The sequence below is a fragment of the Xenopus laevis genome, chromosome 5L (assembly GCF_017654675.1).
Source record: "Xenopus laevis strain J_2021 chromosome 5L, Xenopus_laevis_v10.1, whole genome shotgun sequence".
Lineage (NCBI taxonomy): Eukaryota > Metazoa > Chordata > Amphibia > Anura > Pipidae > Xenopus > Xenopus laevis.
In genome coordinates, this window is record NC_054379.1 from 69,255,716 (window position 1) to 69,544,073 (window position 288,358).

The 288,358-nt window shown below is 39.4% G+C and overlaps 3 protein-coding genes across 6 annotated transcripts; 2 read left to right on the forward strand and 1 right to left on the reverse strand.

Annotated features, from left to right (window-relative positions):
- The first annotated feature begins 3,068 nt into the window (after positions 1 to 3,068).
- Positions 3,069 to 38,093, forward strand: LOC108716766 (golgin subfamily A member 6-like protein 7). Of its 3 annotated transcripts, none has more exons than XM_018263190.2 (10): positions 3,069 to 3,399; positions 4,422 to 4,558; positions 6,746 to 6,824; positions 6,978 to 7,092; positions 9,405 to 9,589; positions 15,949 to 16,103; positions 16,670 to 16,832; positions 17,723 to 17,881; positions 18,806 to 18,973; positions 28,089 to 28,149. In XM_018263190.2, the coding sequence occupies exons 2-10, from the start codon at positions 4,470 to 4,472 to the stop codon at positions 28,119 to 28,121; spliced, it is 1,146 nt and encodes a 381-aa protein (XP_018118679.1). In that variant the 5' UTR covers positions 3,069 to 3,399; positions 4,422 to 4,469; the 3' UTR covers positions 28,122 to 28,149. The 3 variants fall into 3 exon arrangements, with proteins under 3 accessions (XP_018118679.1, XP_018118677.1, XP_018118678.1); XM_018263188.2 differs by lacking the exon at positions 28,089 to 28,149 and adding an exon at positions 35,055 to 38,093 and having other exon boundaries at positions 3,070 to 3,399; XM_018263189.2 differs by lacking the exon at positions 28,089 to 28,149 and adding an exon at positions 35,055 to 38,093 and having other exon boundaries at positions 3,070 to 3,395.
- Positions 38,094 to 40,470: 2,377 nt separating this feature from the next.
- Positions 40,471 to 108,948, forward strand: tpd52l1.L (tumor protein D52 like 1 L homeolog). Of its 2 annotated transcripts, XM_041562243.1 has the most exons (8): positions 40,471 to 40,647; positions 68,514 to 68,629; positions 70,003 to 70,151; positions 88,215 to 88,316; positions 90,092 to 90,106; positions 99,800 to 99,838; positions 101,502 to 101,562; positions 105,204 to 105,647. In XM_041562243.1, exons 1-8 carry the CDS (start codon positions 40,626 to 40,628, stop codon positions 105,330 to 105,332), a joined length of 633 nt encoding a protein of 210 aa, XP_041418177.1. In that variant the 5' UTR covers positions 40,471 to 40,625; the 3' UTR covers positions 105,333 to 105,647.
- A 5,862-nt stretch (positions 108,949 to 114,810) lies between these two features.
- hddc2.L (HD domain containing 2 L homeolog) lies at positions 114,811 to 132,049 on the reverse strand. The gene is given in 6 exon segments (NM_001093795.2): positions 114,811 to 115,015; positions 117,132 to 117,270; positions 125,974 to 126,042; positions 126,644 to 126,746; positions 129,475 to 129,596; positions 131,954 to 132,049. Coding segments are annotated over 6 exon segments (606 nt in total). The 5' UTR covers positions 132,029 to 132,049; the 3' UTR covers positions 114,811 to 114,917.
- Between the last annotated feature and the right edge of the window lie 156,309 nt (positions 132,050 to 288,358).

A 288,358-nucleotide genomic window follows, 5' to 3' on the forward strand; every position in this document is an offset into this window, starting at 1 on the left:
TTTGTTTTAGTCGGGTATCTGTATGGAGCATGGGTTGCAGATCTCTGGCTATTTTTCTAATAATGTTCAGTTGTGGGTTGTAGGTAACTGCAATAGGTACCCTGTTGTTTTCTGTCTTTTCTTTGTAATTCAAGAGTGTGTCTCTGGGTGGATTCGATCATCAATAACCTGCGGATGGTATATGAATACAATTCGGCAATTCCGAATACACGAAAAGTCTATACCATTCTGGACCACTATTCGTGTGCTTCTTCCAATGTGGTATACATGATTACATGTACTAGGTGCTCTACAGGAGACATATACATTGATCTCTATCTATCTGTAACTTCCTAATTTATTGCCCATGAATACCTTTCACTGATCTAACAGAATATATGCTGTGCCTTTCTAGCTTTCATTTATATTTTGCCTGACGAAGGGGCCTTGGTGCTCCGAAAGCTTGCAATGTATTTTTTTTATTGTTAGCCAATATAGGTATCACTTCTACAATACTTTTTGTATTTGTTTGTTTTTTTATTTGTTATTTTTGATATTGGGTTGAATTCATCCAACCCTTGACTTTGATGCATGTTGGAACCCTCCACTAAATTTGACAGTAGGTAGCAGAGTGGTTTTTCTTGGAATGCGGTGTTCTTCTTCCGCCATGCAAAGAGCTTTTTGTTATGACAAATAACTAATTTTTTGTCTCATCAGTCCAAAGCACTTTGTTCCAAAGTGATCTGTGGCTTGTCTAAATTAGAGATTTTGCATACAACATGACTGGGGTAATTGGGTTGCCAAGACAGAAAAAGCTGTAAATATGCTGAATGATAACTTTTTATTCAACCTCATTCAAGAACCTACTAGGTATAACTCTCTTTTGGATCTTGTAATAACTAATAATACTGAACTCATCTCTAACATTTGTGTGGGTGAGCATTTAGGGAATATTGATCATAACATGGTCTCCTTTGAGATACTGTTGCAGAGGCAATTCTATAAGGGAGTAACTAAAACACTACATTTCAGACGTGATGGCATCTCTGCAACAAATTAAAGGGGACCCGCCACCCAAAAAAATTATTCCAAATCCTATTTTATCATGTTGGTCAAAATTAACTTTAATTACACTGTATACATTATTTGAATCTTGTTTCCATCAGTCTGGGTATTATTTTATTGCAAGCAAGCAGGAGCCATTTTGTGGATGCTGTTATTAAGGCAAGCCTTGCATCATCTCAGAATCTTGTTTGTGCACCAGAATGGGGGACCCGATGTCCATACCCATGCCCTGGCTACACAATTAAACAGTGAAGAGAGCCGGGGGAATGTGTGGAGAGCAGTGACATCTAGAAAGTGAAATTAATTGTCTGCCCCTCCTCTACACCGAAGGCATAAGGCAGGGGACACTCTGGCCTAGGGGTGGGCCAAGTATAAATCCGGGCCTGAGTCTAATAGAAAATCATATAAACATTAAATAAACCAAATAGGATGGTCTGTCTCCAATAAGGATTAATAATAACTTAGTTTGGATCAAGTACAAGGTACTGTTTTATTATTACAAAGAAAAAGGAAATCATTTTAAAAAATGTGTATTTTACATACCTGTACATGATATTTGCCAAAAAATAAGGTTACACAAGTATTTTCTGAAATACAACAGCTGCAATGTAGAAACCTCTTTTTTTGGCAAGACAATAATTATGAGGCGAGTGTATGATTCTGATAGCTCAACATATAGTTTTATTACAGCTACTGAAATTCATTGAATTCTGCTGGATGATTTACATTTCTATGGTGGATAAACTGATCTGACTACAGTCAAGAATTTAAACTATTTAGAAATGTTAATGTGGCTTATGGTGCAGAATGCTTAACATGTCTGTATGCTATTGCCTTCCAATCTCAATGATTCACAAGCTAGGGGGCATTACAGTGGATGCCCTCATGCTGCCTACCACTAGCGTCCCCTGAATGCAGTGTTGTATTTTCCACCTTGCACTTGCCTCCTACATCTTATTTAATCACTTGGCTTCAGACTGCTGTCTCTAGAGCAGAGGGAATCCAGAACACTGGATACAGTGCAACAGATTAGCTGCTAACATGACAGCCCAGCAAGCAGATTACCTATAATGCCTGAATGTATTCTACTCGTTTTGCCCTGGTGATAACAGAGCTGGTACTAAAATCTGCAAATGCTGGAGCAGCACAGCTGGTTACAACACTACTTACTTGGTAATTGTGCTTGAGATTTTAATTATGCCACCCACCCCAACCTTTCACCCTGCTTAATATATCTGTATTACTACAGAATACTTTTTTAAAATAGAATCACCACTCTCTCCAGTGCACTCCATGGAAAATGTTAACAAAATTATGGGCACATATTTTTCCATGGTACAGGTAAAAGATCCTTTATCCGGAAACCTGTTATTCAGAAAGTACGGGCACACCATCTAACATAGACCCCATTTCAATCAAATAATTAAAATTAAAACAAACTCCTTTTTCTCTGTAATAATAAAACAGTAGCTTGTAATTGATCCCAACTGAGATGTGATTAATCCTTATTGGTAGCAAAACCAGCCTATTGGCTTTTTAAAGTTGATTTTTAGTAGACTTAAGGTATGGAGATCCAAATTACGGAAAAATTAATTTTCTGGAAATCCCAATCATTCTGGATAACTGGGCCCTAGGGCCTACGATCGGATCAGCCCGATATCGCCCCCCTCTAGGTGGGCACATCAGGGAGAGATCTGCTCGTTTGGCAATCTCTCAGTGTATGGCCACCTTTACACAAGGAAAAGCAGCAGGTAGTACAAGCTACAACAGGCGATTTTAAACTGCAGATATACGAATGTGTGAAAAAGCGTAATGGATTTGTAAAACCGCTTACTTTTAAAAGGATACAACTAGGTTAACAAAAGTAAACACCATTTAAATCATAGTGATCCATTAATAACATTATAGAAAGATGGGGCGCTACACTTCCTATAAATGGCCACTGAATGGCAGTATCTACTCACAGAGCAAATTCCACCCGCCCCACGTGAAAAATGTTCGCACCAACTTCCTCCTCTCTCAAGGATGTAGTCTTTTTTTCGACTACGCTATATTTATAGTGCAAAAAGCCATGTAACGTAAGGCATTCCCCTCGTGACTGGCGTTCTAAATACAAGAAATAGGTGTAGAACATAAAGTTATAGATGCGACCAGTACATGATCATAAGGGTGTTGTTTGGCCGAAACCAAAATGGCTGCTATTTGCGTAATTTTAATTCTAAGCGCATGCGTTTCTTACAGACACGGGAAGTTGACGTTGCCTGTAGTAACTACACTGCGTCCTACAAGCTTTCCTTCCCTGCATCAGGATTCGCTTGGACAAGAACAGGCAGTCAGCGGGGCTCCTTGCTGTGGGTAATTGCCATTGGATATTATCGCTGTGAACTTACTGGAAATACAATATGATAACTGTGTATGCATTCTATAGTAAGAGATGCAGAGTTTGTTGCAGGTCTAGTTACCTATAGCAACCTATCCTATCACCTGTATATAAGCTCATAAGATCTCATTGATTGATATACAATACTGCACTTGAACAAACTTTCAAGGGCACAGATTTTATTTAATGTTTAAATGATTTTGTAGTTAATTTAAAGGAGAACTCAACCCCTCACAAACGAAAACCCCTACCCAGTACCCTACATAGTCCCCTCCCTGTTTCTCCCCCCCCCCGCATAGGTGATACACCTATAAATGCCCCTAATCTTTTACTCACCTACCGGTGCAGACTAAGTGCAGCGGATCTCATGGGTGCCATCTTCCGGCTCTTCGGATTTCTTCAGGAAGTGAGCCCCGTATTGGCGAATGCGCAGTTGGAGCAGTCTTCCGGTTCGTAGAAACAGTGCATGCTCCAAAAGTGACGTAAATTGCCGAAGGGAAGAGGACCAGAAGAATACCGAAGAGCCGGAAAATGGCACCCATGAGCTCTGCTGCGCTTACTCTGCCCTTATTGCAGAGTAAAGGATTAAGAGCACTTATAGGTGTTATCATCTATGCGGGGAGGGGGGACTATGTAGGGTACTGGGTAGAGGTTTTTATTAGTGGGGGGTTGAGTTCTCCTTTAAAGTATGGAGATCCAAATTACAGAAAGATTTCTTATCCAGAAAACTCAGGATACCTAGCATTCTTTATAATAGGTCCCATACCGTATATTTTTTAACTAATTATGCAACTCTTGTTTTGAGTATTTTGGTTCCTTTTTTAAAGTTGTACGTATATTATAAAATCATTTGCATAGTACCTTTTTTTTATTTTAACCAGAGGCGCACTGATCCTGGCAAAAAAAATGTAGTGATTATTGCAAGCAAATTATTACTTCCCAACGATTCTTTGTGCTTTAAGTATGGTCTTCTAATTCTTTCATTCTTAAATCACAGGAACTGAAAAACTTTATGTGGTAACACTTGCTGGTTGTAGAAGAGAACATGGAATCTAATTTATCCACAGTTGAAACGGAATATATAAAAAATCTTCAACAACAAATTTATTTCCTTGAAATGGAGGCCAGTTTCCTATATCCTTTTTTTCTAAGATATTCCAATACAATGTATGGTATAATGCATGCATATTTTTTCTACTACAGGTATATTTTATCAAACTTGAACATTTGAACTATGACTGTCTTCATGAATATTTAAAGGGGAGAAAACCTTGAGGAGTAGAATTTGATAAGAAAGTGTAAACTTACCAAAGATTTATAGTTTGTTAGTTTTGAATTTGCCAGAATGAGTACTTCAAAAAAGTAAGGTTTTCTGGGGTCAGTTTATTTTTTTTTCTTATAATAATTGAAAATCAGCTTGCAATTAAATAAAATATTTTGATTGAAACCCTCATACCTGATGCTCATCACACAGGAATCCAACATGTAACCAATTGAGGATGAATCCAGGGAACTTGGGGATTCTTTAAAATGAAAGAAATAATTTTATTGCTACAGTTTCGGAGACAGTACACAGACCATTTCCATCTAATCCTAACCCCCAGGGGGACAAACACTTAACCCCTTCCTTCACAGATCACCATATTGATGAAAAAAACATGAGAGAGAAAATGAAACATTGACTCCCTTTATGGTTGGGGCAGACAGGGAGATTTAGTCGCCTGGCGACTAATCACCTCTTCTGCGTGGCGACAATCTCCACCGAACTGCCTTCCGTCTGCCTTCCGCCTGCTTGAATTAAGAATCGTCTGTGCTAATGCACTCGCGGCGCTTCAATTTCCGAAGTTGCTCGAAGTTGCCTCACAAGGAAACTTCGGGCGACTTCGGAAATCGAAGCGCCGCAAATGCATTAGCGCAGGCGATTCTTCATTCGAGCAGACGGAAGGCCGTTCGGGGAGATTGTCACCACGCAGAAGCCAGACAAGTAAATCTCTCCGAATCTGCTTGTCTGCCCCAACCCTTAGCTTTAATGTCCTTAATCCAAAATCATCACCTTTTAATGTACCTGCTTGAAACTGCCCAGCAGAACTTTATAAGCTAGACTGATGTTTTAAACAAACAATTTTTTTTTTTTTTTTATAACACATTATTGTCCAGCAAAGGCATAGAATTATTCAGACATTAAATAAGGTCCTGTAGCTTCTCCATGGTGCCCTATCACACCGTATAAACATCACAGAGGAATAGCCAACAAAAAGATTGACTTAAAATGGTGTAACAAGTCCCATTAGGGTGCCATTAATTTGTTTAAAAAATAATTTATTTTTTTCAAAGTGGAAAACATTAGGTATTCATTCATCATATCTGTAATACAGTCATTGACACAACTGGTTGCTTTTTCTACAGAGGTTGGTATGTGATTTCCCCAGTTATGTGCACAATACAAGTAATTCATAACTGTAAAAAACAAAAAAAGAATTATTTATATGGACAAAATTCTATACTATAGATATTTCCTCCTTATCGCACATTCTTACCACTAATGGGATTGGAGGCAATTAGCTACTTTTTTACTTAATTTCATGGAGGTAACCATCCATTAAAGTTTTGATGGGTTTGCATAAGTTTGTGTTTAAAAGTAATGTTTTTCACTGTGAAAATTATTTTTCAATCTTGATCTTTTTTTGCAAACTGAAGGCATGTCTAATAATTATGCTATTATGTCTAGCATTTTAATTATATTTTGATTCAACCAAATGCCAATCGTCTACAAAGGATTTTTCCAAATACAAAACCAAATCCAAACCATAATTTGCATTTTCAGATTGAGAAAAATACAAAACACCTGTGAACAGAAATGTAAAGTCACATGACTTTAAAGAATTAGGAAATTATTTATCACTTGGACGCCAGGCATCCGCCCTCCCGTAATTATAATCTCAATCCTCGGCCTCCAGGCTGGTGCTCTGCTTTACTGAGCAAACATAATCAAGGTATACTATTCTGCTAAAAGCCACCATTTTTTCAGTTGTCCAGAGATCATTTGTGGCTGCACTGGACAGTGTTTAAATTTTACAATGCACACTATCCAGAACAAGTTGCAAGGTATCACAAGGGACAAGATAGAGACATAGCACTTCGTAGAATATGCCCCAGGACAGTGCTTGTGGCCTGAGGGGTGGCACCTCTCACTGGTTAAACCTTTTTTTGTTCACAAGGTTTTGGATTTTGTTCAGTTGAACACAGCATAAGTGCTTATTTTGACCATGCCTTATTATGACATTACCTCATTTTAGCTATTCTTTAACTTCTTTTCCTCACTCGTGATCAAACTAAAAAAGCCACAGATCTTCAACCCAGGCTTACGTCTGAGAAACAGCACATGTTCAATAAGCTGCAGGTAATTATGTAACCCCAGTTTTAGTAAATTTCACTGACTAAGTAAGTAGTACACACCACCACAGTTTCAGATTTGGTTGTCAATTGCAATTTAAAACAAACTGACATTACTTTGTTACAATTGTTGCAGAATAGTGTGTTTTTTTCTTCCTAGGAGGTACACTCTCAATGTCATAGTCTTAAACTGGAGGTGAAGAGGAAAGATGCAAATTTACTCATGTTACAAAGAGACTATGACCATGTGAAAGCGCAAATCAGAAATTCAGAAGGTTAGTTATCTTTAGTTATACGTGTTCTTTAATTACACTTTACAAGTACATTACAGGACATTATAGACAAATAGCAGGGGACCTTTTTACCCATAAAGAGGATCACCGTACCAGAGGCCACCCCTTCAGACTAGAAGAAAAGAAGTTTCATTTGAAGCAACGTATGTGGTTCTTTACAGTGAGGTCAGTGAGGTTGTGGAATGCGCTGCCAGGTGATGTTGTGATGGCTGATTCTGTTAATGGTTTTAAGAGTGGCAATCTGCCGGGACCCACCTCCCCGCATGCACGTACACACCTTTTCCCTGCGCGACTGGGGTCCGGGATGTTAGGAGTAAGTACAGGGAATGGGTCTGGGCTGGCAGGGGCCCCACGAGCGTGCATACCTTTTGCTGGTGCGACCAGGGTCCGGGAGGTAAGGGGGAAGTGCACGGACTGGGTCTGGGCCAGCAGGGCCCACCCTTATAACAGGGATACATTGGACAATGAAACATTTTTTTTATATGTTTACTTAAGCTATTTGTGCAAGTGTTCTCACTATTTAATTATCAGCCTGCATGGGGGTGTCCACATACACCACTATAACTACACAAAATATCAGAATGGGACTTATCCCCATAGGCCCAAATTATACAGAATTATCACATGATAATTCACTCTGGTCATGTGACGACAAGTATAAAACGACGTCACGTCCGGCTCTCGGCCTCTTGACAAAGCCACGTTTGGTGGCGAAACAGCTGTCGGGGTTTCGCGTTGCTAGCTGAGTAAGACGGGATCCCTCTCCCGACCAGGGACTTGGAAGGCGCCGTAGGGTTCTCCAGCAAAGCATACCTACAAGGGAGCGTTGAGTTACGCACGGTGCAGACGTGATCACAACGGTCTGTATAAACCTATTTGGGCAATAAGAGGCTGGGATTGGCAGGACTTATTGGGCTAATACGCAAGGTGATTGTCACAATTTGCATCACCTTGGGCCGTGGCCGCATTGCGACCGCTGGTAACGGCGGGCGGCCATTACTATCGAGACCATACAGCACTACACGGCTAATTCGGCCACAAGTAGAGCCATCCAGAAACCTCTCCCCAATTTACTCCGCTCCCAATATATGGAGCATTGACCCTTACCACACCCGATGCATGGGAACTGTTTAATAGCAACGAGCAAGTTGCAATATATCGTGGTGAAACATTGTAATTGATTTGGACGGTGTGGATTACAAATGGCTTATCTCCTTTCCCTGTGACCAATTGGAGTTGAAGTACCTACATTTACATATTGAAGTGGAATTTTGGCTGTTTAGCCACATCATATAAGTGAATATCCATCATAGCTATATATAGGAGCTCCTCAGAAATTGGTTTTAGGGTACAGGGATCCCTACACCCAGCGCAGCGCTATTTCTATGTTTTAAGTGGTTTTAATAAGTATGTGGCATGGTAGTTAATAAAAATTGCATTTTATCCTTAATTACAACATGGTCATGTGATAATTCTGTATAATTTGGGCCTATGGGGATAAGTCCCATTCTGATATTTTGTGTAGTTATTTTTTTTATATTTTATTCATTCTTAAAAAAATATGAAACTGAAAAAGTGTTCGTTAGGAATAAAAACAAACAGACAGTCTAGGTTAAATTTTTAAAAAGACGGATTCAGTCAGTACCTGATACTTTAAGCACAGTTGACTCTTCCTGCCCCATAGTGATTTTGCCTGCAGCCTGCTCTACAGAAAACCACACCTCTGATATTACTGATGTGGTGCGTGTACTGGCAGGGAGCATTATGTGCAGGCTCTGCACAGGCAGTCCAGCACTTAGCATACAAAATATGATACGCCCCAGCACCCCTCCACAGCCTCAGCTTAATGAGCGATCCGGGTGGCAGATACAAGAGACTGAGACTCTTTAAGCAGCTGCAGTATCTCCTATTCATCCGGCTTCCATGCACATGCTGAGCGTGCTGGGACACACGCACAGCATGGCAGAGGCAGCAGCAGTGTCCCAAGAGAGAGGAGTGGGAGGGGCGGTGCCACAGTGGGCAGTAGGATTTAGGAGCAGTCCTAGAGCCTGCCGGATCGATCAGGAGCAGCAGCCCACTTACACAAAATATAGAGCGGCCCCTCGGGCATTTGCCCGAACAGGTCAATTGCCAGTCCGGGCCTGGGGGGTGTGTGTATGGATACTGGGTTTTCATTTGGAGGGGTTGAAATTGATGGATTTTGTCTTTTTTTCAACCTGATTTAACTATGTAACTATCCATTGCTAATAGAACTTTTGGCAGCTTGAATAATATTGACTTCACCTTTCTTGTAGATATCCATTCTAAGGAAAAACAGCAGCTGGTTGAAGAAATTGTTCAGCAAAAGAAATTGAAAGATCTTTTGGACCTGCAGATATCGCAGAAGGAGAGGGATATACTGCATAATCACCAGGAACTAGAACGGGAGATGCTCAGTTTAACTGATATGGAACAGAGAGCACGTTCTTTGCAGGCACAGGTAGGCTAGAGAAGTATTTCTCAATTATTTGTACAAAAGTCTCACAGGCTGATAGTACCCACATTGGGTACACACACTGTTTTGTTACTGAATTACAATGATCGTTGCAGGTGCCTGCGAACATTATTGTTTCATATTAGAGATACATTGAATCCAGTATTTGGTTCAGAATTTTTTGTAGGATTTATATTAAGTGCCTAGCCAGTCCAAATCTGAATTCTAGAAGAGGATATCATTATTTCCAATAAGGCACTTTCTGAAGAAATTATTTGCCAATTAATCGAATTGACGACCAAAAGGATTCATTATATGCAGCTGGGACATGTACATTAGTACTGGTGATTTTTACTCCTTTACTGATGTGTGCAAATGTGCTGAGGGCTAAGTGCATACTTTCATTGTCAATATCTTATTAATTAGATTTTTTTTATAAAACATCCTATTGGCAAACATTTTTATTTTGCAGATTTTGTAATTTCTCCTACCGCACACCTGTAGTTCACCAATCCTGCAACTGGTGGTGTGTCTCTTCCGCAGTGGCTAAATAAAAGGGGATATTCCCCGACTGCATTAATCAGAGTGTGTGCGGATCCAACTTTCTAAACACATACGTTCCCACCACTGGCACTTCTGCCAAGGGTAATCAAGACGATAAGACAAGAAAGGGTAGAAACATTCTAGTGGCAACCTACTGGCCACGCCACACTTGGTTTGCAGAGCTCATAGGTTATCAGTGGACGCACCATTCCACCTTCCAGACAGAAGGGATCTGTTATCTCAGGGACCGATCCTCCACCCGAGTTCACCACGGCTGGCTTTAACAGCATGGCATTTGAAACCCTAATCCTAGCCAGATCAGGAGTTCCAAAAAAAGGCTATACCTACCTTACTAAGGGCCAGAAAGCCGTCTCGGCACGCATCTACCACAGAGTATGGAGGACATCCATATCCTGGTGTGAATCTAATGCCAAAGACCTCAGTCTTGGAATGAAGGTAGCCTATTGTTATTCCTTAAGAAGGGTTTAGACAAAGGGCTGGCGCTCAGCTCATTGAAGGTTCAGGTATCAGCCTTATCCATCCTTTTTTAGCATCAGCTTGCAATGCTGCCCAACATCAAGTCCTTCCTCCAGGGAGCATTGAGGATGATACCTCCATATCATCATCCAATCCCTCCCTCATATCTCAATATGGTACTTTCCGTATTGCAGAAGCAACCGTTCGAGCCATTGGATTCAATTCAATACCAAACAGATGGACGGCACTTCATTCAGGGAAATAGCAAATTTATTGCAGGCTCCTACAAGGATCCAATGCCCTACGCATTTCGGGATACAATCCCTTAATCATAGGGAAACGCGTAGGGCGTTGGATCTTTGTAGGAGCCTGCAATATAGCAAATAAATTTGTTAAAATGAAGTGCCGTCCATCTGTTTGGTATTGAATCTACGTGGAGCGGTGGGGACGCTGCGGACTGAGCACCAAACAGGATAGTAAGGAACAGCCAATGGGAGGGTGAGCTTTGAGCGGTTCATTCGGTTTGAAATTGGGTGATTGATTACCTCTGCTGACTCTTGAGGTCCTTTTTCTATTAGCCATCACTTCGGCTTCGGCTAGACGTGTTTCAGAACTAGCAGCTCTATTATGTCGTCCACCATTTTTGATTTTTCACAGAGACAAGGCAGTGTTGAGACCTATCCGGTGGTGTCAGAATTCCATCTTAACCAGGACCTGAACCAAAGACAAAGTTACACAACCTAGATGTGGTTTGTTCTCTCAGAACATACACCAGGGCTACCAAGAGCATAAGGAAGGTGGACAACCTCTTTGTCTTACCAGAAAGACCACGGAAAAGACTTAAGGCATATAAGGCCACCATTGCCAAGATGGATAAGGTCAGCGATCTTGAAGGCCTATGAGGTACGAGGTAAGGCCACACCCTTCCGGGTTCAGCTCATTCTACTCATTCGCTCAGCACTTCTTGGGCGGTTCGCCATCAGGCTTCAGAAGTCTGTAGGACTGCAGTGTGGTCATCCACACACACCTTTTCCAAATTCTACAAGGTGCATACATTCGCCTCAGCCGACGCGAGCTTCGGGAGGAAAGTGTTGCAGGCTGTTATTCCCTGAACACTAGGGGTAAAAAGTCCCATCCTCATGGGTAGCTTTGGGACGTCCCCATGGTGCCCGTGTCCCCCAATCTAGGCAAGAGAAAAATAGATTTTTGTACTTACCATTAAATCCTTTTCTCTTGTCCTACATTGGGGGACACAGGCCTTCCCTCCCTGTATTAGTTCAAGTTAACGTTGATCAGTTAATATCATATATAATTGTTGTGTTCAAATACCAACAAGTTCAAACAGCAGGTGGTTCATACCGTGCTTAGCTTGCATTGGGGAGGTGCTCCTTCTCTTCACATGGGCAATTGGTAGGGCTCCTCATCTCTTCTTCGGTCAGAAAACTGAGATTTGAGGAGGTTGGCGGGGATGAAGCCCAGAGCAGGAGAAGGAGGAGCCACTTTAACCTTTTAGTGTCCTTTCTCCAAGCAACAGGACTTCATCCCCATGGTGCCTGTGTCCCCCAATGTAGGACAAGAAAAAAGGATTTAACTGTAAGTACAAAAATCTATTTATTTTGCTACATGTAACAACTGCCTCTCTTACTGTTTCATTTCTGTTTACAGTTTTGCAATACAAGGATAATGCTACTGTTCATCATGCTCTACTTTTATTACAAGTGCCCCCTGATATGTGTGGGCTGCGGGAAGCAGGAGTACCCAGCAGCACCTACTGTTCCGATCTTGGGACAAGTTACTCACAAATATCGCCTGGTGGCTACTTAATTTGACTAATATGGCAGATGCTGGTATCGGACCCATGTCTTGGTATGTGAACTTCAAGTCAGACTCACACAGCAATATCCACTTTATCCTTGTCCCTCTGCGCTAAACATTGATCGGGTTGGTGCACAACTACCGGCATAGGCTGTTGCAACTATGCGCATGGACTCACAACATGGCTGTTGGGTTGCCAGGCAACATAAGCAGCGTCTGTCTCACGGAGACTCCAGGTTACTTCCGGGTTTCCGGTTCACAGCTGCGTGGCAGAGGACGGGTCATACCTTGCAGCACTCGAGTTTTGGTGGGCTTTGTATAAAGACAGCCTACACCAGAGTTCTTGTAGTTTCCTTAGGGTTAGGGGGCACAGTAATTTCTCTTAAGTGATTCACTTTCACTGCACTTTTGTTTTCCTTTACACCAGTTGCTAGGTGTCCTAGCAACAAGTTTTGGTGCCTTTTTTCTGTATTTAAGTGTTGTTCTGTGCACTGGCATTTCTTTTTCCCTGACGAAGATTCCTGTGTGGAATTGAAACGTTTTCTTTATTTGACTTTTTGGCTATGTGGAATTATCCTTGGAGTTCCGTTATCGGTGGGGATGTTCAGATTTTGTAAGACTGGCACCCTGGTTTTCTATACAATAATGGTTGTGCATTCCTACTTGATGTTGATAATTTTTCACTGATAGTTCTGCTTTTGTAATTAATTGTCACTTGAAGTTCCTAAACCTGACTGTTTTGCCAACCTGACTGTCCATTCTCAGCCTGTCAATTAGAGTATCTAATGCTAATGGACTACTGCTGCACAAATATGGCAGCCCCTTCATACAGGAACATGAGGGTAAGAAAAGTAATGTAAAATCATCAGGCAAATACTTTATGGCAAAATTATAAATATCATTCAAAGACAATTTTACGATAGATAATTATTTTTTGACGTCAGTCAGTATTAAGAGCTAGAAATCCACTTTGGCCTCATCAGCAGGTATATCATGTAATATAGGTTTCGTTTACATAATGCATAAAAAGATGAAGATATGTGCCAGTGCTGTAAATATCAGTAAGCAACCAGGCATTTACTTTACAATTTACCATTATTCCAAACTGGGATCAGACTGGCCCACTGGGGAAGAGAAAGAAAAATGGATTGACCCTGATCCAGATTTCCATTGGATAGTAATCAGAGGTGGGGCGAGTACTGCAGTGGTGGTGAGTCCTTGACTGGTGTTCTGGTGTGCCCTGGGTACACCAGTTCAACACTGTTCTAAATAATAGGCTGACAAGTATTGTGATTTATTGCTATATTTTATTGTACTGTTGAAATGTGCATCTATTACAGCAAATACATCATTTTGGCACTTATTTATCAACCCAAATATGAAGCTGTTTGCAATCAAGTAATTTTCACATCTTATTTCTATATCACTGGGAAGAGGCCTATCCCCAAATGTATTAATGTCCAATTAAACCTTCTTAAAAATAATGCTGCTATACTATCTAACTGCACCACTTCTACCACTTCACTTTATCAGTCCAGAACTAAAGGTGTCCATCATTTTCATATATTTCTATAAAACACTGTCCAAAACCTCCTGTTTCAACCTTCTCCTTTTATTTTTTAGAATTCTTTCTTCAGAAATGCTTTCTGTATGCTTGCCTTGCCATTTTTTTCTTTATATTATCCTTCTAAAATTTAAAACTCATTTCCGCTCTACTAAAAAATATTTAATCATTAAACAGCCCAGTAGTATTGCTTGCCGGAAATATGGCCAGTTAGCTTAATCACTATCAGGTACAAGATAACGTTTTATTATTACGAAGAAAAGGGATATTTATAAAATTAGGAAATTAAATTGGAAAAATGTCATGCCCATATTTCAGAGCTTTATGGATACTGTGTTTTTGGATAATCAATCACATACCTGTATTTACATGTGTTTACATGGTATATACATATGCCAAGTAGAATGTAATATATGTATAGGTGTAAAAATGGTAATTGTTTTAAATGACTATACTTTTGAAAACAGTGACAATAAAAATAGAAATAGTGAAAAAAAATTTCAGATCAATTTCTAATCTTTCTGATTAACATCTTTCTCTTTATATAATATATAGAGGTGGCAAAAGATGTGCAAGTTTTATTTCTTTTTATAATATATATACATATATATATATTCAAATATAAGCTAATAATCAATGTTGGGCCATATACATGTATTATCATGTATTCTTGCTCGTTTTCCATATGATTCTCCACTAGGGATATATGATTCTAGCCCATAATGAGTAAGCCTCTCTTGGATTTTGAATAAATACTTACTCAAATCGAACCCGGCCTCGAAGTTCCCCCTGGGCCTGACTTGAATCATTCAGATTCACTCAGGATATTAACCAGACAGCCTTATGTGAAGTATACATGAATACATAGTAATATAATACAGAGTATTAAACAATAGCTCATACATCCTGAAAGCTCGTGAGGACATGATGGAACATCTAGCATTACAGCATGTCACAATTTAACCATTTTTTTTTCTATGGGGCTGATCCAGTGGCATCCAATCATCATTCTTGTTTTAGCATAACTGTGTCACTATTTTCATCTTCGGGACAGACCCACTGTCTCAGTACAATAGCCAAATAAGGTGCATCTACTGTGTCAGCACAGTGTCCAGAATGGTATCGGTACTGTGGGAGCATTTGTGAAACTATATGTACCTTTCTTGGTCTTGCACTAGGAATACTTGTGACATGAGGCAACAGATGTATTCCTTGTTCTGTGCAAACATTCTACAATTCTAATAAAAGACTGGCCTTTAACCTTGAGCTTCTTATATAACATATCAGTTCTGTACTAGTGTACTGCTTTATAATCTTTGTCCTTGATAACAATAATATGATACCTAATATATGACTTAAATTTAAAACCCTGATATCTACAAAATATATTGAAACCAGGAGAGCAGATCATGTACATTTGTAATTACAGTTTCCTTTTGCAGACATTTGAAAGCTTCTTCAATATGTAGAAGGCATACTATGTGAAGTGGAATTTGGTCTTCAAATATATATATATATATATATATATATATATATATATATATATATATATATATATATATATATATATATATATATATATATATATATATATATATATATACACAAGATCCAAAGGTGCACTCCGTTAACTCAGTGAAGTCCTGGGTGCCAGCCAAAGTAGGTAAATATTTGCGAAAAAGAGCGACACTCACAAGTTGTGTTTTATTCCACTCAGCGTTTCGATCCCCCACAGGGATCTTCGTCAGGAGATTACAAAAATCTCCTGACGAAGATTCCTGTGGGGGATCGAAACGTTGAGTGGAATAAAACACAATTTACCTGCATTGAAAAACAACCTGTGAGTGTCGCTCTTTTTCGCATATATATATATATATATATATATATATATATATATATATATATATATATATATATATATATATTTTGTACCTCATGGTTCCCTTTACCTTTTTTTAATACATAGATACACCAGAGATCAGAACAACACAAGTCAGTGGAGAAAGAGCTGTCAGAAAAGAGAACACAGCTTCTAAAAGTGAATTCAGCCATGCATGAAAAGGAAGAAATGTTGCTTAAACACACTGCAGAAACACAGCATCAAATCGCACTTGATCTAAGGTATAAACAACTCAGCACAATGAAGTTAAAATGTATACTAAAATTCAATTGCATTAAATGCCAAAAAGCTATAGTACAAATCAATGGAATAAAATATGGAAAATTTTCAACAGGGCTCATTTATAAACAGTGGTCACAATTGCACCAGGGCAGTAACCGATAGCAATTTTTCAAACAACTGCAGGTGGAGCACTGATAACAATCATCTAATTGATTGCCATGGGTTACTGCCCAGGTCCAAATTTGCCCACTGTTTATAAATAAGCCCCAGTGAATCAAGAGATTCACTAAAGGTTTTTCAAAAAAGTTATTCTTGAATTGAAGTACAAAAAAAAGCGACTGAGCTTAAAACTTTAAATGCACCAATAAAGTTATAAGGAAAACTTCTCAGAACTGTGGAACTGTGGGAAAAAGGCATTCAGCTGCATTTTCAGTTCAAATTATTTTAGGAATCGTCTTTTTCTTTTATAGATCGTGTGCATATATACAGTATACTATTATAGGAAAGGGGTGTAAAGTATATATATATAGTATTCAAACACATCTTCACAACTTCACTTTTTCAGGAATGAAATAAGTTTTCTTCATCAGCAAGTGCGTGAGAAAGAGCTGCTGTCTGAGCAAGATATCTTACTGAGAAGCAAAATGATGAGTGATTGTTCTACACTGGCTGCTGAAAACAATGCACTGCAGTCCAAGCTGCATGAACTAAATAAACAACTGGAAACTGTAAACCATCTTATTTAGTCACACAATAATAGTGTTTTTTATTTAAATAAACAAACTGAAACCCTCCATAGAGGCTTATTGTTTGTGCATGCCATGATTTTGCACATACACGTTCTGATGATGATTTTGCAGATCAGAATCGTCCACGGAGGGTTATTGTGCATTTCTGCAACCATTTTGCACATGCACAACAGAAAGTTAAGGGGGCAAGATAGCAGGATAAGCTTAATACTTCACTTTCTGCAGTATCATCTGAAAAATATACATTTGTATTGTATTTGCTAACATGTACATACCTGGGACATATTTTTCTGATGGCAAAATGGCTGTATAGGCAACTGATGTAGATACAAGTAAAGCTAATGTTAGATGCTGTCTGAACCTGCAAAATCCATTGTTTATTTTCATGGGACCTGTTATCCAGAATGCTCAGGACCTGGTGTTTTCCTAATAACAGATCCTTTCATAACTTGGATCTTCATGCCTTACGTCTACTAGAAAATCGATTAAACATAGTTATAAAGTACCACAATATTGTTTTATTATTACAGAGAAAAGGGAAATCATTTTTAAAAAAAAAATTATTTGGATAAAATGGAGTCAATGGGAGAAAGGCATTCTGTAAATCAGAGCTTTTTGGATTACGGGTTTCAAAATAACAGATCCCATAACTATATAAGGAAGTAAGGCTGGTCTACATTATTTTCAAAGCTAATTTAACATTACATGTTCCCTTTAAGGAAGTGAAACATTTAATTATGAGGTAATTCTGTATTATGAAGTCTGTTGAAAACCAACATCTAAAACACCTCTGCATGCCACTGTGATCTAATGTACATTTAGCATATTTTCAATCACAGGATACTAACATCACTTCTACATTTTTACAGCACAGGACACTTAAAGAAGATAATTATTCCCGTGATTCTTCCAGCATTGCTCAGCTTCTTAGTGTAAAGGATAAAGAAGAACAGCTAAACAGAGAGGTCAAACAGCAGAAAGAACTTTTGAAGTTAGAGAAAGACAATTTCAAGAATATTATGGATCAGGTAATTATTTAGAGCAACAGGACTTACACACAGAGTTTGTTTGCAATTGATTTTAGGTTTAGAATTTTCTAGTGCACACACAGTCACGTATTTAAAGTATTAATCTGCAACGTGTGCAACAGTAATCAAGGATTTTTAGAAATGTGCAGACTGCACATTTTTTGAGCAGGGAATATCAGGATTCCTTAAAGGAGAATGAAAGTTGTCTTGCACTTGGGGGTGCCAAATGTTAGGCACCCCCAAGTTACTTTCCTTCTCCTTTAAATGTGATATATTTAGTAACTATTATGTAAACTGCAGTAATGGAATTAACTTTGCATTTTGGGGTTTAATTTATCATTCTGTCATTTCAAGTGGGTGAAATTACTTTTATGACTCTTTAACAGGAATTTTAAGCTCTCATTTTTTTTTATAGTCAGTGCCCCTTCAATCTGAGAACAGACTAGACTTTTTATATTCCTATAAGTAGTTTGTGATATTTTTATTTTTGTTATTACTTGTGTATTATTCTGACCTTCTCATATTAGGGTAGTGACACATAGTTTTGTCGCCCGTGCTCTGTCGCAGCTACAAAATTACAGGAAATACCCTGCCATAGGCAAAACTAAAAATTAATTTTTCGTATGCATTTTTGAGCTATTACGTGATTTGAGTGTTTTAGCAGAGGCACTTCTCAGTATTGTCTATGGCAGGGTATTTTCTGGTGTGTGTAGCTGCGACAAAACACAAGCAACAAAGCATTGTGTATCATTTCCCTTAGCCTTTCAGTTTGTCATCTAAATCAGTTCCTTTTTGCTAGGGTCAGTAACAAAAAAACAAACAAATGAAATTTCGTTAAGAACATCTCTAAATTGTCATATTGCCATCCCATATGTGCTGTGTAATACATGTAGGTTGCTATAACCTCTATCATTTTGAATTTAGTTGTCCATGCTCCAAAGTGGAAATACACTTCACAGCTATACTGTTGCTTCCGTCAGTAGCGGGATTGATGAGCTGAAAGTCATGTTGGCCAAAGAAGAGCGAATTAATCTGGAACTGAGAAAAGACAAGGCTTTACTGGTTGATCATATTTCTAATTTACAAACTCAGGTACTCATTTGCCATGTTGTGAAGAAATTTGCCATTTATTTAACAAAGCTTTTTACACCGATTTTTCAGTGATTTTGTTTTCTACAACATAATAAATATGTCCCTAAGTGTTCTTGGTACTGCTGCTAGGCACCGTTGCACACTACTACATAGAGAAGAATGGCATTTAACTCAGGCAAACACATTATGATGAATTGAAAAAGGTATTAGCAGTGATAAATTCATTAAAGAAAACTATTCCCGAGAGGGATATTTTGCTAAATCAGCTGATCCAACTGCTAGGAATCCTCCTGGATTCCCTAGTTTAGTCTATAATAAATCTCCCACGTAGTCTCAACTACTGCTTACTCATTATACAGTATCCATAGATATTATCCACATATATATATATATATATATATATATATATATATATATATATATATATATATAAAAGGATATTATGAGTTACCGAGGAGTTTCATGACCATATAAAAACACGAGGCCAAAGGCCGAGTGTTTTTATACAGGTCATGGAACTCCTAGGAATTTTTCTGGTCTACATGGTGGAGGGCTGATAATCGATGCCAATGTTAGCCACTCCCTGTTTTAGACGACATCCACTTTAAACCACACCCATGTTACCACAAAACCATGTCCACATTAATAGCACACCAAAAAGCAAATGGTTGGTGCTCACTACAGGGATATCACTCATATGTGAAAAAAGTTAAGTCATGTTAAGACATACCCTTAAATCCATATACCTCCTCCTCCCCTGTGGATAACACAGTACCTCCCAGCACATGTTTAAACATCTTAGGGGCCCCTAACAATACTTTTGTTAATGCTAACAAACCCCCAGAACAAATACCAGGCTTATGTTTCACAGGCAGAGCAGGGCACACACAGGGAGCATAGGGAAGGCAGAGTATGGCAGACACTGGCAGAGTATAGCACACAAGGACAATAGGGCAGGTAGAGTTTGGCACACCCAAAGAGAATAGGGCAGGCAGATTATGTCACACCCAGTAAGCATGGGGCAGGCAGAGTATGGCACACACAGGGAGCATAGGGTAGAACAGAGTGGTCCTGATGGGTTTCCCTGTCTCCTGCTTTAAGATGTACTACATACAGTGACACATTTCTGGTGCCCCATTAGCATTTTGAATAAAGTGTGAACAATGCAGGGGGGGATTACATGTGTAAACAATACAGGGGATTACAGTCTGAATTTGAGGTTTAAACAATGCAGGGGCCAGTTATTCTCTGTAGTGATACCTAGTAAGCAGACACAGCAGTCAGACTTTCATGTGGAGAGCCCTAGATATAATTAATCCATATTTTAATCCTTATTGGAAGTAAAGCCAGCCTATTGAGTGGATTTGCATTTCCTAGTAGATTTAAGGTATTAAGATCCAAATTATAAAAAGATCAATTATTCGGAAAAACCCAGGTGCTGAGCATTCTGGATAACAGGTCCCATACTTGTGTGTGTGTGTGTGTGTATGTATGTGTATACACTGCACCCTCACCTAATGGTTTTAAAAATTAGTGGTGAGCACAACTTTCCCTTGTTTGGGCCCCTTGTGGACTACCAGTAAGCAAACATATAAATTGGGGGTCACCCCTGTACTCACTGTTCTCCTGGGGGATTGCTCAGCCTCCTGGCTTTTCTCAGACAGACTCTGTGTCACTAGAGTCTCGGCTGTCTCTGCACCTTGCAGTGGCAAATGGCACCCCCAGCCCCTCTGGGAGTTCCTCACACAAGCAGTATCCTTCCTGCTCTGTGTCCTGCTCTGAGAGAGCTTCCTAACAGCCTCACTAGAACTAAATACCTTTCCACAGGACAGCCTTCCTGTGGAAGGTGAGCTCTAAGCCACGAGCTGGACTTCTGGATCGGAGTACCTGGCTTGCCTGATCTTTTCAGAATACTCCAGCTTCCAGGACCTGGCCACCAAAGCCTTTAAACAGAGAACCTATTCTCTCTTTATGAACACCCTTCCTGGTGCCTACCTCTCCCACTAAGGAGAATTTTAAGGGAAAACACACATTTTCCCACATTGTTGTGGTCACTCTACCACAATATATATATATATATATATATATATATATATATATATATATATATATATATATATATATATATATATATATATATATGTGTATGTAATATCAGGCAGTTGCCGCACTCAGTCAATGACGAAGGTGCACGATCACGTTTGTAGTAATGATGAATAGAAGATCAGCACACTCTGTGATGTTTAGGTGAAAACAAGTGTTGGTTTATTCACACATTTTATCCGACGTTTCGGTCCCACATCCTTGAGAAAGGTCCCCATGTGGGACCGAAACGTCGGATAAAATGTGTGAATAAACCAACAAACGTGATCGTGCACCTCTGACTTCGTCATTGACTGAGTGTGGGCACTGTCTGATACTACATATATATATGTATATATATATATATATATATATATATATATATATATATATATATATATATATATAAATGTCCCATGGGTGACGGCACTCCAAAAGTAATCAAGATATACAGGTCATCTAGTCATAAATCAGGTTTATTAGTGGACCAACGTTTCGATTCCGTATCAGAATCTTCGTCAGGGTGAGAACAGTGCCCAAACACAAACAGCCAGTTTAAATACACAAAATGGCGCCAAAACACTTGTTGCTAGGGTGCCTAGCAACCACCGTGAGGTAGGAAAAGAGAGTGTATAGTGTAAGAGAAAGATGAAGTTACGCAATGCCCAATCACACCCCCTTACCGTATAGAAGGATCTGCCTCATGTTGCGCTTAATCTTAGGAGTAAACCGTGGTGGCTAGTGGGGTAGTGCGGAACTGCCACGTCCTCCAGGCTGTCAGCGGTGAGTTCGCAACCCGGAAGTTGCGAGCAGGATCAGTGACAGCAAGCGCTGTATGCTGTTGCCAAGTAACCAAATGCGGATCGCACATAGAGAGGCGCCCCCTTCAGTGTCCGTCAAGGCCGTGGTAAACTTACAGGTTGCGCCTAGACTATGCGTGGATGCCAGGTCAGAAACGAGCCCAGTACACCAAAGGTGCGCTGGTGCGTAACCCCGGTAACCACAAAGCCGGAAGCCAAACAATATAGGGTAGTCAGCGCGCTGTGTCACATCAGCCTGTCACCTCACTTAAAGAGCCATTGGTGGAAGTCCCCCCTGCGTCATCACACCGGGTATGTCCAACTTGCAACGGCCTCAGTGTTGAGGTACTCTGGGTTACGCCTGCCACCCAGTGAGGCTATCTCTGGGTACACCTGCTACCCATTTTAGGCATAATCTACATACACCTGCCTTCCAGATAAGGGGGCATATATAGTCAGGCAATATGCGTAAGAAAAAAAGGTTAAAAACAAGGTTTGTGTTAAAAACAGAAAGAATAGCCAGGAGGATGGAAGTAAGTAACTGAGATGTCTCCCAAAGGGAAAACAGCTGTCAGTATAATTACGCAACGAAACATATACATGAACCATATGTAATGATCTATACAGAAATAAAACATATGCATTGATCTTCTACTGAAATAAACAGTGGACAGGGGTCTAAGATCAGGGCTAGCTGGGCACTAGTGGTGGATTTCATTATAGGAAGCATCCTAAGGGAAGTGTCTCATTAAGGCCACGGGGAGCCACAGTGTCAAGTTTGTGAATCCATCTTGATTCGAGTCTCAGAAGGGCTTGATTTCGATTGCCACCACGATCTAGAGGGGGTTGGAAGTCAATCGCCATACATCTGAAAGAGGGTAGCGGATGGCCTTTTAGTAAGAAGTGTTTCGCCACTGGTTGTAATGCCTTGCCCTCCCTCAGTGCCTTACTGATGGATGATCGGTGATTCGCGATTCGTTCCTTTAGGGAAGTACTAGTTTTCCCTACATAGTATAGGCCACATGGACATGTTATGATATAGACCACGAACGTTGACGTACAGCTAAGCCTGTGTTTGATATTGTATCTTCTACCTGTATGAGGATGAGGGAAGTCCGCGCCTGTCAGAAGGCTCCTGCATGTGACACAATCTGGGCATTTGTAACAGCCTGGTTTCTTTTGTGAGGTGAGCCAGTTTGTATCCATATTTGCTGTTCTTACAAAGTCTGTTTGTACTAGTAGGTCTCTCAGGCTCCTATCTCTCCTGTAGCCAAACATAGGTTTGGGCGCTCGATGGAGGGAGAGGGATTCATCCATGTTAAGCATTGGCCAGTGTTTCCTCACACTTGCGGCCAAATCCAATGAGGCTTTAGAGAAAGTTGTGGTGAAAATCAGCGGAATGGTCTGATCACTTTTTCTTTTTTCTTTGAAAAGTAGGTCAGATTGTGTATGCTCAAGTGCCCTCTCAAGTTGTTGAACAAGCATGTCAGCACGGTATCCCCTCTCAAGGAATCTCTCAAACATCTCTTTAAGTTGTGTAATTGCCGTGTTCCGTGAGCTGTTGTTTCTAATTACATGAAGGAACTGTGAGAAGGGAATGCCCTTGATGGTGGCTGGCGGGTGATTACTGGACGCGTGCAGGATAGAATTACGGTCGGTGCTTTTTCTAAATAGTCTTGTGCCAATTTCTGAGTTTTCCAAGAATATATTCAAGTCAAGGAAGTTTATGTTGGATCTATTGAAGTCCATGGTTAGTTTGATGGGGGTATCCAAGGCATTCAGATGTTGATGGAAGGCTAGTAGGGCTTCCTCTGATTCCGTCCAGATCAAAAACAAATCATCGATATAGCGGAAGTAGGTGAGTATCGATTTTCCTAGTAGAGGGGTGATGTGGATGGATTCAAATTCAAGCATAAATAGGTTGGCGTAAGATGGTGCTAATGCACTTCCCATCGCCGTTCCAGAGACTTGTAGATAGTAAAGTTTTTCGAACCTGAAGAAATTCCTTGTCAGTGCTAGTTCAAGTAGTTGGAGCAAAAATTCAATAGGAGGGGTAGCTGGTGGTGAGGTCAGGAGCGCCTTCCTGCATGCCCAAATGCCCTGTTCGTGTGGGATCACTGTGTAAAGGCTCCTGACATCCATAGTTACTAATATGTGGTTTTGTTGGATGTTCGTTAAATCTTTGAGTCTCCTAATGACATGACTGGAGTCCTGTGTGTAGGAGGGCATGCATTGTACCAATGGCTGAAGGAAATAATCAATATAGGTAGCGACGGGTTGGTATAAGGAGCCTATAGCCGAAATGATGGGCCTGCCTGGAGGGGAGGAGAGTGATTTGTGGACCTTGGGTAAGGTATAGATGATCGGAGTCTTCGGGTAATCTGTAGTAAGGAACTGGTATGTATTCTGATCCAGCCATCCTGTATTGTTCGCTAGAGCCAGGACCGTATCCAATTCCTTTTTGAATTTCACCGTCGGGTCCCCCTGGAGAAGTCTGTAGGTATTTGCATCCGTCAATTGCTCCAATAGTTCTTTCCTATAATACACATAGTCTAATAAGACTATTGCTCCCCCCTTGTCTGCGGGTCGTATGACCAGGTCTTTGTCATTTTTAAGTGTTTTGATTGCTTCTCGTTCCATTGAGGTGAGATTATTGAAAGAGCGAGAGTCGGATTTAAAGTTTCTGACGTCTCTGTTCAATATATTGCCAAAGGTAGTGATCGGAGCAGGTGTATTGGTGGGTTCAAAAGAGCTTTTATTCTTGAATGTAGGTATCATGTGTAGAGAGGAGTCTTTGAAATGTTCCTTTAGCTTTAGTTATTTCCTTCAGCCATTGGTACAATGCATGCCCTCCTACACACAGGACTCCAGTCATGTCATTAGGAGACTCAAAGATTTAACGAACATCCAACAAAACCACATATTAGTAACTATGGATGTCAGGAGCCTTTACACAGTGATCCCACACGAACAGGGCATTTGGGCATGCAGGAAGGCGCTCCTGACCTCACCACCAGCTACCCCTCCTATTGAATTTTTGCTCCAACTACTTGAACTAGCACTGACAAGGAATTTCTTCAGGTTCGAAAAACTTTACTATCTACAAGTCTCTGGAACGGCGATGGGAAGTGCATTAGCACCATCTTACGCCAACCTATTTATGCTTGAATTTGAATCCATCCACATCACCCCTCTACTAGGAAAATCGATACTCACCTACTTCCGCTATATCGATGATTTGTTTTTGATCTGGACGGAATCAGAAGAAGCCCTACTAGCCTTCCATCAACATCTGAATGCCTTGGATACCCCCATCAAACTAACCATGGACTTCAATAGATCCAACATAAACTTCCTTGACTTGAATATATTCTTGGAAAACTCAGAAATTGGCACAAGACTATTTAGAAAAAGCACCGACCGTAATTCTATCCTGCACGCGTCCAGTAATCACCCGCCAGCCACCATCAAGGGCATTCCCTTCTCACAGTTCCTTCGTGTAATTAGAAACAACAGCTCACGGAACACGGCAATTACACAACTTAAAGAGATGTTTGAGAGATTCCTTGAGAGGGGATACCGTGCTGACATGCTTGTTCAACAACTTGAGAGGGCACTTGAGCATACACAATCTGACCTACTTTTCAAAGAAAAAAGAAAAAGTGATCAGACCATTCCGCTGATTTTCACCACAACTTTCTCTAAAGCCTCATTGGATTTGGCCGCAAGTGTGAGGAAACACTGGCCAATGCTTAACATGGATGAATCCCTCTCCCTCCATCGAGCGCCCAAACCTATGTTTGGCTACAGGAGAGATAGGAGCCTGAGAGACCTACTAGTACAAACAGACTTTGTAAGAACAGCAAATATGGATACAAACTGGCTCACCTCACAAAAGAAACCAGGCTGTTACAAATGCCCAGATTGTGTCACATGCAGGAGCCTTCTGACAGGCGCGGACTTCCCTCATCCTCATACAGGTAGAAGATACAATATCAAACACAGGCTTAGCTGTACGTCAACGTTCGTGGTCTATATCATAACATGTCCATGTGGCCTATACTATGTAGGGAAAACTAGTACTTCCCTAAAGGAACGAATCGCGAATCACCGATCATCCATCAGTAAGGCACTGAGGGAGGGCAAGGCATTACAACCAGTGGCGAAACACTTCTTACTAAAAGGCCATCCGCTACCCTCTTTCAGATGTATGGCGATTGACTTCCAACCCCCTCTAGATCGTGGTGGCAATCGAAATCAAGCCCTTCTGAGACTCGAATCAAGATGGATTCACAAACTTGACACTGTGGCTCCCCGTGGCCTTAATGAGACACTTCCCTTAGGATGCTTCCTATAATGAAATCCACCACTAGTGCCCAGCTAGCCCTGATCTTAGACCCCTGTCCACTGTTTATTTCAGTAGAAGATCAATGCATATGTTTTATTTCTGTATAGATCATTACATATGGTTCATGTATATGTTTCGTTGCGTAATTATACTGACAGCTGTTTTCCCTTTGGGAGACATCTCAGTTACTTACTTCCATCCTCCTGGCTATTCTTTCTGTTTTTAACACAAACCTTGTTTTTAACCTTTTTTTCTTACGCATATTGCCTGACTATATATGCCCCCTTATCTGGAAGGCAGGTGTATGTAGATTATGCCTAAAATGGGTAGCAGGTGTACCCAGAGATAGCCTCACTGGGTGGCAGGCGTAACCCAGAGTACCTCAACACTGAGGCCGTTGCAAGTTGGACATACCCGGTGTGATGACGCAGGGGGGACTTCCACCAATGGCTCTTTAAGTGAGGTGACAGGCTGATGTGACACAGCGCGCTGACTACCCTATATTGTTTGGCTTCCGGCTTTGTGGTTACCGGGGTTACGCACCAGCGCACCTTTGGTGTACTGGGCTCGTTTCTGACCTGGCATCCACGCATAGTCTAGGCGCAACCTGTAAGTTTACCACGGCCTTGACGGACACTGAAGGGGGCTTGCCTGCGACACTGTGCAGGAACGCGCCCGCCGGGTCCGTCGCCCTGCCAGCCCTGAGCGCCTCTCTATGTGCGATCCGCATTTGGTTACTTGGCAACAGCATACAGCGCTTGCTGTCACTGATCCTGCTCGCAACTTCCGGGTTGCGAACTCACCGCTGACAGCCTGGAGGACGTGGCAGTTCCGCACTACCCCACTAGCCACCACGGTTTACTCCTAAGATTAAGCGCAACATGAGGCAGATCCTTCTATACGGTAAGGGGGTGTGATTGGGCATTGCGTAACTTCATCTTTCTCTTACACTATACACTCTCTTTTCCTACCTCACGGTGGTTGCTAGGCACCCTAGCAACAAGTGTTTTGGCGCCATTTTGTGTATTTAAACTGGCTGTTTGTGTTTGGGCACTGTTCTCACCCTGACGAAGATTCTGATACGGAATCGAAACGTTGGTCCACTAATAAACCTGATTTATGACTAGATGACCTGTATATCTTGATTACTTTTGGAGTGCCGTCACCCATGGGACATTTGTATATTTCTACAGACTGGCACCCAGCTTTTGTATTCCACTTATGGTGTGCGCTCCACGTTCGCTTGGACTATATATATATATATATATATATATATATATATATATATATATATATATATATACAGTAGCTCTGGATAGTATACTTGTTCATTAAGTCATCCAAGCCCCTCATAACCATTTACATTGCTACAAGTAAAATTTCTGCTCATGCCTCTTGTTCTTGGTTCTTTTTATGTGAATAATGATCCTCTGCTATCTTCGATTAATATATATATATATATATATATATATATATATATATATATATATATTGTGTGTGTACATAATATATATGTCCTTAGAGTGCGGACCTTCTATACTGAATAATTGTATATATATATATATATATATATATATATATATATATATATATATATATATATATATATATATATATATATTACAATATCACTGTATTATGTCTAGCAGACATAGGTCAAATGTCTCAATTTTCTTCAGCAGAAACAATGCACAATATAGAGATAAACCATTGAATGAATCGTTATGAAACAGAACACTTTATTAAACATGTTTCTGGTTTTCGAGATACATAACGTGTATAGTTCTTGAATACTCCCAAATATATGGGTAAATATTGTGTTTGACTCGCTAGCAACCTAATTTACTATTTTGAAACATTCAAGCAACGGTATTTGTCGTTTCAGGGCTCAGACTGCCAAGCACGTACCCCGTACTAGAGTCATGCAGCGGGTCGGGTACCCGCAAAAACCTGCGGTACCTTGCGGGTTGAGGGGAGAAGTTCTGGGTGCGGGTAAAGACGCAGGTCGGCGGTTCTGCGGGTTTGCGAGTCGGGCCGCGGGTCTTCTCAATAGCGATATTTACTCCTTTTTTCTGGTAACGGCTACTTCCGATGATATCACTTCCGGTTTACAATGACAGCACTTCCTGTTTTACTCCTTTTTTTCTGATCACAACTACTTCCGATGATGTCACTTCCAGTTTACAATGACAGCACTTCCTGATTCTTGATGGTCAGTGGGTCGCGGGTCCGGGTTGTGGATAAGTACTTGTGGGTAGGGTACCAGGTTTCGGGTACAGGTCCCAAAAAATGGACTTGCGCAGGACTCTACACCATACGTTTGCAGCAGCTGAGCCCTTCTCTCTGCATCGGTAAATCTATGCATATTGGGCATCAAACTATTCAGTAGACCTCTGACATCCATATTTAGGGTGATTAGGCTTTGTACGTAAAACAGTGTGCGATAAATGCAGCAAACTGCAACATTTTTAGGCAATTTTCAGAAATGTAAAAACCTCTATGTTTAGAAAAGCTTTGCAGTTTGGTAGTTTGGTGCAGAAAGATGTCTTTATCTTTATTGGATTCATCAGAATGTATACTTTCCAAAAATATATGGTCTTGAGGCACATAATATGAAGTCAAGGGTCTATGTTCACAGAAGGCGAATCATCAGCCGAGAAAACTCATATGCACTATTTTCATTTGGGGTCCGCACATGCCAGCTGCCTTGGTATATCTATGCATATTGGGCATCAAACTGTTCAGTAGACCATTGGCATCAATATTTATGGTGTTTTACAATTGTATGTAAGAAATTAGGTGAAATAAATGCGGCCAATTGAAATATTTTAGGCAATTTTCAGAAATGTAAAAACCGTTGCTTTTATCCCCAAATTTAGGAAAGGTTTGTGGGTTGGTGCTTTGGAGTAGAAAGTCATGCATACCCAATTTGGATTCGGGGGAATGTTTACTTTCTGGAAAAAATGGTTTTCTGGGGTGAACTTACTTTTTTCTACCTTCCTTCCGCCCCCAAAAAAACTATGTAAATGTGTTGATTTTGCAGTACCTGAAATGACAGACCATATGGGGGTCTTCATTTTGGGGCCCCTATATGCCACGTGCTTGGGTACACCTATATGCCATGATGCCAAGGGTCTACTATACATATTGGGCATCAAATTGTTCAGAGGACCCTAGGCTTTCATATTTGGGATCATTTATCTTCATACCAAATAGTATGTGGGGAAATATGATGCGGCAGAGTGGAAGTTTTGAGGTGATTTTTAAAAATGTAACAAATTGCCAAATTTAGGAAAGGTTTGCAGCTTGGTGCTTTGGAGTAGAAAGACATGCATACCCAATTTGGATTCAAGGGAATGTGTACTTTCCAAAAATATATGGTTTTCTGGGGTGAACGTACTTTTTTCTACCTTTGCCCCCGCCCCCAAACTATTTAAATGTGTTGATTTTGCAGTACCTGAAATGAAAGACCATATGGGGGTCTTCATTTTGGGGCCCCTATATGCCACGTGCTTAGGTACACCTATACATTTTGGGCATCATACTGTTCAGAGGACCCCAGGCTTTCATATTTGGGGTGATTTATCTTGATACCTAATAGTATGTGGTATATACAATGCTGCAGGGTGGAAGTTTTGAGGTGATTTTTGAAAATGTCCCTAAAATTGCCAAACTTAGGAAAGTTTTGCAGCTTGGTGCTTTGGAGTAGAAAGACATGCATAGCCAATTTGGATTTAGGGGAATGTGTACTTTCCAAAAATATATGGTTTTCTGGAGTGAACGTACTTTTTTCTATCTTTGCCTCCCCCCCCTGCAAAAGTGTTGATTTTGCAGTATCTGGAATTACAGAACGGATGGCTCAAATGGGGTGTCTACATTTTGAGGGCCCTATATACCACATGCTTAGTTAAACCTATACATATTGGGCATCAAACTGTTCATTGGCTTTCAAATTTGGGCTGTTTTACATTGATACCTAATGATGTGTGGGAGATATGATGCTGTAGAGTGGAAGCTTTGAGGTCATTTTTCAAAAAATTCACCAATTTTTATAAAACTTTAGGAAACAATTTGAACTTTGTAGTTTGGAGTACATAGATATATTTTCCCATTTTTGATTCTCCAGAATCTGTTCTTTCTAATAATGGCTAGTTTTCTAGAGTAAACCTAATATTAGTGGAATGTTTGGCCTTGAAATGAGAAGTATGCCGTTTGGAGAGCGGTGCTTTTGGAAGTTTGGTAGTGTATTGCTTGTAGATTTTGATCTATACAAGTGAGAAATCTCCATAAAACTATATATATATTAGGTATTGCCGTGTTTAGGAGACATAGGTCTTTCCAAATTGGCTGTGTTCACGTACATAAAATAAACAATGTTTCTGATATATGTGATTGTTCTTTGTGAAACGTGATTTTTTTTCCATTTTATTAGACACTTAGAAGCCTATATATTTTTACAGAAGTAGAATTACACCAAAAGTCTTGCATATTTTGAAAGTTCAGGTTGTCCTGAAAAAAAAACAATATATTGTTTTCCTGGGTAAACTAAAAGACCACCCCAGGAAAGGCCCTTAAAATGAATGAGTACAAAATGTCTAAAAACTGCTTGGCAGTAGTTGTTCGATGTTCTAGGACAAAACGGCTAAGGTCTAAGAGGGAAATGGGGCCATATTTCTGTATGGTAAAAATGTATGCTGTACTTCCTGGTTTGTCTTATGAAAAGTGCTCTTCAAAGTAAACATTGTTCTGTACCCTTTTGTTTTAAGATATACGGCTGTCTAAGGTCAAACCTACTAATTATTACAATGTATATGCTTAGCTAAAATGCATTGTATGAGTCCTTTAGCAGGCCACACTAGGGAGTGTCCCCCAGAGACTATCGATCATGTAAATTGCAGGCAGTGTTTCTTGGTAACACTCTCTTGTAACTGGAAAAACATTAAACTAACGTGTATGTGGTAAGTAGACTGTGCCAGAGCAGCTTATAATGGTAGACAAAAAAAATGGAGGAACTGCCATTTCTTGGTGGTGCAGCTGTTCACTATAAATATAAAACACAGTGTATGCTACTGTGCCAGAGCAGCTTATAATGGTAGACAAAAAAAATGGAGGAACTGCCATTTCTTGGTGGTGCAGCTGTTCACTATAAATATAAAACACAGTGTATGCGTCAGCTATTAATTAATACCAAATGACTGATATCTAACTGAGATAACATCAAATCACATTTTAAGCATGTCTTGCCAAGCATCCTGCTGAGTTAGCTTCATATCTATGTGCACTGTATTCACTAGATGGCAGTATAGTATTTATGATGCAGGGAGTACTATTTTCTTAGCCATCAGTTTGCATTTAATTTATCTTTTATCACAGTGATCCCCAACCAGTAGCTCGTGAGCAACATGTTGCTCTCCAACCCCTTGGATGTTGCTCTCAGTGGCCTCAAAGCAGGGGCTTATTTTTGAATTCCAGGCTTGGAAGCAAGTTTTGGTTGTATAAAAACCAGATGTACTGCCAAACAGATCGTCAATGTATGTTGACAATCCACATAGGAGCTACTAAATGGCCAGTCACAGCCCATATTTGGCACCCCAGGAACATTTTTCATGTTGGTGTTGCTCCCCAACTCCTTTTTACTTCTGAATGTTGCTCACGGGTTCAAAAGGTTGGGGATCCCTGTTTTATCATATACTTATACTTTTTTTTTTACATGCTAGAAATAAAAATATATATTTTTCTTGACAAACATAGTTCAACTGATTCACTGCATATCTGTCAATAATGTTTGCTCCAATTTAGAAAATATTTAATGTAACGGTATGGGATCCGTTATCCAGAAACCCGTTATCTAGAAAGCTCAGAATTACGGGAAGGCTGTCTCCCATAGACTCCATTATAATCAAATAATTCAAATGTTTAAAAACTATTTCCCTTTTCTCTGTACTAATAAAACAGTACCTTGTACTTGAACACAACTTAGATATTATTAATCCATATTGGAAGCAAAACCAGCCTATTGGGTTTATTTAATATTTACATGATTGTCTAGTACACTTAAGGTATGAAGATACAAATTACAGAAAGATCCATTATCCGGAACACCCCAGGGCCTAAGCATCGTGGATAACAGGTCCCATACCTGTATCACCACTCTGTATTCTATCCTTCAACCATTTCTCTATCCAAGTACAAATATTATGTCCCTGGCCAATATTCTTTAATTTAATCACTAACCTTCTGTGTGGTACTCTATACATATCTATGGGTCCACTTGACATTACATATACAGTTTATATGAAAAAGTTTGGGTACCCATCTCAGCCTGCATAATAAATTATTCCACTTTCAACAAAAAGATAACAGTGGTATGTCTTTCATTTCCCAGGGGGTGTTTTCTGAACAAATATTTTTAGTGAAGCAGTATGAGATTCAGTTGTATGAGATTAAATCAAATGTGAAAAAATGTGGGTACCCTTGTAATTTTGCTAATTTGAATGCATGTAACTGCTCAATACTGATTACTGGCAACACCAAATTGGTTGGATTAGCTCATTAAAGGAGAAGGAAACCCCCTGGGTGCAAAAATCCATCCCCCCTCCCCCGTGTTGCTCCCTCCTCCACCCTGGCCTACCTGTCCCCCCGGGCAAATGCCCCTAACTTGTTACTCGCCCCTCTGCGCAGGTCCAGTCCACGGAGTTTACAGGCACCATCTTCTCCCAAGCGGTCTTCTTCCTGCTTTGACCGGCGTTTTTGGTGCATGTGTAGTAGGAGCATTTTACCGGTACGGATCTACTGCGCATGCGCCAAAAGTCACGTGAAATCGGAAAACGTTGTGACTTTTGGCGCATGCGCAGTAGATCCATACCGGTAAAATGCTCCTTCTGCGCATGCGCCAAAAACGCCGGTCAAAGTAGGAAGAAGACCGCTTGGGAGAAGATGGTGCCTGTGAACTCCGTGGACTGGACCTGCGCAGAGGGGTGAGTAACAAGTTGACTCTCCTCTGAAGAGTGACAGCATGGGATCCTCAAACAACTCTCAAAAGATGTAAAAACAAAGATTGTTCAGTATCATGGATAAGGGGAAGGCCCGGGTCTGGCAGGACAAGAAAAATACAGGAGCGGCATATGCGGAGGATTGTGAGAATGATTACAGACAACCCAAAGATCACCACCAAAGACCTGCAAGAACATCTTGCTGCAGATGGTGTATCTGTACATCGTTCCACAATTCAGCGCAATTTGCACAAAGAACATCTGTATGGCAGGATGATGAGAAAGAAGCCCTTTCTGCATTCACCCCACAAACAGAGTCGCTTGTTGTATGCAAAAGCTCATTTAGACAAGCCACAATCATTTTGGAACAAAGTGCTTTGGAATGATGAGACAAAAATGTAGTTATTTGGTCATAACAAAAAGTGCTTTGCATGGTGGAAGAAGAACAGTGCATTCCAAGAAAAACACCTGCTACCTACTGTCAAATTTGGTGGAGGTTCCATCATGCTGTGGGGCTGTGTGGCTAATTCAGGTACTGCGGCCCTTACGCAGGGGTTGGATACTCCAACAAGACAATAAACCTAAACACACTTCAAAATCTACAAAGGCATTTATGCAGAGGGAGAAGTAAAATATTCTGGAATGGCTGTCACAGTCTCCTTACTTGAATATCATCGAAAATCTATGAGATGATTTGAATCAGGCTGTCCATGACCAGCAGCCATCACATTTAACTGAACTGGAGAGATTTTGGGGCATGTTTACTAACATTGGATATAAATATCTGGAGAGATTTCTGGAGATGTTGCCCATAACGACCAATCAGATCTTTGCTTTTGTTTTCTAAGTTATAGGTGGCTGTTTATATCTAATTGCTGACTGGTTGCCATGGGCAACATCTCCAAAAATCTCTCCATATATACATCGCCAATGTTAGTAAACATGCCCCTTTGTATGGACAAATGGCCAAAAATACTGCCATCCAGAATCCAGAGGCTATAGGAGGTGTCTGGAGGCTGTTACATTTGCTAAATGGAGGCTCAACTAAGTATTGATGTAATATCTCTGTTGGGGTGGCCAGATTTATGCACCTGTCTAATTTTGTTATGATGCATATTGCATAATTTCTGTTAATCCAATAAACTTTATGTCACTGCCGAAATACTAGTGTTTCCATAAGGCATGTTATATATTAAAAGGAAGTTGCTACTTTGAAAGCTCAGCCAATGATAAACAAATCTCCAAAGAATTAAGAAGGGTTCCCAAACTTTTTCATTTGGCTGAACATAGATATATCTATACCATTATATATTTCCTAAAATGTGAGGGCATTCCATATAGCTATGGCTTCTTGAATAAAATGGCATTGAACTGCACTATTTTGGCAGTTATTTGGAACAAATTATGTTGCACTGTGAACACTGAACATCACATCATTCTTTTAAAAAGGGTTTGGGAATGATATGTTAAACTGGAGTGACATGGCTGGACATGATTCGTCTAAGCCAAATGTCTAAGCCAAATGTCAAAATAAAGCTTACTCCATCTGTGTGTACGCTATACTCGTGTATAAAATGCCTAAACTCAACTGCAATTGTAGAAACTAATGCATACAAGTTGTATCATCCTTAGTTGAGAACATATGCTCAGCAGAAAACTGGGCAATAACAATACAATCTTAACTTTTTTTCCTAGCAAAAATAGGTTTAAATTCCTTGGAATAAAAATGGAGTGTAGGGCCATTCTGCATAATTCAAAAAGATGTGAATATTTTGTAGTCACATACAGTATGTTCTACGATGACTTTAAACTATGAACACAATCCTCAAATAAAGGCTATAAGTATTGTTTTGTGTTAGATTGCAGATAAGGATGCTGAGCTACTTTGCATTTTTTCAAGAATAGAGGAGATTGAAAATGGCATGAAAACGCTAAAGTCTGAGCAAGAACTACACAGATCAATGCAATCAACAAAATGGAAGGAGATCTCCGATATGGCTGGTTCAATGAAAACCCTGTCCAGGTCCCTAGCTGAGTCATAAATTTGTATTGGAAAATATAATCACCATTGTAATTGTGATGATCCTAACCCATCACTTTTAATTCCAATGAATGATGATTATGATGATGAATATGCTGAAGTGAATCCAAATCCCAAACAGTATGTTCAGATTTGCGCAAAATCCAGAACATTGCATTTGAAAAAAATCATTATTGCCTTTGATTGTACCAGTTTAGATTTCATTCACCTGAATACATTGATGGTATGCTAGGATTCACCATGCGCTGGATTTTGTGTATACAGTATGTGTATTAAATAACATATTTCTATACATTCTTTCATTTAAAATGGAATTCAGTCATATCCAGTTTGACAAAGGCAAACAACTCATACCAAACCTCTTCAAACTTCATGTCCTTAGCCTTAAAGGAATTGTTCAGTAAAAAAATAAAAAATATAGTCAGGCAAAAATGTAATGTATAAAGGCTGGAGTGACTGGATGTCTAACAGAACAGAACTCTACTTCCTGCTTAACAGCTCTCTTGGCATCTATTTCTATTCCTTTAAAAGATTGCAACCTACATACAGTATGCAAATCTTCCAAACTAATGTCAGTATCTAGACTTGTAGCACACTTGAGAGAGTGATAATTTACCCTAGCTTACTACTACTATGATCTTCATCCTATAAGACGACTTTAGTTCCAGGAGGTGCATCCAAATCCTACAAAGGCATGTCTCAAAAATATTTCTGCAAAGGTTCTTGTTCATCCAGGTCATGGTATATCTATAGTAATATGTTAAGTGAACTGGACTTGCTATATTTTCGTTTTCCTTGAAGACATTTCGCTAGTCATCCAGCTGGCTTTCTCAATTTAGAATGACCTTTACAAAAATATTTGGTTATATACCCTGGAATCTTACTCCAATCAGAATAATCTTCTTAGTAAAACCAGCATGGGGTCAGAGACCTCATGGAGGCAAAGTGTTGATTGTATTAGCATGACTCAGTTCTGTACCTACATCTAAAGGAAAAAGGACACAAGTTTGAAGACTGCCAAGTTCACATTCTGGACAGGGAGGGGGATTGGTTCAAAAGGGGATCAAAGAAGCCACATATGTGAAAAAGTGGGGGTGATTAGTTTTTAAAAGTTGATTAGGTCATCCTGTTCCATTGCTGCTAATATAGGACTCCAAAAAAAGATTTATCAAAAGTGAATATAGCTTCCCATTTCCATTATTTTATGTTTTACAAGGCATAAACACAGTATAGTTATATATTAGAGTCAATGAAAATGAATACTGCGCTAGAAGTTTCAAAGCACATTTGAAATTAGGTTTTTGTCTAAAAGCTTACAATATATTGGGAAGAGGAGTCCAACTGAAAACAAATGGGTTCAGATAAAAGCAAAATGAGTATTTATATTTAATATTGTACAGAAATCCATAAACATTTAATACTGTATGTTAAAGAATGGCAAATTATGTTCTGTGCAAAGTAAAGTGTAACCAAGCATTTCAGTTTATTTTTTGTGTAGGCAGGTAAGGAGAAAAATGAAAATGAAAGGGCAGGTTACCATGGTAACTATAATGCATATGTTTGCCTACAAAATGCTCTAATTGTTCTATTTCTTCTGTACTTTGCTCTGTTATACCATACATTGCTTGGAAATTTCGTAATTCATTACTGTATACTGAAAAGGTTTCACATAGTTGTTAATAATTAGATCTCTGGTACATTTTATTAAATAAGAGAAAATGGGAAGCCCTGTGTTACTATTAGCAGGGGCAGTGCTGTGTGCAAAAACTTACACCATATAGAAAATGCTTGAACCTTGTAAATCTACATTACAGCTGTCATTAACCAAGAGTTAAGTCCAGAGGTCAATTATGCACTGTGCCCTCGTGCTTTTTGATGCAATTAAATGAAGAGCATGAAAGTGAAGATCCATTCCCTGTAGAATAATGGACACATTTAGGCACCTTTATCAAGGGTAGCATTTTGAATTTATGTGAGACTCCCACAAATCATTAATAAAATCGAATTTGTTAAACTCGACCCGAAAACACAAATCGAATTTAATTAAATCAATTATAAAAACTCGATTCTAATTTAAAAGACTCGAATGTCAGGAAGGCTACAAACATCACGAAATTGATCCCTGGACCTCTCCAATTGACGTATACAGTAATTTAGCAGGTTTTAGGTGACAAATAGTTGAATTCACATTCTTAAAGGACCAGAGTATGATAAATCTCCAAATTAAAATTAAAACTCAAATAGAGTTTTGATTATTCACATTTGAGTGTTTTGACGAAAAAAAAATTTGAATTTGAATATTCACTTCGACCCTTAATAAATCTGCCCCTTAGTGTTGGGCACAGAATTTTGATGCATACAAAACTAAAAATTTAGGAAACACACTCTGCATATACATTATTGCCCCTCTGAGGCAAATTGGAGAGGCTTCAGATGGGTTTTTTTTTTACTTCCTATATTCAATATAATAGCAGTTAGGCAGGTTAAAAAAGTTAAAATGTTGAACTTGATGGACTTGCGTCTTTTTTCAACCTAACTTACTATGTATAAGCACTTAGTAAATGTGAGACATGACCTCAATTTGAATGTAATATTCTCCCCATCAAAGGACAGCAGAAGTCCTAAAAACTGCTAAATTATCATTTAAGTTATACAGTATGTACCAGCTCCCATGTACATCAGCGCTAATCAAGCTCATTAATCCTTTAAATACCACATACTGCTCGTACATTATAAAGACAGTGCTCCCATGGCATTTAGTACAGCAGACCTATGTTGTCTGATCAAGGAGACTAATGAAAGAAATGCAACATTTAGTTTAATTTGTGTCCATTAGTCCATTAAATCTATAAGGTAGTATGACGTAATTTTTATTGTGTCGTTTTTATCACTAAATTACACTGTGTACATTGCAATTAATTCATTCAACCGTTTAAATTTTTATTCTTGAACCAATAAGTGTATTTAGTTGTAATAGTGGCGTGTAAGGCAGCCATCTCAGGTCATTGTTCCTGATCCTGTGCTTTCAGATAAGCTATTCTTCATCCTACTCAATGTAACTGATTGAGCCGTGGTTGGGCTTAAGCGTTTTACTATTGAGTGTTATTCTTTACCACTAGGTGGAACATATGCCTCCAGGTGTAGGGCCCCAAACCACCAGGGACAAAAAGGCAATGACGTGAAGAACAGAAAACCAAATGCCTTGACAAAGGGCACTGTGTAGGCCTAAAAACATTTCCACTACTTTGTGAGCAAATAAAAGTACCTACCACCTGTTTCACTACATCAGAAGAAGAGGCGCATTGGAGCTATCTTGATACCTTCCAATTGTTCTGTTGATAGGCTACTAGGGGGGGAAAGAGGGACTAGTGATATCGCACAAACTTGCAGTACATGGCTAAACTAAGAACATGTCTAGCCCCACATTAAATCTAAAAAAAATAATCTGGTTGCTATTATGGATTGCAATGCATAATTCTACTTGAGGATTGGTATGGGGCTTTGTGTTGTCTACATAAAGGGAGCACACACTAATGTATTTGATCTGTCAAAAAATCTGGCTCCAACTCCTGCATGAAAAAAGAAGAATCACAACAGAAGAATATCTGCTTTAGGATAAGTGTGATTATACAGGAAAATACCTCTGTCTGAAAGATCTTATTTATTTTATTGTAATGTAATAACAATTGCAAAGTTTGTTCCAGATCTAGTAATTTATGTCTTATTGTGCATTCTATCCATTTCCTTTTTAACCTGGCACTTAAAGGGGTAGGTCACCTAAGTTAACATTTAGTATGTTATGGAATAGCTAAAGCTAAGCAACTTTTCAATTGGCCTTATTTCTTTTTTATAGTTTTTTAATCATTTGCCTTCTTCTTCTGACTCTTTACAGTTATCAAATAGGGGTCTAAAAACAAACAATATGTAAAGGCTTCACATTTATTATTATTGCTAATTTTTATTACTCATCTTTCTATTCAGGCTTCTCCTATTCATATTCTAGTCTCTTATTCAAATCAGTGCATGGTTGTTAGGGTAATGTGATCCAAAAAATCAGATTGCTGAAATTGCTGGAGAGCTGCAGAATAAAAAGCTAAATAATTCAAAAACCACAAATAATAAAAAATGAAAACCAATTGCAGATTGTCTCATTCCAATATCTACATCATACTAAAAGTTAATTTATAGATTAACATATCCCCCAACATTTTGGAAATAAAAAGAGGGATAAAAAAAGTTGCAGCGTGGCAAATGTTTGACCATGCCAATTTTTGTGGCCACACCCTCTAATTACCATGTTCATTTTAAAACATTTCGCAGGTTATAAAAGTTTGAACATATTTCTGTGTTTTTTTCAGTTATTACAGTTTTGCTAATGAAGGTGAATTGTCCATAAAGCTGCGAGTCTAACATTTCCCAAGGTACCTGTTATCTTAGATTGTTACAATTACTTATTTGCTTATCTGGATTGCTTATCTAGATACATTTGAATTGTTACAAATGTATCTTATCTTCTGTTGTGGCTGTTCTGGGCACTCTGCCAAAAGCCAATTAAGTTAGAAACTTTGTTTCTTTTTCTGACTGTTCAGTGCAGAGAACACAGGACTTTCCAGTACAAATGAGGGACTGCGGGTTGAGCTGTCAAAAGAGGGACTGTCCCTCTAAAAACGGGACAGTTAGGAGGTTGAAGCTTACTCTGTGGAGACTCTTACCCTTGCAACCAGAAAGTGATCTTGTCTTTGAATGTGTCATTTATTTAATCTTTCCAGCTACTGTAATCCATGTTTCTACTGAAATTAATTACTATTGTAAAATGACTAAAATCAATACAAACTTAAAATGGTGAACTTCCCCTTGAAGTCTACTTACTCACATATTGGTGACTGTCTTCAATACAGTGAGCAGTCACAAAGTGATGTGCCATTGTTTTTCTTTTCTTCCATTTATAATAGTGGTATATTTGCTTGTGATTTTTAAACCAAAAGCTCAGTTGGACAAAATTCTCCTATAATGTTTGTTGCTTATAACAAATAAAAACAGTATGCTGCATGATTTCCTATGGAACCCCTTAGAGATTGTTTTAAATATATTTTATGAATGATTGATAGTAATGAGAAATGTAAATTATGAAGCTGTTAAGCAGGGAAGGAGTTAATGTTCTTCAAGTTGGAACACAGAACACATTAGCTGAGGAGGTTTGCTGCTGTGTTGTGCTGTGATGTCAGAGGAGAGAGGCGGAGCTGACACAAGCAGGAGTGGGAGGGAGCTGACTGCTCTACTCAGATTGAGAGGTCTGGCTTTAATACTGAGATACAGTTGTACTGACCAGCCCTGGATGTTTTTACACTGAAATTTGTCTCAAAATCCTAAAGACACACACACACACAGCATGGAGAACAAGGGACAGCCAGGTCAGTCAATATATGTGTGTGTATGTTTCACATCTCTGATTATGTCACACTTAGCATGCCACAAAATGTCTCGTCACCATTTCTGCAAGTGTGAAATCATGGAAATGTTCTGGCTGTGAAATAGTTCATTTGGTGTGCTGCTTTTCACACTCCTGTATGTGAGAATTACCATAAGATGATTTCTGAGCTGAAAGCATACTACATACTGAAAGGGGATATTAAAACACTTACAGACTGCTTCTCACCCTCCATAGAAGTGTTATTTCAAAGATATGCTATGCTGTCTGAGAAATCATGTTTAGCAGGTATTGTATTACATGGTATAGCATTGCAGTGCAGCAGTGAGCTCCAACCTGTGGCTCTCCAACAGTTTCCGAACTACAACTCATATCGTCCAAACATGTCAGTGGGATGCTGGAAGTTGAAGTACAGCAACACCTGGCAAGCAGAATGCCTTTTGTTGTTTATTTAATAAAAATGTTTTATTTGCTTGTTGTTAGGCAGTTGGATATAAAAAGTTACAGGAATGTAAGATAATTCTTTCAAGCCTGGCTTGTAAACTTGCTTAATGAGGAAAATAATCTTTAGTCACGGATATATGTAATAAGAATTTATTAAGAATTATATATATATAGATATATATATATATATATATATAAATATATATTTATATATATTTATATATATATATATATATATATATATATATATATATATATATATATATATATATATATAATTTTTTTTAATACCTACTAGCCAGAACTGGTTAGTTAATTAATAACCTCATAGACTAAGGCATACTTTCTGCAGATAGTAAGCGGCAAAAGAGCAGAATAATTACAAGTATGGGACCTATTATCCAAAATGCTCAGGACCTGGGGATTTCCGGATAAGGGATCTTTCTGTAATTTGGAATCTTCACACCTTAAGTCTTATAAAATCATTTAAACATTACACACATCCAATAGGCTGATTTGTTTCAATTAAGGATGAATTATATCTTAGTTTGCCTCAAGTAGTACTACGCAATATGTTGGCGCTATATAAATACATGTTACAAGGTATTATTTTATTATTACAGAGAAAAGGAAATAAAATAGTATACAGTATCTGGATAAAATGGAGTCCACAGGAGAAGCACTTTACGTAGTCGGAGCTTTCTGGATAACAAGTTACCAGATAACGGATCCCATACCTGTAGTGTATTACTTATTTATTTTACATTAAACCTTAAAGGAAAACTATACCCCCAAAATGAATACTTGAGCAACAGATAGTTTATATCAAATTAAGTGGCATATTAAAGAATCTTGTCATACCGATATATATATATATATATATATATATATATATATATATATATATATATAAGTAAATATTGCACTTTTATATCTCTTACCTTGAACCACCATTTTGTAATGGTCTGTGTGCTGCCTCAGAGATCAGCTGACCAGAAATACTACAACTCTAACTGTAACAGGAAGAAGTGTTGAAGCAATAGACAGAAATCTGTCTGTTAATTGGCTCATGTGACCTAAGAAGTATAGTTTGTTTGGTATGTTTGTGTGCACAGTGAATCATACAATGCCAGGGGGCTGTCCTTATTTTTTAAAATGCCAATTTTCTATTTATGATTACCCAATGGCACATACTACTAAAAAGTATATTATTATGAAAAAGTTTTTTTTACCTGAAGCAGGGTTTTACATATGAGCTGTTATAAGCAATATCTTTTTATAGAGACCTACATTGTTTGAGGGGTATGTTTTTCCTTTAATTAGGTGTTAATAAGCAGAGTACAAAATACAGCTACATTAGACTACAATTTTTTTCCATACTTGGATTTTTGCTTAGGATAGGCTTATCAGACCATCTGAAGACTGAAGGAGAGTTATGCAATAATGCAGTTGGCAGAGTAGTCATGATCACAAATTTATTTGTTTTTACCTACAGTGATGCTTAACTGAAGTGATTCTAGAGATGTCAAGATTGTAACTCAGGTGTGCAAATCACCTCTGTAACATCTTGCGACATTCAGCATGTACAGGTACCATAATGCCTTATAATGTAACAGAAAGGCAAGAGCAAAGCACACAACAATTACTGTATATTGACATTCATGTTTCAGTGTTTGGAAGCACTTCAAACTTAATTGTGATACTTACCAGAACTGGTATTAGTAGCCAACTTTTGTGGGCTCTTTATAAGTCTTGTATAAGAGATCCTGTAACCATACGAAGAAAAACAACATACTGTAAGCCAATTTGTAATTAGACTTCAGTATAACAGATTGTAGCCTGTATGTGTGAAAGGGGGCGACAGACATAATGGCACATATAGTTTCTGTTAAAAGGTTCCTGACAGACCTAAAGATTTTAGTATTTGTGCAAACTGCCTAGAAATAATCCAGTAATCAGAAACATAATGGCCACACATTTTAAACATGGTTCCCAAGCTCTAAAGAAAAATCTTTATGCAAGACATACATTGCCTGAATAATCTCTGTGAAACACAACTGTCACAATGATTTCCTTTTTGTTTCTTGGATGTGTAATACATGTGTCTCTAGCTCCTGGTTTTGTAGGTCACAGTATTGCTATTCTGTGTAACATGAACATTTACTGTAGTATTTCCATTATATGCTGAAATGGACTTCAGAAATTATCTCATAAACAGAGGCATATTCCTCTGTTTGCTACGCTGTAGTTTAAAAGTCTATAAAGGACTAGCCTATAAAGGACTAGCCCACATAAAAATGTGCCAGGACGTGTTAAAAGTCCTAACCTATCTTTTTCTTTCCAGTCAATATACAGTAAAGGTGTCGTGTTATGTGTAGCAGTAGATAGTGCACTGTTAAATTGGATATTTGTTGTAAGGGTGTGATAACTAATCCAAAAAAAACAAATGAGTGGTATTTGCCGAAATGAAACCACATACAACAAGAGGCCTTGCCAAGGGTCAAGTACATGTCATGTTGGTGGCATATACAAATATGCAGGGATATAATTTTATAGTACCCTGTGAGTAACCAGTAACACTACTCGCAAGTTAAAATGATGATTTTTCAGCTTTGAGTTCACTGTCTAGTGAGCCACATTTAAATTGTGCTGACAGCACCCTGAGCTTGTGTGCATGCCTTACATTTGAAAGGTTATGACAGTTTTTGCAAATATAATACAGTGTATAATAAATTAATATTTTTGATATGGGCAAATATACAAATACATTTAGTCCAATTGGTTTGCTTCTTACCCTTTTTGTTTGGGTCTTGATTTAACTCTCCATTTAAGGTTATTTTAACCTTTATAGAGAAGAATATCTGGCAGTACACTAATAAGCAGGGGCGCTTCGCCAATGAACCGGAAATTCAGCTCTTCTAGCGCAGAGAGCAGTTGGGCTCTCTGCGCTAGTGCACTGGCCCTCTCTGCTGCCCTGGTGGACCCCCCGGACCCCCTCAGGCGCAAAAAGGTAAGCAAACGGGGGAGGGGGGTGGCAGCAACTGCTGCTGCCTCGGGCAGTGGAGGGGCCAGGATCGCCCCTGCTAATAAGCATACTAGCAAAAAAAGAAGGCTTCTGGGAAGTTACAGATTCCTGTGTTATCAAGCAAGTGTATTAGATGATACTTCCACACGTGTCTGACTTTGTTATCCAGAAAGGCTATCTCCCATAGACTCAATTTTAGACAATTCTAATTTTCAAAAAAATATTTCCTTTTTTGCGTAATAATCAGTAACCTGAACTTGATCCCATCTAAGATATAATTAATCCTTATTGGAGGCAAAATAATCATATTGGATTAAGTTAATGTTTAAATTACTTTTTTTTTACATTTTAGCAGACTTAAGGTATGGAGATTCAAACCCTTATCCAGACCACCCCAGGTCCTGAGCAATCGGAATAACAGGTCCCATTCCTGTACATCTAAGGCAACACAATCTTTCACATGACCTCTGCTTTGTCTTTCATACATTACCTTAAAATAATCACTGATCTACCACAACCAAGGTAGATAAGTGAAAATGTTAGACTGTATTCTAACCCAGTTTGGTCCAAATGAAGTCATTTTTAGGTCCCCTGTACTTTCATGGAGCCTTTGTAAAGGTTTATAGCCAGCCAGCAAAAGGGCACAATAGATGTCTTTGTGTGACATTTTGATTTTAAAGGGATTCTGTCATGATTTTTAGGGTATAGTTTTTATTACTACATTGTACATTGTGCATTGCAAATAGTTCATTCTACCATTTAAAAATGTATTCTTGAACCTATAAATGTACTTTTTTGGTTGTAATATTGATGTGTAGGCAGCCATCTCAGGACATTGTTCTGATCCTTTGCTTTCAAAAAGAGCCAGTACTTCACAATGGAATTGATTTCAGATTAGCTACTGTTTCTCCTACTCACTGTAACTGGAGTAGTCATTGCAGGTGTCAAGAAGTTATTATCTTATTAAACTTGTGATTTTTCCGGCTGATAGATTGGGGAAAGGGAGGGCCGGATTCAGTGAGCAGGTTGCCCAAGGCTGCGCTGTGCTGTCTCGTCGCCTGGCCACACGGTCCTAGCGCCCGCCCGTAAGTGCGAGCACACATGCGTGACTGCACCGGAGCACTGGGGAGCTGTGCTCCCTGGTAAGCGGCTGGGCAGCATGCCGCCCCTATTATTCTGCCACCCTAGGCCCGGGCCTTTGTGGCCTCTCCACAAATCCGGCCCTGGGGGAAGGGGGTGAGATGACTCCAACTTGCAGTGCAGCTGCAAGAGTGACTGAAGTTGACCAGAGCACAAGTCATATAACCAAGGGCACCTGGCAAATTAATGTCTAGCCCCATGTCAGATTTCAACATTATAATTTCTTATATTATTAAATATAAGAAAATCTCATTTTGCTATTGAAAAACTGATTTCAAAGCATGATTCTGGTGGAGTAGCACTGTTAACTGATGCATTTTGTAATACAAAATGTTTTCCCATGAATGAAAACTTTTAGGGGCCGATTCACTAAGGGTCGAATATCGAGGGTTAATTAACCCTCGATATTCGACTAAGGAACTAAAATCCTTCGACTTCGAATATCGAAGTCGAAGGATTTAGCGCAGATAGTACGATTGAACGATCGAAGGATTATTCCTTCGATCGAACGATTAAATCCTTCGAATCGAACGATTCGAAGGATTTAAATCCAACGATCGAAGGAATATCCTTCAATCAAAAAAAGTTAGCCAAGCCTATGGGGACCTTCCCCATAGGCTAACATTGACTTCGGGAGCTTTTAGATGCCGAACTAGGGGGTCGAAGTTTTTTTTAAAGAGACAGTACTTTGACTATCGAATGGTCGAATAGTCGAACGATCGAAGGAATATCCTTCGATCAAAAAAAGTTAGCCAAGCCTATGGGGACCTTCCCCATAGGCTAACATTGATTTCGGTAGCTTTTAGCTGGCGAACTAGGGGGTCGAATTTTTTTTTAAAGAGACAGTACTTTGACTATCGAATGGTCGAATAGTCGAACGATTTTTAGTTCGAATCCTTCGATTCGTAGTCGAAGGTCGAAGTAGCCCGTTCGATGGTCGAAGTAGCCCAAAAAAAACTTCGAAATTCTAAGTTTTTTTACTTCGAATCCTTCACTCGAAGTTAGTGAATCGGCCCCTTAGTGTAATCTGACCCATAGGTTGTAAATAAAATAATTAACCAAGTTGGAATGCATGGGCATTAGCACCCAACCTGCTTTAAAGCCCCTCTTCTTGCGGATCCCCATTGTGTTTGCCGGTTTTATAGAATTTTGGTACCTGTTATCCAAAACGTTCTAGGTTTGTGTTTTTTTGGATAAGGGATCTTTCCATCATTTGGATCTTCATACCTATAAGGCCTATAAAAGCTGGCAGCAGACTGAGTCGGCAGCTTATTGACCCGTGTGTGGGGCATCAACGGGCTTCCAAGATCATCTCAATCGAGCAGTTTTAAAAATCCAGTCGCATCGCGGCCACATCTATGCGTGTATGCTGTCCCGCGATCCAACCGTCCATATCGGTTACATTATGATCCGATGGTTGGGCCCTATAGCCCGCAATCGGATCCGCCTTATATCGCCCATTTCAATTTGGGCATATCGGGAAGAGATCCACTCGATCCAACAAGCGGATCTTAACGTCTATGGCCACCTTGTCTACTAAAAAATAATTTAAACAATTAAACCGAATAGGATTGTTCTATCTCCAATAAGGATTAATTATATCTCAGCTGGGAACAAGTACAATGTATTGTATACTTATTACAGGGAAAAGGAAATCTTTTTTTTTTTTGGTAGACATCCTTCCCGTAATTTTAAGCTTTCTGGATAATGGGTTTCTGAATAACTAGTGATGGGTGAATAAATAAATAAATTCCCTAGTTTTTCGAAGTTTTGAAAATTTTCCGGTAATTTGCAGACGCATCAGAACACCACAGTTTCGCCCATCACTAAGGATAACACATCCCATACCTGTAGTGAGTAAAGACTAGAGTATCTTCCCAATACATATATTTCCTGTATGTGTTTTTAGTTAGTACACTGGTTCAGGGCTCCCCAATCATTTAGGTTGTGAAAACAGAAGAAGGGTAAATATAAAGCAGCTTGCCTTTTAGAAAACAAACTACTTGTGGGAAAAGGGATAAGCAAGGGAACTGCAAGCAGAGGGACCAGCTGTTTGGTTGCAGACATTATTTGATCTGCAAGTTTATATTGCATTGTGAATGATATTGTGCTGGTGGACTAAGTCTGTGCCTATAGGCACCACAAATTTTAAAATTTAGTTTTCAGCAAAAAAAAGGCAATATTTTTTTTTTTTAATAAAATATTGTTTATGCAGCATTTATTTTGCACAATGGGTGGATATGACTAACTGCCAAATGGATTTACTGTGTCCAGTCAGAATTGGCAGATACTGACTTGAAAGCATATGCCTTTGTGTGATCATATAGTATGCAAAGTATATTTATAAATGCATTTACACCTTTACAGGGATTTTCTTAGTGCTGCCAAGATGGAGATTGACAAGGCAGAACTGGAAAAGTCAACAAAACATGATCTAACTGGAAAAAATACATGGTGTCTAACTCAGATCACAATGAATCAGTATTCATTGTGTCCTGTAAACACACAGGAATCAGGAACTTTTGGACCCCACCCTTTAGGTGGAGTATTTTTAAATTTGGGCTTTTTGCAGCTTTGGTGCATAATAAATCTCCAAAACATTTTTTTGCTGTAAGTACCACCCTGAAAATTTTTTCGGGAAAAATCACAACTCGACCTTTAATAAATTACGCCCCTATATGTAATATTATATGTAACTTTTAAAACATGCTGGTCTCCTCTTCAGATCAAGATTTTAGGCCCAGGACAACAGTCCCACCTCCCCCCAAACACTGGCGACCCTGCAAACACTAAAAAGCCTAACAATACAATTTTATTTGTGGGATTGATTTTACTATTACTATTTACTATTAATGGTTATTTTTAAAGGAGAACTAACCCCCGACAAAAGTCCCCATCCATCAAATGAGCCCCTTCTCTGCTCCCTCCCCACAGAGTCTATATCAGTAATCAGTGCCTCTCACAGTAAAGCAGAAATGTGCTGCGGAGCTAGCAGCCTCCATCTTCTGAATTTTCCTGTTTTGTGCTGTGGAGCTAGCAGGCTCCATCTTCTGAATCTTCTTGTTCTTTTCCAATTAGTTTGGCAACACGGAGCTTGCTGGCACATGCACAGTTGAAGGTAATCCCGGGATATCTTTATCTGCACATTCGCAGCAAGCTCCTTGTCATCGAACTACTGTAACTTATAAGAAAACAGGTCTCTTGAGAGAACTGAGACTTGCATCAGAAAGGGCACCTTCTTTACCAAAACTGTAATAACACAAAACATGGCCCTAAAACCCCCAGAAATGTGTTCAAACATTCCTTAACCTGCCAAATATTGTAAAAAGGACATGGTATTTAGGGGGATAAATCTGATTTCTTCTAATTATAATGGATGGTGTTGTGTCATGTGGAAAGATAAAGGGGTATATAGGCCTACCAGGATATTGGTGAATGTGGTAAATATAACTTTTGGCCCCAGTCTTGGTGGGCTTTTTGCAGAAGCTCCCCATTGTGTTGCACAAAAATAGGAGAGCTAATCACAGCTGTGCACTGCCTGTTTTTTTATGTATTGATGTTACTTTTTAGTGTCATGGTTTTATTATGTTATTTATTCCAATTATGTCCTACCTCTCAGGCACTAATCTGTGTTGTATCTTTGTGGCTTTTTAAGAGGTAGAATGAGAGGTAGTTGCCCCACAGAATAACTGATGTAACTTTGATTTTAGAAACACTGCTTCACATCTGTGACTGTGATGCTGTAGTTCCTGCTGCAGATCCCATGATCGCATAAAAGGACCTTGGCCAAATCTCCTATTGTAATATTATACTGAGGAGGTTATTTATCAAAGGCAGCAAAGTTGCCTGCTTGCTTACTGTAATGCCCATCTCACACCTGAATATTAATAGCTGCTGCTTTAAGTCTGTGCAATGCAATCATTTCTATCCAACTGCTATTCTCCTAGGCCCAAAGCAGTCTGAGTCTGCTGGGAGAGAATCACTTTGAAAGTATTGCATTGCTAACAGCAATATAACAGAATTACAAATGTAGTTTGAAAGTAGAATATTTATTGTTTGAAGAGAATAAGTTATCTAAATATAATCAACAGTTTTTTCCTGAGCTTTCCCCTCAGCTGCCGTAGCATTCCTCTCCCTAACATCTGCCCCAAGGGGTTGGATAGTTATCAGTTAGACCAGGGGTCAGCAACGTTTACTATCAAAAGAGCCATTTTGCTCCCGTCGTCCACTAAAGAAAAATAGTCTGGAGCCACAAAACATAACACAGCTTATAAACTTTTAAAAGTATTAACCTTTTTTTTTAATTTTAACTGTTAAAACAGCAGAATACAGAAGTGCAGTGTACTGTATGTCTAGGCCTACTTTGAAATAAATTAAACACTGAATAGCCCTATTACATGTTAGGGGCATATTTATCAAGGGCGCATTTCGAATTGAAAAAACTTCGAAATTCTAATTCAAAAGACCAACAAGTTTTTTTTTGGTCGAATAGGTCCATTTTCGATTGAATAGGTTCGTATTCGGCAAAATTTAAATCTTACGAATCGAAGGAATAGCGCATTCGAACGAATTCAATTCAAAGTTTTTCCCCCCCAAAAAAGTCCACCAATTGACTCCAAATAGGTTCTAGGAGGTCACCCATAGGCTAAAACAGCAATTCAGCAGGTTTTAGATGGCGAATGATCAAAGTCAAATTTTTAAAGAGGCAGTACATAATATATTTCAATATTCGCATTTTCAAATTTTTTTCAAATTGAAATCGAATTTGAACTATTCCCTAGTCGAAGTACACAAAAAATAGCTCAAATTTTTTTTTCATTCGAAAATTCACATCGACCTTTGATAAATCTGCCCCTTGGGTTCTCATCTGTTTAATGTGACTTCTGTTTCTGAAGCTCCATGCTGATCTTCCCTCTCCTTTCTTGAGTGTGTGACCGCAGTAAGGACCATGATGAATTATCTTGCTACGGCCCGGTCTTGCCTGTCACTCCTGGGACTTCTATACAGCCGTTGCACCTGATGGCGGCTTCCTGAGCGTGCAACTGCGGTAAGCTGACCGTGGTCTCACTCTCAAGAAGCCGCCAGCAGATGCAACGGCTGTATAGATGGCATGACAGGCAAAGCCAAAAGACCGAGCCGCAGCAAGCAGGATGAAGAGCCGCATGAGGCTCCGGAGCCGCAGGTTGCCTACCCCTGAGTTAGACATACAGAACCAGCACCTTTCCTCAAAATCATATGTAAAGGCCAAGTCAACCCCAAATATTAAATATACCTAATTAAAAGAAAACATAATTCTAAGCAACTTTCCAGTTTTTTATTAAAATTGTCAGTGTTTTTCAAGTTATTTGCAAAAACAACAATTGCTACTGAAAGCAGTATTTGCATTTCTCCTGGTTGTTACTTAAAGTTGTTATTTAAATAAAGTTGCAAAAAGTCTTCCCCAGCAAAGTTTGTTAATCAGCTGCCTTGTCTTACATTGTTTCAACAGTCTGAGCCACGAGGGCAGAGAATAGAAAGGGACAGACAAACACTGCTTTCAATAGCAATACATATACAAATAACTTAAAACCACAGAGAATTTGCAATGAATGTATATTTTAAAGTTGCTTAGAATTATGTTTTCTTTTATTATGCAAAATATATATTTTTTGGGCTGACATTCACTTTAAATAACTACTGCTGTTATGGCCAGTGAAAAAAGGTAATGTAGAAAGAACCTCACGGCACACAGGTCTGCATGAAGTTTTCAGTGATTTATTGAAGCGGAGTGCACTGCAACGTTTCGGGGTCGCCCTTTTTGTCAAGCATGCCTGCATGCCTGCTTGACAAAGGGGGCGACCCTGAAACGTTGCAGTGCACTCCGCTTCAATAAATCACTGAAAACTTCATGCAGACCTGTGTGTCGTGAGGTTCTTTCTACATTACTGCTTTGGGGGGTTGCCGAGCCTCCACCCACGTGCACCAGGCACATCTTCACTTATCTACAAGGTGGGTGTGCTAATCCACACTACATTGCAGTGAAAAAAGGTAACACTAGTACAAAATCTACATCTTTGGAGCACAGGCTGCTAAATACCTATAATCCCTTCATATGAAGTGCATTGAGAGAAATGCTCTAATTTGTATAAATAATTTAAATATTTTATTTATTAAAATGTGAAAAACTTAAGTGGAACATCTTTTCTGAATACTGTATCAAATCTGTTAAAATAGATGGAAGAGTTTCACTAATAACTGTGTATGGATACCTCTCCCATCCTGGGGGCTGTCTTTGGCCAGTCCTTCTCTTCTCCAGTCATATGCCACTGACAAAATTTGCCTTTTTTCCTGCTCGATTTTGTCAAGCTATGCCTCTTTTATTCACAAGTAACAGCTAAACCACTAACCTAAGTGTTCTGTTAATAATTGATGAAGAAATTAAAGCAAAGCCTTGTGTTAAATAAAATATCCGGCTACCAAAGTATGTCAAATTCTAGATTCCTTCACATATTTTATACTTTTAACTAATGAGCATCTCTAGCCTGAGGAAACAGGTTTGGATTTCTTGTTAGTGTTCTGTAGCATATCACTGTGATTGACTAGACCGGCAGTGGGTTGCTAAGGGATACAGACACATGACTCAGTAATACGTAGTACTCATAGCAACCATTAATCTCAAAATTTCTTTTTCTCAGCCTGTTATTATTGTGTACCAGATCTGAAGGCTAGCACTTTAAATACCATGAATCTATAATTCTTGTACATCACATTATATGAAGGGCAGCGTGTGCCCTTGTGTCATTGCCATAAAGTGATAAGCTATCAACAGCACACAGATTGGAACAGAGTTGCTTCTATTAAAGTGCATTCAAGATTAGACTGAAAAAACTGGTCAGTAATCTGTCAGTATTTAAAAAGCAATCCTGTCCCCTAACAGTGCAAATTAATATCATCTGGTTTAGTCCTAATTGATGGCCTAGAAAAAGGTTTCTCATTACCAAGATATCACACAAGAAACATCTCACGATGGGTAAAAGAAAGGAGCTCTCTCAAGACCTTTGCAACCTTGTTGTAGCGCAACATACTGATGCCATTGGTTACATACATATTTCTAAGCTTCTGAATGTTCCAGTGAGCACCGTTGGGTCCATAATTTGGAAGTGGAAACAGAATTTCACAATGAACTGGCCACAACCTGGTGCTCCGTGCAAGATTTCTGACAGAGGAATCAAAAGAATTATCAGAAGAGTTGTCCAAGTGTCACTCATTGAGAGCTTCAGAAAGACCTTGAATTAGCAGGTATAGTTGTTTCAAAGAAAACAATAAGTAATGCACTCAACCGACATGACCTCTATACACGCGCACCGTGCAAGACTCCACTGCTGAAGAAAAAGCATGTTGAAGTTCTAATCTGCACAACATTTGGACAAACCAAATGAAATTCCGGGAGAATATAGTCTGGTCAGATGAGACCAAAATGTAACTCTTTAGATGTCATTGCACACACACCATGTTTGGAGAAGAAATGGCACTGTATATCACTCCAAAACACCATACCAACAGTGAAGTTTTGAGGTGGGGACATCATGGTGTAGGGCTATTTTTCAGCATCTGGTAAAGGTAGGCTTCATATAATTGATGAAAGGATAAATGAAGAAATGTACCGAGACATTCTTTATAAGCATCTGCTGCAATCTACCAGGATGCTGAAGATGCAATGAGGGTGGACATTTCAGCAAGACAATGATCCCAAATACACAGCCAAGGAAATTCTAAATTGGTTTCAGAGACAGAAAATAAAGCTGCTAGAATGACCCAGTCAATCACCTGACTTGAATCCAATTGAAAATCTATGGAACGAACTGAAGATCAGAGTTCATAGAAGAGGCCCCTGGAACCTTCAAGATTTAAAGACAGTTTATGTGGAAGAATGGGCCACAAGCACACCTGAGCAATAAATGGTTTCTCCATACAGAAGGCGTCTTAAAGCTGTCATTGCCAACAAATGATCTTCTGCTTGGTATTAAATACATTTCAGTAAACGTGTTCAATACTTAATCCCTGTGTCATTCCACTTAATTATACATAAGTTAACGTATCTGCCCCAAAATGTTTACTATCTATTAAGCATAAGAAACCACGAAAAACTCTATTGTAAAAGCATGGCAGTGAAAATCTGTTGATGTCACATAGAAGTCAATGAAAGCTGTTCTTAGCGAATTGATATCGAATATTTAGTTTCTGAGTTTTTAGAGGTTTTTTGCTTGTGAACGCACAAAATTATTTGGAGTAAGCAAGGATTTAAAGATTTAATTGTACGTATTTATTCACTCGTGCTTTTTATATTTAAATCTTTTAATAAATAAGTATGGATTTTTAAATTCAAGTTTAATCGTGGTTAAAAAACAAACTCTAAAACTACACAGCAGTGACATAAAGTTTACTGGACTAACAGAACATATGCAATATGCATCATAACAAAATTAGACAGGCGCATACATTTGGACACCCCAACAGAGATATTACATCAATACTTAGTTGAGCCTCCTTTTGCAGATGTAACAGCCTCTAGACACCTCCTATAGCCTTTGATAAGTGTCTGGATTAGTGTCTGGATTCTGGATGGAGGTATTTTTGATCGTTCCTCCATACAAAATCTCTCCAGTTCAGTTATATTTAATGGCTGCCGAGCATGGACAGCCTGCTTCAAATCAACCCATAGATTTTCAATGATATTCAAGCCGGGGGACTGTGACAGCCATTCCAGAATATTGTACTTCTCCCTCTGCATAAATGCTTTTGTAGATTTCAAAGTGTGTTTAGGGTCATTGTCTTGTTGGAATATCCAACCCCTGCGTAACTCCAACTTTTGTGACTGATGTTTGAACATTATCCTGAAGAATGTGTTGATATTGGGTTGAATTCATCCAACCCTTGACTTGATGGAACCTCCATCAAATTTGACAGTAGGTAGCAGGTGTTTTTCTTGGAATGTGGTTTTCTTCTTCCACCATGCAAAGCGGTTTTTGTTATGACCTAATAACTTAATTTTTTTTCATCAATCCAAAGCACTTTGTTACAAAATGACTGTGGCTTGTCTAAATGAGCTTTTGCATACAACAAGCGACTGTGTGTTTGCTTGAGTGCAGAAAGGGCTTCTTTCTTATCACCCTGCCATACAGATGCTCTTTGTGCAAATTGCGCTGAATTGTAGCATGATGTACAGATACACCATCTGCAGCAAGATGTTCTTGCAGGTCTTTGGAGGTGATCTTTGGATTGTCTGTAACCATTCTCACAATCCTCCACATATGCTGCTCCTGTATTTTTCTTGACCTGCCAGACCTGAGTTTTACAGCAACTATGCCTGTGGCCTTCCATTTCCTGATTACATTCCTTACAGTTGAAACTGACAGTTTAAACTTCTGAGATAGCTTTTTGTAGCCTTCCCTTAAACCATGATACTGAACAATCTTTGTTTTCAGATCTTTTGAGAGTTGCTTTGAGGATCCCATGCTGTCACTCTTCAGAGGAGAGTCAAACAGATGCACAACTTGCAATTGGCCACCTTAAATACCTTTTCTCATGAGTGGACACACCTGCCTATGAAGCTCAAGGCTTAATGAGCCAATCCAACCAGTTTGGTGTTGCCAGTAATCAGTATTGAGCAGTTACATGCATCAAATTAGCAAAATTACAAGGGTACCAACATTTTTGCACAGCCAGTTTTTCACATTTGATTTAATTTTAACTGAATATTGCTTCACTAAAAATCTTTGTTCAGAAAACACCCCAGTACTCAGATGTTCCTGGGAAATGAAAGACATACCACTGTTATCGTTTTTTTTAAAAGTGGAGTAATTTATTATGCAGGCTGAGAGGGGTTTCCAAACTTATTCATATGACTGTAAATGTAAATATGACATACAAACATTTAGTAAAGGTATGGAATGTGATAAAAATTAACTCTTATTAGCTTTTTTGTAATTTCACTAAAAAGAGGCAGGTTTAGGTAGTGATTTTTTTTTGTTGACCCAATTGTGGAAAAAAAAAGCACAAGGAAAAAATAGCAATGAAAGAAATAAATCACAAACAAATTAAATAGCTCACATTTTTTGATAAAGTTTTAATCAAATCTCATTAGTGGACAATAAATGAGCCCATTTGTGTATAATTTTTATTTGACTTTTTGGACTAATATGGACTTGTAGTTCCAATATGGACTTTAATGGACTAGCACACAACCAACATTGGTATGTTGGATGCAGAGCATGCCTCTGTGTGATTTGGGAAAGGGCTGATGGGTCTTTAAATATTGTTCAGTCACTTGTTTGCATGTTCTTACAAAGGATGGCTAATCCCCCAAAGCAATAACTGTATATTCTATATTCTATAGTGTATTCAGATCCTTATTATACTATATTGCACTCAATGTTGATGCCCTGCTAGGCATCTAGGGGATGGAATGCATAGTGCCACTGGATTTGATTAGTGTGCAGGAACATATGCTGCATTAACTAATTTATACAAAGTAAATTTTTCTTTATTTTTATCTCTAAGCAGTTCAGTTATTAAGACATTTAAGAAATAAAGATGTGATGGAGCTATGTTGAAACTGACACACATACATTTTATGCTTAAAGGAACAGTAACATCAAAAATCAAAGTGTTTTAATGGAATGACAAATAATGTACTGTTGCTCTGCACTGGTAAAACTGATCTATAGTTTACATAAACAAACTGCTGTGCAGCCATGGGGGCAGCCATTCAACACAGGATACACAATAGATAACAGATAATTGCAGAAGAATCCCATTGTATACTACAGAGATTATCTCCTGTGTACCCTGTGCCTTTTCTCTTTTTTCAACTTTTTAATGGCTGCCTCCACGGCTACACAGCATCTTGCTTATATAAACTATAATAATGTTTCTGAAGCAAACACACCCATTGTACCAATGCAGTACAACAGTACATTAGATGTTCTTTACCTTAAAACACTTTTTTTTTTTATCTGGTAGATCACCAGAAATAACAACTTTTTCCAATGACTTGACGGTTTTTCTAATATTGAAGTGTCAAGTGTCATTTCTCTCCTTCTGAAGCAGCTCTGGGGGGGGGGGGGTCGCCGATCCTGTAAACTGTTCTAAATTGATACATTTAGTTGATATATTTCTTATCTTTGTCCCTGCAGAGCAGAATCTCTGGGTTTCATTACAGGCAGCTGTTAGAATTGATACAATTGTTGCTAATACTCCAGAGCTGCTGCTGAGAAATGTATCAACTCAATGTTGCAAATTTGTAACAGTTTAGAATCTGCACCTGAATTACTGAGCTGCCAGACTGAAACACCAGAGACACAAACATTCACCTTTAAACTTAGATTTTGGAAAAAACGTAAAAAATAAATAAAGGAAAGTAATTGAAAAAAGTCTTTATTTCTGGGGAACAATCTAAAAACAACTGAATTGAAAAAAGTGTTTGGAAGGTGAACAACCCCTTTAAATGTGTTTGTCAATTAAGATTATGACATTTTTTAATAATACTTATCGTTTGCGAATCATATTCTTCAATAATCATTACTATTGCTTTCTCTTCATACATCAGCTCATGTTCTAAATTTAAGAAGCATGAAATATAGTGTTTATTATGTATCTTTACAGGCATGTGCAGTCAATTGCATGTGGAAGTGGCAAAGTGCTAGAAAAAGTGTCTTCAGGCACCATAATGCTTTTTTTCTCATCATTAGGTTTTGTGTATCTGACATGTTGTATATTTCTTCAATTGAAGTGTTTTCCCACACAATAAGGGGCAGATTTACTAAGCTCGAGTGAATAGTTCGAATGCAAAAATATTCGAATTTCGAAGTATTTTTTTGGGTACTTTGGCCCTCAAATTCGGTCTAATCAAATGATTCGAACGATTCCAAGTAAAAATTGTTCGACTATTCGACCATTCGATAATCAAAATACTGTCTCTTTAAAAAAAAATTCAAAGCTACCGAAGTGCAATGTTAGCATGGGGACCTTCCAGGGCACAGTTTTTTGATTGAATAAAAATCATTCAATCGATCGCTTAAAAACGTTAGATCGAAACTTTTGCGCTAAAATCCTTCGAATTCGAAGGATTTTACTTCTAGGGGTTTTTTTTTTTAACCCTCGAAATTCGACCCTTGATAAATCTGCCCCTAAGTGACATTTGTACAGAGCAGCCATCCATGTGGTGATTTGCTTTCTCTCTTCCACCTACTCTGGATCTTAAGAGTGGGCGTCCTAGTTCTTCTCTGTTCACTGTTAGGGGCCAATTCATTAACTTCGAGTGAAGGATTCGAAGTAAAAAAACTTAGAATTTCTAAGTGTTTTTTGGGCTACTTCGACCATCGAATGGGCTACTTCGACCTTCGACTATGACTAGGCTTCAAACTAAAAATCGTTCGACTATTTGACCATTCGATAGTCGAAGTACTGTCTCTTTAAGAAAAAACTTTGACCCCCTAGTTCGCCACCTAAAAGCTACCGAACCCAATGTTAGCCTATGGGGAAGGTCCCCATAGGCTTGGCTAAGTTTTTTTGGTCAAAGGATAATGCTTCGATCGTTGGATTATTCCTTCGATCGTTATTATTGAATCGTTCGATTCAAAGGATTTAATCGTTCGATCGAAGGATTATTCCTTCGATCGTTCGATCGCATTTTTTGCGCAAAATCCTTCAGATTCGATATTCGAAGTCGAAGGATTTTCATTCCCCTTGATGCATCTGCCCCTTAGTGTTACTTAAGTATAGAACGCCTTAGCAGACTTCACACTGATGTATAGAAATATATTTTTACAAATATTAATATTCTGAACACTTTAGCCACTGAACACTTTATTTTTTATAGCTCAACGAACACACTGCTTTGGAGTCTCTAAACGCCTAACAACGTACTATTTATAATAAAAATGATTATAGACATAAGATACAATTTGTCCTATTTTGGTGTTGCTGTCATCCAGGGTCCAGACCCAGAGGGAAGAATGAGAGCAGTTTGCTAATGCAATGCCATGAGGTAGAACATATTGGAACACTCCCCACAGCAACCACTTAAACACAGTTTATACATAAGAACCTTAAAACTGCTACATGACATTATTCTCAAATCTAAATTGGTACAAATTAATTGTCTAAATTAAGAGAATGATGTTAAAGTGGAGGTAGTCAATTGTTTACTAACCTACAGGATGGAGAGTGATCACAATAGGTGGTTCAACCCTTGGGCAATAAACCGATTCCATTTGTGTAGTTCTGACAATGTTATATTATTCAATTTTAATGGTTTAAAGAAAAAAATAACGATTACTCACAACTGGAGGTCGCCTTCCCTTTTCAGTAAGCACCACATACATAATTATATGTCATATTGCTTTATCTAAACTTCCTTTATTTAATTTTTTAAATGAAAAGAGTTAGCATTCCACATTTTGAGTTGAGCAAAATCTTATTTAAAGCAATCTGTTTAATTTGTGGTCACAAATAGGAATACCGAATTTCTAAATTCTGTACAATACAATTTATACAATGTAACAAAATCTGTTTTTTATTTTAATTTTAAATACGAACATATTTTTAACAATTCACCACACTAAAAAAAGTTCAGTGTGTGTGTATTTCATATAAAAATAATATATTACAAATGGGTTTCAGTGATTATATGGCTGGTTGTGGCAGTTTTTAGTAGATAAAACATGGCTAAACACAGCAGTATTGGTAAAATAAAAAAAAAAAAAAAAGAAGAAAGCAATCAAAACCAAAATATTTACTTCAAAGAAAACATTTTGACGTTGCAAGGATATCCAAGGTAAGGTTTTAGTGGTTTTAGAGGTATTTGAAACCACGATTAAACTCACTTTCTCTAAAACCACGATTAAACTCACTTTCTCTAAAACCACAAATGTCATGACATTTATTCAAAGATCCAAATAAAAAAAGAATGAACGGAAAATAACACTGAACGTTGAGTTAAAAAATAAGAACACCTTTAAAACCTCTAAAAATTCTAGCTTTTCGGGCAATTCTTAGCAGATCTCTTGATAAGGTTTGTATAAAGTATGCTATTTAGATTATAATTGCACAAAATATAAAGCTATATACTAGTCAATTGTAGCTCTTTAATTATATATTTTTTATATTTGTTATATATTATCCTACTAAATTGTGCTGAAACTTTGGCTTTTGGCAACTCCCTGTTGTTTACCATGGAAAAACAAAATGGCACACACTTAAAAAACAACAAGTACTATATTCATTGTGGGGGAGCACAGCCATTTTAAACCAAGTCCTTCATAAACAGCATAATGTCATGTAATATCAATATAGGCTTAAATAGGTATACACTGAAGTAACTAGTTCATACAGGAAGTGATGTGAGCAAAGGTACAATAGTACATCATATAGTTGATATAGTATTCACATTAAACATAGACACAATTCAGGGTATAATATAAAGTTAAACTGTGGGCTAAACCAGCATTATTGTACTATAAAGATAACAGGTTTTTTTTTTTTATAAACAGTGCAATAGAAAGCATGTGCAACATTATAAAATAAAGTACATACATTTTCATAAATTATATTTTGTAATATTAGGAATGAGATAAATAATATTTTACAGTGAGACCTGTGAAGATGTGGAATTCTCTCCCTGAATCAGTATTACAGCCTGATACATTAGATACCTTTAAGAAGGGGTTGGATAGCTTTTTAAGCAAGTGAGGGAATACAGGGCTATGGAAGATAGCTCATAGTACAAGTTGATCCAGGAACTAGTCCGATTGCCATTTTGAAGTCAGAAAGGAATTTTCCCCCATCTGATGCAAATTGGAGAGGCTTCAAATGGGTTTTTTGCCTTCCTCTGGATCAACTAGCAGTTAGGCAGGTTAAAATGGACGTGCGTCTTTTTTCAAACTAACTTACTATGTTACTACATGATCAAGGGAAAAATAGGACAGACAAAAATGCAGAAAAGGAATAGCTGTGCATCACAAAAGGCTGCACATTACTTTCAAAGAAAGAAACATAATGAACTACTGTCTGATGTGAATATCATGTCTAACATGGGTAACTTTTCAGTGATCAATAAACATACAGTCCTGAAGAAAAGGCATACTACTGCAACTACTTCTGTTATCCTGCATCAAAGACCTTACACACAGGTCTTGTGTGAGCATAGTCCAAGGCATTGCAGAGTGAGCTTCATCTGTATAGGAAGGGGGGGGGGGTCTAGTTAGAAAATCTGAGTGACAATTGGGTCAATATATACAGTCCTCCTATAGAACCTTAGTGATTTGTCAGCACGCTAAAGGTGTAAAATTAAACAAGACCAGTGCTTGGTGAGAATGGAGTTTGAGGAGCCTAATAATTACATCGTGTAATCTGAGAGAGAGCTTTATTTGCTCAATTTATGGGTATCTTTTAAGCCAAAGGCTAAAATACAAGGTTTGGTGGAAATACTATTCTGCCAAAGCCAAAAGTAGTCTGGTTGGAAGTTGGATGGAAAACAAGCGTGGTGGAACTTTATTTTATTAAAGTCCTACATGTGGAAACATTAAACTCAGTTTGGAGAAAAGAAAATACCTGAAACCTATGGCGTTTTGTGAAGTAGACCAGAAAAATAGCTAGTATGATATGGCAACACACAAATGGACACTTCCCAAATAAGATTGTGGTAGAATTAAAAAAAGAAAGAGATCAATTTCAACTAGATGGTGTAATTTCTGAAGAAACCACAAGATGTTGGCTTTGAAACGCAAGAGGTGTTGGGGCCAGTCGCCCCTGGTGCATAGAGAGTACACAAAGTTGGTAGAATCTGGTTTAAAACGGTGAAAATTGAAGCAGATCAAATTGTACCATTAAAATCAATCAAAAAACCTGATTGGCTGTTTTTGGCTCCACCCACTTTTAAAATTTGAATCCCAGTCCCCCTGTCACCAACTGTGCCAAGTTTGATGTCCCTGCCATTAACTGTGAAAGAATGGCAGCAACTTATATATTGACATTGATTAGCAATAGGTAACATTTGATTGGCTGTTTTAAGCTCCACCCAGTTTTCCGAATTTTAACCCCAGTCACGCAGTCATGGTCTGTACCAAGTTTGGGGTCTCTGGCTTTAAAACTGTGAGAATGGCAGTATTTGAAACATTTACATTGAAGTCAATAGGTAAAATCTGATTGGCTGTTATTGGCTCCGCCCACTTTTCCTAAATTTTTGACCACAGTCATCCAGTGAGTAATTGTGCTGTTTGGCACACTTGGGGGCAAATTCACTAAGCGCCGAAGCGCCTAACGCTAGCGTTATTTCGCTAGCGTTTGGCATTTTCGTTACTGCGCAAATTCACTAACGAACGCTGGCGTAGATTTGCTAGTGTTACTTCGCACCCTTATGCCTGGTGAATTATCGCTACGGACGTAACTACGCAAATTCATTAACGCGCGCAGTGTACTGAACGCTATCTTTTACACTAGACTTCCTTCGCCACCTCAGACCAGGCGAAGCGCAATAGAGTAGATAGGGATTGCTTCAAAAAAAAGTCAAAATTTTTTCTAAGTCCCAAAAAACACTGGCGTGTTTTATACATTATGGGTGATAGGCTGAAAAAGATTGCAAATTTTTTTGGGGCTTTCCTCCTTCCCCCCTACATTTCCTAACTCATGGCAACTTACCTAGACAGTGGGCACATGTGTAGGGCAAAATAAAATTTTTATTTGATGTTTTGAAGGTTTTCTAGGCATTTGTAGTGCTGATACGTATTCCTCCATTGAAATTTGAATTTGGCGCCGTATGCAAATTAACCATCGCTAGCGTAACTTCGCTTCGCTTAGCGAATCAACGCTAGCGCAAATTCGCAACCTTACGCTACCCCTGAGCGCAACTTCGGATTTTAGTGAATTTGCGAAGCGCTGGCGAAACTACGCCTGGCGAAGTGCGGCGAAATTACGCCTGGCGCAACCACGAATCTTAGTGAATTTGCCCCTTGGCATTTACGCAGTAATAATAGCAGCAATTTGGCGTTTTTCATTAAGGTCAATGGCTGAAATCCGATTGGCTGTTGTTGCCCCGCCCCCTTTTTTCCTAATTCTGAACCAGAGTCACCAAGTGACTAACACTTTAAGGTTTCGGAATCATGACATTTTACATGTGAGCAATTTTATGTTTTTCTATTGAAAATCAATGAATGACATTTGATTGGTTGTTGGTGGCTCCACCCAATTTTCCTAACTTTGAAGTGCAAACACCCAGTGACCACATTTGTGATATTCGAGGTCCATGACATCAATAACGTGCAAATGGCAGCAATTCAAATTTTTCCCATTTAAATAATCAAAGAAATCTGAAGTCTCTGGCTTTAACACTGTGGGAATGACAGTGTTTGACATTTTCTCATTGAAGTCAATAGGGAAAATCTGATTGGCTGTTTGTTGCTCCGCCCACTTTTTGGAGTCCCCCAAAATGTGACAGAACTTTTCAGGTTGACCCCATGACTAAGTGACCCAAGTTTGGTGAGTGTAACTTTAATGCTGTACGAGTGGCAAAAGTTTCAAATTTTCAAATGAAAGATAACAGAGCACAAGCAACCTATTCGGGTATGAACCGAACAAGTGTGCAAAGTTTCATAATTGTACTCCTAAAACTCTGGGAGGAGTAGCGTTTATAAAATTGCTAAAATTTCATTGGCTGTTGGTAGCTCCGCCCACTTTGGGGTGCCCCCCCAAAAATACATATTTTTATTCGGGGTGGCACCAACAATATGTGGTCCGAGTTTGGGGAGTGTCGCTTCAAAACTGTACGAGCGGCAGCGATTTGAAAATTTTCCCTGTCAAAGTCAATACGAACAAAGGCGTCTTTGGTGGTCCGCCGCACGGGCGCAGTGGGTGGGATCGCTTACTAAAGCACAAGCAATGTACTATAAGGCGAATAGTTGTGGAAAGTTTGGCGCTTGTACCCCTAAAACTGTAGGAGGAGTAGCGTTTAGAAAATGGGGGGGGCGCTAATAATAATAATAAGAAGAAGAATAAGAAGAATAAGAACGAGCTGAACTAGTAGATCAATATGTTGGCTTTTTCAAAGCCAACATAAATATAACTTTTACAGTAAATATATATGAAGGCATCTGAGCTTTAGTTTACAATTTTTAAAGAAGAAATAATGAAACTGTCACAATTAGTACTTTTCATAATATGGAATGGATGCATGACAGAACAAACCAAACAAAATAGTCACTTTCTTAAACATATGGAGAATCACAGATAAATAAACCGACCTTGCTCCTGTAAAGGAAAAATAAACTCTCTTTAACACTAGTGTCACACTGGGTAAGAACATGATGCAACTGTTCTAAAGGCATGACTCTTTCAGCAGAATAGAATGCGAATATTGACAAATGTAAAATAAATAACCAACCCAAAATCACACAGCTTCATGTCCTAGATGTCAACCGATTTTCTAGCAGCAGTGCTGGCAGAACACCATGATTAAAAGTCTAGCAGGCCAACAAACAGCCTTAGATCACACATCAGTAAAACCTATTTTACCTACTGGCATTAAGTCACAGGTGAATAGGCCTAGCATATTTAACAGTTACCGTATATTCTTCTGAGAACGGGTCCCCCTACAATAGAATTCTGTAGGCACCATGAGCCTGCAGGATATGATACAATTCCTTGTTGCCATGTAATTACACAATTGCTACCTATGTGTTCCCTTAGCTACATCCATGGGCTTAAAACCAGTGTGGTTTGGCCACATGAGAACAAGTTGTACAATAGCTTCAGGTGCATTATATTTTTATGGTTATGGCCTGAGCCCCATATTGGTAGGACTGTTCACATTATTATTATAACCTTTGGGAACAAGTAAAAATATGTATATCGGGGTAAGGCAATAAGAGGTGTTATCATTTGCTGGTCTGCTGTTTGAAAGTATCTAATTGATTAGCAGGCCTGAAGTTTGCACCTTCATGTATCATTTAATTAACATTGGAAATACTCAACTGTCCTAAAGGGTTAATAGTGTTTAAATTTTTCTACATATGGGGTGGCCCTATGATCCATTTTCAAGTTCACATTGAAATGCAATAGAAGAAACAAAACTTGTGAAGCTGGCCATAGATGTTGAGATTTTTAAAAGATCCGATCGTCATCGTGAGACCACGATTATCTCGGAACGATCGTACGAATTGTCCATCAACTAAAAAGAACGATTTGCCAGGAAAACAAAGGGTAGCTGCCTGCTTGGCCCTGCAAACATAAATAGATTGCACTGGAGCCGACAAAGAATTTTTAACCTGACCGATCAATTTCCTGACAGATGTCGGCCGAAAAATCGTAAGATGTTCGATCGTTCGAATCCCACTAACCGCACGATAATTTTGAAGGATTGGTCGGACTTCGCTAAAAACGGTCGTTCGGCAAGAGAAATCTTTGCGTCTATGGGACTTTTTTTCTGAAATCAAATTTTTTTTGCCTCAATTGCTAGCATACTGTATTTAATGGAAAAAAAACACTATATACTGCACAAGATCGTTCCAACTACTGATATTCATGTAAAATGCAGGGTTAATATAACTGGTCCACTACATTTTTAAAGATGAACAGTTTTCAATTTTTGCACATAATAGCTCCATGGATATTTTTTAGTGCACCTCTTCAACAGTTTTTCATATTAAAACTCTTTTGAAGTCTATGGGCAAAAATGGAACTGAATTAAAGGGGACCTGTAACCCTAAGAAATAATTCCAAATTCTTATCTATTGTGTTTATTAAGAAAAATAAACTTTACTTACGCTATATCAATTATTTAAATCTTGGTTTCAGTTAGTCTTGGAATTTCATGGACACTGTTATTAACACATGCATTATATCACCTCAAAATCTTGTTTATGCACCAGAATGGGGGACCTGATGCCCATGCCTTTGCATTGGTTACACAATTATAGACTGTGAACAGAGAGGGGGATGTGGGGAGTGCAGTGACATGTAGGAAATGCAGAATGGAAGTGAAAGTAACTGCCTGCCCCGTCTCTATGCCTAAGACATAGAAGAGGGGCAGGCAATCTATGATTGACAGCTGAAATTTTTAAATGCATTTATAACAAGTATGGATGTTTTAATGGAAAAAAGAATTTGAGTTTCATGCCTAATTTGGAAAGGACTTTTACTATACAGCTTTTTATGTCTGGGTGACAGGTCCACTTTAAGCATTTAATCAATTTACGTCCTGCAAAATGAGATTTGCAAGCCTGGCTGCAAATGGCTACAGTCAAGCAAAGGGAGGGTCTTGTTTATACAGAGCTCTTTATCTCTATTATTGATTATAAGGGGACCTAGTAGGGGTAAAATTCTTAGATTGTGCAAGGCCCTCTATAGCTCTTGAATCGGTATTTTTGTGCCTTCCTCTGGATAAACTAGCATTTATGCAGGTTATATATAGATTTAAAGTGGACCTGTCACCTACACATAAAAAGCTGCATAATGAAAGTCCTTTGCAAATTAAACATGAAACACACATTCTTTATTTCATTAAAACATCCATACCTATTATAAAGGTATTTAAATATTTGAACTGTCAATCAAATATTATATGCCCCGCCTGAGGCATAGGCAGTCAATCACTTTCAATTCAGCACTTCCTACATGTCACTACACTTCTCACATTGCCCCATCCCTCCTCAGGCTCTATAATTATGTAAGGCACTGTGCATGTTAGCAAGAAGAAAACCGGCACTCAGAGCTCAATGCATGCAGGCAAAGCCCTGCGTGTTTATTGCAACGTTACGTTTCGGGGGCATGCCCCTTCGTCTGTGCATGGCATTACGTTCCCCATTCTGGTGCATACATAAGATTTTGGGGTGATACAAAATTTATCTTAATAACAGTGTCACAAAATGGCTCCTGCCTGCTTGCTGTGATAGTGTAATTCTAAGACTGAAGGAAACAAAATTCAAATAATAAATATAGAGTAAGTAAAGTTTGTTTTGCTCAGCTAACATGATAATAAAGAATTTGGAATTATCTATTAGGATGACAGGTCCCCTTTAAAACTTGATGGACGTGTCTTTTTTCAACCTAACTTACTAACTAACTAACTAAGTTATTGTATTATAGTTTGTAATCTGTATTTTCAGTGTGCACTCCCATTTATAATACAGTGCTGTGAAATATGTTGATGTTTTATAAATATGTGTTGATAATAAATAATAATTACCAACAAAAAATATAGGCAAGTTTTTTTGTTCAACAAAGGAGTTAATAGATATATATCTTTAAATGCCCCTTTAAATTACAATTCCTAATATTGAGTTAATATTCTGTATTTGTATAATTTTGGACGTGGTTTTTGAGAGATTGCATTGATACAACATATTCCATTCTGTAATACAAAATAAGCTTTTATTTCAATTGCCATTAGTGTTTTAAAGCAAATATTTGGCCGAAACAGGGCTCTGCAGCTTTATATATCTAATTTTCTTTTTCTCTTTACCTTAAATTCCTCCCTGCCAGCACGTCCTCTCTAAACTCAGTACTTGTAGCCGAATGAAAGGATTCAAAATGTTGTGCTCTATGCATCCTTAAAATAGTTATTTTTCCTGATACCCTACAATAAGTCTGCAAATTGAAAAGCATTTCCTCCTACACATGCTCTCCAACTGCACTGTTACTTTGCATTTTACAGTTTCCAGTGAGTGTATAGCAGCAGGACATTTAGAATAAAACTCACCTGCTGAAAATGCGAGCAACATGCATAGCTATGCCTTGTTTTATTGTGTTCTTCTATACAGTATTAGCAAGTAATTCAACTGATACATTCAGAATGGATTATAAGATTAACGCACAAGTTTGTTCAAAGTAATTTTATTGCTGCAGATGAAAAACAGCCTTATACATTTCTTCAAAGTATTGGTTGGATCCATTTCTAACCAAGGGAAAAGCAAGTTATCGTAAGGGGATCTAAACCCCAAAAATACATTAATGTAAACTTACTCTGGGTGCTCCTATGAGTAGTTTTGCAAATTTCAATTATTTTCTTTTTTTAGAGGTTTCAAAAATAGCTTAATGTTTGCAAGCTTTTGGCTCAACTGAGAGTCATAAATCTTAGTGTTAACCTGAATATAGCAAGGACAGTTAGGGTCTCTGACACTGTGGACCTTCAAAAACAGGTGCTGTTGTCAGTTACTGAGCTTAGGGACCAACTCACAATATACTGGATGTAAAGAGTAGAAATGTCACAATATAAGGCTGCTTAGTACTTAATACAGATAATTACTACATGTCAGCTCAGAAACTGGTGCAATTAGCACCAGAATATATTAATCAGCCCAGTGGCATCAGCTTATATTACAGACAAACCCCATTTTCTTCTTGATAATTTGTAACAACCCATAAGCTTAGCTCCTCAACAACTGTTCAGAGCCCACTGAGCATGTGAGTGTCACAGACACTTTCCAAGATGGAAATGCTGCTATTTATTTGCTGAAATTTTAGGCTGGTACAATAAGTTCTGTATGTAAAATTTGACATTTTTAACCATATTTAGTTCTCCTTTTAGACGTTGATTGTAAAGGGTAAAAAGCCAGTCTTTCTTCATAACTGATTTTTTATATCCTTTACCAACTTAGTTGCCTTTCTTTGGGATGCCTCTAATTCAATTATATCCTATGTAAACATTAAAGGAATTGTTCAGTGTAAAAATAAAAACTGGGTAATTAGATAGGCTGTGCAAAATAAAAAATGTTCCTAATATAGTTAGTTAGCCAAAAATGTAATGTATAAAGGCTGGAGTGATTTGATTTATAACAAATCAGTCAGACCACTACTTCCTGCTTTTCAGCTCTCTTGGTTTACACTCACTGGTTATCCTGGTTACCAGACAGTAACCAATCAGAGACTTGAAGGGGGGCCACATGGGTCATAGCTGTTGCTTTTGAATCTGAGCTGAATGCTGAGGGTCAATTACAAACTCACTGAACAGAAATGTCCCTTGTGGCCCCCCTTCAAGTCGCTGACTAGCTCAGAGTTATAGAGCTGAAAAGCAGGAAGTTAGATTCTGGCTGTTTTATTAGACATCCGTTCACTCCAGCCTTTATACATTACATTTTTGGCTAACTAACTATATTAGAAACATTTTTTTATTTTGCACAGCCTATCTATTTACACAGTTTTTATTTTCACACTGAACTGTTCCTTTAAGGAAGTTACTTACACTTTAACATGACACTTTTTGCTTACAGATCTCTTGGACACTCAGCCTCTTCAGGAAACAGATGAGGAACTGGCCACAGACATTGATTATTCAGAAACTTTATCCGAAGAAGAGAAAGAAGAACTGAAGAGTGAATTGGTTAAGGTGATTTTCTGCTTATTTGCTCATTTGTTTAAGATCCTGGAACAATTAATTTCACTGATATTATTAGTAAAAGATGATAATTTTTGACATATTCTAAATCATAATGCTAAAAATAAGTGTTCCATATATGAAATGTTATCAACAAAACATCCACAGATGTGAGTGGAAAATTCTCAGAGTTTGGATTTACACTGTGATCTGTCGGTTCTTGAGGATTATAAATACAAAATGGTAATTTAAAGGATAGTGAATACTTTATATATTATACTATAAGCAATAGTTGTCTACGTGTATTTAAGTAGCTCTAAAATCTTATGTTGCACTGCAGTAATTCCAAGCATAACAATAGCTATAGATTGTTTAATGCACCACTGCATCATAATGATTCCTTCTCATGTGTGCTAAATACAGAAGGATAGCAGCAGTGCACTGGTGCAGTTTTATGGAATTCCTTTGTCCTTGCTTTGAGAAAACCTTTCACTTTGTCCCTACTTATTCTATACCTAGAATACTCCATTGGCAGTTATGTTTAGCTGGGCTTAGGCCCAACAGCATCAAACCACAGCCTCTGGTTTTCTAAACCCTACAAAATGACTGCTAGAGTTGATGAGGAAAGTTGCAACCAGCCAGGGAATATTGGAAGAATATTGTAGGTGAGTCTGAAACTTCAGCCAGCTGTGCATACACTCAAATACCTCGCCAGATGAAAGAATCTCTGTCTGATATGGCCATCCACATGCTCGCCCAAATGGACTGATTTGATCTTTGGGCACAGTGTATGTACAGGGTGTGCTGCAAGCTTCTAAAAAGCCAACTGGCTTGCTTTATGATAAGTAGCCAGAATTTATTCTGTTATGCGGTTTGTAAAATCTAGCTTCAATGCCTAATTAATGTGATATTGCTGTATCCTGTTTGAATAATACAATGTACCTTTGCAAGGGAGGTGTTAATTCCAGGGCGTTCTTGCACCCTATACTTTGTTGTTTAATTTTACACTTTCCACCTAATAAATAAGCCATAATTTAATTTTTATAATGCTGTTGCCAAGCTTTTATTTATCCCTTATATTTTCATACTGAAATAAAGTTATAAATATATAAATATATGAATAATAAACCCTCAAATCGTAATGTTTTCTTTCTGGTTGAAACCAGTAAAGTCCATTTTTGCAACACTGCATGTTGCTTTCCTTAAGGGCCCTCTCAACAGGAAGGAAAGAGTGTGGTAATTCTTTAATTAACATATGTCAAACTAATTAAATGTGTTCTCTTTATCATCATGCAAAACATTTTAACTGTAAATCGATCTGGCTCCTCACAGGATTTAATCTACTCACTGTAATGCTACTTCCTCTTTCTGTATTTTCTGCATAGTTGGAGAATGAAATTGTTACTCTACGGCAAGTTTTAGCAGCCAAAGAGAAGCATCTTGTGGAAATAAAGCAAAAGCTTGGAGTCAGCGTGATGAATGAGTTGAAGCAAAACTTCAGTCGCAGCTGGCATGATGTACAAACCCACTCAGCGTGAGTCCTTAACTTTGTACTATGTTGCCCTTTGCTAATATAATGTATATGGATCGTAACATAGCTTTGTATTGTATTATTTTTAAAATGTATTTTAATTTTAAATACAAATCTTAAAGTTGCTCCATCTGTAAAATGTTGTCTTTGTTGAAATGTTCTTGGCTTTTGCATATCCTTTTCTCGGCTAATCAAAGGCCCATATTGAGTTCAGGAGACATTTTTAAAGATATTTAAAACATGTATGAAGCAAACTCTGTATAGACATTTAGCTCGGATTGCTCACCATGCCTCCCAAACCACTTCAGTTAAATATGTGCAGTGCTTTTTTAAAACAAAAGTTGCTAAATCTATGTACTTCAAAAACCATGGCCTTTTATGAATGACCTTCATTCCATTATGAAATACATTAAAAAAAAATAACCATTATCATTCAGTCAGCAGTTTTTACTTACCTATATACAATGTCCATCTTAGAAGATATGTCTCACCGATGTTCTCCACCCAGAAAGTATTTATCTCAAATAGCACCAAAAGACAGCATCACCACTCATATCTGTTACCAAACTAAAATACTAAAAATATTACATGAACATGATTCTCATGATTCTTCAATCATCACATATCATTAGTCTTTTCCTTTCTGATTTTTTTCTTACCTAAAGCAGAATAACAACATTCTTATAATTTTGCAAGTTATTGCAGCCTATATGAAAAAGACCTAAACTTAAATGAAGTATTGGACACAAAGCTAATTTATTTAGAGGCGGATTTGTCATAATTCAAATTTTCGAATTTGAAAAAAAACATCAACATCTTCTTGAATGTGCTCTTATCTAGGAAAAAAATTAGAAACTCAAAAACTTGATCACTTAAAAAAAAACTACAGGAACACAATGAAATCAGATTCTACCCTTTATTTTGAATGAGCTTAAATGATTGCTTAAAGAAGAAGGAAAGCTACAGAGGCAGTTTATTGCCAATATATTAGACACAATAGTGGAAGCTATAACACTATATTTATTTTGTAGAATGCTTTACCATACCAGTGTTTACAGCACTAGAAGCTCACGAGGCATCTTGGAAATCTGAAGTGATTCCACCAGCGATTTGTATTCTAGCCGGCGGAAAGGCAGTATGGGAGATTAATCGCCTGCAGTAGAGGAGATTTGTCACTGGCCTGGCTGGATCTCCCAATCTGCCACCACTCTTACTGGTGTATTTATATAGACCTTTCTACTTACTTTTCTACTTACTTAGTTTTAGCCTTTTCTTCTCCTTTAATATTTGAGATTTCATCTTCCATTGACTTCTACATGAACTTGCCACCTTTTAGATGACAATATCAGTCTCAATTTTTGCCTAAAAATGTTTTTAAATCGCAATGAAACTCAAATTCAATTGCTGATAAATCTGGCCCTTAGATATGTCTGGACTCATCTTGTAGGTAATTCTTAAGGTGAAATGATTGGTCACAAAAAACCTTTTAGCTATGCATGTAAATTTGGCTTCAGATTACCCACTAGGTGCCCTAGGCACTTGCCTAGGGTTAGACTAGTTATAGGGGCCTGGTTCTATTGGATGTGGAAAATTTGTGTGAATTTGGACACAAATGTGATCAGATCACAGATCCAAATCATCTGATTGCTTAGCATCATTCCATGCCTCCTTTCATCTGATGTCCCTGACACTGCTGAGGTGCATATGCACGTGACATCACACATAGGGGCAGCAAACGTTTGGGAAGAATGTGCAGGAATGTATCCAGAAGAGCACACTTTCTTTAGGTCTACCTCTGCTCCTACAACATGCCAGTTCCAATAATACTACCCCAAGAATAGGCTACTACAATACTGATATATTACCTCTCTAATCATCTCATCAGGTGCTTCCCCCAAACACTTCCATTATGAAGATTGTGCAGGTATTTAGCTCATTCTCCTCATTTCTCACACAGTGACACCATTAAACTTTTTTTTAACCCCTTAAAATGTGATATTTAAACTATGTGTTGAGGTAATTTTAAAGAGAAATGTCTGTGTTTTCACAACTTACACTGTGTGCAGGGGTTATTATGAGATCTGGGGGTATTATACATGGAATGGCCACTGCGTTCTATGAGTTCTGGGGTATTGTACATGATATTGCTCCAGGATTTATCCTTCTATGAGTTCTGGGGTATTATACATGAAATTGCATCTGTCCCATCCTGCAAAGTGTTTTGTGAGCATTATAAATATAACTAATATCCATACGTGCATCATTGGCTTTTGTATGAGAATGATAAGGTTCTTGGTTCAGGAAAAGCTAATAGATGCTTTGCTATCTATTTATTCATTGAGAGTGTATCCGTTAAGTGGTTTATCAGAGCATGTCCCAGAAAGGGCGTGGTCCAAAACTAAAATTACAACTAAGATAGATGCTGCCCCTGATATTGCAGTTATAAAGTAACGAAAGGGTCCCCATGTGACTACCCTGCCTAGGGCTCCATTTAGTCTTAACGTGGCTCTGATTTATGTATTAAACTATTCAACAATAGCTTTTATCTGGCTTGTATGGGTAGTAGCCGTGCAAATCTGCACCCGCATTAGTAAACCAGCCCCCATAAGTCCAATTTAATAACACAGCTTTTCAGCTGTATATATGATGATCTATTCAACTTTCTTTTTTGGGAAAAAATATACAGTACTTTGAGATTTGCTCTCTTGAAAATGTGTCTACATTTTCAAATGTAAAATTCTTAAATTGTTTACTTGGAAGCAGCAGAAAAGACACAGATGCCTGAAATGAATAAATGTAAATGACATGAAATCCCAATTTCCATTTGCACATGTCCATAATGCTTTATTAGGCTGAAAAAATAAGCATAAATGATTGGGGCACTACTACAGCTGCTATTCCTCAAATAAGTCCAGATCAGCACTTAAATGAATTCACTAATTAAGTCAGTAAATGGATCACTGGTCATCCAATTACCATAATGTTTCTGTAGACACTATTTGGGAACTAACTCTCATTACACCAAGAAATAGTGTTAGCATTGTTTTCTGATTGCTTCATTAGTTTTTCTGTAACAAGAACCATGAGCTGTAAACAAATGGTAAAATGTGCAGTGTTTATTTTGTTGTGCACAAAAATATATTTTGAAGAATATAATTCTTTCAAATTTGACCCTTGATATTTAGGTCCCAAGAGTAAAGATTTATCAGCAATGTTTTGTAATTTGCTCAGGAAGCCGTAGAAAATCAATAGATGTCATCAACTGCAAATTACAACATATACTGGCAATAGCAAATAGCACACATTTGAGTGTAAACTGCACCCAGTACAAATTGCCACTATGTTAAACAAAGATTTTAGTTTGGTGCATGCCAAATTACACACATTTTGGACTTTTTGTAAACAAAGTCTCATGTACTGCAACATGTATATATTCAACAGCTTGTTCTACAATTTATCATAATCCATTGTTGATGATTTTAAAGAAAGTCTCTTGAAAACTAAACTGAAGCATGGTTAAAACAGGAGAAACACAGTGAACTCTATCCTTTTAAACAGGTCAAGACAGATAGAATTCCAAAACCTCGATACAATGACAATGTCTAGAAACGTATTTTCTTCATGTGACATCATGAAGCATAATAATGAAAAACTAGTACTAACATACACACAAGACCAAAATCATACAATGACAAGCTACAGAAGGATATATATTTTCAGATGATTGTATTGTGTAAGCTTGTGTAAGACTTGGGGGAACCATTTGTGACATCAGTATACCGTGTGCAGATGCAAAATTAGTGCTGGGAGTGATACAGAAGGTTGATCTAAAAATATACTGTGGCCAAATGTTGCCTGTACAACATCTCAATTAAAAACCAAGGGTATTAATATGAAGTGAATACTCTTTTGCTACTGCATAGCCTTTACCTTCTACTTTTCTGTGGAAGCTTTAAAGGGATACTGTCAAGGGATACTATAATTTTTTTTCAAAATTAATCAGTTAAAAGTGCTGATCCAGCAGACTTCTGCACTGAAATCCATTTTTAAAAGAGCAAACAGGTTTTTTTATATTTAATATTGAAATCTGACATGGGGCAGACATATTTCCATTTCCCAGGTGCCCCCAGTCATGTGACTTGTGCTCTGATAAAATTCAGCCACTCTTTACTGCTGCAATGCAAGTAGATTGCACTGCAAGGAGTGATATCAACCTCCCCCCCCACAGCAGCCCATCAGCAGAACAATGGGAAGGTAACCAGATAACAGGTCCCTGGTAGATATAGGAAATCACATGGCCAGGCAAAATGACATGAGATGGCTGCCTACACACCAATAATACAACTGCAAAAATACGTATTGATTCAGGAATTAAATTTTAAATGGTAGAGTGAATTGTTTACAATGCAAACAGTGTAATTTAGAAATAAAAATGACACCATAAAAATCATGACAGAATCATTTTTACTAGTTGAAGAAGTTGGGGGCTGAGTTTAATCTGTCCCTCAGCTGATTAGGCATATTATCCTGCTGGAACAAGTAAGAGCATTTGCTCACTGTTGTCATAAAGTACAGAATTGTCAAGAAAGTTGACATGGTATACTGTTATTTGAGTTTTAAATCATGGGAATGGCTTAAATATTCAGTTGTCATAATTAGAAAGGGTGTTAATCAGCTAGCCAATAAAAGGTATCATCTAACCTCACATTTTCTCCAAGGAAGCAGAAAGGGTTGTACAAGTTGTTCTGCTTAACTTCTCTAACTAACCCTCTTCATTTTACCAAAGAAGATGGAAGAGCCATTTTCTAGCATTGCAGCTTTGAATGCACACTATTTTAGTGACACGGGCATGGCAGACTTGTGGGTGGCTTGAGAGACACTTTCCCTAGTAGCACAGAAACACACTCTTTATATAGAAGCACAGCAACATATTTGCTCTGCTTATTATACCACCATTCGCACCATAATGATATAAATTTTCTTTGCAGTCTAGGCCCGAGCTGAAGAAAATAATACAAGAAGAGTAATTTCATATTCTACAGCTATCCCTTTGTATATATTTGTATACATTTCTCATGATGTTATTTGGCATTTGTGCCTTTAGCTGGTAGACTGAATACAATGGAATATATAGAATGTGCCATTTAGAGCATAATGCCTAATAAACTTGCTTGTATGTCTTGTCCTAAATTGTCAAAATGCATTAGTATTTCAGCCCCATTCTAGGCTGAAATCACCAAATGCCAAAAAAAACCTCCTGAAAAAACAGAATTGTTGGCTTTCAGTATTTAATTGATATGCATGTGGTCTATGAGTGAGCTGTATATAACTATATATAGAGAGAGAGAGAGAGAGAGAGAAAGCGAGAGCTATAAATAACTGGTGCAATATCCTATTGTAAAATATAGGAATATTACAAGGTACAAGGAGTTCCATGACTATATCAAGCTTTTATACAGGTCATGGAACTCCGCACCCCTTGACACACCCCTTGACATTTGTCACTGGGCACCATATATATAGTATAGTAGTATATATTAGTATATGTTTAGTATATATTAGTATATGTTTCTATTTTATTAACTACTTGCTTTGACACTGACAATGTGGGCCTGCAGCAATACTTGTTTGTGACTTTATGGAACTTTTTGTTCAGAATTCTTAAGCCAAGCTTAAGACTAGGGATGTAGCGAACGTCGGAAAAAATGTTCGCGAACATATTCGCGAACTTGCGTCAAAAATGCGAACGGTTCGCGAACGTCGCGAACCCCATAGACTTCAATGGGAAGGCGAATTTTAAAAGCTAGAAAAGACATTTCTGGCCAGAAAAATGATTTTAAAGTTGTTTAAAGGGTGCAACGACCTGGACAGTGGCATGCCAGAGGGGGATCAAGGGCAAAAATGTATCTGAAAAATACATTGTTGACACAGCGCTGCGTTTTGTGCTGTAAAGGGCAGAAATCACACTACATTTCTAAACTTGTGTAATAAACTGCTTTAAAACGTCCGGCGTCTACATGCCAATCAAGTCGTGTAAAGGTTACAGCCTGTTCACACGCAAAGACAAAACGCGGCGCTTACTGCAACGCAAAAAAAACGCAAAGAGCTTTCATGAATGATACCGTCAAGTGAGCAAATAATAGTTTTTAATTACTAGTTGCTTGTCACCTCCAGGATGTTCGTCCTGTTGGTGGCAATATTTCTGTAGTGGTGTGTTTAGCAGTCACCGTGCTTGTGCGCACGTGCACGGTCAGGCAGAGGTAATTCAATGTACTGTGAAGTGAACCAAAAAACACTGATTCTGCAGTGTGGGCCCAGTTTTGGTCTACTTTATTGATCACCTGCGGTGACCATAAAAGATGCGATTTTGCCACTGTTGCAGAACCCTGAAAAATTAGGCATGTGTACTTTCCTGAAAAATTATGTTTTTTTTGTCGCAGCCACTGAAGCACAGAGGCCAGAAAAAATATGCCATATGAATGCTAAAAATATAATTTTTTTTTGTCGCAGCCACTGAAGCACAGAGGCCAGAAAAAATATGCCATATAAATGCTGAAAATATGAATTTTTTTTGTCGCAGCCACTGAAGCACAGAGGCCAGAAAAAATATGCCATATAAATGCTGAAAATATGAATTTTTTTTGTCGCTGCCACTGAAGCACAGAGGCCAGAAAAAATATGCCATATAAATGCTGAAAATATGAATTTTTTTTGTCGCAGCCACTGAAGCACAGAGGCCAGAAAAATATGCCATATAAATGCTGAAAATATGAATTTTTTTTGTCGCAGCCACTGAAGCACAGAGGCCAGAAAAAATATGCCATATAAATGCTGAAAATATGAATTTTTTTTGTCGCAGCCACTGAAGCACAGAGGCCAGAAAAAATATGCCCATATAAATGCTGAAAATATGAATTTTTTTTGGTCGCAGCCACTGAAGCACAGAGGCCAGAAAAAATATGGCATATAAATGCTGAAAATATGAATTTTTTTTGTCGCAGCCACTGAAGCACAGAGGCCAGAAAAAATATGCCATATGAATGCTAAAAATATGATTTTTTTTTGTCGCAGCCACTGAAGCACAGAGGCCAGAGGTCAGAAAAAATATGCCATATGAATGCTAAAAATATGAATTTTTTTTGTCGCAGCCACTGAAGCACAGAGGCCAGAAAAAATATGCCATATAAATGCTGAAAATATGAATTTTTTTGTCGCAGCCACTGAAGCACAGAGGCCAGAAAAAATGTGCCATATAAATGCTGAAAATATGAATTTTTTTTGTCGCAGCCACTGAAGCACAGAGGCCAGAAAAAATATGCCATATGAATGCTAAAAATATGAATTTTTTTTGTCGCAGCCACTGAAGCACAGAGGCCAGAAAAAATATGCCATATAAATGCTGAAAATATGAATTTTTTTTGTCGCAGCCACTGAAGCACAGAGGCCAGAAAAACTCAGGATTTACCTGTCCAAAAAGTTTTGATTGAAATGAAACCAGTAGGGTTTGCACCCTAGTTTGTAACGGTGGCGGAGGGAGGAGGACGCTAAAGGACAGCTGTGTGTGGAGTCATGCGGCGTGCAGAGAAGGACAGCTGCATGGGGAGTCAGAACAAGTCTTCCGGCGTGCAGTAACCCTCCGAGATCCATGCCTCGTTCATTTTAATAAAGGTCAGGTAATCCACACTTTTGTGACCTAGGCGAGTTCTCTTCTCAGTTACAATCCCTCCTGCTGCACTGAAGGTCCTTTCTGAGAGGACACTTGAGGCGGGGCAAGACAAGAGGTTCATGACAAATTGTGACAGCTCTGGCCACAGATCAAGCCTGCGCACCCAGTAGTCCAGGGGTTCATCGCTCCTCAGAGTGTCGATATCTGCAGTTAATGCCAGGTAGTCCGCTACCTGCCGGTCGAGGCGTTCTTTGAGGGTGGATCCCGAAGGGTTCTGGCGCTGCCTTGGACTGAAAAACCTTTGCATGTCTGACGTTACAGAGTGGCCAAAGTGCATTGTCCTTGCAGGTGCGCTCGTGGCAGGATTACTGGCACCTCTGCCCCTGGAATGTTGATGAGTTCCTGAAGTGACATCACCCTTAAAAGCATTGTACAACATGTTTTGCAGGCTGGTTTGTAAATGCAGCATCCTTTCGGACTTGTGGTACGTTGGTAACATTTCTGCCACTTTATGCTTGTACCGAGGGTCTAGTAGCGTTGCGACCCAGTACAGGTCCTTCTCCTTAAGCCTCTTGATACGGGGGTCCTTCAACAGGCATGACAGCATGAAAGACCCCATTCTCACAAGGTTGGATGCAGAGGTATCCATCTCCGCTTCCTCGTTATCAAGGACTATATCATCCACGGTCTCCTCCCCCCAGCCACGTACAAGACCAGGGGTCCCCAAAAGGTCACCACAAGCCCCCTGGGAAGCCTGCTCCTGTTGGTCCTCCTCCTCCACAAAGCCACCTTCCTCCTCTGACTCCACTTCTGACACCTCTCCCTGCATTGCAGCAGGTGCCTGGGCTCGTTCTGGTGATTCCGATTAGAAATCGTGCGCTTCCTGCTCCTCGTCACGCTGGTCTACAGCCTCATCTGTCACTCGTCGCACGGCATGCTCCAGGAAGAAAGCAAAGGGTATTAGGTCGCTGATGGTGCCTTCGGTGCGACTGACCATGTTTGTAACCTCTTCAAAAGGGCGCATGAGCCTGCAGGCATCGCGCATAAGCACCCAGTAACGGGGGAAAAAAATCCCCAGCTCTGCAGATCCAGTCCTACCACCCAGTTTCAAACAGGTATTCATTGACGGCTCTTTGTTGTTGCAGCAGACGTTCCAACATGAGGAGCGTTGAATTCCAGCGAGTCTGGCTGTCACAAATTAAACGCCTGACTGGCATGTTGTACCGCTGCTGAATGTCAGCAAGGCGTGCCATGGCTGTGTAGGAACGTCTGAAATGGGCCGACACCTTCCTGGACTGCCTGAGAATGTCCTGGAATCCTGGGTACTTCGAGACAAAACGTTGGACTATTAAATTCAGAACATGTGCCATGCAGGGCACATGTGTTAAATTGCCCAGTCTCAGTGCTGCCAACAGATTGCTTCCGTTGTCACACACCACTTTTCCGATCTTCAGTTGGTGTGGGGTCAGCCACCGATCGGCCTATGACTGCAGAGATGACAGGAGTACAGATCCGGTATGGTTTCTGCTTTCCAGGCACGTCATCCCCAAGACAGCATGACAACGGCGTACCTGGCATGTCGAATAGCCTAGGGTGAGCTGGGGGTGCACAGGTGTGGAGGAGGAGGACCCAGCAGCAGAGGAGGAGGAAGCAGAGGAAGAAGACGAGGTAGAGAGCGAAGGAGGAGTAGAGGTGGTGGCAGAACCGCGTGCAATCCGTGGCGGTGACACCAAACTCCACTGTTGTTGTTGAGCCACGCATTCCCTGCTTCCCAGCCATAAGCAAGTTCACCCAGTGGGCAGTGTAGGTGACATACCTGCCCTGACCATGCTTGGAGGACCATGCGTCAGTAGTCATATGGACCTTTGCCCCAACACTAAGTGACAGAGATGCGGTGACTTGGCTCTGCACATGGTGGTACAGGTGTGGTATTCCCTTCTTGGTGAAAAAATTGCGGCTGGGTACCTTCCACTGCGGTGTCCCAATTGCTACAAATTTGCGGAAGGCCTCAGAGTCCACCAGCTGGTATGGTAAAAGCTGGCGGGCTAAGAGTGCAGACAAGCCAGCTGTCAGACGCCGGGCAAGGGGGTGACTCGCAGACATTAGCTTCTTACGCTCAAACATGGCCCTCGCAGAAACTTGGCTGGGGGCAGATGACTGGGAACTGGTGGTCAAGGTGGAAGGCGGAGTGGAGGGTGGTTCAGACGGGTCAAGGACAGCAGAGGTAGAGCAGTAAGATGCTGGACCAGAAGGAGGGTGGCTTTTAGTTTGTCTGCTGCCTTTGAGGTGTTGCTCCCATAGTGCTTTGTGCTTGCCGTTCATGTGCCTTCGCATAGAAGTTGTACCTATGTGGGTGTTGGGCTTCCCAAGACTCAGTTTCTGACTGCACTCATTGCAAATTACAACGCTTTTGTCAGAGGCACACACATTAAAAAAATCCCACACTGCTGAGCTTTTTGAAGCTGGCAATCTGGCGGTAACAGTAGAAGTTGGCGGCAATGGCGGGTGCGTTGGCCGGCTGACCACAGGTGCCGATACATGTTGTTGCCCTACTGTTCCCTGCAAGCTGTCCTCCCTGCTTCTTCTAAGTCTTATTCTCCTCCTGGCTCTCTGACTCTCCGTCTCTCCATCTGAACTATCCTCCTCTTGCTCTCTTCTACTGGGCACCCACAAAACATCAATCTCCTCATCATCATTCTCCTCAGATGCATCAATTTCTTCTAACAGCTCACAGAAGGAAGCAGCAGCGGGGACCTCCTCATCACTCATTATGTCCATCTCTGTTGTGTTGTCTGCCAGAATTATATCTGGTGTAACGTCCTCATCTCCTTCATCTTCTGCCAATAATGGTTGCGCATCACTCAGTTCAAGAAACTCATGTGTAAATAACTCCTCTGACTCCAGTGAAGATGGGGCGCCGGTGGTGGAGGAAGTGTTACGTGGGGTGCCCATAGCAGAGGAGGATGAGGATGTTGTGGCAAAGTTAGAAACGGTAGAGGATGGGGTGTGCTGTGTAAGCCAGTCAACTACCTCTTCAGCATTTTGGGAGTTCAGGGTAATTGCCTTTGTAAAACTGGGCAATTTCCTAGGGACACAGGATAGCAAAGCAGCACGGCCCCTAGTGCCTCTGCGTGGCGGCCTGCCTTTGCCTGGCATTTAAAACAACAACAACAACTCAGGTGGTGTTTCTGAAGACGGTATTATTATTGATATTTAGACAGAATGTGAACAAGCTCACACAGCTAGGCGGCAGTTGTTTGAAGAACACACTGGGCAAACAATGTCTGCAAGGTCAACATATACACTACAGCAGTGGATACGGAATATATTATTGCTGCTTGGAAAACGTCACTCAGGTGGTGTTTCTGGAGACGGTATTATTATTGATATTTAGACAGAATGTGAACAAGCTCACACAGCTAGGTGGCAGTTGTTTGAAGAACACACTGGGCAAACAATGCCTGCAAGTGCACTACTATTGGTGCACTACTATGAAGAACAGCAAACAGCACTGGACACGTTAAAGAACAGTAAGATAAGTAAAATAAAAAAATATATATATATATATTAAAAAAAAAATTACTCTGGTTGGTGCTGAACTACTAGGAGCAGCACACCAGTCCCACTCCCCAACACAGCTAGACTAATAGCACTGGGCTCTTATAGTAGCAAAGTAAAAAAACAAAAAAGAAAATAAAAGCAGTCCTTACAAGGACTATTGGGTTACAGGCAGCAGTCAACAGATGAGAGATCAGCAGCAGGACAGCTGCCCACAGCAGTTACATACAGAGCACTGCAGTAGAAGGTAGATTACTAGCCAGCAAAGCTACCTAACCTAAAATGTCCCTCAAATCCCTGCAGAGTTCTGTCCCTACAATACAGAGCAGTATCAAGTAGATTACTAGCCAGCAAAGTTACTATCAACTATCCCTCAAATCACTCAACAGCTCTCTCCCTACACTAGCTCTTCCAAGCACACACAGGCAGAATGAAAAAACGCTGCAGGGCTTCAGTTTATGTATGGAAGGGGAGTGGTCCAGGGGGTGTGGGGGTGGTCCAGGAGGGAGAGCTTCCTGATTGGCTTCCATGTATCTGCTGGTCTGGGGTGAGAGGTCAAAAATAAGCGCCAGCTAAGGCGAACCCAAATTGGCGAACGTCGCGCGACGTTCGCGAACATTCGGCGGACGCGAACAGTCGATGTTTGTGCGAATTAGTTCGCGGGCGAACAGTCCGCGACATCCCTACTTAAGACATGAACCAGGTAAAATTCAGATTTGTCCCTATGGTGTAAGATGGGTTGATACTACAGTAACAAGAAATATACATATTTTACTTGAAAGTTTCCATGTCTTCAAACTAGGATTTACTCTTTGCCCTCAGAAGTATATAATGGTAATTGTAAATTATGAATAAGCAACAGGTAGAAGGCACATTTTGCATCTCTGGGGAGACCTTGACAACTGTTAATATGGGGGGACATTTTCTGATCTTAGTTTTGTCAAAACAAATGTTTCTCGTTATATATTTATCTTCTTAAAATGTTTCAAATAATGTAGTAGTGAGCTTTATAACCTGGCATTGTATATTTTGGAACAACAAAGATATAACATAGATTTATGCAGGGCCTTGTGAACCTGTCTATTTGTCTATCTGTCATCTATCTATCCTGTATAACATTTCCTGCAACTAGTTCATTTTTAGGTTTTTGCTTCCTTCTAGCTTCCACCAACCCCAGCAGCCAAAAATCATTTTCTCTTTAATGCTACAATTCTAAAGTTGTCACTTTTTTGTACGTATTTTCTCATTCAAACACTCTCTTATTCATCTTCAAAACTGTCATTCCACTGGCTGCTGACTAGGGTATATTGGAGCATAGAAACCAGATAGCTGCTGAAATTCCAAGCTGAAGAGAGGCTGAACAAAAAGCTAAATAAATGAAAAACCACATAATAAATAAATAAGGCCAGTTGCAGACTGTTTCAGAATATCAATGTTTTCACATCATACAAAAAGTTAATCCAAAAGGAGAACTACAACATTAATAAATATTCGGTAATAATAATGAAAACATGGATTTAGTAATAAAAAAAAACGAACCACATTAGGCAAGTGATTATGAAATATTCCAGTCTCACCCATGTCAATGATATGAGTTAGAATGAGATGAGTTTTATATATTTTAGGCATTCCATTGCTTGTTTACACAACACGCTTTTAAATAAACTGCTTAGAATGAGAACACAAAGAGGCAAGACGCCATAGACGCACAGATATATCCTTATGTCCGACAAACAATCTTGCGCTGCAATCATCTGACCTACAACTAACCATTCAGATTAAATAAAGTAGTAAAAAAACAAATCAGATGGTGTTCTGGCCATGACAGCAATCGTAGAAAAGTTATATCTGACAAATTCTAGTGACAGTCACCCATTGATATCCTCAGATAGGCAATACATGCAGAGATATTATCGTTAGCTTATAGAAATCTTTTAACCTGTCCTATCGACTAAACAACCAATTGACATGGCACAAAAAATGTCAGGATGATCCACACACGGTCCGAAAATCCTACTAAACGAAGATTCCTTCCACTTTATCTTTGTGTCTATGGCCAGCTTTACTCTTACACTTACTAAATTATCATCAATGGGTGGTGACTAGCCTTCAGCATTTCAAAACTCCTGGTACAGACCAACAGACCACCTAGCATAAGTGTAGGCATTTGTCAAGGTGATTTTATTTTTGGTGGGATAAATAAGGTTGTGTCACATTACAGTCATATTGATAATACTTTTTTTACTGTTTAAAAAGATCCGCATCTAATATTACATTATTACTCATATGCAGCCCTTATAAAAACCAGCTTTCCAAACCCTCACTCTCAATAAATATAATACTGTTAGAAATAATTCAGCTGCATTCTTCTGTGTGATGGAAACTTGACATCGATTTGATAAAGAACATCAGTTCCTGACGATTAGATGATTTATATCAAGCAGATAGTCTAAATGCTCATATTTTCTGCATTTTGCTTTGAGAAGCTATTTTTTTCTGATATCAACTAGGTTGATAAGTTTTGCGACTAAACAGCAAGTGTGGGAGCTGCTAAGCGAGTGTTTTATGTGAATTAAGGGCCAGATTTATCATCAAAGTCAAAAGAATTAGAATTTTCAAGTTTATTTTAGTGTAATTTGACTAGGGAATAGTTTTTAAAAAAAATTGAATTTTGAAATTTATCATATACTGGCTCTTTAAGAATTCAAAAATTCCCCAACTTAAACCTGCAAAATTGCTGTTTTTACAAACTCCCATGAACTCAAAATTCGGCCCTTGATAAATCTTCCCCTTAGCATTTAGCAGCATTAAAAACCTAAAGGCATTTAAAATGTAGAAAGGCGTTTTTGAGGAATTGCACTTGCACTGTAAGAACCCAGTTAAAATATGGGTACAAATGGGTTTACAGGTGGTGGAGCAGCAGTTCCATGCAGTAGTTTGTGTGAGAGATGCAGGTGGGTTTTCATCTTGGAATCTGAACTGCAGACTCTGGGGGGAACTTACAGTGCTGAGGGGGCAGCAAAAGTGGGGAAGGAAAGTAGGCTTGCAGAGCAACCACTGGCAGGGGCCAGTGTAGTGGGGGTGGAGGCTAATGAGGTTTGTGACAGTCAAGAGGGGAAGTATGGGAATGGAAGGGTAGGGGGGCTGTTCCAAAGCAACATATTCACCATTTTGGGTGAAGATGCTGGGAAGGACAGCTCTGAATTGGCGTGTATGGAGCAGACTGACGCTTACAGCACCCTGACGGGCAGCGGCTCTAATATGGGAGGTGGGGGACTCCTGTATTCAAATAGAAAAGGCTGCTAGTTTGGGGAAAGTAATAATAATGGGGGATTTTAATTAACCATATATTGACTGCAGCAAGGAAGGAAAGGCAGGTTTTAGTTATAGGGGATTCAGTTATTATTCATGCAAACGTCTGCTATTTGTCTGGTGTTCGGCATGCGGTGTAACAAATGGACAGATTATTGGGTAGGGCTGGAGAAGGTTCAGCAGTCTTGTTACACATAGGTACAAAGTTAGAGGAGGGGGGGGGGAGTCCTCAAGAATGATTTTAACAAACTAGGTTAAAAGTTAAGGGCGAGGACTTCCAAAGATATTACCTGTGCCATGAGCAACATGAAGAAGACAGTGGGAGCCTAATTTGTGGCTGAGAGATTGGTGTAGGGAGGAGGGCTTTGGGTTTGTGGAGAACTGGGATGATTTCTTAATTGGCTACAGACTCTTTGCCAGGGATGGGCTGTACCTCAATGAGGATGGTGCAGCTGCTTTGGGGGAGAAGATTGCTAGATTGTTGGAGGAGATTTTAAACTAGGTGGATGAGGGTGCAGTAAAGGATTCTCTGAAGATAGGTTAGATGAGGTAATGAGCATAGGAAGGGAAAATGCGGGAATATATTTGGTTGGGGGTACTGTTAAGGACAGGGAGTAACACAAAATTCTCACTCTAGTTCCAGTATTAAATGTATGTTTTCAAATGCAAGAAGTCGGAATAATAAATTGGGAGAGCTGGAGTTGCTGGAGCTGGAAGGAAAATATGATGTGATTGGTGTTGTCAAAACATGCCTAAATGAGTCACATGACATGAAGGAGGAGGTGATGTTATAAAATGAGAGTACTCAAGCCTTGTGGGTGGAGCTCTTCACTGATTAATTTTATGGCACAGGTTGTTGAGGAGCCAAAAAATGCAATACTGGATCTAGGTCTGGATCTAGACTCTATTTCTGATGATTTCTGACCCATTTTCATCTGGTATGGTACCTATGGATTAGAGGAAAGATGATCTAATTCCTATATTTAAAAAGGGATTATGATCTCAGACTGGTAATTATAGGCCAGTATGTTTGACATCCGTGGTGGGAAAATTATTTGAAGGCCTGTTAAGGGATCACATTCAAAATTTTGTCCTAGTGAATGACTGCTTTCTAAGGGCTGTTGGGCTTAATGAAGTCGTATGCACATGGATAGGAAGCTTTCTACAGCAACAGGTACAGAGGGTGGTTGTTAATGGTGTAATCTCTACTTGGAGTCAGGGTTCTATATTGGGCCCACTTTTATTTAACTTGTTCATTAATGATTTAGGGGAAGGTATTGTACGTAATGTATCAGTGTTTGCGGATGACACAAAACTATGCAGCCCAGGGTCAGACTGGGCCGGTGGGATGCTGGAAAAAGAGCCCTGCCGGCCCAGACCAGTATGCACGTGGGGGGTGTTGGCAGCAGCGACACAGAGTTGTTTGCAGCTGGGGGGCCTGGGGGATGGTGTGGTAGATCAACCCAGTCCAACAGTGATGCAGCCCAAATAATTCCATTCAGGATGTCACATTCTTGCAGCAGGATCTTGACAACTGGCAATCTGGGCTGCAAAGTGGCAGATGAGATTCAATGTTGATAAATGTCATGCATCTGGGATGTAAAAATATGCAAGCCAATTATACCCTTAATGGGACTGCACTAGGCAAACCCATAATGGAAAAGGACATTGTAGTTCTTGTAGATATTAAGCATGGCTGTAGCAAGCAATGCCAGCAGCATCATGGGCAAAAAAGGTCTTGAGCTGTATTAAAAGGAGCATAGATTCACGGGTGGAGGGGGTTTTTCTTCTACTGTACAGAGTACTGGTAAGGCCCCATCTAGGATATGCCGTGCAGTTTTGGTTCCAGCGCTCAAACAGGACATTATTGAATTAGAGAGGCTCCAGAGAAGGGCAACTAAACTAGTAAAAGATATGAAAAATTTCAGCTACCAGGAAAAAATGACCAAGTTGGGGTTGTTCATGCTGGAGAAGAGGCACTTAAGGAGGATAAGATAACTATGTATAAATATATAAGGGTATCGTACAATAACCTATCTAATGCTTTATTTACCAGTAGGTCCTTCCAGCTGACAAGAGGGCACCCATTCCTATTAGAAGAAAAGAGGTTCCAGCTAAATATTCGGAAGAGATTTTTTATAGTGAGAGCTATGAAGATGTGGAATTCTCTGCCTGAATCAGTTGTACAGACTGATATATTAGATAGCTTTAAGAAGGGGTTGGATGGCTGTTTAGCAAATCAGGCAATACAGGGCTATTAAAGATAGCTCACAGTACAAGTCAGGAATTGTTCACCCTCTGAGGCAAATTGTAGATTCTTTGAATGGGGGTTTTGCCTTTCTCTGGATCAACTAGCAGTTAGGCAGGTTATATATAGACTTAAAAGGTTGAACTTGATAGAAGTGTCTTTTTTTCAGCCTAAATTACTATGTTACTATGTTGAATTAAAGTAATACCACTGCAAGGCTCTGTAAAAATATATCTCATAAAACATGCCACATGTAAAACATTCTTTCATGTAAATGATGCCTTTTTAAAAATGTGCCTTTTTATTAGTATGTGCCAGATTATAATCATCCTATATAGAAAACCTTTTACTTTTTAATACTATGGGCAACTGGCTTGTATGAGGTACTGTGCTTAGACAGAACCCGAGGACCCACATTCATGCTAGCTTACATCAAACAGTAAAGTGACAAAGCTGCGCATTTTACTCTTCCACTTCTTCAAGCTACAGTTAGAACCCACATAATTTACTGTTAGGTAATCAGTGAAGGAACACACAAAACATCACAAAACAGTGGCACAAGGAAAAAGATGTAAAAGGGCAATATTTACTGCAATTCTTTGCAAGGTTGTCTATAAATTATCTGTTAGACACCCTGGATAGCTTTTTAGCAAGTGAGGGAATACAGGGTTATGGGAGATAGCTCATAGTACAAGTTGATCCAGGGACTAGTCCGATTGCCATTTTGGAGTCAGGATGGAATTTTTTCCCCCTCTGAGGCAAATTGGTGAGGCTTCAGATGGGTTTTTTGCCTTCCTCTGGATCAACTGGCAGTTAGGCAGATTTAGAAAAAAAAGGTGTCTTTTTTCAACCTTACTTACTATGTTACTATAAGAAAAACAATCCATAAGCCGAGCAGAGTTCATGTTTTTGAATGCTAATAATCATCATTATTCTGTAGCAATGACCCTCATCAGTGATGTTTAAAGGATCGGCCAGGGTCATCACATTTTGACAAGAGTAATTAATAGCAAATAACCTTGTTCTTAGACTAATATAAAAATCAACTGCTGTATGAATATATTAACCTTCTTAAACAATGTTTTCTCATCCCTTATTTACAGTATATAGTACAACTATGTTTCGAAATTATTTTAGGTGGACATTGAATATGCTTTCTCTGTAGGAATATATTAACCTTCTTAAACAATGGTTTCTCGATCCTTATTTACAGTATGTAGTACAACAATGTTTTGAAATTATTTTAGGTGGACAGTGAATATGCTTTCTCTTTGAATTTTAGGTATAAGAAAACCCAGGAAACACTAAGCCAAGCTGGACTAAAAGCAACAGCCGCTATAACTAATGTGGGAAGTGCAATTGGGAAGAAGCTGGGTGATATGAGGTACTGCTATTTATTTAACATTACCAGCACTGCAATTACTTGTATTGCTTAGGACAGGGATGCACACAACTCAAACTTCAAGGTTTGTATATAAAATGTCAATTAATAGATGACTTCAGGGCCCTTGGTGTACTGTGTTCATAAGGTTTTTAAAGGGGACCCTTCACCCAAACAAAATTATCCAAATCCTATTTTATCATGTTAGTCAAGCAAAATGAACTTTAATTACACTGTATAAATTATTTGAATATTGTTTCCATCAGTCTGGGAACTCATAATTATAGCAAACAGGAAGGAGCCATTTTGTGGACACTGTTATTAAGGCAAGCCTTGTATCATCTCAGAATCTTGTTTGTGCACCAGGGGACAGGGACCCAATGTCCACCCCATGCACTGGTTACACAATTAAATCGTTAAGAGAGCTGGGGGAATGTAGGGGGAGCGGTGACATCTAGGAAGTGCTGAATGGAAAGTGAAAGTAATTGCTTGCCCCGCCTCTATGCCTAGGCATAGAGGCGGGGTAGGCAATACTTGATTGACAGCTGATATTTTTAAATGAGTTTACAACAGCCATGAATGCTTTAATAAAAAAAAGAAATTGGATTTCATATTTAATTTAAGAAGGACTTTTATTATACAGATTTTTATGTCTGGGTGACGGGTCCACTTTAAGGACACCTAAACGAGCTCCTTAGCTATTGTTCCTTAGATATCCTATTGAAAATAACTGAATCACTTCTTGTGAATAAACATGTGTCCAACTTGAATTATGTGATCCTGCTCTAAGGACAGGGCTGGGGTGTGACTCCTGAATGTGGTCTTTGCACGGAGTGCCGAATATTTGAATCAACTCTATGTGAAAGAAGCAGCACGCCCCAGGGCGCAAGTACTCCATAGACGAGCACTTAGGGATGTGGTCTAGTAAAGTATATGCATTGAATACAATTTTTAGAAATTTAGTTGCTGTTACTGTTGCCAAAACTTTTTTTTTCCTTGCTATTTTGATACAAAACAAAAAGAGCAGACTGCTAATAGCAGATTTTGAGCTTTTTTGATGAACTTATAGCAACCCAAGACATAGGGGGTTCTTTATTAAAGACTGAGTTTTGCAGTCAAAATGAGAATTTTCAAGTTAAAAAAAAAAAATTATACTACGAACATGGAAATTGCTCAAATACTCCAGCTAAAACCTGTCAAGGTCAATGTCCCTTCAAGCATTTGAAGAATTTTTAGCCTTTTTGATGTTAGGGTTTTTACTTAGAATGATTCAAGTTTTTTTCCTCTGAAAATTAGTTTAATTTGAGTTTTGTAGTTTTTCACCCGAAGTTTTCAGTTTTTTCCATTCTAGTTTTTTCTTAAATCAGAAAAGAATTCGAGTTCATTCGAGGTATAAAAAAAAACACACAAACCTCTAAAACTCAACCTTTGATAAATAACCCCCATAGTCAAGGTGGAATCATAGCTCATAGGGGAATACTTATTTTAGGGTGAGAATAAGGCAAGACAGGTTTCTAAAGGGAAATTTTACAGCTCTCAAATATTCCTGTGGCAAGCTATATTCCCATGCTTTGATAAATAAATTTGTAGATGGAAAGATTACATCAGCTCCACATTGGTTTTAATACTGATTATAATGAACTTGAAATATGTAGCTGAATATGTATCATAGTGCTAAGGCTGCAAATCAAATCAAATGAAACCAAAATGCATTTTTGCTAAGGTACTGTAAGATGTTTTAACAGTTATGTTTTGTTGCTATTCATCTTCTGCTTCAGATCGCATTCTATTAGGTAAGGTAACTTACTTTCTAATTTCATTATTTCTGTTTACATGAAGACAACTTTTGTTTTTCTATTGTTCGCTTTTGCTATTTACTATATTAATGTATTAGTATCAGTATGTAGTGTTTAGGTGATTGCTTGCTACTTGTTTGAAAGAAAACCAGAAGAATGAAATTAAAATACATTTTTAGCCGGGGGGGCGTGGCATGGCAGCCTAAGAGAGCAGACGTGTGCAGATAGAGCTCCGTTGGTAACTCATTCTGATCTTACCCTGATATCCTCGACTGGGCCAATTGTCGCCTGGGATATTGTTGGCATTGCCGTACTGTACCACCGGAGCAGATGGGAGGCAAAAGCGGTCCGCGCAATAAGACAGAAATCGCACAAAAACTTAGTGCGTATGCCAGAGAGCAGAAGCAAGATGGCGGTGAGGAGCCGGTGCGGCCTACCAAGCCTAAAGAGCACTCGCAAGCGTCGCAGCACCCTGCAACAGATTTGCCGCTTAATCAGGTACTCACGGCGATAGCGGACAGCCAGGCAACCCTGATGGTCACATTCACCAACAAAATTGACGAGCTGCGCTCTGAGTTCTTCATACTGCGTCAAGACACTCAAAACATAAGAGAACGCACAGCGGAGGCAGAATCCCGCATCAGCATTCTGGAAGACTCCTGTGCCCCACTGCGGGAGGAAGTTTCGCAACTTCGTACCCAAATTAAACAAGCAGTCGCACACATGGAGGACTTAGAGAATCGACACAGGCGCAACAATGTGAGAGTGGTGGGCCTACCGGAGGGAGTCGAGGGCCAAGATCCTGAGGCCTTCTTTACGGAATGGCTGAAACAGCACTTGGGTGAGTCCACCTTCTCCTCCTTTCTGGTGGTTGAGAGAGCCCATAGGGTCCCAACTAAGCCGGCACCCCCGGGGGCCCCCCCGCGCCCATTCCTGGCCAAATTATTGAATTATAAGGATCGTGATGCAGCCCTGTCGGCGGCGAGGCGCATTGGTGATATATAGTACCAAGGCAAAAAAGTCTCACTCTACCCAGACTTTTCCACTGGAATACAGAAAAAGAGGGCCACCTTTGTTGGCGCCAAGAAGCGACTCAGAGATAATAATGTTCCATATGCTATGCTCTACCCTGCCAAGCTGCGGATACAGGCAGATGGGAAAAACCTTTTTTTCACTGAGCCACAAGAAATTAACGACTGGATGGATGGGAAAGGCCTGAGGTAGGGGTGCCACCCTCATGATAGTATTGCCGCGGTGTGTTATGCATTTGGCTTGCTCAGAGTGGGGTCTCCCTTTTTTTTTTTTTTTTTCCTTGGGGCGCCGCACAGTAACCACTCAGTTGCCTTTTATCGTACGGCTTTGGTTTTGTTCAACCCAGGAGGATATCCCGGAAGGAGCCAAGACATGTCTGTTCCCATAGGTAAGGTTTGGCCTGCCTATCGGCTATATATTGAGGGGAATATATATTGTTAAAGTTAAGGGTAGTATCTCTATTATGATGATACCGGGTGGGTTCGGGTTCCTTATTGGAGGGTTAGTTATGTTGTTTTACTATGTTTTTTTATTGTATGTAATTGCTATTTGTACTTTTACTGCCATAGCTTCCACAGGTAGGTGTCTGATGAGGCGGACTGTAATTTCACTGGTGACTGAGACTTGCATGCACTTCTGTTCCCCATGCCTTCCCAATTGGTTCCCTGGTGTTGACTGCTTCCCCACATTAGCATGGAAGGGCGACTTAAGCTAACTTCGTGGAACGTGAGGGGTCTCAATGACAGAATAAAGAGGACAGTTATACTTAAATATCTCAAAGATCACAACACTGACATAGCTCTGTTGCAAGAGACCCACCTCACCGGTAGTAAAATTATGTCCCTTAGGAAACCATGGGTGGCACATCATTATCATGCTCACTACTCCTCTTATTCATCTGGCGTAGCTATTTTGATACGGAAGGGAATCCCGTTTACGTTTGAAGCAGTGCAGTCAGACAGAAAGGGTCGCTATCTTATTCTGCATTGTATCTTAGCACACTGTCCAATTACTATAGTCTGTGTTTATAACCCACCCCCATTTGACATAGATCTACTCAATCAAATTGCAGCCAAGATACAGAGCCCTGACCCCAGGCCTATCATCCTTGCGGGCGACTTTAACGCTGTGCCTGACACACGGCTTGATTGCCACCCCCCTGGAAGAGAAGGGCCTCTGGGTTACAGGCGTGGTCTGAGGCTTTGGGTCTGACAGACCTATGGAGATGGAAGCACCCTAGGGACACACAATACTCTTGTTATACCCCAGCCAAATCGGCTATGTCTCGAATTGATCTTGTATACTCCACTGCTGATCTTCTGGGCAAGGTCGTGGGGGCTGATTTTCTCCCTCGGCCATGTTCAGACCACTCACCCTTACAGATTACACTTCAGCTGGGCCGACCCCCCTCGCAGAGTCCATGGAGATTGGGTGGGCGATGGGTTACAACTCCAGACCTACAGACAGAATTTCCCATACATCATGCTGACTTTTGGTTTCATAACACGACTGAATGTAACTCGAACATAACGTGGGATGCATACAAAGCATACACTAGAGGTGCATACATATCTATGATCAAGACTTACCGGACAAGGTGTAGGCACAATATAGGGGTGGCAGAGACAGCTCTAGCTCAAGCGGAACAGGCTCATGCCAACAGCCCCACACCAGTTACACAAGTTCACTTAGACTCGACTCAACGTGACCTTAAACTTCTACTTGTAGATGCCACTAAAAGATATCTAACTCACAGGGCACATCAACTATATGAGCATGGAGATTCCAATGCACGACACATAGCTTTCCTGACTAAAGAGCTGTGTCCGTCTACCTCCATCCCACACTTAACAGTGGCGGATGGCTCGGATCATACTGATCCGTCTGCAATCACTGCTCTCCTTGCAGAGTATTACACTCAACTGTACTCCTCCAAACTCGATAAATCGGAGACTGAAATCAGACAATACTTACACCTCGTCACTCTCCCCAATTTAGACGCTGACCAACGTATGGATCTTAATGCTGACTTTACTCTAGAGGAAATAGAGGACGTCATCGCCTCATTTCCAAATATGAAAGCCCCTGGCCCTGACGGATTGCCCACTGAATGGTACAAAACCCATGTTAAACTGTTAGCCCCAAAACTACTGGACCTGTTCCAATCCGCTTCACGATCTAAGGCTCTCCCACCTTCCTTCTACCAGGCAACGATAACTCTGGTTCTTAAACAGGATAAAGACCCATCACAGTGTAGCTCCTATAGGCCCATATCGCTTCTTAACCTGGATGCGAAGATACTCACTAAATTGTTAGCTAACCGCCTTCAGCGGGTAATCAAGCACCTAATACACCCAGACCAGGCGGGATTCATCCCCAATAGATCCACCTATACTAATGTTAGACGCCTCTACCACAATCTGTCCATTACACATGACAATTCCAACATGAGGTAGCCTCTCTGGACACAGAAAAGGCTTTCGATACGGTGGAATGGGCATATCTTTTAGAGGTGTTGTTAAAATTTGGCTTAGGTGCTAACTTTATATCCTGGATTAAACTTATTTATGATTCTCCTCAGGCCTCGGTGCTGGCTAATGGGCTACTATCCAAACCCTTTCGTCTGACTCGAGGTACTAGACAGGGGTGCCCCCTTTCCCCCTTATTGTTCGCAATGGCAGTTGAACCCCTTGCTGCCATGATTAGGGACGACCCCCGGGTACAAGGGCTCAGAGTGGGCAATAGAGAAGAAAAGATATCCCTTTATGCGGACGACACTTTGATCTACTTAGCGGATACCAATCACTCCCTTGATAATGTCTTACAACTGGTGAAGCAATTTGGGGAGTACTCCAGTTTGCGTGTTAACTGGAATAAGTCTAGCATTTTTCCCATAGACCCTAACCCGTGTCCCAGAATAGATCTGCCCCTGAAATGGGTTACTGAGATGAAATATCTTGGCATTACTGTCTCCCTTGACAAATCTAGCTATACTAGACTGAACTTGCAACCTATCTTAGCGACTCTTAAAGCCAAAGTCCCTACGTGGACATTATTGCCCCTGTCCTTGGTAGGCCGTGTGAATCTCATTAAAATGTTATGTCTGCCTAAATTGCTTTATGTGTTAGCTAATGCTCCAATTTATGTACCTCTCTGCTGGTTCAATGACATTGACAAGCTGCTTCAGAAACTAATGTGGCCCAACTCTAAGCCGAGGCTAGCACGGACTATTATGCAGGCACCATGGAATCAAGGTGGTTTGGCACTGACTAATTTTAGGAACTATTATCTAGCGGCTCAATTGTCCAACTTGCAACAATGGTGGCACCCCAATCTGGACAATCGCGCGTTGACTCTTGAAATGCACATCATGGGCTCCGAAGATGGACTACAGACTCTTCCTTTTGCTGGCCCCAGGCCTGGTCATGACTTACCTGATACGACCCTATCCACCTTCAAATGCTGGCAGATTGTGTCAAAGAAGGCGTATCTAAATACCAATCAATGGTCCCCAGCAATGCCATTGTGGCACAACAAACTACTAGGCCAATTTCTCCAGATCCCTGATCGAATAGAGAAGCTTCTTAAATTGGAGGGGCTCCGACATCTGACCTCTAACCTCTATGGAGGGTTGATGGACTTAATGCCTGATCCACTGGCAAGAGCTAAATCCCAATGGACTCAGGACTTGGGAGAAATACCGCAGGACGCTTGGTCAGATATTCTCAGTCAAGTGAGGGACATTTCAATATCAGCTAGAGACCGGCTAATTCAAATAAAGTTTCTTAACCGCATTTACTACACACCTGTGAGATTGGCGAGAATCTTTCCAAATTCAATGGACACCTGCTTCAGAGGTTGTTCAGAGGAGGGTACTTATTATCACATGTTTTGGCAATGCTCTCATATACAGAAGTACTGGAAAGATGTGTGGGATTTTTTGCATATCCACTTGGGCGTTCCACATGTTGCCACACCAACGCTAAGTCTTTTGGGTCTTACAGAGGACCTATCCTTAAACACCAGGACCAGACTTTTACTTCTCCAACTTTTATTCTTTGCCAAGAAACTCATTCTCCTCCACTGGAAGGACGCTCAGGCCCCTGGGATCAGGGAGTGGAAGCAGCTTGTCAATTCTAATTTGCCACATATCAAGGCAGTATATATCTCTAGAAATTGTCCGACTAAATTTGATCTGATATGGGGCACATGGCTGGCGCTGGATAATGTGCTTCAGACATGAGCTAGATAGTTGTGCGTAGTAGGCTTAAGCAGGGCTGTTAGTCTAAATGTGATGTTTGATGTTATATTGTGAGTTCTAGATGGCTGATGGCAAAGTCACATGGCGACTTTTTACTCTGCCCCCTCTCAATTATTGACGGACACCGACTGTGCATAATCCTACCTAGGTAATAATTGGAAGCGTAAACATGGCAATTTTATTTATGTATTTTTCTTTTTTGTCTGTAATTAAAATTTATTTTTTGTTTGTTGGAAATAAATAAAAACAGAAACTTGGAAAATACATTTTTAGCCAGAATGCTTGGGATCACCTATATTTTTCAAACAAGGCCTGCGATTTATTAATATGCTTGTTACTGATTTATTATAATGCTTGTCCACCTTGTGTGTACTTCTATTATGTAAACTTGTACAGCGTTGTAAAAATAAAAAGCACCGAAACCCTCTTTAATGTCTTAAATTGCATGTATATATCTTTTGTTGATACAGTATGTGACTATGCCTTCAGCTCCCCCTCCACTTCTTTGGCTTTCCTTTTACTTCTCTTTTCTTTTCTCCTATTCATATTTTGTATTACCAAAAATCAATAAACATAGAATACTGAAAAATAATAATTAGTTACCCTCCAGTACAATGTATTTTGCAAGACTTTAGTATTCAAGCACATTTTTTCTGCCTAAATTGTAATTGTGCAAATATAGGGTGTGGAATAATAAGGAAGCATTAATCTGAATCTGAATTTACAGTGGTCAGCGAGAATAGTTACATAGTTACATAGTTACATAGTTAAATTGGGTTGAAAAAAGACAAAGTCCATCAAGTTCAACCCCTCCAAATGAAAACCCAGCATCCATACACATACCCCTCCCTACTTTTAATTAAAATTCTATATACCCATACCTATACTAACTATAGAGTTTAGTATCACAATAGCCTTTGTCTGTCCAAAAAATCATCCAAGCCATTCTTAAAGGCATTAACTGAATCAGCCATCACAACATCACCCGGCAGTGCATTCCACAACCTCACTGTCCTGACTGTGAAGAACCCTCTACGTTGCTTCAAATGAAAGTTCTTTTCTTCTAGTCTAAAGGGGTGGCCTCTGGTACGGTGATCCTCTTTATGGGTAAAAAGGTCCCCTGCCATTTGTCTATAATGTCCTCTAATGTACTTGTAAAGTGTAATCATGTCCCCTCGCAAGCGCCTTTTTTCCAGAGAAAACAACCCCAACCCTCATAATTTAAGTCTTCCGTCCCTCTAACCAATTTAGTTGCACGTCTCTGCACTCTCTCCAGCTCATTTATATCCCTCTTAAGGACTGGAGTCCAAAACTGAACTGCATACTCCAGATGAGGCCTTACCAGGGACCTATAAAGAGGCATAATTATGTTTTCATCCCTTGAGTTAATGCCCTTTTTTATGCAAGACAGAACTTTATTTGCTTTAGTAGCCACAGAATGACACTGCCCAGAATTAGACAACGTGTTATCTACAAAGACCCCTAGATCCTTTTCATTTAAGGAAACTCCCAACACATTGCCATTTAGTGTATAACTTGCATTTATATTATTTTTGCCAAAGTGCATTTATCAACATTGAACCTCATTTTCCAGTCTGCTGCCCAGTTTTCCAGTTTAGACAAATCACTTTGCAAAGTGGCAGCATCCTGCATGGAACCTATAGTTCTGCACAATTTAGTATCATCTGCAAAAATAGAAACAGTACTTTCAATGCCCACCTCCAGGTCATTAATAAACAAGTTGAAAAGCAAGGGACCTATTACAGAGCCCTGCGGTACTCCACTAACAACACTGGTCCAATTAGAAAATGTTCCATTTACCACCACTCTTTGTAGTCTATCTTTTAGCCAGTTCTCTATCCAGGTACAAATACTATGTTCCAGGCCAACATTCCTTAATTTAACCAGTAACCTTTTGTGTGGCACTGTATCAAATGCTTTAGCAAAGTCTAAGTAAATCACATCCACTGCCATCCCAGAATCGAGGTCTATACTTACATTCTCGTAAAAAGAAATTAAGTTAGTCTGGCAAGATCTATTACGCATAAAACCATGCTGGCACAAACTCATAGTATTATGATTTGCTATGAAGTCCAGTATCTTATCCTTTATTAACCCTTCGAAAAGCTTTCCTACCACTGACGTCAGACTAACTGGCCTATAGTTTTGAGGCTGAGAACGGGATCCTTTTTTGAATAGAGGCACCACATTAGCAATTCGCCAGTCTCTCGGCACTATGCCAGATCTCAATGAATCCTGAAAAATTAAGTAAAGAGGTTTGGCAATCACAGAGCTAAGCTCGCTAATTACCCTGGGATGAATACCATCTGGCCCTGGACCTTTGTTAATCTTAACATGTTCAAGTCTCTTTTGAATTTCTTCATGTGTGAACCATGCATCATTAGTTGTATTACTAGAATTGGGACTGTTAAGAAGGAAACCTTCACTTACTGGTTCCTCATTTGTGTAGACAGATGAAAAATATGAGTTCAGAATCTGCGCTTTTATTTTGTTTTCATCAACCAGCTGACCCCCCTCTGATAGTAAGGGTCCCACCCCTTCCTGCTTCATTTTTTTACTATTAACATATTTAAAAAATAATTTAGGATTTTTTTTACTGCTTGCTGCAATATCCTTTTCTATAGCAATTTTAGCTTGCCTTATAGCTTCTTTGCATGATTTATTGGCCTCCTTGTACCTTATAAATGTTTCGGCTGTCCCAGCTAACTTGAAAGCCTTAAAAGCACGTCTTTTCTTACCCACCTCAACACCAACGCTTCTATTGAACCAAAAAGGTTTTGCTTTGCAACGACGTTCCTTGCTTACAAGTGGAATATACTGACAAGTATATTTATTAAGCAGCATTTTAAAGATTTCCCATTTTTGTTCTGTGTTTAACCCTGTGAAAAGCATTTCCCACTTAATATGTTGCAAAGATGCCCTTATACTGTCAAAGTTTGCACGTCTGAAATTTAGTGTTTTAGTTACTCCCTTATAGAATTGCTTCTGCAACAGAATCTCAAAGGAGACCATGTTATGATCACTATTCCCTAAATGCTCACCCACACAAATGTTTGAGATGAGTTCAGTATTGTTAGTTATTACAAGGTCCAAAAGAGAGTTATTCCTAGTAGGTTCTTGAATAAAAAGTTGTCATTCAGCATATTTACAAACCTACTAGCTTTTTCTGTCTTAGCAACCCCATTACCCCAGTCAATGTCTGGATAATTGAAGTCACCCATAGCAACAACTTGACCCAGCTGTGAAGCCGCTTGTATCTGCAAGAGTAGCTGGGCTTCATACTCGACACTTATACGAGGTGGTTTATAGCATACACCAATGATAATTCTTTTTGCTACCTTTTGCCCAGTCAAAATCTCTACCCAGAGTGATTCTACACCCTCACCAGTGCCAGCTATTTTTATTTCTTTAGCGCATGGCTTTAATTCAGGCTTTACATACAAACACACTCCTCCACCCTTTTTCATCCCTCTGTCCCTCCTAAAAAGGTTGTAACCATTTAAATTCACAATCCAGTCACATATTTCATCCCACCAGGTCTCAGTGATACCAATTATATCATAATTTTTAGAGCATGCAATTAATTCTAGGTCTCCCATTTTACCTGACAAACTCCGTGCATTTGCCAGCATACAGCGGAGGTTACTACTTTTACTTTTGAAATGTGCATTACTTAGTGAAGAATTATACGTTAAGTTAGTATTATTCTGTTTTCCTTGTAACAGAGGGACCTCCTTAGCTGGTAAACTGTATGCCCCCCTCACTCCTCCCCCATGACCCCTTACTAACCCCACTGCCCCATCTACACTAGCTTCCCCAATAATCCTTTATCTCACCCACCCCCCCCTTGCCTAGTTTAAACACTCCTCCAACCTCTTAGCCATTCTTTCCCCTAGCACCGCGGACCCCCTTCCATTGAGGTGCAAACTACATTTGGATTTGCATTCATAAACAGTTACTGAATATGCATGAAATTTCCACAGGATGGTGGGTAGTTTGTCACTTTTAAGGGGGGGCCTAATGCAAAAATGTAACACAAAGAGAACAAATACTACAATATGCCCCACCTCCATTTTCCATATTTCTGTAGATTTACATGTTGGGCTGTGAGGCCTCAGAGAAACTGTGGCATGTATTATGTGAAATGGAAAAATAAAGCTGAATATTCTCACTATAGCTCATTAGTCACATTGGTCAATATAATCTCAGTTACTCTCATGTCAGTGGTGTATCTATAAACCAAAAAGGATTAAAAAATATGTTAATTATTTTTGTTATTGTTTGCTCAGTGCTAATGTGTTTTTATATAAAGGAGATAATTGTAATTTACAGTCATGCATTTTGTTTTGTGTTCCTCTTATGCCTTCTTGTGGCAGCTATTCCATCCGCCACTCCATAAGTATGCCAGCCATGAGGTAATTATACTGGCGCATATGTATGTGTGTTCATAAATGTATGGTTGTACTTATGTATTTGTAAATATGTATGCTACTCCTCTAAATGCTGTAATATTGTTTTGGGTAGCAGTGATTTGTACATGTATTGCTCTTTTTACCTGTATTGCTCACTGCTGAGAAATGGCTGACACACGTTAAACACATTCTCTGAGGCAACTGTGCAAGGGAGGAAGGAGTGACTCATTAGTGGAACACTTTCTAAACAATTAGTATGTAAGCTTCAGAGATAACAGGACGAAAATATATGCAAATAACATCATTAACCTCAAGCGTGTTAGACAGCATAATTGTGATTGTGAAGTTTCATTTTCTGTGGTAACTTATATTTAGCAATGGAAGAAAGGAGCTGCTGAGCATAGTCTGAGAAATGAAACCCTTTTTTTAAAAACTTTACCAAATCATCCGTACACAGGAGTGTAAGAATAGGAAAGTGAATTATTTAAAATGTCTTCATTACTTTTTTGTATGTTTTTGTTTGTATTTTACTGATTTTATTTTTTTTAAATACCAGCATATTTTATATAACTTAATGTAAGGTTGAACAAAAGAGTGACAACTTATTAAGGAAAACATGATAGTCTTATAACCCTTCCGTCACCTTCCATTGTGAAGTGATGGATTTTGCCTCTGCTTTTCAGAGAATCATTGCACCACTCACTACTAAAAGCAGTGGAATTTCAAGTCCCTGAATCAATGTTCTTTCTAATATTCTGGAGCTGTGTGTTGAATCAGCTCATGAAGAAATTTGGTTTACATATTCAGTTTAAAAACGAAAAAAAAAAAAAGTTTTAGTACTTATAACATAAATAATTGAACTGGATACACATTGAAAAATTATTGGATAATCCAATAGTTTGTCACATAGGAGAAACAAATAAACTGTATGTGATTTGGATAGCCAAACATCCATTAGTATGGCCGATGACGATTAAGTAGTAGACCATCAAGGACATTTGCAGAGCTTCAAAATCTGAAGGGTCAAGGTATATATCCGGCAACCTTGTATACAGTGTATGTCTTGACTTCTTCACTTAAACCCTAATGCTGTCTTTCTCTTCTCCAAATTTTCCAAATAATCTTTGCAGTCTTAGGAAATTTGGGATAGCAGGAAATCCTTCCAGGCACCAGAATGAAGTGTGTAATTATTGATGTTCAAAATACAGAAGGGACATCCTTTAGAACAAACCTGGAAATCTTCTATGTACATGTAGTTTTTGCATTTGAACAGCCATAATAGCAATGTTGGTACTCAACGGTGCACTAAATCGCAACTATTCCCATTTGTACCTAAGCATGACATAATTTACACCTTGGCAGAGTGCATGCAGTCATGCTATACCTATAACATTTATCAGAATGTAAATAAATTTGGGGTCTCTGCATAGTATACCTGCTTTACAATACTTTTTGTTTTACTCCACATCATTGTGCTAAATAATAATGTATCATAAACATCATGAACGATCATAACATTAACACCATGCTATGTTGTTGATTTAACTAGTTCATGCTACCACATAGTTTTTATTTCTGAAAGATGTTATGACCTGCATGCTGCTTGTGAGGTCTGGTGTGTTGTGTTACATAGAGATCTTTGACTCCCATTGTTTTATTCATCTAGGAATTCCCCAACATTCAAGTCATTTGAAGAGCGAGTTGAGAATACAGTAACTTCACTGAAAGTAAGTTTTAGTTAATAAAGAAAATATGATGTCTTTGGTTGTGTTACAGGTCCAGTGACTGGTGCTTCTGCTTTTATTGATTATTCAAGTCTCACCAAATTCAGAATGCACGAGTGCAGTTGCATATTTATGAAAGCATGAAGTTCCTATTATATCTTTTCTGATGCTTTTTTAAAGGACCAGTAACATCAAAACATTTTTTTAAAAATTTGTTAGCATACATCAAAAAACCCCACCAACATGTAACATAGTAAGTTAGGTTGAAAAAAGACACACGTCCATCAAGTTCAACCTTTTGACTTTTTTTTAACCTGCCTAACTGCCAGTTGATCCAGAGGAAGGCAAAAAAAAACCATCTGAAGCCTCTCCAATTTGCCTCAGAAAAAAAAAAAAAATTCCTTCCTGACTCCAAAATTGCAATCAGAATAGTCCTACTATTGTTGTACTATGAACTATAGTTATACTATGAACTATCTTCCATAACCCTGTATTCCCTCACTTGCTAAAAAGCTATCTAACCCCTTCTTAAAGCTATCTAATGTTTCAGCCTGTAAGACTGATTCAGGGAGAGAATTCCACATCTTCACAGCTCTCACTGTAAAAAAAACCCTTCAGAATATTTAGGCGGAACCTCTAATCGGAATGGGTGACCTTGTGTCAGCTGGTAAGACCTACTTGTAAATAAAGCATTAGAGAGATTATTATATGAACTCCTTATGTATTTATACATAGTTATCATATCACCCCTTAAACGCTTCTTCTCCAGCGTGAACATCCCCAATTTGGCCAGTCTTTCCTCATAGCTAAGATTTTCCATACCTTTTACCAGCTTAACTGCCCTTCTCTGTACCCTCTCTAATACAATAATGTCCTGTTTAAATACTGGAGACCAAAACTGTACGGCATATTCTAGATGGGGCCTTACCAGTGCTCTATACAGTGGAAGAATCAATGCCGCTTTTAATACAGCTCAAGACCTTATTTTCCCTTGATGCTGCTGACTGGCATTGCTTGCTACAGCTAAGTTTATCATCTACAAGGACTCCAAGGTCCTTTTCCATAATAGATTTGCCTAGTGCAGTCCCATTAAGGGTAGAAGTGGCTTGGGTTTATAATAAAAGTGGAAAACATACTATACTTAACTCAAAAATATAGAATATTGTAATTCTGGGGGCCAGGAGCAAACAAACAGGATGAACTCACAACTTTGGTCCTCCAAACTTAAACCAGATTTTAGGAACAAGAGCGGACGATTTATTACATATTGCAGGGGCATCAGGTAACTGGATACCCCCCCCCCATGAATGCAAGGGATGTCACTTTTAGCAGGACAAAACATGAGTTTTTTATGGGTATGGTCTGGACCAAGAATATAATAACCATACTTGCTTACAGGAACATAGTAGTATCATGTACTGTCTCTTTAATAATTCGACTTCGACCATTAGCCATCTAAAACCTCCCGAATTGCTGTTTTAGCATATGGGGGACCTCCTAGAACCTATTTGGAGTCAATTGGGAAAAACTTTGAATCAAATTCGATCGAATGCGCTATTCCTTCAATTCGAACTATTCGAATTTGCCCAAATACGTACCTATTCGATCGAAAATGGACCTATTCAATTTGGTTGGTCTTTTTGAATTCGAATGTCAAAGTTTTTTCAATTCAAAATTCGACCCTTGATAAATATGCTCCTTAGTGCTGTACATTTTCTATGGGACTAAATGGTTACAATCTGCAAGGTTTCCAAACTTGCCAGATCATTGCATTGATCTCTAGAAATAATATTGTGATTAGACAACAGAGGGGTCTTCATAAAGTGGAGTATTTATTCACCACATCTAGGAAGTGGCCCAGGTGGTGCGCCCTGAGCCCTCAGCATGGGGAGCGGACAACCGTGAAAAAGTCTGAAGCAGGCACTCAAATAAAGGCAATCTTCCATCAAATAGTAATAGTTAACACACAGGGGCACATTTACTTAGCTTCGAGTGAAGGATTAGAATGAAAAAATGGCATTTCTAAATGTAATCATTTTAAGTTCACTATAAGTATATGCCAGCAACTCCAGCTCTTATTAACCTAGAAATCATTAAAAAAATATCTTGATGTTTATTATGAAAGTCCTGTTAGCTCAAGGGTACAGACAGTGGAACACAGTCGCCTTTAACAGATGGTGAATCAAATATGCAGTAGCTTTAGAGAAAGTGTGGAGATGGGGGGTGCAGCTGAACATGATACACAAAACAGAACAAAATGTGAGGACAAAGACATTTTCCACGTTGCCTAGGAAACATTCAACAGCACTTCAAAAAAATCTTAACATAGACTAGGTGCATAGCACAATTCTATAACATAAAAGTTTGCCTTAATTACCCATTGCTCTAATTTCTGTTCTATTTAGTCTATGTAGGTCTATCCTGCGTAAACAAGAGATATTGCTTTCTCACATGACTGCATATATTTTGCTCATAATATTCAGTCTATGACACATGATATTGCTAGCAGGTTATTTACATGCCTGAACTGTGAGTCAATAAAAAGCTAATAGTATATATCTTATGGAAGACATAAGAAAACTAGGATTTATATTAACCAACATCCTTTATTTGATGATCAATAAAGTTAGCAGATTTTCATTATTGAAATTTGGGGCTACAATAAGTACACCCTCAGTGATCAGCAGAAATGTATAAGCAACAGCACATCAGTTTCTGCAAAACTACAAGTCCTAACATTCTTAGGGAAAACCTTCTTAATGACTGGGTATCTAAGGATGATGGGAGCTGTAGTGTAACACAAGCTTGGGGGTCACAAGTTGGATCAAGAACACATTATACTGTGAGAGCAATGGGTAATGGAGTAGCAATGCCACGACATATTAAAGTGAGAGAAATTATAACAAGAGCCTCCAGCACACTAGTTGGTTACAAGCACCACAAGCATAATATATACAGAAAAACAGTGAGTGGACCATTAGGATGGTTATTTGGTAGGATATATGCTGTGTATTATTCTTTCCCCCCCCAAAAAAACCACATCCAGTGTTGATACCATGTATAATACCACAAAACACGAGGAGGGATAATTGCAGGTATGAAACAACCCACTGAACCAGCTGAACCATATTGATTGGATATTTAAAAATGCTCAACACCCTATTCACTTTCATCTGTACCATGGTGGCACTTGCTTCTTTACCTTCTATTTGCTTTTGTCTTTCTATCCTGTACTCCATAAAAATCCCTTTGTATTCTTCATCTTTTTCCAGCGTTTATATTCCCTTCTTTCTTCCACCTTATCTGCTCTTCTTTACTTGCCTTTCTTTTTCTATCCTTTTTTTTTTATATATTCCCTGTTCTCTGCTTAACCATCCTTCTTTTATAACCTTCACCAGCTTCCCCTTTAAAACTCATTTTTCCACCATCTCATACCCCTTTGATCTTTCTTTCTCCCCCATGCTTTCTCCTCTTGAGTTTCTAGTTGTGTGTACCGAACTGTAGGTAGGGGTCATCCATATCCCTGGGTACATTTCCTTTGTTACATAATCACAACTCTGGAGAATCCATTTTAGCTGTATGAATATAGCTACCATTGTATCACAAACACAAATCTTTTATTATTATTTTAATGTGATTAACAGGCAAAGGTTGGAACAGCAAATCAAACTCAGGGAAGCTTTGAAGAGGTCCTGAGTTCTACAGCTCATGCAAGCGCACACAGTTCATTGGCTGGGACCCTACTGCCCGAAGCTGAAGAAGATCTACAGTGATAAGCAATATTGTTACAATAGATGCTCCATGTAGGCCTATCCAGTTTGTTAAAGTTCTAAAATCAAATTTATTTAAATCCCTTTGAAAACCAGTTGATTACAAACAGGATGAATCAATTGCTCTGTAAGTTGTTTTTATAGGACTTTTAAGGGGGGGGGATAAAACTAAGTTTAAGGACATGATGTGGAGACGTGAAACATTGCACATTAAATATTACATTTTGATATACTGTATGGCAGGTCAAAATAGTGTAAATAAGTGCAGACAAATATTAGCTTTGTATTAGATGGAGGAAAACCTTGGGACTTTTCAAAGCATAATCACACACTAGAATTTCTATGGGCAACCTACAAGATATTCATTTTGTTGCTTTGCTAATAGTCTCCAAAAAATAGTATATTTTGATATACAGTAAGAGATTATATAGTGCAGTTGTAAACCTGCATAAATGATTTAGGACCTGTTTTCCAAAATGCTTGGGGAACCCTATACATTCATTATCATACATATAATTTAGACATGTAGTCTAAAGCTCTGCCAGTTTATTTAGTATTTTTGGTTTACAAATTCAAGGACCTGACATTTGGCTACCCAATTGTTGAAAGTGATTTTTGCTGTGTATTTTTTTAAACTACACAGTTAATTTTCTACATAATGACCTAGTCTCAGATCCAGGCTTCTATCCTCTGATCCTAAAGTGTGATGGGAGTATCTAGGGGACACTGATACTGCCTGTTAAATGATCTTCTACAGAGAAAATCGTTCTGGGAGGAGAACCAGGAATCTATATCTGATAAATATATTATAATTGCATGTCCATTACTCTTAAATACTAAAAAACATATTTATACAGGACCATGAATGCAAATATTAAGAGGTTAAAGCAAAATATATTTTTTATAGAACTTTTCTTCAACTCACAAAAATGTAGCTATCATGTGTGCCCTATATATCCTGGAACACAATAAGATTGTGACTTTTCCAGTGTCTTTTCAAGTCTCTGGCTCGATATAAAGCATTACAGGGAGCATACTAAATCTCTAAGTCAACACTTCCTATGTATACTTATTCTACTTTTGGTATTTTCACCATATTCTCTATAAAAGACTTTTAAGGTGTGGCAATCCTGGATAGACTACAGATTTGGAGGCACCTTACTGTACCTCCTCACCTATTATCTGTGTAATTCCTGCAAGAATAGAGTCAGAGTAGAGTCAGCTTTTCTTATTGTATTGTTACTTTTACTTGATTAGTATATTATGTTCTGTTTATTCTTATTCTCCTACAAGTTCCTTCATTGTCAGAACTGAAATAGTATCAGTAATTGGGTAGTCTCTAGGACCTCCCAATGCAATAATGGCACAATGACACAAAATCATGGTTCTGTTTAATAAGTTACTTATGATGTATGATTCTGTCTGTTTATACTTATAAAACAAAAAATCTATGGACACAGCTTCAGCACACAAAGTATCGTAAATATTGTAAATGCAATCTGACCACTTATGTACGTCTAAGATGAAGGGTCTGCGATACTGACTTTTAAGTCAAAGATCCCTTTCTGGATAATGGGTTTCCGGATAATGGATCCCATACCTGTACTACTCTTCTGGTGTCAACTTCAGGCTTCAAGTTTGTTCTGATTTTTGTAGATTGTGTGTATTTTTTTTTTTTTTTGCACTCCAATCTAGGTGTCCAAGTGCTGGATTTCTGTCCTGCTCTGGTTTCATCATAATGTATGTGCATGCTTAAGTACATATCTTAGGGCCAGGTCTCTCCTCTCTCTTTTCTGGCAGCATCTCTTGTCAGTTTATACAGCATCCAGGCTGCTCTTGTTCTCTTCAAATGATATCCACAATCCTTTTATAAATGGTAATCTACCACAATTTTCCTTTGTATTTGCGTAAACTGAAATTTTAAGGGATTTTAATTAAAATAATAATCAATATTCCTCTTGGCATATCTAGAAAACTGCTCCTATACTGTAAACAGAACTTGCCCCTTTAATAGTCAAATCCCTCTCCTTATGACACTCTAGCAAATGGGAACAATGCATTGCTTTTACCCTGTAAATTTTCCCACAGTCATTTGGGGTACAACCCCATTCATCAAAGGGTGCTCTTTGTAATGCTTTTGTAAAACATCAATGTATTCTGCAGCATTGATCATTCCTTTCCACCTCCTGTACCAAATTAAGTACTTATAGACGCATGGTAATCATGGAGTTATTGCCACCTGCAAACCAAGCGGTAGTTCCAGGGTACCCAGTGTGTGCAGCACAGTTGTGCCTAAAGTATAGGGGATGCACATGTAATTTGCATGCCGAATGCCAAAAATGAAGCTAACCAGATTTTTCGGGGATTATTTATCAAAGGTCGAATGTTAGAGTTTTTTAGACCTCAAATGAACTAAAATGAACTCACAACTCGAATGGTTGAAATAAGAGAAAATTTGAATGAAAAAAACCTCGTATCAGGATCAGGGTATAATACATCTGAAAAACCTCGAGTTTAAAAAAAAAAATGGATTTTTGATTCAAAAATAACCTTGAAAACTCGAATTTTTAGTGGAAAACACAACATAACTTTAACTTAACTCGAACCTTAATAAATCTTAAGGGGGTTATTTACTAAAATACGGATTTATCTCAAATTTTAAAAAAAAACCCACGACCAAACTCTCATGCCAGATTTTAGCTTATTTATTAATCAAAAACTCAACTTAATCAGATCACGGACAAACTCGACAAAATTGAGCGAAAACCCGGATTGCTCAAATTTTTTGGGCTTTTTTCCAAAATTGCTTGAGTTTTTGCCTGAAAACTCAGAAAAAGTCGGATTTTCAGACTAAACCTAGCACAGATGGCTATGGCGGATTTTCGGATTTGGGCTTCTTCAAAACATTCTTAGCAAAGATTAATTTTTAGTTCCATATTAAAGTGTTGAAATACACATTCAGTTCTTATGCTTACTGTAACAATTTGAGGTTTTTTTTCCAGGATAGCTTTCTTCTAAATGTAGATCAGGTCTTACATAGAATCATATTAATCCAAGTTTGAAACTTGAGTTCTCAACTGTTCCCCAGGAATGTTACTGCTGTCTTTTCCTTTAGAGGCTTAAGGGACTTGTTCCCCAAGGCTGCATTTACACAAGGTCTGCATGTAATGTGTGCATGCCATCATCGTTATTCATTTATATAGTGGTAGCAAGTTACACAGCACTTTACATTTATTTATAACAAACAAGGGTTGAATAATAAAGATAGGATCAGAGGGGCCCTGTTCACAAAAGCTTGCTTGTGCCAAAATAGTATATCTTGTCTGAATATCAGATTGTTATCAGAGATACAAACTGTTGCATATAAATTGCATTTGAATAGAATACTATAAATGGAAATTGTTACATATTTCTTTAAAATGTGTTTGTGACTAAAGAGCTACTTGAACCCTTGTTTTTTCTGCTTAATCTGACTGTGATATTGTGTATGCTTTTGTTAGTGCCTACAATGTGAACTGAAAAAAGCAAAGTAAAGAGAAAGTATCCTAATAGTAGATCAACCGTTTTCTGTATATGAAATTAATATTCTCATTAAAATGACCCGGTTTGGAAAAAAAAATAAATGTGTCCAATAATTGGTGCCAAACTGTAGAGGAATGAGACATATAAATGGTTAATATACTATGTGAAACAGTTAAACGTGGCTAAACAGGATAAAGGGCACGCAAATCCTGCTGTCCTCTGTTACAGTAAAACTGTATTGCATTTGTTTATATTAACATTTTCAAGCTTTCACACCTCATGTAAGAAAAACACTTGTGCTGTGAGTGGCCAACAGATTCCAACACATGTCTGCAGTTTGAAATGCATGACTGATAGAAGCCATGGCTGTTTGCAATAGGAAAGCAATGCCAGGTTGGGGAAACACATTGCTGTCTTACATTTAAGAAAAAGAATAATAAAACCTATTTTATAAAAAATTATTATTAAGAATTAACTACAGTTTGGGTGCATGTTTCCTGTTAATGCATTCTCATCAACTACTAATGGGCTCTGTCTAAATGGCTAGATTAATGAAATAACTGATCGGTGAGCAGACAGTACTGAAATAAATAAAAATAATAAAAATAATAATACTTAAAAGTATGAGAGTAAGGGCCAGGGCACACAGAACATTGGCTCCACTGCTCTCAGTCTGCTCTATTTATCTATACTGAAAATGACAGCTTCCACTTGCATGCGGGCACACTGAGCAGAGCAGAGGTCAGCCCAAAAATGCCTACTTTCTACTACACACTACATTTTTTTTCATTCCAATCTCCACTCCAGGCACCTGCACTCAAGAGGAAGCTGTACTTGTATGTTATATAATGTCCACTTTCTAGCAGCTTTGCAATTGATCTTAATCTTTTTTTTTACTTATTTGCCATCCATTTCTGCCTCCAGCTTTCAAATGCAACCAAAAAACTTTTGCTCTTTGAGGCTTCCATTTTATTGTTATCGTTACTTTTTCTTATTTAGCTACCTATTCAGGCTCTGTGTTATTCATTTCCTAGTCTCTGATCCAAATCACTGCCTGGTTACCATAGAAAAGACATCCTTAGCAACCAGATAGCTGCTGAAATATCAAACTGTAGGACAGCTACCAAATAATTAAAAAAACAAAAAAATGACCAATTGCACACTGTCTCAAAATATCACATCACACTAAAGTAATTTTAGAGGTGAACTACCCCTTTAAGTGGGTCAAAACATATTCTTATTGAACATTACACACAGTTTTCCAGTTCTTTTGGAAGGGCAAATAATTGTGTTGCTGATCTGGCTCCTTCATGTGCCTGATAAATCCACGAAGCTTAATGCTGCTGCCATCTAAAAAGAGTGACCAAAATGAAGTAACCCAATGTCACGTGTGAGCATTTTTAAGTGCATGGTTTAAAAAGGTGGCTTTATTTACCTGAAACAATTTTTTATTAGTATTGTAGTATTTTTTGCAGGATATCCTCTAAACACGTCAAATCTTGCTGGCTATTTATGTTGCTTAAGTTAAAAAAGTAGGTCAGTACTTTTTACAATAACAATTTAAAGTTCATTTTTTATGTAGACAAGTTAAAGAATATGGCGAGCCTGAGGTGGGTTTTTTTTTTTTTTTGCACTTTAGTGTTTTTGTTTTTCTTAAAAATTGTGTTTTCATATCATTAGAATGATAGCTGAAAATATTTCCCTTCAGGGGCTGTTTCATAAAAGGAAATGGAATGGACTATGAACATTTTTTAACAAAGGAAATGATTCCGCTTAATAACCACTTGAACTTTATTTGAAAGATTTGCCTGCAGATATCATTAATTAGATTCTTCTCCTAGTGAACAGAAGCAGTGCTTAATGCTAGCTCTGTGATTATCTTCTTGTCTGCAGTGCAGTATGCTCTGCTTGTTCATATTACACAGATATAATAGAAAGTGCTCTTACACATTCTCTGATAAAGAGTTCAAAATTGTTTATTAGTCACCCACAAAGCCCTCAATCAGAGCTGTGGCTCTCCAGTTATTGGAGATATTGGAAGATATTGATCTGCAACAGCCACAGTCTGTCCTTCTCTCTATTGCATCTCTGACCTCACTCAGACACAACTTTAAGGTGTGCTAATTATTTTGCATCAAAAACAGTGTAAAATAAAGCTCTGCTGTATTCCTTACCTGTGAATGAACAAGTTCCACACTCATTATCAGAAATACTATATATAAATATATATACAGGCAGTGGTGAATTACGGACATGTGAGGCCCCTAGGCTATACTTTCCACAGGGCCCCCTTCTAGGGTACCATGTTTTTTTCGGCGCAGTCCGCGCCACATTTTTTTAAAAAAAAGCCAACTGCCGCGTAAATATGCTAGCGGTTTCAAGCTTAGGCAATGGCACATGACGCTAGAGTACTTAATCGGCGGTCATCTTTTTTAAAAACCGTGGCGCAGACCGCACCGAGACCCTGCAATGGTCACTGGCACCCGCTGCTAGATAGCTGGCTTGATATTTTTAAAAATATATATTTTTTAAAGCTATCTTTAAAAAATAGCAGATACGCATCTATTGCCTGGGAGTGGGACAAATGCTGAGCCCAGCAGTGGTGCACAGCCTGCGGTACTTGGCTGATTCAGCCTGTTAGGGCCTGGCTAAATTGACAAGCCTGGCTTGACAAAGCTGCGTTTGGCAGCGAAACGGCTGTCGAGGTGCGGCGCTGCATGGATGAGACGGGGCCCCTCTCACATTACCTGCAGTAAAGGAATCGTAAGGTTGAAAGGAACAGCAGGCTGATATACAGGACATGATGATAACACACTCTGGAAAATGGTCTGTATGATCATACTGAATTTTGGATTTGAGTAAGATTTCACTCGTGACTGCTGTATCCACACTTTAACTTATTTGGCGCTGAACTTTGATTGAACATGCTGCGATTGTTGAATTGCTAATCTGGTCGATGGACTGACCACGTCACATATGGATAGACGTCCAAACGAAGCGCTACCTCCCAAAGACCTTAATAACAGAATACTTACCTGTTCATCAGTTCATATCTGGACTACAACATTGTTGGGACAATTAAACTGCATAGAGGTCTATTGAGACTAATAGCCCGGTCCAGCCAACATCCTAGTGCATACTAATATCGGACCAACAGCCATACTGCTTAATTTTCACCTTATAAAAAACTGCAGGTCTTTTATCGTGCATCATTTAGGAGGTCATAAAGCACATTATATGGGCTTTCAGCCACATTGTATACCTCTTGATACAGAATAACAATTGATGCTCTTTGATATTTATATCATTGTTTCTCACATAAGGTGTTACCAATTATATGGTGGGGCCTAAAGCTCCCATAGAAGGGATCCCTTCTCTTACATGCATCGTTGCTTTCGATTTTAATTGTATGTCCTTTTAATTCTTCTCATGGCATGGTTATCAATAAACATAGCTTTTTATCTTGTCACTTGGTTTTATAATAATTATAATATTGTATTGTCCTCGGACCCAAGACCGGAGGTTAAGTTCCATTTTTGGTGCTTATATATTCAAATTATTTTGTTTGTGGACACTCCTATTCTTGTGGTCCTGGGTATAATAACAATCATTATTGATATCTTTTCTATTTTAAATGTTGGGGTATTTTCATATCTTTAAAAAATAGCAGATACGCATCTATTGCCTGAGAGTGGGACCAAGGCTGAGCCCAGCAGTGGTGCTTAGCACAGCCCGAGGTACCTGGCTGATTCAGTCTGTTTAACTGATCTTTAAAAAAAAAGATTTCTCTGTCCTGCACTATGCGAAGCACTGCTGGACCGGGTGCCGCCGCCTGCCCCCCGTGCCTTGCTACTTTCTAGCTGGATGGGAGACAATTTAGGCAGGATTCAAGATGTAGCTAGATTTAGGCAAGAAGTTGATTAGACTGCGTCTTCTGCCGGAAACTCAGACCATGTGTGCTCGATTAACTCTCCAAAGCCGCGTGTGTTACACACCTGCTTCGGCACAAACCAGTGGCTTCACTGGTGCTCGCCAATTCTGCCGATGACAGCCCGGCTTTAGAGAGATTTGCATGCACATGACTTATAGACATGCAGCACTCGGGTGCCTTGTATACATTTTCTCCCAGCCAGCAGCAAGCATCGGCAAGCACCAGGCAGCTACAGTGGACGGTGAACCCCTGACCACTATGGGCCCCTAGGCTATAGCCTAGCCTATCCGTGAATCCGCCCCTGTGTACAGGTACAGGACCTGATATCCATAATGCTCAGGACCTGGAGTTTTCTAGATAAGGGATCTTTCCTTAATTTGGATCTCCACACTTTAAAACTGCTAAAAATAATTTAACCATTGATTAAACCCATTACAGAGAAACAGAAAATAGGTTTTAAAATGTGAAATTAGTTGAAATTAGTCTATAGGAAACAACCTTCCTGTAATTCGTAGCTTTCTGGATAATGGGTTTCCAGGTAACGGATATATACACACACAAATATATTTATATTTTAAAAAAAAATAAATAAAAAAAATAAAGTAGCAACACATTGAAATGTAAACATGTCTTTAGTTAATCCCATGGTGGCCTGAAAGTAGGATGCTCCTTGATAAGTGGCCACTGGCCCATGATACTTTTTGTGCCATGCTCCCATCATTTTGCGATGACCCAGAGATACCCTCTGGTAGCACAGTAGAGAAAAATTTGCAACTTTGAAGTCAAAGAGGATTGCTGGGGAACTAGCACAGCTGGCACGAATAGTATCCTGGGAGTGTCTATAGTTAGCAATTGTATTTACTAAGGGTGTCTAACACATTGGCATGCCCCAGTGAATATCACTTTACTTCTCTTTTAAGGTCAGGATACTGTACAGGCCAGTCATGATCATTGAGGTTTACAGCTTTGGCCTGTAATAGCCTTTTTCATGTTTGTGTTGCTTCCCAAGTCTTTTTACATTTGAATGTGGTTCAAGGGTAAAAAAGTAGGGGACCCCAGTGTCCTCTGTTAAGTTTTGGGCCATTATTACCTGGGCGCTAATGGGTACAAAGCCTTATACACACAACTAAAAGCTCAAGTGCTGATCAGTAGCTTCTCTCAAATAATACTCAATAAGAAAGTTATACATGGTAGAGGTGTACTCTCACCCCTCCTGATGTTTGCCCTGGTGATTAATCCTGTAATTTAAACATATTTAGGATAAGAATCTTGACAAGGTGGTAGAAAATTGGTAATATGGCCCAATCAGTTTTGAGAGGTTTGATCTAAACCCAGTGGTTTACTCATTACAGACCAAAATAAGCAACATTTCTCCATCATGAACACTATCTGAAAGTGGCTTGCAGGTGTCTGAATCAGTTGTTTATTCTTATCTTAGGTCATTGGGCATGGTGAGATGTCAAATATTTGAACAAGCAAAAATCCTGCCCGAGAGGGAACTCGTGATGTTTTCAAGAACAACATGCAGAGCTACTGCACGTTGTAACTGCCAGTTCAGTGCATGAGGTATCAACATAATGAGTAATGCATAACACTAACAGACTGATGTTAGGAAAAGGGAAACCATAACATTATTCCAAAAGCATTTTTCTGATTCTAGTGCCTCCGCTGCTCTTATCCTATGCCTATCTCCAGTTTGCTCCCAGCCTTCTATTAGGCTGATACATCACATGCCTATCTTTCTGCTGCATGACACCGTAGATATGGAAAAATGTCAGGAGTTCAAGTGCCCTTACATGCATACCCCTAGCAGAAAGAAAGTAGAAAGCTTATATGGAGAAATCCTGGAAAATACTGCAGAATGATTACATCACTAAAAGCAGCACAATTTTGTAGGCTAAATATGCATTAAAAGGAACACGACAAATCTATTTGACAATCATTTCTGCCCAAAAATCATTTAGTCCACATAAGGCAAAATAATAGAAGTTGGTAGGACGAAGGAAACATAAATAGGGAAAACATGAAGGTACAGTCCATATTTATTTTTGCACCAACAGCTATAATATAGTGTTAAATATAAACAAATACTGACTGCAATAACATAAAAAAAATGACACAATTTTCTTAAACGGCTAAGTCTGAGAAGTACGAGCATTTTCTGCTATAGCACTGTTTCTTTCCTCGTAGATTGCTGAAACAAGCTGGACAATTTCCGGGTGCTTAAATTTCCCTGGGAAAAAAAAAAAGGAAAATAACATAGCTGAATATAATTACTCTTGATGTGTTGTAGAAGGAACATATGTTTGTGTATTATTAAAGACAAAAATCAATCACGTTTAAGTAAGCTACTCAATAAAGGAAACAGAGATTTATATTTACATTTTGTATTACTAAACTGTCCCTTTTTTGACGGATATATATTTAGTTGTTTAAATTAGTAGCCACCTCCTAGCAGTTTCCATGAACTGTTTCTTGCTAAATCGAGTGTTCGTTACATCAAGCATCTATATATATCTGTCATTTACATATTTTTTTGAAAAGCTACTTCACTGCTAACGCAAATAATGGTATGACATAGACCATCACACCTCCGCAATCCACTGCCAGACGTCAGCAGGAACCTTGACAGTTTCCTAGCCACTTAGAACACAAAATACCAATATAATAACAAGGTTCACAGCAAAGAGCTTCAGGTAGATAAAACACTTGGTGCTACAATTACAATGTGGTTGCAAACATCAACCCTTTGGGGGAAGAATTAGACTAGCAGTGAGCATAACCAAGTGTCAGATATAAACAGAGAAAAAAACAATTAAAGGAACAGTAACATCAAACAATGAAAGTGTTTTAAAGTAATACAAATATAATGTAGTGTTGTCCTGCACTAGTAAAATTGCTGTGTTTGCTTAAGAAACACTACTATTATTTATATAAATAAGCTGCTGTGTAGCCATGGGGGCAGCCATTCAAAGGGGAAAAGGCACAAGTTACACAACAGATAGGAGATAACGTCTGTAGAACACATCTGCTAATTAACCTGTGCCATATAGCCTTTTTTTCAATTTCCGCCAGCACAGCAGCTTATTTATATAAACAATAGTAGTGTTTCTGAAGCAAACACAGCAGTTTTACCCAGTGCAGGGCAACAGTACATGATATTTCTATTACTTTAAAACACTTTCATTTTCTGGTGTTACTGTTCCTTTAAGTAAGGAGAGTTTGTACACCTAGTATCCGCAATAATGTGCTCACTGCTACATTAGATGCATATGTCAATTACATATCAAATAGGTAAAAATAAAATAACCTGTGAACACTAACCTGACGTCCAGCCCTACTGAGACTTAAATACGATTCTTTACTGACTTGTAAAGGTATGGGATCTCTTATCCAGAAAGCTCTGAGATACATGAAGGCCTTTCCCGCTACAATCAATTTTAAGCAAATCATTCAAAATGTTTAAAATGATTTCGATTAGCAGTATCTTGTACTTAAATTACAAAGCGCTGTGAAACAATCCTATTGGCTTTATCAAATGTTTAAATGTTTTTAATAAACGTAAAAAGTTGGTGATCCATGTTATGGAAAGATCCCTTACCCAAGCATTTTGGATACTAGATCCTATACCTGTACCATGTATATTATGCTTAATTATCATGTTCCATCTATTTAATGAAAAATATATTATACCTGCATATTGTCTTATAAGACACAAGAGCCATGAATAACCTGTAAATTATAGCCTTATAAATGGTGCTTAGTGATGTCATTGGTTATTATCTGTGCTCGGTGATGTAATTTGTGTCACATGACTCACTGAAACTTGTGTATTATAACAAATGATGTATGGGGAATAGTAGTAGAAGCCATCTCAAAGTTAAATGATCGTGGAGTTGATTCCTTTATATGAGGACCAGAACTTGGGGTAGACAGAAGAGTATGTCTCGTTGCCAGTCCAGCGTGCAGGTAACCAGGGTGGGGAAGATGGCCAAAGTTTTCTTGCACAGCAGCAAGTAGGGGGCGTGGGGCTGGCTAGTGCAGCATTAAGTGCTGACTTGGCATTGCTTTATATGGTAATGGCACTTCTTTGTAACTTACAATATCCTTATATTTTACATTATTCACTTATATATTTATATATATACAGTATATATATGTGAATAAGTGAATATATATATATATATATATATATATATATATATATATATATATATAGTCTAGGGGCTGTTCTTTTAGTTATCCAAGGTACAGTATGTTCTGAAAGCATTAGAACATTAGGAAAGATCATATTCCAGCTACAAATATGAGCCGCTTGTCAAAACCAGTAAAAGCCAACCATCACATACCTGCTGTTGAATTATAAAAGTCCTGGAGCCTTCCTGGTCTTTTCTCCAATTCTTCATACTCTAGAGCCTGAAGTATCATCTCACACTGGTCTAATTCTTTCACAAACTTGGCTTCAGCTGTGAACTGGTGTTCATACTCCTGCATGCAAAAGGCTTGTAAGCAAAACTTAACACTGCAGAAATACTAGTGTAGCAAGCAAGCCTATTCCTGAATTAAGAAACACACACACACACAACCGGCTACTTGTACTGGAGGGACTGGACTTTCTTGTAGGTGCTCTATTACATGCACCACTCAATGATGGACACGTTAGGGGTTTGGTATGGGGCCTACATACCTGCCCCTTATAAAAAATAACAGTGACACAATGCAGCCCTGTACTTACTGTCGGTCTTAGACAGAGTGGATTATAGGCTATGCCTATATGCGTTCCCCAGGCTACTCCTTGTGAATATGATGTTGTCATACACAAAACAGAATGGCAATTCAGGCTCAGCCAGGAACTGACACTTTACAGCATAAACCCACACAGCACTGTATCCAAAAGACTGGCAGGATAACAATACATATCGGAACACCATTCATGGCATACATCTTACTTCTTCCTGCCAAGTTGCTCAGAATTCCCAAACTGGAAGATGCTGTAGCTAGCTCTATGGTTCAAGTTTAAATGTGACGGGTTGAGTATTTAGAATGCATTTTATTATTATTATGCTCTCTAAAATAAGCCTATTTGCAAGGTATGCCTATTATAAAATATTTACTGTTTGATCATGGCAATCTTGAGAACAAGGTTAAGGAAAAACTAGAAAATGACATATGAAAGCACCAGAAGAAACTTTATTCTATATTTTCAACTTTCCACCCCCTTTCATATCTAGCTTTAAAGTCAACACCATTAACTATATGCTATTTATAGAAACAGCACAATAGCTACCCCACCAGTACTCCTGCTATTTTTAAATGTTAGGGCAGTTAAGGCACTAAAATGTTGTCGATTGTTTTGCAATATAGCCTTCTTGTATTTCCATTTCTATATATATGTCCTGTCGCTATTTAACGGAATAAAAATTGAGGCCCAAAATAACTCCAGAAGTTTTTAACAGAAAATATGTGGTACAATGTTTAGCACTACTACCTTGCAGACCAGGGCTTGATCTCAGCTAGGATACTATGTGCAGCGGGTTTGTATGTTCTCCCCGTGTCTGCATGGGTTCCCTGCGGGTGCTCCAATTTCCTGCCATACATACATGTATGGTAAAAGGTTCCTGATAAAATTGATTTAAAATTGAGTGTGTGAATGTCATAGGGACTAAGATTTGGGACACTGGGGCAGGGACTGGTGTGAATGATGTATATTTTCTGTATAATGATGTATCATTTCTGTAAAGCTCTGTGGAATATCTAAGTGCTACATAAATAAAGAGTACAATTACTACTAATAATAATCATGATGAAACAAGAGTAATTTTATTTCAGTCTGGCATTTAGGATTGAGGCCCTGTTTCAAACTGAAGAAAGAAAAATGATGCTTTCTGTTTCTAGACACAAACAAAATGTAGATGTTTGGGGTTTTTAGGGGGGGGGGGCTACCCCCATCTCTGTTGCTGGATTTGATAGGAAAGTATCTGGCAGCAGGTGAAGTGTTTTTTTTTTTATTTCAGAAGTTTTTTTAACCATATAGACATCAAGGACTGAAACCCTGCACTAGGCCCTTGTGTGCCTATATGGTAAATAAACCTATTTTTAGAAGGAAACCTTTTCCCTATAGTGTAGAACATAAGTTAAAATGTAAAAAATGACAAAATGAAGAGGTTAATGTATTTTACAACAATAAGAAGCTTGTCTCATATAATTCTTCTAATATTACAAAGATTTATACAAAAAAAAGAACAGTAGCCCATATATGAATGATCTGTACAGAAAGACTGAAAGTTAACCCTGGAAAACAGATTCAAGCAATACTGATATTGGTTGAATTGACTGGAATTTGTTTTTTGTTAATGCATCACTGCCCACAGCCTTCAGTGGGATTTGATATCTGAGGCCAGTCTGAGATACTGAATCTTTAAGGCTCAGACAACGATGATTTTCTATTCATCTGATCAAACTAGCCTATGGAATAGATTGGATCATTCCTGCAGAATTCTAGACTGAGCATTTATAAATCTGCCCTTCATTTTTCTTCTTAAATAGGGAATTTGTTCCCCACTAAACAAAAGACATAAACCATCAGCTTTTCTCTTATTCAGCCAAAGGACATCGGTAAACAAAAGCTGATTTTGCAATGGTAAAGTGTATATATACCATCTCCCAGAATTAATAAATTGTAATACTGAAACCATAAACAAATACAGGTATGGGACCTGTTATCCAGAATGCTTGGGACCTAGGGGTTTCCGGATAACGGATGTTTCCATAATTTGGATCTCCATACTTGAAGTCTACTAGAAAATAAACCCAATAAGATGATTCTGCTTTCAATAAGGATTAATTAAATCTTAGTTTGGATCAAATAAAAAACACTCTCATTATCACAGAGAAATTTGGATTACTTGATTATAATGGAGTTGGTTGGAGGCAGCCTTTTCATAATTCGTAGCTTTCTGAATAATGCGTTTCCGGATAAGGATCCCATACCTGTATAACTAATGTACAGGGAGAAAAAAAAAGCCTCAGCTGCAGCGTTTCCTCTGCTTTTGAATTTCAAAATGAAGCTCTCTTTTTCTTTAACATACTATATCAGCTTTTCCTTCTCCTAATCTCTAGTCTGTTTCTACATATCCTAAGGATCTATTCTGACACAATTTGTGGGTTGGTTTTCAGCCATGGTTGATCTTGCAAATGTTTCAGGACCCCATTTCACCCTGGCTCGCTGTAACATTTATCCCCCCCCCCTTGTTTGCCTGCATTCTGTATATTTCATTACTACGAATCAAATCCGCTTATCATACTGCCCAATAGTCTGTGTGTTACTGGAATCACTGTAAGTATCACCAAAAGGCATAAAATAATTGCTGAATTTTCCAATCCCTATTGTAAAGTATGTATGCTAGAAAGCTCAGTTTAAAGGAAAACAAAACCCCTATTAACTATGGACCATTGGAGAGTGCCTACCTTCCCCCCCTCTCAAACCGTATCAACTGAAATCTCAAAATGCGTCCCATTCCCCTATACCTGTGTAACAAATGTTGAGGGGAAGAGAGTCGTTCTCCACCCTATAGCCTCAGGGACATTATGCTGTCACCAAGATGCATGTCAATATAACAGATCTGCACTTGGCAGGTACAGGGGAATGGGGCACCTTTCAGAAGTCGGGTCTATGTGATTAGGGAGGGGGCAGGAGGCTGTGAAGACACCCTAATGTTTACAAAGGGGTTTCAATTTCTTATTTAGTAGTAGTTTGTTGTACCATGTTAACCAAAGTTCAGAAAAAGAAGAAAACTTTTTTTGTGGTAAAATAATTTTGAAAATGCCCGATACAGAGATATAAATGGTATTATGTTACCACAAAAAAAATCTTTTTTTTTTTTTTTTTTCTTATTTAGAGAGGTGGCTGAAATATATTTGTAAATTCTGTCACAAACTTATTTTGGTATTTCAGTATATTTTTTCAGACAAATCACTTCAAGAGAGAAAAGAATAATATAATAAAATAATTTCTGGGGGATGCCAGAATTTAAGTCGCCAAGCAGTGATTATGATTTTGCCTTAGACCATAGGCTAATACTCCTGTTTGCTGAAAGCTGCAGCCCCAAGGTTACTTCTGCAGGAGTTCCACATCTTATTCTTCTTCTCTATGGCCCGCTGCAGGTGCATAAGTGCAGTATAGTAAAAAGCTTAATCTTTTTCTATCTTTGCATGCACAACTGACCCAGGAGCACTGAGATGATCCATAAACAGGTAGAAGATTGCAATGTGGTGCCCTACACATAATTTTAGGTCTATGGAATCTAGCGACACTCCCTAATGTCATTATGAAAATCTGACTGTTGAAATGTATGGATTTATTCTGCATTAACATTACATTTTGCAGTAGCCCTTCTGAGCCATTTACTATTACGTTACTACTTTTTTATTGCATGTACTTCCAACGCCCTCTCTGCCATGAAAAGTGTCTCAGGTGGCCTTTACTTGTGTGCCAGGCTTCATATCAGCTTCTTGCCATAGTTCTGTCAGAAATACATTCAGCTCTTTATAAACTGCAAGGAAGTATAATTCCGTCTCCTAATAACACAGGGCCAAACTTTTACTTGTGCATTAACCCCTAGATGCAATAAACAAGCTAATCTGAATCTGCAAACCATTAATATGCACCCTATAATATACCAGTCTATATAATAACACACAGAATTAACATTTGGTGACAGAGAGCTTGCTTTTTTTTTTTTTTTTTAAAGGGGACAGATAGGGTATAGCTCAATATATTTTATAAAACTCTCATCCACATGTCATACACATCAGAATGCAGTTTCCCTGTTAAAATCACCTTGTAATGTAAGCCTTTCTAACTGCTCAATGTCCTACTTCAAAATAAGTGCAGGAAGCTGTGTGTGACATTTAATTGGAGCAAGAAGTGATCCTGGCCTATACACGTAAATAGTGGAGGGATGGGATGAAACTGGACACCTCATTTAAAACATTATTTTGGCCATTTCTCATACGGGTGGTGTTGGGGGGAAAGTTTTGAGCTTCAAATGGAACAACCGCAGAAAAAGGAGGACTAATTAAGACTAATGGCAATTACCCACTGCGATTTCAACATTGGCAACACAGCCAAGCAGGGACAGGAAAGTATTAAAACAGAAGGCAATTGCACCAATTTTGGAATAAAAAAATGCTATCAGAGTTCGTTTAAAACAAGCCTTGTATTCTATTTTTGCACAGCTGATTGCATAGCAAACAATTTAATATAAAGGCTACAAATCTCCTTTAACCTTTATTGCAACCGCAAGTGTAGAAATTCACTCTTTTATACATGGTAGTGAGCTTGCCTGTAAATAGACAAATTGTTTTACTAAATACTCAGCTAATACTTGTTATAGGAGAGCCAGTCACCTTGGCAACCGTGACATTCTTTGTAAATTCAACACAAATGAAGTGCAGATCTGACTGCACAGCAAACTGGAAATGCCTTTGTTCTAGTGACAGTGCTACTGACAGCCACTGGTAACTAGCTAAGTTCCAAGCAGCACAAGGGGATTTAAAGACACCTTTTAATGTTTTGTGTAGTTCACAGTCACAAAACATAGATATTAGATAGTAGTGTGAAGGTGCTTTCTCTTGCTGGTCAGTAAAACTTCTTCAATTCGTAACAAATTGTTTAAATGTATTATGAATCTGTCTTGGTGTTAATAAATTCCAGTGAATTATATAGATCAGTCGGAATCATTTTTTACATGATGATCATTAATAAATCTGCCCCTTACTGTTCTTAAATACACCAAGAATTTCACTTTCTTTCTATTCTTACAGTTTTGTCAAATGTTCCCTACACTATACCCTTTAGTTCTAGCCACAGCTATGTCTCATTTTTAAAAGTTTTAACCCCAGCCATAAAGTTGAAACACATCAACATTCTGCAGCAAGATTAAACTCCCCCAGCCCCCAAGTTTTTATTTATTCTGTATATCTTGCTTTAAAGGGATACTGTCATGGGAAAACCTTCTTTTTTTTCAAAACGCATCAGTTACCGTATATACTCGAGTATAAGCCGACCCGAGTATAAGCCGAGGTACCTAATTTTACCTACGAAAACTGGGAAAACTTATTGACTCTAGTATAAGCCTAGACACAACTACAGCCCTGTCTCCCAGCAGCGCACATTCTGCCAAAGCGACCCCCCAGCGATCAACCGGACTTCTTTGCAAAGCTGATGGTGACAGAGAATCGCCAAACGGATTACTGTGTGCATTGTCCCACTGTCCCACTACCATGTGCAGAGGGTGCTGTTTGATATTGCCATCACTGTTAATCTTTCGTATAACCAACAGATGGCGCTGTGTGATATTGCAGTCACTGTTAATCTTTCATATAACCAACAGAGGGCGCTGTGTGATATTGCAGTCCCTGTTATTCTTTCATACAACCAACAGATGGCACTGTGTGATATTGCAGTCCCTATTATTTTTTCATACAACCAACAGATGGCGCTGTGTGATATTGCAGTCCCTGTTATTCTTTCATACAACCAACAGATGGCACTGTGTGATATTGCAGTCCCTGTTATTCCTTCATACAACCAACAGATGGCACTGTGTGATATTGCAGTCCCTGTTATTCTTTCATACAACCAACAGATGGCGCTGTGTGATATTGCAGTCCCTGTTATTCTTTCATACAACCAACAGATGGCACTGTGTGATATTGCAGTCCCTATTATTTTTTCATACAACCAACAGATGGCGCTGTGTGATATTGCAGTCCCTGTTATTCTTTCATACAACCAACAGATGGCACTGTGTGATATTGCAGTCCCTGTTATTCTTTCATACAACCAACAGATGGCGCTGTGTGATATTGCAGTCCCTGTTATTCTTTCATACAACCAACAGATGGCGCTGTGTGATATTGCAGTCACTGTTAATCTTTCATATAACCAACAGAGGGCATTGTGGGATATTGCAGTCTCTCCCCAAGTGAACTGTTGGTATAGGAATGATTAAAAGTGACTGCAAACTCAGCTACTCGGTTCGGGTACCGCTGACCCGAGTATAAGCCGAGGTAGACTTTTTCAGCACATTTTGGATGCTGAAAAACTCGTCTTATACTCGGGTATATACGGTAATAGTGCAACCCCAGCAGAATTCTGCACTGAAATCCATTTCTCAAAAGAGCAGATTTAATTTTGAATTATGACATGGGGCTAGACATAGTCAGTTTCCCAGCTGATAAACTTCAGTCAATCTTTACTGCTGTACTGCAAGTTGGAGTGATATCACCCCCTTCCCTTTCCCCCCAGCAGCCTAACAACAGAACAATGGGAAGGTAAACGGATAGCAGCTCCCTAACACAAGATAACAGCTGCCTGGTAGATCTAAGAACAGCTCAATAGAAAAAGCCAGGTCCCACTGCGTCACATTCCGCTACATTGACTGAGCCTGTCAGAAAGTAGTTTCATCCTAAAGTGCTGGCTCTTTCTGAAAGTACATGACCAGGCACAAAATGACCTGAGATGGCTGCCTACACACCAATATTACAACTTAAAAAAAAATACACTTGCTGGTTTAGGCATTAAATTTTACATTGTAGAGTGAATTATTTGCAGTGTAAACAGTGTAATTTAGAAATAAAAAATACATCATAAAAATCATGACTGAATCCATTTAATGTTTTGGTCTAAAAACTCAGCATTGCTGAGCATTTTAACAAAGGTTGTTAGACCAAAACTGAAACATGAATGCAATGTATTTTTATATACTGGAATGGAATAAATGAAGAATGAAAGAGAGGAGTGTGCACAGTGTGTGCGTGTGTGTGTATTAGGGATGCACCGGGAAATCGCGTGACTTTTCATCACAAAACAAGGAAGTAAAACATGTTTTCCCCTTTCTACCCCTTTGTATATGCAAATTAGGATTCAGATTGGTATACAGGCGAATCTTTCACGAAGGAATAGAGACAGAACTTTTTTCCACGATGAATTTTAAATGAAACAACTCAGATGCAGTTGAACTGCAGACTTTCAGCTTTAATTCAGTGGGTTGAACAAAAAGATTGCATAAAAATGTGAGAAACTAAAGCCTTCTTTTAACACAATCACTTCATTTCAGGGGCTCAAAAAGCAATTGGACAAATTAAAGGGCAACTAAAGTCTAAAATAGAATAATGTTAGAAATGCTGTATTTTGTATACTAAATATAAACATGAACTCACTGCACCAGAAGCCTAATAAGACAAATGATTTATGCTTTCAAAGTTGGCGCAGGGGGCTGTCATCTTGTAACTTTGTTAAATATCTTTACAATATCAAGACTACGCACATGTTCAGTGTGGTCTGGGATTCAGTTAGGAGGTTAGCAGCTTAGGGATCGTCATAAATGATAAAAACATCACAAGTATTTTATCCCTCAATACCTCTTTGCTACCAGTGACGTCAGACTAACTAATCTATAGTTCCTCATTTGTGTAGACAGATGAAAAATAAACTGACCCCCTCTGACAACAACGATCCCATCCCACCCTGCTTCATTTTTTTTTTTTTTTACTATTTACATATTTAAAAAATATTGGGACGGGGGAAACCTGGGAATCCTTTAAAATAAGAAGGCTACAGGTACATTTAAACTATAATTTGTCGGCATTCTCTGACAGCTGGGGGATGCCAGAGGATGCTGGGTTATGTAGTTCAATAGCCTGGAAACTAGCATACTGGCAAAACTTCCAGATATTTTCAGGCAGTTCAGATCTGAAAACAATGTACCTTCCATGGCAATGACATCATCTCCTGACAGACCATAACATCTTTTAACAAAGAATTGCTTACATTTAGTAATGCATTTGGATACTAACAAATGTACAATTTCAGCTTGATAATAAAATAATTGACAAGGCACTACCATACAAGATAGAAAAAAAAGTAACCACTCTGCACTGTTCAAAACAGTTCTGTAGAAGACATTTTTTTAATAAACTTCTAATCAATTTGTGGCCCATATACCCCCCCCCTTTACAACCTAGACTACCCGGTGGAGGTGCAGGCATAGTTCATCTATAGTTAACATTTGCAACTGAAAGCCTAGCCCTTACCTAATAAGGTACGCTTTGAGCCTTTTTTTTTATTTATTTTTTTTAATACAACTGTATAGGAAATCTGCAAGTTTAGGCCAGAGCATATCTTACCTCCCATAAATCATACACCTCTGTCTTCAAGTTGTCTGGTAAAAGTTGTGTGAGATGCTCCATGGCAGCCTACAACAGAGTTTTGGACACAAATAAACATAGTTATTGCAAGTGATTTTAAATGATATATCTTTTCAGTTAAGCAAGTATTCACTTGGATATTTAAAATGTAATCTGTTTACTAGGGTCACTGATTATTGCATCAAAGTTTTTATGGCACACACTATTTTAAAGCTTTATCCAAAAGTGCCAGATATTAAATGGCAGCATTGAACATATTGGAAGTGCAACTAGCAGTCCTTTTCCTACCGTTTAACTCTGAAAATGCCAGAACACAAGCCATGACCTATTTGTCCAATTTCCTTTAGAAAATGGCAATGGCAATCATACTGGTAATGCTACTGTACTAGTCATAATGGTAGCTAATAAATCATCATGTAAATGCATAGGTCTACAAGATGCTGAAACCATACTATTAGAAACAAAGCCTACAAAATCACATGACAATCACATATTGGAACAATTAATGAAAAACGGTAGGTTTTGATACTGTTGACTTTCACAGAATGGTAAGGGAGTGGAAATTAATTGTGCTTATATGTGCTGCTCAAACAAAAAGTCACCAATTATAATCACTAGAATGCAGGGAACTGAAAAGAAAATCACCAACCTTTTCTTTTCTATGTTTCTCTTCTTTAGCGATATTGTCAGCAGGAGCAATGTCACCCACAATGCACTCTGCCATGTCATGCACAAGAGCAAGCCTAATACATCTGAGAAAGAAAGTTTAAGAAACAGAACCTGTCACAAAAGCACTGAATCATTCATGTTTCAGGTAAACTTGCACTCTAAAAAAATGTGTTGCCTGTCATTACGCGGAAAATATACAATATGCCACAATATGGTTTATTTTCCTAAAAAATAACAGCACAATATAATATGTATGCGGAGTACTTAATAATACGGGTAAACCTGTTATACAGAAAGCTCAGGACCTGGGAGTTTCCAGATAACAGATCTTTCTGTAATTTGGATCTTTATACCTTAAGTCTACAAGAAAATCATGTAAACATTAAATAAACCCAATAGGCTGGTTATGCTTCCAATAAGGATTAATTGTATATTGGATCAAATACAAGGTACGGTTTTACAAAAAAAAGGAGATCATTTAAATTTTTTGGATAAAATGGAGTCTAAGGCCTGTAATTCAGAGCTTTCTGAATAATGGGTATACGTATAACGGATCCCCTACCTGTACAGTAGTGATGTGCAGGCCGATCCAATAGCCGCGGGTTGGACAGATTTGGGCCGACCTCGCTGCACCGCTTGCGGTTCACTGGTGGGTTCATATTAAGCTTTTCTGCACACTCTCCCTGCTCGAAACCTTAGACTGCCGGCTTATGACTTCCGGTTTTATTGGCACTTGCCCCTTTTGTGATGTCATAGGAAGGGCGTGTTTATAAATGGAGGGGGGAAAGCTGAGTGCAGGTGGGTGGGTGCAGGTTCGGGATGGGCGTGGTTCGAGCTTTTCTCGACCCACACATCACTACTGTACAGTATTTCCTTTATTCATTCAATGTCTCATTGCTTGGTTTTGCTTAGGTCTTGTCCACTGTGATATATAAGCAGGCATCAGCCAATGTCTATTTGATGCAAATAATACAAAATGTAAGGCCTTCAGAAATCACTCTTACAGCATTCATTTTACAGCATTCATTTTAAAGTTCCTAGTGCCTGTGACACTGACATAAATAACTTGCCCATGTTAAAGGGTACATAACTGCTGAAACTTAAAATGGCTCTGGAGTTGCTAGTAGCAGTTACTTTTGGTGGCTATAGAATACCCCTCCATAGACAATACTGAGAACTGCCTTTGCTAAAACACATGTAGCATCTTGGCAAAGCCAGTTACTACTGTTGTCTATTTTGTAGCCATGACAAGTAGCTGCTACTAATAGCTCTGTATGTCTTCACCCTAAGCTGGCACAAACTGACCATCAGAAAAACATGCACTGAAATGATATGGCTGTATCTAAGCCCTAACATTTTAAGGTCCCTGTGGTAGTTGGATAGTTGAGAAAAACTAGAATTGTCTACATATAAATGATCTCAGGCTCAGTCCATTATATCTTGACCATTTTTATGTGTGTGGCTCTCTGTGTGCCTCCTGCTACCCTGTGCTTGACTCCAACACTATTCCCGTGGACTTTGTTTTTCACCTACCTGCAAGTAATTCAAAACAAGAAGTCTGAGCCAGCTGCTAAAATTTTACAACCTGTCTGTGCTTCTAATAAATTCTATTAGTTATATAGTTGTTACTGTGTGATGCCTGAAGGAATGGCAGGATGGCGACATATCTTAGTTAAGTTGTAGTTAAGGTAAGGATTCTGAACCTCAGTGACCATGTTGCTGAAATTTAGTTATAGATATGTTCTGACAGTAAACAGAATATTGCTGGTATCAATTTGCCCTAAAGGACACAACATTTATACAAACATTATGGATGCAGCATAAGAAACTGCAGCATATAGTGAAAAATAACTTTCAGTTTCAAGGTTGCTAGGTACTTACAAACCAGTGTTGAGTGTCTCCAAAATACAGCAATGGCATTTCTAAAAGAGTTCAATTCTTATTTTTAGGGATGCACCGAATCCAGGATTCGGTTCGGGATTCGGCCTTTTTCAGCAGGATTCGGCCGAATCCTTCTGCTTCGCTGAACCGAATCCGAATTTGCATATGCAAATTAGGGACAGGTAGGGAAATCGCTTGACTTTTTGTTACAAAACAAGGATTAAATAATGTTTTCCCCTTCCTACCCATAATTTGCATATGCAAATTAGGGTTCGGCCGAATCTTTCGCGAAGGATTCGGTGGTTCGGCCGAATGCAAAATAGTGGATTCGGTGCATCCCTACTTATTTTACATATTTTCTTTTGTAATAATAAGGTTGTACTTTGTGGTAGGTGTTATGTAAACTATTAGGTGTTTGTGCTGAGGCCTATCTTGTTTAGATGTTGTAGGCACAAACCCTTAGATAAATGTAGTGATATCCTTTCGTATCCATTTGCGATTGTGCCAAGGTATGATTGATAGTAAAAGTTGCAATTTTTAAAGGTGCTACTTTGTTATTTGCAATTAACATCTCAAACCTGTGGCTTTAGGAATAGACTTTATTTTAGACTATAGTAACAGGTCTAGTCTTAGAAACACTTAATGGCATCATGAAATATTTATATGCCTTTCAGACAGCAGCCAATAAATGAATTATAGCCAGGCCTGGACTGGCAATCTGTGGGTTCTGGCAAATGCCAGAGGGGCTGCTATAAGGTGCCATAGAAATTCAGTATTTAGTGGGCTGGTGGGGACCGTTTGGGCCTCTGTGTACCTGAAATGGCAGGGCCTATTTAAATTCTCAGTCCAGACCTCATTATAACCATGTGAAAAATTCTGCTTATTTATATCAATTATATTTTTAGAGTGCAACCAACAGTTCCCATTTACCTGTCTTTATTTAGTTTTCTGTCTTCAGTTAGCATTGCCATAACTGCCATCCTGTACATGTGGTCTGACACGCTTTCTGGTTTCTCCACTTGTCGGTATATCCAGCCAGTCCTAGGGACTCTCTGTAAGAAAGAGAAAAGGGAAAAAAAAAGAAAAAAACTTGTCAGTGACTCTTCTCCCAAAAATGCTACATACAATGAACAATCCTGATATCTATCTATCTACATAGTAAGTTAGGTTGAAAAAAGACACACGTCCATCAAGTTCAACCTTTTAACTTTTTTTTAACCTGCCTAACTGCCAGTTGATCCAGAAGAAGGCAAAAAAAATAAACTATCTGAAGCCTCTTCAATTTGGCTCAAAGGGGGAAAAAAATCCTTCCTGATACATTAAAGTTATCTAATGTATAAGCCTGAACAACTGATTCAGGGAGAGAATTCTACATCTTCACAGCTCATACTGTAATAAACCCCTTCCGAATTTTCTTCTAATCGGAATGGATGACCTTGTGTCAGCTGGAAAGACCTACTAAATAAAGCATTATAGAAATCATTATATGATCCCCATTACATATTTATACATAATTATCATATCACCCCTTAAGTGCCGCTTCTCCAGTGTAAACAACCCCAATTTGGCCAGTCTTTCCTCATAACTAAGATTTTCCATACCTTTTACCAGCTTAGTTTCCCTTCTCTGTACCCTCTCTAATACAATGTCTTGTTTGAGCACTGGAGACCAAAACTGTATGGCATATTCTATATGGGGCCTTACCAGCGCTCTGTACAGTGGAAAAATGACCACTTCCTGCTGTGAATTTATTCCCCTTTTAATACAACTTAAGACATTATTTGCCCTTGATGCTGCTGACTTGCATTGCTTGCTACAGCCAAGTTTATTATCTACAAGGACTCCAAGGTCCTTTTCCATTATGGATTTGCCTAGTGCAGTCCCATTAAGGGTATAAGTGGCTTGGATATTTTTACATCCCAGGTGCATGCCTTTAAATTTATCAACATTGAATCTCATTGGCCACTTAGTTGCCCAGATTGCCAGTTTGTCAAGATCCTGTTGCAAGTGCCACATCCTGGATGAAATTAATTGGGCTGAATAGTTTTGTGTCATCTGCAAACACTGATACATTACTTACAATAACCTCCCCTAAGTCATTAATGATCAAGTTAAATAAAAGCGGACCCAATACCGAGCCCCAGGCCCGGACTGGCAATCTGTGGGTTCTGGCAAATGCCAGAGGGGCAGCTGTATGGTTCAATAGAAAGGTACCATATAGTGGGCTGGTAGGGGGCTGTTTGGGCCTCTGTGTACTTGGAATGGCAGGGCCTATTTTGACTCCCAGTCCAGGCCTGCCGAGCCCTGAGGGACCCCACTAGTAACCTTACTCCAAGTAGAAAATGTCCCATTAACAACCATCCTCTGTACCCGAACCTGTAGCCAGTTTCCTATTCATGTGCAAACAACTTCATTAAGACCAACAGACCTTATTTTAGAAAGCAGTCGTTTGTGGGGCATAGTATCAAACGATTTGGCAAAATCCAAATAGATCACATCGGAGATCTGCATCTGGCATGCATAGTTCAAAGGAAGTGAGTGTCACTTTACCAAACCATGAAACTGCATCCAATTTACACAACAGACAGTATGAAGGAGTTTTAAAAAAGTTAAGATGACTGACTGACAGGAATACAATCGTTTGATTGCAATGCTAACTAAAAAAACTATAACAAAACAATGTAATAGTACTATAGTATAGTATTGTTAAAATATTTCAGATGGATAATGCTATGTCCAATATATCTATGCAACATTAAAGTTAGGATATAAAAGGAAAATCATATTAAAATAACAGCCATTACAGTTTTATCTATATATTAGAAAGCCTAGTGCACAAGTGAAGAGAACAACAAAGACAGGAATCTGTTATGTTTATGTCAGACTGCATATTGCAAATGACAAACAATCAGCAATTCATTTCATCCTGAAACAATCAAGTGGATACTAAGCTAAAACTCTATGCAATGCCTGTTAAATGATGTTGGTATCGACCCACACTAAACTAATTGATAAAATATTTCCTCAGTAACACACAGATATATACAGTGTGGCGCTGCCTTTATGATACTCCTTTCATCAGTTTGCTTGCTAACAATTACTCTGTCATTGTACTGTGAAGATGTTTGGGAATCACTTTCTTGCTGTTTTCGTCGTCACCTTACAAGGTATCACACGTCAACATTCCCAAGGTGAATGAATTAGTTACAGTGTTTAATTGTTTTTTACATGCTCGGCCAAGAGGCCTTTTAGTCCTTGCACTAACCCGTCTTTCAAGTGAATTCTGTTAACTGGATTTGAAAACTGCTGCATAAATATACACTAGCTAAAGAAGATGCCTATGTAAAATCCCTTGTATAATACTAGTGGGCAAGATCCCTACTTGGAAAGGTTGAGTGTACTCTATTACCTTGAGCTGCCCAACAAGTTTCATGAATTGCAGCAAGCTCTTCCCTGCACTAGAGCAGCTACCGGCAGCAGCCATTGTTGGTACGATGAGATGACTGGTTCCTAGCAGCCAACCACGCCTCGCTATCAGATGGCCAATCACGCAACTCGACTGGAAATGTGCACTTGATCAGAACTCTATCGCGATTGGCGCTTGCTGTCCCTTCGCTCTGTGGTTGTATCTAAACATGCCAAGTTAGTTAAGGCAATAACATATTTGTATAGCCGCTGCATTATTACAATATTCTCGATCTTTTTTAAAAGCTATATACTTGTATTATAGGGGGCAGTTATGCGATTTAACACCCCGCTTACCACAAATTCCACAATGCTACTTGTGTGTATGAAAACATCGACATGTCACCAGCCATGTGATTGCGTCTGTAGTTATTATGGATAAATAATAGTTATGAAAAAAAGAGTTCACTCCTAGGTGATTTTATCGTACTTTCCACTCCGTTACTTTGTTTTATGTCGTTTACAGTAATCCGAATGCAGAATTACATTTATTAGTAGTCATATTGCCATATTATCATGATATAATTCCCCTGTTTATGATAATACAATTTATGTTTAAATTTATACATTTATAATTACATTGCATCTGTTACATTGCTTTGACGAATTCTTCTTATCTCTTTAATTATTAATGAGATACTGGGGCTCAATTACATCTACTTATATTTATCTATGTATATATATATATATATATATATATATATATATATATATATATATATATATATATATATATATATATATATATATATATATATATATATATAATACACAAGAGCCATGAATATCCTGTAAAATATATCCTTATAAACGGTGAGTTCTGATGTCATTTCTGTCACATGACTCACTGAAATTTGTGTATTATAATAAATAAAGTACCCCCAGTTGCAAAATATGAGGATATTAGAAGTTACCTCTGAGTTCCATGACCTGTATAAAAACACTCGGCCTTCTGCCTCGTGTTTTTATATGGTCATGAAACTCCTCGGTTACTTATAATATCCTTATATTTTACAAGAGGGAGTACTTTATTCACTATATATATGATATATCTTTTTTCCGTATTAACAACATTGGTATCAACCATCATTTTCACCTGCCAGGCCGGTTAACTCTAGCAGTGAGCAAAAAGAGAAAAGAGAAAATCGGGACATTTCAGTAAGAAACCCAGGACTGCAGGCTGAGCTGTCAAAATCGGGACTGTCCCCCAGAAACGGGACAGTTGGGAAGTATGCAGTAGGGCCAATAATACACCAGGCTGTTTTCTCTGTGTGCATAACAACGCTGGTTTCTCGACTTACCTCATGACAGAATGCCCTGCCTGTCTGAATACAGATGGAGCAGATTTCAGCACTGAAATGCAAAAGTATGCATTTTTACTCCAATGGCAGTGAATCGGATATGTGTATATGTATAACTGTATTTGTAGAGCTCTGTTATTGAGCCGCAACACTGTACAATGCATAAAAGTGCAATACATAAAAGTACAATATATAAAAAGTACACATAGGGAGGACAAGTCACATAATAGATACAATAATGAGGAGATTCAGTTTGAGTGCTATCTGGTAAGAGACACAGTAGGAAGGAGGTCCCTGCTCTGTAGAGCTTACAGTCTAAGTGAGTGCATGGCTAACATACAGGCACACATTGGAGGGGGAAAAGTTTACAAGGTAAAGGCATTTTCTAATAGGTACCAGGATTAGACTAGTGTTCTAGTGCTCCAAAAGGTGATTTTCTTTTCCTCTGCCTGTGTTGAAACACAGGCAGAAAAACAGCCCTGTGTGTCATGTCGTGGAATCTCAGTAACCATTAAGAGAAGAGGTACGCTTAGAAAAGTTAAACGTTGCAACTATATAAAAAAAAAAGTATGTTATCTTATTTAAGGACTAATCATTGTCAGTCTGTTGTTCATTTTTACTGAAGGTGGCGCTGTGAACTAAGGGGACTTTTCTGTTTGGCAGAGCAAATAGATTTTTCAGTGCATGAAATATGAGTAGAACTTTTTGTCCTTTCTACACTTTCTGTATTTCTGATTGTTATACTATATTGGGTCTGCAATAAATTCCAACATTTACAGCTAGCTAGAGATCCTAAAAAACAATATAACTATTAAAGAATATTTTCAAGTATTTGCTGATAAACTCAGTTCTAAAACAACACTCTGTTGTGTCTTTTGAATGTGCAAGCAAAAGCATAACTTCCACTTTAGTAAAAAAATGCTGCAAATTATGTATCACCTAGTAGTTGATTCTCCATACCCTTTATTAGTCTATTAGCCACTCGTTGAACTCTATTCTGGTAAATATGCTAGTGCTCAAGAAAAATTCCCTAAAAAGAAAGTGAACCTAACCTTTATCAAGCCTGAACACTTGTGTAATAAAATCACTTAAATAGCTGTGTTAAGGGGAAGGGCAGGAGCAAGAAACATTGCATGGTTTTTGGCAAAAAAAACCCCACTTTACAACACTTATCGGGGGGCTGCATCATGAATTTTCTGGATCACATGGTCACCCTTGCAGTGGGTAAGCAGCCTGCACCCGAAGAGCGACTGGTATAGTACAGCATTTACTCTTTTTCTGTTGGTATTGTATGAGCCAGGGTTGGCAGTGGCAATTTGTCTATTAAGGATTATTCAATGGCACATACTGCATGAAATTTTTTTTTTATCAAAATTGATTATTTAGATAAAGCAGTGTTTTACATGCGCTATTTTATGTATTATATATTTATAGAGACCTGCAGGGATATAGTTCGGGATATAGTTTCAAGTACCAACCATTTTTTTTTTTAAATTGTTGTGCTCCGTTTACAAATTTACAATGTTCAGAGACTACAGTTGCTTTTATTCCCTGCATGCAGAAATAATCATGAAAACAATAGTATATATATTATAATTCTGAACAAAAGAGATAAAACAATTAACATAGTACAATATGTGGGATACTGATTCAGTATTGATTCTGGTGCACAAGGTCAAGCCGGAGGGGGAGAGAATAACCTAATTAAACTAAAAAACTCCATATATCTAAAACTTTAAACCATTAACTATTTTTCATGATATAAAGACACATATCAGATATACTGTATATTTTATTATATTCACAAAAATACAACGAATTACCCAAGGGTGCCTAGAGACTGCCAGTGCCAAATATTGTATGTATAGTTTACTGAGATTTCTGACTAGTATAGATCAAAATCTCACAGCAGAAATGGAGCAGAGTAAAGCGCTACTGACAGGAAGCTTTAAAATGTGAGTTACACAGGGAAAGACAGAGAGTGAGGTGTAAACTGAACACACACAACTTCTGACTGTACACATTGTGACCTGACAAGGTGTTTGAAAACCTGATGTATTTTTTGTGTTATCCTACTGATGAAATCTGTATTTTCCTTTCTGATCTTTTTATTAAAGAAAACTGCCTTTATTTTTATGTACATTTCTGCAGGCTGAATAAAGACCATGTCTTTTTAGGCCACACATAGCCTATCCTCCAATAGAGTACAAATTCTGACAAATGCAAGTATGCCTATCTACTCCAAACTACCAAATTGCAGAGCTTTTCTAAATTTAGAGATTTTGTGAAATTTCTGAAAATCACCCCATCACTAGCTAAAACATAATACATTTGAATGAAAGTTTTGCAGGCACAAACAAGCAGTCAACTGCAATGAGGACCTAAAAATAAAATGCAATAAAATAAACTATTATTTATGAAGCATGTTTACTGTTTATACTAATTAACAAAAAACGTAGCCCAGACACCTGATTATTAAAGGATAAGTAAACCTTTAAAATAAGTGAATGTAAAATTGATGAGGGTGCTATTCTAAGCACTTTTGCAATGTACATTCATTAGTTATTTATTTTTAATTCCAAGATATTAAAGGATACATGTACTGATAATATGAATGAATTTTGTTACAACATTTCCACCTGCTGGTCATTTTCCGACCATTCTGACCACCAAGTAGTCAAGGAAAAAGTTGTCAGGAGAAAGAAAGAGGCTGCTCTGATGTTCTTCTGTTTACTACGGTAATTTCTTCTGATCAGGAAAAAAATTAGAAACCTTTCACAAATCTTTCATAAGCAGAAGAACATCAGAGCAGCTCTTTCTTTCTCCTGGCAACTTCTTCCCTGACTACTTGGTGGTCAGAATGGTCGGAAAATGACCAGCAGAAGTGTTTAGAATAGCACCCTCATCAATTTTACACGCATATATTTTAAAGTTTTACTCCTTTAAGGAGTGCACCTTGTTTGTCAAATAGATATACAGGTACAGTATTAATAATCAAGAGACGGAGAGGACACGACTATTTTGGGCACTTGCCAACATAATTGGATAAAAAGAAATTAAAAAGTCACCCTTTAAAATTAGAAGGCCCAATTATTTCCACAGTAGGAAGGTTAGCAAATGTGTAAAATAATTTGTTAAGGAATTACTACTAAACACAGTAAGAAACTAGACAGCTGTGTATTATGCTTAATTAAGGATTATTAGCTCTACTATACACAGTAAACATACACTCACAAACACACAATATGACTGTGCATGTGGCAGTAAGCATATCTCCCCATGATTTTATAGTAAAGTGAAAGTGTCAGTTCATTAACCAGCTTTCTAAGCAGCCTTGTGCCCATGGCCAATTGCTATATATATATATATATATATATATATATATATATATATATATATATATATATATATATATATATATATATATATATATATATATATATATTCTGACAGCAGCAGCCGCACTTTTTTTTTTATTTTTATATATAAAAAAACCAGCACCAAGGGTCATGAAGTGCAAAAACTTATATTGTTACATAATCTGTATAACCGACGTTTCGGTCTCCATTGTAGGGAGGGGTGTGTGTATGTTTGCTGGGTTGTCATTTGGAGGGGTTGAACTTGATGGACTTTGTCTTTTTTCAACCCAATTTAACTATGTAACTATGCAACTATACAACATATTATGTAACAATATAAGTTTTTTGAGGTTTCCAGCAGATACAGCATTATCTGAGATAAGCCAATGTCCATAACTCACTTAGGCATAATTAGGCACAAACAATTTAAGAAAATAAAAACTGTGATCACTGACTTACTGCGCAGTGGAATGGATAACAGGTCAAGTGGCAATATTTCTGGTATCTATGGCAACTGGCAACATTATGTGTGTTACCAAAAAAAAAGCTTTATGGCAACTGACTTCAAGGCAGATATTTATATGGCAACTTTTCATGATATTGCTGTGAGATTGCTGTGCATACATCCAATAAATAACACAATTTATAACACTGCTTACTTCTTGTTAATAGTCCTCATTGCAAATGTTATCAGGGAAACAACGCCACTAAAACATGTTCTCTGTTCCATGGAAATTCTTACCATGGCAGCAGTCACCTCAGTAACAGTTTTCACAGCCATGGCAACATTATCCATGACAAGTGGTACCATGATAAATTTTACAGTGGTCTTCTAGGCAGCTGTTGACATGATGCTGGTTATGCTGGAAATCTTTTCTGTGCTACATATCCCTATATCCCACTTTTTTATCACCTTTGTAACAGTTTCCATGGCGCCCATGTCTATGAAATCTGTCACCATGGCAATGGTTTCCATAGTATCTGTCATTACTGTAAAACTTCTTTGAAACAGTTTCCATGACAATATTCTGCCCTGAAATTGGTACTACTTTCCATAACAGCTGTCCCCATGGTAACACATACCTCAATAATGATTTCCAAAAGAATGATCTCAGTGGAAAAGTTAACCAAATCTACAGATAGTATAGATATATTTCCACTGATACAAGCTCCATGACAACTGTCTCCATGATAATTGGCCTTTATAGCAAGTTGATCCATCGTAAAGTGTGCAGTGATGAATGTAACAAAACAAATGACAAGATCTCCTGGTGAAATGTCACCATATCAAAAAGGTAATTGTTCATGATACAACTTTTTGATGTTGCAACAATATTCATTACAGAATTAAAGCCTTACAATAAAAGTATATCACATATAATATATACAGTATATTATTATATATATTACTATTATTATATATAATAATGTTATTTATAATATATTAATGAGAAAAGAGATTCCTGAGGAGATACACAACATGATTTGACTGCTCAAGGCTGGACATCACATTCTTAACACATGCTCTAATCTAAAAGAACCACATTTCCATTTCAAAAAAATGAAATTTGGCTCTTAGGGGCTGATTTATCAAAGATCGAATGTTAGAGGTTTTTTTTACCTTGAATGAACTCAAATGACCTTGAAACTCGAATAGTATCTTTTTTAAGAAAAAACTCGAATGTCTAAAACTTGAACGAATATTATAGACTCGAAAACTCAAATCTAATTTGACTAAACTAGAATGGAGTTTTTTCTCTGAAAAAAGTTGAATGTCAGGAAGGCGATTAACATCTTCAAATGTCTCACTGGACCTCTGCTATTGATTTCTACATGAACTCGGTAGGTTTTAGGGGGCAATTAGTCAAATTCGAGTTGTTCTCAGGGTCAAAGTATGATAAATTTTAAATTCGAGTTTGGATTATTCCCAACTCGAGTTTTGACCAAAAATTCAACTAGAAATTTTGAATTCAAATTTACAATTGGAACCATAATAAATCTGCCCCTAAATGTTCCCAAAGGCAGATTTTTCTGCCCCTGAAAACCTACCACATTCTTTTGACTGAGGCAGGGTTCTCACCTTGTCTCATGGAAGGAGCAGCCCTGGTGTTTAATACATTTCTATGTATCTGTTTTTGTTTAAGAGATGAAATAAACAGAGCTTAAAAAAGAAATCCACATATAAGATATTTTGACTGTAATATATCATAAACGTAAAAGAATCTGTACCCATGTTGTCAATATTTTACATTGATGCTGTAAGTATATTCTTTGTTTGGAAGCATATTTGTGGGACTTAGTATGAGTTATCTGGCCTTGTCTGTCTCTCTTGAACTCACCACATGCCACAAATACGCAGTAAATGATATACAGACATATCCATGTTATTCTACACTTCTAAATTGATTTATCCTTACATTTTCTCCCCTGGAATTGTTTTTAATCTATTTGACAAATGTAAATATAAAAAGAAATTCTGACATTTGTTCCCAAATATAAGGCACAATTGCACGTTATAGGAGTTTTGTTTGTCAGAATGGCAGTGTAGTCATTAGGGGTGAACAATACTGGGGCCCTGCAACTTCATATTGTACTTGTTTTCTTATGTTACAAACAATGCTAAATTATACAATTATACAGATTTCTGAAGGTGGACAGATGACTCTTGTTCCCTGCGAGCTAAAGTACTCCAGTCAAAGCAGAGCAAGCCTATACTTGGAGTTGTGTGCCACCATTATAAATCTTAGTATTATTATCATCTGTCATATATAAAGTGTCTAACACATTTATGTAGAGCTTTACAAAGATTGTCTATGATTCACATGAGTCCCTGCCCCAGTGGAGAATATAGTTTAAGATCCCAATCCTTTTAACACCCATTAACGTAAATTTTATCAGGCGCCAGTTAACTTGCAGAGGAAACTTACACATGCACATGGAGGACATAGAAACTCATCACAGATAGTACTTAAGCCAGAATCAAATTCAGAATCCCAGCAGTGTAAGGCAGAATTACTACACAGTGGGGGTGATTTATCAATGTTTAAATGTGGGTTTTTAAGTGCAAGTTTTTTTGAGCAAAAACTCACAAGCTGGAATGATAACTTTAAATCAAGCATGCATTAAGCTAAAAAACCTCAAAAGTCAAAAAGGTCATGTAGAAGTCAATGGGAGTTGTCCTAAGCAAATTATAAAGGAATTTTGTCACTGTAAACAAATCACATCAGTTTATAGTGCTGCCCCACCAGAATCCTACACTGAAATTTGTTTTTCAAAAGAGCATTTTTTTGATCTTTACATTTTAAATCTAACATGGGGCTAGATATGTTGTCAGTATCCCCGGTGCCCTCAGTTCAGTCATGGGACTTGGGCTTTGATAAACTTTAGTCAACCTTTATTGCTGCACTGCAAATTGCAGTGATATCACCCCTTCCCTGCCTCTATAGGCAAATAACATGATAACAGCTCCCTGACACCAGCATTGCTAAAAATTCTTCCTTGCCCATCCTAGTGGTAGATACTGTATGAGAATAACACTCAATAGTAAAAATCCAAGTCCCTCTATGACTCATCCAGTTACATTGACTAGGAGAAACAATTTGTTATCTGAAAGTAATTCAATTGTGGAGTGCTGGCTCTTTCCTTGTGTTTTGTAAAGCTTGTCAAGTTGAGGTATTTGAGTGTTTTTGAACAATTTTATCCTTTCAAATTTTTTTATATACAGATTTTTAATAAATAAAGTAACATTTTTTAACAATTTTTAAATTGTAAGTTTATTCGAAGTTGAAATAAAACTCGAACATTTCACAAATCCAATAAATCAGGCCCATTGTGTTTGCAAATAAAGTTGAATTGGATTGATGTATTGGATTTACCTGTACCTATTCTCATCATTATATCTCATCTGGTGATGCCAATATTAAACATGAAACCCCATAGATGGATGGTATATAAGCTTGAACTAAACTGAGATACAGTCACCTTCATTTGTAAACAACTCTTTCCTGAGTCTAATTGGTTATCTGTAGGAGATAATGTTGCTGTTAATTAATTGGCCAAGCAGGATTTTATACTGTAGCATATATTTTATTTTAACAAAACAAAATGAGGGATTAGCTAATCTTATTCACAATACTATCTGGATAATGTAAATCATTTAGTCCAATCTAGGTATGGGACCTGTTATCCAGAATGCTCGGGTTATAGGGTTTTCTGAATAAGAGATCTTTCCATAATTTGGATCTCCTTACCTTAAGTCTACTAAAATATCATTTAAACATTAATTAAACCCAACAGGATTGTTTACACACCAATAAGGAATAATTATATTTTAGCTGAGATCAAGTAACAACTGTTTTATTATTACAGAGTAAAAGGAAATCATTTTTAAAAATTTCAATTATTGGATTAAAATTTTATGGGAGATGGTTTTCCTGTAACTCTGAGCTTTCTGGATAACGGATCTGCAGATAAGGGATCCCATACCTGTATGAGTTTATGCTAGCTGCATAAAGTTTGTAGTCTCCAACAAAAGTATAAAAAACGGGTTTGCCAGATGAAATTTATCAAAATGCTCCTGAAAATTTCAGTCTTTATACACTAGCCATTTGAACATTTGCCAGACTGCACATAAAGAAAACTTTAGAGGGACTGTATTATTAAATTACAGATGAATAACAATAAATGTTTCCTTATGATCCTTTATGACGGGTTCTAGTATCATTTAACAAGAATATGAAATACGGTTGCCAAAAGTCTAACTTTTAAATCTGTTACATGTAGAATGAGTTAAACTATGCTCAATCAGATGAAATAAATCAGTATTTCGAAGAACTATAAATACCTATTTGATGCCTATCAAGGGACAACATATGAGTCCAAGTATGTCCTGTGTTGTGAGAACTGAAATTATGTGTTTTAGTGGTACTCATACAAACGGACACTAATAGGGGCACATTTACTAAGGGTCGAATATCGAGGGTTAATTAACCCTCGATATTCGACCATCGAAGTAAAATCGTTCGACTTCGAATATCGAAGTCGAACGATTTAGCGCTAATACTTCGATCGAACGATTAAATTTACGATTAAATCCTTCGAATCGAACGATTCAAAGGATTTTAATTCATCGATCAAACGAATATCCTTCGATCCAAAAAACATAGGCAAGCCTATGGGGACCTTCCCCATAGGCTAACATTGAGTTCGGTAGCTGTAGCTGCCGAACTAGGGGGTCGAAGTTTTTCTTAAAGAGACAGTACTTCGATTATCGAACGATCGAATAGTCGAACGATTTTTAGTTCGAATCGTTCGAGTCGAAGTCGTAGTCGAAGGTCGAACTAGCCCATTCGATGGTCGAAGTAGCCAAAAAAACACTTCGAAATTCGAAGTTTTTTTTATTCGAATCCTTCACTCGAGCTTTGTAAATGTGCCCCTTAATGTTTAATTTAAAATGCAATTTCAAAAATCACAGATGTAGCACTTTTACACTTTATGCTATAAACTGTGGGGATGATTTATGATATATCAATATAATTTATTGATAATGCGGTTGCTACTCATGTTGTCACATTGCTTAACTCGTTGTTAGCCAAAATGTGGAAAACAGAATCCACACCCACATTTCCTTGCATTAGGAACTAACAATACAGAGGGGAGACACCTATAAAACATGGCGTTCTGGTGCTCAAAGGTGACGTTCATTTTATTCTCTTAAATATGGACTGTTAAAATGGTCTGTCAAATGTCACACTATCAGTTTGACAATCTCACTTTTAAATCTTTGTTCAAACTAATGCTTGGAGTGCAGAATATGACAAAACCTCTGGCATATTCGTCTGAGGTTTCTAGGACCAAACAAGCAATTTAAGAGAATAAAATATAAAGATTTTAGATTAATACTAATGATAAGTTAAATATAATAAAAATTGTTTGGTTCTGGAATTAAAAATATATATGGCTAGAGGAATGCTCAACCACCGAACCCCCACCCCATCATTACCTTACCTCCCCTACCCCCCACTTAGTTATAAGTTGAGCCAACAGGCCACATCATTTAAAATAACAAAACTACAAGCACAAAGAAAAACTAGTAGATAATGTACTATAGAAGCATTTTTTGTATTCATTTTTATTCATCGTATGAACATACAAATGCAAAGTACATACTGTCAAATGCTGTGAAAGAAAACCCAATAAATACAAAGTTTAAAAAAAAAAAAGCAAATATGAGTGCAAGCACTTGTGTTTTTTGCCATTATCCACACTCCAGCCCTTACTACAATGGTAAGAGTGGGCTTATCGACTCTAATGGGTGAAAAAAAAGTTTATCGCATGCCAGAGATTTGTCTCTCAATTTGTCATGCGTCAAGAAAATATTGTTGCCCATAGACTTCAATTCATTTCAGCAATTTCACTATTTTTCACATTACTATCAGGTTGTCTTGTACCCAGTCTATACAACAATTTTTTCCTAATATAAACTTTCTTTTGCAACTCTTTTCACTTTAGGTACAGTGTATAATCAAGTTTTTTCCATTAAAAAAGAGACGGTTAAAAAGAAATAGTTACATAGATTCCTAACAAGCCAATACCAGCAATTACATTTCAAATGATTTTATTTTCAGGTTACAATATGCACAAACAAATATAAAAGACAAAAAACTAAATTATAGAAGAAATATATAAAAAGTAGCATTGCGTGTTTGCCAGTGGAGTGTAGCATTTGTCTTTAGTCATCAATTATGAGACTTAATATCTGCGCTCTATGACATGCTCCACATACAGTCTGACCTGCTTTTATTTGCTCTGAAGTATATACTGTAACTTGATAAAGAGTTTCCCTGGCCAAGTTCCTTAGCAGGGCTTGTCACATTTTACTTTTGACAGGTGTTACCTGGACCACGAGTTCTGAATCATTCTGCATTGATTTAGTTCATACTCATCCTCCAGCAATGTGTGACTGTGGTTCATATTGATCAATGTCAATAGTGACTGAACCTTAAAAACATTTTGTTAATAGTAGTATGGTATTTAATAGATGAGATAGATAATGAAATCTTCAAGTTGTTGAAAAAATAATTAACTAATAAATTTAACTGTTTCAATGGAATTAATTCAGTTACTTTTCACAGTAAAATCTTTGTTCTCACAGCCACTGAACATAATCAGGGACAGAGTTAGGGGTCAGCAGAGCAACTGGGCATGCACTACTTCTGCCTAAATTGTCCCTAGGTCTGGTCCTTAAGATGGCCATAGACGCAAAGATCCTATCGGACGAATCGAGGATTCGTATGATTTTCGGACCGTGTGTGGAGAGTCCCGACATTTTTAGTCCGGCGGAGATCAGTCGTTTGGTCGATCGGACAGGTTTGATTTTGTCCAGACCGTCCGCCGGAACCCATTACGCTCTCATCGTAATCCGATCGTTCGGCCGCAGGGCCGAACATTCAGATTACCCCCGATATAGCCATTCCCGTTAGTGGCATATCAGGGAAAGATCGGCTCGTTTGCCGATGTCGCCAAACGAGCAGATCTTTGCGTCTATGGTAACCTTAAGTCACACATAGCAACCAACCAAATAATTAATCAACAGACAGCGTTTACTACTTTTTGATAGCATGGGTTACAAAAACTAGGTGAACTTTGTACCTTGTATTACAGTATGTAAAACCCTTAAAGGGTTTGTTTATCTTTAAATTAACTTTTAGGGGGGTATTTACTAAAACTCAAATTTATCTCTTTTTTTTTTAATTAAAACAAAGTCAACTTAACTCCCATCCACAAATTATATTCCATATTCCATATTTTCTTTTGGAAAAAGTAACTTGTGTGAGTGAGGGTTTGGCTGATGCTTAATATTATATTAAACAAGTGGAATTTTATCTGTACATATGTTTGCTTATGAATTATGACCATTAATTTTTTATTAGTTTAAACAAGGTTGGAAAGTCTGCATATTGTAATTAATAAGCTAAACATTTTATGGTTTTGTAAACCAAAGTACATGAGAGAAGGACTTACTTTCCAAAACAAATATACATTGGTGACAGAGGGTAGCCTGTTTGTGCCAGCTCATCCAAGTCTGTTTTTCTCATTATGAGGTGAGATTTCCTTCAGCCCCCTCCCATGTCTGGCATACACCAGCTTGCTGGCACACTGTTCATACCACATATCCCGTCATAACTGCTTTCAGCCTGTTTTTTTGGCATCAGTCACAACCAAATTATCTGCAGGTGGTAAAGGTTGTGTTTCTGAAACTCCCTGCAGGATCCTGTACACAGATTGGGGGTTTATATAACTACAAAAATACAGTTTAAGCACGCAGATCACTGAACATTATTTTTTACTCATTGTCATACATTAATGATTTGGGGATAAAACTGTTTAATAATTTAATCAGTAAAATCTAAAATTATATGGGGAACTGAAAATAGCATTTTAATATTTTGTATTTACGCTTTTTTAGGCAATAAACAGGAACAAACGACCCAATATTTTTTTTTGCTCTGTTATTTTGCACATTGCCCCTCATTTTGTTCTAATGCTGTTTAGAGCATACTCCTTAGGCTTACAGCACAAGGGTCATTTTCTATGCTGGTTTCTGATGACATGCCTATCAGTGCTCACATATGCCAGTGGCAGAAGAGAAAACAACTGTGTGCCATTATTAGTCTTGGAGTAGTGTGGAACTTTGGTACCTCAAACAGTTTCTAATCTTTAAGGCAAGGGCAGTGCTTTATGCTAGCATTTTACTGTGGTTATTAAAACACTGTTATTGGCATAGACTGCTTCCCATTTAGGGGATCACTTGCTACCAACACTCAAAAAAGCACAGGCCAAGAATTAGCCCCCAACTCTGACATTAGCTTTCTACTTTGCCAGCACCCTGAGCTGCTGCATCAGCCTGAGTGCAGGCACACATGGTGGATTTCGGTGAAGACCTTCAAATGCTTGCGTTTCTGAAACGTTCCCTGAAATCTGCTGCGTATGCCTGCACCCAGGCTGACACAATGGTTCCGGGTGCAGACAAAGAAGAGGCAGTATAGGTCAATAACAGCATTTCAACCATCAATAGATACAGTATTAATACAGTATTAGCTTGGATGTATGTCTAGCTGTGTATAATATTTTACTTGGGATACATTTTCAGCATGTTTTATACATCATAACATTCCCTACTACAATTGGTATTGTAAAATGGAGACCATGTAGTTCAATATGACACTAAATATAACTGCAGCAGACTATTGTAAGGCATTGACAATTCAAATTGGATGCTAACATATAAATATTATCTGTTATATTGTTTCATTTATGGAATCATTCTCCTCAAAAACATATAAGTAACAATTTAGAGCTGTATTGCTGGAGCTGCAGGGGAAGAAAGAAGTGTTGTATAAGAGGAGTAAATAGAGATATAGTAAATACAATGGGAACAAATAAGAACAAATAAGAAGTGTTGGCATAGTATTTTAGGCATACTATGTTCACTTGAAAATATTATTCCTTCCTTTTGTAAGGGTCGTGGCAAAAGGCCTTTTATATCAAATTACTTATTGTGTTTCATGGAGGAAATATAGTCTTGTGCATGTCTAAGCTCCCATGGTATCAATGGTAATCCATAGACATATACATGTGTCACATTAATATCAGAGTTAGAAGCAGATGAGATTAACTCAACTGCACCTCTGACTGAGACAAGATTCACCCAAAGGGCAATTAAATGACACAGGTACTGCGAAATGGTGTCATGCCACCACGTTACATTGACTACATGTGTAACTAGCAGTTAGGCAGGTTAATATAGATTTAAAAGGTTGAACTTGATGGACGTGTATCTTTTTTTCAACCTTACTTACTATGTTACTATGATTTGGGGTATACAGAGTCTCCAGTTTAAAAATATGTTGTGAACTGCTATACTCTCTAGAGGAATAATTGCCACTTATAGATACTTGCTGATATTATTTTTTTTTCAGTCATTTCTTAAAGGGGTGGTTCACCTTTTACTCCTCTCATATAGTAATTACTCCCACACACGTGTATTAACCTCTTGATCCAAAACTCGATAGTTGTAAAAAACTCTAGTGATTGTGTTTGGACAACCTCCTCAGGGTCCATTTAAGCATATCTATACTAGAACCCACAAATCATATACGTAATTAATTTATTGTAACCTTAGATGCGTGTATATAGAATCTTTTGTATGTCAAAATTAAACTCTAATAAATTCTATTAACTGAAATCGCTAAACAGCAGACCGCATACCTGTACTGCAAATTTGTGTCAAATAATAGGTATGCTGAGCTAACATTAGCCTATATAACTTGGTTATCTGTGCTATTCAGACTAATATTAAAAAGGCCTACATTTCTCTTCTAAAATTTATTTTTCTTCAAGAGAAATACTTTTTGGTTGACATAAGGCATTTACAGTTTGGCCACATTTCAGTGAAATATTATATCCGGTAAAAAGCACTGGCTGCAGGTAGTGGAGCTCGTTACAAATCATTCATTTTATTTAGGCTGGATTTAGAACTGTTTTTCTGGTAGTGTAACCATTAACAATAAATAAATAAATACATAATTCACTTGAATTCAGGTTAATGTGGAGGAACCCATATTTTATTGCATTTTATTAGTTTTCAAACCTGGGACTGAAATAACAACAAAATAGAAATTGATGAATGCATACAATATTATGTCATCTTGCAACGAGTGAGAATTGAGCATCATGTATACATATATTTAGGGCTTTTATATCCCTTTGTTGATAATACTACTGTGGCTAATAGTTTGGTAACTAAATTCCAGGCAAATAACTGTCCATTTTTTTCTTTTTTCAGTGTACAGATGAAGAATAGTTTAATGAATGATGGAGCAGATACTAATACAGGTATGGGATCTGTTATCAGGAATGCTTGGAATCTGGGGTTTTCTGCATAAGGGACCTTTCTATTACATGAATCACCATGTAGGGAAACTATACCCCTGAACATTGCAGGTCACTATAAAAAATATATTACAGTTCATATGTAAAGTACATCTTCATCTAAATAAACCATTTTCATAAAAATATACTTTTTAATTGTATGTGCCATTTGATAAGCCTTAATAGAAACTTGCCATTTCAAGTTTAAGGGTCACAGTTCACTGAGCTCACACATGAACCAATGGTACATAGCTCTGTTATTCTGTTACAGATAATTATCTCCTATCAAGTGATCTCTGAGGCAGCACACAGATCATCACAAAATGTTGGGTTAGGGGCCGATTTAAGACTTGTGATTATTTGGGAAACCCCATGTGAGTTCAGGAACTCACGCAAGGTTTCAGTTAAAAATAAACCTTGTTAGTTGAGGTCTTTTTCCCCAAGTGGACTTTCTTACATAAGAAAAGGCTCAAGCAGTCTTAAATTGGCATTAATGTAAAAATGCAGTATTTACTGATTAGGGTGAAAGTTAGACTTCTTTAATACATCTGCCCTGATCTGTTAGTTAAGAATTCATTCTGAAGGTATAGTTTCATACCTCCCAACATTATGGAAATAAAAAGAGGGACAAAAACATTTCCCCCTCATTGCGCAGTGAAACTTTTTTTTGACCATACCTACTTTGTAGCCACATCCCCTAATTACCATGTTCATTTTACAAAGTTTGGCAGGTTATGAAAGTTTGAACATATTTCTGTGGTTTTTTTCAGTTATTACCGTTTTGCTAATGAAGGTGAATTGCCCTTTAAGCTGTGAGTCTAACTTTTCCCAGGGGACCTCCTTATCTAAATTTTTACAATTACTTAAGTACTTATCTCAAAATTGTAAGTATCTTGGGGGCAAATTCACTAAGATTCGTAGTTGCGCCAATGTCCGCTTCGCCGCACTTTGCTAGGCGTATTTTCGCCATCGCTACGCAAATTCACTAAAATCCGAAGTTGCGCTCAGGGGAAGTGTAAGGTTACGAAGTTGCAATAGCATTAATTCGCCAAGCAAAGCGAAGTTACGCTAGCGATGCTTAATTTGCATACAGCGCCAAATTGAAGTTACAATGGAGGTGTATGTAGCATCACTACACAAGCCTGGGAAACCTTCAAAACAGCAAATAAAATTTTTATTTTGCCCTACACATGTGCTCACTGTATAGTTAAGGTGCCATGAGTTAGGAAATGTAGGGGGGAAGGAGGGTAGCCCCAAAAAAAATTTCGATCTTTTTCAGCCTATCACCCATAAAAAAAGAAAAAACGCCAGCGTTTTTTGCGACTTTTTAAACTTTTTTTGAAGCAATCCCTATCTACTCTATTGCACTTCGCCTGGTCTGAGGTGGCAAAGGAAGTCTGTCGTAAAAGGTAGCGTTTAGAAAAATGCGCGTGTCAGTGAATTTTGCGTAGTTACGTCCGTTGCGCAAATTCGCCAGGCATAAGTAATACTAGCAAATTTAGGCCAGTGTCCGTTAGTAAATCGGCGAATTGATGAAAATTCGATACGCTAGCGAATTAACGCTAGCGTTAGGCGCTTTGTCCTTTAGTGAATTTGCCCCTTGGTATCTGGTGGCTGTTCTGTGCTCTCTGCCAAAAGACAATTAAGTTAGAAACTTTGTTTCTTTTTCTGGCTGTTCAGTGCAGAGAAAGTCGGGACTTTTCAGTACTAATGCGGGACTGCGGGTTGAGCTGTCAAAAGCGGGACTGTCCCGCTGAAAACGGGACAGTTGGGAGGTATGTAGTTTTTTCCCAACTAAAAAGAATTCAATAATTTAAAAAATCCAGCAGGATTGTTTTTCCACCACTAAGTTAGGTTAGTTACTATCAAGTAGAAGGCACTGCTTTATTGTTAGAGATAAAGCAACTCAAAAATCTGAATTAATTGCTTAAAGGGATGGCTTGCATTTAAATTAACTTTTAACATGTTAAAGAATGTCAAATTCTAAGCAACTTTTCAATTGGACTTTATGTTTTCTTTTTTATAGTTTTTGCATTATTTGCCTTTTTCTTCTGACTCCAGCTTAGAGTCCTGCAGAGGGTCGGGCACCGCTGGTTATCCGCAAAAAAAGCGGGTCACCTGCGGGTTGAGGTTAGAAGTCTCAGGTGTGGGTATAGACGTGGGTCGGTGGTTCTGCGGGTTTGCAGGACCCGGGTCAGTCACTTTCGGTTTACAATGACAGCACTTCCTGATTCTTGATGGTGAGCGGTTCAAGGATCGGGTTGCTGATAAGGTACTTGCGGTTCCGGTCAGGTAGCGGGTCCAAGTGGGGAAGAATGCGGGTTGTGGGACCCGGGTCGGGTTCGGGTTTAACAAATTGGTTCCGCGCAGGACTCCAGCTTTCAAATGGAGGTCACTGACCCCATCTAAAAATTCTCTGCAAGGTTACACATTTATTAATATTGCTACTTTTTACTCATCTTTTTTATTCAGGATTTAAAAAAACCCAAAAACCACAAATAAAAAATGAAAAACAATTGCATATTGTCTCAGAATAGCACTTTACATCATACTAAAAGTTAATATAAAGGTGAACAACCGCTATATAATTTGACAACAATGCAAGAAACAGGAAAAAGGGGTTTTGACCATTGAAAACAGAGTCTCATAGAGCATATGCCAAGCTTGTGCCAGCTGTGGCAGGAGAAAACGCAGAATGGAAATACTACCCTTGAACTTTGCAAAAAAATATATTCTATAAAACATCCCATGTGTAAAACACTTATTTATCAGAAGAATTAACTTTTGTACTAGTATTTTCCATTGGATATGACTTCAAGGAAAAGATGAGATGTTTTACTGCAGTCTGGAAAAGATTTCCAGGCTTTTTACTTTCATGAGCATACAGTAGTTAAGCTGGCCATAGATTTTTAAAAGATCCGATCGTCATCGTGAGACCACGATTATCTCGGAACGATCATACGAATTGTCCATCAACTAAAAAGACCAATTTGCCAGGAAAACAAAGGGTAGCTGCCTACTTGGCCCTGCAAACATAGATAGATTGCACTGGGGCCGACAAAGATTTTTTAACCTGGCCGATCAATTTCCTGACAGATGTTGGACGAAAAATCGTAAGATGTTCAATCGTTCGAACCCACTAACGATAATTTCAAAGGATTGGTCGGACTTCGCTAAAATCGGACGTTCGGCAAGAGATATCTTTGCGTCTATGGGGACCTTTAACTCACTGTAGAATTCATACAGTACCACCTGTGCTGCAATACAAGAGAAGCAGAGTGAAAACATTCAAAATAAATGTAGACCTGCTATTTCCAACACATACCATCCACCGTGTGGTAATTATCCAAAATTGTAGAGGTAGAAACAGACAAGGAATTTGCAGTACTTAGTCTGCAATAACCATTTATTGGTGTTTTTTTGATAAAACACCAATAAATGGTGATTGCAGACTAAGTACTGCTGGGTCCTTGTCTGTATCTACTTCTACAATTTTGGATAACCACCTCTGCTGCCTCACAGAACTATATATTAATTTTGGTTTAGATGTAAACAAAACACCATTGTGCAAAGAGACCTTGTACTTTTACTCCATCCTTTAGGGCAAGTATAGACTTCTGTATTCTTCTCCTGGAACATCCTCTGGCATTACTGTGGGTAGCTCACTCTCACCGTGAAACCCAACCATTGACATTTATTTTGCTAGCCGCTGTTTTTTAAGGTTGATCTGCAGCAGAGTCACATTTTTAAGTCTCTATTAAATAAGGCCATGGAAAGAGGATGCTTCCTGTTCTGTTCACTTAGCAAAATAAAATAATTGCTGTATTTTTTCATTCTCTTTACAGGAAACATACTTTCCCTTCCTGTAGTACAGGCCAATATAAAATGCGGGATCCACAGCTGCCTGCTTATATCCTGGGCCTTATTTTTAGTTTCATCTTTTAACACTGTCACAGCCACATCTCTCATCTGCTCCTGTCTGTCCTCTCCCTCAGTTTGTCTTCTATAGCTCTTTCCTCTCACTGTCATTAAGCTATATCTGGCCTGGGAAATCGCCTGCAAGCGCTGTATTTTTAAGCAGTGCAGTCCTCCCGTCTGCACACTTGTGTGACGTAGATAAGGCAAATCTGCATTTTCTCATGAGAATCCAGGGTTCCCTGGGAGGGTAGGAAGGTTAGTGACTGATATCTTGAACTCATTTATCGATGAACTCAGAGATTACCGAATGCTTTTTAGGCTTGAAAAGTTGTTTATAGTTTTAATAACAAGAGCGAGGATGCAGTCAGAAACACTTTATTTCCTATCTGCAGTCAGAAACACTTTATTTCCTATCTGCAGTCAGAAACACTTTATTTCCTATCTGCAGTCAAGCACAAATCATAACACAATGTAAATGAAAAATGTTTTCAACACAAGGGCTAAGACAAGCATTGCTACTAGCAAACCAGAAAATAGAGGGCTTTGATGCATTCTGAGAAATGCATTGTTACAGTGTTTCAGAAAATGTAACACAATCCACACTATTCCCCAATTTTATGGGCCAGCTTGGCAATTGTTTGCAATGGCGTGGTAGGCTTAATGTGATTGGCTAAAGGTAAACAGCTGCAAATACAGCCTACCACTTATGTGACTTGACTAGTACTTTTCATCTTCTCAAAGACAAGTGATCGTTTATGAATGCAATTGCAGTGTGCGCATTTTCGTTGCAAATCATTAGGGTGTTTTTTTACCCACAATGCAGTGGTTTGCCTGGCACAATTCTGCCCTATACATGTCCCCCAGGACAATTATTGGATCATACAGGAGCATCAACCTATTGAAGGTTTTTAGAGAAGAGAGATCAAGGGGAAAAAACCTATAGGTAAGAAATGGGTTATTATTATAAAACTGAGATTTGCTGAATTACCATACATATGACACCAATCTGGGGTAAACATACACTGTATCAACCTATTTCTCAGTGCTCTTACTATATATTTAAGCACTGAAATGCTAATTGTTACAGTTAGCATCATTTTGGGATTATCATAAAATATAACCATTTACAACAATGCGGTTAATGCTCCAAATTCTTTTATGACCTTGATCATCTCTTTCCACATAAGAAATTGTTAGATGTACTTCCCAAATAACCTGATATAGCATGGGGCTGTTTCCACATCCTAGTAATTACTGCTGAAACACTGAATAAGGTAAAATGTTAAAAAAATGTTGTCAGGGATTAGACAAAATGTGAACTCTGTCATTGCGTTGATCACCTGGTGTACTACCCCCATAGGGATGTAAGCCACAACCACATGGTAAATTAAGCCTACTTTAATTTTCCAAGCGGTTTGTCAAATTCCTTAAATATATATATGTGTGTGGTATCTTTTGTGGGGAGAGGTACTAGTTCAACAATAGTTCAGATATTGATCTGATGATAATTATGTACTCTATCTATGTCTTATAAAAATTACCTTGATGTTAAATTACCACATAGCATATTTAAGGAAGCAATTCAGCACCTAGAGGCCACACAATTTAGCTCATTAATCCAGAAGGTTTCCTTCTGCAATAATATTTTATTTATATCTCCACCCTGTAAATGTTCAGTGGGCATACACCTGAATCCTGCTGGGTCGTGCTTAGCCTCAGCCCAGTGTTTGGCCACAACCTGTTGGTTTACATCTTCCTGTTTGTTTAGAGTTCCTGTGTGCTTGCTCTATGCATGCCTATGCATTATTTTAACTTATGGGCTTACCACAATACAGTTGTCTGCATGGGCATTTTAATGATTTATATTACCAAGGATGCTGTACAGGTCATCCTCTGCTTTATGCCTAGTATTAAACTATTGCACATCATGCAACCTGTGCACTTGTAAACACTAGGTTTCTCTAGTAAAAAATGAAATATATAAATGTTTTGTATTTCTCCACAGGATCAGCAGTTCCTTTAGGTTTCTTCCCCAGTATAGCTGAATATTGGTTTTGGCATCTTTTTTAAGGGTAAGTTATCATCTTTTGCGACTAAAGGCCAGTGTTTCAATACACTTTGGTGTACTACATCACTGCAAGGGCTGTATCTACTTACGTTGTACATATGATTACCCATCAAATTTGTGGTAGAGTCCTGTGCAGGTCTAGTTGGGCTTTCCTGGGTCTCGCACCTAATAAACACTGAGCTGAGGTAGATATAGAAGGTGCGCTGGTTTCACTGTCATTGGCCGGCCATTTAGCATTGAATGCAAGCAGGTCAACTCTGTATTTGGGTATCTGCTTCTAAACAGTGTGTCCTGTCCTCTTCCTGCTTTCATAGTAAAGTAATTAATAGTGCACACCACAATATACTAGCACGGGTCAGCCAGTGAGATCCTAAGGATTTTGTAAAATAATAGGAACAGCAGGGCACTTTTAATAATCCTTTTTTTTTTTTTTGCATCTAGTTATCCAAAATTCTTTCACCATACCGTAAGACTACTAAGAAACTTTTATTAAGGCTATTTTGCCAATGTAGATTGTATGCAGCTTAGTTGTCTTTAAAGTACAATGTACCGTTTTCCTTATGTTGGAGCTTTTTGTATGATGGTTTTCCATATAATGGATCCCATACCAGAACTAGGGGCAGATAGAAGAGACAATTGCCAAAGACCCAATAGTGTGGGAGGGGGGCATGTACCTCTTCTGCCTGCCTGTCCTGAGGTCTGGTCCTTCTGTAGCTCATCAACACCCTGGGTTAACACTGCTCTTCCCAGTCCTCCCCTGACCCGTGTTATGCAGTGTGGGATATTTCTTGTGAAGAGTTGGAGAGGGGTTATGAGCCTTGGCTCTCTTAGTCTTGTTTTGACCACAATCAGCCTTTCACCCTCAATACCTACTTTGATTAGATATTCTAAATTACATTTTCAGGCTGCATATAATGTTCCAGTTACTTGAGCAAGTCTATCATCCTGATAGCTTTATGTACAAACCCCTATGCAGAATCATCCCTTTTTTCCCATATTGCTCCATTATGGCCACTTTATGAACATAGTCTTCCCATTGTGTAGCATATAAAGGCTCTTGAGTTCTTTTTTAGCTTTGCCCACTGAGAAGAAAAGTGTGGGACAGAAAAGGTATATATAATTTATGTAGTGCCCTGCTCCTTTTATAACTGCTACATAGAATCATGCTCACAAAAATATTCAAATTAATTATGATTATATGCAGGGATTGCATTTATGGGCTGAGCAGTTGAGTAGAAGTGATTTTCTGTGACCTTTAAATATCAACAAACCATAAATAAACGTGAGAGATACCCAAATAATTTAGCGTTAAATAAGGAAAAAGGAAGCAAAGAGGAAGGATATAGGACTATTTTCAGTAGTAGTGTGTCATGACCTGGAAGCAAGTATCAGTTCAGCTGAATATGCCTATTAAGCAATATCCGGTATTCTCTTGGCTAGGCAGAGTTATACATACGTTGGACATACCTATAAAATCTGTAAATCCATCTATGGCATTCTCATTTTTTTAAATAGTTTATTTGTTTAGATACTATAATAATGCTGCTTGGCTGTTATTATCTTAAGGAAAACATATTCAAATAGCCAACTATATCTTCTGTAAAATTGTGACTTATTTTACATGTTTTTTTAGAAGCTTGTACCACCTAAGCATTTACTCACTCTGTATTTTATCCATCCACAAAATGTGTGGATTAGCAATGAAGCTAGCTATATATATATATATATATATATATATATATATATATATATATATATATATATATATATATATATATATATATATATATATATATATAAAAACATGGAGGAGCACACCCTAAACTTGTTTAGCAACCTGCCCGGGTGCATGTAAATAAGGTAAATAAAGTAACATAGTACCGCACTCAACTGGAATACTTGTGAAAAACATCAAGATTTATTGAAAAAAATTAGGGATGCACCGAATCCAGGATTCGATTTGGGATTCGGCCAGGATTCGATCTTTTTCAGCAGGATTCGACCGAATCCTTCTTCCCGGCCGAACCGAATATGAATCCTAATTTGCATAGGTAAAAAATGTGTTCTCCTTCCCACCCCTAATTTGCATATGCAAATTCGGATACGCTTCGGTATTCGGCCAAATCTTTAACAAAGGATTTGGGAGTTCGGCTGAATCCAAAATAGTGGATTCGGTGCATCCCTAAAAAAAATCAGACGTTTCGAACACCAACTGTGCTCTTTCTCAAGGATAACTACTTATCCTTGAGAAAGAGCACAGCTGGGGCAGATTTATCAAGGGTCAAATTTCAAAGTAATGGGAGTTAACACCCATAACTTCGGAATTCGAAATAAAAAAGACCGAAATTTATTAAAAAAATCTTAGTTTTTAACTTCGGGTGAATAGACTGTATTCGAATTGTTCGAATCAAAGTACTTGCCCCAAAAAACCCCAAAAAAGTCCACCAAATGACTCCAAATAGGTTCTAGGAGGTCCCCCATAGGCTAAAACAGCAATTTGGCACATTTTAGATGGCGAATGGTCGAAGTTTTGAAGAGACAGTACATGATAAATTTCGATATTCGAATAGTCAAATTTTTTTCAAATTCAAATAACATTTTTGCCTATTCGATCTATCTGTTACTTCCACAAACTGAACAGTTGTCTCCAAGGCCATTGGACAGTAGAGAAATTATTTTTTGTTAGACAGGTATTAGAGAAATAAAGTAAAAAAAAAAATCCATTGGGCTGTTTCCCCTTGTATTTTGTTTCGATCTTAAAGATAATGGTAAAAGATTAAGGGGCCGATTCATCAAGCTCGAGTGAAGGATTCGAAGTAAAAAAACTTCGAATTTCGAAGTGTTTTTTGGGCTACTTCGACCATCGAATGGGCTACTTCGACCTTCGACTACGACTACGACTTCGAATCGAAGGATTCGAACTAAAAATCGTTCGACTATTCGACCATTCGATAGTCGAAGTACTGTCTCTTTAAAAAAAACTTCGACCCCCTAGTTCGGCAGCTAAAAGCTACCGAAGTCAATGTTAGCCTATGCGGAAGGTCCCCATAGGCTTGCCTAAGTTTTTTTGATCGAAGGATATTCCTTCGATCGTTGGATTTAAATCCTTCGAATCGTTCGATTCGAAGGATTTAATCATTCGATCGAAGGAATAATCCTTCGATCGTACGATCGCAGAATTTGCGCTAAATCCTTCGACTTCGATATTCGAAGTCGAAGGATTTCAATTCCTAGTCGAATATCGAGGGTTAATTAACCCTCGATATTCGACCCTTGATGAATCGGCCCCTAAGTGTCTAGGCAAGCAGAAGTATTATTATTATTATTATTATTATTAACATGTATTTTTAGAGCGCCAACATATTGACATAATATTTTCCCTCCATATTAAAATACAATGCAAATTGAAAGCCTTATACCAACTTATTTTATATCTTCTGGATATGAAGTACATATGGGTTACTTTGACAACCTGGTACAAAATAAGGATGCTACACTTGCTGTACTTATAATGAGAGTAATTGCAGACATCTCTGTTTTTCTAAAAAAGGTAAATCAGAACCATAAAAGAACAAATACAAAGAATGTCAGTAAATAATAAAGCACAATACTAATAATCACTGTAGTGCACCACATATAACTTCAGTTCAGGCCTGTTTGTTGTGTACATTTTACATTGGTGCACACTTATCTGTAATCCAGTCCATTAGGTTTGTAATTCTTTAATGAACATACTGTACATACGCCCGCCGCATGGTCTGTAAGCGCCGGTGCCATGATGTTTCTAGGATGCACGCGGCGCGCCTGCACTCCTCTTAAAGGCACGTTTTGGCGCGAAATTTGAAAAGCTATTTAAGGGCCATTCTGTGTACAGCCCTTTGCCCGTGATAGAACTTGTGCTAGTGGTTTTCCTGAGCCTGTCTTGAAATTTCTGATCTGATTATCCGTGTTTGACCCTGCTTGTTCCTGACTATTCTCCAATCTGTATCCTGACCCTTGCCTGCCTACGACAACTCTCCTGCTTAACCCCTTGATTGACTACCTGGTTTTGACCCTTGCCTGCCTGACGATTCTGATATCCGCCTGCCTCGACCCAGCCTGTCTGACGATCCACTTGCCTAATCCTCTTGTACTGTGACCTTCGGCCCAAAAGACTCTGCTTCCAGCCGTGCCCCTTTGCCAGCCAGAACATCTCGCCTTGTACCCCTCGTTAAGTCCAGGTGGCACCCAAGTAAGCTGAGGGCTCCTCCCAAAGCCCAACGGTGGTCACACTACTGGTGAAGCCGAGCCGAGACCAGGGTGCTTGGCACTTGTTCTGGTATTGGGTGCCGGCCGTAACATCTACACAGTTGTTACAGGGAAACAAAAAAAGTTGCTCGAGTTCTGGGAAGTCAGGTGGGGGGGGGGGCTCCCCCCTGTCATTTGAAAGTATGATCGTTTACCTGGACAGCAGTTAGGGACTGTCTGAAGTTTCCTAACTGCAGCTGTCAGAGCAAGTAAACGAAGGGTGAATTTCACTGCATACAGTCAGGTTTGTTATAAAAACAATACACATTTTTTAATTAAAGTAAATTGGAGAAAGGTTTCTTTTTCATTAAAGAAAGTAAAAATTGGATTTTATTTTTTTGCCTTTACATCCCCTTTAATAATGTGAATATTTATTAGTACTTTAAAAATAGAGATTATTGTTAAGATATGTATTTATTGGTGTGCTCTCGTACAGATTCCATACTGATCTGATACTAATATAGTGTCATGTAACATGGTCTTTATCTGCTAATGCAGAAGTGTTAATAAAGTTATGTTTTCTTGAAGCAATATGGTGTCTGTGTGTAGTTTCTCCTCATATGAGCTACTGGTTATCCCATGGCAACAGTTATGTTAAACCATCATTATAAATCTTTTAGGATTTTTGTAAGATGGAACTGATTCGTTCATCACAGGCATGTATCCAGTTTCATTCCCCATATAGAAAATTATATTCCCCATCTCTCTTAAAGGAGAACTAACTGGCACAAATTCTGCATGTAGAGAGACAAAAGGACCCCCTTTCATTTTCTCAATAGTTCTCCTTTAAATGCCACGTTACGTACCTATTTCTTAGGGCTCATTTACAAAAAGAACTCACAGTTTAAAGAGATTCTGACATCAGAAAATAACCTTTTTTATTGTCTATCATAACATTGTTTTTGACTGCTATTTATAATTTTGCCATAAAAGTATTTGCCTGATGCTTTTACATTAACTTTCTTACTACCCTGTTCCTCTATGAGGGGGCTGCCTTATTTGTGCAGCAGTAGTCCGTTAGCATTAGAAACTCTAAATGACAGGTTAAAGGAGAATTCAACCTGTAATAAAAAAAACCCCTCCCCGTACCCTGGGTAGACGCCCTTCCCTCCTCCCCCCAGCCTACCTGCCCCCCCCCCGGGCAAATGCCCTTAATTTTTTACTCACCTCTCCGTGCAGATTCTGGCCTCAGCGTTCACGGCAGCAATCTTCTTCTCCGGTAATCTTCGTGTCTTGACTGCATTTTCGGCGCATGCACAGTTGGAGTAAATTTGCGGTCCGAACAACTGCACATGCGCCAAAAGTCACAGAAATTTCCAAAAAAAATCTGACATTTTCGTGACTTTTGGCGCAAGCCGTGGTTCATGACCAGAAATTTACTCTAACTGCTAATGCGCCGAACTTCCGAAAAAGACCAAAGAAAGAAGAACTCTGAGGCCAGAATCTGTATGGAGGGGTGAGTAAAAATTTATGGGCATTTGCCTGGGGGGCAGGTAGGCTGGAGGGATCTATCTAGGGTAGGGGAGGGGTTCTTTTATTACAGGTGGAATTCTTCTTTAAGAAGGGACAATCAGGTTGGCAACACAGTCAGGTTTAGGAGCTTCAAATAACAATTACTTACAAAAGGAAAACTATCAGCGAAAAAACGATCAACATGACCCATAGGTAACTTTTAATGTAGATATTTTTCAACAGAAATTTTTTAGTGTCAGTATCACTTTAAGCAAATTGGTGGAAATCACCTTAGTTAATAACCCTGGTTCTGTTCTTTCAATAGGTTGTGATGCTATTTCAGCCTTTCAGTTTATAAGATTGCCAAATATGTTAGAGGCCTTTTGGAAACTATTGCATTCATTTAGTTTAGAGGACCTGATTTCACACAGGAGGCAAAACATATCAGGTATTGGCATTAATTGTCCTTTGTTCTTTGGCAAGTACAGCTCACATAACTGGTATTAACCCTGCTAATGCTCAGAACATTCTGTAGTATTTTTCTCTGTCACATTTAGTTAAGCTTGAATAACCTGGCACACAAGTTTATTTGTTAGTGAAAAAGTGGCTTTACCACTGTAAAGCTGTCACATGGCCATTTGCTTGTATTTACTCCAAATGTTGCACTTCATAAAATCTGTTTAAATCATTTTGGAGAGAAATTTGCTAATCTGTGGAGTAAATAGGCTTTCTGTTAACTAATTTAGATATTGCTGTTTGCTGAGATGTAAAATGTCATTGGTTTGTTAACCCTCTGCAAATTGCCTGCAGTCTCTACATAGTTCCAATTAAAACAGATTTTTATGGTTTCTCTTATCAGGTAGGAAAATAATATCAACAGATTTCACTTGCACCCTAAGGAACCTAGGTTAATATAAGAGAATTTAAGAAAATGTCCAGATGAACCAATTTAATTTGCAAAGAATGCAGATTTTAAATTAGACGAGCGTGCATTTAACTGTGATGCCAGACCTAGCTGTAAATGTGGTGAGGTTTAGCTATTCATAAATGGTCTAGGTGCTGCTCTTCTTCATAGAGGAGTCAGCCTTATGACTCTCATCACTGACATGAGAATCCAGCAGATTTTCTTCTGTATTTGTTAGACAGACCGATTGGAAATGTAAATAGACGATATACCAGGCCTCCTGCAACCAGAATACTACTTGCATCAAACTGGGCTCTTTGAACAGGCACAGCAATCTGCTTGCATCTTGCTATTTTCATTAGGGATGCACTGAATCCAGGATTCTGTTTGGGATTCGGCCAAATACTTCTGCCCAGCCAAACCAAATCCTAATGTGCATATGCAAATTAGGGGTGGGGAGGGAAATTGCGTGACTTTTTAATTTAGTGGGTTGAACAAAAAGATTGCATAAAAATGTGAGGAACTCAAGCCTTTTTTTAACACAATCACTTTATTTCAGGTGCTCAAAAGTAATTTGAGAATCGACTCAAAGGCTATTTCATGGGCAGGTTGTTTGTTACATCATTATCAATTAAGCAGATAAAAGCCCTGGAGTTGATTTGAGGGGGGGAGTGCTTGTATGTGGATGATTTTGCTGTGAACAGACAACATGCGGTCAAAGGAGCTCTCCATGCAGGTGAAACAAGCCATCCTTAAGCTGCCAAAACAGAAAAAAACCCATCCTAGAAATTGCTACATTATTATGAGTGGCAAAATCTACAGTTTGGTACATCCTGAAAAAGAAAGAAAGCACTGGTGAACTCAGTGAAACCTCTTCACAACAGCCAAACAAATGAACAACACTCTCCAGGAGGTAGGCATATAGATATCCAAGTCTACCATGAAGAGAAGACTGCATGAAAGTAAATACAGAGGGTGCACTGCAAGGTGCAAACCACTCATAAGCATCAAGAAAGGCTTTGCTAAAAAAAAATCTTAAAAAGCCAGCACAGTTCTGGAAAAACATTCTTTGGACAGATGAAACCAAGATCAACCTCTACCAGAATGATGGCAATAAAAAAGTATGGAGAAGGTGTGGAACAGCTCATGATCCAAAGCATACCGCATCATCTGTAAAACATGGCGGAGGCAGTGTGATGGCTTGGGCGTGCATGGCTGCTAGTGGCTAGACAGTGTTTATCGATGATGTGACACAGGACAGAAGCAGTCAAATGAATTCTAAAGTGTTCAGAGACATACTGTCTGCTCAGATCCAGCTGAATGCAGTCAAATTGATTGGGAGGCGTTTCATAATACAGATGGACAATGGCCCAAAACATACAGCCAAAGCAACCCAGGAGTTTATTAAAGCAAAGAAGTGGAATATTGGCCTAATATGGCCAAATCAGTCACCTGATCTGAACCCAATTGAGCATGCATTTCACTTGTTGAAGTCTAAACTTTGAACAGAAAAGACCCACAAACAAACAGCAACTGAAAGCCGCTGCAGTAAAGGCCTGGCAGAGCATTAAAAAGGAGGAAACCCAGAATCTGGTGATGTCCATTAGTTCAAGACTTCAGGCTGTCATTGCCAGCAAAGGGGTTTCAACCAAGTATTATAAATGAACATTTTATTTTCAGTTTTTTAATTTGTCTAATTACTTTTGAGCCCCTGAAATGAAGTGATTGTGTTAAAAAAAGGCTTTAGTTCCTCACATTTTTATGCAATCTTTTTGTTCAACCCACTGAATTAAATCTGAAAGTCTGCAGTTCAACTGCATCTGAGTTGTTTCATATAAAAGTCATTGTGGTAATGTACAGAACCAAAATTAGAAAAAAGTTGTCTTTGTCCAAACATTTATGGGCCTAACTGTGCATGCCACCTAACTAAATAAATAAATTAAGCAAATACCTCTGCACAGTTAAAGGGGTAGTTCATCTTTAAGTTAACTTTTAGTATGTTATACAATGGCCACTTCTTAGCATGGGTATTCGTTTTTTATTTGTTATAGTTTTTGAATTATTTGCCTTTTTCTTCTGATACTTTCCATCTTACTACTGGGTGTCACTGACCATGGTAGCCAAAATACTATCTGTGTGACTACAGTTTTTTTGTTATTGATACTTTTTATTACTTATCCTTCTATTCAGACTTCTCCTACTAATATTTTTGTAATGCATTCACATCACCGCCTAGTTGCTAGTGTAAATTGTGCCCTAACAACCAGATAATTTGGTTTGGAAAAGCCAAACTAGAGAACTGTGCAACAAATTGTCTCAGAATATCATTGTCTACATCATACCTGTAATAATATATCATTTAAAGGTGAGCAACCACTTTAAAAGCTAAATCAGAACACATTTGATTCCTGGATTTTTAAACCTAACTAGCCTCTCTACAGCTACAATTTGGTCCTTCTTCTGAAGTGCTACCTGCCTCAATCTTTTCCCCATTTTGTCTTATAAGTGCCTTATTCTGAACTGCTTTTCTCTGGCACTTCTGCTGCTCTACATTTGAGTTCCATCTTAATACCTCGTTTTAGAAAACTTGCATAGATTTTGGTAGTGTTTTTTTGTAATTTTGGGATTTTTACAACAAAAAAACAAAAAATCACCTAAAACCTGCCAAGATTTTTATTTATCAAAAGATTATGATGGTGACAGGGGGAAACATCACAGAAAACCCCCACAAACATTGTTTTTGACGCAATTTACATAAATTGCAACAATATACAAACACAAAAATGATTATCCCTGCTCTTAAATTTATCTCATTCCCGGAGATTGCTGTAGAAGTGTTTCTGTCTCACAGTATGTTTAAGGTTTATAAGCCTCATATATGATCTGAAATGCAAAATGGTAAAATGGGTGCAAAACTGAACCAATTAAAGATTCAAGGTATTAACGTTCATACACGTACTGTTACCAACTTGTTCCATCCAGCCTGCTTTGATGAATTCCCTGAATTGCATGCATTTCAGAGAACCTTGTAATTACTGCAAGCATGGATAGGATATTAATTCCAGGGTACCACATGCGGGTTGTGTCAGTAGCTGCTACTGATTGCAGCTAGTTAACCAGGTGCTAATGCCTTTATTAAACCTATGGCCTTTGGCTCCACCTCCCTCTGAATATTTGCTGCAGCTTGCTTACAAAACGCTGTCACTCATTAGTGAAAATGGCACTTTGCACTATGTACTGCTTTTATAAATGAGGATTTATGAGTTTCAAAAAAACACAATGTTCTTTACTTTAAAACAGACCCAGAATGAGAATGAGAATAAAATGTATTTGCAACCCATTGCTTGCACAGCTTACAAGGGGTTTGCTCCATATATCTTTGGAAAATAGTTTTTTATTAAAAAATATTTTTTTTATTTAAAACTAGTATATAAATCAGTAGATAAAGACAAAATAACTGCTTTGTCTCCTGTTCTGTCTTGATAAATATTTTGCTGAATGTCATAAAAAATGTAACACATAAAAAAGGTTTAGTGTTTGCTTAACCTGAGATCAAACTTGCAACTTTTGTATGGTGTTTGTAATATTACTTTGTCTCTATAAAAATATGTAAGGAGGACTAGCAGCCTGTGGAAACTTTATTGTGCAGATGCTCTGCTTATATGTGCATTTATTTGTTCCAGTGCAATACTTTTAACCAACTCTGCGGAGTAATTGGAACATAAATTCCATTCTTGGCTGTTGCCCTGCAAACAAGTTGTTACATTCCATTTCCTCACAGCAGATATTTCAGCTAAAAAAAAGGGAGAAACCTCCCCTGCTGTTTGGTTGTTATCCATAAAGGATGCCCGGTATACATGGAAACAAAGTACATATGAAACCATTCACAGTTGCTGCAGATTCAAAGCTCAGTGTTGACTGTGTGTCCATAATGCATTGCAGTTTTTTCCAAGCACTTTACTGTCCCAAGCCACAACTCACTCTGCAAGCACCTTTGGAACCATTCAGCACAGTTTCTTCCTTAAATTTATAGCCAAATATTAAACAAATTGATATTGAACTTATTTGTTTTTAAATCAGAAGTTTCTGCCAGTTGGCTTAAAGGCATCACTTTCATTGACCCATTATATTGAATTAAAATCTACGAGCTAAAAATGTTGACAGATGCACATATTGCTTTAATTATAATAGTAATGGCATGTATATTGACTAATCATGCTAATATTTTGGCATTAAGTGCAACAATTTGCCCTAGAACATATGTAAAATGTATGGCTACAAGCTATAAGCTATGATATACAGTAAGGCTCATAAATCTTTGGACAGAGACAACTTTTTTCTAATTTTGGTTCTGTACAATACCATAATGAATTTTAAATGAAACAACTCAGATGCAGTTGAACTGCAGACTTTCAGCTTTAATTCAGTGGGTTGAACAAAAAGATTGCATAAAAATGTGAGTAACTAAAGCCTCTTTTTTTAACACAATCACTTTATTTCAGGGGCTCAGAAGTAATTGGACCATTGACATGGACCATTGACACAAAGGCTATTTCATGGGCAGGTGTGGGCAATTGCTTCGTTATTTCATTATAAATGAAGCAGAGAGGGTTGATTTAAAGGGGGTGCTTGTATGTGGATGTTTTTGCTGTGAACAGACATCTGAGAAAGTCAGCAATTCAACTGCATCTGAGCTGTGTCATTTTTTTTTTTTTGTAACTTGTTTTTATTGTAAGCGATAAAGTAAAATCACAAGAAATATTTGTATATGTTTCCATAAAGTAGATAATACAGTGATTATGACATCAAATATAAAACATTCAAACAATTATCAAAACAGTCAGCTCAATTACAGTAAATGGTATGGGGAATGGATCCTATGGGGGGGAGTTTAGTCAACAATCTATTAATCTGATGATTTCTGGGAGGTGCAGTATCAGGGTGCAACTGATCTTGTTGCATTGTCGCTAGATATTGGGATGATTCCACGATCAAAGGGTGATTTGTCAAAGATTCCATATCATACCATGAAGTATGTCTGAAGGTATAAATTGTAAGGTATTTGATATGTTGCGGGAGATGTGTTATGTAGGTCGACCAAAATGTGAAAAATTTTGAGGTATTATGTTCTTTCCTGGTTATGGTTTCCAACCAGTCCATGTGGGGTCAGTGTGTAACCATTGTTGTAGAATGGTTTTCCTGGCTGCCGCAGCCAGTCTACCCAATAAGTGTTTGTCGGGTTTCGAGGTTTGAGTAAATGATGTAGTGTTGCTGAACAAGGCCCATTCCATGTGTGCTTGGAGAGGTTTCCCTATCATCTGTGCACCGTATGAAATGACTTCCTTCCAAAAAGGTTGTATCAAAGAACATGACCATATAGTATGTAATAAGTTCGCTTTAGGAGTGTGGCATTTCAAACATTTATCGGAGGAGAGATTACCCATTTTAAATCGTCTAACTGGGGTGAGATATGAATTATGTAGAATTTGCAGTGACATTTCTTGATACCTGCTTGCCGGAAGTAGTGTCATAATTTTGCTGTGTTGTTTCAGAATGTCTGATTCTGTAGTATTAGGTATGTCCGCAATCCAGTTAAAGTTGGTTTTATCTTCATTATCTACGTCTATTAATGGTTTAATAGTGTGGTAAATATGTGAGGTGGTGAGTTTCTTATTTTTGTTTTTCCAGAGTTGGTTGAATATGTTATTTTTGTCGTTGTGTGTTAGAAGCCGTATCGATGCATTTGCAATGAGCTGTGTCATTTAAAATTCATTGTGGTAATTTACAGAACCAAAATTAGAAAAAAGTTGTCTCTGTCCAAAGATTTATGGGCCTAACTGTAGAACCTGACAATAGAAAATACCCTAAGGATTTGTGGAAATTACTTAATTTCCTCTGGTCAACTGATGTGATTTAATGATTTTGACAGCCTACAATACAATTACATTACTTATTGTTTCAGTTTTATGGAGTAAAACTATTTATTGTGTCAGTATATGGCAATGAATTTTGCCCACTCTATACATCTTTCTACAGCATCTTTTGATTGAGCCATAGCTATAAGCAATATGCCTCAGTATTTTGTCATTTGAAAACATTTCATTTATTTATTTATTACCTTAAATCTAGTTCTGTGGGGGGAGGGGCATGGCCAGATGGCGTGCTAAGAGGTGGACTCTCCCGCCCTGAACTGCCAGAAGAACTGCAGAGAACTTCCCACCGCTCAGGAGGCCGTGAATCCAAGATGGCGGAAGCAGCTGCACGCAGCCCAAGTCCGACTGGATCAACAGCCTCAGGATACAGCACCGCATCTGATATCCGCTCCTTACTCACCGGTCTGCCGACCAAAGATGACCTAAAAGCAATGGCAAAAACATTACAGGAGTCACACAAAGTGGACCTTGCAGAAATCAAAGCAGAACTACGCAACATAGGTGAGGCCCATAGCAATGGATACCAGGCTCTGCAAATTAGAGCAGGCCCATAACCAACTCATGCACAGATCTAATGACCGTCACAAATTTATTTATCTACTCCGTAAACATATGGAGGATTTAGACAACAGAGGCCGCCGTAACAACCTCAGAATCCGTGGAATACCGGATTCTGTCCCTCCAACTGAACTTTGCAACACGGTAAGGGCCATTTTTAATTCTATATTAGGTAAAGATCCTGCCAGCCCACTTGAACTGGACAGGGTTCACCGCATGCTCGGAGTACCAAGACTCAGAACAGAGCGACCCAGAGATGTGGTGTGCTGCATCCACAAATTCACAATTAAAGAGGACATTGCACGGGCACTAAGGAATGTGGAATATTACAAATATCAGGACTTATGAGGTATCCATTTTTCATGACTTGGCCTGGCTCACAATACAACAACGCAGGGCCCTTAGGTCTCTCACCACCATCTTAAGAGCTAAAAACATAGCCTACAGATGGAGCTTTCCATTCGCTCTCACGGTTCTGAAGGACAGAAGACAATATAGCCTGAAAGAACCTGGCAGCATGGAAGAATTCACACAAGCACTGGGCCTGCCCACCACAGACCTTTAAGAATTGAGGGAGCTAGCCTACAGCGGTGACCTGTTGGAGACATTGGAGATTGAGCAATGGCACTGCAGGAGCAGAACACACAAGCTCCCCAGCCTGTCCACCCCAAGACGTACATACTAACTCTAATACCCTCATACATACAGCTGCATTGAGGTGCTTGTGGCCTACCCCATAGAAACCTCACAACTCAACTTTTCCGAGGAGTGAAACACCCCAAGATACAAAAATAGACTAAAACCAAATCAAAGGCCTTTTGACTACAACTACAAGAGACTGCAAAGGAGAAGGGATCAGAAGGAGACTAAGGAGCAGGAAAAGGGGAGAGGGGAGGAGGGGGGAGAGAGAAAAAAAAATATTATATTTAAAAAAAAAAAAAACCGCTTGCTTGCTGAAGTATTCTTGCAAAGACTCTTGCCTACTTGAAAACGACAGCACCATAAGACAATCCTGAACCTACCCTTGCAAAGCAACATACAGCTGGATGTTCCACTGCAAGAGACTTGTAACAATATCAATAATCCCGTTAGATCACCTAGGAGAATATGGGAGACAACAGGAATTAAGGCGACGTCAGTGGATGAAGCTATTGACTCAAAGCCCCATCGGTATACTGAAGAGCTACATTATCGAGACGCCAAGAGAACTCACTCACGTTTGGTCTATACTTACGGTTGTTTAGCTTGATGACAGATAGTTCAATAATTGCATTGTCTTTGTATAATACTTCTGCATGTATGGCTAGAATTCTTCTCACCCCCTTCCACCAGCCTACGTGAGCTCAATAGATTTCAGCCACATTGAATAAGATTATCTGCTAGAATAAGAATTAATGCCTGGTTGTTAAATTTTGTTTCCCTTTTCCACATGGAGACCCACTCTCCAGAAGTAATCGAGGTAAGCCCTTAACAGTAAACAAAAGAGCCAATGCTCTGGCACCCCAGAAAACAGATAATCTAGACTCACTCATTAAGTAACAGGCAATAACGCCTATTTCATTGCTTTTTCCTTAAATTTGTCTCAAACGGTATCAACACCGAGTTAGTTTGGGAACGGAGGAATGGCTGACACACCCTTTGCACGCAACACACACGTTCTCCCAACCAAAGACCATTGGCTTTATCACAGATGTGACATGGGGAAATCTCACATTCATTGTTTGGTCAATTCTACCCCATTTGTTGTATGCAATTGCACTGTTTATTCAGGTGTTCTACTTTACTTCATCTCTCCCTAACTACCCTTTTCTCTTATGGCATCCTGCTTGGAGATTTCAACACTATGGGGCAGATTTACTAAAGGGCGATAATTTGTGTGATGTCATTTCGTTACTTCGTCGATTGACTAATGGGCGCAGGCGTAATTTCGCTAGCAATGGAGACTGTAGCTGTAATTCGCTCCCTTACGTGTGGCGAAGTTGCGCTCTGGCCAAGGGACGTTACTAAGCAAATTCAAGATGAGAATTTTACTGAACATTACCTCCTTGCGCCAGACTTGCCTTTGCTACCTCAGACCAAGCAAAGTGCAATAGAGTAGATAGGACTTCCTCAAAAAATAGTTGAAAAAACGCTGGTGACTTTTAATTTTTCAGGGTGATAGACTGCAAAAGATTGTAATTTTTTTCTGGGGTACCCAGATTCCCCCCTACATTTCCTAACATATGGCACATAAACTATACACTGGGCTCATGTGTAGGGCAATATAACAACTCTATTTTATTTTATTAAGGTTTCCCAGGCTTGTGTAGTGTAATGTATTGGCTGCAACATATACGTCCATTCAACTTTAACTTCCTGCCATATGCTAATTTGCCAACGCCAGCATTCAGCGCCCTTGACACAACTTCGGATTTTAGTGAATTAGCATTGTCCTGGTGAATTTACGCCTGCTGAAGTGTTGCGAAGTGAGCCAAGCAGCGCAATGGATGAAATATGTATTGGAACTTGAAGGGGCTTAACGCACCCATCAAAAGGTGCAAGAGCCAGTCCATCCCTGTCATGCTCTTATCTACTGACGCGGAGAATGCCTTTGACAGGGTGGACTGGACATTTTTACAGAACACTCTAGAATATGTAAACCTGGGCCCCAGAATGCAAACTTGGATCTCAACTCGCTATACCTCCCCTTCAGCCAAGCTTAGGATAAATGGTGAATACTCACAACCTTTTCTAATTCAAAATGGGACCCAACAGAGATGCCCATTTATCCCCTTTTATTTGTCCTATCCATTGAAAGCTTCTTAAATAGAATTAGAATCAACCCAGATATTAATGGCATCACAATCGGCCCAAAGTAACACAAAATCGCTGCATATGCAGACAACCTACTTTTCTTCCTCAGAAACCACAGGATCTCACTCCCAAACTTAATAAAAGAACTTTATAAGTTTAATTCAGTAACTAATTTTAAAATCAACCTGACGAAATCAGTAACCCAAAATGTCTCCAAGATCCAAAAATTCCCCAAGAAGGGTTCTCCGCCTCAACAGCCTCTTTTCCCATCAAGGCATCTAACTCTTGCTTCACCTATTTAGGCATAAAAATATTCCCGTTACAAAACAAACCATTAATAGAAACTACACAGACTTTTTAAACTCAATTAAAACAGACTTAAGAGATTGGTCAAACAAGCCATTACCATGGCTAGGCCAAATCAACACACTTAAGATGAACATACTCCCCCGATTTCTGTACATTTCACAAGCAATGTATTCCCCTTTACAAAGGCTATAGTGATGAAACGTTGGGGTGTTCTCATCATTGGCAAGTGTATCTGCTCCCTGTGTTTTGTCCCTTTTTTGCCTTGATCTTGTAACTTGGTGGTATGTATATACAGTGTTTGTGCTAATACTGTTGTGCATAATATACCAGTTTGTCTGATATATATTTGTTTGCTATATGCTATGTTATAATCTTTTTTTAAATACCCCCTCTATTATCAAGTATTATTTTCTTCATTGAGTGTGCATCCCCTTTCTATTTCTATATATCATTTCCCAAGCTATCCCATATCCCACCCCAGAGGTACTCTACAAACAATGTACACTGTAAGGCCACTTACCGCTGTAGTGACACAGAAACTGGCTGCCCTCACCAAGCACTCCAAGAACTACAAGGGGGGTACAAACAAATCCAGGATCAGCTGCAGAATGTACAACCCGTTGCTGGACCTCCTCCGGACATGAATATACAGCAGCCAAGTAGTTCTACCTCCTCTGCCGCTGCTGAACCCAAGTTATCCCTTCCAGAGAAATTTTCTGGTGATCAGAAGAAATTTAGACTTTTCCTAAATAACTATAAGCTGTTCTTCACCTTAAAGCCCTTATCCTACCCGACTGAACAGGTGAAGGTGGGGTTTATCATTTCCATGCTACAAGGTCAACCCCAGTCTTGGGCCTTTCGTCGCATGGATCAACAGAATCCCACACTCTCGTCTGTGGAAACATTTTTTAGGGCTATGGCTGCTCTTCATGACGATCCTCATCGCACAACTGCTGCTGAGGCTGCATTACAGGCTCTCAGTCAAGGTCAGTGGCCTGTGGAAGAATGGAATGATGCAGCACTTAAACATCAATTCCGTTTGGGCTTATCCATGGATTTAAAGGATGAGTTTGCTTGAGTTGGGATTCCTGGCTCTCTGGAGGAGTTGATTCTCCTGGCTGTACAATTGGACATAAGATTGCGTGAGAGAATGATCGAGAAAGTTTCTGAAACTTCTGCTTTCTGGGTCACACCCAAAGCTCCGCCTCCAGTGCGAAACACCCCTATGCTTCCTGACTCAATGCAAATAGGGGCTATTAGACTCACTCTTTCAACTGAAGAGAGACTGAGGCAACTAAGGCTTAATCTATGTTTATATTGTGGACAAGCGGGACATCTTCTTTCGGACTTGCCCTATTCGTCCAACTCCTTCAAGTAAAAGAACTTCCTTTTCTTTTACTAACCAATCCGTAAGTTATTCCCCCATTACTGATTGTGTCCCTTTCTTTACAGTGGGGAGAGGAGCAGGTGAATCTCCAGGCCCTTGTTGATTCTGGTGCAAGTGGGTGCTTTATAGACTCCCAAGTGGTTAATAACCTTCACATTACTCTTCTGCCAACAGAGAGTCCTGTCTTCATTAGAGTTGCAGATGGTTCTGCAATCAGATCCGGACCTGTGACTAAAGAGACTATTGCATTTATCACTTGTTTAAATAAAAGTCACTATGAACAATTGAACTTTGATGTAGTTGCTTCTCCATTATTCGCAGTTATTTTAGGTCTTCCTTGGCTTCGTAAGCATAACCCTATTATTGACTGGGTTTCTGGAAAATTAACTTTTCATTCTGAACTCTGTCAAACCTCTTGTTTACAGCCTTCTGGGAGGCAATTGTGTGCAGTGCCTTCTGTTAACAGACCTAACTTTCTTCCTGGAGAGTATCAGGAGTTTGCTGATATCTTTGAGAAGAAAGGTGCGGACGTATTACCTCCTCACAGAATATATGATTGCCCGATTGAACTTTTGCTTGGCAGTCAAGTACCCTTTGGACGTATTTATCCATTATCCGAGCCGGAATTGAAGGTTCATAAGGATTATTTGGACTAAAATCTAGCTAAGGGGTTCTTAGAATATTCCACATCCCCAGCGGTAGCAGGCATTTTCTTTGTGGGGAAGAAGGATGGTTCTTTAACCCTTTAACCGCCAAGCACGTACGGCGTACGTGCTGGCGGTTCAGGGCTCAGGCTGCTAAGAACGTACCATGTACGTTCTCCTGCAGCTGAGCCCTACTCTCTGCATCGGCGGCTTTTGCCGCCTCCGCAGAGAGTCAGAAGGGTTGACAGCCCCCTGGGCAACAAGGCTGGGGGGCTGTCGAGTCGGATCTGCGACACAATTGTCGCAGATCTGACTTCAAAGTCGCAAATGCGCTGGAAATAGCGCTGCTGCGTCATACTCACCTCTTCCTTCCTGCACAGCCGCCCACACACTTCCTGCTGCGCAGTAACTCTGCAGACACGCTGTTCTGGCTGCCTCCATCGGTTCCAGTGATCCTCCTGCTACAAAAACGGTAAGTGCACGTTTTTTTACACACTTACCTGCACTCACACATACCTACAGTACATTTATACACTTACACAAACATTTTAGTAAAAATTTGAATTTTTTATTTTTTTATTTTAGCACACTTGGTCAATTTTGTACACTTATTTACACTTAATTACATGTATTTGCACACTCAGACAACTTTTATTAGTGCAGAAATATGTATACACAAAAACTCACAAACCTTTTTTTTTTTTTTTTTTACTTATTCATTGTACCGTTTGTTTTGCCTAAAGACATGTTATTTTCACAGCGTGACTATTGGATTTTCGGCCACTAATTACGCTGTCGGATCAATTATTTTGTTATTTCATTGATTTACGCTATTTTTGTGGTTTTATTGCAATTTTATCCCTGCATTATTGTTCCTTATGAATCTTTAGTATTGTTTTGCTGTTTGGTGCTTTGGTATAAAAAGATTTATTTTACTTAGTTTGATTCGCCAGAATATATGGTTTCCAAAAATATATAGTTTTCTGGGGGTCTTTTTACATTTTGTGGGTCTTACGGCACATAACGCACATTTGGGGCTCTCTTTTCTGCAGCTTAGTTGGCTAGCGTGAAAATTCATATGCATGTTTTTCATTTGGGGTCCGTACACGCCACATACTTTGGTAAATCTTTGCATATTGGGCATCAAACTATTCAGTAGACCTCTGACGTCCATATTTAGGGTGATTTTTCTTTATACGTAAAACATTGTGTGCGATAAATGCGGCAAACTGCAACAATTTTAGGCGATTTTCAGAAATGTTGTAAAAACCTCTACGTTTAGAAAAGCTTTGGAGTTTGGTAGTTTGGTGTAGAAAGACGTCTTTATCTTTGTTGGATTTGTCAGAATGTGTACTTTCCAAAAATATATGGTTTTGGGGGGTCTTTGCTGTTAGGAGGGTCTTGAGGCACATAATATGAAGTAAAGGGTCTATGTTCACAGAAGGCGAATCGGCAGCGGAGAAAAATCATATGCACTTATTTCATTTGGGGTCCGCACATGCCAGCTGCCTTGGTATAGCAATGCATATTGGGCATCAAACTGTTCAGTAGACCCTTGGCATCAATATTTATGGTGTTTTACAATTGTATGCAAAAAATTGGGTGAGATAAATGCGGCCAATTGCAATATTTTTAGGCAATTTCAAAAATGTAAAAACTGTTGCTTTTATCGCCAAATTTAGGAAAGGCTTGCGACTTGGTACTTTGGAGTACAAAGACATGCATACCCAATTTGGATTCGCGGGAATGTGTACTTTCCGAAAATATATGGTTTTCTGGGGTGAATGTGCATTTTTCTACCTTTGCTCCCCCCCCAAAACTATGTATATGTGTTGATTTTGCAGGACCTAAAATGACAGACCAAATGGGGGTCTTCTTTTTGGGGCCCGTATATGCCACGTGCTTCAGTACACCTATACCTAAAAGAATGTGGGTAATACGATGCTGCAGGTTAGAAATTTTGAGGTGACTTTTGGAAATATCACCAAAATCACCAAATTTAGGAATGGTTTGCGGCTTGGTACTTTGGAGTAGAAAGACATGCATACCCAATTTGGATTCAGGGGAATGTGTACTTTCCGAAAATATATGGTTTTCTGGGGTGAACGTACTTTTTTCTACCTTTGCCGCCCCCCAAAACTATATAAATGTGTTGATTTTGCAGTATCTGAAATGACAGAACAAATGGGGGTCTTCTTTTTGGGGTCCGTATATGCCACGTGCTTCAGTACACCTATACATATTGGGCATCAAACTGTTCAGAGGACCCTAGGCTTTCATATTTGGGGTGATTTCTCTTGATACCTAAAAGTATGTGGGTAATACGATGCTGCAGGGTAGAAATTTTGAGGTGACTTTTGGAAATGTAACCAAAACCACCAAATTTAGGAATGGTTTGCAGCTTGGTACTTTGTAGTACAAAGACGTATACCCAATTTAGATTCGTGGCAATGTGTACTTTCCAAAAATATATGGTTTTCTGGGGTGAACGTACTTTTTTCTACTTTTGCCCCCCCCCCAAAACGATGTAAATGTGTTGATTTTGCAGTACCTAAAATGACAGACCATATGGGGGTTTTCTTTTTGGGGCCCCTGTATGCCACGTGCTTGGGTACACCTATACATATTGGGCATCAAACTGTTCAGAGGACCCTAGGCTTTCCTATTTGGGGTGACTTCTCTTGATACCTAAAAGTATGTGGGTAATACGATGCTGCAGGGTAGAAATTTTGAGGTGACTTTTGGAAATGTCACCAAAACCACCAAATTTAGGAATGGTTTGCAGCTTGGTACTTTGGAGTACAAAGACATGCATACCCAATTTAGATTCTTGGCAATGTGTACTTTCCGAAAATATATGGTTTTCTGGGGTGAACGTACTTTTTTCTACTTTTGCCCCCCCCCCAAAAAGATGTAAATGTGTTGATTTTGCAGTATCTGAAATGACAGAACAAATGGGGGTCTTCTTTTTGGGGCCCGTATATGCCACGTGCTTCAGTACACCTATACATATTGGGCATCAAACTGTTCAGAGGACCCTAGGCTTTCATATTTGGGGTGATTTCTCTTGATACCTAAAAGTATGTGGGTAATACGATGCTGCAGGGTAGAAATTTTGAGGTGACTTTTGGAAATGTCACTAAAACCACCAAATTTAGGAATGGTTTGCGGCTTGGTACTTTGGAGTACAAAGACATGCATACCCAATTTAGATTCTTGGCAATGTGTACTTTCCGAAAATATATGGTTTTCTGGGGTGAACGTACTTTTTTCTACTTTTGCCCCCCCCCCAAAAAGATGTAAATGTGTTGATTTTGCAGTACCTAAAATGACAGACCATATGGGGGTCTTCTTTTTGGGGCCCCTGTATGCCAAGTGCTTGGGTACACCTATACATATTGGGCATCAAACTGTTCAGAGGACCCTAGGCTTTCATATTTGGGGTGATTTGTCTTGATACCTAAAAGTATGTGGATAATACGATGCTGCAGGGTAGAAATTTTGAAGTCATTTTTGGAAATGTCCCCAAAATCACCAAATTTAGGAATGGTTTGCGGCTTGGTACTTTGTAGTACAAAGACATGCATACCCAATTTAGATTCGTGGCAATGTGTACTTTCCAAAAATATGTTTTTTTGGGGTGAACTTACTTTTTTCTACCTTTGCCCCCCCAAAACGATGTAAATGTGTTGATTTTGCAGTACCTGAAATGACAGACCATACAAGGGGGGGTCTTCATTTTAGGGCCGATATATGCCACGTGCTTGGGTACACCTATACATATTTGGCATAAAACTGTTCAGAGGACCCCAGGCTTTCATATTTGGGGTGATTTGTCTTGATACCTAAAAGTATGTGGGTAATACGATGCTGCAGGGTAGAAATTTTGAAGTGATTTTTGGAAATGTCACCAAAATCACCAAATTTAGGAATGGTTTGCGGCTTGGTACTTTGGAGTAGAAAGACATGCATACCCAATTTGGATTCAGGGGAATGTGTACTCGAAAATATATGGTTTTCTGGGGTGAACGTACTTTTTTCTACCTTTGCCGCCCCCCAAAACTATATAAATGTGTTGATTTTGCAGTATCTGAAATGACAGAACAAATGGGGGTCTTCTTTTTGGGGCCCGTATATGCCACGTGCTTCAGTACACCTATACATATTGGGCATCAAACTGTTCAGAGGACCCTAGGCTTTCATATTTGGGGTGATTTCTCTTGATACCTAAAAGTATGTGGGTAATACGATGCTGCAGGGTAGAAATTTTGAGGTGACTTTTGGAAATGTCACCAAAACCACCAAATTTAGGAATGGTTTGCAGCTTGGTACTTTGTAGTACAAAGACATGTATACCCAATTTAGATTCGTGGCAATGTGTACTTTCCGAAAATATATGGTTTTCTGGGGTGAACTTACTTTTTTCTACTTTTGCCCCCCCAAAAAAGATGTAAATGTGTTGATTTTGCAGTACCTAAAATGACAGACCATATGGGGGTTTTCTTTTTGGGGCCCCTGTATGCCACGTGCTTGGGTACACCTATACATATTGGGCATCAAACTGTTCAGAGGACCCTAGGCTTTCCTATTTGGGGTGATTTCTCTTTATACCTAAAAGTATGTGGGTAATACGATGCTGCAGGGTAGAAATTTTGAGGTGACTTTTGGAAATGTCACTAAAACCACCAAATTTAGGAATGGTTTGCGGCTTGGTACTTTGTAGTACAAAGACATGTATACCCAATTTAGATTCTTGGCAATGTGTACTTTCCGAAAATATATGGTTTTCTGGGGTGAACTTACTTTTTTCTACTTTTGCCCCCCCCCCAAAACGATGTAAATGTGTTGATTTTGCAGTACCTAAAATGACAGACCATATGGGGGTCTTCTTTTTGGGGCCCCTGTATGCCACGTGCTTGGGTACACCTATACATATTGGGCATCAAACTGTTCACAGGACCCTAGGCTTTCATATTTGTGGTGATTTCTCTTGATACCCTAAAGTATGTGGGTAATACGATGCTGCAGGGTAGAAATTTTGAGGTGACTTTTGGAAATGTCACCAAAATCACCAAGTTTAGGAATGGTTTATGGCTTGGTACTTTGGCGTAGAAAGAAATGCATACCCAATTTGGATTCGTGGGAATGTGTACTTTCCGAAAATATATGGTTTTCTTGGGTGAACTTACTTTTTTCTACTTTTGCCCCCCCCCCCAAAACGATGTAAATGTGTTGATTTTGCAGTATCTGAAATGACAGGACAAATGGGGGTCTTCATTTTGGGGCCCGTATATGCCACGTGCTTCAGTACACCTATACATATTGGGCATCAAACTGTTCAGAGGACCCTAGGCATTCATATTTGGGGTGATTTATCTTGATACCTAAAATATGTGGGGAAATACGATGCTGCAGGGTAGAAATTTTTAAGTGATTTTTGGAAATGTCACCAAAATCACCAAATTTAGGAATGGTTTGCGGCTTGGTACTTTGGCGTAGAAAGACATGCATACCCAATTTGGATTCGTGAGAATGTGTACTTTCCGAAAATATATGGTTTTCTTGGGTGAACTTACTTTTTTCTACTTTTGCCCCCCCCCCAAACGATGTAAATGTGTTGATTTTGCAGTACCTAAAACGACAGACTATATGGGGTCTTCTTTTTGGGGCCCCCTATGCCACGTGCTTGGGTACACCAATACGTATTGGGCATCAAACTGTTCAGTGGACCCCAGGATTTCATATTTGTTTTACATTGATACCTAATGATGTGTGGGAGATATGTTGCTGTAGAGTGGAAGCTTTGAGGTCATTTTTCAAAAAATTCACCAATTTCTATAAAACATTATAACTTTAGGAAACAATTGCAACTTGGTAGTTTGGAGTACAAAGATATTTTTACCCATTTTTGGTTCACCAGAATCTGTTCTTTCTAGTAATGGGTAGTTTTCTAGGGTAGACCTACTGTTAGCGGAATGTTTGGCCTTGAAATCAGAAGTATGCCGTTTGGGGAGCGTTGCTTTGGAAATTTGGTTGTGTACTGCTTGTAGATTTTAAGCTGTACAAGTGAGAAATCTCCATAAAACTATATATATTTGGTATTGCCGCGTTCAGGAGACATAGACCTTTCTAAATCGGCTGTGTTCTCGTACATAAAATAAATGATGTTTCTGATATATGTGATTGTTCTTCGTGAAACATGATTTTTTTTCATTTTATTAGAAATAGAAGCCTATATTTTTTTACAGTAGAATTATACCAAAATTCTTGCATATTGTGAAAGTTCAGGTTGTCCTGAAAAAAACAATATATTGTTTTCCTGGGTAAACTAAAAGACCACCCCAGGAAAGGCCCTTAAAGTGAAAGAGTGCAAAATATCTAAAAACTGCTTGGCAGTAGATGTTCGCATCTAGGACAAAACGGCTGGCAGGGAAAGGGTTAAGGCAATATTTTGACTACAGGGAGCTGAACAAAATAACCATTAAGAATCGATACCCGCTTCCTCTCGTTCCAGAACTGTTCCAACAGCTTCGAGGTGCAAAGATCTTCTCGAAACTCGATCTTCGTGGAGCCGATAATGTAGTGAGGATTAGCTAGGGTGTTAAGTGGAAAACTGCTTTTCGTACCCGTTATGGGCATTTTGAATATTTGGTTATGCCATTTGAGCTCTGCAATGCGCCACCAACATTTTAGCATTTTGCAAATGATGTCTTATGGGACTTTCTTGTTACTTTTGCAATTGTTCACCTGCATGATATCCTTATTTTTTCACAGTCGCTTCAAGAACACTGAATTCAATGAAAAAAGTCTTTACTTGTCTCAGAACCCATTGCTTATATGTAAAATTAGAAAAGTGTGAGTTTGAAAGAGAATCTGTGGAATTCCTGGGTTGTATTATTGCTTCCAAGGGAATTCAAATGGATTACAAGAAAGTTTCTGCCATTCTGGATTGGCCAGTCCCTACTAATCGGCGATCTGTCCAAAGTTATATTGGTTTTTCCAATTTCTACAGAAAATTTAGTTTAACTTTTCCCTCACTTGTTCCAATAAAAAAAATGTTTTGGACTAACGAATTACAAGTTGCCTTTACTACATTAAAGAAGACTTTTACTTCAACCCCTATTTTGTGTCACCCTAATCCAGCTTTACCCTCTGTGGTGGAGGTAGATGCATCGGAATCCGCAGCATCCTGTCTCAAAAAACATTGGTTAAGGATGAGCTACTTCCTGTTGCTCTCTAGAAAACTGAACAAAGCGAAGCAAAACTATGATGTATCAGACAGAGAATTGTTGGCGATTAAACTTGCATTCGAGGAATGGAGATATCTGCTAGAGGGTGCCAAACATCCAGTCATTGTAACATCGAAATCTCGAATATCTACGTTCTCCTAAACGTCTCAGACCTAGACAAGCTCGTTGGGCAATGTTTTTTTATGAGATTTTGTTTTCACATTACCTATCATCCAGGCAGTAAAAATGTTAAAGCTGACGCACTTTCTTGTATGTTTTCCTCTAATTCAACTCCAAGCTCCTCTTCTGAAATTGGAATAAAAGTTTGTTTGCTGGAATTCCTTTTCCTTCAAATATATTTGGATCGCATGTAGCAGTTACAGCACAGAGCAACCATTAAGGAATCGAAGATAAGTTGTGTGAATTATTTGTACTGACCACCATCCCCCTTCTCTCTACTTGGACTCCTCCTCTGAAGCAAGTTTGAAATCAAGTATTTTTTTTCTTCTTCAGGAATCTTTAATGAATCGTTTGAGAAAAGCATAGTTTTTGGTGCCTGATGACATTTCTGGTCGATATTGCTTGTCTCGTAGGGTTGACTTATTGTTTTTTGGAGTAAAGATTTTTGTGCCAAGTGAAGTTTGACTTGACGTCCTCAAGACAGTCCATGATTCAAAGCTTTCTGATCATCCAGGTATAAAAAAGACTATTGTTTTAGCTAGAAGATTCTTTTGATGGCCAACTTTGGCCAAAGATTGCATGGCATTTGTATCATCATGTGTGCTAGATTCAAGATTCCACGTTCCAAGCCGGTGGGGTTGCTCCAACCTCTTTCTATTCCCATGCGTCTTTGGGGGTCTATTTCAGTGGACTTTATTTCTGAATTACCACCTTCGCATGGACAAACTACGATTTTTGTTTGTGTTGATAGATTAACCAAGATGGCACACTTTTCCTCATAGATATATTCTTATGGATGATGTAATCCTTTTCGTTATTGTGTCTGGTTCCACTTCAGAGTCAGGGCCCCGCCAGACCTGCAGACTTACTCAATTAGAACATAGAACTCCGGAGAACCAAGATATTAGTTCAGTGATTCATTTTATTCATACAGTGCATGACATGTTTCAAACCAACTAGCTCTTCTAAGCACCTGAGGAAGAGCTAGATGGCTCGAAACATGTCGTGCACTGTATGAATAAAATGAATCACTTTTCCTCATACCTAAATTACCTTCGGCTGCAGTCACTGCTGAAACATTTATGAAGGAAGTGATTCATCTACATTTGGTTCCAGATGAAATTGTGTCTGACCATGGCGTTCAGTTCACTTCCCAATTTTGGAAAGCATCGTGTAAGTGTTTCATTATCCTCTGCTTTTCATCCACAATCTAACGGACAAACTGAGAGGACAAGTCAGACTCTTGAGCAATATTTAAGATTTTTTTCCTCCTTTGCTCAGGATGATTGGATAACCTTACTACTACAGAAGAGTTTGCCTATAATAACGCTCATCATTCTTCTATATAGTCACCATTCTTTGCTAATTTTGGTCTTAATCCTGCTATTTTTCCAGCTTTTGCACCTGAAATACCAGTTCTTGCAGTTCAGGATCTTCTTGCCTTTTTGTCCTCAAATTTCAAGACTAAGCAAGAGACAATGGCCAAGGCGCAATATGATTTTAAAAATTACGCGGATCATAAATTATTTTGGGGCCCAAGTTCAAAGTTGGAGATAAGGTATAGTTATCCTCTGTCAATCTGAGACTAACTTGTACAAGTAAAAAGTTGGGCCAAAGATATCTGGGACCTTTTACCATTGTTCGACAAATTAATTCTGTTACATTCCAACTTGAACTTCCGTGCTCGTGGACAATACATCCTGTTTTTCATATGGCTCTTCTTAAACCTGTGATTCCCAACATCTTTCAAGGACGTGTTTCCTCTCCTCCTCCTGCGAATGTGGTTGCTGGTCAGGAGGAGTTTGAAGTGGAGAAGATTCTGGATTCCAGATTTCGAGGCAGACGAGTCCAGTATTTGGTCAAATGGAGAGAATTCTTGGGAACCTGCATGTTATCTCCACACTGCCAGTCTTCTTTAGAGGTTTCATCAGGCTCATCCAGAGAAACCAGGTTCGTCTCTCGTCCTGAGGCTGCGCCTTGGGGTTGGCACTGTAAGGCTAATTACCGCTGTAGTGATGGGGCGCCTGGTTCCATGCGTTCCTGCAGACAAGTAGTTGGTCACAGGCGTTGGCGGAGACGCGCTTGTGCGTCCGTGCGTGTGCGTTGTTTTTTATTTGTTAACTTAGTTTGTATCCAAAGAGACCCAGCATTTTTATACTTGATTTCCTGTTGTTGACCCGGCTATTCCTGACTTCGCTTGAACTCTGCCTGCATCTGACCTTTGCCTGACCTTACTATGAACCTGAGCTTCCTGCCTTTGACCCGGATCTGTCTGATCTCGTCCGTCCATTCCCTTTGTTACTAGGTCCGGACTCTCCGGCCTCTTTTCATGGCACATTCTACCTGTCTCACCTTCAGGTTAGTCTGTTGCTAGTGGAAGCTGCTTGTGAGCCCTTCTCTACTCTTGACAGTACATCAGGGGTCCCCAACCTTTTTCACCCGGTGAGCCACACTCAGATGAAAAACTTGTCCGTGAGCAACACAATAAGTGAAGAGTACCGCAAACATCATTTTTATTAATATTAAGCATATACTCTAAATTAAAATGACATAATATCAATCAATGTGAAATCTGGCACTGCACGTTTTCTGCCAGTTTTTGAATATCTGGGGTGTAGTTTGTTGCAGCCATCCTCATGCATTCTCCCAGATGATCATCATTTAAATGTGTTCTATATTTAGATTTTAAAATTTTCATAGCTGAAAATCCATATTCCCAAAGGTAGTTTGACCCAAAACAGGAATTCAGTCTTTGTGAGGTTCCTTTTAGGATGGGAAACTTGAAGATTTCTATTAAAGTCCAGAAGTCATTTTGCAGTGATCTGGATCTCAAAATGTGATGGGCAATATGAAGGATTGGCTGCTGCTGGCTCAGGTACATGGGGATATATGGTGTCTGCCGGCACAGGTACACAGATGTTTGGTGCAATATGATGGATTTTTGGCTCCTGCTGGCACAAGTACATATTTAGGAGCAATATGATGGATTTTTGGCGGCTGCTGCTGGCACAGGTACATATTTTGGGACAATATAATGGATTTTTGACTCCTGCTGGCACAGGTACAGATCAGGGGCAATATGTGGGATTGGCTGCTGCTGGCTCAGGTACATGGGGCAATATGGTGGCTACTGGCACAGGTACACAGATGTTTGGGGCAATATGATGGATTTTTGGCTCCTGCTGGCACAGGTACAAATACAGGGCAATACAATATGATAGATTTTTGTTGGCTGCCGCTGGCATACGTGCAGCTTGGGGGTAACAATATGATGGGTGTTTTAGCTTATGCTGGCACGTGTACAGATTGGGGGCAATCTGAGGAATTGACTGCCATTGCCACAGGTACAAATGGGGGCATATGATAGGTTCTGGCAATGGTAATGCAGGACCAGGTGGGGGGCACTGATTGAAGCCCTTGCCAAAATACCTTGTTCCAGCCCTGGCAGTGGTACAAGTGGATGGATGAGCAGGTGGCACAAGGGAGACTGGGCAGCACTGAAACTCTGGTGCAAAGTCATCATGTGGAGTTTGGAATAATAATGGTACAACAAGAAAATAGGTAAGGGAGCAGGAATTACAGAGAATGTGGAATTATCAGAATTGGCACAGTAATGGCAGGGACTAGGTAGAAGGGCTCACTGTGGGCTGGCATATGACATCAAGGCACGGCAGATATTTGTCTCCATTGTTTCACACAGCATGATACATAGGCCCCTTATTTTGCTTATTTTATTGCTTCAGTTAGAGTAGACTGTTTATTTTTTAAATAAATGCATTAAAAGATATTATTGAAACAGAAAAACTTCAGGGATAGTTTACCTTCAAATGAACTTTTAGTATAATATAGACAGTGATATCCTGAATTAATTTGCATTTGGGCTACATTTTCTATTTTTGAGGGTTTTGAATTTATTTAGCTTTTCTGGAATATGAGAGGGTCTGAATAGAAAAATAAAAGAAAGAATGGGAACAAATTTGTAGGCAACAAATCAATACGTTTTTGGAGCCAGGGTCATTGACTACCATTTGAAAGCTGTAAAAAAGCAAAAATAGAAAAGGCAAATAATTAAAAACAACTATAAAAATGAACATGAAGACCAATTCTGAAGTTGCTAAGAACAGTACATTCTGTCATACTAAAAGTTAACTTAAAGTAAACAACCCCCTTAAGAATCCAAATGAAATAAATTGCTTATGTGAAATGAGTTTCAGTTCACTCTGATGACCTATGATATAGAGGTAGGGCAATTAATTGCACACCAGCATAGGTATCTGCATAAATTCAGGTTTACAGCTTTCTAATAATTGACTTTATTTGTGCAAAGCTCAAATAAAAACAATTCTGTATACACTACAAGATGTGGTTACTCTTTACAAATGTGCTAAGAGTTAAGAATATCATAGAAATCTCAGCTTACATAAGAATAAAGCACAAAATGTCACCCATTATAATTAAAGAACTTTTTTTACCCTCAAGCTGGGAACTGATTCTTAGATATTCAAGGATGTATTGAGAAAGCAGCAGAATATCCAGCCTTTAAAATAACATTGATTCAAAGATAATTTATAAATTACCATAAAATACAACACAGGCTGTATTAATGAAACAGGAACAAAAGCCTAATCCGTGTTCTGAGTGTTCACGTGCACGTTTCCTTCTTTTGAGGATTACTGCCCCTCAGGAGGTCCGCTCAAGGAACAGCCAGTACAGATCACTTAATCATTTGAATACAGATTTTGTACAACCTGAGGGCCATGTATGGGTCCTACTATTTGAGCAAAATGCCAGATGGCAGTTTCTGTTTTTTGGATGTTAGTTCATGTCACTGATCCTCAATCCTGAGATCACAGAAAACATACAGTATGTCACATGCATATCCATGTTGTGCTAATCAGATAAACTTTCCATGATTTCTTGTCTTAATATTCCAGGCTGGAAAGCTGGTATTCATTCAAATAGACAACAGCTACCAAAGTTTTTATCACTATGAATAGCCATGATTCAGGATTTAATAGGTGAGAAATAACAGGTCTGATGCACCATTATCATTGGCAATAATGGCAGTAGTCAGATTTGAATTGTGACCCTCTTACACATGGGAATACTCAGCAATTAGAAAATGAGCCAGGATTTGCTAGTTGTTGATGGGCTGTTATGGCCCTTGGTGTCCATTTGTAGCTGACCACTGGTCTTTAAGGGGAGTGCAGCAGCAATAACACAAATTTAACAGAAGGCACTTGCACTATGTTCTTAAAAAAAAACTTCCAGAATATATCAGAAAGTGAAGGAGAGAAAATGGTAAAGTAAAAAGAAAAAAAAGTGAAAGCGCAAGAAAATAGAAAATATAGAGAAATATGCAAGTAACTTTGGAAAAAGGGAAGAGAGTCCATACAAAGGCAACAATTAGAAAAAGAGGAAAAATTTTAGAAAAGAAAGAATAAGACGCAATAGATAGGTGTGCAGTGAATTGTAGAACGCAAGACTTTTGTGGATACAAAGAAAAGGTGGGAGAGAGGGGGTGATCCACAGGGAGAGGTGAGCTGATGGGTAAAAATGAGGAAAGATTATTAATGTCTAAGGAAAATGGTATGTAGAATGTGACAGAAAGTAGTTAAGAGTAACTCATAAGAACTAAAAATGTTTAAAGGAACAGTTCAGTGTGAAAATAAAAACTGTGTAAATAGATAGGATGTACAAAATAAAAAATGTTTCTATAGAGTTAGATAGCCAAAAATGTAATATATAAAGGCTGGAGTGAACAGATGTCTAATAAAACAGCCAGAATCCAACCTCCTGTTTTTCAGCTCTATAACTCTGAGTTAGTCAGCGACTTGAAGGGGGGCCACATGGTACATTTCTGTTCAGTGAGTTTGCAATTGATCCACAGCATTCAGCTCAGATTCAAAAGCAACAGATATGACCCATGTGGCCTCCCCTCAAGTCTCTGATTGGTTACTGCCTGGTAGCCAGGGTAACCAGTCAGTGTAAACCAAGAGAGCTGAAAAGCAGGAAGTAGTGTTCAGACTGACATGTTATACATCAAATCACTCCAGCCTTTATACATTACATTTTTGGCTAACTAACTATATTAGAAACATTTTTTATTTTGCACAGCCTATCTATTTGCCCAGTTTTTATTTTTACACTGAAAAATTCCTTTAAAAAAGGACATACAAGGGGACTAGTGTGTGAAAGCAGCACATTAAAAACAGAAGGGAAAAAAGAAAAACGCAAAGAGCATGGAACATAAAGAGAATGATGTTGCATATATTTGAATTACCTTTGCAATGGTTGTGCTCCAGAACCTATAGCTGTAAGGTGGACAAACAGCCATGGGATTGGCCTTTAAAATTGGAATGGCCCTGCAAACATAGATAGATTGCACTGGTACCGATAAAAATGTTTTAGCCTGGCCGATCAATTTTCAGATGTTGGACGAAAAATTGTAAGATGTACAGTACAATTGTTCGAATCCCACTAACTTCACGATAATTTGACGGATTGGTCGGACTTCGCTAAAAAATCTTTGTGTCTATGGGGACCTTTACACTTAACTCCCTTTTTTATATTTTAGGGAAATCTCAACTGTCCAAATTACATTGCTTCCAGAGACAGTTTAGAGCTGATAAGTGAGTATTCCAACTGAGGACAAATCGTTTTAAAAGAAGTGTTCAAATATTTTGGCCTATAAATTTTTCCAGATACTTTGACATACATCTTACTCCTTGTTATATAGTGTAGTGGTTGATGCACCTTTTCTTTTACTTTGCTGCTTTGCTTTCTTATTTTTTAAGCTGGCCATAGAAGTGTAGATTTATCCTTATGTCGGACGAAAGACCATGTGGTGCAATCTTCCAACCTGCCACTAAATATTCAGATTAAATAAAGTAGTAAAAGAACAAATCAGACAATGTTCTGGCCATGACAGCAATTGTAGGAAAGTTATGTCCGACAAATAGTAATGACACCCATTGATATCGTCAGATAAACAATACATGCAGAGATCTTATCGTTAGCCAACAGAAATCTTCTAACCTGTCCAATTGACTAAACAACCGATCGCCATGGCACAAAAAATGTTGTGACGATAAACACACAGTCATACAGATTTGTATGACTTTGTCTTTGTGCCAATTGCCAGCTTTAGTTTTCGCAAACTGTCTTGCTAATTTCTATTATTCTCTTTCTTGATTTGTATTATGTATATATATAATATATATAAATAATATACTATATATATAAAAAATACATTGTGACATGCCACTCGCCAGCACATGCACTTTTTGGGGTAATTAGCGTTTGGTAGTCAGGTAAGCATAGGATTCGGAGCTTAGTGATAGGGACACCAAGGCTTCGGACAACACATAGGTTTGTTGGGCACTAGGCATTCCCAATAAAAGGCAACAGGAAACAGTTCTGCAACTTCAATGGAAAATATTTAGGGTACAGTTCAGCAGATTCAATGCAAAACATTCAGGGTTTCCCCCCTCTGGGCTATCATCATCCAGGGAAGCTCTCACCCTCTGGAACTTCAGAGCATTCTTGCTTCTCACTCAGCCCTGCTAGCTTCCCCCCCCCCCTGGGACTCAGGCTCACTAGCCTCTGCCAGTCCCTTTTCCCCTCCAGGGATTTAGGCTCACCAGCCTCTGCAACACTCTTGCTGGCAGCAAGACCCCTTCTGCCAGGCACTGTCTCTACCAGCAGCACCACACTTCCCTCCACTCTAGGAGGTTTCCGGAAAGCCCCCTGAGGTGTGATAACACTGCCCTTTTACATTCATAGGTACCGCTGCCATTTAATTACTTGGCTGAGAGGGAATATTAACCCTACCTGTACTGGATATCCCTCTGCAACCCATATTGTCAAGAACACCTACCCTGGTGGTCTAGTGGTGCGGCGGGGACGCCCGCCACACCGCTCCTCTTGCCGGCTTCCTCCCTAGTATGCGCTGCGCGCACATTATCGCTATTTAATGGCGCAGGCGCGCTGACGTACGACGTCAGCGCGCAATGGCGCCAAATTCAAAATATTTAAAGGGGCATTTGTTATTTTATGGTTGCCCGTGATAGGTTTTGTTCCTGGTGCCTTGTACTTTGTGCTGTTAAGCTTCTAGTCTGTTTCCTGTGTTTGACCCTGCCTGGCTGTTTTACTACTCTGATCTCTGGTACTCTGATCTCTGGAGTCTAACCCTTGCCTGTTATTTGACTCCGATTCTGCCTCATCCCATCTGATTGATCTCCCGGTTTTGACCCTAGCCTGCCTGACCTCGCTTTGAACGCTGCCTGCCCAGACCCTGCCTGAATTGTTTACGCTGACTTTCTGCCTGCCTCGACCCAGCCTGATCTGACTACTCTATTCCCTCACGCCTTGTACTACGACCTTCTGTCCAAAGACTTTGCTCTACAGTCGTGCCCCTCTGCCTATCCAGAACTCCCATCTTGCACCTCTCGTTTAAAGTCCAGGTGGCATCCAAGTAAGCCGAGGGCTCCTCCCGAGGCCCAAAGGCGGTCACACTACTGGTGAAGCACGAGCCGAGACCAGGGTGCCTGGTGTTTGTTCTGGTGTTGGGTGCCGACCGTTACACATATCATGCAACTTAAACGCACTCTTTTCAGGGCACTTTCCTCCAAGATCCTCCAAAAACCTTTGTGCATTTACAGAACCAAAGATTCTGCTTTAGCAAGCATTATGTATTCTTCTTCAAAATCATCTGACAGCTGCTTGTGCTGTGCTTCTGTTCCTGGCAACTCAAAATGACAGTAATATTAAATTAAATTTTCTTTTATCTGTCCTTGTTAATCCTTTTAAAATAGAGTTATAGTGCTAAATGTTCATTTTGAAGACACTGGTGTGAAACCATATGTTTATTTTACAAAGCTGGCACAGAAACATAATGTTCTCCACCCAGAAAGCAAGACAGCAAATAATCTTTTATTGTCTTATTAAATGCTTATTTGCAAAACAGTCAGGAGATTGCAAGATTAAGACATTTAAACTGTTTCACTCTATTATATATAAACCAATGAAACATTTTTTGTGAAATACACAAAGTAATGGATCATATTTCTTACAGATTCACTATCATATTTTAGTTAATTTAGGTTCATTTATGTTAAAAAAAGAACCAGTCTTTACCTTTTGCTTTACTTTTTTCAGTTTGCACCCAGATCACAGACTCTGTATGTATGCCACACTCATAGGGCTTAGTCTCACAAGTCACAACTAATTTAGCACAAAAGCGGCAAAAGAGGTAATAGATGCATACCTCCCAACATTTTGGAAATAAAAAGAGGGACAACAATTTTTTTCACACGTAGCACAGCAAATTTTTTAGACCACGCCCTTTCTGTGGCCACACCCCCTAATTACCATGTTCATTTTACAAAATTTGGCAGGTTATGAAAGTTTGAAAATAATTCTCCTTATCTAAACTGTTTTTTTGTGTCTCAAAATTGTTACAAAGTATCTTATTTGCACCTGTTAGCTGTTCTGGGCTCTCTGCTAAAAGCCAATTAAGTGAGAAACTTTGTTTCTTTTTCTGGCTGTTCAGTGCAGAGAAAATAGGGACATTCCAGTACAAATGAGGGACTGCGGGTTGAGCTGTCAAAAGAGGGACTGTCCCTCTGAAAAAGGGACAGTTGGGAGGAATGTAGATGGTGCAGTTACCTTAGTAATGGTCACCAAGGTGAGACCAATACAAAGTGTAACAAAAACTAAAGGTAAAATAAAACAAAATAAAAATCTTCAGAAACTGCATAATCTGGCAAATTATCTCTACTATTATACCTGTGTATTTACCAAGATATAAACCCAAATTGATGAAAAGTAACTATGCAGCTAATTCATGTGGATAAAGGAACCAAATATGAATTAAAATCATGCAGAACTCATTAGTGAAAGATGGTTAGAGAGAATAGCAACTGTTTACACATATCTAGGGGTACATCTTCAAACTGTATCACAGCAAAAACTATAAACTGAAACTTTTTGTGTACCTCAGATCTATTATCTAGAAACACAGAGGCCTGTGAAGCTCTAAATCCTAGTATGGCTATATCTCATAGAGTCCATTTTAAGCAAAGAATTGTAGGTTTTAAAAATTATTTCGTTTTTTTCTGTAATAACAAAGAAGTGCCTTATACTCAATCCCAGCTAAACTGCATAAATCCATTTTGACAGCATTTCTGGCATTTCAGGTAAACAAAGGCCACCACAGGCCCACTAAATAGTTACTGTCTAGTTGTTCCTTCCCACCACAGGCCCACTAAATAGTTACTGGCTTCCTTCTATTTGACCGCGCATTTGGCTGCTTGATGCTGGCTCCTCTGCAAGCGACACTTCCTCTTCTTTCCTTTTTTAGCCAACCGATTCACACTTAGCGCCCTGTTCTGTAAAGCCGCCGGCCCACAAGATTAGATCGTCCAAGCAGGTGCTGCTGCTGATCCCGAGCACAGAAATGTACTCCTGTATCCACTTCCAATTTATTCAGCAAGATCAGATCCAAGCGCAGAGTTCAGTACATGGGCTGGGGATTCTCGGTTGTAACAGCGCTCACTGGTGAACTGAGATGTCGGCACAGTGACAGCGTCACATCCCACAGGCTCAGCAATGAGATTCCCCTACTCAGGGCTCTGGCACTCACAGAACAAGGGCTATTTGTAGAACCAGTACAAGGGCAACTGGAGCAGGACCTGTAGCCAAGTCACTTGCAACCTGTCACCAGCTGCAGCCATTACTAATTTTTCCCAATAAGGTTGCTGCGCCTTGGTGCGCTTTGCGAGTCCCAGTCAGTGCTGCCGCTAACTTGCCTGACCGGACTCACTACTTGTTCCGGTGCAGACACGGAGGCTGCTGTGGGAGTGGAGAAGGGGGTTGTGCTGATTTGAGACGAACAGAAGCTTTTAACCTGAGTGCGAGTATGGCGCGAGTAATGGGGGGAGAGGCAGCTGGTTGCATTCCACTTCAGCACTTCCACTGGCTGCTCTCTGCCATTCCTTCCCATTGGCCACTTACATTTTTTCATGCTGCCTGTCTGGTGCAACCATTATTTCTGGGGCTGGACATTATACATCCTCTAATGCAGGGATCCCCAACCTTTTGAACCCGTGAGCAACATTCAGAAGTAAAAGGAGTTGGGGAACAACACTAGCATGAAAAATGTTCTTGGGGTGCCAAATAAGTGCTGTGATTGGCCATTTGGTAGCCCCTATGTGGATTGTCACCCTACATTGAGGCTCTGTTTGGCATTTCACCTGGTTTTTATACAACCAAAACATGCCTCCAAGCCAGGAACTCAAAAATAAGCAGCTGCTTTGAGGCCACTGGGAGCAACATCCAAGGGGTTGGAGAGCAACATGTTGCTCACGAGCTACTGGTTGGGGACCCCTGCATCTAATGCAAAACCTATACTTTTTTTTTTTAAGAAAAGGGACCCAGATCTGCCGGTGATTCATCAGATATACACATTAAGCTGTTCTGACTTTATTCAAATGATCTAAATTTAAATTATCATGTATTTTCATCTATTCGGTTTTTGGCTGTGCGTTCAGATGTCTGCTGTGTAGTGGTAATATCAATTCTATTGTGTAATAGGAATGTGCTTGCAGTTATCTCCAGATGTATTTCTAGTCTGATTGCAGGAGTGCATCGTTTATATAGTACAATGCTGCATTATCTTTTTACTTGATTTCATTGCTACCCATGCACTGACACATTCCCAAAGTGTCACACTGATAGGGATTAAAATCATGACCCAGTAGCACAGGGCAAACATTCTAACCATGACTCCACTTTGCTGTCCATGCAGCACATTTGCTATTCTCTGAGTATGTTAATACCCATTCGTCCCTTAGGTATTAACATGGATAGATTTGCCATTACTAAGTAAATATTACTGCTACGTTATGTGATTCCTTGTTTAGATGAGGCGCGGAGAATAAGTTCAAACAGACTCCACTTCTCCACTCCCTAAACGCTGTGTATGTCGTCCATCTCTGGGAGTGAATTATCCTGGAATGATCCTGATCGCAAGCTAGCTACCTCAGAAGTGATAGCGGTGTCAGGCTGAATGTCAGGCTGAATGGTCTGCCCCCACTTATTTTCACCTTACCAAATATGGCCCTCATTGCAAAAAGTTTGGACACCCCTGCTGTATGGTCATTGACTATGTATCACCTCCTCTGAGAGCAACGATCATTAAAGACTGCAGACTAAAACTGATGCATACACTGAATAGCATCTATCTCTATGGATTTAATTAAATGTCTTTTATAGTTTAAAATAAAAGTCAAGGCTACAGATCATCCTTTCCACATTTGCTCTCCTATACCTTAATCAAACAAAGTGAAAGTGATGCTCTAAACCAATGTTACAACTGCTGTCCCATCTAAACATAGGCCTTAATTTCCATTAGTTTCCTTGTATAAGCAAAGCATGTTATTTTGACCTTTGCTGAACCTAAAACCACTAAATCCACATTTCAAGAAACAAAGTTACTTAATGGAGACAGAAAGGTCAGTAATCAATGCAGTGAAATGCAGCTCACAACAACCATGGATCTCCAAGAAGGTTACCTATCAGACCCAATACACCTTTAACATCAGATGAAACATCAGATGAAATTAGCAGTTGCCTAAGATTACTACACCTTCCAGGGACTACTATAAGTATTTACCAAAGCCCTACAATTTGTAAGGGGTACTCACTGGGTGGTCCAGTGGGCCAGCCGACGCCCCCGGCCGCGAGGTGTTGCCTCTTTGGTGTCTTGTGTTCCTCTGCCTTAGGGCGTGCACGGTTTTTCTGTACGCAATCACACTGGCGTGATTGCGTCATCGCACGAGTTTCAAATGTATTTAAAGGGGCCTTTTACACTGTATCTTTGCCCATTGTTTGGTTCCCCTTGTGAGTTCCTGGGTGCGTTCCTTATACTTATTCTGTCGTCTGAATCCTGTTTTGACCCCTGCCTGTCTGACTTTCCTTGACTTCTGTAATCCTGACCTTGGCCTGTTATCCGACTATTCTACATTCCGTAATCCGACTCGGGCTTGTTTGAACTCTCTTGATTGATCTCTCGGTTTTGACCCTTGCTTGTCTGACTCCGCTTGATTTCTGCCCGCACCGACCCGGCCTGATTGAACTGTGACCTTCTGCTCAAAAGACTCTGCTTACTGATCGCCCCCCCCTCTGCTCGTCCAGAACCCTCGATTGGCTCCTCTCTTAGTAAGACCTGGCGGCATCCAATTAGCCGAGGGCTCCTCCCGAGGTGAAAGACAGCTGTTTAAGAGCCGAGACCAGAGAGCCTAGTATTGGTTCTGGATTCTGGGTGCCGAACTGTGACACAATTTTTTACCAAGACCTCTAGTAGACATGCTGGCCAAACAGTTTGGACAGCTGACCTGAGAAAACTCAGTCCATTGAGATGAATTTGAAATCAGCTTCACATATGTGCCTGCTGGAACTGAACTAATTTTATAATGGCCTCCTCCTCTATAGTAATAATAAAATCCAACCTTATTTGCATTTAGTTGGGGAATACAATCAGAGGCCTTGAAGAAAATGATTTACAAGTAAGAAAATCCACTTTAGAAAAGTGGTAAGATACAAAAACACAAACATAAAGGGGCATTTCACCTGAGGGTCACTGACCCTGGGAGTCAAAATCTATTGCTCTGTAAAGCTACAGTTTTATTGCTATTGCTACTTTTTGCTGGTTACCAGGGTAAATTAGATCATTGTAACCAGATAGCTGCTGAAATGCCAAACTTGAGAGCTGCTGAACAAAAAGCTAAATCATTCAAAAACCACCAAAAATAAAAAAATTAAGACTGAATGCAAATAGTCTCAGAATATCAATGTTTACTTTTGACTAAAAGGTGAACAGCTCCTTGTTCAGTATAAAAATAAAACTGGGTAAATGGATAGGCTGTGCAAAATAAAAAATGTTTCTAATATAGTTAGGCAAAAATGTAATATATAAAGGCAGGAGTGACTGTATGTGTAACAAACAGAGCAGAACACTACTTCCTGCTTTTCAGCTCTATTGGTTTCCACTGACTGGTTACCCTGGTGACCAAGCAGTAACCAATCAGTGACTTGAGGGGGGGCCACATGGGTCATAACTGTTGCTTTTGAATCTGAGCTGAATGCTGAAGATCAATTGCAAACTAAGTGAACAGTTATGCCCCATGTGGTCCACTTTAAGTCGCTGACTAACTCAGAGTTAGAGAGCTGAAAAGCAGGACGTTGGATTCTGGCTATTATACTAGACATCCAGTCACTTCAGCCTTTATTACACATTTAAGCACATTTCTGCACTTTTAAATCAATTGATGTATTTAATGCATTTTTGCACACATTTTTTAATTAACACGTATTATTGAGTCTATTTAATGGAGATAGCACATGATGGACACTTGACTCTGAGGAAGTGCCGCAAGTGTTGGGCATGAAACGCGTTAGTCTTACCACATACACACTGCCAATGTAAATCACATAGGGGCAAATTTACTAAAGGGCTAATGCTAGCGAAAATTTGCCAGCGTGACGTCATTTTGCCACTTCGTGGACCTACTCTAGCGCTACTTCACACCCTTATGGAAGGTGAAGTTGCGCTATGGTGAAGGGACGTAACTACGCTAATTCACTAACTTGCGATTTTCATAAACGTTACCTCTTGCGCCAGACTTTACTTCACCACCTCAGACCAGTTAAAGCACAATAGAGTGGATAGGGATGGTTCAAAAAAATTTTTTCTAAGTTCCAAAACAACGCTGGCGGCTTTTATTTTTTATAGGGTGATAGGCTGAAAAAGATCAAAATTTTTTTTAGGCAGAATCACAGCAGTGACTCTGTTGGATGTTTGTCAGCGCCAGACTCTGGGTAAAATTGTTGTACTCCAGCCTTTATACATTACATTTTTGCCTAACTATATTAAAAACATTTTTTATTTTGCACAACCTATCTATTTATCCAGTTTTTATTTTTACACTGAACTGTTTCATTAAGTCTGCTTGATATTCTGCAAACTCAAAACGACTCTCACTGAGAACTCTGGAAACTGCTAGGCACCTATTTATCTGCCCTAGTTTATCACTTAAATCCTAAACTATTCTATGCCAACTTATGTTTTTCAAGTCCTGTATGCAGGGCTGTCATCAGGAGTTACAAGGGGTACTTCATCAAGGGCCACATGGTCAAATAGCCCAAGTGACAAAAAAAGTGTGATTTCTTTTGGTCATGAAGGGATGGGGTTTGTGGAAAAGTAGTCGGAGTTTGATCATATCATTGGTGGATTATTGACATAATGGGGTATGTGTGGCTTGGGCAAACTAGGAGGAATACTATCCCTGCACTTGGATTTTTACACTTCTATAGTAGAACCCCCATTTTATGTTTTTCAGGGGACCAGAAAAAATGGTGAAAAATCCAGGAAAATGTAAAATCAGGTAAATGTATTATGCATAATATAGGTGGGACCAAAAAACAACAATGTGCAATGAGGGAAAACTTAAAATCAGGGGATGTAAAATTGAGGTCCCACTGTATTTGCATTCTACTTATTGGCAGGGTCCCCACCAGGAGAGTTAGGTGACCAATGAGCCAATAACTAGGAGCTCTTTTAGGGGAGGGCCCTGCTAACTTGTGTTATGGGACCCCATGATTACTTTGGCAAGGGGACCTGTGATCAGCTAAATTGTATGAAATATGGTAACAGTGTAAGAATTATATACTTTTTTTGTTTACTTTGTGTTACATATTCTCCTATTTTTACACCTGCCTGAATTTGGCCCTAGGAAGCTTTGCCATTATAAAGTTGTCTTTGGTAGTATATAAAGAATGTTTAATAATAATTGTGAAAAAAATAAAACCTTTCCCTATAATATTAGGGTAGAGATGACAATAGGGAAGCTTTATTGTTTTATACATTGGTTGATTTCTATCTACACATTATGGGGCCCATTCATTAAGTTCGAGTGAAGGAATAGAAGAAAAAATGCTTTGAATTTCAAAGTGTTTTTTCGGCTACTTCGACCATCGAAAGGGCTACTTCGAACTTCGAATCGAACGATTCAAACTAAAAAGGTCCCCATAGGCTTGGCTAACTTTTTTTGGTCGAAGGATAATCCTTCAATCGTTGGATTAAAATCCTTCGAAACGTTTGATTCAAAGGATTTAATCGTTCGATCGAACGATTATTCCTTCGATCGTTCGATCGAACTATTTGCGCAAAATCCTTCCACTTCGATATTCGAAGTCGAAGGATTTTCATTCCGCAGTCGAATATCGAGGGTTAATTCAGCCTCGATATTCGACCCTTAATACATCTGCCCCAATGTATAATTGCTCAGACAGTTTTTTTTCAGTAAAACTGGATAGACTTGAAGATAGAATATAAAAATATATAAGTTGACTTCTTGTACTCAGCTCTTAAAAAGGCTGCAGGGTAAGTTCAACAATACAAAGATAACATTTATTAAAATGTCTAACTAGGAAAATGTCTCAATAGGAAATGAACAGGAGATTTGATGGAATGAAAAAAGATTTGTTTGATTCAAAATGCACCATGGGGTATATAAAAAAATTACATATTGTAGACGGGGATTAATGCTGTGGGAATGTAGTAAAAATCTATGATAAAAATAACACATTTTGACTAAATGCAATGTGCCTGAAAAGTATATTTTAATATTTTACTATATTTATGAAACACTGAACCAATCAGTTTTCACTATTCCCAGTGACAAGTATTGGTCTTTTAGTTGGTAAAATTAATTAACAAAAAATAGAGTCTAAATTTGTGTCTCATGTGGCATATGTGATAATTGGCTTCAGATCATAAATTCTCTGTATTTTTTTAAAATAGTATTTTTGTGATAATACAGGGTAATGCCAATTTAAGCGATTGCAAAATTATGGAGAGTAAAATAGGCACATATATTTGGATTTGTCTGAATACCAAATCCTTCAGTAAAGTCTTGTCTGAAACCAAACTAAATCCAAATCCTGAGTTACAAAAAAAAAAAAAAATCATGTGTCACTGTAAGTTGTCGATTGTTTGGATAAGTAAAATAGGCTTAAGATCATAAATTCTCTATATGACTTATTATTATACTGATCACTCATGCGCTGACTTTTGCAAGTAACTGTACCAACATGACAAATATTTTTAAAATAGTATTTTTAGTGATAATTTAGGTTAATGGCAATTAAAGCTATTGCAAAATTATGGAGAATAAAATAAGCATACATATATTTTGATTTGTCTGAATACCAAACCTCCAGTAAAGACTTGTCTGAAACCAAACTAAATACAAATCTTGAGTGACAAAAAAAAAAAATCAAACATAAATGTGTCACTGTAAGTTGTCAATTGTTTGGATAAGTAAAATAGGCTTCAGATCATAAATTCTCTATATGACTTATTATTATACTGATCACTCATGGGCTGACTTTTGCAAGTAACTGTACCAACATGACAAATATTTTTAAAATAGTATTTTTAGTGATAATTTAGGTTAATGGCAATTAAAGCTATTGCAAAATTATGGAGAATAAAATAAGCATACATATATTTTGATTTGTCTGAATACCAAATCCTCCAGTAAATACTTGTGACAAAAAAAAAGGCAAAAAAAAATCAAACATAAATGTGTCACTGTAAATTTGTCGATTGTTTGGATAAGTAAACCTTTAAAAGAATAATGTAAATTGCTCAGGGTGCTTTTCTAAGCACTTTTGCAGTTTGCACATAATTTGTTTTTAGTTTCAGAGCTATTTCTGTTTTTACATACTACCAATATAATTAATTTTGTAATCTGTTGGTCAGTTTCTATAACTGTAGAGTCAAAGATAGTCAAAGAGATATACTTTTGGAAGGAAAACAGAGGTGTTCTGATGATGTTCTGCTCAGGAAAGAGATCAGAATCCTCAGATGTTCTTTCCCCATACCTCCCAACTGTCCTGTTTCCTGCACGACAGTCCTGATTTTAACAGCTCAGCTGCAGTCCTGGGTTTCTTACTGAAATGTCTGGACTTTTTCTTTGATCTCCTGCACCGATGCTAGAAAAAGATAAAAAGTTCCTGAAACGTAATTAAAATAAGAGGCTTTTAGCAGAGAGCCCAGAACAGTCAGCAGCTGCACTTACTAATCTACTACTAATGGCCTGTAGAAGTCACTGTGCTCAAGATTTATACTGTACATACTTTCTATACAGCTTGTGGTGTTAGAGTTGCTTACTGTTGTGTAATGGCTGCATGAACCTGCTAATAAAGCACTGTTATACTCTACTCATCCTTGGCTACCAAAACATAACAAATTGGCGACAAGATGTCTCTTCTACCTCTGCAGCAGCCTGCGCCTGGTGAGCCTACCATACCTTTTACTGCTTGGATCCGTATGTTTGAAAATGACATTATTGCTGCTGACCAAGGGGAGATTTCTGCTGCTAGAAAGCGTGCTTTACTTATTCACTGCCTGGGAGCAGAGGGTGTAAGGAGATCTTACCCTGGTGGTATAGTGGGGGGACGGCAGGGACGCCTGCCGCCCCCTCGGCGGGGACGCTTGCCGCGTCCTTCGGTTCCTCTAGTTTGCGCCAGTCTAGGGTGTGCGCACGCACCTCTTCCTGGAATTTGTGCGCATGCGCGCTGGCGTGATGACGTCAGCGCACAGTACCTTTGAGGTCTCTTCTGTTCAGTTTTTGGGGTTTATTATTTCCAACAAGGGTCTAGAAATGGATCCAGGCAAGGTGAGAGCTGTCCTGGATTGGGCCCAACCCCTTTCGTTTCGTGCAGTTCAAAGATTTATTGGTTTTGCCAATTATTATCGTCAATTTATTAAGAATTTTTCTCTTATTGTAGCCCCCATCACAAGTTTAACTAAGAAGGGTGCTGATCCCAGTATATGGCCTCCTGAAGCCTTACAAGCTTTTGAAACCCTCAAAAGGGAGTTCAGTTCTGCCCCTATTCTTCAACACCCTGATCCCGCTCTTCCTTTCATTGTGGAGGTTGATAATTCTGAGGTGGGAGCGGGGGCAGTCCTTTCCCAAAGGCATCCGATTACCAACAAATTGCATCCCTGTGCCTTTTTCTCTAAGAAGTTTTTACCTGCAGAGGTAAATTACGACATAGGGAACAGGGAATTGTTGGCTATCAAACTAGCCTTTGAGTAATGGCGGCATCTCCTAGAGGGTGCAAAACATGTAGTGACAGTCTATACTGATCATAAGAACTTACTTTATATTGAGTCCGCTAATCGCCTGAATTCTAGGCAAGCCAGGTGGGCCTTATTCTTCTCAAGGTTTAATTTTTCTTTAACTTTCAGGCCTGGTTCCAAAAATACCAAGGCGGATGCACTCTCTAGGAGTTTTGAATCTTTTCCCTCCGACTCTAGTGAGTGTATTCCCATCATCCCCAAAGAATTAATTTTAGCTACTTTAGAATCCGACCTTTCCTCCTTGTTACTTCCCTTACAAACATCTGCTCCTACTGATACTCCCCCTGGGAGATGGTTTGTTCCTGAGGAGCTTAGGGAGCAAGTTTTGAAGGAGGTTCATGATTCTAAAATGGCGGGACACCCGGGAGTTACTAAGACTGTTTCTCTATTGTCCCGCAATGTTTGGTGGCCTTCTTTCAAACAGGATACAAATTTTTTTGTCAACTCCTGTCCAGTCTGTCAAAGGTCTAAGTCATCTCATCATCTGTCCCAGGGTCTGTTAAATCCCTTACCCATCCCAGAGAAACCTTGGTCCCACATTTCCATGGATTGTTTATTGTTGAATTTTGGCGTGCTTTCTGTTCTCTGGTTGGAACTGAATTGTCTTTTTTCTCTGCCTATCACCCCCAAACGAATGGTCAAACTGAAAGGGTAAACCAGTCCCTTGAACAATATCTTAGATGCTATGTGTCCGATAATCAGTCTACATGGTCCGAACTGTTACCCTGGGCAGAATTCGCATACAATAATGCTACCCATTCCTACTCAGGAGAGTCTCCCTTCTTTATTGTCAATGGGTTTCCGGCTCTAATTCCCCTGTACCCTCTGCCAATTCCTCTGTCGTTAAATTTTCTGAAGTTTTGTCTCGGGTGCACAATTCTTTGTCCGCAGCTTCCCTAGCTCAGAAAAGAGCTGCTGATAAATCCCGTAGGGAGGCACCCCAGTACAAGGTGGGGGACTTAGTATGGTTGTCTACAAAGAACATCAAGTTGAAGGTTCCCTCTCCCAAATTGGGTCCCAGGTTCATTGGTCCATACTCCATCATTGCTATAATCAATCCATCCTCTGTACGTCTTCAATTACCCGCTAATTTTAAAATTTCTAACTCCTTCCATGTTTCTCTCTTAAAACCTGCCACTAATGTTCGTCATTTGTCTGTTCCTCCCCCAGTGTTGGTTGAGGGTCAGCCTGAATATGAGATTCAAGAGTTCCTTGATTCCCGCCTTGTGCGTGGTAAGCTTCAATATCTTACTAGGTGGAAGGGCTTCGGTTCTGAGGAGAACTCTTGGGTCTCAGTTGATGACATCAAGGCCTCAGGAAAGAATTCCATGCTAAGTTTCCTGGTAAGCCTGGGGGTCCAGTGGCCCCCCCTAGAGACTGGGGTAATGTAAGGAGATCTTACCCTGTTGGTATAGTGGGGGGACGGCAGGGACACCTGCCGCCCCCTCGGCGGGGACGCCCGCCGCGTCCTTCAGGTTCCTCTAGGTTGCGCGAGGCTAGGGTGCGTGCGCGCACCTCTTCCTGGAATTTGTGCTGACGTCAGCGTGCAGTGGCGCGAAATTCAAATACTATTTAAAGGGGCTTTAGTGTGTAATTCAGTGCCCGTGATAGGATTGTTATCCTGGTGCTTCTCAGTCTTGTGCTTTCTGTTCCTGAACTTGATCTCATTTGTTAATCCGTGTTTGACCCTGCCTGTATATTGACTACTCTGAATTCTGAATATTGACCCAGCCTGAACTTTGACCACTCTTCGCCTGATCCCTTGCTTGATTGATACCCGGTTTTGACCCTTGCCTACCTGATGATTCTGTTATCTGCCTGCCTCGACCCAGCCTGTCTGACCATCCGTTTGCCTTGACCTTTGTACCGTGACCTTCGGCCTAAAGACTCTGCTAAACAGCCGTGCCCCTTCGCCAGCCAGAACATCTCGCCTTGCACCCCTCGTTAAGTCCAGGTGGCACCCAAGTAAGCTGAGGGCTCCTCCCGAAGCCCAACGGTGGTCACACTACTGGTGAAGATGAGCCGAGACCAGGGTGCTTGGCATTTGTTCTGGTATCGGGTGCCGGCCATGACAGAGGGACAGCGTATATTCTATACATTACCATTACCTGATGATACTTATGAAACTGCTCTTACTGCTATAAAGAACTTTTTTATGCCAAGAGTAAATGTGGTTGCTGAAAGATATAAATTCCGCCAACGTCGACAGAATAATAGCGAATCCACAGAACAATTTGTAGCAGCTTTGAGAGAGCTGGTTGTTAACTGTGAGTTTGGGAATCTAACAGATGAAATGCTAAAAGGCCAAATAGTGGAACTGTTGGAAATGTACAGATTGTGCAGATTGTGAATTCAACACTGTGGCTAATAATGCACAGTTACAGGCAAAATACAGTGCTAAGGAAAGGAATTCACCTACACTGCAAAACCGTGCAGCAAATACAAATAAAAAATATAGCTTTCGCTGTGGTTCAACACAACACACTGCAAATCGTATTATATGTCCTGCAAAAGCTGTACAGTGCAGCAAATGCAAAAAAGTAGCACATTCTGCTAAGATCTGCCGTAGTTCTGCTAAAGATGTTCATGAAGTCACTACTACAAATGTCATAGTATTAAGTGTGGATAAAGCTGATACATTTATTCCACACTGTCAGTGTCAATACTGCTTCTACTGACAAGGGACACTCCATTAACCTGATGCTTGATACAGGTTCAGTTGTTTCTATACTACCAAAGGATATTTTGTTGAAATACTTTGCAAAAGATCCACTTGTTGCACCTGCTCTGAAACTGGTCAGTTACTTAAAGGATCCAATCCCTGTGCTTGGTTGCTTGCCAGTGACTGTACAATTTGAATCAAATACGTCAAAATGTGACTTTTCATTGTGAATAAGGGTACTGCTATACTAGGAAGGGATCTCTTTGCTGCATTAAACCTACAATTAGTTGATGGTCTCATTACTACAGCACAAGTGCCTGCCACACAGCCAGTGCCTTAAATTGCACCACAAAGCAACACTTCATTGGGCTGTGAAAAGAACTTTGTACACAAAGTTGAGCTGAGACCAGATGTAAAACCAGTACCATTTCCTGATTCAGCATGGGAAAAACTTGCTATTGATATTGTCGGTGCTTTTACAGATGCTCCTATAGACTGCAGATTTGCTATAACCTTGATAGACTATTACAGTATATGGCCTGCAATTGCATTTGTTTCTCATATAACATCAGCTACAGTAATAACATTTCTACAGTCTTCATCAGAGAAGGTAAACCAAAGGAGTTAATATCACACAACGGCCCACAGTTTGTCTCATCTGAGTTTGAATTCTTTCTGAGAGAGAGGAATATTGTGCATAGGAAATCTTCAGTGTATTACCCACAAGCAAATGGAGAAATAGAGTGATTCAACAGAAGTCTGAAAGAAGCACTACAGACAGCAAATCTTACAGGGAAATCTTGTAAAGTATTTACAACACAGTTCCTACATAACTACAGAGCAATGTGCCATGCAACAACCCAATCATCTCCAGCTGAATTATTACATAGCAGACAGATGCTAAGTTACAGATTGCAGATATCAAACTTCAACAAAATACTGTGCCTACAAATCATCTACTGCTGACATTGTGAAAGGTCAACAAGCCAAATGCAAGGCTTATACTGACAGAAAACATGGTGCCAGAGAAGTACACTTTCAGCCTGAATCTTTAGTCAGAATTGAGAAACCAGGAATACTGAAACAAGGACAATCTAAATTGACTACACCACTTGAAGTGAGACACCAGCGAGGACCATACACATATGAACTGTCTGATTGACGCATATGGAATGCAAGTCATCTTGCTCCTGTTAGGAATGACTTTGGAGAAGCTCCATTTAATGAAGGAAATTTTCCTACTCCTGATGCCAACTGCAATAGGCCTGAAGAAAGTGAACCTATAAGGCGTACTGAGAGAATCAGAAAAATACCTGCACCAAGGACTTTGTGATGTGAAGAATGTATAATATTGTTTTAAAATGCATACTGTTTAATTGTTACTGTTTATTATAGTTGTCCAAATGCTTTCCTACTATAGGGGGAATATGTGGTGTTTATACAAATGGCCTGTAGATGTCCCACTGTGCTCAAGATTTATACTGTGCATACTTTCTATACAGCTTGTGGTGTTAGAGTTACTTACTGTTGTGTAATGGCTGCATGAACCTGCTAATAAAGCACTGTTATACTCTACTCATCCTCGGCTACCAAAACATAACAGTAACAATTTAAGATAAGTAAGGATACAATTGTAACTATTTACAATAAGCAAGTCTCTTGGGAGAACTGAGACTAAGCTGCTTAAAGGGCAATTCACCTTCATTAGCAAAACTGTTATAACATAAAACATTGCACTAAAACACCTAGAAATGTGTTCAGACCTTCATAGCCTGCCAAATTTTGTAAAAGGGACATGGTAATTAGGGGGGGGTGTGGCCATAAAATTGGTATGCCCAAAAAATGTGCCTCTCTGCACATGCCACAACGTTTTATCCCTCTTTTAATTTTTCAAATGTTGGGAGGTATGTTTCCCATCTAGTTGTCCGTACAGTTCCAGAAACTGTCCAGCAGGTGGTTGTGTTGTTACTAAATTTATTATATTGGCAGTTAATAAAAACTGAAATAGCTCTGAAACTGAAAAAATAATGCAAATTGCAAAGTTCTTAGAAAAGCACCCTTAGCAATTTTACATTTAGGTTTTTAAAGGTTTACATTAAGCCCAATAGCACCCAGAGGAAAACCGTGGTGTCAAACTCCTGTGTATATTTAAGCATATGCTTGTCACTTTTCTGTGTCAGCCAGGATGATTGACATTAAATAGTATTCTAACGACAGGTGGACAGGGGTGTTGTTTCTGCTAGATGGCAGCAGCAGTACAAATTGCTGTTTGTAGTTAAAACATACAATACTATATGTCGAAGTCTTTGCAACATCTTGGATTCTGCTGCTATATATACCACACATTTGGTAATCTACGAATATATACATATATATATATATATATATATATATATATATATATATATATATATATATATATATATATATTTCTGCAATAAAGCATTTTTTCTTACTTTTAAGTCCTGAGAGTGTGGATCTTTCTATACGGATGGAGATAATTTTGTTGACTCTGCACCCAGGCAAATTAATAGTTTTTTTCGAGAGTGCTGGTATTATGGTCGTATATATATATACTGTATATATACATATATATATACAACCATAACATATATATATATATATATATATATATATATATATATTTAAATACAGTCCTATACACAAACATGCAAACAAACACACCTTCTTTTCTGTATTGTTTAACGTTTGTATTTAAGAGGCTTTGCATTAGATTTTCACATCCTTTGAAATGTGAACAAGCCTATTCAGTGGATTCCATGCTAGGGTTTAGCATTACTTTTGAAAGAAATCATTACTAAACTATATTTTCCTCCAAAAGCTGTACAGAATGTGAATATGATCTAAGTGCCTGTATATAAGTGGTGTCTTGCATGTTTCTGCTGAATTGCGGCCTTTTTATTACAGCTTTAGATTTTCTCTCTAGGGGCCGCCAGCATCAAACGTGAAATTAGGAGGAAAAAGAGAAACAGTCTCATGATTTTTCCATTAAAAACAGTCATGCTTGGTCTTCTTGCCTATTTCACAATGGTTTTATGGATTCCATCATAAAAAAGGTTGCAGAAATCTCCTGTGTCTTGTAGTTTTTTTTAAACAATATGAATGCCATATTGCTTTTAAAAGAAGTTTATTTTGTTCAAAATGATGAACTGTCAACTGCCATTTTTTATTTGCTATTTTTTTTTCTGAAACAAATTCTCTTTTTCATTATCTTCAAGGAGGATATGCACACTGTGGTCCTGTTGCTGGCCTACATTTTGCAGAATCTTCTGTGAGCCAAGTGTTATAAAATGCTGTTTCCGTGATTGCAGCACCTTTCACGTAATGTATTTCTTCCTGACAATATATTATCCATAATGTTTTGTAACTTTGTTTGGAACCTAACCCACTTCACTAGTCTTTGAAAGTCTGTTCCTTTTTATTAGACTAGATAAATTGCAAGGATAGTGTCTGTCTGACCAGACATGGTACTTTAAATTTTAGTTCCATTGCAGTCCAAAGTATTGATTCACTTGAGTAGAAACATGGTAGAGTAAGCGCATTGGCGCTCACGGGCGCCATCTGCCGGCGCTTTGGTATTCTTCGTGACTTCTTTCATTCGGCAATCCAAAAAACCTCCATCTCAAACCCGCCGAGGTCCTGTAGAAGTTAATGTGAGATGTCCCTTTAACAATTGGAAGATATCGTGATCTGCGCTGTGTTTTGTCCTATAATCCGAGTGATCTTAAAAAAAAAAATCTGTACGAATAGGGTTTTCGCATGATTGCATAGAGTTTTTTTCTTGACTTTTTAAATGTATTTTATTGATAAATAACATAAAATCATGGATGGGAGTTTGGTTTGCTAAAAATATGAGATAAATTCGAGTTTCAGTAAATAATACTGGATCTCATAAAGGGGTAGTTCACAATGACTAATTGCATCTTTTCAATTGGCTTTCATAGTTTTTTTCTTAGTTTTTTTTAATTATTTGCCTTCCTCTTCTAAATCTTCCCAGCTTTCAAATGGGGGGGGGGGTCAGTGATCCCATCTAAACAACAAATGCTCTTTAAAGCTGCAAATATATTGTTATTGCTACTTTTTATTACTCATCTTTTTTTTCAGGCCCTCTCCTATTTATATTCCATTCTCTTATTCAAATGCATGGTTGCTAGTGTAATTTGGACTAGATTTGCTGATACTGCAAACTGTAGAGCTGCTGAATAAAAATCTAAATAACTCATAAACCACAAATAATAAAAATTGAAAACCAATTACATAATATCACTCTCGACATCATACTATTGGCAGATTTATCAAGGGTCAAATTTAGAGTTCATGGGAGTTATTTTAAACTTCCATAAGCTCCCATGAACTCGAAATTCGACCAATTGCAATTTATTGTAAAAATTTAATCTTTCAAACTCAAAATCTAATTAGATTTGAGTTTTTAAAACTCGATTCGAGTTTTTTTCTTTGAAGAATACTTCAATGCCAGGAAGGCTGCAAACAACTCCAAATTGATCTCAGGACATCTTTCATAGGCTAAAACAGCAATTCGGCAGTTTAAGGTGGCGAATAGTCAAATTTGAATTCTTAAAGGGCCAGTGTATGATAAATTTTGAGAATTGAATTAGAATTTAAAAAAAAACTTGAATCAAACTTTATTCAAATTCCCTAGTCGAATTTAACAGTTTTGGCCATAAAAACTCAAAATTTTAATTCAAAATACGAATTCAAAAATTTTAGTTTTTCAATTCGACCCTTGATAAATCTGCCCTTTAAAGTTAATGTAAATGTGAAAAATCCCTTTACGAAATGGATACACAAATTAATGATATGTTCTCTGTCATGTGTGACCAGTGTCCGTGGCCCACCAAGGCCAATTGGTGCAGGTGTATCCAAAAACTTGCAGGACACATGAGTATATGAGCTTTATTTGTTGAAAAGCAGTAAACATAACAAAGATTTGAGCCAAATCACAGCAATGTTACAGTTGAAGAAATAAACTGCAGGATACCAGCATTTCACTAATACTAAAACCAGTAGCTATATTTAGTTTGAGCTACATAGCTGTTGGACAGCTGTTTAAAGGAATAGTTCAGTATAAAAATAAAAACTGGGTAAATAGATAGTATGTGCAAAATAAAAAAAATGTTTCTAAAATAGTTAGCCAAAAATGTAATGTATAAAGGCTGGAGTGACTGGATGTGTAACATAACACTAATTCTTGCTTTTCAACTCTCTTGGTTACCACTGCCCGGTTGCCCTTCTGACCAGGCAGTAACCAATCAGTGATTTGAGGGGCCACATGGGTCATAACTGTTGCTTTTGAATCTGAACTACATGCTAAGGATCAATTGCTAACTCACTGAACAGTTATGTCGCATGTGTGCCCCCTTCAAGTCACTGACTAACTCAGAGTTAGAGAGCTGAAAAGCAGGAAGTAATATTCTGGCAATTATGTTAGACATCCAGTCACTCCAGTCTTTATACATTACATTTTTGCCTGACTAACTATATTGGATTTTTTTTTTATTTTTCACAGTCTATCTATTTACCCAGTTTTCATTTTTATACTGAACTGTTCCTTTAAAATGATGGCAAGGCATGTAATATACTCCATAGCCATATTTCTAGTTTATGAATTTGAAAATAAAGAAATACATTTGAGTCAAGTTAAAATAGGCAAGATTACAATTTTTTTTTTATAGTTTTTCCTTTTCCCAGACATCAGGCAGGGGAAATTCATTGAGGAAACATTGATGCCTGTGTGAGGGATAAGCTGGACATTAGAGTGAAGGCAGGGCACACATGGTCACCAGAGAGAGACATTCCCAGGGGAACTCGGCATGTGAAAGCACATGAAGTGTCTTTCCCATTTCAGACACATGCCTGGCCAAAGACTATCCAAATTATTGACTCCTATGTATTCCTGTGCCTCTATACAATGTAATGCAGAACTGCATGCCTGTTGAATGCTTTAATATTTTTTCAGGCAAAAAGGCTTAATATGCTGTCTTGAGCATTTATAGCAGGATTTCTCTGAACTGTACTGTTATAGTAATGAGGTCTGTACTACATATCGAGCCCTGTTTATGAAAATTAAATGGGTGTAATGTAATGTAATGATATTTGTCTGCAGTTTCTGACAATCCAGAAATTGCCTATTTATAATATAATAGGCTGCAAATTTTTTTTTGCCAAAGTGAGGAACAGGGTCGGACTGGGGGGCCCGGGGCCCACCGGGACTGGTGTCCAGGGCCCCCCCCCCCCACCTACTTGTAAGGTGAATCGCCGCTTGGTATAATTGCCAAGGCGGCGCATCGCGCATGCGCAAACGGCGCTAGGCGCGCACGCGTAAACGTTGCGCATGCGCAAACGGCGCTGCGATGTGCCGAATTTCTTTTTTAAAAACTGTTTGGGAGAGGGGGTCTGGCCCGGCGGGGGCCCACTAGGGTCGGGGCCCACCGGGTATTTTCCCGGTCTCCCGCCGGGCCAGTCCGACACTGGTGAGGAATGTTGAAACTATTACAGTAATGAAATTATAGCATTTCTGTAACTTTAACAGAATTATCAATCCATAGTAAAATACTAATGACTTCTCTCATTTTGTTCAATAGTAGTTCTTCACCCTCCCATTAGACACCTTTCGTGGTTGAAGTGGTGGTTGAAATTATTTATCAATGGGTCAAAAAAACTAAAGTTGTTTTTTTAAGTTAAAACAATAAAGGTGACATTTTCATATTAGAACGGTTCCAAGTGAAAGGAAAATGCTTCCAATCTCCCTCTCCATTTAAAGTGAATGTAAATTTTCACCATTAGGCATTGTCCCTATATTTTCATGGCAATTGTGGCACTTTTCATTCTCTTTAAATGGGGGGGGGAGTTGTAGCCTCCTCCCGCAGAGCGAAAAATCTCCTTCTGTGCCCAGGGCCGGATTTACATAGCGGGCACCCCTAGGCCTGCTGCTGTTTATCCCCCCCCTCCCTTTTATTCACTCAATTTTTCATCGGGACCGGAGCAATGGGGATTGGCTCACAGGAAATGTAAAAAACTATTGTATCTTCTTGCGCATCGCCACTGTTTCTGAACCAATGTGGGTGTGGTTGGGCAGCATGCTGCCCCCTAAAATCCTGCTGCCCTAGGCCCGGGCCTTGGTGGCCTTTCCACAAATCCTGGCCTGTCAGTGCCATTATGCTTTTTGTCATTCAGAAATATGCAAACTGCATATTTATAATTCAGCCTCAACTGACTTCTGGGTCAGGCAGTGTGTGTGTTGGAGAGGGGCACTTTGGTTAGTGAATGATAAATAGTATTGAAGACATCAACACTTAAAAGCTCAACAGATTCATGAAAATGTGAAAACAGTTGTAAGGGCTTTTGTGAACAATATAAGGATACTTAACGTTGTCTGGCGGGTTCCCATTCTGTAGCGGTGATGTGCACATCGCTGCAGCGATTCCCATGTGCACACAGATGCTGCATGCATGCATCTCAACGTGAGGCTTCACGGCGCAGTATGTCATGTGGCATCTAGACGTGGATGGTCATGATGCTTATGAATTATCGCCAAATCTGACTCTATTTAAGAAAGTTTCAGTTGCAGCTGGTTATCAAGGTGTATTCCTGAAGCCTAGCCTTATTACTATTGACTGATCTCTGCCGTTACTAGGGATGTAGCGAACATCGGAAAAAAAGTTCGCAAACATATTCGCGAACTTGCGTCAAAAATGCGAACGGTTCGCGAACGTCGCGAACCCCATAGACTTCAATGGGAAGGCGAATTTTAAAAGCTAGAAAAGACATTTCTGGCCAGAAAAATGATTTTAAAGTTGTTTAAAGGGTGCAACGACCTGGACAGTGCCATGCCAGAGGGGGATCAAGGGCAAAAATGTTTCTAAAAAATCCATTGTTGACACAGCGCTGCGTTTTGTGCTGTAAAGGGCAGAAATCACACTACATTTCTAAACCTGTGTAATAAAATGCTTTAAAACGTCCGGCGTCTACATGCCAATCAAGTCGTGTAAAAGTTACAGCCTGTTCACACGCAAAGACGAAACGCGGTGCTTACTGCAACGCAAAAAGACGCAAAGAGCTTTAATGAATGATACCGTCAAGTGAGCAAATAATAGTTTTTAATTACTAGTTGCTTGTCACCTCCAGGATGTTCGTCCTGTTGGTGGCAATATTTCTGTAGTGGTGTGTTTAGCAGTCACCGTGCTTGTGCGCACGTGCACGGTCAGGCAGAGGTAATTCAATGTACAGTCAAGTGAACCAAAAAACACTGATTCTGCAGTGTGGGCCCAGTTTTGGTCTACTTTATTGATCACCTGCGGTGACCATAAAAGATGCGATTTTGCCACTGTTGCAGAACCCTGAAAAATTAGGCATGTGTACTTTCCTGAAAAATTATGTTTTTTTTGTCGCAGCCACTGAACCAGAAGTCCAGAAACAATATGCCATATAAATGCTGAAAATATTAATTTTTTTTGTGGCAGCCACTGCAGCACAGAGGCCAGAAAAAATATGCCATATACATGCAAACAATATTAATTTTTTTTTTGTCGCAGCCACTGCAGCACAGAGGCCAGGAAAAATATGCCATATAAATGCTAACAATATAAATTTTTTTGGTCGCAGCCACTGAAGCACAGAGGCCAGGAAAAATATGCCATATAAATGCTGAAAATATTCTGTTTTTTTGGTCGCAGCCACTGAAGCACAGAGGCCAGAAAAAATATGCCATATAAATGCTGAAAATATTCATTTTTTTGTCACAGCCACTGAAGCACAGAGGCCAGAAAAAATATGCCATATAAATGCTGAAAATATTCATTTATTTTTGTCGCAGCCACTGAAGCACAGAGGCCAGAAAAAATATGCCATATAAATGCTGAAAATATTCAATTTTTTTGGTCGCAGCCACTGAAGCACAGAGGCCAGGAAAAATATGCCATATAAATGCTGAAAATATTCTGTTTTTTTTAGTCGCAGCCACTGAAGCACAGAGGCCAGAAAAAATATGCCATATAAATGCTGAAAATATTCATTTTTTTGTCACAGCCACTGAAGCACAGAGGCCAGAAAAAATATGCCATATAAATGCTGAAAATATTCATTTATTTTTGTCGCAGCCACTGAAGCACAGAGGCCAGAAAAAATATGCCATATAAATGCTGAAAATATTAAATTTTTTTGGTCGCAGCCACTGAAGCACAGAGGCCAGGAAAAATATGCCATATAAATGCTGAAAATATTCTGGTTTTTTTAGTCGCAGCCACTGAAGCACAGAGGCCAGAAAAAATATGCCATTTAAATGCTGAAAATATTCAATTTTTTTGGTCGCAGCCACTGAAGCACAGAGGCCAGGAAAAATATGCCATATAAATGCTGAAAATATTAAATTTTTTGGTCGCAGCCACTGAAGCACAGAGGCCAGGAAAAATATGCCATATAAATGCTGAAAATATTCTGTTTTTTTTAGTCGCAGCCACTGAAGCACAGAGGCCAGAAAAAATATGCCATATAAATGCTGAAAATATTCAATTTTTTTGGTCGCAGCCACTGAAGCACAGAGGCCAGGAAAAATATGCCATATAAATGCTGAAAATATTCTGTTTTTTTTGGTCGCAGCCACTGAAGCACAGAGGCCAGAAAAAATATGCCATATAAATGCTGAAAATATTCTGTTTTTTTTGGTCGCAGCCACTGAAGCACAGAGGCCAGAAAAAATATGCCATATAAATGCTGAAAATATTCTGTTTTTTTTGGTCGCAGCCACTGAAGCACAGAGGCCAGAAAAACTCAGGATTTACCTGGATTCAAATTAAACCAGTAGGGTTTGCACCCTAGTTTGTAACGGTGGTGGAGGGAGGAGGACGCTAAAGGACAGCTGTATGTGGAGTCATGAGGCGTGCAGAGAAGGACAGCTGCATGGGGAGTCAGAATCAGAAACTCAGAACAAGTCTTCCGGCGTGCAGTAACCCTCCGAGATCCACCCCTCATTCATTTTAATAAAGGTCAGGTAATCCACACTTTTGTGACCTAGGCGAGTTCTCTTCTCAGTTACAATCCCTCCTGCTGCACTGAAGGTCCTTTCTGAGAGGACACTTGAGGCGGGGCAAGACAAGAGGTTCATGGCAAATTGTGACAGCTCTGGCCACAGATCAAGCCTGCGCACCCAGTAGTCCAGGGGTTCATCGCTCCTCAGAGTGTCGATATCTGCAGTTAATGCCAGGTAGTCCGCTACCTGCCGGTCGAGGCGTTCTTTGAGGGTGGATCCCGAAGGGTTCTGCCGCTGCCTTGGGCTGAAAAACATTTGCATGTCTGACGTTACAGAGTGGCCAAAGTGCTTTGTCCTTGCAGGTGCGCTCGTGGCAGGATTACTGGCACCTCTGCCCCTGGAATGTTGATGAGTTCCTGAAGTGACATCACCCTTAAAAGCATTGTACAACATGTTTTGCAGGCTGGTTTGTAAATGCAGCATCCTTTCAGACTTGTGGTATGTTGGTAACATTTCTGCCACTTTATGCTTGTACCGAGGGTCTAGTAGAGTCGCGACCCAGTACAGGTCCTTCTCCTTAAGCCTCTTGATACGGGGGTCCTTCAACAGGCATGACAGCATGAAAGACCCCATTCTCACAAGGTTGGATGCAGAGGTATCCATCTCCGCTTCCTCGTTATCAAGGACTGCATCATCCACGGTCTCCTCCCCCCAGCCACGTACAAGACCAGGGGTCCCCAAAAGGTCACCACCAGCCCCCTGGGAAGCCTGCTCCTGTTGGTCCTCCTCCTCCACAAAGCCACCTTCCTCCTCTGACTCCACTTCTGACACCTCTCCCTGCGTTGCAGCAGGTGCCTGGGTTCGTTCTGGTGATTCCGACCAGAAATCGTGCGCTTCCTGCTCCTCGTCATGCTGGTCTACAGCCTCATCTGTCACTCGTCGCACGGCACGCTCCAGGAAGAAAGCAAAGGGTATTAGGTCGCTGATGGTGCCTTCGGTGCGACTGACCATATTTGTAACCTCTTCAAAAGGGCGCATGAGCCTGCAGGCATCGCGCATAAGCACCCAGTAACGGGGGAAAAAAATCCCCAGCTCTGCAGATCCAGTCCTACCACCCAGTTCAAACAGGTATTCGTTGACGGCTCTTTGTTGTTGCAGCAGACGTTCCAACATGAGGAGCGTTGAATTCCAGCGAGTCTGGCTGTCGCAAATCAAACGCCTGACTGGCATGTTGTACTGCTGCTGAATGTCAGCAAGGCGTGCCATGGCTGTATAGGAACGTCTGAAATGGGCCGACACCTTCCTGGACTGCCTGAGAACGTCCTGGAATCCTGGGTACTTTGAGACAAAACGTTGTACTATTAAATTCAGAACATGTGCCATGCAGGGCACATGTGTTAAATTGCCCAGTCTCAGTGCTGCCAACAGATTGCTTCCATTGTCACACACCACTTTTCCGATCTTCAGTTGGTGTGGGGTCAGCCACCGATCGGCCTGTGACTGCAGAGATGACAGGAGTACAGATCCGGTATGGTTTTTGCTTTCCAGGCACGTCATCCCCAAGACAGCATGACAACGGCGTACCTGGCACGTCGAATAGCCTAGGGGGAGCTGGGGGTGCACAGGTGTGGAGGAGGAGGAGGACCCAGCAGCAGAGGACGAAGAAGAGGAAGAAGACGAGGTAGAGAGCGAAGGAGGAGTAGAGGTGGTGGCAGAACCACGTGCAATCCGTGGCGGTGACACCAACTCCACTGTCGTTGTTGAGCCACACATTTCCTGCTTCCCAGCCATGACCAAGTTCACCCAGTGGGCAGTGTAGGTGACATACCTGCCCTGACCATGCTTGGAGGACCATGCGTCAGTAGTCATATGGACCTTTGGCACAACACTAAGTGACAGAGATGCGGTGACTTGGCTCTGCACATGGTGGTACAGGTGTGGTATTCCCTTTTTTGAAAAAAAATTGCGGCTGGGTACCTTCCACTGCGGTGTCCCAATTGCTACAAATTTGCGGAAGGCCTCAGAGTCCACCAGCTGGTATGGTAAAAGCTGGCGGGCTAAGAGTGCAGACAAGCCAGCTGTCAGACGCCGGGCAAGGGGGTGACTCGCAGACATTGGCTTCTTACGCTCAAACATGGCCCTCACAGAAACTTGGCTGGGGGCAGATGACTGGGAATGGGAACTGGTGGTCAAGGTGGAAGGCGGAGTGGAGGGTGGTTCAGACGGGTCAAGGACAGCAGAGGTAGAGCAGTAAGATGCTGGACCAGAAGGAGGGTGGCTTTTAGTTTGCCTGTTGCCTTTGAGGTGTTGCTCCCAAAGTGCTTTGTGCTTGCCGTTCATGTGCCTTCGCATAGAAGTTGTACCTATGTGGCTGTTGGGCTTCCCAAGACTCAGTTTCTGACTGCACTCATTGCAAATTACAACGCTTTTGTCAGAGGCACACACATTAAAAAAATCCCACACTGCTGACCTTTTTGAGGCTGGCAATCTGGGGGTAAAAGTAGAAGTCGGCGGCGTTGGCGGGTGCGTTGGCCGGCTGACCACAGGTGCCGATACATGTTGTTGCCCTACTGTTCCCTGCGAGCTGTCCTCCCTGCTTCTTCTAAGTCTTATTCTCCTCCTGCCTCTCTGACTCTCCGTCTCTCCATCTGAACTATCCTCCTCTTGCTCTCTTCTACTGGGCACCCACAAAACATCAATCTCCTCATCATCATTCTCCTCAGATGCATCAATTTCTTCTAACAGCTCACAGAAGGAAGCAGCAGCGAGGACCTCCTCGTCATCACTCATTATGTCCATCTCTGTTGTGTTCTCTGCCAGAATTAAATCTGGTGTAACGTCCTCATCTCCTTCATCTTCTTCTGCCAATAATGGTTGCGCATCACTCAGTACAAGAAACTCATGTGAAAATAACTCCTCTGACTCCAGTGAAGAAGGGGCGCCGGTGGTGGAGGAAGTGTTACGTGGGGTGCCCATAGCAGTGGAGGATGAGGATGTTGTGGTAAAGTTAGAAACGGTAGAGGATGGGGTGTGCTGTGTAAGCCAGTCAACTACCTCTTCAGCATTTTGGGAGTTCAGGGTCATTGCCTTTTTAAAACTGGGCAATTTCCTAGGGCCACAGGATAGCATAGCAGCACGGCCCCTAGTGCCTCTGCGTGGCGGCCTGCCTTTGCCTGGCATTATTTTTAAAACAAAAACAACAACAACTCAGGTGGTGTTTCTGGAGACGGTATTATTATTGATATTTAGACAGAATGTGAACAAGCTCACACAGCTAAATGGGAGTTGTTTGAAAATGAAGAAGAAGAAGAACACACTGGGCAAACAAGGCCTACAAGGTCAACGTATACACTACAGCAGTGGTGGATACGGAATATATTATTGCTGCTTGAAAAACGTCACTCGGGTGGTGTTTCTAGAGACGGTATTATTATTGATATTTAGACAAAATGTGAACAAGCTCACACAGCTAGATGGGAGTTGTTTGAAAATGAAGAAGAACACACTGGGCAAACAAGGCCTACAAGGTCAACGTATACACTACTACAGCAGTGGATACGGAATATATTATTGCTGCCTGAAAAACGTCACTCAGGTGGTGTTTCTGGAGACGGTATTATTATTGATATTTAGACAGAATGTGAAAAAGCTCACACAGCTAAGTGGCAGTGGTTTGAAAATGAAGAACACACTGGGCAAATAATGCCTACAAGGTCAACGTATACACTACAGCAGTGGTGGATACGGAATATATTATTGCTGCTTGAAAAACGTCACTCAGGTGGTGTTTCTGGAGACGGTATTATTATTGATATTTAGACAGAATGTGAACAAGCTCACACAGCTAAGTGGCAGTGGTTTGAAAATGAAGAACACACTGGGCAAATAATGCCTACAAGGTCAACGTATACACTACAGCAGTGGTGGATACGGAATATATTATTGATGCTTGAAAAACGTCACTCAGGTGGTGTTTCTGGAGACGGTATTATTATTGATATTTAGACAGAATGTGAAAAAGCTCACACAGCTAAGTGGCAGTGGTTTGAAAATGAAGAACACACTGGGCAAATAATGCCTACAAGGTCAACGTATACACTACAGCAGTGGTGGATACGGAATATATTATTGCTGCTTGAAAAACGTCACTCAGGTGGTGTTTCTGGAGACGGTATTATTATTGATATTTAGACAGAATGTGAACAAGCTCACACAGCTAGATGGCCACTGGGCAAATAATGCCTGCAAGTGCACTACTATTGGTGCACTACTATGAAGAACAGCAAACAGCACTGGACACCTTAAAGAACAGTAAGATAAGTAAAATAAAAAAAAAAATTATATGTATATTAAAAAAAAAAATATTCTCGGGTTGGTGCTGCTGAACTACTAGGAGCAGCACAGTAGCACACCAGTCCCACTCCCCAACACTGCTAGACTAATAGCACTTGGCTGTTAAAGTAGCAAAGTAAAACAACAAAAAAGAAAATAAAAGCAGTCCTTACAAGGACTATTGGGTTATTACAGCAGTCAGCAGATGAGATCAGAAGAGATCAGTGCCCACAGCAGGCAGCTACATACAGAGCACTGCAGTAGAAGGTAGATTACTAGCCAGCAAAGCTACCCTAAAATGTCCCTCAAATCCCTGCAGACTTCTGTCCCTCCAATACAGAGCAGTATCAAGTAGATTACTAGCCAGCAAACTTACTATCAACTGTCCCTCAAATCAGTGAAATCACTAGCAGCTCTCTCCCTACACTAGCTCTTCCAAGCACACACAGGCAGAATGAAAAAACGCTGCAGGGCTTCAGTTTATATATGGAAGGGGAGTGGTCCAGGGGGTGTGGGGGTGGTCCAGGAGGGAGAGCTTCCTGATTGGCTGCCATGTATCTGCTGGTCTGGGGTGAGAGGTCAAAAAAAAGCGCCAGGTAAGGCGAACCCAAAATGGCGAACGTCGCGCGACGTTCGCGAACTTGCGGCGGACGCGAACAGCCGATGTTCGCGCGAACAAGTTCGCCGGCGAACAGTCCGCGACATCCCTAGCCGTTACTGCCTGTCTTGACCTTCCGCCTGTGACTTGACATTATACCTACACTACCTGCCCCTGACCCTGATATGTCGACCAAGTCTACTTCCTCATCCTTGGTACTTCGATTTGGTACTTCATTTATCAGCTTTACTAGCTTCTCTCCACTCATAGTCCTCATGTTCAATCCTCAGGTAGGATTTGTGTTGTGTGAGCCGCTTGTGGGTCATTATCAGTTCTGCTAAGTCCCTCTTCACTGGAACCCCGGTAAGCCTGACAATAAACTTCCTCTTGAAAATTGCTGCTAATAGCCCCCTTGAATGAAGTCAAAACGAATCAGCTTATTTAAAAACCTTAATTAGATTGAGCAGCAATAGGACTTGAGCCTATGAGAAACTCACCAGTGACATCACTGAAAGCATGGCCACTGAAGTGAAAAGAAATGAAGGATCCTCATTTTTAACCCAAAAAAACTTGTATGAGACTATGGGGCAAATTCACTAACTTCCTAAAATTCGCTAGCGACGGCTTCACTCACATCGCAACACTTCGCCAGGCGTAGATTCGCCAGGGCAAAGCTAATTCACTAAAATCCAAAGTTGCGTCCAGGGCACTGAACGCTGGCGAAGTTGCACTAGCAAAGCTAGTGGCAAGCAAAGCGAAGTTGCGCTAGCGTTGGCTAATTTGCATATGGCAGGAAGTTAAAGCTGAATGGACGTATATGTTGCAGCAAATACATTACACTATACAAGGCCAGGGAACCCTAATAAAATAAAATAGAGTTGTTATATTGCCCTACACATGAGCCCAGTGTATAGTGTATGTGCCATATGTTAGGAAATGTAGGGGGGAAGCCGGGTACCCCAGAAAAAATTTACGATCTTTTGCAGCCTATCACCCTGAAAACTGAAAAATCACCAGCGTTTTTTGGGACTTAGAAAATTTTTTTTGAGGAAGTCCTATCTACTCTATTGCACTTTGCCTGGTCTGAGTTCAGTAAAATCCGCATCTTAGTGAATTTGCGAAGTAACGCGAAACTTCGTCTGGCGTAAGAGTGTGAATTAGCGATATTATCACACATTATCTTTATCATCTAGTGTTAGGGTTTACATTAAATTATTTTTACCTCTCTTGTATTCCTTCTGTCTTGCAAGGTTTTATTTTTAAAGACAGCCAACACAAGATTTTCTCTGTTTTAGTTACAGTCTACTATCTGAGTTTACTCATCTTCTGAGGATGACCCAAAATCAAATTATACCACTAAAATCAAAATTATTAAAATAAGCTAAGAAAAACCTTTTGTAGAAAGTGCATGCCGATCATAGTTGAGAAGCATCCTACTGTCTCACAGAACCATTACAAATGTTATTTTCCAAAATAAACAGAGAACAAGTAGTAGTAGTAGTAGAGCAAAAAAAAACAAATACATGATTTATACTTAATACCAGGGCCTAAACTAGGGGTAGGCAGAAGAGAGATGTGCTTACGGTACCTTCCCTGTTACCTACCCCTAGTCCGCTCTCCAACATCAAATCATGCTGATGTGCTCCATGTTTGCCACACATGATTGCGATAGTCTGCACGTGTACGCTCACATACATATATGTGCACACATGTGTGGTGGAGTGCGAAGTGGCTGTTCGGGTTGCCTTTGGCACCCGGCCGGCCTGGCCCTGCTTAATACATGATATGTGCATGTGCAGTGAGTATGTGCACTTCAGATTACATATAACCTCAGTGCCATGTAATTCTCACACATAGGGTGTTATTTATCAAAATCCGAATTTATCTCATTATTTTCTGAAATATACTCCAACCAAATCTGCACGGTTATTTCCCCTTATCTATCAATACATTTTCCCCAAAATTTCCTGTACAGGAAAAACCTCAAAAAACATAAAAAATTCAAATGATACAAAATTTTCAGATTTTTACCCAAAAACCACTATATCTTCTGATTATTGCACAAAACCCAGCGCAGATCAAGAGACTTCTCCAATTGATTTATATTCAACCTTGGCAGATCTAAGGGCAGGACTTCACGGCCGATTTCGCATCGATCCGACGCGATGCGAAAAATCGCAGGCGTCACGACAGATGCAACGGAAACAATGTAAGTAATTCAATTGTCGCATAGTGTCACATTGTTGATGAGGCGCGGCACGCTGCGTCTGCATCCGACAGTCATGTCGCGCCGCATCAACAATGCGACACGATCCGACACTGCCATTACTTACCTTGTTTCCATTGCATGCGACGTGATGCCTGCGATTTTGCGCATCGCATTGGATCACTGCGAAATCGGCCATGAAGTTCTGACCTAAAGACTTTTTTCAACCTCGGGGTATAATAAATTCCGAAGAATTTGAGTTTATAAAAAAAAAAACGGATTTTATATAAAAAAAACTAGAGTTTTTGGCATTTGGACTTTGATAAAAAAAACCTTAATTAGGGTATAGTAGAATAATGACAATATGGTCAATACCATGTGTACTTTGATCAAAATAATCCCCCTAATCATATGGTATTATGTGTAATGTCTTTAGTGGTGTAAGGCGCTCTGGGAGACCGGCACGCTTTAAGGTAAGGATGCGCGCCGACCTCCACGTCTTCCTTGGGCATGCGCGTCCGGACGCACGCAAAATGATTTGTCGGCGGTGTGCCAGAATGCGTGCATGCGCAATAGAAACAAAATTCCTATGGGTGCATCCACGCTGCCACTTGTCGCCCACAACCTTGCTGATGTCATAGTGGTGCAAAAATTCAAAATAAAAGCCTGAATTCCATTGTTTGCATTGCCCAAGCTGGTTTTCAGTTGCTGATTCCGCTCAAGCCTTTTATTGCTATTGTCCCTTCTGGTTTTGACTTCTTGTCTGTTTTTGACCACTGAATCTTGCTGCCTGCCATTGACCCTTGCCAGACTACGACTTCGCCTTGCCTAATCCTATTTGGTACTGTGCTTCTGATCTACTTTGGTCGTGATTAGGATCCCTGCCCGCTCCGCAGCAGAAAGTTCCGGGGCCCAAAAAGGGTGTCAATGAAGACCGGGTTGGTAGGGCTCTCCAGTTTACAGCTTCTTTACTTACTGGTCGTAACAAGTGGGAAGGACAGTCGCACACTGGCTGCCACTGCCTTGCAGTGCTGATGTCCTAGGTTCAGTTTTAGCCAGGGCATTATCTGCACAGAGTTTGTATATTTTTTATGTCTATGTCGGTTTCCTCCAGGTTTCGACCCACCCATGAATTGGCTCCTGGTAAAATTGGCCATAGTGTGTGTGAATGTATTATCTAGCACCTTAGGCACCACAATATACATTCTAGACTTTCTCATTTCTGTTTTACAGGAAAAACAGGTCATTCACTTGGATTGAAGTGCACAACTACAGTCTCCAGGGAGTTACAGACTTTATAAAGATATAAAATAACAAGAGGGTTTGATGTTTAAAGAAACAAACATACAAAAGTAAAAAAGAAAGTAGATCCTGAGATCTTAAAAAGCTAATTTGCTGCCAGTGGCATGGAGTGAGAGATTAGTTTAGCTTTAACTTTCTCACTATGGTATTATATTCACATGTGACTAGCCAGAAAAAGGGCAAATGGGAGAAGTTACAAATGAGTGTCTTGCAGTGAACTTTTCCTTGTTATTCCATTTTTCGTATTTAATATTTTTACAACTAGGCCTAAAGCTACCATAAAATTATAAAACATATATAAATATATATATATGTATGTGTAGATATATATATATATATATATATAAATATATATATATATACACTATATATATATATATATATATATATATTGTATATATAGATCTTAATATTATAAATAGCCTTGGATACTACACTTATCCAAGACATCATCCAAGCTAGTCTTGAAAGCATTAACAGAATCGCAACCTGCAACATCAGCCTGGCAGGGCATTCCACAACCTCACTATTCTCACTGTGAAGGAGCACTTTAGATAAATCAGACCCTAGGCAACCCAGCTAGCCACCTCACCCCTTCCTGGCATACTCACTGTGACCATTTGCAGGGGGAAGGTGGGCACATGAGGTGCACTGGGGGTTACAAGGATGACTGTTTCCCATGGGTCATTGTATGTGCCAGTAGCAGTGAGCATGACAATGGTTCCTATAATTTCTCTTTGGCCATGTCCTCAAGACTAATTTTTATTCACACTTCATGCGTTGCGAGAGGTGTAATTAAGAAAAATTAAGTTGCTGATTTTCTAAGATAATTTCTGCATTTCACTATTGCATATATTATTAACAACTGAATAGCAAAATTGTTGGTCAGATTAATACAAGTTAGCAATTGAAAAGACATATCTGAATGCTAGTTGTCTAAACATGTTTGTACACTGCTGAATTAACTCGACACTAGGGGGCAGATTTATCAAGGGTCGAAGTGAATCGAGAGAACTTTCGAAGTAAAAAAATTTGGAATTCAAAATAATTTTTTGAATAATTCGACCATCGAATAGGATACTACGACTTCGAATTAACTTCGACTTTGTTTCAAAGTAAAAATCGTTAGAATATTCAACCATTCGATAATCAAAGTACTGTCTCTTTAAAAAAACTTCGACTTCAATACTTAATTAATACAAATTAAACCTGACAAAGTGCTGTGTTAGCCTTATGGGGACCTTCTACAACCATTTTCTAAGTCTTTGTACATCGAAGGAAATCCTTTGATTGTTCGACTATTCGATAATGGAAGTACTGTCTCTTTAAAAGAACTTTGACTTCAATACTTCGCCAACTTAAACCTGCCGAAGTGCTATGTTAGCCTATGGGGACCTTCCAGAGCAATTTTCTACGTTTTTTGTGTTCGAAGGAAAATCGTACGATAAAAAAGTTTGAATCGTACGATTCGAAGTACGATTGGAGTACAATCATACCATTGAACTACGATCGGAATACGATCGTATGTTGAATAAAATCTTCCAAATTCGAATGTCTGAGGATTCTATTCGATGGTCGAATTTCAAAGTATTTTCCACTTCGAAATTCTGCCCTTAGATATCTAATCTACCATTCATGAAGCAACAGCTGTGTGTTCCTTTGAAGCTCTAGCTTGATCATTGTATAGAGGTCCATCCCAACATTACACCGCCACAACTCCCATGCGCACAGTAACACGAGCATACCAAAAAGCCATAAATATGGTGATGGGCACCTCCCAGACATGGTCTATTTGGACCCCTTTGTGGGGCAACAACAATTTACCCCATTTTCAACTTATATCGGATGTCAGTTGCTGAGCCAATCACAGAGTCAAAACCATAAAAGATATCATAGAAGGTGATGACATTAAACAATTTCCAGTCCTACAACAAGAATATAACCTTCCTTCTAGGATTTCGCTACCTTCAACTCAAACACGCTTTACAGTCGCAATTTCCTGATAGAACAATACTAACCAAAGAAACAACATTGGAAAAGTATCTACTTAAATTAGGCCTGAAAAAAACACTATCATTCTACTATACAATTCTTTTGCAGATAGGTCCTGATCCGATGGACAAACCTAAACAAAAATGGTTAAGGGACATTCCAAAAATAGAGGATGATATGTGGAAAGATGCTCTAAAACAAATTCCTGAATTGAGTATGTCCACAAAAGACCTGTATTTACAAGTCAAATTTCTGAACAGAGAATACTATTCCCCATACAGGCTGGCTAAATTGTACCCTACAGCATCCGATGTCTGCCCAAAATGCAGAACATCAGTAGGAACATTCTTTCACATGTTCTGGGAGCGCACAGAGATACAGCAGTTCTGGAAAGAGGTTATACAATACATGGCAGCAGAACTTAACCTGCCTTATATATACTTCCCCCTGATTTGCATTCTGGGCATCCTGAAAGACTCCAACATGGAGTCATACACAAGACTATGCTATTTACAAATATTATGCCAAAAAATCAATATTTCTTCAGTCGAAATCTATGACAGCCCCCTCGCTCAATTTTTGGAAAAAACTAATCAATGATTCTTTACCTAAACATAAACTTACATATGTAGCCAGAGGCTGCCCAAAAAAGTTTGACGCAGTGTGGAGTACCTGGGTAGTAGTGCAAAGATAATAAGGTGGTGTATAGATACTCAAACATATATTTGTGTAACTCACTTGACCCCACCTCTTGAGAGGCCCTTGAGAATCTTTCTCCTTCCTTTCCTTTGTTTCTCTTTCCACAAAGGAAAGGAAGGAGAAAGGTTGTATAATGTGTATTGTTGTTTGTGTTTACTATGAAAACTCAAAAATAAAAAAAAAGATGTCCAAACAAAACGGCAATAGATTCAAAAACACTGTCATCACCAGTAAAGCTCTCCTACATACTACAGTGTAGTAATATTTTACTATTTACTCTTGGGTAGAAATTTGTCATGTCTCAAAAACTCTTGATTCCTGGAAATGTCACCTGTTGCCTAGCTAAGGGCAGGCACTGCAGACAACACAGGTCACCATTTTTAAGAGGGATCAAACACAATTCAGACATAGGCCTGCCCATAAAAGGGCTTCTTTCAGATTTCTGAAAAATGCATTTCACTTTCTATTCCCAGTTAAATTCTCCAGAACAAGGGACTCCGAGAACAGGCCTGTGAACTGTTGTGGCTGGCAAACTGCCAAGTCCAGCTGCACAGACTTTTCACAGGACCTCTCGATGCACTGCGAACCCACAGCCAACTTCAATTGCTGCTTGTGCTTCACTGCCTACAAGGCTCCCCCCCCCACCTCAAGGCCACCTCAGTGTCTCATGGTTGTCTGTTCAACAGAAGAGCTTGACTCTGCCAAGGCAGCTGTCTGTTAAAGGAGTAAAATAACATGAGACTAAAAAGAGGCAAAAGTTGCGTAACTGAGGAAGCAAGATAAGAAACATACACTTCTAATTTGGTTTTACTTCAGTATTTATGTCTGTTCCTTCTGTATTTATACATGGGAATACAATTTTCCATTTCTGATTTTCCTAATAAAGTCTCAATTTTTAGAGCAACTGAATGACAGAAAATCAGTATATGCTGCCAATTGTGAATTATAAAGCTTGCTTTCTTCACAGCCCCCCACTGTTATACATAGTATATAAGAAAATACTGTTAACATAATAAAACATACAGAAGGAAGCAATAACAATGTGAGACATTGGAAGCCTGCCATTTCCCACTGAACGTACCTATTGTTTTAGCATTTCTTAACCACCATGGAACATAATAGAACTCCACTTTAATGGTAAGGTTTGGAGAACATTGCTCTGTAATCAATAGTACATTAACATATGATTTGGATAAATGATAAGCAGGGTGAGAATGACATGTCCAACATTGTTACAGCCTGATACAATGCAAAAAGTTGGATTCGCTGTTAGCTTATAAATAGTAACAAATATATGAAGTAGCTGTTCTCTCACAGTTAGATTTATGGTTGAAATATTGAGGTATAAAAAGGAGGTAAGTATATAGTGTATTATCAATTGTGTGGTTTCTATAAGCTTGTCAGAAAGAAATATTCTTCAAGTTGGTAGAAAGAATAGCTTCCATATTGTATTGTATTACTCTGGTGCCATTTTTTCAAAGAGCAGATGGTAAGTACACAGCTTTTTTTTGTACCCTGTGTCTGCTAGCACTTCCCTAAGATCTGTATGGAGCACAGTCACTAATGTCTCCATTCATTGTACATTACTTAACCAACATTATTATAAGTTGATTTGTACCAAGGCTACAAATGGGGTCAGTTGTAACTATATGTAGGGGACAGTCTGGAAGGAGCAGTGAAGCTACAATATACAGTATATACACTGTATATATGTATATATGACAACAAGGGGATCACCTCCTTTAGTGAAACTAAAATTTTCAAGCACAGCACTCAACACTATCAAAGTGATTTATTTCAAACAAAACTTTCCAAAATGTGCAACACTGCCGGCAGACTTGTTCCACTGCCTATGGGACTGTCAATATATAAATGCCTTCTGGATAAAAATTAGAGATTGCGCCACAAATACTCTGGTGAAATTTGTGCCGCTGTCACCTGAATGAGTGATATTTATGTCATATGTCCAATGCCAATCAAAGTTTACAAATTGCAGAAGAAAACTTCTGATGACTATATCAGTAGTTGCTAAGAAGACAATGCTAGAGTGCTGGATACACACTAACCTTGGTCTTTACTAAAGGAAACACTCACCAATGTACTCTTCTCTGCTTTGGAAAGCTATATAGACACACTACCACTTTACTTAAAACACACATTCAGAGCTGCTTCTGCACAACTTTGTGGTATGAAAGCAGAATGGTGCTACAACACCCACCTATTAATTTATCTGCATACTAGAGGGGTATGCAAGAAGAGGCAATTGGATCCAGGTCCTCACTTTTCTGTCTTTATTTCTCATTTCTTTTTTTTTCTTGAAATGTATTAGTTAATTACTTTTCAATTTAAAAACAAGGGTACAAAAAGAAAAAAAATGGAAAAGGGTAGATGTATGTATGTATGTATGTATGTATATTTTTATTTGTAAAGCGTTCCTTGAGGGCAAAGCACTGTACAGCAAAACAATAAATTAGTAGTAACAAACAAGGGGTCATTGGAATAAAAAGTAACAATAAGTGCATTATTAGAATACAATTCACATAAATATAAAATATAATTACAATACAGATTAAGTGCTCAGTGTCAAGGAAACAAAAGGCTAGACCCTACCCCGTAGGGCTTACAGTCTAAATGGGAGGGTAACATACAGACATAATTCAGAGGGGTATTAAGGTGCTGTGGGTTACAGTTAGTTACACTGTTATATAAGTGCCAGTTCAGGTGTTATCCAGGTGATAACACAAATCAATAACCCAGCACATGCTTGTCATCAACAAAGGTTTTCTATCACTATTGAAATAAATTATGTTCATTGTACACTGTGGGGTTCCTATTCTATTTTTATATTAAATCAACAGCACTTTACCAGAATCTTGACACTTTGATAATCTAATTCGACCACAAGATCATGTTTCCTAATACTTAAATACTCCAATATATCTTTGATATCTCTTTTCAATTCACATGTTTATTGGTATTTCTAAGAACAAGATACACATTTTTAATTTTTTACTTAATTTACATATAAATTAATATATATCACACTAATCACGGTACAGTATAAGAGAACTCCTATTCTTCTGCGTGCAACAAAAAAGATGTGATGCACAAATTTACCACTGCTTATGATGCTTTCACAGTGTTGCTTGTACTTTGTTCTGTTCCTTACTGTACTTGAAATAAAAAGAACTTAAAACAAAAACAAAGTTTTCCAACGCTTTGATTACAAACTGTGATCTTCCTCAGGGAAAAACTGCCCTGGTATGCTGATAACAGTTCTTGTTTCTTTATAATGTTACAAATAATTGTCTGATTGTTAGCACTGTTTTTTCTGACATAGATTAATGTTTATATATCTTGGAACTCATTGCCGTATTTGACCACATTTATCAATTACCCATTCAGATAAAAACGTCTGGTTTTCATTAGAGTGTCAAATGTGTTGATGTAAAGGAATTTACTAAAAAAAGATTTTAGCAAAAAAAATAGTTTATTTCAAAATAACACTTTCTGGAACAAATCTGAGTACAAAAAGAATCAATGTTTGAACCACAAGTTTATATTAATTAACATATAAATACAAGAATGGGACATGGTCTCCAAAATGTTTGTGACCTTGGGTTTTCCGTTATTTGGATCTCCATACTTTGTCTGCTAAAAAATCATTTAAATATTAAATAGCCCGAATAGGATTTTTTTGCCTCCAATAAGAATTAATTATATCTTAGCTTGGATCAAGTACAGTGTAATTTTTAAAAATTTTAATTATTTACTTATAATGGAGTCTATGGGAGATATATATGAACTAAGTCAAAAATTAAAAATGAGTACCGTATATACCGAGTATAAGCCGATTTTTTCAGCCCCCAAATATGCTGAAAAACTCTACCTTGGCTTATACTAGGGTCAAGCGCAAAAACGTCTAAGAATAGTCGCATGCGCCTAAGAATAGTCGCCGGCGTCCAAGAATATTCGCTGGCGTCCAAGAATAGTCTCCAAGAATATTCGCCGGCGTCCAAGAATAGTCGCCGGCATCCAAAAATGAGACGCCGGCACCTCCAATGGGAGCAGAAACCCTAAATTTTTTGATTGAAACTTACCAGAAGCTGCTGCATTTCTCACCCTAGGCTTATACTCGAGTCAATAAGCTTTCCCAGTTTTTGGAGGTAAAATTAGGTACCTCGGCTTATACTCGGGACGGCTTATACTCGAGTATATACGGTATCTTGTAATTAGAAATACCAATACACATGTGAAACAAAATGTAATTTTCAAAGTGTCAAGATTAAGGTAAAGTGCTGTTGTTTGAATATAAAACATAATAGGAACCCCACAGTGTACAACAATGTATGTCAATAGTGATAGCAAAACCTTTTTTGATGACGAGCATCAGCTGTGTTATTGATTTGTGTTATGTGGTGTTTATACAAATGGCCTGTAGATGTCACTTTGCCCAGACTTATACTGTGCATACTTCCTGACAGCTTAAAAGTGAAAGTGAAAGTTACTGTAGTGTAATGGCTGCATGAGTCACTAATAAAGCACTGTTATACTCTACTCATCCTCGGCTATCCAAAACATAACAAATAGACATACCTCCCAACTGTCCCTTTTTCGGAAGGACAGTCCCTCTTTTGACAGCTCAACCCGCAGTCCCTCATTTGTACTGGAAAGTCCCTCTTTTCTATGCACTGAACAGCCAGAAAAAGAAACAAAGTTTCTCACTTAATTGGCTTTTAGCAGAGAGCCCAGAACAGCTAACAGGTGCAAATAAGATACTTTGTAACAATTTTGAGACACAAAAACACAGTTTAGATAAGGAGAAAAATTTTCAAACTTTCATTACCTGCCAAATTTTGTAACACAAACATCGTAATTAGGGGGTGTGGCCACAGAAAGGGGTGTGGTCAAGAAAATTGCTGCGCTACGTGCGGGAAAAATTTTTTTGTCTCTCTTTTTACTTCCAAAATGTTGGGAGGTATGCAAATAGACGACGAGATGGCTCTTCTACCTCTGCAGCAGCCTGCACCTTTTCTTCCAAACCCTGGTGAGCTTACCATACCTTTACTGCTTGGATTCGTATGGTTGAAAATAACATTATTGCTGCTGACCAAGGGGACATTTCTGCTGCTAGAAAGCGTGCTTTACTTATTCACTGCCTGAGAGCAGAGGGACAGCGTATAGTCTGTACATTACCATTAGCTGATGATACTTATGAAACTGCACTTACTGCTATAAAGAACTTTTTCATGCCAAGATTAAATGTGGTTGCTGAAAGATATAAATTCCGCCAACGTGGACAACGTAATGGCGAATCCACAGAACAATTTGTAGCAGCTTTGAGAGAGCTGGTTGTTACCTGTGAGTTTGGGAATCTAACAGATGAAATCCTAAGAGACCAAATAGTGGAAAAAACAAACTCACGTCGCATTAGAGAGAGACTGCTCCTAGAGCAGGATTTAACCCTTACAAAGGCTATAACAGTTGCTAGCCAAATTGAAACAGCAGTCGCAGAGGCTAAAACTCTCAGTCAGGGAACTGCTAGGAATGTACAGACTGTGAATTCAGCACTGTGACCTAATAATGCACAGTCACAGGCAAAATACAATGCTAAGGAAAGGGATTCACCTACTGTCAAGACCGCCGGGAGCGCGAGGAGTCGCGTCCGCTCCCGGCGGCGAAGAATTCAAGATGGCGGCGCCCAGTCAACCCACGTGGGTTCCGACGCCGGCGCCGTGACGTCAGCGCGGCGCGACGGTCGCAGGCGCGCTGACGCTGGCGCAAGGGCGCCAAATTCAAACATAAAAGGACGCCTGAGACACCAAGATGGCGCCCGAAAATAGGATTCTGTTCCCTGAGAGTTTCCTGGGTTCCCTTGCTGTTTTCCCTACTTATATCTGCCTGATTCCTTGTTGTGACCCTTTGCCTGGACCTGGACTTCGCTGATTCTCTGCCTGCTATTGACCCCCTGCCTGGACTTTGGACTTTGATTATATTCTGCCTGCCTTGTGACCTGTAGCCTGAACCCGATTACCCTTTCTGCTTAATCCCTGGATACCACGATCCTGATCCCTCCTGAGGGGCTTCCTCCTAGATCCGGACTACTCCCAGAGGGGGCTCCCGGCTCCCTGACATTATTTTCGGGCCATGGATCCTTCTGAGGAAGCCACACCTCATGTCGGACGAGCGCTCCGCGGACTGGCATCCCGCATGGAGGACTACGAAAACCAGCAGGTTCGCATTGGGCAAGCACTCGATGTCCTGCTAGCTCAAGTGCCTTCTGAGCCTTCCACTGCTCCACCTACTGGAGATCCCCCCATGGCGGCAGCCCCTACGAACGCAAGCTACCGACAGGTGAGCCTCGCATTCCACCTCCCCTCGCTTCAGTGGGGACCCACAAGCCTGCAGGGGGTTTGCCACGCAATGCCAAATTCAATTTGAGTTCCAACCCACACAGTTTCCTAGTGAGCGTTCCAAGGTGGGGTATGTGATGTCTCGATTGGAAGGCAAGCCACTGGAGTGGGCAACGTCTCTTTGGGAGAAGAATTCCCCGCTGACTTTTGATGTTAAAGACTTTCTCCAAGCTTTTCGTTTAATCTTTGATGCTCCAGGTCGGGTTACGAACGCCCCTGCCCGTCTCTTGCAGCTCCGGCAGGGAAGCCGCAGTGTCAATGACTATGCTATAGACTTCCGAACACTGATGGCGGAGACTTCCTGGTGTGATGACGCTTACAAGGCTGTATACTACCAAGGCCTATCCATCCGCATCAAAGATGATCTCGTCTCCAGAGAGACTCCTGACACCTTGGAAGGGCTGATCGCTCTATCCATTAAAGTGGACACTCGTCTCAGAGAGCACCAGGTGGAGAGAGAGCGCAGCAGACGATTTTCTCCCTTGTTGGCCCCTCGCTTTCAAAGGCCGATTCTGCAAACACCCGCTGTTCCTGTGACTCATGTGTCGACGTCCCCCTTGGAGGAACCTATGCAAGTAGGAAAGACTCACCTCTCCGAGCAGGAAAGACTCCGAAGACGTATGGCAGGTCTCTGTTATATACTGTGGTGGCATTCCATTTTGCCAACGCCTGTCCTGCCAAAGCCAAGAGTTTTGTACCCGAGGTATGTCTCAGGTTTCTCATGTAGGGGGCATCACTCGAGGTCCTCAGGAGAAGTATCAAGAAAGTTCACGCAGACTTCTTCTTCCTTTGCAGATTCACCTGGCAAGTAAGTCTATCTTCGAAAGGGCCTTCCTCGACTCCGGAGCGGATGGCAATTTCATGGATGCCTTTTTTGCCGAACGCATGAAGATTCACCTGCTTCCATTATCTTCACCCCTGCGAATTACCGCCATAGATGACAAACCCCTGGAGTTTGAATTCGTCACAAAGTTCACGGCGGAACTATCTGTACAAGTTGGGGCGCTGCATCAAGAAAAACTTTCATTCTTCATCATCCCCTGTCCTTCTACTCCAGTAATATTGGGTCTTCCGTGGTTACGTCTGCATAACCCCACCATAGACTGGTCCACTGGGCAGATCTCTCGTTGGAGTTTATTTTGCCTGCAACATTGCCTTCCGTCAAAACCCCTCGAGAAGGTGAATGTCTCCTCTGCGGAATTAAAGACTTTGCCCTCCACTTACAAGGGATTTTCCGATGTGTTTTGTAAAAAGTCGGCAGAGTTCCTTCCCCCACATCGCTCCTACGATTGTCCGGTTGAACTCCTGCCAGGAGCTATGCCCCCAGAGGGCGCACCTACCCTCTCTCTCCTGCAGAGACTACCGCTATGAAGGAGTACATCCAAGAAAATCTCCAGCGGGGGTTTATCCGCCCTTCTATCTCTCCTGCAGGGGCTGGGTTCTTCTTTGTGGAGAAGAAGGACGGAGGCCTTCGGCCTTGTATAGACTATCGGGGTCTGAATAAGATCACCGTGAAGAACAGGTACCCCTGCCCCTGATTGCCGAGCTCTTTGACCAGCTGAAAGGGGCAAAGATTTTCTCCAAGTTGGATCTCCGGGGGGCCTACAACCTCATTCGCATCCGGGAGGGTGACGAATGGAAGACGGCATTCAACACTCGGGATGGGCACTATGAAATATCTCGTTATGCCCTTCGGCCTATGCAATGCCCCTGCCGTCTTCCAGGAGTTTGTTAATGATGTGTTCCGAGATCTCCTAGGAAGGTTCGTAGTCGTATACTTGGACGACATCCTGATCTTTTCCAAGGACCTTGAAAGTCATCGCTCCAGGTGAAGGAGGTACTCTCTCGTCTGAGGAAGAACTCTCTCTTCGCCAAGTTGGAGAAGTGTGTCTTCGAGGTATCCAAGATCCCCTTCCTAGGATACATTATCTCTCGAGAGGGATTTGAGATGGACCCCGTGAAGGTGTCGGCCATCCAGGAGTGGCCTCTCCCACTGAGTACCAAGGCAATCCAGAGGTTCATCGGATTTGCTAATTATTATCGACAGTTCATCCGGGGGTTCTCTTCCCGCATTGCACCTATCCTGGCCTCATCCGGAAAGGGGTAAACCCAGCCTGTGGCCTCAATCCGCCATAGAAGCCTTTCAGTCCTTGAAAGAGGCCTTCACGTCCGCTCCTGTTCTCCGACATCCCAATCCTGCACTACCCTTCTGCATCGAAGTCGATGCTTCTGAAGTCGGAGCCGGAGCTATCCTGTCTCAGAGACACTCCACTGATGGAAAATTGCACCCCTGTGCGTTTTTCTCCAAGAAGTTCTCATCCGCAGAGCAGAACTATGATGTCGGAAATCGAGAACTCTTAGCAGTCAAGCTTGCCCTTGAAGAATGGCGTCACCTCCTGGAGGGCTCTGAAATTCCTGTCCAGATTTTCACAGATCACAAGAATCTGGAGTTTATAACAGTCCCTCAAGAGGCTAAATCCAGACAAGCCAGGTGGGCCCTTTTCTTTTCTCGTTTTAACTTTGTTTTGACTTATCGCCCAGGTTCCAAGAATCTGAAAGCCGATGCCTTGTCTCGTAGCTTCACTCCAGTGGATCGTGACCCTGAGAGGCAGGAGCCAATCATTCACCAGTCAAGATCATTGCCTCTCTGTATCCCCAATTTGCCGACCAGATTCTGGCTGGGCAGTCCTCGGCTCCTCAAGATACTCCGATTGGCATGGCCTTCGTCCTCCAGAACTTCGCCTGGCCATCCTGCAACAAACCCACTGCTCCAGACAAGCTGGACATCCTGGTCCGGCCAAGACCTTGAACTCTTGAGGCGCCTAGTCTGGTGGCCTGATATCCGCAAGGATGTAAAGGACTTTGTGGCTGCTTGTAATGTCTGTGCCACTTCTAAGCCTAGCCATTCCCGCCCCAGCGGGTTGTTACAGCCTTTGCCGGTTCCCTCTCGTCCGTGGACGCACCTCTCTATGGACTTTATTGTCGAACTTCCTCCCTCCGGTGGGAATACTGTGTCTGGGTTGTCATTGACCGCTTCAGCAAAATGGCCCATTTCATCCCTTTGAAGAAGTTACCTCTGCGGTGGAATTATCCCAACTCTTTATTAAGTACATCTTCCGCCTGCATGGTTTCCCGGTGGAGATCGTCTCCGACAGAGGCACCCAGTTTACCGCCAAGTTCTGGCGTTCTCTATGTAAAGACTTGGGAATAACACTTACATTTTCATCTGCCTACCACCCGCAGACGAATGGGGCAGCTGAACGTGTGAACCAAGCTTTAGAACAGTTCCTGAGGAACCACGTGTCTCTTTGCCAGGACGATTGGTCTGACCTCCTCCCGTGGGCAGAGTTTGCTCATAATAATGCATGTCATTCCTCCACAGGAAGGTCTCCATTTATGGTGGTGTATGGACAGCACCCTCAAGCCTTTCCTCAGACTTCGTGTTGTCGGACGTCCCGGCTGCAGATGATCTGACAGCCCATATGCTTGCTATTTGGGCTGCACCAAGTCTAATCTGGAGAAGTGTGCTCTAGTCCACAAGACTTTCGCGGATCGCCGTAGAAGGCCCTCTCCTCCTACAAGGTGGGTGATAATGTCTGGCTCTCTTCCAGGAATATTCGCTTGAAGGTGCCATCTCCCAAGTTGGGTCCGAAGTTCCTGGGTCCGTTCCCCATCTTGGAGATAATTAACCCGTAGCCATCAGACTTCAACTCCCACCAGAGATGAGAATCCCCAACGTGTTCCACGTCTCCCTGGTGAAGCCCACCGTCTCCAACCGTTTCTCTGGTGTCCAATCTCCTCCTCCTGCTGTCTCTGTGGAGGGTCAACAAGAATTCGAGGTGGAGAGAATCCTTGATTCCAGAATCTCCAGAGGGTCCCTTCAGTACCTCATCCATTGGAAGGGCTTTGGCCCGAAGAATGCTCTTGGGAGGGACATCGTGATGTGCATGCTCCTCGTTTGGTAAAAGACTTCCACTCCAAGTTTCCCCAGAAACCAAGTCCCGGTGGTCCTGAGGCCCCCGTGGGGGGGGGGGGTACTGTCAAGACCGCCGGGAGCGCGAGGAGTCGCGTCCGCTCCCGGCGGCGAAGAATTCAAGATGGCGGCGCCCAGTCAACCCACGTGGGTTCCGACGCCGGCGCCGTGACGTCAGCGCGGCGCGACGGTCGCAGGCGCGCTGACGCTGGCGCAAGGGCGCCAAATTCAAACATAAAAGGACGCCTGAGACACCAAGATGGCGCCCGAAAATAGGATTATGTTCCCTGAGAGTTTCCTGGGTTCCTTGCTGTTTTCCCTACTTATATCTGCCTGATTCCTTGTTGTGACCCTTTGCCTGGACCTGGACTTCGCTGATTCTCTGCCTGCTATTGACCCCCTGCCTGGACTTTGGACTTTGATTATATTCTGCCTGCCTTGTGACCCGTAGCCTGAACCCGATACCCTTTCTGCTTAATCCCTGGATACCACGATCCTGATCCCTCTGAGGGGCTTCCTCCTAGATCCGGACTACTCCCAGAGGGGGCTCCCGGCTCCTGACACCTACACTGCAAAACCATACAGCAAATACAAATAAAAAATACTGCTTTCGCTGTGGTTCAACACAACACACTACAAAATCATCTACTGCTGACATTGTCAAACATCAACAAGCCAAATGCAAGGCTTATACTGACAGAAAACATGGTGCCAGAGAAGTACACTTTCAGCCTAGAACTTTAGTCAGAATTAAGAAACCTGGACTACTGAAACAAGGACAATCTAAATTTAGTACCCCATTTTAAGTGAGGCGCCAGCGAGGACCATGCACATATGAACTGTCTGATGGTCGCATATGGAATGCAAGTTGTCTTGCTCCTGTTAGGAATGACTTTGGAGAAGCTCCATTTGATGAAGGACATTTTACTACTCCTGATGTCAACTGCAATAGGCCTGAAGAAAATGAACTTATAAGGCGTACTGAGAAAATCAGAAAACTACCTGAATGGACCCAGGACTATGTGATGTGAATAATGTATATTATTGATTTACGATGCATTGTTGTTGGACATTTGTCCAAATGCATTCCTACTATAGGGGGAATATGTGAAGTTTATACTAATGGCCTGTAGATGTCACTGTGCCCAGCTGTGCATACTTCCTGACAGCTTAAAAGTGAAAGTTACTGTTGTGTAATGGCTGCATGAGTCTGCTAATAAAGCACTGTTATACACTACTCATCCTCGGCTACCCAAAACATATCATGTTATCTACCCTTCCATTTTTTTCTTTTTGTACCGATGTTTTTATATTTAAAAGTAATTAAAAAATGAATTTAAAAAAAAAGATAGAGACAGAGAAGCAAGGACCTGGATCCGAATTCCTCTTCTTACATACCCCTCTAGTCCACATATAAACAAATTCAGAATCTGGGCAGAAGCATCATCTGACTAAATTGAAAAAACTGGAGCAAATCTGCCCGGTAAAATGGGCCTAGACCATTGCCAAAAAGTGTGCAAAGTACATACTTCCATTTAAAGGCTCATTTACAAACACAAATGCACTGTGCAATGTGCAATTTCAAACACTGTCAGGGGTATAACTATAGAGGAAGCAGACCCTGTGGCTGCAGTCAACTGCTAAACATTTTGAGGGCCTGAAAAATAATTTGCTGTGGGGGCCAGTAATATGTAGTTACACCACTGGACACTATATTTCATGTTTTTTTACAAATAGTTTAAGGATAATTTAATTTGCCATGTTTTTTATTGATGATTCAAGGGTATTTGCGATTATATCCTCATAATTTGCAACTGGGGGTACTTTATTTATTATAATACAGAAATTTCGTTTATCACTGGTGACATCAGAACTCATCGTTTATAAGCATATAATTTACAAGATATTCATGGCTTTTGTGTATTATATAAATATTAAAGCATGCAAAAAACAGTTTTCAATAATTAAAGCTTGTGTCAGGTTGACAGATAATGGCTGCTAAGCAAGGATAAAGTTGCATACTGGGCTAATAGGGGCAGATCTATCAAAGGTCGAGGTGAATTTTTGTATGAAAAAAATGTGAATTTCGAGCTGTTTTTGTGTACTTTGACTAGGGAATAGTCCAAATTCGATTTGAATTTGAAAAAAATCTGAATATCGAAATTTATCATGTACTATCTCTTTAAAAATTCGACCATTCGCCATATAAAACCTGCCAAATTGCTGTTTTAGCCTATGGGGGACCTCCTAGAACCTATTTGGAGTCAATCTAAATTCGACCCTTGATAAATGTCTTGTGGGCACAAATAGAAAATAATTAAACATTCAGGGGCAGATTTATTAAGGGTCAAATTTTTTTTTTTGGTCAAAACTCTCAAATTCAAATTGGGAATTATCCAAACTGGATTCAAGTTTTAATTCAAAAATTTCATACTCTGCCCCTTTAAGAACTCATATTCGATTAGTCGCCACCTAAAACCTGTCGAATTACTGTATAAGTCTATGGGAGAGGTCCAGGGATCAAATTGGTGATGTTTGCAGCCTTCCTGACATTTGAGTTTTTTTCTGAGAAAAAACCTTGAATAAAGTTTTTATAATTCAAATCAAATTCAATTCGAGTTTTGGGGTCGTTTCAATTTGTCCAAGTTGAAAAAATTTGATTCATTAATACATTTCATGAATTTGAAATTAGACCCTTGATAAATGTGCCTCCTAGCGTAACTATACCTGGTGGTTAGTGGCGTGGTGGGGACCACTTTGCTCTCCTCGGGGACACACCCTCTACTGGTGTATGTGTCCTTTTTTCCAGTGTGCCGTGTCTGATGTCATTGTGCTTGGCGCGAAATTCAACTATTTAAAGGTGCAATGTGCATTTTTTCATTGCCCAACGTATTGTGAGATAGTTCCTAGGTGTGCTTATTGTCTGGTTCCCTGTTCTTGACACTTGCCTGTCCCTGACCTCTGCTGATTCACTGCCTGTGCCAACCTCAGCCTGTTACTGACTATTCTTTCAGATCCTGACTTTGTACTGTGTTTATGGATTGGTTTGATCCTAACCTGTGTCATTAACTACGCATTGACTACACTTGACTATGCTTCTGGTTCCTAAATCCGTACGGCAACGTGTGATTAGTATTGAACCCGGCCTGTTGCACAACTACACTTACTCTTTCCCCATACTTCCTGACACACATTCCTCTTAAAAATGAAAGAGTTTTCTTCTACTTTGTTTTGTGCCATTAATGACTCAGTCTTATTTCTCATATATTTTAGGAAGGCAATTGGCAAAAGTGGTGTCAGGCCTAGAGTTGCCACCTGCCCATTATTTTACTGGCCTGGCCAGTAAAAATGATGCTTGATGCCAATGTTATTAATAGGAAAAAACAACAAGAACATAGGAAAGCTGGTATTTTTCCAGAAAATGTGGCAACCCTAGTCAGGCCACTGCAGGAGAGGATATTTTACTGTGTCAAGGGGAGGCTGCAGAAAATCACATTCCCTCCAGATGTAATAAGGTGTGAAGAGGATTGTAGAGGATCATATAGGGAGTTGGAAACTCCACACCATACTAAGCAGCATTAGTGTTGCCATTCTGCTTAAGAGATAACCCGTAGCCCAATCTCACGTTTAAACTTTGTTACTGGCTTAGTCATAACATCTGCTGCCATTTTGTTTGTGGACCAATACTTAAGAGTTATCTTTTCCTTGCTTAGTACAGATTTAAGAAAATGGTATTTGATATCAACATGTTTGCACCCTTGAAGGCAAACCAGGTTCTGTGTGAGAGCTATTGCACCTTGATTATGTTAAAAAATGTTTACTGTCTCATATTGACATTCACTGTCCATTTCTTTGAGTAACTGCAGAAGGTATAAACTCTCCTGTGTGGTAGCAGCCAGTGCTATATATTCAGCCTCATAGTGCAACCATGGGTTGTTTCTTTGACTTCCAAGAAATCAGTGCATCATTCATGGATAGACTAAAACAATATCCTGTTGTGTTTCTTCTGTCATTTAGGTCTGAGGCCCAACTAGCATCACTATATGCCTCAAGTTTTAAGTTCTCCTTACATTTTCTGTAGCTTAACTCAAAATCAATAGTACCTTTCAAGTATCTTATCACATGTTTGGCTTTGTATGTTTCAGATCCATCTTAAACATACATAGACCCATCTACTCCCCACTGCATTTTTACCTTCTGGTAGAGTAGTCAGTGTGAAAGTATCAGTCTCTTTTAGTGAATCGATTTCATCTAAATTGCATTTTGCCTTGACAAAGCTTTTTAGCGAAACGCGTTGGCAGAGCCTCTCTTCACAATAATATTTTTATTTTATGGTTGCTTAGATTTTAATACTAATTCGATCACCTTGATAAAACTTTTTTTAAAAATTCTTTTTTAATTGAATTTGGGTACTCATAGTCTGGTCCAGGGAACCCCATTCAATTCCTTCATTCTCTGTTGTTTATATGGCACTGGTGGATTTGTGGTTTTTTAGATAGGTCTCTAAGAGATAGGGCATGTAATATACGAGACCACAGTCCTCAGTGTACTACTTTCTCCCCGTGTGGGGTCCCAGGGCTTAGAAAATAATAGGCAGCAGTTTCTTTGGGACTTCTTCACCTCTACACTATTTTCCTTTTCCTATTTAAATTTCCTTGAATGTTGTTCCTGGTTCCTTTTTCTTTAAACTACATTATTAATGAATTACCTTGTGATTTTATAATGCACTAGCACTTGCATAAATTAATTATTTTGAACCACACAAAACATTTGAGCAATTGCACTTTATAACTTATTGGAATCTTGAATCTACTGCTTACAGATTCAGTATATAAATTAAGTTGGCACCGGCTATTTTTAATACACAGAAAGAGCAACTCTATGCTTCTCTGAACTTGTTGTTTTGTTAACTATTTATTTAAATCTATCTAAAGGTTTTAATTAATCAAGCAAATCCTTTTTATTAGCACAAGCACTTTATAATTATTAACTCATTGGTTCACTATATAATTTAGATAAGTTAGTTAATTTATTTGAGAGTACGGGGGCTCTTACTATCTTTTTCTTTTCCTTTGAATATTAAGCCATATATTAAGAATATAAAACCCCTTCCGAATATTTAGGCGGAACCTAAACGGGTGACCTTGTGTCAGCTGGAAAGAACTACTTGTAAGTAAAGCATTAGAGAGATTATTATATGATCCCCTTACTGTATATATTTATACATAGTTATCATATCACCCCTTAAACGCCTCTTCTCCAGCGTGAACATCCCCAATTTGGCTAGTCTTTCTTCATAGCTAAGATTTTCCATACCTTTTACCAGCTTAGTTGCCCTGTACCTTCTCTAATACAATAATGTCCTGTTTGAGTGATGGAGACCAAAACTGTACAGCATATTCTAGATGGGGCCTTACCAGTGCTCTATAAAGTGGAAGAATGACCGCTTCCTGCTGTGAATCTATGCCCCTTTTAATACAGCTCAAGACCTTATTTGCCGTTGTTGCTGCTGACTGGCATTGCTGGCTACAGCCAAGTTTATCATCTGCAAGGACTCCAAGGTCCTTTTCCATAATGGATTTGCCTAGTGCAGTCTCATTAAGGGTATGAGCAACTTGGATATTTTTACATTCCAGGTGCATGACTTTACATTTATCAACATTGAATCTCATTTGCCACTTATCTGCCCAGATTGCCAGTTTGTCAAGATCCTGTTGCAAGGATGCCACATCCTGGATGGTATTTATTGGGCTGGATTTTTTTTGTCATCTGCAAACACTGATACATTACTTCCAATACCCTCCCCTAAGTCATTAATAAACAAGTTAAATAAAAGTGGACCCAATAGCGAGCCCTGAAGGACCCCACTAAGAATCTTACTCCAAGTAGAGAATGTACCATTAACAACCACCCTCTGTACCCGATCCTGTAGCACGTTACCTATCCATGTGCAAACGACTTCATTTACCTCATTCACTAAATTGTGCAGAACTATAGGTTCCATGCAGGATGCTGCCACTTTGCAAAGTGATCTGTCTAAACTGGAAAACTGGGCAGCAAACTGGAAAATGAGGTTCAATGTTGATAAATGCAAGGTTATGCACTTTGGCAAAAATAATATAAATGCAAGTTATACACTAAATGGCAATGTGTTGGGAGTTTCCTTAAATGAAAAGGATCTAGGGGTCTTTGTAGATAACACGTTGTCTAATTCTGGGCAGTGTCATTCTGTGGCTACTAAAGCAAATAAAGTTCTGTCTTGCATAAAAAGGGCATTAACTCAAGGGATGAAAACATAATTATGCCTCTTTATAGGTCCCTGGTAAGGCCTCATCTGGAGTATGCAGTTCAGTTTTGGACTCCAGTCCTTAAGAGGGATATAAATGAGCTGGAGAGAGTGCAGAGACGTGCAACTAAATTGGTTAGAGGGACGGAAGACTTAAATTATGAGGGTAGACTGTCAAGGTTGGGGTTGTTTTCTCTGGAAAAAGGCGCTTGCGAGGGGACATGATTACACTTTACAAGTACATTAGAGGACATTATAGACAAATGGGCAGGGGACCTTTTACCCATAAAGTGGATCACCGTACCAGAGGCCACCCCTTTAGACTAGAAGAAAAGAACTTTCATTTGAAGCAACGTAGAGGGTTCTTCACAGTCAGGACAGTGAGGTTGTGGAATGCACTGCCGGGTGATGTTGTGATGGCTGATTCAGTTAATGCCTTTAAGAATGGCTTGGATGATTTTTTGGACAGACATAATATTAAAGGCTATTGTGATACTAAACTCTATAGTTAATATAGGTATGGGTATATAGAATTTTAATTAAAAGTAGGGAGGGGTGTGTGTAGGGATGCTGGGTTTTCATTTGGAGGGGTTGAACTTGATGGACTTTGTCTTTTTTCAACCCAATTTAACTATGTAACTATGTAATTAAACCCAACAGACCTTAGTTTAGAAAGCAGTCGTTTGTGGGGCACAGTATAAAATGCTTTGGCAAAATCCAAATAGATCACATCTACTGCCCCCCCCCCACTGTCCAGCATCCTACTTACCTCATTATAAAAAGCAACCAAATTTGTCTGACATGACCTATCCTTCATAAAGCCATGCTGATTGCTGCTAATAATTCACTAGGACAATTTTTTTAATGTGATTCCTTAACAAGCCTTCAAATAATTTCCCCTCCACAGATGTCAAATTTACTGGCCTATAATTGCCAGGCTGATCTCATAATCCCATTTTAAATATTGGAATGACGTAACCTTTTCTCCGATCCATAGGTACCATACCAGATGAAAGCAAATCTGAGAAAATCAGAAAGATGGGCTGGTCTAAAACTGAACTAATCTCTTTTAGAACCCAGGGGTGTATGTCATCAGGCCCTGGAGCCTTGTTTACATTAGTTTTTATTAAAGCTTTATGCTATCTTGAGTCAGCTAGAGTCCTGTGCTGAACCAATTTGTTACACCTGACCGCAACCCGGACTCGCAACCCGCATACTTACTTGCTTGGACCCACTACCCAACCCGCAAGTACCTTACCCGCAACCCGATCCACGACCCGCTGACCATCAAGAAACAGGTGCTGTCATTGTAAACTGAAGTAACATCATTAGAAGTTGGCGATGATCAGAAAAAAAGGAGTAAACTCACTATTGAGAAACCCGCGTCTATACCCACTCCCGAAACTTCTATCTGCAAGCTGCAGGGTTCTGCAGGTTTTTGCTGGTAACCCTCAGGGTACCGACCCACTGCAGGACCCAAGAGTCACTACTTAGCCACTGACTAGATTGAGCTAAGCCATCAGTGCAGCTATGAAGTGAACATGGGAACTCCTCTATTGTATACACTGAAGAAAAGAACTGATTTAGCACATTTGCCTTTTCTGTATCTGTTACAGCCATACTGGTACCATTATTTAATGGAGTAACACTCTCAACCTGCATCTTTTAAAGTATTAATATATTTAAAAGACGTTTTGCGGTTAGTCTTAGCCTCTGCGGCAGTGCACTCTTCATTTCCTTTCTTTGCCTTCCGGATTGCTGATTTACAACATTTCTTATAATGTTTATATTCATTAAATGCAGCTTCTGTCCCAACAGACTTGTAGTATGGAGTTTGCCTTAAACAATTGTTAAAACACCTGTTGTGAATCATAGCAGCAGTCATCCTGTACCCTCTGGTGAAGAGTCCTTTGAGAGTTGGAGAGACTCCACTGTTGTGTCTGTGAGAGATTAGACTGTCCCCAAGACAACTATTAGAAGGAAGATCCTTGAGCGTCTCTGCAGTTAAATCCTATATGGTCGGTCATCCCAACGCTACTTCAGGTGATCTGATTGAAGTCCTGGAGGTGATGTTTGGCCCTGTAGAGAGTGCTACAGAGATGCTCTATTGTAAAGCAATAAATCCAGCAGCACTCCGATATGTGAATCAATTATTTATTCATGCCATTAGCAGAGCGACGTTTCGGGCTATTCCAGCCCTTTATCAAGAATAGCCCGAAATGTCGCTCTGCTAATGGCATGAATAAATAATTGATTCACATATCGGAGTGCTGCTCTATTTATTGCTTTACAGTGGATTTATTCCTTCGCAGAGAGGAACACAGCTGTGCACCCGACGCTTCAAAAGGCGATTCAGTGTAAGTGTGGCACCTTTACTAATTTGACTACAGAGATGCTTTAATGTTACTACTCTACGTTTCAGGAAAAAAAAGGAAGATTTGTCTGTTTATCTTGTGCGGCTAGAACAAGGCCTGAGACTGCTAGTGAGACGCTGTGCAATTGCAGACGATGAAATGGATTCTCTGAGAATTCGCCAATTGAAAAGAGGGACCCTGAACAGTGACCCTGTTGCTGTGACAATTAGAGCACACTACAAGGATAAGCTACCCCCTGGGTATGTTGCTCTGATGGAGAGAGTTTGGCGAGAGGAGGCGGATGCCTATGTGAGGGTCAAACAGAGTTCCACTTCAGGGCATACAGAGAAATCCCCTGCTGATGCAAAACTGTTGGAAGAGATTAGAGAACAAGAAGCTTCGCAAGGAGTACGAGGAGTTAAAGGCTCAACTGTCTGAGAAAGCCAAAACCCGGGCTGAGGATAAGAAAGTTCCTGAATGTTACCGGTGTGGCAAGCTTGGCCACATCCAGCCAAACTGTCCAGTTCCTGATGAAGGTGAATCCCAATCCGAGGATATCTTTAGGTGGGTCGGAGGGTTGGATGAGTGCGGGTTTGCGGGGGCTGGGAGCAGCTTTGTGGGGGGGCTTTGAGGGGAAATATTTCTTGTGCAGCATTTACTTCATACTGACACGTTTCTATGATTTTTATAGGATTGTGTCAGTATCACTTTAAACAACAGATAGTTTACACCAAATTAAGTGGCATATTTAAGAATCTTACCAAACTGGTTTATATATTTAAGTAGATCTTTTACATCTCTTGCCTTGAGCCACCGTTTTATAATGGTCTCTGTGCTGACTCAGAGATCACCAAACCAGAAATACTCAGGCGGCAGCACCCCACTAGGTACCAGGGGCAGCAAAAATGCTGCTCCTGGTACTTTAAGAGCCGAATTTACAGTTTTCAAACCAGAAATTTGGCTCTTCTAGTGCAGAGAGCAGTCAGGCTCTCTGCGCTAGTGTACTGGCCCTCTCTGCCACCCTTGTCGCAAAAAGGTAAGCCCATGGTGGAGGGGGGGGCGGCCCTGGAAATACTACGACTCTAACTGTAACAGGAAGAAGTGTTGAAGCAAAAGACAGAACTCTGTTCTGTTAATTGGCTCATGTGACCTAACAAATATGGTTTGTTGGTATGTTTGTATGCACCGTGAATCGTACAATCCCAGGGGGCGGCCCTTATTTTTTAATTTTCTATTTATAATTACCCAATGGCACATACTACTAGAAAAGTATATTATTATGAAAATGGTTTCTTTACATGAAGCAGGGTTTTACAAATGAACTGTTTTATGAAATATCTTTTTATAGAGACCTACATTGTTTGGGGGGTTTAGTTCTCCTTTAAGCACCTATCCCAACACCCCAACACGTGAAGGTTTTGGGAAGCAACAGGTCAGGCCACCTAGTGACATCAACAAGCTAGTTGATGTTCTACCTGCCAGAGCGTGTGGCTATAGGGAGAGATGCTGCCCCTGCTTAAGTGGTAAAGCTGCCAGAGTCTGCACAACTGTGCTCAACACAGATATATCTTGGCGCCAAAGAGGCAATCCCAGTGGCAAAATAAACTGTTGTGTCAGGCCTGCCTTTGGGCTATTAAAGTCTAGGGCATACAAAGAATCACATTAAGGATAACAAAGCAATAACCTCTTAAGGGCCCACCTGTTTTTTTCCAGTATCCCGGTGGGCCAGTCCGATGCTGCATGTGTTGAGGGTTGAGTGGCCAATTAACGTAGGCTTGTGTTGTGTTTCCACTTAGTTACATACCCTATTCATCCCTAGGCAGGTTTTTTTCATAGGTAAAACTTGTCTTTAAAAAGTAATGAGGGTTGGGCTTGCTTAGATAGCTGACTTTTTAGGGCTATTGCATAGATAGTCATTCATTAACCTTTTGTCTATTCTATTATACACTTGAAAACACCAGTGCTCTCATATGATTCCCACTTAACACACTCAAAATCAGCAGGGACAATTCTGACCAAAGTGCCCTAAATTTAACCTATTTGCCATAGCCCTTAGAGGACTTGGTGTTTCAGTATAGAAATGTATTTCCAGAGTTAGATAATGCATTTAAAAAATCTAGACAACATTTAGGATTTAGAATGAAATGCAAATTATGCCCAATCCCATGATTGTTAAAGAAATTCCTGTATCCTGAGACTTTAGTATCTGATCGCATGTCATCATTAACAAAAGGTTATCTTTTAAGACTGACAATCTGTATATTTTAGTAAATGCCAGAGGGGCTGTTGTAAGAAAGTCACTATTTATTGGACTTGTGGGGGCTTTTTGTGCCTCTGTTTACTTGAAATAGCAGTACATTTCAGTCGGGAACAGGATGTGGGTGTTGTGTGAGCAGTATGCATATGTGGGAACAGTTTGAGAAGAAAAAGGTATGATTCCCTTTTCTGTGTTAAGCTGGCCAAACATTGAAAGATACACTTTTTTGGCAAGGTCACCACGAACAAAGGAGCCGAATCAGCAGCTAAAATCTATCCGTGAATGCCGCCTTTAGCTTTAATAGCACCATAAAAACCTAAATCTAATGATGAGCAAAATTTTTGAGAAACGGCTGAAAATGATCAAAGAAATGTGTCAAGAGGTGAATTTTGCTGTTAATTACTCCAAAATATGAGATGTAAGCTGCAAAGGAGATGTTACTAAATAGAGAATGGTTTCTTTGTTTAAAGGATTTTGCTATCTGTCCCTGGAAGCTATAGTGTTCTGGAAGGAACAGCTAAGCCAGACAATACTTTCCAGTGGTCCAGTTCTCATAATTTCACTCATCACTAGATTTTGGTTTTTATGGTGCTATTAAAGCTAGAGGCGGCATTCACGGGCAGATTTTACTGCTGATATAGCTCCTTTGTTCGTCCACAGGGGGACCGGAGTTTGCACATGCACGCTGAGGAAGATCTGCATTTTGCCCCTATTCCTTTTTCTTTTTGTAATACCAATAATTACTTACAAATACGGATTGTTCTTATGCATCCTTCTACAAAAAATTAGAAAAACATAAGCGATCAAGACAAGCCTTGCATAAAACATTTGACCTCAGTATTGGCACTAAATGCTGAAAATGACAGTTTTGTTTTTAGGATGATTGCATGTCAATTCAGAACAAAAGGAATATTGAAATAACTTCCCTACAGCAGTTGTGCTTAGCAGCTGCATGGTCACTTCTTGTTCTAATATAATTTCCAAGAATTATGAGCTAGACAAACAATGGTAGCGTCAACAGAAAGGGCTGCTTCGAGGAAATTACTTTTAGTGACTTCTCCACCCCCTAATAATTTCTTAAGATTATGTTGAACATTCACTATTATCATGTGTTGACATAAGGGGAAGGAAAGAAAACATATATTTTTTTTCTGTCTGATAATTTCACTCCTTATGGTCACTTAAACACACAGTATGCTTGCTTTTAACAACTTAATTTATTATTGTTGGCCATGCCAAATATTTTGTTACCCATTATTTGTTCTCTGAATATCCAAGGTAAATATCTGATTGGAGAGCAAAGGTTTATAAAAGCCATGGAGGTCATCCATTGATTGAATTTGGTTTCTGGTAAATGGGATGTTTCGGTGCACATCTTGATAAAATCTTACATTTACTGTTGCTTTGAAGTTTTCTGTTGTTTATACCACTGACTCTCCTACAAGTAAAAAATGTCCTTGGGGTGCAAAATAAGGGCTGTGATTGGCTGTTTGGTAGTCCCTATGTAGTCTGGCAGCCTACAGGAGGCTCAATTTGGCAGCTTTATGCAACCAAAACGTGCCTCCAAGCCAAGAATTAAAAAATCAGCACCTGCTTTGAAGCCACTGAGAGCAACATCCAAGGGGTTATTGAGCAACATGTTGCTCACAAGCTTCTGGTTGGGGATCCCGACACAATTCATTACACAATTGTCAAAGTCTATTTTTAAAGGTCATAGCTGGTGTTGGGCTGTTCCATGTACTTGCAGTAGGGGTGAGTATTTTATTTTGATGAAATATGGTGCAATTGGACCAGTGTTTAATCAAATCAATGAAAGATTAATAAATAGGCACCTATTGGCTGAAAATGTTTCCCCCCATTAGAGGTGGGGGATAACAGGTCCTGCACTGTGGATGGGGGATATTAACATGGTTAGAAGGGCATCCAGTATTTATCTGAGATAGTGACAAGGGTTAATTTACCAAAGTTAACGGGGATCCGCGTGCTCATGCCCCAGACCTTCAGCTTAGGGACACACTAGTATACCTTCAAATGCAAACTGGCACAAACCAGACATCAACCAGACAAAAGTATTTTATGCAATAAACAGCTCTGCCGCTATGCTAAAAGAGTACTTCTGTGCAACTGAATGGGGGTTTTTTTTTTTAACACATTTGTATTTATGCTTGTGAACAGGATCTGGCCTACAGTTACCTCAGTAGAGACAATATTCAAATACATCTAGAGAGGAGTTTAACTGATTCTTAAAATGTTGGTTCCATAAGAGGAAACAGAATACTGAGTTTTTTTCTGACCATGAAGTGATACCATACTAATTTGGAAAAAATAGAAATGAAGGAAGTTTTTATGATACACCAAACTATTAGGTTCAGCAAATCAGAAATTTGAGCCTTAGGAAATTCCTAATCAAGTTTCTGTTTATTGCAGTTTAGGTACTTCATTGTCTTGTAGTGACATCATAAGCAATGCCGGACTGGTACACTGGGGCACCAGGAGAAAAGCCAAATGGGCCCCCTTCCTATTGGGTCCCATTATCCGAGCTACATGGGAAGGCTATGTAATGTAGTGGTGGAGTGTGGGGAGGAGCAGAATGCGGAGATTGATAAACTATGGAGAAAATCATCAGAACTGGATGGGGTGGCACTGAGCAGTGTGCCGAAGGGGGCCCTTAGCTGGGGAGGGGGCCCTTATCTCGGGTTTTCTGGTGGACCATGCCTCCCCCAGTCTGACACTCATAATAAGCCCTAAACTTCCTCTCTACATACGATCTAACTTTATTGCCTGGGATAAGGAATCTCTAAGCTTTTATACTGTATCACAAGTATGAAAGCACGCAGAAACAAATTTGCTAGTTACGTTGGGATGGGTAAGTGTGCTCTTAAGAACACTTGCAGCAAAAAAGGTATGAGTCCTTTAAACACATATATTATGGCCATTTGAGTGTAATTATAGATTATAGGGTGACATAAGAACAAGAGGCACCCATATAACATTCTTTGAAGTTCTACATGTATGTTAGCACAATATAAAAAGTTAATGATAATTGGTAAAAATGGATCTCTCATATAAAATACTACACATTATGCCAAGGAGCTGAATGAACAAGTACACATTTTGAATGCGAAAAAAGACAATATTCACTTTATGGCATATCAGAAAATATTATTCTACTTCATCCATTATATACGTTATATATTTAGGGACAGATTTATGAAAGGTCTAAAACCTTCCCAATTGCTGTTTTAGCCTATGCATGTCAGGGGAGACTTGGTATCTATACAGTGACAGAGTGACTTGATTAAACCCGTGAGGGAATTTGTATTCAATCCAGGGGTCCCATACTTTGTAGAATCTTTGTAGAATATTTTCTAGTTAGTTTTTCCATTACAGAGACTGAATTTATTTTAGCTTTTAGTTGTCCGCCATGATTTTGCTATGATTTGTTTTGCTGCCGTGAATACTTGAGTTATCAGCATATGTGCAGGTGTTGGTATATCTTTTATATTGTTGTTGAGTAGAGCTTGTGCTGGATGCTTGAGTAGATTGATGTTAAGCACTGAGTATGTCAGTTGGTAAACTCTGCACCAAAATCTTTGTGCTTTTGTACAGGACCACCAGATGTGGCTCATTGTGCCCAGCTCCGGGCAACCTCTAAAACAGCATGAATAGGGTTCCAACATGCTTTACAGGCTGGTACCTTGTACCATCAGCTCAGTACTTTGTAGGAGGTTTCCTTAGTGTATACAGTATCTCTATAGAGCTGTAGTTTGTTCATTATATATTGCCTGTATCCAGTCAGTTTCTATCATGTGCAGTTGGAGCTCTTGGGTCCAATCCTGGGTTCCATTATTGAGGTTGTATTGGTTAGATAATTGTATAGCGGTCCTATCAATCTTCTAGACATCGGATATTATAGAAAGTTTCATATATAGTGTTGGATTATGTAGAGCATTCTGTATTTAGAGACTTTATGTAATGTTGTATTTGGTAGAATCGGAATAACTCTGTAACTTGGTACTTGTGTTAAAACGTAGGCCAATCTGTGAGGTTGTCCTGGGTTAAGTGGTAAATCTTGGTTAGCCCTTTGTCTGTCCACCATTTAAATTGTAGTGGGGTCACCCCTGGTGGATTGCCAAGAAGTGGAGAAGCTGGGGTGTGGGGTGATATAATGGCATGTTGCCGCATGATATCCCAAGTTCTTAAAGGAATTGTTCAGTGTAAAAATAAAAACTGGGTAAATAGATAGGCTGTGCAAAATAAAAAATTTTTCTAATATAGTTAGTTAGCCAAAAATGTAATGTATAAAGGCTGGAGTGATTTGATGTATAACATATCAGTCTGAACTCTACTTCCTGCCTTTCAGCTCTCTTGGTTTACACTGACTGGTTACCATGGTTACCAGGCAGTAACCAATCAGAGACTTGAGGGGGTGCCACATGGGTCATATCTGTTGCTTTTGAATCTGAGCTGAATGCTGAGGATCAATTGCAAACTCACTAAACAGAAATGTACCATGTGGCCCCCCTTCAAGTCGCTGACTAACTCAGAGTTATAGAGCTGAAAAGCAGGAAGTTGGATTCTGGCTGTTTTATTAGACATCTGTTCACTCCAGCCTTTATACATTACATTTTTGGCTAACTAACTATATTAGAAACATTTTTTATTTTGCACAGCCTATCTATTTACCAAGTTTTTATTTTCACACTGAACTATTCCTTTAAAGCAAATTGTATCACTGGCAAGTTTGTATGGGGTTGGGAGTTTTTATCTATCCATAGTATGTGTCCAGGTCCAGTTCAGTGTAGGACAAGTTGCATTTTCTTTCTCCACTCAGGCTGGGGGGATAACCTTTATGTGCCATTTTATTAGTTGTGCTAATACACCTGCCTAGAAATAGTTTGTGTAGTTTGGGACTCCCTGTCCTCCTTGGATTCGATGATGAAAAATTATGGCTTTGGCAATGCGTGGTTTAATATTGCCCCATAGGAATTTCTAGCTGGGGTGTTGTAGTTTATCAGAACTGTTGGTGGCATAATTGGTATAGTTTGAAATAAATATAGTATACGTGGTAGAATTGACATTTTGAGTGCTGAGATCCTACCAAACCATGTATTTGCCCCACATATCAAGATCTTTTAGGAGGGGTTTGATATGCTGTTTATAGTTGGTTTGGGCTAAGTTGGAGTACTCCAGTGTGATTTTGACTCCAAGATAGTCAATATATTTTTCCATGTAAAGTCAAAATGTAATTGTAACAGTTTCTTTAGCGGTTGTGGTAGGTTGATTCCCATTGCTATGGACTTGGTGGGGTTGATGGTGAGACCAGAGCTGCTGCTAAATACTGTAGTTCCAGGATGCGGTACACATTGGGCAATGAGGTCATAGGTTTGGATACTGTAAGTAGTATATCATCTGCATATTGCCAGTATTTGTATTCTATATTGCCAATTGTTGGGCCTAAGATGTCGTGGCATTGTCAAATCGCTTGGATAAGAGGCTCAATGCATAGGGCAAACAGTATCAAAAACAGGAAATTGTTTCATACATACCGTAATTTCTGTTTCCTGGTCACTTCCATGGCAGCATTCACCAACGGGTTAACTTCCCCCTGCAGGCCAGCGGACAGGACCTCCCACTATCAATTTAAAAGTTCCACCTCTTCCCTTACCCCCTAGTCTCAGTATTAAAGCTGTCCCCTATGAAGGGTGGGAAACTCCCCGGTGAATGCTGCCATGGAAGTGACCAGGAAACAGAAATTACGGTATGTATGAAACAATTTCCTGTTTTCCCTAAGTCACCCATGGTCAGCATTCACCAACGGGACATACCCAAGCTAAAAACAGAGGGCGGGACAAAAAATGCATTTAAACAGAACTTTTAATTTGTGGAAGACATTACAGACTGTAAAACTTTCCTCCCAAATTTAGCTTCCTGGGAAGACAATACATCCAATTTGTAATGTTTAACAAATGTATTTAAAGACGACCATCTTGCCGACTTGCAGATACTCTCTGGCGACTCCCTGGCTTGCGCCGCCCAGGAACTTGCCAATGCCCTGGTAGAATGAGCCTTCAACCCTTTAGGTACTCCTCTTCCTGCCACGTTGTATGCCTTTGCTATGGCCGCCACGATCCAGGAACTAATAGTTCTCTTCGTTGGGGCTTGACCTTTCCTATACCCGTTAGGTATTATGAACAAATGCTCTGATCTCCTCCATGCTTTTGTTCTTTCCATATAAATCTTCACAGCCCTTACTAAATCCAGGGTGTGCCACATCTTTTCCTCTGCAGATCTTGGGTCTGGAAAGAAAGCAGGCAGAATAACCTCTAAGTCCATATGGAACTTGGACATGACCTTTGGAAGGAACCCGAATGCTGGTTTCAACACAACTCGATCTTCAAATATCACTGTATGTGGCTCCGAAACTGACAGAGCTGCCAACTCTCCCACTCTACAGGCTGATGTAACAGCCACTAAAAGAATCACTTTTAGCGTCATATTCCAAACGGAGGCCTTCTCCAATGGTTCAAATGGAGACTCAGACAAGGTCTTCAGGACGAAGGGAAGATCCCATGGGGGCAGACAACTTCTTTTCGTTGGTCTTACCCTTACTAGGGCATTAAAGAATCTTTTCACCAGCGGTCTCTCTGCCCAATTCTTCCCTGTTAATGCCGAAATTGCAGACACCTGACCCCTCAGTGTGCTACAATGCAACCTCTTCTTATACCCCGAAAACAAAAATTCTACCAGCATTGGAGCTGATGGAGACAAAGGGTCTTCTTTTCTCTCTGTAGCAAATTCCACAAACTTCTCCCATACTCTATAGTATTGCTGGGAAGTGCTTGGTTTCCTTGACTTCAACAGAAAGTCTATGACTTCTTCCTTCTGAAACAACTGTGTTAACTTTCCCCTCTCAACCGCCAAGCCATCAAGGCTAGATGATTGTGCCTTTGGATCTGGATTGATCTCTGCGTCAGCCAACCTGGAAAGCTCTGAATCTGCATGGGCTTCTCTATGGCCAGCTTTTGAAGAAGAGGAAACCATGGCCTTCTGGGCCAGAAAGGGATTACCGCAATGGCTTCTGCTCTGTCTTTCCTTATTTTTTTCAAGACTCTCCAAATTAACGGGCATGGTGGAAACACATAAATTTTGCCTTGTGACCAACTTTGACTCAGGCCGTCCACCGCCTCTGCCTCTTTGCAGGGAAACCTTGAAAAGAACCGGTGACACTTCCGGTTTTGTGGGGATGCCATCACATCTATCTCTGGACGCCCCCACCTTCTCACTATGTCTTCGAAAATCCAATCGTGCAGGCTCCATTCCCCTGGGTCCAACATTGTCCGACTGAGGAAGTCGGCCTTCCAATTTTCCTTCCCTGGAAGGTGGACCGCGGTCAACCCTTCTAGCCAACCTTCTGCCCACTGAAATAGTGGTTCTACTTCCTTTAGCAAGGACACGCTTCTGGTGCCCCCCTGCTTTGCTAAATAAGCTACTGCTGTGGTATTGTCCGACATAACCTTTACTTGTCTTCCTTTCAGTAGGTGTGAAAAATATGTGAGGGCTTCTCTTATCGCTCTCAACTCCAGTAGATTTGACGGCACATTTTCTCCTTTCCAAGTGCCCTGAACCACTTCTTCGCCTATGTGGGCTCCCCATCCCATGCTTGACGCATCTGTGGTTAATATCACCCACTCTGGTTCTTCCAACGGCATTCCTCTTGCCAGATTCTTCCGTCTGCACCACCATAACAGGGTCTTCTTTACCTCCTGTGGTACGAACAGCCTCCTCTGTAAATGTAGATGAGGCTGCCTTACATTTCTTAGAAGAAACATCTGTAAGGGTCTTAAGTGCCATCTTGCCCATCTCACTATCTGTATAGTTGCCGACATGGATCCCAGCACTTTCAGACAATGATGCACGGACACTGTCTTTCTTTTCCTGAAATCTTTTATCAAGTCGACCACCTTTACTTGACGCTCCAAGGGAAGACTGACTAAATTTCTGTCTGTTTGAAACAAAGCCCCTAAATATTGTAGGGTCTGAGCGGGAATTAAACTGCTCTTTTCCAGGTTTACTATCCAACCGTGATCTAGCAAAAATTCCTTTACTCTGGCAGTCTGAATCTCTGCTTCTGCCTTTGATCTTGCTACCACCAGGATGTCGTCTAGGTAGTGATACACCGCCAAGCCCTCCTTTCTTAATTCCGCTATGAGAGTAACCAATATCTTTGTAAACACCCTCGGGGATTGGGCTAGACCAAACGGAAGACACTTGAATTGAACATGCACATCGTCTATTGCGAATCTTAGATACTTTCTGTGCATCTGTGCGATTGGAACATGAAAATACGCATCTTTTAAATCTATGCTCGTCAGCCAATCTCCTCTTGAAATGACTTGCATGATTGACATTAAGGATTCCATCCTGAATTTTCTCACTTGCAGGAATCTGTTCAGTTTTCTCATATCCAGCACCGGTCTTAATGCGCCTGATGCCTTTTTTACTAAAAAAAGTTTCGAATAAAAACCTGTGTGTCTTTCTTGAGGAGAGACCAACTCTATTGCCCTTGACTCGAACAACTGCTTCAAGTACTCCTGGGCTATTTCTTTGCTTGACTCTGTCTCCTTGACCACAGACCTTATGAAAAAATCTCTTCTGGGTACCGTCTTGAATTCTAGAAAAAACCCTGATTCCACCACGTTTCGTACCCATGTGTCTCGAATGGTTGTGGCCCAGACATGAGAGAAATCGGCTAACCTGCCACCCACCATGTTCTGGGCCCTGCCACCTTCATTGTCGACCGGAAGTAGATGGGGCTGAGGAAAAAAATCCCGGTTTTTTCGCTGCCCCTCTGGAACTTGGACGTCCTGATCTCCAAGAAGATTGCCTGGAATACTCTCTACCAGGCTTGTACTGTTTAGACGTCCTGAATGACTTATCCTTCGGTTTGTTGTAGTTCGTCTCAAAGCGTGGTCTTTTTGCCTGACTCTCTTGTGGCAGAAACACGCTTTTTCCACCTGAGACCTTTTTAATAATTGCGTCGAGCTTCTCTCCAAATAACATCTCACCTTCAAAAGGCAATTGACACAGATTAGTTTTAGAAACTGTATCCGCTGCCCACGTCTTCAGCCATAAAGCCCTTCTGGCTGCCACCGACAGTGCCATAGATCTTGCCGAGAAATGCACTAGGTCTATCGAAGCTTCGGATATGAATTCTGTTGCCATTTTACAATCTGTCAACATCTCTAAAAGCTTTGGTCTCTTTACATTAGAAGATATCGCTTCTCCAAGTTCTGACAACCACACCTTCAAAGCTCTAGACACTGAAGTCAGAGCAACAGCTGGTTTACAGGCTGCCCCTGCGGACCCAAAAGCTTTCCTTAGATTGAACTCTATCTTCTTCTCCATTGGCTCCCTGAAGACTGCCGCATCATCTACTGGAAGTGTTGTCTTCTTAGCCAGCCTCACCACAGCCGCATCCACTTTAGGTGGTGAATCCCAGGTTTTTGAATCCTGTTCGTCAAAAGGATACTTCTTGTTGAATTTCCCTGTTGTCTGAGCCCTTTTCTCAGTCTTCTTCCATTCTGACGCAATTATCTCCTTGATAGACGAATGTACAGGAAAGCATGCGGATTTCTTTTTTGATGATGGAAAGAGTTTATCCGCTGATGACAACTTTGTCATTTCTGTTGGAAAAGTTAGAGTCTGTCTGACTGCTCTTATTAACGGGTCAATCACCGCTAAATCAAATGTTGATTCCTCTTCCGAATCAATCTCGCCCTCCTCTGATCCTGCCTGAGAGAGGACGTCCGAGTCAAATGACAGATCTCCCTCAGATACATCTGAAAAAGACTCCCCCTGTCTTCCATGCTGGTGTCTTGGTCTTTTCTTAGTGCCTGACACCTCCTGGAATCCCTGAATAACTGCCTGTTTTATCACCGAGGCTAAGGATTCCCATTGATTTTCTTGTGAAACAGAGGACCCAGGTTCCTGTTGTTTCTCTGCAGAAATCGTTTTCTCTGGAGACTTGTCTTTTCTTACATCTGTGGCAGGAAGGCTGCATGAAAATAACAACAATGTTAGAAACTGAGCCCTTCATCTCTGCCATATTCTCTCTGACCTCATACATCACCTTTTCCCTTTAGGGTGAGAGGCTTTCCCCGTCATACCAGGTTCCATTGGAAAAACTGGTTAAGAGAATAGATAAAAAAGTAATCAGCCACTGGTCTTAGAATACAAGAAAACTCAGCTGATACCCCCCACGTACCTGTGTGCATAAATGCTCAGCTTAACTGATGGCAAAATGGCACCCACAGGAAGTGTGTATTGCTTTAAATAGGGCAGGTCAGACTCCTGCATAAATCAATGTTTTCCTTTCACTGACTGCCCCACCAATGAAATCAGCCTTCTCCAGGCTAGGACGCTGGAGTTTTAGCGCCAAAAACCGCCTCCATACCTTCTTTTTCCCATTTTGAAATTTTTTGCGCTCTTGCCCTCATCCAAAATGGCCGCCGCGTCACTTCCGCCGCGCCGCGTCACTTCCGGTCCACGGCGATCTCCTCATTCTATAGTAAGCGGCGTGCAGTTAATGGCGCACTCCGTCTTCAGACTTCACCTGACCAGCCCAGCCGGAGGATCAGCCCCAAACATCGCCCAACACGGCCATGCTTCCTCCGCATCCCCCTGACCCGCAGACGGGAGGAGAGACACGGGCATGTAAGTAAGCCCCTGCTGACCCCTTCTCTGGGGAGCTAATATTAGGCCCTTACTGAATCTTGTAGTAGTCCTGTTTCTTCATCCAACAGGCTATCCTCTCCCTGGCCCGGACAGGACAAAAAAGACTAGGGGGTAAGGGAAGAGGTGGAACTTTTAAATTGATAGTGGGAGGTCCTGTCCGCTGGCCTGCAGGGGGAAGTTAACCCGTTGGTGAATGCTGACCATGGGTGACTTAGGGAAAATAGGCCCTGGTATTTCAAATATACAGAGGCCCAACCAGTCCCCCACCAGCCCACTCCACAATGACTGTCTATTGCATCTTACAGCAGCCCCTCTGGCATTTGCCAGAACTCACAGATTGCCAGTCCGGGCCTGGTATCGCGGAGAGGGGGCAACCCTGTCTCATTTCCCTTTGTATATAAAGTGGTTCTGATGTGAAATTCATATATTTGACCTTGGCACTTGGATTTCGATACATTGCAAACACGTGGTTTAGGAAGCTTATAGGAAATTTGTAATGTGTCAGGGTTTCTCGTAAGTACACCCAAGAGATTGATTCAAACTCTTTTTCTAGGTCCAGGGAGAGGTGTGCCCCCTCCCTGGCTATATGTAATAAGTTTACCACCCTCCCACATTGTCCCAAGCTTGCCGGGTTGGCATAAAGCCTACCTGTTCCTTGTGTATAATGTCAGTTATAAAGCTGTTCAGTCGGGCTGTGTATATTTTAGCTTAGATTTTCAGATCCAGGTTGAGAAGTGATTTTCAGCTTTGGTTGGGTCCTTAAGTGGTTTGGGAATAGCTGCAATATAGGCACTTAGCATGTCAGGGCAGATATTATCTGTTTTGCCAATATCAGTGAAAAGACGACATAGTTGGGGAGCTAGTATTTTTGTAAAGACTTTATAATATTTATATTTATATACTTTATATAATATATGCAATCAGGCTGTCTGGGCCTGGGGCTTTGGAGTTTTTAAAGCTCCTAATATCTATTTTTATTTCTTCGACCTTTATTGGCTTTGCCATATATTTTTGTTGGTCTGCCATTAATGTTGGAAGGATTAATTGCTGTAGGTAGTTTTTACATTTTGTGTTCAGTATAACCTGTTTGTTTTATATATCCTGCTGGTGTGCAGTAGGTCTCCCCTGCTGGTTGACAAGCTTTTGTATAATCAATTTATTAGCTAAGAGCGTGTCAGCTTTACCTTTTTGGTAAAACTTTTGTTTGGTTCATCTAAAATTCTTTTCTTCTTCATTCATTAGACACATTTTTAACTCAGTTTGTTTTGTTTTGATTTTTTGTGCTAAGGTGCTGGAGGGGATGGTTAGATTAGATTATTAGTTTTTCTCTTTGTTTTTCCTTGAGCTTCCTATTTTTAAAAGTGAACCTCTTATATGCTTTGTGTACTTTCCATGTTACAGACACACACATACACACAAACATACAGTATATATATATATATATATATATATATATATATATATATATATATATATATATATATACCTGTAAGGGTGTGAGGATCCACTTTTAGTGAAAATTTCAGTTCCTCGAGTTTAAACAGGTGGCCTTTGGTTCTTTATTCTTTTCTATGTGAAAATTATCCCCTGCTATCTGTCTATAATATCATTTAATGTATTTGTGATTAAATCCTTTGCAAGCAGATTTTCTCAAGAGAAAACCACCCCAACTTTTTATTAAAAGATTTACAGAAATATAATACTATATTATAAAATATCATTGTACACTGTACTCAAGGTTTAACTACCGCGTCAAGTGTTTGTGTGTGGGTCCTGCATTTCAGTAGTATTGCCAAACATGCACAGTTACCTTCTTAATTACAAAATGCTTGTTTACAAGTGCTTCTTCCATTATCAAGGCTGGGCAGGGAAGTATCTTTAAGATTTGTCTGGGAAACATCCCAGAAGGAAGTACTAGAGATTAATTCTTGTCTTCACACTATCATGCGGAAATGTTATGGCAGGAGCAACTCCCTAATTAGAAGCCAAAAAGTGTGCACTGCAGACTTTTTACAGCAGCTGGATGTAATGTAAAAAAAGCAGAAATGATAGAGTATTAATTCATCATACAATCGGCACCTGCTTTGTTGTTTTAATTTAAAAGCGTGGTACATTTAAATATGTGACTTATCGATTGCATACATTGCTGTATTGTTTTAGGAGGGAAACTATGTGTTCACTGTAATGAGGATTTGTATTTTAGAGATAAGTTATCATTTAATGACAGTCTTTATAAAATCAGCTCAAAGACTGTGAAGCTGCAGGCACCAAAGGAATGGTCCAGTTCTTACATATCTGAAAAAGGGTTATCTAAGCAGGTCCATTTAAATGGTGGAGAAGAGTCTTTATATTGTATATTCTTTTGTAAATGAATAAAGCAACTATTCTGAAGTGGAATGCAAGCCCTTTTTCCTCATTCTGCCCCACTATGTCACTGCTCTAGACTTTTCTTAAAACCAGCAGTGTAATTAGATATTACTGGGTCCCACAACAAATTACTTTTCAGGCCCCCAAATTATTTAGAGATTGATCTATTTTACCAATATTTATTGAAATTGTATATGAATGAGCATGTCATGGGGCCCCTCTACCACCTGCCCCCCCCCTGCAGCTGCAGATTCTGCTTCCACTCTAGTTATGCCCCTGTCTAAAACAAATCTAATGTAGCTGCCAGTACAACTTCTTCTGAGATAGAATTCCATTCCATTACACCACAGCTCTCTCTGTAACAAGATGAAACCATTTTCTCAATTTCAAGTGATACTTTCTTATCCTACTGGTGTCCAAAGCATCCAAGAGTTTATTGTATGGTGACCTAACAACTTTAGAAGTGTCTTCCTGAAAATAAGCTATATTTTTTTGGGTGTTTTATTTGCTCTTTAAGTATTGTTGGGTCGGCAAAGGAGCAGTACCCAAGGAAAAAATAAAGTTTGATTTTCTCTAAAGTGAATCTGCTCTTCTCATGTACTCATTATAGTAATTATTTGTAAAATTATTTGTATTGAAGTCGTACCAGTATATGCCAATCCACGTGGGCACCATCTCATTTATTTGTGGCTTGTACAAGCAAAGCATTTATTTTGCATGTACTTTGTAAAATGTGTACGGCCCCTGTATTAATGGCAAACATACGTACTAAGAATATAAATGGGCCCAAAATTATGTCTATTAAAATTCACCTACAGTTTGTACCCCCACTCCTTGCACTTTGAATATACAGCAGTTCAATCTTTCTCAGTGTCACTTGTTTTTGCAGATCCCTAACCCTTTTGTCAATAATAGTAGTGATATAGTAGTAGTAGAAAATGCTTGAGGCATTATTTTACGGTTTTATCATGTGAAAACTTGTGGGTGAGATTCAATTTGAGGAGGAAAAAGCTGAATTCAGTTTCAATATTTTCCCAGAGATTTCAATAGTTATGTTGGCTTTGAAGAAGCCAACATACTGTTCTACTAGTTCAGCTCGTTCTTATTCTTATTATGTTGGCTTTGAAAAAGCCAACATCTTGATCTACTAGTTCAGCTCGTTCTTATTATGTTGGCTTTGAAAAAGCCAACATCTTGATCTACTAGTTCAGCTCGTTCTTATTATGTTGGCTTTGAAGAAGCCAACATACTGTTCTACTAGTTCAGCTCGTTATGTTGGCTATGAAATAGCCAACATACTGTTCTTCGAGTTCAGCTCGTTCTTCTTCTTCTTATTATTATTGGCGAACCCCATTTTCTAAACGCTACTCCTCCTACAGTTTTAGGGGTGCAAGCGCCAAACTTTCCACACTTATTCCTCTTATAGCAAAGTACGTTGCTTGTGCTTTAATAAGCGATCCCACCCACCCCGCCCCTGTGGCGACCCCCCGACGACCCCTTTTTTCCCATTGACTTTGACAGGGAAAAATTTCAAATCGCCGCCACTCGTACAGTTTTGAAGATACAGTCCCCAAACTCGGACCACATATTGTTGATGTCACCCCGAATAAAAATAAGTATTTTGGGGGGCACCCCAAAGTGGGCGGAGCTACCAACGCCCAATGAAAATTTAGCAATTTTCTATACGCTACTCCTCCCAGAGGTTTAGGAGTACAATTATGATACTTTGCACACTTGTTCGGCTCATACCCGAATAGGTTGCTTGTGCTTTGTTAAGCGATCCCACCCTCCGTGCCCCTGTGGCGACCCCCCGACGACCCCATTTTTCCCCATAGACTTTCATTGGAAAACTTGAAACTTTTGCCACTTGTACAGCTTTGAAGTTACACTCACCAAACTTGGGTCATTTAGTCATGGGGTGAAGCTGAAAAATTCTGTCCTATTTTGGGGACCCACCCCGCCCCTGTGGCGACCCCCCGACGACCCCTTTTTTCCCATTGAGATTGACAGGGAAAAATTTCAAATCGCTGCCACTTGTACAGTTTTGAAGATACAGTCACCAAACTCGGACCACATATAGTTGATGTCACCCCGAATAAAAATAAGTATTTTGGGGGGCACCCCAAAGTGGGTAGAGCTACCAACGCCCAATGAAAATTGAGCAATTTTCTAAACGCTACTCCTCCCAGAGATTTAGGAGTACAATTATGAAACTTTGCACACTTGTTCGACTCATACTCGAATAGGTTGCTTGTGCTTTGTTAAGCGATCCCAACCTCCGTGCCCCTGTGGCGACCCCCCGACGACCCCTTTTTTCCCCATAGACTTTCATTGGAAAACTTGAAACTTTTGCCACTTGTACAGCTTTGAAGTTACACTCACCAAACTTGGCTCATTTAGTCATGGGGTGAAACTGAAAAATTCTGTCCTATTTTGGGGACCCAAAAAAGTGGGCGGAGCCGCAAACAACCAATCAGATTTTCCCTATTGACTTCAATGAGAAAATGTAAACAGCTGTAATTCTCACAGTATTAAAGCCAGAGCTCCCAAACTTGGCACCGTGGGTCACTGGGTGACTCGGCTAAAATTTACCAAAAGTGGGCGGAGTCTACAACAGCCAATCAAATTTCAGCCATTCAAATAAATAGGAAAATGTTAAACTGCTGCCGCTCTTAGACGGTTAATGGCAGGGTCCTCAAACTTGGCACAGTTGGTCACTGGGGGACTGGGATTAAAATTAAGAAAAGTGGGTGGAGCCAAAACCAACCAATCAGATTTTTTTGATTGATTTTAATGGGAACAATTAAGAAGGCTGCCATTCTCTCAGTACTGATGTCAGGGACCTTGAATATCACAAATGTGGTCGCTGGGGGTTTCCACTTCAAGTTTAGAAAAAGTGGGCGGAGCCACCAACAACCAATCAAATTTCATTCATTGATTTTCAATAGAAAAAAATAAAAATGCTGTCATTTTTACACATTAAATGACAGCATTTCCAAACTTTGGAATGTTAGTCACCGAGTGACTGTGGTTCGCAATTAGGAAAAAAAAGGGGTGGGGCAACAACAGCCAATCCGATTTCAGCCATTGACCTTAATGAAAAATGATAAACTGCGCTATTATCACGGTTTAAATGCTAGGTGTACCAAACGTGGCTCAATTACTCACTGGGTGACTGCGGTCAAAATTTGGGAAAAGTGGGTGGAGCCAAAAACAGCCAATCAGTTTTCACCTATTGACTTCAATGTAAAATTTTTGATTACTGCCGTTCTCACAGTTTTAAAACCAGAAGCCCCAAACTTGGCACTGACCATGACTAGGTAACTGGGGTTAAAATTCAGAAAACTGGGCGGAGCTTAAGACAGCCAATCAGATTTCTTTGATTGATTTTAATGGGAACAATTAAGAAGGCTGTCATTCTCTCAGTATTGATGTCAGGGACCTTGACTATCACAAATGTGGTCGCTGGGGGTTTCCACTTCAAGTTTAGAAAAAGTGGGCGGAGCCACCAACAACCAATCGAATTTCATTCATTGATTTTCAATAGAAAAAAATAAAAATGCTGCCATTTTTACACAATAAATGACAGCATTCACAAACTTTGGAATGTTAGTCGCAGAGTGACTGTGGTTCATAATTAGGAAAAAAAATGGGCGGGGCAACAACAGCCAATCAGATTTCAGCCATTGACCTTAATGAAAAATGATAAACTGCTGCTATTATCACAGTTTAAATGCTAGATGTACCAAACTTGGCTCAATTACTCATTGGGTGACTACGGTCAAAATTTAGGAAAAGTGGGTGGAGCCAAAAACAGCCAATCAGTTTTCACCTATTGACTTCAATGTAAAATTTTTGATTACCGCCGTTCTCACAGTTTTAAAACCAGAGGCCCCAAACTTGGCACTGACCATGACTAGGTAACTGGGGTTAAAATTCAGAAAACTGGGCGGAGCTTAAGACAGCCAATCACATTTTACCAAACGCTATTCAATGGGAATATTTAAATTCCTGTCAATCTTACACTGTTAATGTAAGAGTGCTCAAACTTGGTCCATTTGGTGAAGGGGTGACTGGGAAGCAAATTTTTAAAAGTGGGCGGAGCCAAAAATAGCCAGTTTGTTTGAATGGATTTCAATGGTAAAATTGGATTGGCTTTAAATTTCACCGTTTTAATCCGGATTCTACCGACTTTGTGTACTCTCTAGGCACCGGGGGCGACTGGGCAAGACACCTATAGCGTTTCATAGCCAACATCCCGTGGTTTCTTCAGAAACGACACCCTCTAGTTCTTCTTATTATTATTATTAGCGCCCCCCGGTTTTCTAAACGCTACTCCTCCTACAGTTTTAGGGGTACAAGCGCCAAACTTTCCACACCTATTCGCCTTATAGCAAAGTATGTTGCTTGTGCTTTAGTAAGCGATCCCACCCACTGCGCCCGTGCGGCGGACCACCGAAGACGCCTTTTTTCGTATTGACTTTGACAGGGAAAATTTTCAAATCGCTACCGCTCATACAGTTTTGAAGCTACACTCCCCAAACTCGGACCCAGGGCCGGACTGGGAGTAAAAAGCAGCCCGGGCAAAAAAAATGCAGCCCACATGTAAACACACAATGGTTTGGTACTCATTCACACATATATTGGGGTAAAACTGCAACAATTATGTGCATAAAGAGCTGCCTTTCTCGCTTAACGGTACTTAATGTAAAATATTACAGTTATTAACAAACTATTATTATTACATTATAGTACAGTAACATATTTTTTACTGGCACCACACAAATCTAATGTGTCCTTATTAACCATTTTGTTGATTTGCCATATTGATAAGGATTCAATAGTTTACCATTACAGTATGGGGTACATTGCTACTTATAATATGCTAGTGAAAAAACAACTCACCCACTTTCTACTCTTCTACACTTTCCTATGGGATTTTCAGAAATGTATTTATCAATGAGTCAAAGTTACACATTTTGCTCTAAAAGGCATTTAATTGTAAGCTATGATTATGAGTATCGTAGCACAGAACACATAAGGTTTGTTGTAGTAAAGTCTACTTTTTGTTTACTGGCCTGGTGTGGGTTTATTGTGAGTGCTACCCCATCCAGATTTATGGTTGCCACCTGGCCGGTATTTTACCGGCCTAGTCGGTAAAACACCCGCCAAGGCCGGTAATACAAATTTACTGGCAATGTAGCTGCCGGTAAATCTGTAATATCCCTAACTGAAGCACTTGGTCTGCCCCCAATCTGCAGAAAATCTACCTTTTCTTTGGCGCCTGGTCAGTTGCACGACACCCCCTTTTGCAATCACTACCCGACACTAAACAATCATTTATATACCTATGTCCAGTCTGGTTCTCATGGGCTTTGGTCTGGCCCAACACTATGTTAGAATGTTTAAATACATTTAAACATTACAAATACCCCCCCCATGGTTTCACTTACACTTTTTTTTACCAGGGATCAATTAGATTATAGGGTCTTTAATTAGGGTCTATGCAGAAGCCAGGAGGGCTTCATGTACATATCCAAGATATTTGTTTTTGCTACAAGATGGGAAAAACGTGATCCCCAAATTCTACTGAATACCGACACACAGGTATCAATAAACATAATTTCCCTTGTTATCTGGACTTTAGCTATACACACACCAGCTACTTTCCCCCTGGGCAGAACACAGAGCAGCACTACTCCCTGAACAAAACAAATGCTAAAAAAAAAGTTATTTGAATCCCAGATGCCCATTAATAGTAACTTTCCCCCTGGGCAGAACACAGAGCAGCACTACTCCCTGAACAAAACAAATACTAAAAAAGGGAGGTGAAACAGACCTTTCTCAGCCATGCTGTCTCCTGTACTTCTCCTAATAATCAGCTCTCTGCTGGCAGGCTGCAAACAGCAGACCGTTTCTAATTGATGCTCACTCTGCAATCCACTGATCATGTCTGCTGTCTGCAGCCTGCAGACTTGCCAGCAGAGAGCGGATTATTAGGAGAAATACAACAGGAGACAGCGCGGCTGCAGAGAGGTCTGTTTTACTGCTCCACACAGTCAGGGAAAAGGGCAGGGAAGGGGACTTGCAGGGGCAGTTGACTCCCGGACAGAGCGGCCCACTAAGTAAGAAACAGAGCGGCCCCTCGGGCAATTGCCCGTATGGGCACATGGTCAGTCCGGGCCTGCTCGGACCGCATATTGTTGGTGCCACCCCGAATAAAAATATGTATTTTTGGGGGGCACCCCAAAGTGGGTGGAGCTACCAACAGCCAATGAAATTTTAGCAATTTTCTAAACGCTACTCCTCCCAGAGTTTTAGGAGTACAATTATGAAACTTTGCACACTTGTTGGGCTCATACCCGAATAGGTTGCTTGTGCTCTGTTAAGCAATCCCACCCTCCGTGGCCCTGTGGCGGCCCCCCAAAAACCCCATTTTTTCCCATAGACTTTCATTGGAAAATTTGAAACTTTTGCCACTCGTACAGCATTAAAGTTACACTCACCAAACTTGGGTCACTTAGTCATGGGGTCAACCTGAAAAGTTCTGTCACATTTTGGGGACTCCAAAAAGTGGGCGGAGCAACAAACAGCCAATCAGATTTTCCCTATTGACTTCAATGAGAAAATGTCAAACACTGTCATTCCCACAGTGTTAAAGCCAGAGACCCCAAACTTGGCACCATGGGTCACTGGGGTTAGAATTTGGAAAAGTGGGCGGAGTCTACCACAGCCAATCAAATATTAGCCATTTGTTTCAATGGGAAAAGTTAAAACTGTCGCCGCTCTTAGATTGTTCATGGGAGGGTCCTCAAACTTGGCACAGTTGGTCACTGGAGGACCGGGATCAAAATCTGGAAAAGTGGGTGGAGCCAAAAACAACCAATCAGATTTCTTTGATGATTTCAATGGGAAAAATTAAAATTGCTGCCATTTGCACATTATTGCTGTCATGGACCTCGAATATCACAAATGTGGTCACTGGGTGTTTGCACTTCAAAGTTAGGAAAAGTGGGTGGAGCCACCAACAACCAATCAAATGTCATTCATTGATTTTCAAGAGAAAAACATAAAACTGCTGCCATTTTTACAGGTTTAATGTAATGATTCCGAAACCTTAATGTGTTAGTCACTTTGTGACTCTGGTTCAGAATTAGGAAAAAAAGGGGGCGGGGCAACAACAGCCAATCGGACTTCAGCCATTGACCTTAATGAAAAACGCCAAATTGCTGCTATTATTATGGCGTCCATGCCAAGTGTCCCAAACTCAGCACAATTACTCACTGGGTGACTGTGGTCAAAATTTAGGAAAAGTGGGCGGAGCCAATAACAGCCAATCAGATTTTACCTATTGACTTCAATGTAAAAGTTTCAAATAGTACCATTCTCACAGTTTTAAAGCCAGAGGCCCCAAACTTGGTACAGACCATGACTGGGTGACTGGGGTTAAAATTCGGAAAACTGGGTGGAGCTTAAAACAGCCAATCAAATGTTACCTATTGCTAATCAATGTCAATATATAAGTTGCTGCCATTCTTTCACAGTTAATGGCAGGGACATCAAACTTGGCACAGTCGGTCACAGGGGGACTGGGATTCAAATTTTAAAAGTGGGTGGAGCCAAAAACAGCCAATCAGGTTTTTTGGATTGATTTTAATGGTACAATTTGATCTGCTTCAATTTTCACAGTTTTAAACCAGATTCTACCAACTTTGTGTACTCTCTATGCACCAGGGGCGACTGGCCCCAACACCTCTTGCGTTTCAAAGCCAACATCTTGTGGTTTCTTCAGAAACGACACCATCTAGTTCTTATTATTATTATTAGCGCCCCCCGGTTTTCTAAACGCTACTCCTCCTACAGTTTTAGGGGTACAAGTGCCAAACTTTCCACACCTATTCGCCTTATAGCAAAGTACGTTGCTTGTGCTTTAGTAAGCGATCCCACCCACTGCGCCCGTGCGGCAGACCACCGAAGACGCCTTTTTTCGTATTGACTTTGACAGGGAAAATTTTCAAATTGCTGCCGCTCGTACAGTTTTGAAGCGACACTCCCCAAACTCGGACCACATATTGTTGGTGCCACGCCGAATAAAAATATGTATTTTGGGGGGCACCCCAAAGTGGGCGGAGCTACCAACAGCCAATGAAATTTTAGCAATTTTCTAAACGCTACTCCTCCCAGAGTTTTAGGAGTACAATTATGAAACTTTGCACACTTGTTGGGCTCATACCCGAATAGGTTGCTTGTGCTCTGTTAAGCAATCCCACCCTCCGTGGCCCTGTGGCGGCCCCCCAAAGACCCCATTTTTTCCCATAGACTTTCATTGGAAAATTTGAAACTTTTGCCACTCGTAGAGCATTAAAGTTACACTCACCAAACTTGGGTCACTTAGTCATGGGGTCAACCTGAAAAGTTCTGTCTCATTTTGGGGACTCCAAAAAGTGGGCGGAGCAACAAACAGCCAATCAGATTTTCCCTATTGACTTCAATGAGAAAATGTCAAACACTGTCATTCCCACAGTGTTAAAGCCAGAGACCCCAAACTTGGCACCATGAGTCACTGGGGTTAAAATTTTGAAAAGTGGGCGGAGTCTACCACAGCCAATCAAATATTAGCCATTTGTTTCAATGGGAAAAGTTAAAACTGTCGCCGCTCTTAGATTGTTCATGGGAGGGTCCTCAAACTTGGCACAGTTGGTCCCTGGAGGACCGGGATCAAAATCTGGAAAAGTGGGTGGAGCCAAAAAAAACAATCAGATTTCTTTCATGATTTCAATGGGAAAAATTAAAATTGCTGCCATTTGCACGTTATTGATGTCATGGACCTCAAATATCACAAATGTGGTCACTGGATGTTTGCACTTCAAAGTTAGGAAAAGTGGGTGGAGCCACCAACAACCAATCAAATGTCATTCATTGATTTTCAATAGAAAAACATAAAATTGCTGCCATTTTTACATGTTAAATGTCATGATTCCGAAACCTTAAAGTGTTAGTCACTTGGTGACTCTGGTTCAGAATTAGGAAAAAAAGGGGGCGGGGCAACAACAGCCAATCGGATTTCAGCCATTGACCTTAATGAAAAACGCCAAATTGCTGCTATTATTACGGCGTCCATGCCAAGTGTCCCAAACTCAGCACAACTACTCACTGGGTGACTGTGGTCAAAATTTAGGAAAAGTGGGCGGAGCCAATAACAGCCAATCAGATTTTACCTATTGACTTCAATGTAAAAGTTTCAAATACTGCCATTCTCACAGTTTTAAAGCCAGAGGCCCCAAACTTGGTACAGACCATGACTGGGTGACTGGGGTTAAAATTCGGAAAACTGGGTGGAGCTTAAAACAGCCAATCAAATGTTACCTATTGCTAATCAATGTCAATATATAAGTTGCTGCCATTCTTTCACAGTTAATAGCAGGGACATCAAACTTGGCACAGCCTGTCACAGGGGGACTGGGATTCAAATTTTAAAAGTGGGTGGAGCCAAAAACAGCCAATCAGGTTTTTTGATTGATTTTAATGGTACCATTTGATCTGCTTCAATTTTCACCGTTTTAAACCAGATTCTACCAACTTTGTGTACTCTCTATGCACCAGGGGCGACTGGCCCCAACACCTCTTACGTTTCAAAGCCAACATCTTGTGGTTTCTTCAGAAACGACACCATCTAGTTATTATTATTAGCGCCCCCCGGTTTTCTAAACGCTACTCCTCCTACAGTTTTAGGGGTACAAGCGCCAAACTTTCCACACCTATTCGCCTTATAGCAAAGTACGTTGCTTGTGCTTTAGTAAGCGATCCCACCCACTGCGCCCGTGCGGCGGACCACCGAAGACGCCTTTTTTCGTATTGACTTTGACAGGGAAAATTTTCAAATCACTGCCGCTCGTACAGTTTTGAAACTACACTCCCCAAACTCGGACCACATATTGTTGGTGCCACCCCGAATAAAAATATGTATTTTGGGGGGCATCCCAAAGTGGGCGGAGCTACCAACAGCCAATGAAATTTCAGCAATTTTCTAAACGCTACTCCTCCCAGAGTTTTAGAAGTACAATTATGAAACTTTGCACACTTGTTGGGCTCATACCCGAATATGTTGCTTGTGCTCTGTTAAGCAATCCCACCCTCCGTGGCCCTGTGGCGGCCCCCCATAGACCCCATTTTTTCCCATAGACTTTCATTGGGAAATTTGAAACTTTTGCCACTCGTACAGCATTAAAGTTACACTCACCAAACTTGGGTCACTTAGTCATGGGGTCAACCTGAAAAGATCTGTCACATTTTGGGGACTCCAAAAAGTGGGCGGAGCAACAAATAGCCAATCAGATTTTCCCTATTGACTTCAATGAGAAAATGTCAAACACTGTCATTCCCACAGTGTTAAAGCCAGAGACCCAAAACTTGGCACCATGGGTCACTAGGGTTAAAATTTTGAAAAGTGGGTGGAGTCTACCACAGCCAATCAAATGTTAGCCATTTGTTTAAATGGGAAAAGTTAAAACTGTCGCCGGTCTTAGATTGTTCATGGCAGGGTCCTCAAACTTGGCACAGTTGGTCACAGGGGGACTGGGATTCAAATTTTAAAAGTGGGTGGAGCCAAAAACAACCAATCAGATTTCTTTGATGATTTCAATGGGAAAAATTAAAATTGTTGCCATTTGCACGTTATTGATGTCACGGACCTCGAATATCACAAATGTGGTCACTGGGTGTTTGCACTTCAAAGTTAGGAAAAGTGGGTGGAGCCACCAACAACCAATCAAATGTCATTCATTGATTTTCAAGAGAAAAACATAAAACTGCTGCGATTTTTACAGGTTTAATGTAATGATTCCGAAACCTTAAAGTGTTAGTCACTTGGTGACTCTGGTTCAGAATTAGGAAAAAAAGGGGGCGGGGCAACTACAGCCAATCGGATTTCAGCCATTGACCTTAATGAAAAACACCAAATTGCTGCTATTATTGCGGCGTCCATGCCAAGTTTCCCAAACTCAGCACAATTACTCACTGGGTGACTGTCGTCAAAATTTAGGAAAAGTGGGCGGAATCAATAACAGCCAATCAGATTTTACCTATTGACTTCAATGTAACAGTTTCAAATAATGCCATTCTCACAGTTTTAAAGCCAGAGGCCCCAAACTTGGTACAGACCATGACTGGGTGACTGGGGTTAAAATTCGGAAAACTGGGTGGAGCTTAAAACAGCCAATCAAATGTTACCTATTGCTAATCAATGTCAATATATAAGTTGCTGCCATTCTTTCACAGTTAATGGCAGGGACATCAAACTTGGCACAGTCGGTCACAGGGGGACTGGGATTCAAATTTTAAAAGTGGGTGGAGCCAAAAACAGCCAATCAGGTTTTTGGCTTGATTTTAATGGTACAATTTGATCTGCTTCAATTTTCACCGTTTTAAACCAGATTCTACCAACTTTGTGTACTCTCTATGCACCAGGGGCGACTGGCCCCAACACCTCTTGCGTTTCAAAGCCAACATCTTGTGGTTTCTTCAGAAACGACACCATCTAGTATTAAACTGTTCTTCTCATTGAATTTCACCTGGCTCTGAAATCTGAAATTAAATCTGAATCTAAACTGAAATTAAATTTGAAGTTAAATTATTCTCATCAAATCAAAGTTGGTAATCTGTGTGCTTGATATAACCTTTTCTTTTTGTACAGTGCTAAGAATCCCTGCATATGCTGCATCTGTTAAAAGCAAGGTGTATAGGTTAAAAGACAGCCAACACACTGTAGCAGGAGACCAGGAGTAATTGTATTCAGATTGGATTTATGTAAACATGATTTCTCTTCTTTTATTAAGTTGTTTTAAGATACAAATAAAAAAAATTTAAAAAGAAAACCACCGTAAGAAGCCACATGCAGTTGAAGGGAGTGTGTAGTGTGAATGATTCTGCTCAGGGCTGGAAATGGGCATGGTAACATATTTGTACCACTGAAATCACTACAGTGACAGTGTGTCTATCTGATAGCACAACTTGCCATATGCCCACACATCAAACACTGTGGGAACAGACGTTGTTAGCTCAGCAGCTGCACTCAGATCCTGTTCACTCCCTTCCTGTATGCAGCGCCTTCGCTGAAACCATTATTTTCCCAACAGACTTTTAATTTCTCCTATTCCTTTCCCTGCCGCCGTCTCTGCTTCCAGTCTCAGGGGAGGGAGGCAGGAGCACTTGTCTTGTTGTCAGCTTGCAGTTCCTTATTGTTCTGTAAGTAAGGTGTAGATAGTGAGCTAGACAGCCTCTTTCTCTGGCACCCTGATAAGACTCAGTAAACTTTTCCCCCCTCATGTAATGAGAAATTTTGAAAAAAAGCTGTAACCCATTCAACGTTAGCGTTCACAATTCAGCTGCAAAGCCTATTGTAAAGAATGGCAAACTAGAGCCCTATGAGAGATAAAGTATAATACTGGATGATGCTTATTCCAATTTTAGTGTAAAAAACATAATTAATAACAATTTTCTCCTTGCACTGACCTGTCAGTACATTTCCAGTAAGTTCCACTTGCCATGTGCTATTCTTTTGAATCTGTCCATTCTCCCACAAATAAAGATATTGATGGCTGTGTTATTGTTTTGTGTTTAGTCTGTTTTTTAACCTGTTTGTTTTCCTGGTTAGTCTTCCAAGATACAATGGGCCATATTGTCATTGCTTGCTTCCTCTGTCCTTGCTTCCTCTGTCTCCAAAGTTTCCTTCGAAGACACACAATATGCATTGTCAATACTTGATCAATAGTTTGGATTGTCTGTATTACCTATCCAGGCAACAAATGTCTTGCAGAATGCTGATTCTTAACACATCAGATGCATATAGAGGATATTTTGTTAACATTGTACAACGATCCTTAAAGCTGACCATAAACACCCAGATTTTGGTGGGCAGTTGGGCGATTTCAACAAACTGCCAACCATCTGGAAATGTAGGCACCATCTTGACTCCTTATTGATGGGAACTAACCGCTTTGCATCTTCCTCTCTGTATCCAGTCATTTGGGCATGTTTGGCCAGTTGGGTAGTTGTCCAGATAACCCTGCAGTCCTGGTTGATTATCTGAAATTAAAACAAGAGGAGAGTAAATTCAGTATGTATATAAGTATATGTTTCTTGAGTCATGTATGGCATGTTGGGCAGGGACTATCTTAACTCCTTATTGTTTATATTACCTGTACTACACTACTATTCAAACAATGCATATTGTGTCCTTATTACAGTTCTTTTATAGACCAGAAATTAATATCTGACACTATACAAATACATCTTTGTATAACTGAAGGTGTTTTCCACAAATTAAGAAAAATGGACCTTCACAATAAAGCTGTTTGTTATTACAGTACATGTATGTGCTGTCTTTCATCTTGCTGGATGCCTCTCAGAGATTTATCTGTTAGTTAAAGCTCCATGTTTCACCCATTGTACTGACCACTGGCACATGTTGTTAACATGTCATCACTTATAAGTGGGACCCTGTAAACAAAGAAAATTACCCATGACAAGCAAGGTGTAAGAGAGTCAAGAGGTGGGTCAAGTGAGCTTTAAATGCCTTAGGAAAGCTTCAGCAGACTTGTGTCTCTTGGTTAAGAAGACTTTACTCAAATACCTGACACTCTAAATACAGAGTAAGAGCTAAAACTGGGTGAAGTGGAAAGAGATCAGAAGATGGTGATAAGAGAGATTATTAAACACAGTTAAAATGAAGGATTTAGAGAGATGTGGATGCAAACATCAAGAATAAACTATGTATTTACAAGTTCATCCACTGACAAGCTATCACATTTACAGAGGTGCATAGTACATCTTCTGAACTCTGGTGATTTCTAATCACCAATATTGTTGCTGGTACCCACAAAATGAAGCCCGGTTACCCTAAGTTGTTTTTTGTTTTGTTTCCATTTCTTCAAATACCTTCCCCAGTCATTGCCAGCTAATACATCATGTAAATCAGTGATTCCTTGACCAAATCACCAATGAAAGAAGTGCCCAGATCCCTAACTGAATGCATAATGTAAATTGCATATGCAAATTAACAAAATATGTATGAAGAAGGACCCTAGCAACCAGATTGCCAAAATTGCAAATTGGGGAGCTGCTGAATAAAAAAGCTAAATAACTCAAAAACCACAATTGTCTCAGAATATCACTCCCTATATCATACTAAGGGGCAGATTTATCAAGGGTCGAATTTCGAAGTTGAAAATACTTCGAAATTCGACCATCGAATTGAATTACTTCGACTTCTAATATTGAAGTCGAAGTTTTTTTTCATCGAATTTGGCCATTTGCGGTCAAAGTAAAATCATTCGATCGAACGATTAAATCCTTTTCAGCAATCGATCAAACGATTTTTCTTCGACTTCAAAAAACTTAGAAAACTGCTCTAGAAGGTCCCCATAGGCTAACATGGCACTTCGCAAGATTAAAAAGTCAAAGTTTTTTTAAAGAGACAGTACTTCAATTATCAAATGGTCGAATATTTGAAGTATTTTACTTGAAATCGAATATGAAGTCAAAAGTCGTAGTATCCTATTCGATGGTCAAATTATCCAAAAAATTACTTTGAATTTCGAATTTTTTTACTTCGAAAATTCCCTCTAATTCACTTCAACCCTTGATAAATTTGCCCCTAAAAGTTAATTCAAACAACCTCTTTAAGTTACTTTTAAACTGTAATTCTTAATCATATATTTTGAGTGGACACATCATCTTGACATTACACTTTGGTTAGAGATAGAGCAGCAATCTACAGGCACACATTTGATATAGCTCTCCTGAATCATCACATAAATACTACAAGGTATCACAGAATACAAAATGTATCAACAAATGCCACAAAAGAATCACCTTTTACTCCTTAATGCTCTAGAGGACTTGGATAAAAAACAAAACAAAAACTAAAGATAAAACACATCTCACCTTCAGTACCTATAGTAATAATTCAACTTTTCCAACACCAGGTATCAGTGAATATTGGTTGGTAGAGCAGCATCTGCAAACCATACATCTTTTAGATAGAGTTTCTGTGGTTCCTCTTTTCCTAAAAAAAAAAAAGAATGGTCAAAGCATCCTGAATAACTGAAAGTATTTTAATATATATATATATATATATATATATATATATATATATATATATATATATATATATATATATATATATATATATATATATATACCAATATAAAATATGTACAGTGGCCTATAGGGCAATGTTTGGTTTAACTTGTCCTATTGTTGATCAGCAAGGTATAAAACTGTCTATTCACACAAGCAGCCTGCAAGAGTTGTTTATAATACCACTAAAGTCAATTGTAAGGCTCCATGAGTTTTTGCACTTCCTATCATGGTCTTTAAATCATTATAAAGAAAAAGATCAGAAAAATCTAATTTCCCCAGAGCAATTCATTGTATCTCATTTAATATGGTAACATATGGAAACAATGACAGATACTCAGCGACAAACGCACGACAGCTAATGACTGTCAGTTCACACTTGGATTTTTATAATTATCTGATAAATGTCAATTACAGATTCATACTTTAGCTGGAAATGTCACTGTATGGAGGAGAATCTGCTGCTCATTCTGTTGCCTACAAACAGACATTTCCTTTCAGCTATCAACCTGTTACATGTCTAGCTCAAAACAAACTCCTTTATTCCTTTCTGTGTCACCCATTCCACAAAGCCTGGCTTATGTTAAAGCAATACTGACACGTTCCTATAAAAATTATAAAGTATGTGCTGCACCCAGAATATTTTCCCTCAAAACCACCCCCCAGCCCCGCGCACCTGCACTGACCCGACCCTCCGACACTGTTAAAAGATCTTCTGTGCAGTTTCAGTGACACTGAGCTGGGGTGGCAAGATCCTTCCATAGGCTAATTACAAATCAAAACACAGTAGATCCGTTAGTAGTTTGAGCGGTCGGCTGTGCAAAGGGCTGGTGGGCGGCTTTGAGGGGGGCTTTGAGGCACTTATGACACCTATGATTTTTATAGAAACGTGTTAGTATCGCTTTAATGCACAAAAGTATATATGCATGGTATCTGTGCTGCTTGGCTATGAATAAAGTGTTCTTAAATTAGGTGATTTCCCAATAACCATTGATAAAATTTTGAGGAAACTGGTGAGAGGATATGACAGTATATTTAGAGGCAGTCTTAGTAGACTTGAGGCAAAGCAGTCAATTATTAATATACAATCCTAGTAGTAGTGTCCAACCTGTGGTCCTTAACTTGATTTGAAGTGAGGTTATGTATTCCGAGCTTATACTTCTGAATGTTACTTTATGAGATTTAATTTAAGTACGGTATTATGCATAGTCTTGGCCCTGACCAAGTTTGTCAAGTTTAGTTATTTAGTGGTTAGGTGAAATGATTGCATCTCAACGCTTAAGCCTTATTATATTATGAAGGCAGTGTGATTTGATGACATGCAAAATTCAAATTTAGAGATGCACATGGGAATAAATATTTCCTTTGTCCACGGTATTTTAAGAAGCTAGTGTAATAGGCATTCCTAAGTAGCATAGGCCCCAGAGTTAGAAGTCTCCAATAATTAGTATTACCCTGTGTCATGGCTAGATACAGAAGCACAAAAGTGTCAGCTTAGTTAACTATCCTACACTCCAGTGGGTTGTGTCAGTGTGGTTAGTACCTTGGTATATATTGTTCAGCCTTTTGACCCATTTGTTCAAACAGAGATTTGCACAATGATTTGCGCAAGAAGGTGTGTGCTGCAACTTCTTCAGCTCACTGAAAGCTACATTGCCCTGTGTAAAGGTGGCCATACACTTGAAGATCCACTCCTTTGGTGGATCTTTCCCCAATATGGGCACCTTGTTTTGTGTGATATCGTTATGACCTGATCATTTGGTCAGTCCTTTGCAGAGAGCCCATACATGGCCAGATAAGATGCTCAGTTTGAAGAGGCAGCTCAAATCTGTCTATATATGGCCAGCTAAAACTGCTGCTGTGTTTCTCATTGTGGTGCTATATTGTCATTGTATTGGTATCTGTTTAAGAACCAAGTGGGGGTCATTTATGAACCTAGGGCAGATTTGCAGTAGTGGGCAGTAACCCAAGGCAAATAATCAGATGCATGATTTCCTTGTTCTACCAGCAGCTGGTTAAGAAAAGCCAATCACTGATATTTCTTAACAATGACACCCAAGGGAATTCTTTTTGCTTTTACGAATCTCTATTATTTTCTATTGCCCATGATTTCCTACACAACTGCAGTCTATTTGCATTACATGCTTTGTTGAAATTGCAGTTTTCCTTTACACTAAATGAAGAAAAGGAAAGCTAAAAATGTTAACTTGTTAATTTTATGTGACAGTAGAAAGAATGATTTTTTTTTTCAAAAGACCCAGATGGTATGATATATATATATATCAATATTAATGCTCCTGCAAAGTATTTGATGGCAGTTATTTTCCAGACCAGCCATGTCCTCCCCTAAAAGATATGGGACATGAAGTGCTTCAAAAGCCAGGTGACGTGTTAGTGATCTGAAAGTCCCATTGCCTGCATCTTCTTGAAGGGACAGATCATTTCTGTAAAAGTTGCTTACTGATAATAAGCATGTAAGAAAGCGCTGTCACATTCTGGAGATGACTGGAAGGCTTGTCATGGGTTAGATGAGGGTCAAACTGAGGTGGTAAGGAGACAGCAAGGTCAAGTATGTGCACATGGCACAAATATAACAGCACCATGCTGACAAGGCAAATGAGTACTGTTTTTGGTGCAGATACACTACATAATGACATCATTTTTTATATGCACACAGATAAAATAAGGACAACAGACAATATCAAATATGAAACACTAGTGACATCGAAGATGTTACTGGGCAGACATCAAATTTAATTTATGGCATTAAAATTGCTTATTAATTAGGTTCCCACTTTGCCCTCTATACTCCTGAGCCCTCCTGCAACCATAGGGTCTGTTTCCTCTGTAGTTATGACCCTATGAAACAGATATCATATCACATTTTGTGGCTCTTTAATTTTCCTGATAGATAGACCACTAGTCTCACATCTATTATTCTAAATGTGGTGATTTGTGTTTTACTAAAGGAACCTGTGGCTCATATACATAATTAAGTGCACTAATTAATCTATCCACAGCTTGTGGTACTTTTACCCCCCAAACATTTTATTATTGATTTATTTCCTGATATCCCATGCTGCTGAAGTCTTCAGTGTGTTTTCTGTGTTACAGAGTGTTTACAAATCCTTCCAACGGTAAATGCCTTTTTTACTTTCATATAGGGTTGATAACTTTTCTGGAAAAAAATACCAACCTTACTATAGTTTTATCTTTCTGCCCTATTAATAACATTGGCTTCAAGCATCATTTAAAGGAGAATTAAAGTCACAGTCACTGGAGTGTGCCTAATATTAATGGCTTACCTGATACCCTGTGCTGATGCTCTTGTTAGTGGTAAACTTCACTGGATTGGGATATTTCTGAAGAAGTGGCGTGATTTTTTTTCCGCTTGTCTCTTTTTTCGCTGGACACGGGCATGCACACTAGAATAAAAAATCCAGATTTTTGTTTCTCAGTTCGTCTTTCACTCTTCTGTGCATGTGCGACAAGGATCTTCTGCAGAAAGACCCTGGGCCATTGCAGAATCAGGTAAGCGATTTTAATCACTGGGGGTGCCTAACATTTTGGCACCCCCTGTGATTTAAACTTTAGTTCTCCTTTAAAATGTTATCCAGTAAGCAACCCAACTTTCACATATATGTTTACATTAACTAAGAAGATGTACTCTCCAGTTACTTTTTCTTAAAGTTACTGCTTTGACTATAATATAAATAGTCTCCTGCAGTTCTTTATTTCTTTATTTCTAGTACCTGTAGTAGGTATAATCTCAGTTTTCAATTTATTCATAACCATATCCATCCTTACAGAACTGACCTGTATTTCTACTACAGTTCATATGAACACATGCAAAGTACGCAACTCACTGTATTACTAAGACACTGTATTATGAGACATGTGATAATCAAGTATGATACTGCACCCCCACATGCTGTTGGATAATAAATATATTATTGCCCAATACACTAATAAACTGCACCTGTAGCACATATTGGCTAGCGTTTCTTCCCAGAAATTGTGTACGGTATCTATTATCTATATCCTTGATTCCATCCATAGTAATACAATCAATAGGACATCGTTACCAAATAGCACAGATATACTGATGCAAATGTTCCTTGATTCACACAACATGTTTCAAGCTACATAAGCTAGGTACTTGATAAAGAGTGTCTAAATAAACATGTTTGCAGCAGGATAATGGGCTTTTTTGGTTTTTTCCCTAACTGTGTTGTAATTACATCATCTTTACTTTGCAGTGCTGCAATACTGAGTTTTATTCTGACAAATACATTCTCTGTTTATGTATTTGTTGTTTCTGCATGGGTTTCCCCTGCATATAACAGTTTTTTAAAACATTGCAGGAAAAAATTGACTTGCGTTTTGACAAGCTCCAGTGGGTCAGGAACTACCATAACACTCTCTATAAATCATTGAATAAGACGCCAGCACTTAAAGAAAGCATAATTATACTGACACCTGCATCACTGCCCTAAATCTCCAACTCTTGCTGAAGAAAATCATAAGTCAACTCATTTAAATAAATGTTGAAAACTACTATTTTTATGTGCAAGCAATTATGTATTTTAATGGTAGACAGACACAATATAAAACTTTTACTGTTTGATTTTGGAGAATCTTCCAGTTGCTGCTTGACTATTCCCATCATTGTCTTCCTGCCAGGCATACTCCAGCTATGATCATAAACTCTGTATAAAGCACACATTATCTTACTGACACAAGAAGCATTCACTTGGCTTTTTGACCCCTTTCTTATAACCATACTCTGAATGAACCGAGACAGGCTCTTTTATGTTTGATTTCTTAATTTGTTCTGCACTTTTCCATCTTTAGACTTGTTCTTCGTCTCCTGCACTTACAGGTTTTGACATGTGCATATTTCTCTTCATTAACAACTCCAGTCTTATATCTCACCATATCTTACAAACATTCAGGTATCCTCATTCACACTCAGCACACACTTTCCCTTGATCCTTGCTATTTCTGTTTCAGACATTCATTCTGATAGTCTTTTTAGTGATACAGATTGGTAAGCTTGTCATAGTTTATTGCAAATAAAAGACGTCTTCAAGAAAACTTCTGAACTATGTTTCATTTTAGGATGGATTATTAGTGACAAAGTTGAAATAACCCAAATTAATATAGATTAAATATATACCAATAAGGGAAAAAATATATCTAAGCTCTTATGGGCAGGGACCTCTTTACTTCTTGTATTGGCTATTGGTTCCTATGTATGTAAATCTGTATGTATACAGATTATAAAACGTAATAATCATTTAATTTTTGGCAACCCCATCATGCTGTTGGACAATAACTATATTATTGCTTAATCCTCTAATAAACTGCAACTTTAGCACACATTGGCTAGTATTTCTACCCAGAAAGCTCGTTTTGCTGGTCTGTCGCCCTTCTCGCTGAAAAAATAAACTTCTTTTATGTGGAATATGTTTTTGCCTTATAAATACGTGTTAATAATAATCATAATAATGCTCTAGCAGCCAGCACTGGAGTTGCAGTTCAGGAATCAGTAATTAGGCATCATTTTCTGTGATTGTTAAAATTAAATGGAAAGGTTCTACCAAACTATATTTGTCCTGATATGTTAATAAAATAAACCTCATAAAGCTGCAAAGTGGAAAACTTTAAATATATAAGTAAATGTGTTATTTCAGTAACCTTTTTTAAAGGATTCTCTGTACTTATCTCAAGCTGAGAGAGTCATTTCATGGTAATAATTTCAGTAAAGTGTTGCAGATTGCTTCTTATTTCTTACTCAGCTAAATGACTTTCACGCCTTTTCCATGGTGTTTGTATATGTGCTGTTAAAGGTATTTCACGGCAGGAGTTTATATTGACTTTCCTGGCTTTTCCTTATAGTCAAGTTGGTCAAGTGTCATATCTCTGTTAGGTTAGTGTTACTTTTCTGCAGACAAAATGAATGACAAATGTCTTTTAACTTTCTAAAAAATTAAAAACAAATCATTCTTTTTCCTTTTTAATCTTGCGATGTTCACAGTAGACAAAAATCATGTTTTGTCAAAAAATGTTGCTGGATAGAAGCTGCTTATGCACAGTTGGCAAAAGACAACCAGTTTTCCATCTTTTAAGAGAAGAAAAGCAGGCCACGGTCATCTAGAAACTGTTTCTTGTTTGTTTCTTTATTGAAGTTTCTTATAGGGATACAGAAAAGAAGAAGAAAGGGGGAGAAAAACAAAGTAAAAAAACAGCTAAACACAAATCAGAAACATAAACAGTCAAATGGGAAGTTTGAATGTAACATTGGTAGTTGCATGCCTTAACGCTATATTTAATTGAGAAACAAGGATACTTTACTGATGCAACACTATTTGTGTTAGTGTAAACATCAAAGGACTAGTGTATGGATTTACAATAAGTAGCCCAGGGTTTTCATATAGTACTGAATTCGGTGAAGGACCCTTGTCTAAGTGCCCTAATTTCTTCATATTTTTTATTTTTTCCATAGCTGAGTACCATTCAGCTAAAGTGGGGCGAGTTATAGAGTTTCACTTTTTCATAATTTTGCTGCTTGTAACATACTGTATGCAGCAGAAGGTAATTTAATACTACTTCTCTAGTGGATGTGTTATAATGGAGTATTATTATACTGGATACTCTTGTTTCTTGTCCTATGCCTTAGCTAGTGCCTTTCTGTCTTTACATGTATGGGCAGTCAGCCTGCCTACCTATTTGTCTTACAATCTCATTTTTAAGATACTGTTATTTAGTGAATGCTGTATCCCCCTCTCTGTGCTAAGTGGGTCAAGCTTAACTGTATTATCTTGCAGGTTCGGCTCTGTGTCTGCTTAGTTCTCCTTATACCTTCCTTTTGTCCCACTTCTAGGCATGAGCATAGTGCCGGATTTACATAGAGGGCACCCCTACACCCACTGACGTTTCCGGGCCAAATCCGGGCCTGCTTGAGCATTAATGCATGAAGAAGAATGAAGTCATACTGTATAACTCCTGCATTCCCAATCATTTCAGCACATAACCTAATTTATTTTTGGCCATGTGCACACTTTTAAAGACAGGTGTGCAAAAGCTTTAATAATTTGGGTGCTCATAGATGTGGGTGGTGAGTATAATTACCCAGTTAAAACAGTACTTAAACTTTTCATTCATTTTTAATATGCTATAGAATGTCCTTATCTTAGAAAAGTTTCAATAAGTCGTAATTTATTTTATTATAGTTTTTTAATTATTTGCAGCCATCTACAACTTTTTACCAACTTTCAAATGGGGTACACTGACCACGAGAACCAAATCTATAACTCTGTGTAGCAACAAATTAATTGTTTTGTAACTTTTTATTATTTATCTTTATATTCAGGCCCTCTCCTATTCAGTCTCGTTCAAATCACTTCCTGGTTGCCAGGGTAAACTGGACCCTAGCAAACTGCTACCTGCTGAAATTACAAACTGTAAAAAAGCTGCTGAAAAAAGCAAAATAATTAAAAAACACACAAAAAGAATAAGACCAATTACAAAAGTTAATTTAAAGGTGAACTGCTCCTTAAAGGGAACATCAACCCAAAAAAATAGAAAAACATAATTCTAAACAATTTTGCAATATACATACATTACACATTTTCTATGTTTTTTAAGTTATTGGTATATATATATTGCTATGAAGAGCAGTGTTTGTCAGCCGCTTTCTATTCTCTGCCTTTGGTGGCTTAGATTGTAAGACAAACCAGCTGATTAACAGACCTGTCTTTGCTTGGGAATTAAGACTTAGACAACATTGTTTAAAAAGTGACAACCAGGAATAACACAAATGCAACGACAAATACAATTTGTTGTGTGCGCTGGCCTGGATGATTGTCTGTTGGTAAGAGCCCTTAAAAAAACAAATTGTATAACTACCAATGTAATAATAACTTAGGCTAATGCCAAATCAGCAGGCCAATTTCAGCCCCTCACCACTAGCAGAATCCTCTTCTATGTTCGCATCTGGAAGCCTTGTGTCAGCTTTGACGAGAAACTCTTGGGGGCAGATTCACTAAAGTGCAAAGTGGCCAGCGCTAGCGTCAATTTGCCTGAAATCCCATCCACAGGGACATCGCCAATTCACTATTCACGCCTCAACAGGCGTAGAGGACTATTCGCTAGTGAACAAGACTGTCAATATTGTTCGTTCGCGACTTTTCACACGGGATTGCCTTCAAAAGTCTGAACTATTAAAGATTTATGTGTGAACAATTTTTTTAACTAATTTTGAGGATGATGCCACATTTGTTTAAGGGTGGGCTCATGTCCAGGGCATTAAAAGATCTCTTGTCTTAATTATGGCTCATTGGACATGTGTTTAAAAAAGTGGCCACTTCAAGGATTTGCACCAACATTACTAATAAAGACGTCCATATGACTTTTAGGTACCTGCGTAATAAGAGTAAAAGTGCTAGTGAAGTTTAGCTAGGCAGAAGTGAACACTAGCAAAAGTTTGCTATGAAATACTTGCTCGCCGAAGTAAGGCTAACGAAAATTCAGCAGCGTTTGGCTGCTGAGATGCAACTTTGCATTTTAGTGAATTAGTGTAGTGGTAACGAATTAGCGCTTGGTGAAGTGGCGAGAAGTTTGGCAAATCGGTTGCTGGCGAAAATTTGCCCTTTAGTGAATTGGCCCCTTGGCTGATTTTCATCAAAGAATGAAGAGACTATGAATTTGTGACTTAAAGGGTGTTATCACATTTTATTGTAAAGTTCTTCCTGCAGAAGAGGTGATATTACCAGCAGATATTATCCTGGTGATATTACAAATCTATCAGCTTTATTTCAGTGACAATATCTTTCAAATGAGGCACATAAATAAGGAAAATTGTGTTGAGTAAACATTATTGGTGCCTGATGTAATGGAATGCCACATTAGTTTTTATTTATGCAGTTTGGTCATAGGACAAGCATTTATCATATCAATAGGTCACAAAAAATGTGGGATAATTTGTATGAACAAGCAATATAACTTATTGTTTTAGTTCGTTCAGTACTCGAATATTGTTTATTGTCACTTCTAGTTCCAGAGAAGTGCAGAGATGGATATATTGTAAGTAGCTCCTCTGTAACCAGCACTTTTCCCCATGTAACCCTCCATAGCATTGCTGCTTGGTATAAGATAAATGATAATATTAAGGAGTTATTCTAACATTTGTTTCCTTTGATAAAAGATTACATTAGCATCTTTCAATAAGGTGCCGACTCTGCCCAGTTCCTGATACACAGAAGAACACGTCATTTAGAAAAAAATTGATGCCAATTAGGCTTTTATGTCTCTAATGAGAGGCTCCAGCACTGTAACGGGAGGATAACAGAGGTGCCTGTTATGTGAAGTGGTGATATAGTAGCAATACTGGATGCTTAAAGAGATATCAACACCAAAAATTAAACCTTTTTTTTTTTTTTTTACATCTATCATAACATTGTATTTGTATGCTATTTATACTTTTACAACCAAAACCCATTAGAGGACTTAACCCCCCAGGCAACTGTAATATCATCCACTTACAATGTAAAAATAAAATACAGTTTATTAATCTATATCATAATATACCAACACAATTAAAAACACCCAACCCCATAAAAATAATGGCACTGCAGATTTAGTTTGAGGGGCCCCTATATTACTCTATGTTTGTTGAAATAATAAATGCATCCATGTAGTTATGATATTCCCAATGTCAACAAATATCCATCCCAATTTTGTTAGGTATTGAGGTATGCTGTTATACGCTATACACCTCAAAATCTGTCCATCTTGTAATCCTACATTAAAGCACTTTTTTCAATGGATTTTCAATGTGGATAGGATTCTATTTATAATTTTACCATAAAAGCCTGATGCTTTAACATTACCTTGTTCCCCATGTTCCTCTGTGAGTGGGCTGCCATATTTGTGCAAAAGTAGTCTATTAGCAGTAGATATGCCAGTAGTTGGCATAACAGTCAGGTTGATGAGCTTCAAGTAACACTTACTTACAAAAGCAGCCCTATTAGCAAAATAACCTATTTATATTAATGTATGTACTTTAATATTTTTAAGAACATTAAAAATATATTGCTTTTAAGCAATGTTTGATTGTATTCCCCTTAAAGGGAATGTTCATCTTCCAAAAACTTTTTTTCAGTTCAGTTGTTTTCAGATTGTTCCCTAGAAATAAACTTTTTTCAATTACTTTATGTACTTTAATATATACATACATTTTTTATTTTTTACTGTTTTTCCAAAATCTAAGTTAAAGTTTAATGTTCATGTCTCAGTCTGTGTTTCAGTCTGGCAACTCAGTAATTCAGGCGCTGACTCTAAACTGTTACAATTTTTCAACATTTAATTTGATACATTTCTCAGCAGTATCTCTGGAATATTAGCAATTATTGTATCAATTGTAAAAGCTGCCTTTAATGAAACAAAGATAAGAAAAGTATCAACTAAATGTATCAATTTAGAACAGTTTACAGGGTCGGCGACCCCCCCTTCCCAGAGCTGCTTTAGAAGGTGAAAAATTACACTTTACACTTCATTATTAGAAAAATGGTGACACATAGAAAATAGAAAGTAATTGGAAAAAGTTGTTATTTCTGGTGATCTGTCTGAAAACAACTAGTTATTTGAAGGTGAACAACCCCAAATAAACTATTTAGGATGGTGCAGTAGTCCTATGCATGCAAGTACAAAAGACACTTCTAAATGCAAATAGAAAGCAATTCTATTCATTCACTAAGATTGCAGAGGCCTGCAGCTATTTGCACAAAACCGTACACAGTCAGCAAAGTGTAAATAAACGGCAGATTGAGCCCTAAGGACTGCAAAACTGATGCCAATATTGTGTCATGTTGAAAGTGCTCTATGCAGGGTCGGAATGGGCCAACGGGACACCAGTAATAAACCCAGTGGGCCCTGCTGGCCCAGACCTGCTCCCTGACCGACACCTTCTTTCCTGCCTCCAACCTCCCTACTTGGCCCCCAGCATGGACGCAAGAAGAAACAGGCATGCAGGGGGGCCAGAGAGGGTTGGGGTTTGGGCAGGGGGCTTTGCAGCTGCAGCAGGGGGCCCCCTAGTCTGAAGCTGGCTCTATGTATGCACCAGGTTCAGAATACGGAACAAATAGCAACTCAAGGCTACAGAAAGGAAAGTGAGAGTATGTGGCAGACTATGTCCTAAACACCACTGAAAAGCAGAAACTCCTAGATGTAGATAAGGTGCTCAATCCCATAAAAATGTGTTTGGAGCTAGTCTGGCTATAAGATCTATTAACATGGTAAGATCTAGTAAAATCAATACTTCAAGAAACCCAGAACCCAATTTAAAAATAAAGATCCTAGGTGATTTGAGAAAGTGTATCTTTTGATATTACAAACTTTTACTTCTTACTAAAAGAAATATTTTCCTTTTAATTAGGTAATGCTACAAAACAAGTGTTGAATGCTATGGCTTCCTTTTGCTTCTTCCAGAAAAGTATCAAATATTACTCACTGGTGAAGGGCTTGTAGATTCTTATCTCCAAAATACTTAATTCAAGTGACTTTGCAATTTTATTGTAGTGCAACATGCTTATTTGCATACAAAATAAGTTGTATCATTTCCTAGATGGTGGCGCCCACATGTATTTGTATGAGGCTTGGTGCTTACACTTTCCTATAAAAAACACACACACAGCAAACTTCCCTCTTTTGTATGAAATTTCACAGGATGTTTTTATCTGAGTGAAAATAGTGTTCTAAGGAGATTACATAAAAAAATGGAAAGGCAATTGTTGAATAGTTTTACAAGAGGGCAAAATGAATGATGTATTCTATCAGTTCTTATTCACGCGTTGTAATGTCCAGCAAGCCTCAGCTTATCTGCAGCAGTGCAGAAATGTTTTAGGCACTGGCGACCCATGTTCTTGTTTGTCTTTTGTGTTGACATTAAGTAACAGCAAAGTTAGTCATTCAGTATGAACAAGTGTGGATACATGTGTATGGGTGTGTGCCGACTGTAATCAAAGCCCTCAGCCAGTATTTCATGCATATGAGCAATGAATACATAAATATAATTAACATTGTTTAGTAAGCTCAGGAAATCAGCCCCTTTACTCATTTTGGCACTGGGCATGAAACATTTTGCTGTATATCAAGGCAACAGAGCCATGCTATTTAACGAAGGTATCAAGAAGAAGAAGAAGGTGGATTTACCCTTAAAGGAAAAGCTCCAATCAGTGGGAAATGCCAAAGTTTATGGCTCCCCCCAAGGATTTATACAACTTACCTGATCCATGCTTCTAAATTGTAGTGCAGTGAGTGCTATTGTGCTCGCTGCAATAGAAGAGTCGAATTTCCGTTCTAAAAAATGGAAATTCAGCTCTTAGGGGCAGATGTATTAAGGGTCGAATATCGAGGGTTAATTAACCCTCGATATTCGACTAGGAACTAAAATCCTTCGACTTCGAATATCGAAGTCGAAGGATTTAGCGCAAATGCTGCGATCGAACGATCGAAGGATTATTCCTTCGATCGAACGATTAAATCCTTTGAATCGAACGATTCGAAGGATTTTAATACAACGATCGAAGGAATATCCTTAGATCAAAAAAACTTAGGCAAGCCTATGGGGACCTTCCCCATAGGCTAACATTGACTTCGGTAGCTTTTAGCTGCCGAACTAGGGGGTCGAAGTTTTTTTTAAAGAGACAGTACTTCGACTATCGAATGGTCGAATAGTCGAACGATTTTTAGTTCGAATCCTTAGATTCGAAGTCGTAGTCGAAGGTCGAAGTAGCCCATTCGATGGTCGAAGTAGCCCAAAAAACACTTTGAAATTCGAAGTTTTTTTACTTCGAATCCTTCACTCGAGCTTCGTGAATCGGCCCCTTAAAGTTACCAGAGGCAGCTCTTTACCGCCCCATGTAACTGGCTGCTCCATACCACCTGAGGCAAGATTCTCACCTTGCCTCATGGCCGGAGCTGCCCTGTACCTGATACCCCGGTATCCCCTGATACCTAATGCTTCTGTTAGCACAAAATTACACCGGCCTGGCACACCAGCGAGCAATACTCATCCTTCCTTCTTTCTTTGCATGGGTGCAGTAGAGATAAAAGCTAAACTTTAACAGTCTTATAAGGAATAAGTTACTCAGTGTTTAATAGCCATGGCATTATATGATGTATCTTTCCGACATGCGCTTTTCATTTTTATTTTTACTAGCTTTCCTGGGAAACAATTGAGCTGTTTCAGGTTCATTGTGTGTTCAATTTTAGTGGTTTTAAATGTAATTGCAAAAACAGTATTTGTATTTTTATGTTCTCTGATTCTGTGAATACGCTGGCTTCTTCTGCATTGATTTAGAAGTACAGAGAATATAAACAACCACAATCATGCTGCTTTCAATTTTGCAATTACATGAACAAATAATGTTAAAACAATTGAAATGTTTAATTAATAGATATTGAAAATTTGTTCAGAATTACATTTGTTTCATTTCTCAAAAAACATTTTTAAGTGGCAGTCCCCTTCAACTCAGTTCTGGTATTGCCATTTAAATTTATTGATATCTGAAAATGCCCCCTGCAAGCATGCATGTGCAGCTCCTCTTTTACAGCCATAATTAATATCCTTTATTAAACTGACCTCATTCAACGTATTATCTTATTTAATCTCATCTTATACTATATAGAAAATTCCTAAATCTTCATTTTCTAAGGAACAAACAGATTTCAATCCTAACTATAACCGGCGTGGGGCAAATTTAAAATGAGTGCCATTTTCGAAATTGCCTGCTGATGCTGGGGTATTTCTATTCAGAACTATTCTTTCTACAGCCCTCCTTCTTCCATTTCTTTAAAAAAAATTATCAGTTCCATGAAACAAAACTTAAAGGGGCAAGTTAATCTAAATTCTGATACCTTTTGAAGCTTATAAAAAGGTAAGCAATCAAAGCAGCATACATTAAGGGGCACATTTACAATGAGTCAAAGTAAAATCCTTCGACTTCAAATATCGAAGTCAAAGGATTTACCGCATTTCGTCCGATCGAAGGAAAAATTCGAAGGATTTGAATCCATCGATCAGACGATTTTCCTTCGATCAGAAATTACTTAGAAAGCCTATGGGGACCCCATAGGCTAACATTGCTGCTCGGTAGGTTTTAGCTGGCGAAGTAGCTAGTCAAAGTTTTTTTAAAGAGACAGTACTTCGACTATCGAATGGTCGAATAGTCAAATGATTTTTAGTTCGAAACGTTAGATTCGAAGTCAAAGTCGTAGTCGAAGCAGCCAATTCGATGGTCAAAGTAGCCAAAAAAACACTTCGAAATTCGAAGTATTTTTCATTCTAATCCTTCACTCGAGCTAAGTAAATGTGCCCCTAATGGTGGACCACACAAGGGGGGGCACAAGCTGGATGCGGCCAATGGCCGCCTGTTGTAACTGATAGAGCAGCTGCCTCCATGTCTCTATTGGAGCTGGGGAACCATACAGTTTGTAAACAAGAAAACTGTCCACAGTGGGAGAGTGTTTGAGCACAGTGCATGACCAATGATTGCAAACAGTGGTGTAAAAATAAGTTACATTATTATTATGAAAGCCAGCAGGTATATCTGAGAGGCTCTATCAAAAAGACCACAGACTGATAGGCATTAGAGACATCACCTTATTTTGTAAAGGCATCCCAATGGCAGGAGTATCTTATCTTATACTGTACATGATCATGCTTACTTATATCTCACATAATGAATAATGGCTTCCACAGTTTCCTCCAGGTGAAGTTAAATATAGCTGACATTTCCCTTTGCTGACATAGAGGCTCATACAAATATGACAAACAGCATTTTGAAGCAAATATAAATCCAATCCTGCCTTGTGTTACCCTAGACAAATATGAGCATTTTCCAGCTTACCTGTGTGAGAGCATAGTACTTTTGATGGAAATCATTAAAGCTCATTTACAAATGAAAACCACAAGTGTGGTGTGTCAAAATTGATGCAAAGTTGTGCATGTTTTTACTTTTAGTAAAGGACTTGCATTCCTACATTCACCTTGCACTTCAGCACAGTTGTGGTAAGTGCCATTGCACTAATTCTACCTTTATTTATGTGTCATGTGCAAACAAGGCCATTGACCCTGGCGAACTCTGGAATTATGACCTCCCTGAACATGATGGTCAATCCCAGGTTCCCACAACAGTTTCTGTCAATAGACTTGCACCAAAATAATTAATACTGTATTTGACGCCATATACATTGGTACAGACTGTGGCAATATGCCACTAACTCAAGTGTAATCCCAGTAAAGCGCATACTCTATAAATTCCCAACATGTTGCCTAAAATGTCCCAGGCATAACCACACAAAAGAATGTACGGTTTGAGGTCTTAATGTTTAGATTAACACTATAGTGCTCATTTACCAGAGCAAATGTAGTGTGCAGAGTACAATTTAAGATACAAGCCTCCATGTTTTTTACCCACAATGTAGAGTTTTATCCCTAAACACGAAAAAATATTTGTATGTGAGCAATGTGCTAAAGTATGCAAATTCACTTGTATTGATGCAAATTTTGAATATTTTTGTTGTCCCATAATTTCTGGCTCTTCATGGTAGTTCCCAAGCATCAATAGGTGCAATTACTGGCATTTTGAACAGGAGGCATGAGAAACACCATGGTGCCAGTCAGTTACATGAAAAAAACCCCATTAATTAAAGGTATTTGCACTAGACGGTGTTCTGCTTTTGCATAATTGCACTTGGCACTGTTCGGACTGTACCACTACCGGGGAAAAGGGTTCAGTGTACCTATTGACACAGGGGACTCCTGAAGCTAATGCCACCTCTAAAGCTGATGATATCTCCAAGATTTCCCATAGCATCATGCATCGACCATCTAAAAAATTGGGTGTATATATCATTTTGAACATAAACACTGAAAACCCCAAATCTTCAGTGCAAGCTCCATTGTGATTATTTTAATGCATCAGCTGTGATTGTGTCAGCTGCATTGCTCTCTTGCAACCACTATTATGCTGGAATCGAGGGGAAAAAACTTGCATCGTTTGGAAAACATGGCAAAATGCCAAAAGTGTTCTTAAATTAGCCCTATAGTGTATTATAGCTATTATAAAACAACAAGATGCAGTATTAACATATATTAGTGATGTTTTCCGTTTGTAATTCAAGTAGTTGCAAGGAGCTTAATGCATGTGCAGGCATCCTACTTAGACTAATGTTAAAACATATTGTAGTACCAGAATACATTTGGCAAAGCTGACCTAATACAGCATACACTGAGAATAGCAGGAAAGCCTCTATTATTTGAATTCATTCTATCTGCTGTGAGGCAGTGTGGCGCCTGGAGCCTGTCTCTATTTAACTCACTTCCCTGGATTTCCGAGTCACCACCACAGCTTCAACTAAAAGCCAAATATTTCACTCCAGAGACAAGTTAAACTTCCTGATAAAGGATGCACTTGCATGTCTCCTTGTGACCTTAGACAGTAATAAAGGAGACATAATATGACCTAGACGGGTATGAAAACCAATCATAATGTG

Excerpts from the sequence above, each read along its gene's own strand:
- LOC108716766 (XM_018263188.2), top strand. The coding sequence starts at position 4,470 with ATGGAATCTAATTTATCCACAGTTGAAACGGAATATATAAAAAATCTT. Across the intron at positions 4,559-6,745 it reads GAAATGGAGGCCAGTTTCCT|TCGTGATCAAACTAAAAAAG; the intron begins ATATCCTTTTTT and ends TCTTTTCCTCAC. Across the intron at positions 6,825-6,977 it reads ACATGTTCAATAAGCTGCAG|GAGGTACACTCTCAATGTCA; the intron begins GTAATTATGTAA and ends TTTTCTTCCTAG.
- tpd52l1.L (XM_041562243.1), top strand. The coding sequence starts at position 40,626 with ATGGAGAACAAGGGACAGCCAG. Across the intron at positions 40,648-68,513 it reads GGAGAACAAGGGACAGCCAG|ATCTCTTGGACACTCAGCCT; the intron begins GTCAGTCAATAT and ends TTTTGCTTACAG. Across the intron at positions 101,563-105,203 it reads ATACAGTAACTTCACTGAAA|GCAAAGGTTGGAACAGCAAA; the intron begins GTAAGTTTTAGT and ends TGTGATTAACAG.